General features: G+C 41.6%; 2 protein-coding genes across 11 annotated transcripts; both read left to right on the forward strand.

Annotated features, from left to right (window-relative positions):
* Positions 1 to 2005: 2005 nt before the first annotated feature.
* Positions 2006 to 82881, forward strand: vta1 (vesicle (multivesicular body) trafficking 1). 2 transcript variants are annotated; one of them, XM_060914233.1, is made up of 8 exons: positions 2006 to 2173; positions 26051 to 26145; positions 36618 to 36745; positions 49529 to 49604; positions 57233 to 57344; positions 76959 to 77153; positions 77782 to 77859; positions 81988 to 82881. In XM_060914233.1, exons 1-8 carry the CDS (start codon positions 2083 to 2085, stop codon positions 82131 to 82133), a joined length of 921 nt encoding a protein of 306 aa, XP_060770216.1. In that variant the 5' UTR covers positions 2006 to 2082; the 3' UTR covers positions 82134 to 82881. The 2 variants fall into 2 exon arrangements, with proteins under 2 accessions (XP_060770216.1, XP_060770217.1); XM_060914234.1 differs by having other exon boundaries at positions 77785 to 77859.
* Positions 82882 to 100346: 17465 nt separating this feature from the next.
* adgrg6 (adhesion G protein-coupled receptor G6) lies at positions 100347 to 193510 on the forward strand. Of its 9 annotated transcripts, XM_060914242.1 has the most exons (28): positions 100347 to 100654; positions 105747 to 105835; positions 124161 to 124508; positions 130376 to 130975; positions 134373 to 134438; positions 139491 to 139550; positions 142518 to 142556; positions 152904 to 152977; positions 154456 to 154508; positions 154614 to 154655; positions 154734 to 154867; positions 155683 to 155797; positions 155936 to 156024; positions 156136 to 156337; positions 164344 to 164509; positions 166149 to 166289; positions 166459 to 166476; positions 169668 to 169787; positions 170091 to 170136; positions 170242 to 170348; positions 170639 to 170766; positions 171125 to 171393; positions 177953 to 178055; positions 178175 to 178458; positions 178707 to 178808; positions 186003 to 186158; positions 186912 to 186930; positions 192667 to 192736. In XM_060914242.1, coding segments are annotated over exons 1-28 (3576 nt in total). In that variant the 5' UTR covers positions 100347 to 100652; the 3' UTR covers positions 192671 to 192736. The 9 variants fall into 9 exon arrangements, with proteins under 9 accessions (XP_060770225.1, XP_060770218.1, XP_060770219.1 ...); XM_060914235.1 differs by lacking the exon at positions 186912 to 186930 and having other exon boundaries at positions 192667 to 193510; XM_060914236.1 differs by lacking the exon at positions 186912 to 186930 and having other exon boundaries at positions 124164 to 124508; positions 192667 to 193510.
* The last annotated feature ends 21756 nt before the right edge of the window (positions 193511 to 215266 follow it).

Genomic DNA, 215266 nt, shown 5'->3' on the forward strand with positions numbered 1-215266 from the left:
ACTTCCTGTCTGACAGAAAGCAGCATGTGAAGCTGGGGAAACATGTCTCTGACTCCCAAACCATCAGCACTGGATCCCCCCAAGGCTGCATCCTTTCTCCTCTAATCTTCTCTCAACAGCTGCACCTCCAGTCATCAGTCTATCAAACTCCTAAAGTTTGCAGATGACACCACCCTTATTGGACTCATCTCTGATGAGGATGAGTCTGCCTACAGGTGGGAGACTGACCATCTGGTATCCTGGTGCAGGCAGACCAACTAAGAGCTTAATGCTCTAAAGACAGTGAAGATGATTGTAGACTTCAGGCAGAGCTCTGTCACACCCTCCCCCATCACCCTGTTTGACTCCCCAGTAACCTCTGTGGAGTATTTCCGCTTCCTGGGCCCTATAATCACTCAGGACCTTAAGTGGGAGATGAGTACCTGCTCTCTCCAAGAAAGCACAGCAGAGGATGTACTTCCTGCGGCAGTTAAAGAAGTTTGATCTGCCAAGGGCAATGATGGTGCACTTTTACACCACCATCACGGAGTCCATCCTCACCTCCTCCATCACCGTCTGGTACGCTGTCGCCACCGCCAGGGACAAGGGCATACTGCAGTGCATCATTCGCTCTGCTGAGAGGACTATTGGCTGAAACCTTCCATCTCTTCAAGACCTGCATGAGTCCAGGAGTCTGAGGAGAACAGAAAGGATTGTGGCTGACCCCTCTCACCCCGGACACAAACTTTTTGAATCACTCCCCTCTGGTAGGAGGTTGTGGTCCATTAGAACCAAAAACTTACGCCATAAGGCCAGCTTTTTCCTCACTGCAGCTGGCCACATCTATAAGTTCAGAGACCCCCACTGACTCTAACCTCACATTTTCAATCTGTGACATTAATGCACTTCATCTCTGAACTGTGATTTTGCACATTTCAAGGTCATGTCATACAGCTTCATTCTGGGCTATTTATATAACCAATTGCACATATTCTCTTCTTCTCTTCTTACAGCTTGGACTTCAAAACAGCTCATGCACATACCCCTTAAATATGTCCACTTTTCAAATGTGTATATTTTAGATTCTTCTTATTTTTCATACTATGTATGTAACTACTTTTGTCTTTGCTAAATTCCATCCATCATCATCTCTAGCCGCTTATCCTATTCTACAGGGTCGCAGGCAAGCTGGAGCCTATCCCAGCTGGCTATGGGCGAAAGGTGGGGTACACCCTGGACAAGTCGCCAGGTCATCACAGGGCTGACACACAGAGACAAACAACCATTCACACTCACATTCACACCTACGGTCAATTTAGAGTCACCAGTTAACCTAACCTGCATGTCTTTGGACTGTGGGGGAAACCGGAGCACCCGGAGGAAACCCACGCGGACACGGGGAGAACATGCAAACTCCGCACAGAAAGGCCCTCGCCGGCCGCTGGGCTCGAACCTGGACCTTCTTGCTGTGAGGCGACAATACAAACCACTACGCCACCTTTGCTTAGCCCCTTTGCTAAATTCTTCTATCTTAATTGTTCAAGCACCAATCACCAAAGCAAATTCCTTGTATGTGAGAACATATTTGGCAATAAACTTGATTCTGATTCTGAAGGTAGGCTATGCTTTAAATGGAATGTCCCTTTTAAAAAGGGTCAGTACTCAGTAGTTTTCTAGAACAGTATGAGATTTGATACACAGCACTCATTTGTTTAGTGGACTTAATAGACGGACAAAGAATTTTTATCCATTTTTTTGTGCAGTGTGTCAAAGATAAATTAGCACATTTTTAATGTAACTTGTCTGAAAGAGACTCCTGGTAAAATAAAAAAAAACAAAACCATAGCATTAGAACACAAAATTTCTGCTATTAACTTGTAAAATAAAAGAAGGAAACAATAGACAGTACAGCCAGTTTGGAAAGCTCTATGCTAATGCTAGTCAGATGATTCGGTACTGTGGCTCCTCCTCCGCACCTACAGAGGGCGCTGACGTGTGACTCAACACAGCACACTTCCTGAATCAGCAAACCCGGAAGCGACTCCTTCTCCTGTTTGTTTTTGTCTGTTTCTGTTCGCGCCTTACTGGACGTTTTGTAGTATTATGGCTGTCCCACCGCAACTAAAAGCCATTCAGCATCATTATAAGACAGCGCTGGAACATGATAAGAGAGACCCGGTGGTAGCATATTACTGTAAGTGCCATGTTTATTCTTTATTCTCTCAAACAGAGCCGGAGTGTGAAGCGGGGAATCACTCTCGGACTCGGTTCACTACCCGATTCTCTTCTTGGCTTCTTTTGTTACTGGATACAAACAGCGAGTTCGATGTTACAGGAGATGATCTGTAGTTAGAGTTATACCTAATTTATACAAGCTATTATTATTATTATGTAACATTTATGTAGTGAAGTATTTCATGTAAGGTATTCCCAGTTAGTTTTAATCAACATTTGCAGTTTACTGTTTACAAGATTGTGAAAGAATGTTGTTGGCTAAATTTAGCAACATTCTGATGAACAGAACCACCCGGTTTTCCCAGCAGGGTGTGTGTTAGCGCTGTCTGCGCCTGGGCAGTAGTGTGTCTCACATAACACAAACAGGCCGGAGTTTCCCAAAGCACTGGCGTCTGCGCATGCCCTGTCTGCGCCTGGACAATAGTATGTCTTGCATGATTCAGACAGGTCTAAGTTTCCCAAAGCACTGGCGTCTGCTCACTGGCGTCTGCGTATGCCCTGTCTGCGCCTGGGCAATAGTGTGTCTTGCATGATTCAAACAGGTCTGAGTTTCCCAAAGCACTGGCGTCTGCGTATGCCCCGTCTGCGCCTGGGTAATAGTGTGTCTTGCATGATTCAAACAGGTCTGAGTTTCCCAAAGCACTGGCGTCTGCTCACTGGCGTCTGCTCACTGGCGTCTGCTCACTGGCGTCTGCTCACTGGCATCTGCTCACTGGCGTCTGCGCATGCCCTGTCTGCACCTGGGCAATAGTGTGTCTTGCATGATTCAAACAGGTCTGAGTTTCCCAAAGCACTGGCGTCTGCACACGCCCTGTCTGCGCCTGGGCAATAGTGTGTCTCGCATGACTCAAACAGGTCTGAGTTTCCCAAAGCACTGGCGTCTGCTCACTGGCGTCTGCACACGCCCTGTCTGCGCCTGGGCAATAGTGTGTCTCGCATGATTCAAACAGGTCTGAGTTTCCCAAAGCACTGGCGTCTGCACATGCCCTGTCTGCGCCTGGGCAATAGTGTGTCTTGCATGATTCAAACAGGTCTGAGTTTCCCAAAGCACTGGCGTCTGCTCACTGGCGTCTGCGCCTGGGCAATAGTGTGTCTTGCATGATTCAAACAGGTCTGAGTTTCCCAAAGCACTGGCGTCTGCGTATGCCCCGTCTGCGCCTGGGCAATAGTGTGTCTTGCATGATTCAAACAGGTCTGAGTTTCCCAAAGCACTGGCGTCTGCTCACTGGCGTCTGCTCACTGGCGTCTGCTCACTGGCGTCTGCTCACTGGCGTCTGCTCACTGGCGTCTGCTCACTGGCGTCTGCGCATGCCCTGTCTGCACCTGGGCAATAGTGTGTCTTGCATGATTCAAACAGGTCTGAGTTTCCCAAAGCACTGGCGTCTGCACACGCCCTGTCTGCGCCTGGGCAATAGTGTGTCTCGCATGACTCAAACAGGTCTGAGTTTCCCAAAGCACTGGCGTCTGCTCACTGGCGTCTGCACACGCCCTGTCTGCGCCTGGGCAATAGTGTGTCTCGCATGATTCAAACAGGTCTGAGTTTCCCAAAGCACTGGCGTCTGCACATGCCCTGTCTGCGCCTGGGCAATAGTGTGTCTTGCATGATTCAAACAGGTCTGAGTTTCCCAAAGCACTGGCGTCTGCTCACTGGCGTCTGCTCACTGGCGTCTGCGCCTGGGCAATAGTGTGTCTTGCATGATTCAAACAGGTCTGAGTTTCCCAAAGCACTGGCGTCTGCGTATGCCCCGTCTGCGCCTGGGCAATAGTGTGTCTTGCATGATTCAAACAGGTCTGAGTTTCCCAAAGCACTGGCGTCTGCTCACTGGCGTCTGCTCACTGGCGTCTGCTCACTGGCGTCTGCTCACTGGCGTCTGCGCATGCCCTGTCTGCGCATGCCCTGTCTGCGCCTGGGCAATAGTGTGTCTTGCATGATTCAAACAGGTCTGAGTTTCCCAAAGCACTGGTGTCTGCACATGCCCTGTCTGCGCCTGGGCAATAGTGTGTCTTGCATGATTCAAACAGGTCTGAGTTTCCCAAAGCACTGGCGTCTGCTCACTGGCGTCTGCGTATGCCCCGTCTGCGCCTGGGCAATAGTGTGTCTTGCATGATTCAAACAGGTCTGAGTTTCCCAAAGCACTGGCGTCTGCTCACTGGCGTCTGCTCACTGGCGTCTGCTCACTGGCGTCTGCTCACTGGCGTCTGCTCACTGGCGTCTGCTCACTGGCGTCTGCGCATGCCCTGTCTGCGCCTGGGCAATAGTGTGTGTCTTGCATGATTCAAACAGGTCTGAGTTTCCCAAAGCACTGGCGTCTGCACACGCCCTGTCTGCGCCTGGGCAATAGTGTGTCTCGCATGACTCAAACAGGTCTGAGTTTCCCAAAGCACTGGCGTCTGCACATGCCCTGTCTGCGCCTGGGCAATAGTGTGTCTTGCATGATTCAAACAGGTCTGAGTTTCCCAAAGCACTGGCGTCTGCTCACTGGCGTCTGCACATGCCCTGTCTGCGCCTGGGCAATAGTGTGTCTTGCATGATTCAAACAGGTCTGAGTTTCCCAAAGCACTGGCGTCTGCTCACTGGCGTCTGCGTATGCCCCATCTGCGCCTGGGCAATAGTGTGTCTTGCATGATTCAAACAGGTCTGAGTTTCCCAAAGCACTGGCGTCTGCACATGCCCTGTCTGCGCCTGGGCAATAGTGTGTCTTGCATGATTCAAACAGGTCTGAGTTTCCCAAAGCACTGGCGTCTGCTCACTGGCGTCTGCTCACTGGCGTCTGCTCACTGGCGTCTGCTCACTGGCGTCTGCTCACTGGCGTCTGCTCACTGGCGTCTGCGCATGCCCTGTGTGCACCTGGGCAATAGTGTGTCTCGTATGACTCAAACAGGTCTGACTTTCCCAAAGCACTGGCGTCTGCGTCTGGGCAATTGTGTGTCTTGCATGACTCCAACAGGCCTGAGTTTCCCAAAGCACTGGCGTCTGTGCACATCCTGTCTGCGCCTGGGCTAATGGTGTATCTCGCATGACTCAAACAGGCCTGAGTTTCCCAAAAGCATCGTAGCACAAAGATCATTGTTAAAGGGGAATTGAAGTCACTTTTAAACTTGCTTTATTTCTTAACGTGTTATTCAATTATGTTTGCAGTATTAGTAATCTTATATTGTGACCCATATTGGCATTTAATTGCAATTAAATATTATACTTATCGGCCTGTTCGTTTTTTTACCCGTGCTGAATTTAGTTTGTTTGGTCCACTGCAGGCGTCGCTTATCTGCGTGATAAAAGTTACTGCCTACTTTTTTCAAACTTTCCTGATTGCTATCAAAACAAACAAAACTTCTGGCTCGATTACGTCAGCATTCGAAAGAGGGCACGCGTCTTTTGACAACATTGGCAGATGTTTGTCACTTTGATTTCCGCTGTACGTTTTACTTCCGTCCTACGATGTCTCGCACAGGTCTCAACGAATCTCGTTTACGGCCATCGCTTTGGCATACAGACTGATATATTACAGAGCGTATTTCAAATACTCATAACTTGCTGTAGCAGCGACAAAATAGCGATCAAAAATGCATTCCGATATTTAATAAAATGAGAAATAGAATTTTGATGATAAAAATTTGCCTTCAGTTCTCCTTTTAAATGGTAGAGCAAGCAGCACAGTGAATGCTCTCTCTCTTAGTTAAGCTGTTCTTAGCGTTAAGAGGCTTTTGGGAAACCCACCCCAGATTTGTTTATTTTTTGTTACTATGAGGGCATCAATCATTCCTCCTGTAAACTGCAGACGCTTCACTGGATTCCTGTCAACACTATCAGGGCTTCAGAGGAGTTTTCTCCTGCACTCTGCTGTCTGCTAAAAATAGTCTGAGTTTAAGGAACAAACAGAGCAATATTGCAGTGAGCGAGCTGATCATTTCATTCACTCAAATTTTAAATTGCACCAACATTAATGAATCGTACAGTCCAGGGCTTTTCAAAGTGTGGGAGAGTCAGCCCCCCCTCAGAGAGCAAATAAACAACAGCGCCCCCCCCCTTACAATTTTTGCTGTTGCTGTACTTTATGCTCCATTCGTATTTAAAAAAAAAAATGGTTGTTGTACACATTTTTATTTTTTTCTTTTACACATTTTAAACATCTGTGCTTTTTTAAAAGGTCTTTTTTTACACATTTAAAACATATGCGCTTTATTAAAAGATTTTTTACACATTTAAAACGTGCTTTTTTAAAACATCATTTTTTACACATTTTAAACATCTGTGCTTTTTTTAAAACGTCTTTTTTTACACATTTAAAACATTTTTTACACATTTAAAACATCTGTGCTTTTTTAAAACAATTTTTTACACATTTTAAGCATCTGTGCTTTTTTTAAAACGTCTTTTTTTTACACATTTAAAACATTTTTTACACATTTAAAACATCTGTGCTTTTTTTAAATCGTCTTTTTTTACACATTTAAAACATGTGCTTTTTTAAAACCAATTTTTACACATTTAAAACATCTGTGCTTTTTAAAACATCTTTTTTTACACATTTAAAACATCTGTGCTTTTTTAAAACGTCTTTTTTTACACATTTAAAACATGAGCTTTATTAAAACATCATTTTTTACACATTTAAAACATCTGTGCTTTTTTAAAACATCTTTTTTCTACACATTTTAAACATCTGTGCTTTTTGAAAACGTATTTTTTTACACATTTAAAACATCATTTTTTTAACACTTTAAACATCTGTGCTTTTTGAAAACATCTTTTTTTTACACATTTTAAACATCTGTGCTTTTTTAAAACATTTTTTTACACATTTTAAGCATCTGTGCTTTTTTTTAAAACGTCTTTTTTTTACACATTTAAAACATTTTTTACACATTTAAAACATCTGTGCTTTTTTTAAAACGTCTTTTTTTTACACATTTAAAACATCTGTGCTTTTTTAAAACATCAATTTTTACACATTTTAAACATCTGCTTTTTAAAACATCTTTTTTTTACACATTTAAAACATCTGTGCTTTTTGAAAACGTCTTTTTTTTACACATTTAAAACATCATTTTTTACACTTTAAACATCTGTGCTTTTTAAAACATCTTTTTTTTTTTACACATTTTAAACATTTGTGCTTTTTGAAAACATCTTTTTTTACACATTTTAAACATCTGTGCTTTTTTAAAATGTCTTTTTACACATTTAAAACATCTTTTTTTTTTTACACATTTTAAACATCTGTGCTTTTTTGAAAACTTTTTTTACACATTTTAAATATCTGTGCTTTTTTTTTAAACATCTTGTTTTACACATTTTAAACATCTCATAGCATCGTTAGCTAGCACCTCTTGGCAGACAACACACTGTGGCAGTGGAGCATCTTCAGACCCAGTCCATGAAAATCCAAACTTTAAATAATCGTGGTCATACTTCCTTCTTTTTTTGCTTGGCCCAGACTCTGTCTCCTCACTCACTGTAGCTTTAGGTACTAAAAATCGATCCATTTTGTCTCTGGTAAAGGCTAGCTGAAGTTCGCTAAATGTCCGCAATAGTAACTTATTCTGGTTTATTTTTCCTCACTTTGCGCCCCCCCCCGAAGAACTCTGGCGCCCCCTAGGGGAGGTGCGCCCCACACTTTGAAAAGTCCTGATATAGTCACTTTGGTGAACATTTCATTGCTGCATTTTAATGAGGTTTTTGGCTTCATGTATAGTCTTAAAGCAGTCGCTGGTGACCGACAGAGTGATTTACAGACTACAAACCTTTGGAATCAGAATGAACTAATTGGGATTGGAGAAAACCCTGTCACTGGATTTTCACTTCCTGTCACGCTGGTCTGTGAGGAACGAGTGCATCACCTTTTGCAATGTTTTGGGAATAAATCCTAAACTGTGATGCTGAACAGTTGCTGGAAACCACAGTGGTTATGATCCGAGTGATTTCTTTCACCTAAACCTAAACAAAACGACGTGAAAGTGTGTACAGTGTTGAGGCAATACTTCAAACTAGCTTAAAAAAAAAATCTGATCAGTGAAACCTGGTATTGATATGGCTCTGAGTTGGTGTTGGAGCTCAGGGAAAAAAAAACAAGTCAGTCATACGGTTCAGGAGCATCTGGTCTTCACCGCTCAAGCACTTGAAATGAGTTTCTTATTAAAAAAGATGGCTAATGCTGTATTGCCACACGAGGTCAGTATTGACGAGTCTGTAACGTCCTGATAAAATATAGTGGTCCTTTTGTCTTTCGAACCGTCTGTGCTCTGAAGGACTTTTAATAAATTGTTTCCTGCTCCAGAAGAGCGCTCGTCAAGTTTTAGATCTGAAGCTGCATCTTGGTGCTCAGTGAAATATCAGCTCAAATGGTGATGTTAGGCACGAATATAATACACACATCATCTGAGCCACACCAACAACGTCCTGATCTTTTCCACAGTTTACTGCGCGCACGGCGCGTTTGACTTTTTTTTACGTCAATCCAGCATCCCTTTCATCGTCTCGACAAATCCTGTGAAGTTTCTGGAACGTTAGAGAAATTGTAAATCTTCTCAAGACCATCCTGTCCCAGATGTAATAGACTTATTCTAAAGCAATAGCTCACATTGTTTGTTTCCCTCCTGCTCCTCTGGACTCGGTCCAACTTTCGAGCCGAGCTGGAGCAACATAATGAGTTCCTTGTAGTAGGAAGAGCGGCGAGTAGGCTGGCATTCCTCGCTGCAGATGTCAGTGAAAACACTTACACTTGTCTTGACAATACAGCTATCGCACGTCAACCTTACGCTGGAGTACGACCAAAATATCATATCAAAACATTTCACATTACAAAAGGTATTTCCTGGTTTTCTGCTCAGGTGTGCCTTTTAAAACCGTTCTTTGTATTCGTTCACATGCTTGGTTCTTACACACACAGTACTTTTTAACTGGTGTTTTTCAGTAACACATCATTTGCAAAGCGGGCATATTCTATTCTTCTACACAATGCTGCCGTGCAAAGGCAAACTGCACTATGTGCAGAATCGCTGAACTGAGAGAAATGGCGGTTTGCCTTGGTTTGACACAGAAATTTGCAGTAACTGCAGATTTGCCAACACTCGTAACTCAAAGCTGGAGCAAGGTACAGCCACAGAACTTTCACACAGAACAGAACAGATACGGCACCTCAACTTTACACACGAAAATCAATTTCACAAAATATGCCGATACTGCAGAACGTGTGTTTTAAGCAAAGAAAATTCACACTTTAAAGCGGTACTGCTCACTTAAATGTGTTGTCCAAGCGGTGAAGTAAATGATTTATGACTGGGCTGTGATGAAACACATCAATGCTGGTGTTAATAGTGACAATTACCCTTTTTTTTTTTTTAAAGAAATAAAAACTAGAAATGTGTTCAGGGAACACAAGGCCCCCCGACAGCATTTTTGTAGGCGGTCATGCAGCCGTCATGAATGGCCAGTTACCTAGATTTTTCTATAATCATTTTTTTTTTTCTGGAAATTTAATTCATTTTCACCGTGGAAAGAATGGAAGCAACAGAGGAGGCCAATCTATACCGTCGATTTATTGGACAGCATATGCCGTTAACCTTCAAATTACACACAGCGTCAGTGAGATCCAGAGCGTTGCATTACGATGCAGCGCATGCACAATGTAAGAAGAGTATCAAGTGTTTCATACAACCCTGATTCCAAAAAAGTTGGGAATGCAACGATGTGGAAGTTTCAAAATTCCATATTTTATTCAGAATAGAACATAGATGACATATCAGATGTTTAAACTGAGAAAATGCATCATTTAAAGAGAAAAATTAGGTGATTTTAAATTTCATGACAACAACACATCTCAAAGTTGGGACAAGGCCATGTTTACCACTGTGAGACATCCCCTTTTCTCTTTACAACAGTCTGTAAACGTCTGGGGACTGAGGAGACAAGTTGCTCAAGTTTAGGGATAGGAATGTTAACCCATTCTTGTCTAATGTAGGATTCTAGTTGCTCAACTGTCTTAGGTCTTTTTTGTCGTATCTTCCGTTTTATGATGCGCCAAATGTTTTCTATGGGTGAAAGATCTGGACTGCAGGCTGGTCAGTTCAGTACCCGGACCCTTCTTCTACACAGCCATGATGCTGTAATTGATGCAGTATGTGGTTTGGCATTGTCATGTTGGAAAATGCAAGGTCTTCCCTGAAAGAGACGTCGTCTGGATGGGAGCATATGTTGCTCTAGAACCTGGATATACCTTTCAGCATTGATGGTGTCTTTCCAGATGTGTAAGCTGCCCATGCCACACGCACTAATGCAACCCCATACCATCAGAGATGCAGGCTTCTGAACTGAGCGCTGATAACAACTTGGGTCATCCTTCTCCTCTTTAGTCCGAATGACACGGCGTCCCTGATTTCCATAAAGAACTTCAAATTTTGATTCGTCTGACCACAGAACAGTTTTCCACTTTGCCACAGTCCATTTTAAATGAGCCTTGGCCCAGAGAAGACGTCTGCGCTTCTGGATCGTGTTTAGATACGGCTTCTTCTTTGAACTATAGAGTTTTAGCTGGCAACGGCGGATGGCACGGTGAATTGTGTTCACAGATAATGTTCTCTGGAAATATTCCTGAGCCCATTTTGTGATTTCCAATACAGAAGCATGCCTGTATGTGATGCAGTGCCGTCTAAGGGCCCGAAGATCACGGGCACCCAGTATGGTTTTCCGGCCTTGACCCTTACGCACAGAGATTCTTTTGATGATATTATGCACTGTAGATGATGATGTGTTCAAACTCTTTGCAATTTTACACTGTCGAACTCCTTTCTGATATTGCTCCACTATTTGTCGGTGCAGAATTAGGGGGATTGGTGATCCTCTTCCCATCTTTACTTGTGAGAGCCGCTGCCACTCCAAGATGCTCTTTTTATACCCAGTCATGTTAATGACCTATTGCCAATTGACCTAATGAGTTGCAATTTGGTCCTCCAGCTGTTCCTTTTTTGTACCTTTAACTTTTCCAGCCTCTTATTGCCCCGTCCCAACTTTTTTGAGATGTGTTGCTGTCATGAAATTTCAAATGAGCCAATATTTTGCATGAAATTTCAAAATGTCTCACTTTCGACATTTGATATGTTGTCTATGTTCTATTGTGAATACAATATCAGTTTTTGAGATTTGTAAATTATTGCATTCCGTTTTTATTTACAATTTGTACTTTGTCCCAACTTTTTTGGAATCGGGGTTGTATTTCAAGTTTTTTTTTTTTAAGACTTGTTTGGCATTTCATCAGAAATAATCTCAAACACGAATGGAATCCGTTCTCAGAGAAATCCAGCCCGTTCGGTCACTGCCATGGTGGTTGGACAGATGCCCAGTTCATTAAATAAAAGCCATTTTTCTCATGTGAGATGTTGACAGATTGTATCCAAACTGTTGCCAGGTTGAGAAAAGGGCATCCCCAATATATTTCCGCCCATTAATGCTCGCCTCACGCCTTAGTATTTCCTGGAGTTTGGTGACAAGAATGGTCACGAATCCGCCCAATGAATCTCTATATAAGTGTGTGGTGATGAAGACCGGTTGACGGAATAAAACTCAGTTTTCTGATATTAGATGTTGACGGTTTGTCGCCAAACTGTTGCCAGGTTGAGGAAAGGGTGTTCCGAATATATCTGAATCCATTAATGTGCAAGCCTTAGTATTTCCTGGAGTAGGTTGGGAGTGCAGCGGTACAGTGGTGTAGTGGTTAGCGCTGTCGCCTCACAGCAAGAAGGTCCGGGTTCGAGCCCCGTGGCCGGCAAGGGCCTTTCTGTGTGGAGTTTGCATGTTCTCCCCGTGTCCGCGTGGGTTTCCTCCGGGTGCTCCGGTTTCCCCCACAGTCCAAAGACATGCAGGTTAGGTTAACTGGTGACTCTAAATTGAGCGTAGGTGTGAATGTGAGTGTGAATGGTTGTCTGTGTCTATGTGTCAGCCCTGTGATGACCTGGCGACTTGTCCAGGGTGTACCCCGCCTTTCGCCCGTAGTCAGCTGGGATAGGCTCCAGCTTGCCCGCGACCCTGTAGAACAGGATAAAGCGGCTACAGATAATGAGATGAGAATGAGCGGTTGGGAGTGTTTTTCTGAAAACAGGGCGTGTTACTTGGTCTTTTTTTTAATATATATATATAATAATATTTTTTTATATGTAAAATAGTGTGTATGTGTGTGTGTGTGTGTGTATATATATATATATATATATATATAAAAAATATTATTTTATATAAAAGTTTAAATGTAGTTTATCCATTAACCAGAACTTTACAAATCACTGTAATTATCAATAAAATCTTCTCCAAATTCCTGCAATAAAAGCAGAAAGCTTAAATTATAATTTCTAGTGCACTTAAGGCAAAAAACAAAATACAAATTGCTGCAATCGAGTCTTATTACACAGAATACATCTTTGCTAAATACAACACCGATAACAAACGAGATTCAGCAGACTCTGAAGATTAATGTTATGAGAGAGATCATTCTCATCTCATTATCTGTAGCCGCTTTATCCTGTTCTACAGGGTCGCAGGCAAGCTGGAGCCTATCCCAGCTGACTACAGGCGAAAGGCGGGGTACACCCTGGACAAGTCGCCAGGTCATCACAGGGCTGACACATAGACACAGACAACCATTCACACTCACATTCACACCTACGCTCAATTTAGAGTCACCAGTTAACCTAACCTGCATGTCTTTGGATTGTGGGGGAAACCGGCGGACACGGGGAGAACATGCAAACTCCGCACAGAAAGGCCCTCACCGGCCGCTGGGCTCAAACCCGGACATTCTTGCTGTGAGGCGACAGCGCTAACCACTACACCACCGTGCCACCATGCTAGGATCCTCATCTCATCTCATCTTGATTCTGTTAAAGCACAATAAACAGGAGTTAAAAATAAGTGAAATTTAGTTACAAGCGAAAGGAAATTTTCCTGTAGTTACTTGAAATGTAAATTAGAGGTCTGCGCGGGTTGGATTTTTCAGTCCCGCTCCCGCCCGCGCCCACAAAAAATTTATGATTTTCAGTTCCGCTCCCGCCCGCGCCTGCCATATTTTGTCCCGCTCCCGCCCGCAAATCCCGCATGATGCAGACATTCGTGTTATTTCTCAGGAAAGTTCTTGTCTTGACACAGCGTGATGGTGCCCCGCCCCCTACTTTGAGTGGATTTGAGCATAAATATCTACAGCTCACGTGCACGTTTGTTATTATTTACCTTGTTTCTGAATTCAGCATGTAGTGTCTCTAATAATAATAATAATAATTAGTGCTGTCAAGCGATTAAAATATTTAATCGCGAATCGCACATTTTTATCACATGAGAAACCATTGTAATTCTCTGATCAGCATAAAGTGAAATGGGCTTGCTTTGTACCAATGGTGTGTGGCTTTTTTATTTATTTATTTTTTTTATTGCAAAACAGAGCTAGTAAGAGAAGTGAATTGATTTACTGCTTGAGTTAGTCTACAACTCTAATCAGAGAGACAGGTTACACAGTGACGGTAGGCTTGACTCAATGCTATCCCAGAAATCCTTCCTGTAATATGCAAATGTGGCCGCCTCTGATTGGACAGCCAAATTTGCATATTAAAGGAAGGATTTCTGGGATAGCATTGAGTCAAGCCTACAGTCACTGTGTAACCTGTCTCTCTGATTAGAGTTGTAGACTAACGCAAGCAGTAAATCACTTCACTCATGGTTCTCTTGCTAGCTGGGTGTGAACTGCGAGTCATTAGAGTGATCAAAGGATTTCCCGTTAGGGTGATCAATGGCAAATTTAAGATGCCATTCCTCACTCAATCTGGCAATCTGACTCTCTCTGCAAATTTAGGCATCTTAAAATGTTTTTATTAATGCCAAATAAAATATCCAGCACAAATTATATATGATAGACATAAATTAATAATTTATAAATTTTATTTCAAACACGTTTTTAGTTAGCGGGACTGCAGCTTATCACCGCTCCCGCCCGCGCCGCATATGTGCACTCCCGCTCCCGCCCGCGCGCGCATATGTGCACTTCCGGTCCCGCCCGCGCTCGCAATGAGCTTTCAAAATTTGTCCTGCGCCGCACTGCTTTGCGGCGGGTCCCGCGGTAGTGCAGGGCTCTAATGTAAATACAGTAAACAATAAAAAAAAATTCAATAATGGTATTTTATGAAAGTACTACTTAAGGTAATGTAAATCTCGGCGAAAGAGAAACCAGTCGAAACCGAAAGAGTGAAAGTGATCATCATGGTGTTACCATGGGAACAGTCTTTTAACGAACACGGAAGTGGGCTCTGAGCGCCGAGTCCGGTGTGGCTGAGGAAGGGGACAAGTTTTATGTTTCATCTAAATTAGGCCATTTAAAAACTATAATATTATTTGGCAGTGGGCACAGAGGGAAGTGTAAAGTTTCGGTCAGTTTGTTTATCCGGCTTGTATGATGATAAACTCGTGAAGATCTCATCTCATCTCATTATCTCTAGCCGCTTTATCCTTCTACAGGGTCGCAGGCAAGCTGGAGCCTATCCCAGCTGACTACGGGCGAAAGGCGGGGTACACCCTGGACAAGTCGCCAGGTCATCACAGGGCTGACACATAGACACAGACAACCATTCACACCTACGGTCAATTTAGAGTCACCAGTTAACCTAACCTGCATGTCTTTGGACTGTGGGGGAAACCGGAGCACCCGGAGGAAACCCACGTGGACACAGGGAGAACATGCAAACTCCACACAGAAAGGCCCTCGCCGGCCCCGGGGCTCGAACCCAGGATCTTCTTGTTGTGAGGCAACAGCGCTAACCACTACACCACCGTGCCGCCCCACTCGTGAAGATATTTATCTAAATAAATGACCTACTCATTCTAAACCTGCCGAGCTTCGCCGGCAGAGCTCTCAAAACTCGTAGTATTTTGCTTCCATTCAAGCCTCGTTTCAAAATCTGATCAATAAGAACGCTACGTTTTTGGCGGTAAATTTGATTTTTCTCGATTTAACTTCCATATATGGAAAGCACGTGGCCTGGGCACGCCCCGGGAAACCGCTGACTGTCGACAAAAATGCACAAAATTACTTTACAAAACAACAAAATGTCTCAATTTTGATTAGCACAGGTTAGAATAAAATTTATAGGCCATGTTTGGTGATTTATGGCCGTGTTTTTTGAGACTTGGCCGTGTAAAACACGGCTGTACGGCTCGCTCACTAAACTTAATAAATATTTTATATATATACAGTGGTGCTTGAAAGTTTGTGAACCCTTTAGAATTTTCTATATTTCTGCATAAATATGACCTAAAACATCATCAGATTTTCACACAAGTCCTAAAAGTAGATAAAGAGAACCCAGTTTAACAAATGAGACAAAAATATTATATTTGCTCATTTATTTATTGAGGAAAATGATACAATATTACACATCTGTGAGTGGCAAAAGTATGTGAACCTTTGCTTTCAGTATCTGGTGTGACCCCCTTGTGCAGCAATAACTGCAACTAAACGTTTGCGGTAACTGTTGATCAGTCCTGTAGACTGGCTTGGAGGAATTTTAGCCCATTCCTCCGTACAGAACAGCTTCAACTCTGGGATGTTGGTGGGTTTCCTCACATGAACTGCTCGCTTCAGGTCCTTCCACAACATTTCCATTGGATTAAGGTCAGGACTTTGACTTGGCCATTCCAAAACATTAACTTTATTCTTCTTTAACCATTCTTTGGTAGAACGACTTGTGTGCTTAGGGTCATTGTCTTGCTGCATGACCCACCTTCTCTTGAGATTCAGTTCATGGACAGATGTCCTGACATTTTCCTTTAGAATTCACTGGTATAATTCAGAATTCATTGTTCCATCAATGATGGCAAGCCGTCCTGGCCCAGATGCAGCAAAACAGGCCCAAACCATGATACTACCACCACCATGTTTCACAGATGGGATAAGGTTCTTATGCTGGAATACAGTGTTGTCCTTTCTCCAAACATAACCCTTCTCATTTAAACCAAAAAGTTCTATTTTGGTCTCATCCATCCACAAAACATTTTTCCAATAGCCTTCTGACTTGTCCACATGATCTTTAGCAAACTGCAGATGAGCAGCAATGTTCTTTTTGGAGAGCAGTGGCTTTCTCTTTGCAACCCTGCCATGCACACCATTGTTGCTCAGTGTTCTCCTGATGGTGGACTCATGAACATTAACATTAGCCAATGTGAGAGAGGCCTTCAGTTGCTTAGAAGTTACCCTGGGGTCCTTTGTGACCTCGCCAACTATTCCACGCCTTGCTCTTGGAGTGATCTTTGTTGGCCGACTGCTCCTGGGGAGGGTAACAATGGTCTTGAATTTCCTCCATTTGTACACAATCTGTCTGACTGTGGATTGGTGGAGTCCAAACTCTTTAGAGATGGTTTTGTAACCTTTTCCAGCCTGATGAGCATCAACAACGCTTTTTCTGAGGTCCTCAGAAATCTCCTTTGTTTGTGCCATGATACACTTCCACAAACGTGTGTTGTGAAGATCAGACTTTGATAGATCCCTGTTCTTTAAATAAAACAGGGTGCCCACTCACACCTGATTGTCATCCCATTGATTGAAAATACCTGACTCTAATTTCACCTTCAAATTAACTGCTAATCCTAGAGGTTCACATACTTTTGCCACTCACATATATGTAATATTGGATCATTTTCCTCAATAAATAAATGACCAAGTATAATATTTTTGTCTCATTTGTTTAACTGGGTTCTCTTTATCTACTTTTATGACTTGTTTGAAAATCTGATGATGTTTTAGGTCATATTTATGCAGAAATATAGAAAATTCTCAAGGGTTCACAAACTTTCAAGCACCACTGTATATGGCTCAAAATGCCATCTGTCTATTGTTCAACATCATCCTGAACCTTGCAAGGCCAATGCTGACATAAAGTCAACCGTTTGGTACTTCTCTACCTCATGAAATTTTTAATTAAAAAAAAGTGAATACTCTCTAATCACAGATGCCCTGCCTCCGGCCTTACCCTTGAGTAGGAGTTGAGGAAAGTAAAGAAAATAAAGGTACTTCAAGGAAGGAACATTTTATTTACATTTTTTTTTGTACTTCTCAAATCGTAGTCACGCTTCAGGCAACCAAACTTCAACTTTTCGTGTCCCTGGTCGGTTTTTAATCACCACTGGCGACCGTGCGACTGCCAAGTTTCAACCCTGTAACGGCGTGCCCCCCGTGCGGTTTCTTACATTTTGAACATGCAGTGGTAACGGTTGGACCGCTAAGGGCCTCTGCATGCTCTTGCGACAAGGCTTTCGCAGATAGCTTTTCGCAGACAGTTGTAATTTATCGTTGAGCGGGGAGTAATAGGCGTGCGCGATGTTATTCACCGCCATAACGCAAGGGGGCGTGAAGTCGCGAAATCGCTAGGAGTAGTTGGTGGGTGTGGTTAGTGGAGTGTTTATCCTCCGGTTACTTATAATGACTAGAACTGGAGTCGTATAGATGTCCGTACTTCCTCACTTCCTCGATCAACCGCTCTTCGTGCTGCTCCATCTTCGCTCGTGTTTTTAAAAATGGCGGTCGTGAAAACAAACCAAACCGGGAAAGTAGGGAAGCGGAAGTGCGTGTACAGCAGATGTAGAGTGGACCAATCAGAGCCCTCTTGTCTGCGATGCTGTCTGCGAGGCTTCTGCGGTGGTCACAATTTTTGGGAGGTGCGCGCAGAGCGTCTGCGAAGGTGGGGGGGCTACGCAGACGCTGTCTGCGACACCATCTGCGAGGACTGGGTTGTCAGCATAAATTGGCCTTAATGGTTGAGCAGTTAGTGCAACACTACTGAAATGAAGAATTTTCTTTCCTCTGTGAACCTGCCTCCCATTCCTGCCCATGCACGTAAAAGCAAACAGTCTGTGGTGTCCAGTGGAAGTGAATTAGCCGAGTGGTGGTGTTCGTGTTTTGGCCACTCATCCATTCAGCTGCTCAATACTTTAAGGGTCGTTGGGGCGCAGACATGTAGTCTGACCCAGAGCCTCAGTTCTCCTGAATAGGGTCACACATTACACCTGCTCCAGCAGTTCTTATTTTTAAAGGGGAACTGAACTCATTTTAAACTTGCTTTATTTCTGAATTAACGTGTTATTCAGTTACGTTTTCGGTTTTAGTAACCTTATATTGTGACTTGTATTGGCAACTAATTGCAATTAAATGTTATACTAATCGGCCTATTTTGGTTTTTAGCCGTGCTGAATTTAGTTCATTTGGTCCACGGCAGGCGTCGCTTATCCACGCGATCTTCACGAGACTTGTGCGAGACTTCGAAACATGAAGTGTCAGCCAGCTGTCAGTGCCGCCATTTTGAGAACTGTTTTCCAAACAAAATATTGCGCAAAAACGAGTTTAAATGACGATTACTGCCTACTTTCTTCAGGCTTTCCTGATTGCTATCAAAACAAACACAACTTCCGGCTTGATTACATCAGCATTCGAAAGAGGGCGCGCGCGTCTCTTGACAACGTTGGCAGACGTCGGTCACTTTGATTTCCGCTGTAAGTTTTACTTCCGTCCTACGATGTCTTGCACAGGTCTCAACGAATCGCGTTTACGGCCATCGCTTTGACATACGGACTGATATTACAGAGCGTATTTCAAACACTCATAACTTGCTATAGCAGCGACAAAAATAGCGATCGAAAATGCATTCCGATATTTAATAAAATGAGAGAGAGAATTTTGATGATAAATTTGCCTTCAGTTCTCCTTTGTCATATTCTACATATTTTCCAGGTTATTTGAAAATAAATGGATTTAATATTTATTTCCCAGAATACCCAGTAACCCCTAAAGGCTGGGAAATGAAATTTATACAAGATTCAAACATACGTCGAGCAGGAAATTAATGCATCTGTTAAAACGGCAAGCATATTCATGGCTTGTTCAGAACATGATGTGGGATATAAGTACACTGGTTTGAATTTTGATAAATTTTCATCTCATCTCATTATCTCTAGCCGCTTTATCCTGTTCTACAGGGTCGCAGGCAAGCTGGAGCCTATCCCAGCTGACTACGGGCGAAAGGCGGGGTACACCCTGGACAAGTCGCCAGGTCATCACAGGGCTGACACATAGACACAGACAACCATTCACACTCACATTCACACCTACGGTCAATTTAGAGTCACCAGTTAACCTAACCTGCATGTCTTTGGACTGTGGGGGAAACCGGAGCACCCGGAGGAAACCCACGCGGACACGGGGAGAACATGCAAACTCCGCACAGAAAGGCCCTCGCCGGCCACGGGGCTCAAACCTTCTTGCTGTGAGGAGACAGCGCTAACCACTACACCACCGTGCTGCCCTAAATTATTATTATTTTTTTTAACTTGGTGCATAGAAATAGTCTGTTGTGTGGCACACCCTTCACTCTTGACACTCGTGACTAGTACAGAGAGTTTACCTTAAGGCCACGCGAGCCACGGGAAAGCTACAACTTTTTAATTTCCTTTGGGATCATTTCATTCCGGTGTGTGTTTAATTGACGAGTGTGTGGGAGGTAAACGGCTTTGTCTTCATTAGCGGATGATGTCCCTGAGGAACTGGAACAGACGCTCGTTTAAATATTCCCAGCGGTGGCTGAACGGCTTTTACCCAGCGAGCTGTTGAATTCATTTTTTTTCATTTATATTGGCTTGTTTTTAGTCTTTTTAGTCAATAAGTTTTATATAATAATTTTAATAAATAAATATTAGTCTACACTGGTATATTAAACAAAGGTCTGACCGTGTCAGATTTGCTTCATACTTCCAAAGATTAAGGTCATTAGTCGCAGTAAAGAGCATGCAAAATTTGAGCCTTACATCTTTGTTAGTTTTTTGGATATGGGGGCGTGGCTTGAATTTTACTGTCAAGACTAGCGCTGGATAAAAATAACTGAATTTCCATAAGCCATAACTTTTGAAATATTTAAGCGAGATGCATGAAATTTTCAGGAATGGTTCTTGGGTACAAGATATCTTTTAAATACTGTAACTGAAGAATCCTGTGTGTGTGTGTGTGTGTGTGTGTGTGTGTGTGTGTGTACTTACATATACACACAGTACTGTACAAAAGTCTTTGGCACATGTAAAGAAATGCTGTAGACCAAAAATGGCTTAAAAATAATGACGTGAAATGTTTGTGTTTTAAAAAAAAAATCCTATAAACAGTAATCAGTAAGCCACGATGAATGAAGCAAAGTCAGTATTTGGTGTAATGACGCTTTGCATTAAAAAAGTAGTAGTCTCAGGTACAGTGAGTGCAGTTTTATAAGGAACTGAGCTGTAGGTTTTACTGAGCATCTTCCAGAACCGGCCACAGTTTCATGGTTTTCCCCAAAGCGTTTTAGCGTATCGGGCCTGATACGCTCGCTCTGCCTGCCGATACGCTTAAGGCCAATTTATGCTGACAACGCAGTCCTCGCAGATGGTGTCGCAGATGGTGTCTGCGTAGCCCCCCCACCTTCGCAGACGCTCTGCGCGCACCTCCCAAAAATTGTGACCACCGCAGAAGCCTTGCAGACAAGAGGGCTCTGATTGGTCCACTCTACATCCGCTGTACACGCACTTCCGCTTCCCTACTTTCCCGGTTTGTTTTGTTTTCACGACCGCCATTTTTAAAAACACGAGCGAAGATGGAGCAGCACGAAGAGCGGCTGATTGAGGAAGTACGTACATCTATACGACTCCAGTTCTAATCATTATAAGTAACCGGAGGATAAACACTCCACTAACCACACCCACCAACTACTCCTAGCGATTTTGCGACTTCGCGCCCCCTTGCGTTGTGGCGGTGAATAACATCGCGCTCGCCTATTACTCCCCGCTCAATGATAAATTACAACTGTCTGCGAAAAGCTGTCTGCGAAAGCCTTGTCGCAAGAGCATGCAGAGGCCCTTAGTCGCTTTAGTTAAAATCCGATAGGCTTAGATTTATACCGATACGTTAAATTTCCTACCCACAAGTAACTAGATACATAGGCGAGCAAATAACAGATCCAATTACAGACTGATTGATATTTGTGTTAAACAAGCGCTCTTTTTTTCCAATGTTTGTGTTGATTCTGTCAAAGTAATATGTCCGCATGGTGTGATGCAAACAAACTGTAATCTGTTGGCTACGTCAAGATCACATGTTCAAACCGTCCAATAAAAATATCGAAAGAAAACGTCAGACATCCCGGAAGTTTCCGATTCATTATAAGCGATCTCATTGGCTGCCGATGTCGTCCCGCACCAGACGGACAAAGCCGACTGATTTTAATAAGCTAGGAGACTCGCTGGACAATTCGATCCACATCAGCATGGATGACAGCGAGATGGACTATGAGAGGGTCGGCCAACATCGGGCCGAGCAAAAGCCGAGGAGAATTAATCTGCTTTAAAGGAGGAGAAAACTTAATTCATTAGTTTGGGTTTGCAGAAAGATTATGTACTTATAAACACTCTCACGAAGTGAAGTTGTCCAAATGTGTCAAATACAGCATCATTTCAAATAATCATCATAAGCATTTTTGGCAGCGTGATGTCACTGGGATTCATTTAACAAAAGAAGGCTCCGGATTATTCTTTCGTTAAAGGCTCACAGTGACATCACGCTGGCAAATACGCTTATCATTATTATTCAAAATTATGCTACATTTGACACCTTATTAACAAATTCTCTTCATGAACGTGTTTATAAATACATAATCTTTCTGCAAACCTAAAATGTATGAATTGCGTTTTCTTTTCCTTTAAATATGTTTTAATCTTAATCTAGTCCATTTAATAAAGCGCCAAAATTTAGACTTTATAATATGCAGTTGCCTTCCTTTTCTTTTCAGCGTATCTTAGTTCTACATATATTACGGTAATTGCATCAGAAACATTCTAAATCATTACAGTTACAGTAATACAGCAACTTATTTTAAGGTGGCAGGTCTTAGGTTCAGATCCCTTTGTGATCAACAGGAGGTCATGATGATCGATTCTCTTCACTGGGTTACATAAGATGGAGCAAACCACTGTTCATATTTTCATGCACATTTTTGTTACAACATGACTTGATCATAGATAATTACACTACCGTTCAAAAGTTTGGGGTCACCCAGACAATTTTGTGTTTTCCATGAAAAGTCACACTTTTATTTCCCACCATAAGTTGTAAAATGAATAGAAAATATAGTCAAGACATTTTTCTGGCCATTTTGAGCATTTAATCGACCCCACAAATGTGATGCTCCAGAAACTCAATCTGCTCAAAGGAAGGTCAGTTTTATAGCTTCTCTAAAGAGCTCAACTGTTTTCAGCTGTGCTAACATGATTGTACAAGGGTTTTCTAATCATCCATTAGCCTTCTGAGGCAATGAGCAAACACACTGTACCATTAGAACACTGGAGTGAGAGTTGCTGGAAATGGGCCTCTATACACCTATGGAGATATTGCACCAAAAACCACACATTTGCAGCTAGAATAGTCATTTACCACATTAGCAATGTATAGAGTGGATTTCTGATTAGTTTAAAGTGATCTTCATTGAAAAGAACAGTGCTTTTCTTTCAAAAATAAGGACATTTCAAAGTGACCCCAAACTTTTCAACGGTAGTGTAAGTGCAAGGGATCCCCGTAGATTTTCAATCTATCGTATACCTCAGGAATCTATAACAGAACAGTTTAACTTGCATGTTGAACTTTAATGTGAAATTTCAAATGTGTGTACATTAATACTGTTTAGGTCAGAAATCATTGAAATGCTGGTAAAATCAATCCTATAATCATGGATCTAAAACCTCTGAGACTCTGAAAATGCACCTGAGAGCATCTGTTTTCCAAAAATTTTCCGGGGGGTCATGCCGCCGCACCCCCCCTAGTTTCACTTTGTGCCTTTGGTGCTCAATTGTCTGTTTTTTATCATGCCAGAATTTAGGGCTTTAATTTTTTTCTGGGGAAAACACTGAGTTCTCCTGGACATTTTGAATGTCACGTTCGCTTCTTAATTTTGCACCAAAACCCCAGTAGCCTTCATTGTTTTCTTTTTTAATCTGAAAAGTCGGCTCTTATGCAATATGCTGCTCAGATACAAACTTTTTTTTTTTTTTTCCTGTAACATTTAATTTTGTACTGGAAAACGAACGTTTGGACTCTAAAATGTTTTTTGTACCGACTTGATAATGTACTGCGTACTTTGTACTGTACGGTATGTACGTCCAAGGGTTTCATTAAGAAATTAAGTAGGTGGTGGAAAGAAGGAAGTACGGCGCAACAAAGCACGTTTGATACCCTCCTGCTGGGGGGTCCTGCCCTCGAAAATTTTCAATTTTTAGACGCTTTCTGGTGCATTCCAGGCCCAACTTTCACTGCTTGCTATTTTATAGGTGTTTATTATCAGTGTGTGCATAAAACTGAGTGTATGGCCTAATATATATATATATATATATATATATATATATATATATATATATATATATATATAATCCAAAATAATAACATGCTAGCACAATTAATAGCTTACACATGCAGTTGGAATGTCGGCCAATAAAACATGAATTATTAACTAAACCTGTGTAATTGAAATTTATTCATATTAAACTAACCTGCCGAGAGAAAAAGGCTTAATTATTTATATTTATTAATAATAAATAAAACTAGAAGTAGCTTAATTAAAGCAGGGAAGGCTGTTCACAGGGGGCGAGCTCTGTTCAGAGAACAGAATACATAGCAGCTACTATTCACCATGACTACTGACTAGTGGGGGGGGGAAAAACACTTAAAGCTACCGTAGACTGACTTCAGATTTTTCAAGTGTAGGTCATAAAAAGAATTTTCCCCGACACCCAATTATTTTTGTTTAGTGGCCCAAAAGCTACTGAATTCGAATCACTGACTTCTGGTTTTAATTTATTATTATTATTATTATTATTATTATTATTATTATTATTATTATTTTAAATAGAGCAATTAATGAATTTTGCACCATGTGACCCTAAATTCTCCACCATTTTTTTTTTTCTTGCTTCACCATGACGCAATACAAGATACTACATGCATCACGTGGTGGGCTTTCCCTGTTTGCGCAAGGCATTGTGGGATACAAATTTGAAACAGGAGAGGAAAGTGGAGGGCACGAATGAAGCATTGAAAGACCGACTACAGTAACGGAAAGCGAGAAGAAAAGACGTTATGTTGCGAAGGAAAGGAAACGCAGGACCAAACTAATAAATATCGGCGCTCAGCGAGCACCTCGGTGTGATCAGCTGTTCGTTTAGCGACAGAATGATGGAACTGTCAGTGCACGCTCAAAGGTAAACCTGTAGATGGCAGTAATGCAACACTGTGGATGCCAGCTGCTGTAAAACCCAAAAGAAGAAGAAGGTGGTTAAACTTGCGCATCTTACTTGTGGAATCCTAGGTCACACAGGGCCACGCCCCAGGAAATGGCCCAACAGACTGATGTTACAACTTAACATTTTATTTTTTTTTTAAGCTAAAGTCTTCTTAATTTTTTTTCATCTATAACATCTTGTATTGATGTATAATGACATTTCGTAACCATGCGTGCATGCTCCTCATCAGCAAAACTCCATTTTGAACTGTAGCGAATCAGAAGCAAGCTTTCTGGCACCCGGACGTTGCAACGACGAGCAGCCAGTCAGCGTCAAGCTTGCATACAGTGTAGCTGATGTGATTGAAGGTCAAAGCCATAAAGCGGCCGCGAGTACACAAACAGTAAAAAGTGTAAAAGAATGTGAAAATAACCATATTTTTAATAACCAATATTTATTTCCTAGAATACCCAGTAACCCCTAAAGGCTGGGAAATGAAATTTATACAAGATTCAAACATACGTCGAGCAGGAAATTAATGCATCTGTTAAAACGGCAAGCATATTCATGGCTTGTTCAGAACATGATGTGAGATACAAGTACACTGGTTTGAATTTTGATAAATTTTCATCTCATCTCATCTGTAGCCGCTTTATCCTGTTCTACAGGGTCGCGGGCAAGCTGGAGCCTATCCCAGCTGACTACGGGCGAAAGGCGGGGTACACCCTGGACAAGTCGCCAGGTCATCACAGGGCTGACACATAGACACAGACAACCATTCACACTCACATTCACACCTACGGTCAATTTAGAGTCACCAGTTAACCTAACCTGCATGTCTTTGGACTGTGGGGGAAACCGGAGCACCCGGAGGAAACCCACGCGGACACGGGGAGAACATGCAAACTCCACACAGAAAGGCCCTCGCCGGCCACGGGGCTCGAACCCAGACCTTCTTGCTGTGAGGTGACCGCGCTAACCACTACACCAACGTGCCGCCCTGGAATAAACGTATTTGATAAATAAAAAAGAGAAGTTTTTACTTTCAAGAACTATTATAGCGTTTTTCGCAAATTACTCCCGTCATTTCGCCGGTTTGTTTACATTCTAAGCGGAAATGATTTTGTCAGACGTTTTCTATCAAGTTTCCAGTGAATGTGGATCGAATAAAAGAGTTATTCCACTCACTCAATCTCCTCGTACATGGCTTATAGCTCACTCGGCGCTACGCACCTCATTGGCTGGCAGCTCATTTTCATGGAATAACTGTTATACACAGTGTGTGTCGAATTTAAAAAAAAAAAAAGACACACACTGTGTATAACAGTTATTCCACGAAATTGAGTCAGATATGAGCTGCCAGCCAATGAGGTGCGTAGCGCCGAGTGAGCTATAAGCCATGTACGAGGAGATTGAGTGAGTGGAATAACTCTTTTATTTGATCCACATTCACTGGATTTTGAGAAACAGAGCATTTTTTAAAAAATTAATCTTGTTCTAACGTCCTGTTTGTCACGTGTGTTTCATGTGTTCCAGGTCGTCTTTATGCCATGCAGACAGGCATGAAACTGGACAGTAAAACCCCAGAATGCCGCAAGTTCCTCGTGAAGCTCATGGATCAGCTGGAGATGGTAAGATTCGCCTGTGTGGATGTGGAGTATGTGCTAAATACTTGTGCGCTGCTTCAGAACATTACTGTAGTTAAACATAGAAGTATTAAAGTAACTGGTGTTTAAGAGTCAGGACAGTAAAGTACAACGGTAACGAGAAGGCAAACGTGTTGCGTGTCTGAGAGAGTAAAGCCTTCCATCTCACTAGAACCACACTTGTACCCTGTCCACACTAGGGATTTTGTACCGATACGAAACTACTTGCGTACCGCAACACCTGTCCACACTAGCAACTATACCGGTACTGTAGCGGTATAGAGATCTTGCATGTGACGTCACAGCCGATCCAGATTGTGACAGACGCCATCTTGTCGGTCAAACGCCATATTTCTGCCTTCTACTTCTGCTTCTACTTCTACCTTTTCTTCTGGAAAACCCTACTATATACAATTCTACTACAACGGCTGCGGCTACAAGCTCTCCCTACCTGTGCACGTTTTTTATGGTTTTTGTGTGTATTTTTGCGTGGTGTTCGTCTGTACCGGACTTCAATATCCACTACAACCGTATGGACTTACTGGACATTGGTTTCCAGCAGAAAATGATGGTTTGTAGCGATTTCCATCACATGCACAACATTCCGGACGAGATAGCGAGACCAGCGGGGTCTCCGTGGATTGTTATCGGGTCTGGCAGGCGAAGGAGGCAGCGCCGGGAGAGGAAGCAAAAGCGAGGCTGCAGAGCCGGCCTGTTGACTAAGCTCAGAAAACAGCCACTCAAACCTCCACTGCCAAGCCTCTACCTCTCCAACGCCACATCCATGTAAACAAGACGGACGATTTGGAATTACAGCTAGAATTACCTTATTCTATTCTATAATCGGCTGGTCAGTGCTTTACTAGATACTACTGATATCAGTACTAGTAATACTTAAGTGACTTACCCGTCCAATGAGGATTGTTATTTTCTTGTTTACAAGATGCCACATCTGAGTCGCTGACAAATCCTGAATTTCTGTAAAGAAAACTGTCCAGAGATTTATAAGCACGCAGTGCTTCACCACTGAACAGCGAGGGAAAGTTAATGAGGTAATTATACACGTCTGGGTATTCCACCTCTGGCAGTTCAACATCCACTGACACGGTCGTGAAAACTCCGTCCGGTAATCGATAAGGGTCACTAATCTGTAGATCCTTTATTTTAGACACATATCTAGTTATCTGTTCATTAGAAAAATGAGCCGTGTAGTCCGTCGGTTGAAATTGATCCATTTTGTACACGAGTGCAGCAGTATTCAGCGGTGTTTTTTACCGACAAGATGGTGGCTGTGTACTTTCCGGTCACGTGACTGCAAGATCTCTATAACTGTATCGGTACGAAACCCACACATGTATGGGTTTTGTATCGGTACTGTAGCGCTTCGCTGTAGTGTGGACAGATGAAGTGGTTCTGTATCGATACAAATATAATGCGAAAACGAAACGACTGTGGAGCTACATGGAGCAAAGAAAGGGGGAAGAAAGGGGGAGGGGGAAAGAGGGAGGAAGAAAGGAGGAAGAGAAGGGAAGAGGGAGAAAGTGAGGGGGGAGAAAGGGAGATTTGTTTTCTTTGTTTCTTTCTCAACTGCCTCGCGTGTTTTATATGATTCGACTGAATAAATGACCACCAGAAATACAGACTGTACATTGACAACAAAAAGCACACACACGTTGTTTCATCCGCCATATTCTCGGAAGGAAGTTACTCGGTAACCACGGAAACATTTCGCGCACACGCATTTCAACTACCGTGAAAGAAAACCGCAAACATTTCTCGCTAGTGTGGACAGATGCACTAAACTGTACCGGGATACTTTGTATCGATACAGTTGTACCACTTTCGTACCGGTATAAGTGTGAACACAGCGTTAGACGATAAAGGCATGTGTGAAGTAAATCAGTGTTCCATCAACATGAGGCATCTGAGAGTGAACTCGCCCTCAGTAAATACCCCCGGGAATTAATACACTTAATAAAGAGGTTTCAAGACTTTAATATTTCGAGTCGCAACATCATGATGTTCGAGGGTTGATGAATCTGAACATCAGACAAAACAATCGGACGAGTCAGTGAAATATGATTCATGATTCATTAGTTTGTGTGTGTGTTTTGTATTTGGTTTATTTTGGCGTTCCTCGTCATTACAGGCTAAATCTCCCGTTTCCACTTGAGAGTACGCTGTGTATATTTTGGCTGGAGCTTTTTATTTTTCCTCCTTGTGGGGTGTGTGCGGGTTTTTTTTTTTTTTAAAATGACTGTAGGATTTGATGTTTGTTCTTGGTTTGAATGTTCTTTGTTTGAATGTTTTGTCCACCAGTTGTGGTGTAGCTCCAACCCAGTTTTGGGCCTTGGTCCATTATGTGATGATGCCTGTGCTCCTCACTGTGAGTGAACTTGTTGCTGTTTTTGGCATCGGGGTTGTCCGGTGTTCCGGGTGGTGTTGCCTGGTGGCGTCGCGGTGGCTGTGCGGGCAGTTTGGGACGTGCCAGCGCTCTGTGTGGCGACGCTTCTGTGCTCGCTTTGTGGTTTCATGGTGCGGTGTTGCCCAGTGGTGTCGTGGAGGCGGTGTGAGACATACTTTTGTGTGCCTTTGGTGGGACTGTGGGCAGCTACGCCACTGGAATTACATCCTGACCCTCTTTTCGTGGACTTATTTATCCATCCATCCATCCATCCATCCATCCATCCCCCAAATTGTAAAGCGACCTTGGGTGTGAGAAAGGCACTATATAAATTGAACTTATTAACCCTTTGATGCAAAACATGGGTCAAAAGTGACCTGGCTGAGTTTTTATCTTCTATATCTTTGCAATAAATTAATTCCGTCATTCAGTATTCAAGGTATTCCTCAATTAACTTGTTTTTGATCATCATGCATCCTTATTTTATTTTTTCCTTTCTTACTTTTTGAATAAAACCCCTTTTTGTATCACTACCCTTCTAATGCACAACATGGGTCAAAAACGACCTGCATTCATTTTCCAGGTTATTTCATGTATGGCTGAGTGTTTCTATGATCTACTTTTGAAATAAATTCATTTTGTCATTTACTTTTCCAAATATGCAGTAAATATCTTGTTTTTGTTTAGCACAAATCATTTTTATTTTTCCTTTCTTAAAGGAACAGTCCACCGTACTTCCATAATGAAATATGCTCTTATCTGAATTGAGACGAGCTGCTCCGTACCTCTCCGAGCTTTGCGCGACCTCCCAGTCAGTCAGACGCAGTCAGACGCGCTGTCACTCCTGTTAGCAATGTAGCTAGGCTCAGCATGGCCAACGGTATTTTTTGGGGCTGTAGTTAGATGCGACCAAACTCTTCCACGTTTTTCCTGTTTACATAGGTTTATATGACCAGTGATATGAAACAAGTTCAGTTACACAAATTGAAACGTGGCGATTTTCTATGCTATGGAAAGTCCGCACTATAATGACAGGCGTACTAACACCTTCTGCGCGCTTCGACAGCGCGTTGATACGGAGCTCAGATATCAATGCGCTGTCGAATCCGCTCAAATTAAATAACTTCCCAGCCACAGAATGGCCTGATATTTTTTATTTATTTTGAGATATTACAAAAATAAACATATATCACAATGACCAAATTTCAGAGAGAACTAAATTTCACCGATTTTATGAAACCGAAAGGCCGTCTAGCTTTGAATGATGTGTTTGCCCTGATGAAGTTTGAACATGGCTGTTGTAGAGTTACAGGTGCTGTGTTTCTGTTGACCTGCTTAATGTGCAATTTGAAACTGCACTAAAAAGCAAGTCATGGAAACAACACTGGGGAACAATTTTAAAAAAAAATTCTGTTGAGTTAGATTCTTATGCTGATTAAAACTAAAATTGGCATGCTGATTCCAAAATTGCAGTCAGGTTTGTTTTTTGTTTTTTTTTTCCTAGCACGTCAAGTTTTTTTCTCCACAGCTTACCCTCCAGATAAGCAAAATTCCACTGATGAGCTGTAGTAAGACTATTTGAAGGTTATGGAAGAACGTTATCAGGGTAGATGGGATGTACATATGATGGCTGACTATTGTTGGAGCATCAAACGCGATAGTCCTCAAGTTGAACGCTCCAGAAAGAGCTATAAACATAAATTTTTACCTTAACTACTTGCACAGGCTACTGTAATGGCTACTGTAATTATAATTGTGTGCAAGAAGAAGAAACCTTTATTCGTCACATGCACACTTCAAGCACAGTGAAATTCATCCTCTGCATTTAACCCATCTGAAACAGTGAACACTGCTTGGTGAAATGGGTGGTGTAGTGGTTAGCACAGTCGCCTCACAGCAAGATGGTCCCAGGTTCGAACCCAGCGGCCGGCGAGGGCCTTTCTGTGTGGAGTTTGCATGTTCTCCCCGTGTCCGCGTGGGTTTCCTCCGGGTGCTCCGGTTTCCCCCACAGTCCAAAGACATGCAGGTTAGGTTAACGTGGGGCGGCCTTAGGCTGAGGTGCCCTTGAGCAAGGTACCGAACCCCTGACTGCTCCCCGGGCGCTCTGGTGTGGCTGCCCACTGCTCTGTGTGTGTGTGTGTGTGTGTTCACTGCTTCAGATGGGTTAAATGCAGAGGATGAATTTCACTGTGCTTGAAGTGTGCATGTGACGAATAAAGGTTTCTTCTTCTTGCACACAATTATAATTACAGTAGCCATATCCTTTGTAAAAACATAAGTGTTAAATAAACATTGCAGTCATGTCTGTTTCTTTCATATTTCATTGTATGTCAATATTTGTAAATTTTTATAAAACAAGCACATATCTGTTAAGTACAGTATTTTTCATATTTTTTAAGAAAACGGGGATCCTATAGTTCAAAAACTTGACGTGATAGAGAAAAACTGAGATCAGTTTTGGATTCCGCACCCAAAAATAGCTGTCGGACCTAACTCAACAAAAATTGTGTTCCCCAGTGTAACACCAATTCACATCCTTTAATGGAAACACCGAGCATTCGCAGTTGTCTTTTGTTGAATTTTATTTATTTTTATTTTTTACAATATCACTTCTATTGTGCGCAAGACTGCCGTGGAAACCTGGCTTGTGCGAACCGACCTCTTACCCAGGAGTTCAAATCCTCGCTCGTTTACTCTGTCAGAACATCTCTGTACGCTGAAAACACAGAGTACGGTATGTGTGAGTTGGGATTGTTTACTTGGAGAGGTTGGATCTTTGTAGAATCTGTAACAGTGTTATCAAATGTGGAGGCATCTAGACATTTTTACAGTTTCACAGCTGGTACAGTGGTGCTTGAAAGTTTGTGAACCCTTTAGAATTTTCTATATTTTTGCTTAAATATGATCTAAAACATCATCAGATTTTCACAGAAGTCCAAGAAGTAGATAATTATAATTATAATATTTTAATTGGTCATTTATTTATTGAGGAAAATGATCCATTATTCCATATCTGTGAGTGGCAAAAGGATGTGAACCTTTGCTTTCAGAATCTGGTGTGACCCCCTTGTGCAGCAATAACTGCAACTAAACGTTTGCGGTAACTGTTGATCAGTCCTGCACACCGGCTTGGGGGAATTTTAGCCCGTTCCTCCATACAGAACAGCTTCAACTCTGGGATGTTGGTGGGTTTCCTCACATAAACTGCTCGCTTCAGGCCCTTCCACAACATTTCGATTGGATTAAGGTCAGGACTTTGACTTGGCCATTCCAAAACATTAACTTTATTCTTCTTTAACCATTCTTTGGTAGAACGACTTGTGTGCTTAGGGTCGTTGTCTTGCTGCATGACCCACCTTCTCTTGAGATTCAGTTCATGGACAGATGTCCTGACATTTTCCTTTAGAATTCGCTGGTATAATTCAGAATTCATTGTTCCATCAATGATGGCAAGCCGTCCTGGCCCAGATGCAGCAAAACAGGCCCAAACCATGATACTACCACCACCATGTTTCACAGATGGGATAAGGTTCTTATGCTGGAATGCAGTGTTTTCTTTTCTCCAAACATAACGCTTCTCATTTAAACCAAAAAGTTCTATTTTGGTCTCAGCCGTCCACAAAACATTTTTCCAACAGCCTTCTGACTTGTCCACGTGATCTTTAGCAAACTGCAGACGAGCAGCAATGTTCTTTTTGGAGAGCAGTGGCTTTCTCCTTGCAACCCTGCCATGCACACCATTGTTCAGTGTTCTCCTGATGGTGGACTCATGAACATTAACATTAGCCAATGTGAGAGAGGCCTTCAGTTGCTTAGAAGTTACCCTGGGGTCCTTTGTGACCTCGCCGACTCTTACACGCCTTGCTCTTGGAGTGATCTTTGTTGGTCAATGGTCTTGAATTTCCTCCATTTGTACACAATCTGTCTGACTGTGGATTGGTGGAGTCCAAACTCTATAGAGATGGTTTTGTAACCTTTTCCAGCCTGATGAGCATCAACAATGCATTTTTCTGAGGTTCTCAGAAATCTCCTTTGTTCGTGCCATGATACACTTCCACAAACATGTGTTGTGAAGATCAGACTTTGATAGATCCCTGTTCTTTAAATAAAACAGGGTGCCCGCTCACACCTGATTGTCGTCCCATTGATTGAAAACACCGGACTCTAATTTCACCTTCAAATTAACTGCTAATCCTAGAGGTTCACATACTTTTGCCACTCACAGATATGCACGGCTCGAAATTTGCGGTGGTCCGGTCACCCGAGGCGACTTAATTTGTCATTTGGCGGGTAATTCCTGTCACTAGGCAGCCCGGCTGGCTAGTTGAAAATAAAAAAATATATATGAAGCGAAGATTCAGACACACCGTCAACTAAAGCCGCCACATATTAAGCGCGTGCCGTGTCTGTGTTAACCGATGTGTTTATCGGCAGGACGGAAACTACCGAAGAATTCCGAATCACATCGTGTACGAGTCAGGCTGTCGGTTTTTTCACTACTGCGCATGCATATAACGCATCTCGTTGAATACTGCGGTAATCTCGTAATCAAATTCAATAGATGTGGCCACATTATCGCCCATTTAAACACGTGTTTGTTTTTTTTTTTTACATCTGCCAAAGCTACGTTGCAATGTGGAATTTTCTGAAAGGTGTACAGAAACCGCCAGAGACGGGGACAAAGCGACCTCGGTCCGAAGAGGAGAAAAAGGCTGCCGATAAAGCGTACGAGAAGGAGGAACGACAAAGGACTTATAAGCAAATGTGGGAGCAGGGTAGGCCTTGGCTGCGATACGATTTTTATGGAATAATTCATTTTTTTCAAGTTGATTCCTAGTCAATATGAAGCTCCGAATGCTTTCTCTCTCATAAATGGTTAAATACAGAAAGCATGTTGGACATATTCTGGGTGCTATAGTCATGATAGTAAGTATATTTGTTTTCAATACTCATACGCCAAGTTGCCAAGTTTTCCAATATATTATTATTTGTTGATATTATATTATGGTGCTCTGTGTTGCTCTCATTTATGTATTTAACAGTATCAAAATACTCGGGTCTTGAAATAAATGCACATTAGTCATGAACAATGGTAACGACTCTCTTTTGTGCTATTTTTGACAGAAGTAAAATTCATACATGAACAAATTTTGGCGAGTTGATTTTCTGTTTGGCGAGTTACTTTGGAAGGGAACTAGTCCGGCTGGCTGGTGAGAAAATATATGAATTTCTAGGCCTGATATGTAATATTGGATCATTTTCTTCAATAAATAAATGACCAAGTATAATAAGGGTTGTTTTACAATCAGGGTACGCAAGCTAAAAATCACATTTAACACTTACTATCTTCAATATCAAAAGGCTTGACTAAATAAACTTGGTTGTTTATTGTAGCCCTGTGATAGCTCTATAGACCCCTTCGCATGTTTGTGATCTAACAAGTGGACATCGCCTACCGGATCCGTATTTAATTAAAGAGTGGACGGACGATGTTAGTAAGTTCCCTGGTATACAATGGCCAGATATATACTCGTACCTTATTGACAAGACTTCAGTGTACACCCACGAAAAACTTCATGCCTACAAGTCTTTAGACGCATTTGATTGTTATGTGTGGGCATGTACAACTTGATTAACAATGGGACATTCATATTCATTTTGTTTTAATCACATTATGCCAGTGATGTGATGGCAATGTGGCTTTAGCTACAACAGCAAATACCAACACTAAACAGCAATTTGCAGGAGGTAATGGCATGAAAGGAATGATAGTGTAAAGAGTGCAGCTAAGAGAAATCAGAGCTGCGTAAAAAGCGAGAGGCAGAGAGCAGAAATGAAACTGAACGGGGCGGGAGCTAGGTTAGAGCAGTCAACGTAAGTTGGCATTTAGAGTGAGGGCACACAATTTTACCTTTCCATCCTTGCTTTAAAATTGTGATTTTCGGCATACGCAAATAATGATGGCACAAAATCTGGACTGCTTGAGTCAAGCGAGACCTCTCCTACAAACAAAACTGCATGCAAAGCTAAGTTAACATGCTAACAATATTCATTACATTGTGTAACTATGACCAGCTAATCAGACAAACGTTACCAAAGTATTTTGCTACATCAATAAACGAAGACTAGAAAGAATAAAAAAGAAAGATTTAATAAATAGCCTGATCTTACCTGTGATGAGGTGGGCGCTGCAAACCCGCGCATTTTTGATGGTGCTTTCATCCCAGTCTACACGTTTGATGGCTTGTAGTCATAGACGTCGGCGATTTTTTTGGAATGGGTGAGATCCTGCTGGAATTCTGAACATTTTAACCCCATCACTGCTACGATTCTGACACCCGACAACACAACAACTAGGCATTTCTGAGTCTTTTTTGGGTCCAGGCTGCGCGCGCAATTTCCGCTTTCGTATGAATGACGTTTACTGCGAAGGGGTCTATTTACCATGCAAAAAAAAAATTTGGTGATAACGTTATTTTTGGTGAATGTCTGGCAGTATATGTCATATTTAGCAAAATTACTCGTGTCATTTAGAAAAAGTGCTTTTTTGACCACAGGTAGCTCCAAAAGGGATGCACTTAAATCATTCTTTATACCATAAAACAAATATTTGGTTCCATATCATTGGAAACATAGTTAAGTTTTAATGTTGAATGCCAGTAAGTTTTCAGACTATTTTGATCAAATTAGTATGGAATTGTGTCAAAAAAAAATGTCCTCTCCGAGACAGCTAATTTTTCAATATAAAATACCATATCTAAAATGATTATTTTCATCCTAAAATGTGGTCAAGATATTGGGACATAAATATTAGAGACAACTAACACAAAGCTTACAGACTTATATTTAAAAGCACTATGGAAGTAGTGGATTCCGAATTGTCCAAAAAAAAAAAAAAGTCCTCTCCGAGAATCACTTCATTTGTTTCCCCCAGCCCTGCTTAAAGCTACACTTAATCTTGTTATAATACAAACTATTATACATGCCTATCTGTTCTTTAACTTGTCCTTCACTTAAAAACTGGTACAAGAACCAGTTTGAATCAATTTGAATTTTGGACCCCTGTGACACAAACTTTGTACCCTGATTGTAAAACAACCCTTATTTTTGTCTCATTTGTTTAACTGTGTTCTCTTTATCTACTTTTAGGACTTGTGTGAAAATCTGATGATGTTTTCGGTCATATTTATGCAGAAAAATATAGACAATTCTAAAGGGTTCACAAACTTTCAAGCACCACTGTAGATCCAATAAAAATGGTTTCCGATTCTCTCCGTCACTCAGTATGGGCAAAAGCTTCTGAGACGAAATGTCCACATGCTTCATTCATGTTTTCGTGAAACTAGCCTGTTCTGATCCCGTTGTCCTTAAAAATACAGGCCGCCTTTAGTAGCACTGGCCAGCCAATTAAAAACGGCTCCAGTGTTCGTGTGTACTTGAGGGACTTGTAGTAAGCCCCAGGGAGAGTTTCTGCATAGCGACAGGATCCGGCCTGGGAACTTTTCCTTTGGACCCAGCCACTGAGGACATGCATTCACCCTGTTCAACAACTGATCTACTGTGCTCCGCTAGACACTTTTTTTTTAATGGGATAGATTTAAAAAAAAAAACACAGCAATGTATATTGTGGAGAAGTGTGTATTAGGTTGGACAAGTTAGCTCTAATGATGACTGTAACAAAAGATGACTTTTACACACACAATGTGATGGCTGGGAGAACTTTCCTCCGAGTGGTCAGGCTAACAAACCGCTCCTCAGCACACCAGCCCTAATCATGTGTGGGCAGGTCTCCAGAAAAAGTTTAATTACGTTGAGATTCTGCAGAGGACTAAGCTCAGAGTCGGTGATGCATCCCAGGAATCGATGCGTCACAGAAAGCCCAGGCTGTTCCGAGTGTCCCGCGCCAGGGATCAACATTCCACTCCGTCTTTATTGCCTTGACACATTCCTAAAGCCGAGTATTTGAGAAATGCTCCGTTCCTTCCTTGCCTTGTAATCTGATGGCGCGCTTTGCCAAATAGTTCAACCAATTGTTTTGTGCTGTTTGTTCCAGATGAAGAAAGAGCTCAGCACCAATGAATCCATCTCCCAGGAGATTGTGGGCAACGCCCATATCGAGAACTACGCCTTAAAAATGTTCCTGTATGCCGACAACGAAGACCGATCAGGCCGCTTCCACAAGTAAGCCCTGCTGGCTCTGGCTGAGCTGTTTACATCAGAAATATTTTGGGGGTTTTTTGGTCAAGCCTTAAAGCTCCCAGAGATCCAGCTTGAGTTTTTTTTTCCCTCTTTTCTTTGCTGTCTTCTTGCTCTGTAGGTGTGTACTTCTGTTTACATGCGACTATATCAGCGCTTGAAAGTTAAGAGGCCATTGTCTAGCTGACACACTTGTTGGTCATGATTCAGTGACTCATTGTGTACACAATACTCAAACTCTACCCTACACGAAGAAATAAGGCCATTATTAAAAAATGTTCTGTTTCCGGTCCACCGGCCGGGTGAGTGCCGTTTGTGCGGTTGAAATTTTTTTTTTTAACGCCGGTTTTTCGACATTTTTTTCGGGTTCGTAAATCTAAAATCGAACTTGACATTTCCGCATTCCCAGGGCTTTCCACTAAGGCTCATACTAGCCAACCGTGACAAATAAGTAGCCAGCCGGGGGGAGTAAACACAAAATAAACTCCTGTGCACGCAGTTCCCAGGATTAGATGCATTTTCCACAGACCATTTATTTATTCACTTTACTCAAATACAAAGTAAAATGGCAGTAAATCTTCTTTCTTTTCTTGCGTATTGCATCATGAGGCGTTCCTGGTTTGTAAATCTCTTATTTTCGGTGCATGACACATTCACGCAGCTGAGCATGCTATGAATTAACAACGACAACGGTCTGCAGTGGGGCGACACAATCACACACTCAGCCAACATTTCTCCATTTGTGTATGAAAATACACTCCAACCACTCAGTTTGGCTTCATTTACAACCAACGGTGTCTTTTGATGCCAGCACGTAATTGAACGAGAGAAGACTGGTTTACTGGAGACAAAATAAGCGTCATCTCTGCTTCTGTTCCCTCCGACACACTACTGCCTCCGCCGAGTGTGCGCGCGCACACACCGCATGTCGGGGCCGCGGATGAGTTACTCTCCCTTGATCAACAAAGTCGGCGGGGAATTTGTGGTTATTATCGGTACAAACAGCGCGAATCACAACTTAAATGAGTGCGGTTCAGTTTGACATTATTGTCAGTCCGTTAGATAAACATTTAATTTTATTAAAATCGAAAATTAATATTTAGAGCCTGTGGGCTACAAAAATAAGTCATTAAAGTAGCCGGCTGGACTTAATTGTGTAGTCGGCTGTATGGCCGGCAGCCGGCGCTTGTGGAAAGCCCTGTCGAATCAGCTCTGCGCATGCGCCGTGCGGCACAAAAAAACGGCAGCCACCATGAAGGAAGGAGATCCGGAGTTTTCAAACATTTGCTTAAGTATGAAATCGCAAAATGGTATTCTAGCGAACAACAAAATAGTAAAGATTCAGAAAAACAAATCATTCAGTGATCATTTTAATCGTGTAATTTCATCCGAACTCGGCCTAACGCTCGATTTAGAAATACAAAAAGTCCGCGTGTCGGGCATTTTAAGTACCTTTGTGAAAGTTTTGCAAATGTTGCAGTCAGCATTTAAAATGCTAACTTAAAGTTTTTGTACGAGTTTCAGTTGATTAAACCGTCATATTTTATTAAATGTGTCTGCTTTTGTAATAAAGTACTGAAAGAAAAAGCAAACACAGCATTGCGATTTCTTATCCATCCATATTAAAAAAAAATCCCTCCCTCCCGACTGAATTTTTTTGCTCACCCAGTGGACAGGAAACGGATTTTTTTTAAGGATGGCCTAACATCTACAGGGATGACTTGCAAAGAACCATTTTTTTTTTTTTTTTTTTTAATTCAAGGAAACTAGACAACACTTAATATTTAGACGCAGGAATGGATAATCATGTCGTTAGCTTGCTGCATGCCTCATATTTTGACTGCGTGAGGGATCGTGGAATCGAGGCGAGAGCTTCGGAACAGATTCATCCGCTTTCAGCTTTGATGCAAATTACAGGCAGCAGCCGCGTCACGCCGAACAATCAGATAAAGGTCAAGTTTGCGTTGTCTGTAGGGGAGCGCAGGGAGATTTGGGACAAGTTTTCATCTTTTGCGTAAATTCTTTGCAGATAGCGTCAAATTCATATCACACGAGAGAGGATTTACTAGAGATGACTTGCAACCACATGATCAAAGCGTGCTACGTCATGAGCGTCCACCGTGATGGCGGATATACAAAGCAACTAGGACGGCAGCCGCTGAAAGCGTGTCCGCAAACCATGCTGAATTTTCTCAGGATTACCACGATTTCAATGCTCGAGCGAAGATAGACGTGTGGTTTTGACCCATTTTATTTAAACAAGTCGGATTTTTCTGCGCATAAGACGCTTCTACCAAACATCAAGTACCCAAGTATCATGTTCTGTCTGGTTTGGTAGACTTTGTGGGTCGACAAATCTCAAATGAAGGCTTGCGTTCATGGAAGCCTATAGCTACTTTGTCTCTGGATGGGTAAATTTACTATTATTAATAATAATTAAGCCAGTCAACGATGACAAAGCAGTTGTACTTGCAAGGGTAAGTTAGGGCTTCTTTTGCATTTAGTTTTAAACAACAGACGAAGTGTGAAATTTTGACAAGTCTCTAGCTTTATGGCTCACAAATCACATTTCAGTTTATTTCAGGTACAATTTTGCTGGCGCTCCTAGAAGCGAAACGGTAACACACGTGTTAAAATTATCCCAACGACTGAGTGAACCACGACAAGAGAGTGCTCATTTTATAGCAAAATTCCAGCAAGACGGAATAAAATTTTTCCTCTGTTATCGAGAAAGCTTTTGAATCTCACCCGAGATAAAATGATTACCACAAACACGAGCCGTTTTGGTTTTAGCCTCTGTTAGAGCAGCCCTGCCGACGTTGTTCAGCCATGCTCGTCTCCGCTCCGTACTAAGCCTCAGAGTTTCCTCACCCTCTTTCCGAATCACGGACGGAATTTTAAAATATCGGAACGTGCCACGGTCACGGGTACTGTAGTTACCACAAGCATATACAGCACAAAGATATGACATGGCTAAAAGAACGCTTAAAGCAGTGGAAAAACAAAGAGAGTCATGCACGCGTGACTGTTCCTGATTCCAAAAATGTTGGGACAAAGTACAAATTGTAAATAAAAACGGAATGCAATAAAAACTGATATTGTATTCACAATAGAACACAGACAACATCTCAAATGTCGAAAGTGAGACATTTTGAAATTTCATGCCAAATATTGGCTCATTTGAAATTTCATGACAGCAACACATCTCAAAAAAGTTGGGACGGGGCAATAAGAGGCTGGAAAAGTTAAAGGTACAAAAAAGGAACAGCTGGAGGACCAAATTGCAACTCATTAGGTCAGTTGGCAATAGGTCATTAACATGACTGGGTATAAAAAGAGCATCTTGGAGTGGCAGCGGCTCTCAGAAGTAAAGATGGGAAGAGGATCACCAATCCCCCTAATTCTGCGCCGACAAATAGTGGAGCAATATCAGAAAGGAGTTCGACAGTGTAAAATTGCAAAGAGTTTGAACATATCATCATCTACAGTGCATAATATCAAAAGATTCAGAGAATCTGGAAGAATCTCTGTGCGTAAGGGTCAAGGCCGGAAAACCATACTGGGTGCCCGTGATCTTCGGGCCCTTAGACGCCACTGCATCACATACAGGCATGCTTCTGTATTGGAAATCACAAAATGGGCTCAGGAATATTTCCAGAGAACATTATCTGTGAACACAATTCACCGTGCCATCCGCCGTTGCCAGCTAAAACTCTATAGTTCAAAGAAGAAGCCGTATCTAAACATGATCCAGAAGCGCAGACGTCTTCTCTGGGCCAAGGCTCATTTAATCCTTTAATTAACTCAATCATTTAATTAACTATTGTTGTTCTTAAGTTTTATTTTTATTCTTCCGTTTCACCCGTTTTTTGAATCCACTACTGCTCCTAGGGGTTTTTGAGATAGAGACACTGTTCCAATGCTGAAACGTAGGGCCCGATCTGGAATGGCGTGCTTGTTAAAATGGTTGCACTACCCCATGTCGTTCGTTCGGTATTCCCGTTTTTCGGCAAAATTCCGTGCCATTGAAATGAATGGGTAGAACTTGGGTGTGATGTCATAAGGAGCTCCTCCACTCTAGTATGCTAGCTGTTAGCATAGAAATGGGAATTTTATAAAACACTAGATTTTCTAATTATTCATAACTTTTTTAAAGACACATTTACAAAATTAAACAAGTTTTCAATTCAGATCTTCACACACTTTAATTTGATACACAACACAATGACGACTACTTTAAAAATGTCCTGTCATTGTTCGCTTAATCCTCGTACAGGTACATTCCCACATTTTTATACTGGTTATATTGTTTGTTTGAGTGTTTAGTCTATGTCTAGTTCTTATCTAGAGTGTTTATACTGTTTACACTACCGTTCAAAAGTTTGGGGTCACCCAGACAATTTTGTGTTTTCCATGAAAAGTCACACTTTTATTTACTACCATAAGTTGTAAAATGGGGGCAGCACGGTGGTGTAGTGGTTAGCGCTGTCGCCTCACAGCAAGAAGGTCCGGGTTCGAGCCCCGTGGCCGGCGAGGGCCTTTCTGTGTGGAGTTTGCATGTTCTCCCTGTGTCCGCGTGGGTTTCCTCCGGGTGCTCCGGTTTCCCCCACAGTCCAAAGACATGCAGGTTAGGTTAACTGGTGACTCTAAATTGACCGTAGGTGTGAATGTGAGTGTGAATGGTTGTCTGTGTCTATGTGTCAGCCCTGTGATGACCTGGCGACTTGTCCAGGGTGTACCCCGCCTTTCACCCGTAGTCAGCTGGGATAGGCTCCAGCTTGCCTGCGACCCTGTAGAACAGGATAAAGCGGCTACAGATAATGAGATGAGATGTTGTAAAATGAATAGAAAATATAGTCAAGACATTTTTCTGGCCATTTTGAGCATTTAATCGACCCCACAAATGTGATGCTCCAGAAACTCAATCTGCTCAAAGGAAGGTCAGTTTTATAGCTTCTCTAAAGAGCTCAACTGTTTTCAGCTGTGCTAACATGATTGTACAAGGGTTTTCTAATCATCCATTAGCCTTCTGAGGCAATGAGCAAACACATTGTACCATTAGAACACTGGAGTGAGAGTTGCTGGAAATGGGCCTCTATACACCTATGGAGATATTGCACCAAAAACCACACATTTGCAGCTAGAATAGTCATTTACCACATTAGCAATGTATAGAGTGGATTTCTGATTAGTTTAAAGTGATCTTCATTGAAAAGAACAGTGCTTTTCTTTCAAAAATAAGGACATTTCAAAGTGACCCCAAACTTTTGAACGGTAGTGTATATTGTTTGTTCAATTATTCTATTTTTTATTTATTGCATTGCCTGTTTGCACCGTGGGTCAGAGAGGACTGAAATTTCATCTGTGCTGTATGTCGAGCATGTATAGACCCCTTTCACATGACGTCACCGCGCCGCAAGATTTTGTTAGGCACCATATTGAAAGACCAAGTACATGCACTCACAATATAAAACAAAGTACGAGCGAGAGTAAAGTGACACGATGGCTGATAATTCTGGTTATGTGAGTACATTACCAGCTGCAGAAAGGGCACGGTATGTGGAGAAACTGGCTGTGATTGATGGGTTTGACCCATATGATAAGACTCGGGGCAAGGGAGAATGGAAACATAAGGAGGACCGGACACCAATTCTGCCATCTGTTTGCTACCCAGACATTGTAAACTATTTGCTGTTTACACCCAGTGCCTACACTCAGTGTTCGAACTATGCCGATATTTTCGGGGGGCCCCTTTTTTTCCCTTGGGGGTGTGTGTGCTTGCACTTGTCTCGGAGTGCGGATCTCCAAACACATGAGAAGCCTATCTTACGCACATATCACGCGGACTCCACACCTCCACACACGCATCGCGTCTGAAGTCATAACTCATCAGGGGAAATCGTGTCCACATTGGCATGTTCAAAAAACAACCTCGCGTCAACAATGATACCACACACAAGAAAAAAAACAACAAAAACAGTCAGGCTACTCAACAACCAACCTGGCAGCAGCGAGCAAGCCCCAAACCATCCTAAATTATTATTATTATTAAATTGTAGAAGTCTGGGAGGCTTGCTCCTCATACAGTTATCAACTCGGGGCCACTTTAGCATGTTTTAAATCTGAATTTCTTGCGTTTGCTCACCTCAAAGTGTCCGCAGATCATGCACAGACTTATCCATTATATCCACAGTTTTTTGCCAAGTCTCACACAGGTTTCTTTCAAGTCTACTGTTGGGCCAATAAATCATAAATAAAACAGCTCAGATTTGTTTGTTTAAGTCGTTTGCCACTCCACTTTATTCTCGTGGGTTCACATACCGCTGCCATTATTATCCCCTTATCACGAGTTTGTTGGTCTTCCAAAATGGCGCAGGGTCTGTTTACTTCCGGTTTCGGGTGACGTCAGTGAAAGGGGTCTATAGCAAATTTGACAATAAAGTTGACTTGACTTAGGCCAAGTTTACATTAGACCGTATCTGTCTCGTTTTCTTCGCGGATGCACTGTCTGTTTACATTAAAACGCCTGGAAACGCCGGGAAATGGGAATCCGCCAGGGTCCACGTATTCAATCCAGATCGTGTCAGCTCCAGTGCTGTGTAAACATTGAGAATATGCGGATACGCTGTGCTGAGCTCTAGCTGGCGTCGTCATTGTACAACGTCACTGTGACAGCCACCTTCCTGATTCGCTGGCGTTGGTCATGTGACGCGACTGCTGAAAAACGGCGCGGACTTCCGCCTTGTATCACCTTTCATTAAAGAGTATAAAAGTATGAAAATACTGCAAATACTGATGCAAATACTGCCCATTGTGTAGTTATGATTGTCTTTAGGCTTGCCATCCTTCCACTTGCAAGTGGTAAGTGACGCGCATGCCCGACATGCACTGAGATCACACACACAGCGGCTCAGTCCCGAATCACTGCTCGTGCGCTTCACTCGCGTGCTCTGTGAGCTGCGCGGGGCCGGAGTGCGCACCCTCCAGAGGGCACTCGCTGTTCAGGGCGGAGTGATTTGGAGCGCAGGATGCCTGCGGAGCCGAGCGTATCCGTGTATTGGCGTTGCTGTGTGCACGCTAATCGTTTTAAAAACGTTAATCTGATGATCCGCTGATACGGTCTAATGTAAACCCCACCTTAGCATGTTAGTATGCTAACTGTTCTGCTATAGCTCAGCAAGCACACTTTGCATTTTCTTTGCGGAAATGCAGTCTAGTTTCTGATTTGAGGGTTTTTTCTCATGAATGGAACATTAAACCAATAGGAAGTGATTGCTGGTTTGTGACCAGACAGAAATGGGGAATTTTATAAAACACTAGATTTTCTAATTATTCATAACTTTTTTTTTTTTTAAGACACATATTTACAAAATTAAACAAGTTTTCAATTCAGATCTTCACACACTTTAATTTGATACACAACACAATGACGACTACTTTTTAAAAATGTCCTGCCATTGTTCGCTTAATCCTCGTACAGGTACATTCCCACATTTTTAAATACAATTTTAAAACAATTTTTTATGTTTGTGAACCACAAGAAAGAAAAAAAACCCTGTAAAACGAACTGTCCCAACTCTCCCCACCTGGCCATTTTGGAAAAAAAAATCCTTAATCCCCCCCGGGAAGTTTACATTTCATAAATAATTTAATAAATACTTTAATTCCTAACTAATCCCAAATTCACCAGCGTACATTACACCATAGAGCGGAGGCGAAAATACACGTTTTCGGTTGACAAAAATATTGAACTGCACAAACCTTACTGCAGTGTCCAGCTCTAAAGGAAGTAGGCTACTCTAAGGGGCAGCATTAAACTTCTGACGTTGTCTCAATCCTGATTAGTTGAAACTAATTTATGGGAATCCCTGCTCTCCCCCACACATTCGCACTGCACTTCTACATAGAGTTTCAACATGGAGGAGAAATTAATAACTGCCACACCGCTCTTCTCTGATGAATGGTTTCATTTTAATAGCATTTGAGCAGGAATGTATGTTGCTGTAACTGGACAAAAAATAAGGAATGCTTTAATTTCACAACTCTGAATCCCTTTTTCAACAAGTTTACGAGAGTAGCCTGCTTGAATAAGATTTAATTAAAATCCACGATTTTAGGGTTGATGGATTGACACAGACGCCCCTCAAACGGTTTGCTCTGCATGCCGCGGGTATTCGGCTGGGCTTCATCAGCAATGTTACAGAAATCAAATGATTAATAAATAAGTATATATTTTTTTCTCTTCGTATTTGCTTGAACACTGCAGAGGCGCTTACACGAGAGGTTAAAGGCCATAAGCAAGGGTCGGAGGTGAAACGTAGAATACCAACTTTATTGTCTAGAAGAATGACCCAAAAAGCGAATTCAATCCTCCTGGTGTCTAATTTGCTCCCTAAAATTGAATAAAACGGTTAAAATATACTGTTTTGTCCAATTTCCGAAGGTTTGTTTACATCTGACTTATGCGCGCTTTCACCGCCAGGGGGCCGTCGTCGTGACATCATTCAAACCAAACAGACCGGGAGCAGCTCTGTGTTTACCTGCGAACCGAGCACACGTGTACGCACTTTGGTCGTGAGAGGTTGTGTAAAATGTCTGAAAGCGATAGTGATTTTGAAGCAGGAACTTTCCAAATTGAATATCGAGAGGTGAAACCATATATGTCTGAACCTATGGCCGTTGTGAAGCAATCGGTGAATGTGGCTCACTGGTTTGACCGTGCGGCCTCGGAATCGGACGGCGACTCGGCCGACTCTGATCGCGGTGACCCCGGACCTCAACAAGACTCGCGCCCCAACAATTTATCCTGGTAGTTATGATAAATTCCTACTTTCGTCGTAATACTAAATAAGAGCCCTTTTGAAGAATAATTAAACCGCCTCCCTAGTGGATATAGGGAACGATTACTGGACAGTGCGCCGGTAGGCCACATTAGCCTGCCATCCGCGGCATTATACTATTTCTAGCCGACTCTAAGCCAGGAAATATCCCTTTGTCTCATTTCCACAATGACTGTACAGGATCCCTCAGGACTCTTGACTCGTCAATTGCAAGCAAAAGTAAAAATGTTTACCTCCAATCTTCTCCTTTTTGCTTGAGCGTTGCTGCTCCATTTCTTCTTTGACTGCTTGATTTTGTTTAACGCGCACAATCCACTCTCTCCGCCTCGTCTCCTCTTCCGGAAAAAGCCAATCCACTCTCTCTGCCTCGTCTCCTCTTCCAGAAAAAGCCAACCCTCTGACTTCACACGCACAATCCACTCTCCGCCTCTTCTCTTTTTTTGGAAAAAGCCAACCCGCTCGCTCCGCCTCTTCTCCTGTCTCGGAAAAAGGCAAAAACTTCTTCCTGAACCGCTCCCGTTGTTACAGTTCACTGCACAACAATAAGGCATGTTTTTTTTTTTTTTTCCTTTGGAAATTCCCGAACGCACGTCTGCACTCAAGCCGAACGGCAATGCAAGTAAACGGAAGTGGACTCAACTCAAGCGGTTTATTTGTCTTGAATGACGTCACGTGCCGAGTGGTCACGAAAATCGCCGAGCAGAAATTCGCCGCAATCCGCGCTAACTTATTTTAATTATTACTTATTAACAATCCTTCTTGGGACCAGAAGAAAATTACAGAGGGTTTTTTAACATATTAAGTTTCAAATGTGCAGAAATTGAAAACCGTTGCCTATGAGCTTTAAAGGTAGACTGACTTCAGATTTTTCAAGTGTAGGTCATAAAAAGAATTTTCCCCGGACACCCAGTTATTTTTGTTTAGTGGACTGAAAGCTACTGAATTCGAATCGCAGACTTCCAATTTTATTAGTTTTTTTTTTTTTTTAAATAGAAGAATTAATGAATTTCGGGCCAAATTCTCTGCTATTTTTTTTTCCTGCTTCACCATGATGCAATTGAAGATACTACGTCATGCATCACATGGTGGGCTTTCCCCGTTCGCGCAAGGCATTGTGGGATACAAATTTGAAACAGGAGAGGAAAATGGAGGACGCGAATGAAACATGAAAGACCGACTACAGTAACGGAAAGCGAGAAAAAAAGGTGTTATGTTGCGAAGGAAAGGAAACGCAGGACCAAACTAATAAATATCGGCGGTCAGCGAGCACCTCGGTGTGATCAGCTGTTCGTTTAGCGACAGAATGATGGAACTGTCAGTGCACGGTCAAAGGTAAACCTGTAGATGGCAGTAATGCAATGCTGCGGATGCCGAAAGGTGCGCATGCGCACACGGACTTCCTCTGTCTGCTTGACTGTGCGAAGTGAGCGATTTCATGCACATTATTTGCTTGGGAATCCCCTCAAATTAAATAACTTCCCAGCCACAGAACGGCCTGATATTTTGTCAGATGTTACAGAAATAAACATATCACAATGATCAAATTTCAGAGGGAACTAAATTTCACCGATTTTATGAAATCGAAAGGCCGTCCAGCTTTAAACGAATGAGTGCCTTGTGCTATAGGTTTGGGGACACGTTATATAAAGTCGTAATAATTCTAATACACTTGTAATGAGTGATCATTTTTTTACATCACCTCTGTTCCAGAATGACACAACCACCTTGCTCGTGTCAAGCGAGGAAGAGGTGTGCTCATTTTGAATGACGAGGTGATTACACCATCACAGGGTGGAACATCACCTCCCTGAAGAATACGTCATGGTTGTCAGCCAGCGAGCGTTGGCGTATTGGAGTAAGGCGTGTCTGGGGTGTATCCTGTAGTCCGATACTTCATTCATGCTGTTTTGAGAACAGGGGTTAGGTTTGTTACCTAAAGTTATTTCTGGGGATGCAGAGGTGACAGGTTAGTGATGTTAACCCTGAAGAAAACACTTCCTTACACTTTCGAGTTCCAGGAAGCTCTCCTTCACATGCTGTTTCCCTCAGTGCTCCGTTTACTTGTGTTTGGTTTCAATGCTCGGTTTCTTTTACTCCTACTTTTCAGCAATATAAAATCAAAAATAAAATGAAGTGAAAGGATTTTTCAGTGTTTCAGGTTTGGTCTTCAGATGTCACTGTACTCACAGTCCGAATGGAATTGTAATGTTTAGTTTGTGCCACATCAGAAATGTTCAGCGTGTATTTGCTGCCTCTTAAAAAAAAAAAAAAAAAAGAAAAAGTACAGTGTCTTGCAAAAGTATTCATCCCCCTTGGTGTTTGTCCTGTTTTGTCACATTCCAAGCTGGAATTAAAATGGATTTTTCAAGGGTTAGCACAATTTGATTTACGCAACATGCCTACCACTTTAAAGGTGCACTTTTTTTTATATATATTGTGACACAAACAATAATTAAGATGAAAAAACAGAAATCTGGAGTGTGCATAAGTATTCACCCCCTTTCGTATGAAACCCCTAAATAAGAGCTGCTCCAACCAATTCACTTCATAACTCACATAATTAGTTGATTAAGATCCACCTGTGTGCAATCAAAGTGTCACATGATGTCTGAATAAATCAACCTGTTCTGGAAGGACCCTGACTCTGCAACACTACTAAGCAAGCAACATGAAAACCAAGGAGCCTCCAAACAGGTCAGAGACAAAGTTGTGGAGAAGTATAGATCAGGGTTGGGTTATAAAAAAATATCCCAAACTTTGAATATCCCAGGGAGCGCCATTAAATCCATTATAGCAAAATGGAAAGAATATGGCACCAATACAAACCTGACAAGAGAAGGCCACCCACCAAAACTCATAGACCGGGCAAGGAGGGCATTAATCAGAGATGCAACAAAGACACCAAAGATAACACTGAAGGAGCTGCAAAGATCCACAGCAGAGATGGGAGTATCTGTCCATAGGACCACTGTAAGCCGTACACTCCACAGAGCGGGGCTTTATGGAAGAGTGGCCAGAAAAAAAGCCATTGCTTAAAGAAAACGCGTTTGGAGTTTGCCCAACAGCATGCGGCAGACTCCGCAAACACATGGAAGAAGATTCTCTGGTCAAATGAGAATAAAATTGAACTTTTTGGCCATCATGGGAAATGCCATGTGTGGCGCAAACCCAACACCCTGAGAACACCATTCCTACAGTGAAGCCTGGCGGTGGCAGCATCATGCTGTGGGGATGTTTTTCCTCTGCAGGGACAGGAAAGCTGGTCAGGATTGAAGGAAAGACGGATGGCACTAAATACAGGGCAGTTCTGGAGGAAAACCTGTTGAGTCAGCCAGAGGTTTGAGACTGGGATGAAGGTTCATGTTCCAGCAGGACAATGACCCTAAACATACTGCTAAAGCTACACTGGAATGGTTTAAAGGGAAACATTTAAATGTCTTGGAATGGCCTAGTCAAAACCCAGACCTCAATCCAATTGAGAATCTGTGGCATAACTTGAAGATTGCTGTACACCAACACAACTCCTCTAACTTGAAGGAGTTGGAGCAGTTTTCCCTTGAGGAATGAGCAAAAATCCCAGTGGCTAGATGTGCTAAGCTAATAGAGACATACCCCAAGAGATTTGCAGCTGTAATTGCAGCAAAAGGTGGCTCTACAAAGTATTGACTTGGGGTGATGAATACCTATGCACACTCAATTTCTGGTTTCTTTTATTTTTCCCATCTTAATTATTGTTTGTGTCACAATAAAACAGCAATTTGCACCTTTAAAGTGGTCGGCATGTTGTGTAAATCAAATGGTGCTAACCCTGCAAAAATCCATTTTAATTCCAGCTTGTAATGCGACAAAACAGGACAAACACCAAGGGGGATGAATACTTTTGCAATGCACTGTAGAGCTACACACAGATCTTCCTCTTTCTTCCCAGGAATATGATCAAGTCTTTCTACACCTCAAGCCTCCTGTTCGACGTGCTGTCCGTGTTTGGCGAGTTGTCAGAGGAGGTAAGAAACTAAAATAGTTTTCTCTGAAATCAGCAGTACCATTTGCCAAACCTGTGTTTCTCAAAAGCAGTACCTGAAACTGTGCCTCAGCACTCCAGATTTACACAACAGTCTTCCCTTCTTTGAATTTTGGGAATCTTTTCTGAACTTGGCTTCTGATACTTTTTCCCACATCCATAATAGTCCTTTGTGTTTTGGACTTCGTGGCTGCTGATGTGATGTGTATATATATATTTTTTTAATAATTTTTTTTCCTCCCCCCCAAGAAGTGGCCTGCATTTAAGAATGGAGTGTGTTTCTCTGAGTGTTGTTTGCGCCAACCCCCCCCCCCCCCCCCATTTTCTTACTGTTGCATTCTGATTGGCTGCACTGTTTAAATAGTACGCCTTGTCTGAGTAACGTTAACGTGGACAGTGGACCCTCAGAATAAGTCCTCCATTATAGGCTATTCTCTGAGCAGGTCACAGAGTTGTACCTTATTGAATTACTTGGAGAAGGGAAGCATTTTTATAACGCGCTCCCTTCCAATGTATGTCTAAGCAGGTCCTGAGGAGTGCAGAAAGACTCTTTAGTGAGTGTTTGGTGGATTTAGTACTGAATTTCTGACATTAGAACACAATTCATGTGTCACATGTTCAATCCATATTCAGTGGTGCTTGAAAGTTTGTGAACCCTTTAGAATTTTCTATATTTCTGCATAAATATGACCTAAAACATCATCAGATTTTCACACAAGTCCTAAAAGTAGATAAAGAGAACCCAGTTAAACAAATATGACAAAAATATTATACTTGGTCATTTATTTATTGAGGAAAATGATCCAATATTACATATCTGTGAGTGGCAAAAGTATGTGAACCTTTGCTTTCAGTATCTGGTGTGACCCCCTTGTGCAGCAATAACTGCAACTAAACGTTTGCGGTAACTGTTGATCAGTCCTGCACACCGGCTTGGAGGAATTTTAGCCCGTTCCTCCGTACAGAACAGCTTCAACTCTGGGATGTTGGTGGGTTTCCTCACATGAACTGCTCACTTCAGGTCCTTCCACAACATTTCAGTCAGGACTTTGACTTGGCCATTCCAAAACATTAACTTTATTCTTTAACCGTTCTTTGGTAGAACGATTTGTGTGCTTAGGGTCGTTGTCTTGCTGCATGACCCACCTTCTCTTGAGATTCAGTTCATGGACAGATGTCCTGACATTTTCCTTTAGAATTCGCTGGTATCATTCAGAATTCATTGTTCCGTCAGTGATGGCAAGCCGTCCTGGCCCAGATGCAGAAAAACAGGCCCAAACCATGATACTACCACCACCATGTTTCACAGATGGGATAAGGTTCTTATGCTGGAATGCAGTGTTTTCCTTTCTCCAAACATAAAGCTTCTCATTTAAAGCAAAAAGTTCTATTTTGGTCTCATCCGTCCACAAAACATTTTTTCCAATAGCCTTCTGACTTGTCCACGTGATCTTTAGCAAACTGCAGACGAGCAGCAATGTTCTTTTTGGAGAGCAGTGGCTTTCTCCTTGCAACCCTGCCATGCACACCATTGTTGTTCAGTGTTCTTCTGATGGTGGACTCATGAACATTAAGGTTAGCCAATGTGAGAGAGGCCTTCAGTTGCTTAGAAGTTACCCTGGGGTCCTTTGTGACCTCGCTGACTATTACACGCCTTGCTCTTGGAGTGATCTTTGTTGGTCGACCACTCCTGGGGAGGGTAACAATGGTCTTGAATTTCCTCCATTTGTACACAATCTGTCTGACTGTGGATTGGTGGAGTCCAAACTCTGTAGAGATGGTTTTGTAACCTTTTTCAGCCTGATGAGCATCAACAACGCTTTTTCTGAGGTCCTCAGAAATCTCCTTTGTTCGTGCCATGATACACTTCCACAAACATGTGTTGTGAAGATCAGACTTTGATAGATCCCTGTTCTTTAAATAAAACAGGGTGCCCACTCACACCTGATTGTCATCCCACTGATTGAAAACACCTGACTCTAATTTCACCTTCAAATTACCTGCTAATCCTAGATGTTCACATACTTTTGCCACTCACAGGCATGTAATATTGGATCATTTTCCTCAATAAATAAATGACCAAGTATAATATTTTTGTCTCGTTTGTTTAACTGGGTTCTCTTTATCTACTTTTAGGACTTGTGTGAAAATCTGATGATGTTTTCGGTTATATTTATGCAGAAATATAGAAAATGCTAAAGGGTTCACAAACTTTAAAGCACCACTGTTTGTTTCGAAATTAAAATTGAAAAAGGGGAAAAAAAAGACTTGTTTTTTAAACTTATTGCCTTGGATTTCTTCTGGTTTTAGTTGACAATCTGGACTCCTCTTTAACTCAATTCATATCTTAAAGTAATGATGGACTATCAGTTCGCTTTACTCAGTTAAAGCTAGACGGCCTTTTGATTTCATAAAATCGGTGAAATTTAGTTCCCTCTGAAATTTGGTCATTGTGATGTGTTTATTTCTGTAATAGAGCGGCACTTAGAATTATCGACGCCTTAACGATCTTTTGGCCATTGCACAAGTATAAAAGTGTTCTTTAGTAAACTGTAGTCAGGCAGCAATGTTCTTTTTGGAGAGCAGTGGCTTTCTCCTCGCATCCCTGCCATGCACACCATTGTTGTTCAGTGTTCTCCTGATGGTGCACTCATGAAGCCAATATGAGAGGCCTTGAGGTGCTTAGAAAATACCCTTGGTTCCATTGCGACCTCGTGGACTATTGCGTACCTTGTTCTCGAAGTGATCTTTGTTTCTCATCCACTCCTCAGGAGGGTTACAGTGATCTTGAATTTCCTCCATCTGTGTAACTGTAACTTGATGGAGTCCAAACTCTTTCGAGATGGTTTTATTACCTTTTCCATCCTCCTGAGCACCAACAGTTCTTTTTTCTGAGGTCCTCAGGAATCTCCTTGGTCCGTGCTTCCAAAATACGCTTTCAAAACATGTGTTGTGAAGATCAGACTTTGTTAGATCCCTGTTCTTTTAAATAAAACATGGCACTCACTCCCACCTGATCGTCATCCCACCTGACTCTTTCACCTTCACATTAACTGCTAATCCTAGAGGTTCACATACTTTTGCCACTCTCAGATATGTAGTATTGGAAAAAAATTTTCCTAATAAATAAATGACCAAGTATAATATTTTTGTCTCGTTTGTTTAACTGGGTTCTCTTTGTCTACCTTTAGGACTTGTGTGAAAATCTGATGATGATTTTGGCCATATTTATGCAGAAATACCGTATAGAAAATTCTAAAGGGTTCACAAACTTTCAGGCACCACTGTATACGCATAACTATTCATCTGGAAGTGTGCACGTTTGTTAGTTATGTTTTTTTGTTTATTTGTTTTTTTTCAAGGTATAACCAACTTAAATAGGGGAAAAAAGTTTTAATCCATCTTCACTCAGGTTAGGCATATATGCAGTGTTAATATATTAAATACTTTAGGATATGTTATTTATTTATATAGAAACTGCAAAAAAAAAAACTAAAAAGATTATACACACATTGTCATCCGTACATCCAACACTGACTTTTAATAAATAGATGCATGTCTTCCTCTGATACACCGCCACTAATCTGCGCAACTCTGCTTGGGTCAGCTGATTGTTGTGATTTCAAAAACGTGTTGTCCTGGACAAACTGCACAACAACACTTTTATTCAATGGTTATAGTATCCATCTTCTGTCTTTCAGTTTTGTTTTTAATTCTCATTTATTGGCCGTTATAAACAGCGATACAGATTTATCAGCCAGTAGTATCAGCACACCCTTCTATCAGTGGGGTCCTTGCCTATAGAGGTTTTCGACCCACGTGACCATTGCCATGTCGACAAGTAGATGGTGCCATTTTGGTGGTCACAACAATGGCGACTCCCGCTAGATCTGTATACCTGTATATCACATGATCTGTATACCTATGTCGTTAAAAACCCAACGCCATACACAGGTATTGATCTGAAAGCGTATAAGAGTTTGGATGCCTACAAATATTTTGTGTCAGGCTGGGTAACATGCCTACATCAGCGGGTCGTCCCTGGAGCCGGTGGTCGCCATCTTATTACAGCTAAGGTTTGTTCACATTTTCATTTACTTTCGGTCCTCAGGATAAACAAAATGTTATTAAATGTCATTGAAATAACTTCTTAGTCTGTTGAGACATGGCCCGTTATAAATTTGCTGTTACCAGGCAATGACCAAGAACTGTATTATTAGGGTCGGTGTCTGTGTTGTAGCAGTGCACTAGCAGCTAGCTGTTAGCACTAGGTAATGTCAACAACATAGCTAGTATGTTACTGTAGCAATGTTTACGTTCAGTCATTTGGATGACTGTTAAAACCTTTCAGTCTCAAGTTTTTCCTTTACTGGATTTACTAGTTTACTGAGCTAGCGCACTCGGGCAGGCTGGGAGCTAGCGCGCTCGTTCCCAGCTTGCCCGAGCGCGCTAGCTCCTGGCTTGCCCGAGTGCGCTAGCTCAGTAAACTAGTAAATCCAGTAAAGGAAAAACTTGAGACTGAAAGGTTTTAACAGTCATCCAAATGACTGAACGTAAACATTGCTACAGTAACATACTAGCTATGTTGTTGACATTAGCTAGCTTGACCTTCAAAATGGCAGACACCGGGGCATCACGTGACCCTGTGACGTCAGGTGAAAAACCTCTATATACTGAATTTTAGCTGTATATATTTACAGTTCATGTGTTTTGACCTGGAAGTCATGACCGTCTTCTTAGAAATGGCAGTGTCCAAGCTGAGATATGAAGTCAATTTCACAATTGCACAATATCATGTTGAACAGATGTCTGAAGAGCTCAACTTGAAAATAAATACATAACATTACCAGATTAAACAATGAATTTTGGGCTCAACAAATCGATCTCCTTTATCGATCAGCCTGCTGCTGTTTCTGCGAGTTTGTCATCCACGTCTGCTGTTCTTCTCAAGTTGTGGTCCTACAAATGTCCTGCCCGAGCACTTCTCTGCACAATTTCATGAACACATCGGTGTATGTCATCATCGACTATGACCTCTGTATATGGCTCCAGCGGTTTTTCTCCACGTCTTCCCAGTTTTCAGATTCCCTCACCCATCTTCCATTGCTGGTATCATTTGCGTGTGTTATTGAAACAAGCTTTAAAAAGGTGGCGCTTTTTTCCATGAAAGGTAGACTGCCGCTCAGATTTTTCATGTTTAGGTCATAAGAATTTTCTCTGAAACCCAAAATTTTATTTATTTATTTTTTTGCTTAGTGGACCGAAAGCTACTGAATTCGAATCACAGACTTGTAATTTTATTACTTTTTTTTACATAAATGAATGAATTTCGAGCCACGTGGCCCTAAATTCTCCACTATTTTTTTTCTTGCTTCACCATGACCACATTCAAGATACTACGTCATGCATCACATAGTGGGCTTTCCCTGTTCGCGCAAGGCATTGTGGGATGCAAATTTGAAACAGGAGAGAATAGCGGATGTGAGTGTGCGAATGAAACGTGAAAGACTGACTACAGTAACGGAAAGTGAGAAGAAAAGACGTTATGTTGCGAAGGAAAGGAAACGTAGGGCCAAACTAATAAATATCGGCGGTCAGCGAGCACCTCGGTGTGATCAGCTGTTCGTTTAGCGACAGAATGATGGGATTGTCAGTCAGTGCACGGTCAAAGGTAAACCTGTAGATGGCAGTAATGCAACACTGTGGATGCCAGCTGCTGTAAAACCCAAAAGAAGAAGGAAAAGAAGCAGGTAAACCTGCGCATGCGCACATGGACTTCCTCTGTCTGCTTGACTGCACGAAGCGAGCGATTTCATGTACATTATTTGCTCGGGAATCCACTCAAATTAAATAACTTCCCAGCCACAGGATGTCCTGTTTTTATTTATTTATTTATTTATTTATTTTAAAAAAAAGATATTACAAAAATAAACCTATATCACAATGACCAAACTTCAGAGGGAACTAAATTTCACTGTTTTTTTTAATCGAAAGGCCATCTGCTTTTTAAGAGTGTGAAATGAATTTTTTGTGCCAGAGGTGTAAAAAGAAGACACTCCCCAAATGGATATGCATTGAACGGATGATGCATGGAATTGTCTCTCAGGTTTTGCACAGCCACTATTAGTGTTTTTTGTTTTGTTTTTTTTAAATTGTTAGTATAGGTAATCGTATGGGGCCGAGTAAAATTAAGGATTAATTTCACGAGTGATTTCGATGCTTTGAAAATTGCTCAAGTCGCGATGCGACGAGGGCAATTTCGAAACTTCGAAATCACTCGTGAAATTGATCCTTAATTTTACGAGGACCCATACGATTGCTTGTTTATAATATATAGGGCCAAATTCATACTTCGGAAGCCATTAAAGTTCACAACATGTGTCATTCATGTTTTCTGAACCAATCAGGGCGCAAGACTATCTTGCACGTTTGAATCAGTTTCTAAAGCGTCTTTTGGTATTTTCATTTTCGCTTGCAGCTTTCAATTGGTTTATCATCTCATCTCATTATCTGTAGCCGCTTTATCCTGTTCTACAGGGTCGCAGGCAAGCTGGAGCCTATCCCAGCTGACTACGGGCGAAAGGCGGGGTACACCCTGGACAAGTCGCCAGGTCATCACAGGGCTGACACATAGACACAGACAACCATTCACACTCACATTCACACCTACGGTCAATTTAGAGTCACCAGTTAACCTAACCTGCATGTCTTTGGACTGTGGGGGAAACCGGAGCACCCGGAGGAAACCCACGCGGACACGGGGAGAACATGCAAACTCCGCACAGAAAGGCCCTCGCCGGCCACGGGGCTCGAACCTTCTTGCTGTGAGGCGACAGCGCTAACCACTACACCACCGTGCCGCCTTTGGTTTATCATTTCTTCATCAAATGTAGAGAAGCGAGGCATTGCTGAGTCAGCCATTTTGTTGACGAAATTTGCTCATTTTTGTAACCGTAACCAAGCAACGAACTGGCCAATAGCATTTCAGAAATACGGCCCCATGTTAAGGAAAAAAAAGCCCTCCTTGATTGACCAGTCAGAATTGAGTAATTTGGCCCTCTGTATTATAATTATTTAAATTGGTTTACAAGCCTTGTTGTTTAAAACAGCTCCTCATGAACCTCTCAATATGTGGGTTCTATCTGCTCAGAGTGAAGTGATGGAACCCACCTAGAATATTTGTTTTCTTTTTTTTTTTTAAAGATATTTTTTTGGGCTTTTTTCACCTTTATTGGATAGGACAGTGTAGAGACAGGAAATGAGCGGGAGAGAGAGATGGGGAGGGATCGGGAAATGACCTCGGGCCGGAATCGAACCCGGGTCCCCGGATTTATGGTATGGCGCCTTATCCACCTGAGCCACGACGCCCCTGAATATTTGTTGTCTTAAAAAATAATGAATCATAAAGGGTTCTTAAATGACTAATGCGTGCGCGCGCGCACACCTCTTCACTTTTTATCATGCTGTAAAAATGTAATGTAGATCTCCCCATCAGCCCAAAGCCCAGACACCCTTGGTTTTATCTCCTCCTGTTATGGTGCCACGACATTTGTTTATCTTAATCACTTATCACTATTGACCCATTCTCTCTGTCTCTCACCACCTATCCAGAACATTCAGCACAGGAAGTACGCTAGATGGAAGGCGACCTACATTCACAACTGCCTAAAGAGCGGCGAGACTCCTCAGGCAGGGCCCATTGGCATGGAAGAGGAAGCGTATGGTAAGTTCTGATATAAAATCAGCAATTCCTTCCACAAACAACCAGAACTATAACTCCTATTAAAAAATACACACAGGCCTTTTCTTCATGATTAAAGCATGAAGGCAGGAAAGGTTGGCTCATTGTACACGTTATCAGTTTGCGAGAAGCCCACAGGCGAGCACTTCCCAACTCCCGGTCCAGCAGCAAAACCCTGCCAGCTTGGTTCTTTCTCTAAGTGTGCAGAAATGATCTGATGAATGGGTGAAGGTTAAGTTGGTCCTACATCAAGTCCTTAATGTAGTTTAACTTGAAGCTGATGAGAGTAAAAGAAAACAAGATCAACTGTGAGCTGCTGCTCACTTGCATATCCCCGCGCTCTCGCTTATATCAGAATGCAAGCGATCGAAGGAATAGGACACTTATTATGAATGGTGACTTCAACAAATAATGGTTGTTTTACAATCAGGGTACAAAGTTTGTGTCACAGGGGTCCAAAATTCAAATTGATTCAAACTGGTTCTTGTACCAGTTTTTAAGTGAAGGACAAGTTAAAGAACAGATTTCAGGTCATTTTTTGACGTGTGTGTATGGTAGTTTTGTGTAATTTGCTATAAGATAAAGAAGATTAAGTGTAGCTTTAAGCAGGGCTGGGAGAAACAAATGAAGTGATTCTCGGAGAGGACTTTTTTTTTTTTTTTGACAATTCAGAATTCACTACAGGGTGGCACGGTGGTGTAGTGGTTAGCACTGTCGCCTCACAGCAAGAAGGTCCGGGTTCGAGCCCCATGGCCGGCGAGGGCCTTTCTGTGTGGAGTTTGCATGTTCTCCCCGTGTCCGCGTGGGTTTCCTCCGGGTGCTCCGGTTTCCCCCACAGTCCAAAGACATGCAGGTTAGGTTAACTGGTGACTCTAAATTGAGCGTAGGTGTGAATGTGAGTGTGAATGGTTGTCTGTGTCTATGTGTCAGCCCTGTGATGACCTGGCGACTTGTCCAGGGTGTACCCCGCCTTTCGCCCGTAGTCAGCTGGGATAGGCTCCAGCTTGCCTGCGACCCTGTAGAAGGATAAAGCGGCTAGAGATGATGAGATGAGATGAGAATCCACTACTTCCATAGTGCTTTTAAATATAAGGCTGTAAGCTTTGCGTTAGTTGTCTCTAATATTTATGTCCCAATATCTTGACCACATTTTAGGATGAAAATAATAATTTTAGATATGGTATTTTATATTGAAAAATTAGCTGTCTCGGAGAGGACTTTTTTTTTTTTTTTTTTTTGACACAATTCCATACTAATTTGATCAAAATAGTCTGAAAACTTACTGGCATCCAACATTAAAACTTAACTATGTTTCCAATGATATGGAACCAAATATTTGTTTTATGGTATAAAGAATAATGTAAGTACATCCCTTTTGGAGCTACTTGTGGTCAAAAAAGCACTTTTTCTAAATGACACGAGTAATTTTGCTAAATATGACATATATTGCCATACATTCACCAAAAATAACGCTATCACCAAATTTTTTTTGCATGGTAAATAGAGCTATCACAGGGCTACAATAAACAACCAAGTTTATTTAGTCAAGCCTTTTGATATTGAAGATAAGTGTTAAATGTGATTTTTAGCTTGCGTACCCTGATTGTAAAACAACCCGTAATTAACCCTGAAACAAGTGAGTAAAGAGCAGCGTCTCTCCCCAGGGATTTCACATAGCATCCTGCTACACTGTCATTTTGAAATAGCATTTTGCTTCTTGAAATCGCGTCAAATTCACTGTATAATCGATTTATAAAATTAACCCAGATCGCATCATATTTATACCATGATGCTATAGACCCCTTTCACAGACGTCACCCGAAACCGGAAGTAAACAGACCCTGCGCCATTTTGGAAGACCAACAAACTCGTGATTAGGGGGAAATAACGGCAGCGGTATGTGAAGCCACGAGAATAAAGTGGAGTGGCAAACGACTTAAACAAAAAAATCTGAGCTGTTTTATTTATGATTTATTGGCCCAACAGTAGACTTGAAAGAAACCTGTGTGAGACTTGGCAAAAAACTGTGGATATAATGGATAAGTCTGTGCATGATCTGCGGACACTTTGAGGTAAGCAAACGCAAGAAATTCAGATTTAAAACATGCTAAATTGACCCCAAGTTGATAACTGTATGAGGAGCAAGCCTCCCAGACTTCTACAATTTAATAATAATAATAATTTAGGATGGTTTGGGGCTTGCTCGCTGCTGCCAGGTTGGTTGTTGAGTAGCCTGACTGTTTTTGTTGTTTTTTTTCTTGCGTGTGGTATCATTGTTGACGCGAGGTTGTTTTTTGAACATGCCAATGTGGACACGATTTCCCCTGATGAGTTATGACTTCAGACGCGATGCGTGTGTGGAGGTGTGGAGTCCGCGTGATATGTGCGTAAGATAGGCTTCTCATGTGTTTGGAGATCCGCGCTCCGAGACCAGCGCAACCACACACACCCCCAAGGGAAAAAAAGGGGCCCCCCGAAAATATCGGCATAGTTCGAACACTGAGTGTAGGCACTGGGTGTAAACAACAAATAGTTTACAATGTCTGGGTAGCAAACAGATGGCAGAATTGGTGTCCGGTCCTCCTTATGTTTCCATTCTCCCTTGCCCCGAGTCTTATCATATGGGTCAAACCCATCAATCACAGCGAGTTTCTCCACATACCGTGCCCTTTCTGCAGCTGGTAATGTACTCACATAACCAGAATTATCAGCCATCGTGTCACTTTACTCTCGCTCGTACTTTGTTTTATATTGTGAGTGCATGTACTTGGTCTTCCAATATGGCGCCTAACAAAATCTTGCGGCTCGGTGACGTCATGTGAAAGGGGTCAATAAGGCCCTGGGGAGAACATTTGTTGTGTCTCATTGTCTGAATACTTACATATGAGTACAAACCATTCACAAATCTTTTTTTTTTTTTTTTTAAATCTTTTCAACCATTTGTTGATTAACATGTCATTTAGATGGAAAGACAGGGGAATACAGGGTTCATCTGAATCCACTGGTTCCAATGACAGAAATAGTCATTTACACAATTAAACACCATCAGATTCAAGAGAAAAAGTTGTCCATATTAATCTGCTAGTCCAAAAAAAAGAAAACTGTTACAGAACTGTTGTAAATACACGCTAAATGTTTTTCGTAAATGCATTCAGTCGGTAAACAGGAAGTCTATGTGTGACAGACCTGAAAATGGTCTACACCAGCGTTTCTCAGCCTTTTTTCAGTCACGGCACCCTTCAGAAGTATGCAAATTCTCAAGGCACCCCCATATAAAATATACGCAGTCACGCTGACCATACTCTGACCCCGGCAGTGACGTTGTGACGTGGGAAAGGGGGCCGTGAGACAAATTTTGATGATGCATGAGGCGGCGATGATCTGTATTAGTGTAACTATCGTTTTTTGGAATTTTAATTCATTTTATTTATTTCAATGTTGGAATATATAATTTTTGACCGCACCCCTAACGAAGCCAGATGGCACCCCGGGGTGCCACGGCACTCTGGTTGAGAAAGGCTGGTCTACACGGTATAGAACCCCAAGCTGAAGCTCGGTACCAAATATCAAGCAGTTGTGATGTGTAGTTGCTGAGAAAAGTGTTTCGAAACTTTTGTAAATCCACGCTATGCGTTTCCTAAATGCATTCAGTCGGTAAACAGGAAGTCGATGTGCGACAGACCTGAAAACGGTCTACACGGTATAGAACCCCAAGCTGAAGTTTGGTACCAAGTAGCTATGAATTGCAGTTGCTGAGAAAAAGGGTGTTTCGGATGGACAAAGGTAAACCAGTATACCCCACCTCCTTTGGAGCAGGGGAATAATAATAATAAATAATAATAATTAAAGGGGGGGCGGCACGGTGGTGTAGTGGTTAGCGCTGTCGCCTCACAGCAAGAAGGTCCGGGTTCGAGCCCCGTGGCCGGCGAGGGCCTTTCTGTGCGGAGTTTGCATGTTCTCCCCGTGTCCGCGTGGGTTTCCTCCGGGTGCTCCGGTTTCCCCCACAGTCCAAAGACATGCAGGTTAGGTTAACTGGTGACTCTAAATTGACCGTAGGTGTGAATGTGAATGGTTGTCTGTGTCTATGTGTCAGCCCTGTGATGACCTGGCGACTTGTCCAGGGTGTACCCCGCCTTTCGCCCGTAGTCAGCTGGGATAGGCTCCAGCTTGCCTGCGACCCTGTAGAACAGGATAAAGCGGCTAGAGATAATGAGATGAGATGAATAATTAAAGGAGGTGATGTAGAAGGTGAGCTGATTTTTATTTTTTTTTTTCTTTCCACTTGGTAAACATTTTTCCATGTGAAGATAGATAGGAAATAAATTAGTGCTGTCAAGCGATTAAAATATTTAATCGTGATTAATGTCGCGACCGTCATAGTTAACTCGCGATTAATCGCAATTTAATCGCACATTTTTGTCACATGAAAAACCATTGTAATTCTCATCAGCATAAAGTGAACGGGCTTGCTTTGTACCAATGTTTTTTTTTTTTTTTTTTTTTTATTGCAGAGCATAACACGTCTTGTCACAGCCACTGACATCCATAACTTCCATATTAGATGAGAAAACCAAGGGATGAAAAGTAAAGTGCATATCACTGTGAAAATAAAAAAATGTTTTATTTTACTCTTCATTAGTTTCTTTTGAAGAGAAGTATTTGCCATAAAAGAAGAAAAAAAACATAACAAAAATAAAAAAATATGTAGGCACAAAAGCAGCCCCTTAAAAAGGCTGATACAAAATGAAAAGTGTCCTTTGAGTGGAGCAGTACGCGATAGATAGCTCAGGTAAGCTAATCAGTCAGCATACCGTAGCAAGCTACCGTACCAAAACCTGAGGCCAAAATAACCAACCTCCAAGACTGAATATGATAAATGGTGGAAATAGTGGAAAAACTGTAAATAGTGAATGAAAATAAAAATGTACTGTTGTATTTATTGAGTCACCACACAGACCTACTCTCGCTGAATGACCGCCAAACTGAGTTCGGCCAGGTTCTAACGTCATACCAAAACAAAATACATCACTGATTCCTTCACAGTCAGAAAGGTTAAAAACATTCAGCATAGTGTGGCACTGTATTCTCTAATTCTCACTGCTTATAACTCTACACCTACCCGGTGGAGATGAGCTGGGAAACTGAAGACTGAAGGAACAGTATTGAAAAGTATTTTTCCAGTCTCATCTGTGAAAGGTAATCCCATGTGATCTCGTTTGGACGGTAAACCTGTTGGTACAGTTAAACGCAGCACATGAATGAGGCATCTTTATTCTCGGCTACTGTCTAGACGCTATACCAGAGACGGTTGAAGAATCTCCACTTTGCCCCATCCAATATGGCGGCGAGGATGGCGTATGATTCTACGCAGAAGGCGGCGTCTATGTTTATATGTCTATGCCTTTCTCCATCACTCACACTTACTCTTATTGAAGCAGCGCGCGACAAGCCTCAACAGGAACTACGGGTGACTCGCAGGGCCAAATTAGAATTTGCGTTAACGGCACTATTTTTTTTTAATCGCGATAAATTGAGATCGCGTTAACGCGTTATTATCGCGTTAACTTTGACAGCCCTAAAATAAATATAATGTGATTCAAAACAAGAAATGTAATTTATATAGTGCCCTTCACCAACCCAAGGACGCTTTACAGCGCTGTTGGGTGCGGAGGGGCGATGGCACTACCACAGAAAAACAAAACAACCACAACCAAATGAAGTCATTACAGATGAGAGACACCGAAAAGGAATACAATAAAATCACAACATGGTCATAAAGACAGCAGGCTATCTCAAAGCATGGAAAAAGAAAGGACATTTAGAGAGAAAAGAGACAACACGAAAGGGGAGTTTTGAATTTGGGGTGAGATGTATTGTTATGAAGGCTCTCGGGGAGATATTTCCAGTTTAAATTTAGGGACCGACAACAGACCAGAAGATGAAGATCTAAGACTGTGAAAGTAGGGAGAGTAGGGTTGAAGTAGGTCCATAAGATCCTGAGGAGCATAGCCATGGAGTGCTTTAACCTCCTAGGGCCTAGCGGTCACATACGTGGACAGCACTTTTTAGAAATTCAGAACAAGAATCCACATATGTGGACATACTTTTTCTCAAAAAGTACATCTTATCAATGATGCTTAGTTTTTATTCTAATCAGGTTCTAATAAGCCCAAATAGCAAAAAGAAATAAAAAATGCATGTAAAAAACAGCTTGGGTCTTAGGAGGTTAAATGGAAGCAGAAGAATTTGATATTGAATGAGTTGTAGACCCCTGAGTGTTGAATATACTGAAGCTGAGCAATGGATTTGGCTTGGAGACCAATGAACAAAGCTTTACAATAATCTAGTCACGATGGAATAAAAGCAGGAATGAGCATATCCGCATCCTTGGTGCCAAGCGCAGGACGGAGACGTGCAATGTTACGGAGGTGAGAAAAGGCGGCCTTAGACAGGCAGTTTGTGATTTTCAAAACTGAGGGCAGAATCTAAGAGCACCGAGCTTACGAACAGCGGATGCAGGTTTAACGGCAGTGCCATCAGTGACCAGATTAAAATTACTAATGGAGGAGTTTATCGATTTGGAACCAATAAGTAAAAGATCCCTTTTATCAATATTAAGCTTTAAAAAGTTAGCATTCATCTACAGCTTTAGGTCTTGGATGCATTTAGAGAGAGGGAGGGTGGGGCAGATGTAGAAGGCCTGCAGCTGATGTAAATCTGTGTGTCATCTGCATAGCAATGAAAATTCAAACCATGATGGTGGATAATTTGGCCTAGGGGTTGCGTGTAGATCATGAACAGGCGACGTCCTAAGACCGAACCCTGTGGGACGCCACAACTGACGGATGCTCTGGAAGACTTGTACTTGGCGACAGAAATAAACCGCTGTCGATCAGCAAGACACGATTTTAACCAGGAAAAGGCAGAACCAGTAATACAGATGGCAAAGAGACTGGAGAGAAGCAGTTTATGACCAACAGTGTCAAAAGCAGAGCTCGGGTCCAGAAGAAGGAGCTTAAGAGCTCCAGCACGAACAGGGGAGATACAATATAAAACTATAACCAGTCAAGTTTGTACACCCCTACTCATTCATAGAGTTTTCTATATTTTGACTATTTTCTACATTGTAGAACAACACTGAAAACATCAGAACTATGAAATAACACATGGGACATTATATGGAGTTATATGCTAAACAAAAAGCGTTAAACAAAAATGTTACACATTTTAGATTTTTCACTGTAGCCATCATTTACCTTGATGACTCTTTGTACACTATTGGCATGATCTTAACCAGCTTCATGAGGTAGTCGCCTGGAATGCTTTTCAGTTAACGGGTGTGCCTCGTCAAAAGTTAATTCGCGGGATTTGTTGCCTTCGTAATGCGTTTGAGGTCATCAGAGTAAATAATACAGTAAACAGCCCTATTCCACAACTGTAGTAATTCATATTATGTCAAGAACCGCTCAACTAAGTAAAGAGAAACGACAGCCATCATTGCTTTAAGACATGAAGTGTCCTTTTAATTCATAAAAAAATAAAGAAAATCCATTGAATGAGGAGGTGCGTCCAAACTTTTGACTCCTATTTGCAGCTCGGGAATATTATACCTTTTGCAGACCAGCCAGTCTGTCCCATATAGCTCCGTGTGTTTTTAATATGAACACGGTTCCTTCAGAAGGAGGAGATGAATGAAGACGTTCAAATGCAGGATTAAAGTGACTTTGGAGTACAGTACTTGTACAACAAAAGACTTTCATGGTGCCATCGGTGTTCTAGGCTGTTACCTAAGAATTGGATGAATGGATGTAGGTTTTAGTGCTGAGGTCCAGAAGGTGTTTGTTTTGTGTTTACGGCTAGATGAGATGAAGCCGAGCCAGCAGGTTGGCTCGCTTCCCCCCCCCTCGCAACATCTGTTGGGCGGACCTTCTTTAAACTGAATTCTGCAGGTCAGAGTGAAGTCATCTTCTGATGGGTCCTCAGGGGGACACACGTGCAGAGGCCCAGAGTGATAGTTTCATGCATGGCTCACACCCTTAGTGTTTATTATTGATTCTAACATGGCTCCATACCATTCCTGTTTACGCCTAATTGGCAGATGGGTGTGGTTCATGCTTGTATAACTCTTTCTTTCTGTAGAAGCATTCTTTCTAATCGAGCCTTTCAGTAAGCAGCTGGACCTTCACACTCAATCACTGACCTCATGCTAGATTAGTGGAAACCACGTGTAGCCTTCCCAGCAGAAAGTGATGTCATAAATGCGGCATATTATGAGCCTCTGCATCTTACTACAGAAAGACTGTGTGCCTTAGGCCTTGTGTAATGCCTCATTCCTTAGCTCAGCTCGACACTAATGAGGTCCTGTCACACTGACTGACTCCTGAGCATACATAAGCTTACTTAGGTGGTGTTTACATTAGACCGTATCAGCGGCTCATCAGATTAACGTTTTTAAAACGATTCGCGTGCACACAGCAACGCCAATACACGGATACGCTAATCACATGACTAATTAGACGGCACGTAAGTTGAAGTGTGTCAGTGCGGCTCAGCGCTTCCTCCTCAGCGGCTGTGCTTCAAATCACTCCGCCCTGAACAGCGAGTGCCCTCTGGAGGGTGCGCACTCCGGCCCTGCGCAGATCACAGAGCGCGCGAGTGAAGCACACGAGCAGTGATTCGGGACTGAGCTGCTGTGTGTGAGATCCCAGTGCATATCGGGCATGCGCAAGTCACTCACCACTTGCAAGTGGAAGGATGGCAAGCCTAAAGACAATCATAACTACACAATGGGCAGTATTTGCATCTTACCATGAACAACATTAAGAATGACAAGGCAAAGCATTATATTCATACTTTTATACTCTTTAATGAAAAACAAAAAGGTGATACAAGGCGGAAACAATAGCAGGAAGTGAAGTCCGCGCCGTTTTTCAGCAGTCGCGTCACATGACCAACGTGGCATGAACAACGCCAGCGAATCAGGAAGGTGGATGTCACAGTGACGTTGTCCAATGACGACGTCAGCTAGAGCTCAGCACTGCGTTTCCTCGTATCTCAATGTTTACACAGCACCGGATCAGATACGAACTGGGTTGAATACGTGGGCCCTGGCGGATTCAAGTTGTTCCGCCTGTGGAGTCGTTTCCCGGCGTTTTAATGTGAACGGACAGTGCATCCGCGACGAAAACGAGACGGATACGGTCTAATGTAAACACCACCTTACATTTCCTCTGGTCCATCTTCATTCATTATAGCCATTGTGTTCTATATCGTGTCTCAGTTAAATAAGCATTCCCTTTAATATCTGGTATTTGTGATGCCGTTGATTTTATATCACAGCGCTAATGATGAGTTCCCTCTTCTGATTTGTTGTAATTAAGTGCAGGCTTTTTGTTTGTATGTATGTATGCATGTATGCATGCCTCCCTCCCTCCCTCGCTGGCCGAAAGGCCTGAAGAGGGATTATGTTGTGGTGATTTCCGTCCGTCCCGGGAAGGGCGCTCACCTTCTGAAATCAACTCCTCTCTCAATTTTTGGAGGAATTTCACGAAACTTGGCCGGATTCTTTGTTATATGTCGGTAATACGCATATTGTAATATCATTAAATTGGGTCACGTTTTATCAGAGTTACAGCCCTTGATTAACAAAATGATACTTTGACAATTTCATGAGTGCATTTTCCTTCTGAAATCAACTCCTCTCACAATTTCTGGAGGAATTTCACCAAACTTGGTAAAAGGCATCGTTATGTCGGTAATACACAAACTGTAATTTCGTTAAATTCGGTCTCATTTTGCCAGAGTCGTGGCCCTTGATTAACAACCTTGTACTTTCACAATTTCATGAAGGTGCGCTCGCCTTCTGAAATCAACTCCTCTCATAATTTTTTGGACGAATTTGTCGAAGCTTGACAAAAGGCCTTGTTGTATGACGGTAATACGCAGATCGCGATTTAATTTTGTTTGTGAAAATTTTCCCAGAGTTTTGACCCTTGATCAAACAACTTGTACTTTGACAATTTCGTGAGGGTGGACATTCTTCTGAAATCAACTCCTCTCACAATTTGTGGAGGAATTTCACCAAACTCGGCAAAAGGCTTTGTTATATTACAGTTATACACGGATTGAAATTTCGTTTAATTTGGGCAAATTTTTTACCAGAGTTATGCCCTTGATTATTAACAAACTTGTACTTTTGGCAGTTTCATCAAGGTGTGCTTGCTAATCATGAAAGTGTTCCGGATTTTTAGATTTTCCTCCGGATTTTTTCCGCTAATGACCCGGAAATCCGGATATTTGACAAACCTCTTGAAAATCTGCGGTTTTCTGAATGGAGAAATTTATTTTTCGGATTTTTCGCGTTCCTAGATGCGGCGTAATACTTCGCATCATCCTTGCATGGGCGCAGTCCTTAAATAGCCCAAACATAGTTCATTGATTAAAGACAGGTGTTCTTTGTTAACGGCGCGTGTGCCGGAGCTCGTTAGGCGCGCGCGCCTTCAGGTGCACGTGCTAAGGCGCGCAGGACTGACACCGTTCTGCACAATCGCACTAGAAAGCATGTTCAAGCTGCCAGTGTAGCTGCAGTCTTTTTAGTTGCGAATTACAAGTATTTCCTCGTGTTAATAATTCACCATGTCAAAACAAGCGAAACTTTCCTCCTTCTTTTGACGTGAAGAGAGGTAAGAAATTTATTATATATATATTTTTTTTTCCCATCAAAGTTGCATTTTGTGGCTTCGAAGCTAAGTTTTAGTGCCGTTTCTAGAATACATCGTCAAGAAAACGTGGAAGAAACAGCAATAATGGAAGAGCCGGTTTCTAAGCTGCCTAAAACTAGCAATGGTAATTATTTTTTGTTACATAATGCACTCAGGCTGCCAGTCAGTGTGTGACACATATACACACACACACACCCTGAAAAATCCTAGCTACGCCCCTGATTTACATGAGAAATTTGGTATTCATTGGTGTGTTTAAATTTACAGACAATACGAACTAATGTAAACAATTGGCTTCAACTCGCATAAATATGAATTGGAAATGTTTAGTTCACTTTAGCTTCTGCAAACGCACAACTCTACTAAAAGATTGATAAACGAGGCTCATTGTCCCCAACATTGAAACCTGAAAGCTTTAGAAACTGTAACAAGCCTTTACTTTTTAACAGGACTGTTTTGGGATTTTGCTGAGTTTACCTTCAACTGTCTGATTTTTTTCAGAGTAATGAACTGTGTAGCAGGAAAATCGCCGCGTTTTCTAAATGCACTCCTGAAAATTACTCATTAACTAGGGGAATTAAATTTGATATTTTTGACATGTTAATCATTAATGTACATGAAAGAAAAAGGCTTAAAAGTTATAACTTGTTTTAGTGAAAATAAGTACTAAAATGCATTAGAATGCAGGGTTTTGCGTGTTATGTTATTAAAAATTTTTTCGGGGGACGTAATGCAGCAGTCAGTCGTCCTGATGGATATCTGGTATTTTCATCAGGCCATAAAACTAATGCTGTGTTCACACTTGTACCGGTACGAAAGTGGTATAACTGTATCGATACAAAGTATACCGGTACAGTGTAGTGCATCTGTCCACACTAGCGAGAAATGTTTGCGGTTTTCTTTCACGGTAGTTGAAATGCGCGTGCGCGAAATGTTTCTGTGGTTACCGAGTAACTTCCTTCCGAGAATATATGGCATCCGTTATTTCGAGATCTTGAGAAAACAAAATAATTATTTCATGATCTCAGCTGGATCACTGCATCTCCGTCGGTAGAGATGAAGCCGGGCCAGTCTTCTGCGGAGGTGCCGCGGACTAATTTTGAAATGATCCCTTATTAAAAGACTTGCAATCTCTCCCTGTGTCAACCCCTGATCAAAATATTGCCTTATTAGGTGATCGATTATTCCAGGCATTCTAATGACCAAAGTTGCGTCTATACAGAATGAGAAATAGCCCCAAAGTCAGCATATCACAAGTCTCTCGGCGCACCTGAATGAACCATTTCTCAGCTGTTTACTCGAGATCATGAAATAATTGTTTTGTTTTCTCGAGATCTCGAATTAGTTGTGGTGTTTTCTCGAGATCCTGAATTAATTATGTCGTTATCTCGGGATAACAAGATGAATAAAAAAAAGGATTATATGAAGGGCCTCTCTCGACTTCCGTACGGATGAAACAATGTGTGTGTGCTTTTTGTTGTCAGTGTACAGTCTGTATTTCTGGTGGTCATTTATTCAGTCGAATCGTATAAAACGCGCGAGGCAGCTGAGAAAGAAACAAACGAATCTCCGTTCTTCACTATTTTATTCAGCAAAGACATCGATTGAGGTGTGTGACTTTGCGCATTATATTTGTATCGATACAGAACCGCTTCATCTGTCCACACTACAGCGAAGCGCTACAGGACCGATACTGTACCGGTACGAAACCCATACATTTGTGGGTTTCGTACTGATGCAGTTATACCGCTACAGTACCGGTATAGTTGCTAGTGTGGACTGAATTTTCTCAGTATTACCACGATTTGAACGCTGAAGCGAAGATTCGATACAAAGAGAAGATAGATATGTGTGGTTTTGACCCATGTTAATTAAAAAAGTCAGACTTTTCTGAAGATAAGACGCTTCTACCGACCATCGAGTACCCAGATATCGCGTTCTATCTGGTTTGGCTGATGAAGAATCAAGTCCGACCTTGGACGAAACGTAGCCCATTTTCTGAGTGGGCGCCCAGTCTGGATTGTTTCTATCGTATAATTTTGCCGGCGCTCCTAGAAGCAAAATGGTAATACACGTGTTAAAATTATACCAACGACCAAGTGAACCCCGACAAGAGAACGCTCATTTTATAGCAAAATTCTAGCAACACGAAATAAAATTCTTCCACGATATTATCGAGAAAGCTTTTGAATCTCACCTCAAAGAAAATGATTACTGCTGTTTTGGTTTTAGCTTCTGTTAGATCAGCTGTGCTCATCTCCTCTCCGTACGAAGCCTCAGTTTCCTCGCCGTCTTTCCGAATCACGGACACACTTCTAAAAAATCGGAACGTGCCACGGTCACAAGTAGTGTTGTGACCACAACCATATACAGCGCTAAAAGCAATGGGAAAACAAAGAGAGTTGCGCACACGTGTTTTTGTATGGAATGTCACTCGACCCCGCATTTGTATGTCCACCGACATGGCCTACATCCAGGTTTCTATTTTGCTTTGACGTCACTTGCAAGTCAAGGATAAGGAGAGCGGAAAATAATTACTACAGTGGATGTGCATTTGACTAATCAAGTAATTTGGAAACATCCACAAATCACAGTGCAACCCACAAAAAGCCGAGTGAGGTAAAATTTTAATTTTTGGAGAAGTTTGCAGTATTGTTAGCTAAACACAAACAATATTACTAAACTCCTTTCCTTCGGGCAAATATACTAACATGATGTATCATGGTATGACAATAAACAGTGATGCAATGTGAGTTCAGAATGTTTCGTTGCCATAATTCAGTTGTTTGATTTGCTCAATGCTGCAGGTTCCCAGAAACTTCTCACTCTTCTGTCTCACCCCATTTGTAATATCCATCTGTTTGCAATTTTTCTTACTGTTATTTTTCTGAATTTGGCAGGCGAAGCAATGTGGGTCAGAAATGCTTGGGCCAGCACACCCAAGCTCGGAGGAATTCTCCCCGTCAGTCAACACTGGGCCTGTGATGCTTTTAAAACAACTTGTGATGAATAATGGACCTTTAATAGAGAGGTGCTCTGGTGTTCCAAGCAGGATGTAATTTGGCATCCAGCTGGCATTAAAATTAAAGAAAGCAAACAGAAATTTGTTTCTTGCTCAACTGATGAGTTTCTCATAGCTGCTCTATTATTTTATTATTAACTCCTCTGTGTCCTACATATTCATCTGTGGCACATTAAGACTGACTGACTGACTGGCACCATCCTTCATACCAGGATTCAGTCCATCCATTCATCTAAACAACTTTTGAAACGTGTATGGGAATAACAGAAGAGGTCTTACAGTTTATTGCCATTTGTTGCGTTTTTGTGGTGTCGAATGATGACGTTTGCAGTCGATCTCAAATATAGTGATAATACTGCAACTTGTAATTCCTGACCTCCAACCAGAACAAGCCAAAGAAAAGCCCCCTCATCAACTCGGGATACAAATTCCTTCCCCATTGGAGTTACGTCATATCAACATGGTCGCTCACAGCATCGACAGTAAACACAGCAGCACATCTTATCTTTACACGAGTTGTACTGTATATACTCAAGTATTAGTGCGACACACTAATACTTATATATAACACTGACTCTGAGAAATATACACATCATGCAAGCTGGCTGGGCGGCACGGTGGTGTAGTGGTTAGCGCTGTCGCCTCACAGCAAGAAGGTCCGGGTTCGAGCCCCGTGTCCGGCGAGGGCCTTTCTGTGTGGAGTTTGCATGTTCTCCCCGTGTCCGCGTGGGTTTCCTCCGGGTGCTCCGGTTTCCCCCACAGTCCAAAGACATGCAGGTTAGGTTAACTGGTGACTCTAAATTGACCGTAGGTGTGAATGTGAGTGTGAATGGTTGTCTGTGTCTATGTGTCGGCCCTGTGATGACCTGGCGACTTGTCCAGGGTGTACCCCGCCTTTCACCCGTAGTCAGCTGGGATAGGCTCCAGCTTGCCTGCGACCCTGTAGAACAGGATAAAGTGGCTAGAGATAATGAGATGAGATGCAAGCTGGCTAGCTTGTTGCTAACAAAAGACAAACATGGAGGTGTCGTGTGTCTCTCCCCCCCCCCCCCCATTTATATGTCGAATACACTGAGATAAAAACAATTCTGAAGTGCGACTAAGCACTTAAGCCAGCATCTCACTGAGCTGTGACAGCTTGTGACAAATTGCGAACGTCATTCGCAAAAGTGTTTCAAAAGTGTCTTGAAACATTCGTGGGGCTTCTCAATTTCCTCGCATGAGTCGCAAAGTGTCACTCCTTCGTCGCTGAAATTTTGAACAAGTTCAAAAAATTTGTGCGACAGAATTTCTCTCAAAATAGCCGCAAATGCATCACTGGTGTCGCAAAGCCATCACAAACCCTTCTCAAGTCAGTTTCCGTGAGACTGGAAGTGCGAATGTATCTCACTGGGCTGCGACAGCCTGCAACTAGTTGGAGACGCAACAATTGCGATAAAATATGCGAATATCAATTCAGTGTGATTCCAAGTGAAAATTGTCGCCAATTCGCATATTTTAGCGCAATTGTGTCTACAACTAGTTGCAGGCTGTCGCAGCCCAGTGAGATACTACCCTTACAAGGCAAGTGAATATAGCATTAGATTTCATAATATGTAATGAGGTTTTAGGTGGCACGGTGGTGTAGTGTTTAGCACTGTCGCTTTCACAGCAAGAAGGTTCTGGGTTCGAGCCCAGTGGCCAACAGGGGCCTTTGTGTGTGGAGTTTGCATGTTCTCCCCGTGTCTGTGTGGGTTTCCTCCGGGTGCCCCAGTCCCCCCGTGTCATCCCCCCCCCCCCCAGTCCAAACACATGCAGGTTAGGCTAATTGGTGGCTCGAAATTGACTGTGTGTGTGAATGGTTGTCTCTATGTATCAGCCCTGTGATGACCTGGTGACTTGCCCAGGGTGTACCCCGCCTCTCACCCATAGTCAGCTGGGATGGGCTCCAGCTTGCCCGCGACCCTGCACAGGATAAGTGGTTACAGAGAATGGATGGATGGAATGGAATGGTGTTTTATCATCTACTAGTGGTCAGCATGGTCGAGCTTCATGAACATTGATATGTTTCGGATCTTCACCCATTATCATGAACATATCATCTCTCTCTCTGGTGCTCTGCCAGTGGAAGGTCCCGTCCCTTATAATATCCTTTCAAAGGCTTACCTCTTAACTTGCGCATAAGTGCATGCATCCTTTATTTTGTCTAACGTTCTGACTCCTCTTCTTCCAGGGAGTCTCTTACCCTCTATTCTTCCTTCAGTCACTTCAACCAATAAATGCCTGTGCCGTAACATGTGACCTATCCAGGCTTTCTGTCTCCAACTGATGGTATTTATAATGGAGCGGTCTTCCCCGATGCAGCACAGCACCTCTTCATTGTGGACCTTATCTGTCCAGGAGATGTTCGTCATTCGTCTCCATAGCCATGTTCCGCAGCTCTCCAGTCTCTGCACATCCTCCTTGCACATCGACTATGATTCTGCCCAATACAGTAGTGTGCTCCAGATCACCGTTTTGATGGTTTGTTTCTTCAAACTAAGGCTGAAGGTCTTGGACATCAACTCTCTCCTTTTAGAAAAGGCATCCTTTGCATGTGCTATCCTTGATCTGATGGCTCTCTCACAGTATCCACCTTGCATTAAAATTCTGTTAAAAGGATCTCAAACTGTTCACTAGGCCTCTTACTAATCTTCATGACCTTCATTTTCTTTTGGTTTATCCTAATGCCATACCGCTCGGCAGCCTCGTTCATTTTGTTCATCATGCACTGTAGCCCCTCAGCCGTACTTGCTATTGTCGCCTGGTCATCTGCATACCTTACTGTCTTGAGCCAGCCACCTACGCAAATGATTTCACTGACTTCCGATAATGCCTCTGTCAGCATGACTTTTGCATAGGTGTTAAACAGAAGTGGTGACAGAGAGCGTCCTTGCCTTGTTCTACGTCCAATTACGTCTGACTCGGGAACACCACCCTTCATCGTCACGGTAGCGCTTTGCCCCATATATAAAGCTACAATCAACCTTCGATCATGCCAGTCCACACAAGTGTTCAACACATCCGCGAGTTTTATCCACTCCACCCTGTCGAAGGTTTTCTCGTAGTCCACAAAGCACACGTAAACGTCCTGATCGTGGTCAATGGACCATTCACTGAGTAGTCTCATGACCGCTCTGGCCTCCCTTGTACCAACCCCTTTCTGGAATCCAAATTGGTCCTTTCCGAGATGTACTCTGGCCTTGGGTTCTATCCTGTTGGTCAAGACACGAAACATCACCTTCGAGGCATGCACAAGAAGACATATATATTGTTCTGTGTTCCTTGCATCATGTGGTTATGAGGTCTTCGCTCTATCTATATAGGCACTGACTTCATTCAGTCTTCTTGCTAAATTCCAGTTCTATATATAGTACTGCAAAGTTCCACAAATGCATTTACTCCCTCTGGACCCATGCTTTCAGCCTTTCTGCTGGTATACCTTCTGACTTCCCATCACTTAGCTGTTGTAATTCATTGACAGTTTAGGACATCAGGACCAAGGTCATCTGTCTCGAGTTCCTCCTCCCTCTCTAACGGAATGCTGTCTGGCTTCTCATCCTTTGCATACAGCTCCTCTGTGTACTTTTTTCCATCTACTATAGATATCACATGGGTCTGTCGACAGAACCCCATCGTTGCTGAGCGCACACTACTGTTTCTTAACCTCCTCGTGCTCATCCTTGCAGAGCTCCTTGACTTTTGCATATATTAAGTCTGATTTTCCCACTCTTTCCAGGACTTCCAGTTCACTACACTGACTCTTCAACCAACTAGCATGGTGCTGCATTGGTTTCTCTACGAAGCTCGTTATTCAACTTCCTGTACATTCTTCTACCATACTCTGTTCCAACATTCTTCCATTTCTGCTTCTCCTCCATCTTATCCAACATCTGTTCGGTCACCCAAGGCTTCTTGGCCTTTCTCCTTGCGTCGTAACCAATGTTATCCATACTGCTCTTTAAAACCACATTTTTAAGGCGATTCCAGTTATTCTCTACAGCATTATTACTCATGGATTCGAGTTCATCCCCAACATGTACATCCACGTCTTCTGCAAATTTGATTTGAGATTCACTTTTCAGCTTTTCCCTCTTCCATTTCTGGATCTTCTTTGTCCCAACAATTTTCTTTCGTCTTAACTTTGCCTTCATAACAACCAGGTTATGATCCGAGTCTCAATCAGCTCCTGGATATGCTGCAGTATTCTTCATACTATTACGATACCCCTCTCTATGATGTAATCAATCTGTATGCACCTGATATCACTCGGAAACTTCCACGTATACCTCCTTCTCAAATTATGCTCGAAACAAGTATTTGCGATTAGCTATATTTTTGCGTTTACAGAACTCTTAACATTTTGCCCCCTTTCATTTCTTTCACCAAGACCAAAATGACCTATAGCCGAGCTGTCACTCCCTTCTCCAGCCACTGCATTTCAATCACCTAAGAGCACCAAATAGTCATTGCCCTTTCCAAGATTCATAGTGACTTTGGTTTTATCATACATTTCCTCTGTTTCCTCATCGGGATAGTCAGTAGTTGGCATGTACACCACTATCACCATAATATCCACTGGCTCTCCTCTTCACTGGGACATCATAAGTTGATCGCTGATAGCCTCAACTCTGACAACACACTGTGCTGCCAGGTGACCTAGGAGAAGTGTAACACCTCTCTCTCCCTCCCTCCCTCTCCAATTCCCCGGAATAGATAACCCGCACATCGTCACTAATAAAATCTTCCTTATCCTTCTATTGCACTTCAGTCAGCCTGAGGATTTGTATCTCAAGTCTACTCCTTTCCTTCTTCACATTCTCTAATTTTTCCTGTCTTGTCATTGTTCTAATGTTCCATGTACCAATTCTCAACAGCGTAGCAAAGGGATTTCGTATGTTGACGACCAGAGTAGCCCCCCTCCTTCTCCTGCCAGACGCGGCACCTTGCCTAGCAAAAGTCCCGTCTACGTCATTACTTCTCAAATCATTCATACTATCAGTGTTCTAGGGAAAGGTTACAGAGGCAGTTTCCTGTCGTCTTCCTCAGTCGCAGTGGTCATATTACTGGACCTGGAGACCCGAGCCATATTTAACTGACTAGCATCATGCTGCATCACTGTTGGTCAAGTTTGACTCATCCACCGACACAACTGCCCATCACGTTGCTGCCTGTGACTTCACTGTATCCCTGGCTCAGGAGGTGAAGGGAGTACTAACGCTTGCCCAAGGCGAGCGTCCAGACTAGCGGAGGGAAGGAGTTGCCCTCCTTCTCTGTTGTAGGCTGCCCTGAAGGGGTGCTCAGCTGCTGCCCAAAACATCATCTCTATCAAGTTATAATTCACGTGATAGTTTTCCATAGGCAGAGTTTGGCACTTAAAACGGGCTTCTGTTTCAGTCTCGAATCATGACCATGTTCATGATCTCATGCTTTTGAGCTATTGGGGTGCCTTTATCTGATTCACATGAGTTTGTCATGAACCAGATAAGTCTTATACTTGCATGCTCTTTATTTATGTAATTACACCATGATTGTTTCATAGCTCATTATTATTATGGCATTATACATGCACAGACTCTTTTATACAAGCATTTATCTCTTAAATACAGTATAATACAAACATTCAGAGCGATTGGAATGATTTCATCTTGAAAGCCTTCTTCATTCGAACTCAGTTGAGTGCAAGAATGTCTTCAAGCCCAGTATTCTTGTGATTTCACCTGGGTCACTGAAAACTTTCTTAGACTTGCCAACCCAACTGGCTTTTAATAGTTTTTAGGTGAGAAGTTCTGTTGTACAAGCCAGTGTTAATGTGTGTACGTGCTCTCCACATAGATGATGAGTTTGGTGCTGCAGCTGATGGTCCATCCTATGCTGCTCTTGGTCCAGCTCAGCCGCAATCCTCCTCCAGTATGGATATGACGAACCAAGAACCAACATCTATCCCTCCACCCAACTATAACACCATCCAGGTTCCTCCTGGCTCTCACGCTCCAGCCAACACACCTGCAGATCTTCCCCATCCAGCAGGTAAAGCCTGAACTTCAGTTTGACACACTTCCTCTCTCTAAACTCTTATTGGTTCTTTGGATGATCTGTAGATTTAGCTTGCTAAAATGGTTCTACGAACAAACTCATGGAGTTGTCACAGTGTTTGGTTCTTTTAGCAGATCTCTGTGCTTCCTAATCAGCTTATTAGTAATGATAATGATTACCATGGCTGAGGTGATGGTGTCTGTTTCATCACAGTATGTTCAATGCAACAGCAAAATAATGCGAAAGCAGATTTATGAAGTGTCTCATTCATTAATTCTTATGTGTTTGTGAGCTCCATGCTCCGATGGTTGTCATTCGTCCTGCCTCAGACTTCTTTCAAAAAGTATTCGAGCTGGTCTCTGCCCATTGTCTGCTCTGCCTTTGGGTGAAATGGCTAAAACTTGCAGTCTCATTTCCCAGGCATTGTGGTACTTGGCATCCTGTTTTGGCTGTTGAACTCGGAATAAACCATGTTTCAGATATTTGAGATATAATGATTGTGTTTTGAAATTATTGTATATCTGTGTGTTGTAACCCATATATATATTCTCATACAATGCTAAATGTGTCTAAGCCTTTTGTGCAGTGCTATATGTGATTATTAACAGTTGTTTCTGTTCAGCAGAGCCTGTGAAACCAGTTCCTGTTCCCCGGAACATGCCAGTGGGTGACCCCTTACCCCTCAATGTTAACCAACAAGGTATAATACAATACAGAGCAGTGACTCATGAACATTTTTGATTTATTCTCAGGAAAAACTCAAATCCTCAGCCTCACATAGTTACAGATTATAGACCTTTCTGTGCAGGTGTCTAAAAGAGGCACCTACTGGCACTGCTCGGGTGTGCTTCAAACACAGCCCTGGTTTCAGGGTGTTTGGTAGGAACAGAGATCTTGACTAGAGATGAAACCATTTGATTAATAAAATAATGACTACCCTACTGGCTGAGAGCATCACAGCACTTTTTAAAGCTAGATGACGTTCTTAGGCCCTATGGCCTAAGGTTAAAAAACGAATGAGGGCGTTATTCCATAAGATTGAGTCATACCTGAGCTGATAGCCGATGAGGTGTGTCGCACCGATGAGATTGCGTCGCTATGTACGACGAGATTGAGTGGAATAACTTGTATTCTATCCACGTTCACTGGACTTTGAGAAGCGGAGCATTTTTATTTTTAGCAAATTCGATAAATGAAAGTTTTATACAAAACATCCGACAAAATCATTTCTGCTTCGAATGTAAACAAACCGGCGAAATGACAGTAGCAGTTTGTGAAAAATGCTATAATAATAATTGTAGTAAAATTAAAAAAAAAAGTTCTTACCATCCAAATAGTTTTATTCCATATTTTGTTGCCTTTTTTTTTTTGGTAATTTTTGGGGTTTTGTTTTCGAGTAGAGGTTTTTATTTCGTCCTCAGTTGGTTCAGAAAAACGCTCTGCCATTTTGTTTTTCTCTACTCACGGTATATCAGCTGATATCCTCATAGTAGAGTAGCCAATCACAAAGCAGACAGCTTCACTTCGCATGGTTGGATCGTCACACCACACATGCCACAGCTGAGCCGAGAGTTATGCTATCTTTCCTCTATGATTGCACAGTATAAAAGAATAAAGCACGAAGAGATTTTCAACTGCATTTCTCAGAATGAACTACAGCTATGTTGCTTGTGGTCGTTGTCTGAGAGTTGTTTTTTTTTTTTTCTCGCAAGTTTACTACAACCCCGATTCCAAAAGAGTTGGGACAAAGTACAAATTGTAAAGAAAAACGGAATGCAATGATGTGGAAGTTTCAAAATTCCATATTTTATTCAGAATAGAACATAGATGATGTGTCAAATGTTTAAACTGAGAAAATGTATCATTTAAAGAGAAAAATTAGGTGATTTTTAAATTTCATGACAACACATCTCAAAGTTGGGACAAGGCCATGTTTACCACTGTGAGACATCCCCTTTTCTCTTTACAACAGTCTGTAAACGTCTGGGGACTGAGGAGACAAGTTGCTCAAGTTTAGGGATAGGAATGTTAACCCATTCTTGTCTAATGTAGGATTCTAGTTGCTCAACTGTCTTAGGTCTTTTTTGTCGTATGTTCCGTTTTATGATGCGCCAAATGTTTTCTATGGGTGAAAGATCTGGACTGCAGGCTGGCCAGTTCAGTACCCGGACCCTTCTTCTACGCAGCCATGATGCTGTAATTGATGCAGTATGTGGTTTGGCATTGTCATGTTGGAAAATGCAAGGTCTTCCCTGAAAGAGACGTCGTCTGGATGGGAGCATATGTTGCTCTAGAACCTGGATATACCTTTCAGCATTGATGGTGTCTTTCCAGATGTGTAAGCTGCCCATGCCACACGCACTAATGCAACCCCATACCATCAGAGATGCAGGCTTCTGAACTGAGCGCTGATAACAACTCGGGCCGTCCTTCTCCTCTTTAGTCCGAATGACACGGCGTCCCTGATTTCCATAAAGAACTTCAAATTTTGATTCGTCTGACCACAGAACAGTTTTCCACTTTGCCACAGTCCATTTTAAATGAGCCTTGGCCCAGAGAAGACGTCTGCGCTTCTGGATCGTGTTTAGATACGGCTTCTTCTTTGAACTATCGAGTTTTAGCTGGCAACGGCGGATGGCACGGTGAATTGTGTTCACAGATGATGTTCTCTGGAAATATTCCTGAGCCCATTTTGTGATTTCCAATACAGAAGCATGCCTGTATGTGATGCAGTGCCGTCTAAGGGCCCGAAGATCACGGGCACCCAGTATGGTTTTCCGGCCTTGACCCTTACGCACGGAGATTCTTCCAGAATCTCTGAATCTTTTGATGATATTATGCACTGTAGATGATATGTTCAAACTCTTTGCAATTTTACACTGTCGAACTCCTTTCTGATATTGCTCCACTATTTGTCGGCGCAGAATTAGGGGGATTGGTGATCCTCTTCCCATCTTTACTTCTGAGAGCCGCTGCCACTCCAAGATGCTCTTTTTATACCCAGTCATGTTAATGACCTATTGCCAATTGACCTAATGAGTTGCAGTTTGGTCCTCCAGCTGTTCCTTTTTTGTACCTTTAACTTTTCCAGCCTCTTATTGCCCCGTCCCAACTTTTTTGAGATGTGTTGCTGTCATGAAATTTCAAATGAGCCAATATTTGGCATGAAATTTCAAAATGTCTCACTTTCGACATTTGATATGTTGTCTATGTTCTATTGTGAATACAATATCAGTTTTTGAGATTTGTAAATTATTGCATTCCGTTTTTATTTTCAATTTGTACTTTGTCCCAACTTTTTTGGAATCGGGGTTGTACTTTAGGGTGTTTTCACACTTGGTCCCTTTCAGCCATCTAACCGAACTCAGATCGATGACTCAGCATTTTTTGCGCATATGTGAACACTCCAACCGTACCCAGACCCCTTTAAAGCGAACCGAACTGAGACCACCTCAGGAGGTGGGCTCAGTACGGTTCGCTAAAAATCAACGGTACGGTTCGCCTAATCTGCGCATTGTGAATAAAAAGCGCACCAGGTTCACTTCGCCTTTTTCACTGTAGTTTAACCTTCTTCGTTTGCCGTAGTTGGTCACGTGACTGTAGCAGGGAAACTCAACTTCCTTTTGGAACTTACCACAGCTGCTTTACAGTTCTCTGAACTTACTGACTGATGAGTCGGCCACAATAATATAATTATATATATATATATATATATATATATATATATATATATATATATAAATAAAATAAATTTATTTTCCTCAATCCGCACTATTTTGATCAAAGAATACAGCAGGGCAAGCATGGCAGCAGACATTTTGATTCAAGAGAAAATTACCCAGAATTCTGTGCACTGGGGGTCTGAGGGCTCTAGAGGACCTGGTGTGAACAGAAAGAGGACTGAGGCCCCATCAAAGCTTAACTGGACCAGAAAGAGAACCCAGTCCTCTTTGTAATAAATTCACAGTGTGAACACAAAAAGAACTGAGTTCTTTTTCTGTTGGTCCACTTTTTGGTCCACTTAAAGAGTACTGAGTCTGGTTCCTTTAAAGGGGACCAGGTGTGAAAACACCCTTAATGTCAAATTCTGAGGGGTTTTTTCTCAGAATATTACCCCCTCCTTCAGCTCTGTATTTTTATTTTAACCTACGTTAGCCCTAATGTGTTGTCGTAAGTCCCGAACTAACAATATTCCTAGGATGTTTTTTTTTTTTTTTTAATTCTATAAAGCACAATTATTTTATTTATTTATTTTTTTGGGTCTAGGTAGGTGGATTTTCAGGTATAATAAATTGGGTATTCTGATCATCTTCAACTTGCTGGACTATATTATTAACTGTATCCTGTGGAAAGCTTATGAACAGGTTTATATAATAACAGAATCGAATAAGTGAGAGCCGACATATTTCTTGTACTGCTCAAAATTACTGCCGGGAGAGGTGACTAAATCTTGAAATCCCCAAAAATGATGCACTGCATTTATGATTAGTCTCATTAGTCAGAGAGAGAGATGTCAGTCCAAAACTTCCAGTAAGTTCACCAAGAGTTTGGTTCCCATTGTCACACACTAAAAACAGCCCACTCACTATGAACTCGAAAATTTAAGTGTCCTCCCTTTTTCAAAACTTTCAAACCTTCCCACCTGAGTGTGCCTTTCAGATACATCATCAGCGCTCAAAGACAAATCTGCTTGTTTGAAAGTTTGGGTAAAAACTCTACCAGTTGCAGACAGTTCTGTGTTTAGTGATACTTGGAATTCTTTTTGAATGTCACTCTCCCTTTTATATCTTATTTATTGCTCTCGTTTGCGACTTGAACTTCCTCGTAGGTGATGTGCATCTCACACCCGAGGACTTCACCCAGGCTCAGAAGTACTGCAAGTATGCGGGCAGTGCACTACAATACGAAGACGTTGGCACTGCTGTACAGAATCTACAGAAAGCCCTCAAGCTTCTAACCACAGGCAAAGAATGAGAGCTTTGTGTGCTTACTTTATCAGTGATCTGGCCCATATGAACTGTTCAGCTCTATTTGAGCTCACTCAATAAAACATCTGTTTCACATCTATGCTCCCACTGGCTGATCGTTAAAAAAAAAAAAAAGTTAGAAATTCGGATTGTAATCTAGCAGGTGCATTTGGATTTGCCCTTTTAATGAAATGCTATATTTAGTGAATGGAATGTGATTATTAATGACACCTGGATTTAAATAACTAGGGCAATTCCAGATCTTTCTCTTTTCTTTTGAATAGTTTAATACACTACTCTGTCTCTCTTCTGGTGAATCTTTTTGATCTGTTTACCTTTGAATGGCAGGTCTGTGTGTTGATAATTGTCCTCATGAGAAATTAAATTAATGCGAGTGCACTTACTGGAACACCGGATTGAGTGAGTGTTTATTAACGTTTCTTGGAAAGCTGATACCAAAAAATGCAGTCATACAGAAAGCAAGTAACTGTAATGATTTGAAGAATGTTTTGAAGAAGTACAGTATATCAAGTTATGTTCCCCTCTCATGCTCTTCTGTGTAGCTAAAGCTTTGCAGCAAGACAGTGAGGCTAGGTGAACTGTTTACTATAAATTGCTGTGTGCATGCATGTACATTATGCCTTGTGGTAGACTGGCCTCATTCACATCCAGGGCTCTGGATCCACTACAACTTTGACCAGGATGACGCGCATACTGAAGATGAATGAAAAATAAATGACATCTTATTCAATTCATCCCTATTCTACTGTCTTTGATACTTAACTTATGCCAGGTTACAATAGTCATACACATTGTCTCGTTATAGTGGAGGACAAGTTCACCCTCCTTTTAATTCTGTGTTTTATAACTATTGTCTTGTATTCACCATTTTCTATTAAAAAAACAGATAACCTTAGGACAGTGGTGCTCGAAAGTTTGTGAACCCTTTAGAAATTTCTGCATAAATATGACCTAAAACATCAGATTTTCACACAAGTCCTAAAAGTAGATAAAGAGAACCCAGTTAAACAAATGAGACAAAAATATTATACTTGGTCATTTATTTATTGAGGAAAATGATCCAATATTACATATCTGTGAGTGGCAAAAGTATGTGAACCTTTGCTTTCAGTATCTGGTGTGACCCCCTTATGCAGCAATAACTGCAACTACACGTTTGGGGTAACTGTTGATCAGTCCTGCACACCGGCTTGGAGGAATTTTAGCCCGTTCCTCCGTACAGAACAGCTTCAACTCTGGGATGTTGGTGGGTTTCCTCACATGAACTGCTCGCTTCAGGTCCTTCCACAACATTTCGATTGGATGAAGGTCAGGACTTTGACTTGGCCATTCCAAAACATTAACTTTTATTCTTCTTTAACCATTCTTTGGTAGAACGACTTGTGTGCTTAGGGTCGTTGTCTTGCTGCATGACCCACCTTCTATTAAGATTCAGTTCATGGACAGATGTCCTGACATTTTCCTTTAGAATTTACTCATTCGTCCACAAAACATTTTTCCAATAGCCTTCTGGCTTGCCCACGTGATCTTTAGCAAACTGCAAACGAGCAGCAATGTTCTTTTTGGAGAGCAGTGGCTTTCTCCTTGCAACCCTGCCATGCACACCATTGTTGTTCAGTGTTCTCCTGATGGTGGACTCATGAACATTAGTCACTGTGAGAGAGGCCTTCAGTTGCTTAGAAGTTACTCTGGGGTCCTTTGTGACCTCACTGACTACACACCTTGCTGTTGGAGTGATCTTTGTTGGTCAACCACTCCTGGGGAGGGTAACAATGGTCTTGAATTTCCTCCATTTGTACACAATCTGTCTGACTGTGGATTGGTGGAGTCCAAACTCTTTAGAGATGGTTTTGTAACCTTTTCCAGCCTGATGAGCATCAACAACACTTTTTCTGAGGTCCTCAGAAATCTCCTTTGTGCCATGATACACTTCCACAAACATGTGTTGTGAAGACCAGACTTTGATAGATCCCTGTTCTTTAAATAAAACAGGGTGCCCAATCACACCTGATTGTCATCCCATTGATTGAAAACACCTGACTCTAATTTCACCTTCAAATTAATTGCCAATCCTAGAGGTTCACATACTTTTGCCACTCACGGATATTAGATATTTTTCTTACTTTTCCTCAATAAATAAATGACCAAGTATTATTATTTTGTCTCCATTTGTTTTACTGGGTTCTCTTTATCTACTTTTAGGACTTGTGTGAAAATCTAATGTTTTAGGGAATATTTTTGCAGAAATATAGAAAATTCTAAAGGGTTCACAAACTTTCAAGCACCACTGTATGTCATTTCACATGCATATACCGATGGGGTCCAAAAGTCTGAGATCACTCCGGAAGTCAGGGATTCCCACCCATTTAAAATTGGAAATAAACAGGCTTTAAAATTTTTAAATATTTAAATCAAAGAAAGTAAAGGTCGAACGCAGTGTTTCCAGATCCATTTTTAAATGGAAGCAAATGTGTGCTCTTGATCATGTTAACTGCTTTGTACAAAAGGTCATGCTCTCATGACCATTTGCATCAAATCCATCAGTGTTGTCTGAGCATGTGCTCAGACAACGCTGATGGATTTGATCGAAAATGGATTATGAGGTTTTGTGGAGTCCATACAGCTTGAGTGAGCCCTGTAATTAAAGCCAAAAAAAAGGGGGAGGGGGGGCAAAGCATTACTAAGAAACTCTGAAGTTCATGTAAATATTTTCAAAGATTCTGGTTTTCAGTCAATTTGTTGTTAATAATAAAATATGTAATGAAAATTGTTGTATTGAATGAGAAATGTCCAAAAGTTTGTGGATACAGTGCCCTCCATGATTATTGTTCTCACCCCCACACACACCCAAAAAAGTGAAAAAGGGTTCGGAAAAAATTCACCTTTTGGTGAAGTTGCTTCATCTCTCACTGAAAAAAAAAATTATTCAGAGAAAAACAAATCCCTCATCAAGAAATAATTATTTTCAACAAAAACACGTGCTGCTATTATTGACATGCCTGCATTTAATACTTTGTACAGCCTCCCTTTGCTAGTAAAACAGCATTGAGTGTTCTAGAACATTTTATAAGGTTGGCGATACAGAGCAGGGCATCTGAGATCATTCCTCTTTTACACAATCTCTCCAGATCATCCAGGGTCCTCTGCCCTCTCTTGTGCTCTCTTCTCTTCAGCTCAGCCCACAGGTTTTCAACAGGGTTCAGGTCAGGGCACTGAGACAGCCAGGGCAGAAGCTTGATACTCTGGTCAGTTCACCATTTTTTGTTGTTGATTTTGGACATATGCTTCAGATCATTGTCCTGCTGGAAGATCCAGTAATGACCCAGTTTTAGTTTCCTGGCAGAGGAGCCAGATTCTGATTTAAAATGTCTGGGTATTTCATGGAGTCCATGATGCCATGTACCCTAATGAGGTTTCCAGGGCCTTTGGAGGAAAAACAGCCCCAAAACATCACAGAACTTCCACCATGTTTTACAGTTGGGATCGGGTTCTTTTCATTACAGCCATCCTGCTTTTTACACCAAACCCACCTTGAGTGTTTATTGCCAAAAAGCTCCATTTTTGTTTCATCCGACCATAGAACACAGTTCCAAAGTTGTAGTATCGTTTCAGAAACTTCAGGTGCTTATATTTGTGGTTAACTGACAAAAAATATTTTTTTCCGGCAAAACCTTCCAAATCATCTGCTGGTATGGACGTGGTGTCTGATGGTGATTTTGGAGACTTGGTAACACCAAGATTTTACATTTTCTTGTAATTCACCAATGGTGATCCTTTGCGGGGTTTTTTTTTTGCCTCTCTGACCCTCCTCCTCACTGTACATGCGACAAAATAAACTTGGGTCCTCTGCCAGGCAAGTCTGTTGCAGGTCCATTTGGTGTCCACTTTTTTTTATTATTGCCCTAACAGTAGAAATGGACATTTTCAGGTGAGTATCTATTTTTAATAACCATTCCCTGACTTATGAAGATCAACACACTTCTCCCTCATTTGGTTTGTGTTCTCTTATCTTTCCCATGTTGATGAAGGATTAAAGGGAATTTTGCCTCAGTGTCACCTCATATTTGTTACCCCAGTTAATCAGGAAGTCATGGATTATAGCTTGAAAGTTCCTACACCCACCAATCAACTCAAACATGTACAATTTAAATGGGAAACAATTAAGAATAATTATTTCTTGATGATGGATTTATTTCAACTAAAGGTTGGATTTTTTTTTCTTCTTCAGTGCGAGATGAAGCTACTCCAACAAAACTTCACCCAACCCTTTTTGCTAGTCTTTACAAGGGGTGTCAATAATTGGGAAGGTGTGTGTATAAAAGTAAAAATATATATCATATCATGTGTGTGTGTGTGTGTATGTATGTATGTGTATATATATATATATATATATATATATATATATATATATATATATGATCTGAGGAGATGAAACACTAATGACTTATTATTGTGACATGATTATGAGTGCTCCAGTGCATGTGCACTCTTTCTCTTGCAATAGGTTTGGGAATTCATTGGTCTCTCTGGAATTAAATTGGCCTGTTTAGTTGAGTTTAGTACACGCCACCAGGAAGTCATCATTAACTGTATAGTTTCACTTGTAGCGCTGTCGTCTCACAGCAAGAAGGTCCGGGTTCGAGCCCCGTGGCCGGCGAGGGCCTTTCTGTGCGGAGTTTGCATGTTCTCCCCGTGTCCGCGTGGGTTTCCTCCGGGTGCTCCGGTTTCCCCCACAGTCCAAAGACATGCAGGTTGGGTTAACTGGTGACTAAATTGACCGTAGGTGTGAATGGTTGTCTGTGTCTATGTGTCAGCCCTGTGATGACCTGGCGACTTGTCCAGGGTGTACCCCGCCTTTCGCCCATAGTCAGCTGGGATAGGCTCCAGCTTGCCTGCGACCCTGTAGAACAGGATAAAGCGGCTAGAGATGATATGAGTTTCACTTGTTTTCTACTATGGCTTTGTAACACTGACTTTATAATGCCATTGTGTTTTCTCACTTGTCCTGTTTTGTAGTCTGCAGTGAGACAGAAAAGGGCACTGGGCTTATCTGGGAGTCATGAGTCCCACCTCTTTGAGCATTGACATTTGCCTGTATTCTTTCCTTCCTCATTATTGATAGTGGCAGAAAGGAAAGCAAATAAATCACTGGGTTTTGCATGTATCCCAGCATGCAGTTCGGTCAGGCAACTCCCTGAGGTGATCTTATTAATGTGCACCTCTTCACTAAAGGAACATGTGGTCACTGCATCCTCATAGGGGTGTGCTGGATTTTATAGCCTTAACACTTTAACATCAGACTCTGTTTTTTAATGCAAGAAAAAATATTTAACACATTTTCCTGTCTCTTTCCAGGAAAATGTTTTCATGCAATATATTTTATTATACATACAGGATACTTTTTCCATGGAATAAAAGCATGTATTCTTTTCCCTTCTTGTGGATTTCATTCATTTGGTTCTATAGCATGCAATATTATCATATCGCTTATCCTCCATGTATTACACCACTCTACCCAATGGAGAATGAGCGTGCAATATTATGACATTGCACATTGTCAAGACAACACGACGTCACACGTCGAAGCTGATGCGAATATCCAATGAGAAACTTTTCTGCTGTGCATACGCACAATCATTTCTGTGTTCAGCGGGAAGGACAAAAACGCGCTGAACACCTGATTATTCTTCACGCATATTCTTCACTATCAGGTGCTAAACACCTGATTATTCTTCACACAACAGACATTGAAAAACTGGAAAAGAGACACATTGGAGATGTAAAACTTCTGTGCTCGTGAGCGATGATGACAATTTGTAAACAAACATGGGCACCAGGTTTGCTTTGTTAAATACAGAAGATTTTGAGAGAATTTTGGCTTCCAGGTCGCTCCATTGTGTGTACAGTGGTGGTTGAAAGTTTGTGAACCCTTTAGAATTTTCTATATTTCTGCATAAATATGACTGAAAACAACATCAGATTTCCACACAATTCCTAAAAGTAGATAAAGAGAACCCAGTTAAACAAATGAGACAAAAAAATATCATACTTGGTCATTTATTTGAGGAAAATGATCCAGTATTCCATATCTGAGAGTGGCAAAAGTATGTGAACCTTTGCTTTCAGTATCTGGTGGGACCCCCTTGTGCAGCAATAACTGCAACTAAATGTTTCCGGTAACTGTTGATCAGTCCTGCACACCGGCTTGGAGGAATTTTAGCCCATTCCTCTGTACAGAACAGCTTCAACTCTGGGACGTTGGTGGGTTTCCTCACATGAACTGCTCGCTTCAGGTCCTTCCACAACATTTCGGTCAGGACTTTGACTTGGTCATTCCAAAACATTAACTTTATTCTTCTTTAACCATTCTTTGGTAGAATGACTTGTGTGCTTAGGGTCGTTGTCTTGTTGCATGACCCACCTTCTCTTGAGATTCAGTTCATGGACAGATGTCCTGACATATTTTCCTTTAGAATTTGCTGGTATAATTCAGAATTCATTGTTCCATCAATGATGGCAAGCCGTCAGGCCCAGATGCAGCAAAACGGGCCCAAACCATGATACTACCACCACCATGTTTCACAGATGGGATAAGGTTCTTATGCTGGAATGCAGTGTTTTCCTTTCTCCAAACATAACGCTTCTCATTTAAACCAAAAAGTTCTATTTTGGTCTCATTCGTCCACAAAACATTTTTCCAATAGCCTACTGGCTTGTCCACGTGATCTTTAGCAAACTGCAGATGAGCAGCAGTGTTCTTTTTGGAAAGCAGTGGCTTTCTCCCTGCAATCCTGCCATGCACAACATTGTTGTTCAATGTTCTCCTGATGGTGGACTCATGAACATTAGCCACTGTGAGAGAGGCCTTCAGTTGCTTAGAAGTTACTCTGGGGTCCTTTGTGACCTCGCCAACTATTACACGCCTTGCTGTTGGAGTGATCTTTGTTGTTTTTTTGTGTTCTTCCGTCTTTTTTCCCCTGCATATTTTGCATAAGGGGCGGCACGGTGGTGTAGTGGTTAGCACTGTTGCCTCACAGCAAGAAGGTTCTGGGTTCGAGCCCAGTGGCCAATGGAGGCCTTTCTGTCTGGAGTTTGTATGTTGTCTCCATGTCTGCATGGGTTTCCTCCGGATACTCTGGTTTCCCCCACAGTCCAAAGACATGCAGGTTGGGTTAACTGGTGGCTCTAAATTGACCGTAGGTGTGAGTGTGAATGGTTGTTTGTCTCTGTGTGTCAGCCCTGCGACGATCTGGTGACTTGTCCAGGGTGTACCCCGCCTCTCGCCCATCGTCAGCTGGGATAGGCTCCTGCTTGCCCACAACCCTGCGCAGAATAAGTGGTTATGGATGGATGGATATTTTACATGTTATCTACGTAAAAGTACCAACTGAAAGCTATAGGCTAAGATTCTATAAATAAACATTTAAATAATTCTGTGTGAGTCAAAAATCCTTCAATCGATTCACTATTTGACCATGACAGCTGTGTAAAACATTTACTGTAAAGCTTTGTGGCATGGAGTTGCCAGTAAAGTGCTTTAAATGTACTCATTTGGCTGATACTTTAAAAAAAAAAAAAAGCTTAAGATTGTTGATGCAAGATACAGTTAAGCTGCACGTTAAGGGTCATGCTCGGGGGCGTCGTGGCTCAGGTGGTTAAGGCGCCATACCATGAATGCGGGCGACCCGGGTTCGATTCCGGCCCGAGGTCATTTCCCGATCCCTTCCCGTCTCTCTCTCTCCCGCTCATTTCCTGTCTCTGCACTGTCCTATCCAATAAAGGTGCAAAAAGCCCAAAAAAATATCTTTAAAAAAAAAAAAAAAAGGGTCATGCTCAAGAACCCAACCATGGCAGATTTGAACAAGCAACCTTCTGATCTGTAACGCAGAGCTTCAGCGGAACTGTTCTGATTCGACCACTTTTACCACTGAATTAGTACATGACAAAAGTTATTTTTATTTTTCAGGGTAGAGGAAATTCTCTCTCATACTCTTTCACACTTTCTCTCTCTCTCACTCACTCACTCACTCACTCACTCACTCACTATCCTACTCTGTCTCTCTCACTCATGCAATGTCTCAATCGCCTTCTCACTCAGCCATTCATTCTCACTGAGTCTCTCACACTCACTCACTCATTCTCAATCAGTCTCTCTTACTAATTCACTCACTCTCACTCACTAACACACTATTTGTCTCACACTCTTACTCTCTCGGTCTCACTCACTCATCTTCTCAATCACTCTTTTGCTAACTCACCCTCATTGACTGTCACGCAGACTCTCAATCACTCACAGTTTTACTCTCACTCACACAATCTCTAACTCACTCTCTTAGACTCAATCACTTACACACTGTCACTCACTCACACTCTCTTGCTAACTCACTCATTCTTTCACGCTCACTCACTCTGTCGACTCTTGCTGTCAGGCATTGATGATGGCTTTCCAAAAACGTCTGCCCTGCATGCTGGTTTCAGTCTCCTGGATCTCATAGGTGGTGTCATCCTGTAGAAGGTCAATGTTGATCTGCATGGGACGCCCTTGAGTTCTTCTCCCTTGTGTAAGCGGTCATGTAACCAATTTTGACACAACACTCCCTTCTGCCCTTTTACAGGGTCTTGAAAAAGTATTCATCCCCCTTGGTGTTTGTCCTGTTTTGTCGCATTACAAGCTGGAATTAAAATGGATTTTTGGAGTGTTGGCACTATTTGATTTACATAACATGGCTATCACTTTCAAGTTGCACATTTTTTTTTTAATTTGACACAAACGATAATTAAGATGAAAAAAACAGAAATCTGGAGTGTGCATAAGTATTCACCCCCTTTCATATGAAACCCCTAAATAAAAGCTGGTCCAACCAATTCACTTCATAAGTCCCATAATTAGTTGATTAAGATCCACCTGTGTGCAATCAGTGTCACATGATGCTTGTATAAATCAACCTGTTCTGGAAGGACCCTGACTCTGCAACACTACTAAGCAAGCAACATGAAAACCAAGGAGCACTCCAAACAGATCACGGACAAAGTTGTGGAGAAGTATAGGTCATAAAGAATATCCCAGGGAGCACCATTAAATCCATTATAGCAAAATGGAAAGAATATGGCACCACTACAAACCTGACAAGAGAAGGCCACCCACCAAAACTCACAGACTGGGCAAGGAGGGCATTAATCAGAGATGCAGCAAAGACACCAACGATAATACTGAGGGAGCTGCAAAGATCCACAGTGGAGATGGGAGTATCTGTCCATAGGAGCGCTTTAAGCCACACACTCCACAGAGTGGGGCTTTATGAAAGAGTGGACAGAAAAAAAGTCATTGCTTAAAAACAAAAAACACGTTTGGAGTTTGCCCAACAGCGTATGGCAGACTCCCCAAACACATGGAAGAAGATTCTCTGGTCAAATGAGACTAAAATTTATATTTTTGGCCATCATGGGAAATGCCATGTGTGGCGCAAACCCAACACCCAGAGAACACCATTCCTACAGTGAAGCATGGTGGTGGCAGCATCATGCTGTGGGGATATTTTTCATCTGCAGGGACAGGAAAGCTGGTCAGGACTGAAGGAAAAATGGATGGTACTAAATACAGGGCAGTTCTGGAGGAAAACCTATTTGAGTCAGCCAGAAGTTTGAGACTGGGACAAAGACTCATGGTCTAGCAGGACAATGACCCTAAACCTACACTGGAGTGGTTTAAAGGGAAACATTTAAATTTCTTGGAATGGCCTAATCAAAGCCCAGACCTCAATCCAATTGAGAATCTGTGGCATAACTTGAAGATTGCTGTACGCCAACACAACTCATCTAACTTGAAGGAGTTGAAGCAGTTTTGCCTTGAGGAACGGGCAAAAATCCTAGTGGCTAGATGTGCTAAGCTAATAGAGACATACCCCAAGAGACTTGCAGCTGTAATTGCAGCAAAGCGTGGCTCTACAAAGTATTAACTTTGGGGGGGTGAATACCTATGCACACTCCAGAGTTCTTTTTTTAATCATAATTATTGTTTGTGTCACAATCAAACAACAATTTGTACTTTTAAAGTGGTCGGCATGTTGTGTAAATCAAATGGTGCTAACCCCTCCAAAAAATCCATTTTAATTCCAGCTTGTAATGCAACAAAACAGGACAAACACCAAGGGCGATGAATACTTTTGCAAGACACTGTAATTGCACACAGGTAAAATACACAATATAGTCAAAAGTATGTGCAACCCTGACCATCACACCCATATGTGCTTCTTCCCCAAACTGTTATAACTTTATAATGTTTTAATTTAATAATGCAAAACTTCAGGACATGTTGTTACAGGAAAATAATCTAAACTTTTGCCCTGCCTGGCCACATCACATCACCCTATTGCTCATTTTCCTATAACAGCACACCCCAAGTGACACTTTCCTTATATACCATACAGCGTAATTATTAATAATTGGTCATAGAGCTTAAGAATGAGAAATCATGTTGAATCAGACAGACGTATCCTGTTGACTCTTACTAAGACATTTAAATCCAAAAACTGGATCTCCCCAAGACTGACTGGAAGAGCAAGTCAAGTTAGTTTATTTGCATTTCCCTTTTAACAACAGATATTATCACAAAGCAGCTTTACAGAAAATTAAAGACTTTAAACATATGAACTAATTTTATCCTGAATGAATTTATTTATCCTGTGGTGATGGTGGCAAAGGAAAACTCCGTCTGATGACATGAGGAGAAAACCTTGAGAGAAACCAGACTCAAAAGGGAACCCATCCTCATCTAGGTGATAAAATAGTGTGATTATAAATAACCCGCTTCTATAAATGTGCCCTATATAGTCATAAAGTACAACTGTGTAACCAGGAAATTTATTATAGTTTTAACATGAAGTCTATTTTGTTGAAATTATCAACTGTTGTTTAATGAAGACTTGAATGCAAGATTGTTCATGACAACTTCAGTCTGAAACCTATCATGGCAATTGTGGAACTCAGCCATCATAGCAAACCTGTAAGTGTCCAGAGCCGTCTTCCAATGCGTTTTTTGACTGTCCATACAGGGCTGTCCTCCACAGGAGTGATGTGATGAGACTCCAGCCAGACGTAGGGCATCAGGATGGATCAGGCAGGTCCGAAGAGCATCATGGGTGTCTCAGGATCGACATATAACTTGACAGAGACAGACAGACAGAGGGAGAGAAAACAGTTTGTTAGGTATGCCTGGTGTCATCTAATGGTTAAGAACAGTATACGTTTTGCACCAAGTACAGTGGTGCTTGAAAGTTTGTGAACCCTTTAGCATTTTCTATATTTCTGCATAAGTATGACCGAAAACAACAACAGATTTTCACACAAGTCCTAAAAGTAGATAAAGAGAACCCAGTTAAACAAATGAGAAAAAAATTTTACTTGGTAATTTATTTATTGAGGAAAATGACCCAATATTACATATCTGTGAGTGGTAAAAGTATGTGAACCTCTAGGATTAGCAGTTAATTTGAAGGTGAAATTAGAGTCAGTTGTTTTCAATCAATGGGATGACAGTCAGGTGTGAGTGGGCACCCTGTTTAATTTAAAGAACAGGGATCTATCAAAGTCTGATCTTCACAACACATGTTTGTGGAAGTGTATCATGGCACGAACAAAGGAGATTTCTGAGGACCTCAGAAAAAGCGTTGTTGATGCTCATCAGGCTGGAAAAGGTTACAAAACCATCTCTAAAGAGTTTGGACTCCACCAGTCCACAGTCAGACAGATTGTGTACAAACGGAGGAAATTCAAGACCATTGCTACCCTCCCCAGGAGTGGTCGACCAACAAAGATTACTCCAAGAGCAAAGCGTGAAATAGTCGGCGAGGTCACAAAGGACCCCAGAGTAACTTCTAAGCAACTGAAGGCCTCTCTCACATTGGCTAATGTTAATGTTCATGAGTCCACCCTCAGGAGAACACTGAACAACAATGGTGTGCATGGCAGGGTTGCAAGGAGAAAGCCACTGCTCTCCAAAAATAATATTGCTACTCATCTGCAGTTTGCTAAAGATCATGTGGACAAGCCAGAAGGCTATTGGAAAAATGTTTTGTGGACGGATGAGACCAAAATAGAACTTTTTGCTTTAAATGAGAAGCGTTATGTTTGGAGAAAGGAAAACACTGCATTCCCACTTAAGAACCTTATCCCATCTGTGAAACATGGTGGTGGTGGTAGTATCATGGTTTGGGCCTGTTTTGCTGCATCTGGGCCAGGACGGTTTGCCATCATTGATGGAACAATGAATTCTGAATTATACCAGCAAATTCTAAAGGAAAATGTCAAGACATCTGTCCATGAACTGAATCTCAAGAGAAGGTGGGTCATGCAGCAAGACAACGACCCTAAGCACAAGTCGTTCTACCAAAGAATGGTTAAAGAAGAATAAAGTTAATGTTTTGGAATGGCCAAGTCAAAGTCCTGACCTTAATCCAATGGAAATGTTGTGGAAGGACCTGAAGTGAGCAGTTCATGTGAGGAAACCCACCAACATCCCAGAGTTGAAGCTGTTCTGTACGGAGGAATGGGCTAAAATTCCTCCAAGCTGGTGTGCAGGACTGATCAACAGTTACCGCAAACGTTTAGTTGCAGTTATTGCTGCACAAGGGGGTCACACCAGATTCTGAAAGCAAAGGTTCACATACTTTTGCCACTCACAGATATGTAATATTGGATCATTTTCCTCGATAAATAAATGACCAAGTATAATATTTTTGTCTCATTTGTTTAACTGGGTTCTCTTTATCTACTTTTAGGACTTGTGTGCAAATCTGATGATGTTTTAGGTCATATTTATGCAGAAATAGAGAAAATTCTAAAGGGTTCACAAACTTTCAAGCACCACTGTAAAAGCAGTGACTCTGGCAAGACTCTGACAGCATAACTAAAAGGGAGAGCCAGAAGGTAGCACAGACATGAGGGAGCCCTGGGTTATAAAGCAGCCAGCCACTTCACTGTCAACAAACCTGAGCAAACCGGGGGGGGGGACAGCATCCATACATCCTTGTTTACCAAAACACTGACCCCAGAGCAGTGGGTGAAGTCACAATGAAGGCTCTGAAGTTCATGTTCCAACCACATGTCCACTCACTGTTGAACAACCTGCAGAACATAAAGGCGCTACTGACCCCAAAGCACCATCGCAGTCTTGCAGCACGTAAAGGCGCTGCTGACCCCAAAGCACCATCGCAGTCCTGCAGCACATAAAGGCGCTGCTGACCCCAAAGCACCATCGCAGTCCTGCAGCACATAAAGGCGCTGCTGACCCCAAAGCACCACCGCAGTCCTGCAGCACGTAATGACTCTGCTGACCCCAGAGCACCATTGCAATCTTGAAGCACATAAAGACACTGCTGACCTCAGAGCACCTTTGCAGTCCTACAGAACAGATGGGGGGTTGGATACTTATGCACACTCCAGATTTCTGTTTTTTCATCTTAATTATTGTTTGTGTCACAATAAAAAAACAATGTGCACCTTTAAAGTGGTAGGCATGTTGTGTAAATCAAATGGTGCTAACAGCCCAAAAATCCATTTTAATTCCAGCTTGTAATGCAACAAAACAGGACAAACACCAAGGGGGATGAATACTTTTGCAATGCACTGTATAATGTCCTGCAAAAGCCAGTATCCTGGTAGTGATTTTAGTTGTGAGATGAGGTACGTCACCATATAATTCTTTGTTGGTCATATGTGATTTCCAGCTCACATTCAAAACAGCTCTCAAAATTCTGGTGTAACACCCATCCAAGGCTTTCCTGATTTTCTTTGTAATGCTCCAGGTCTCACAACCATATAGCAGCACGCTTTCAACTGTGGCTTGGAATAGCTTTATTTTCAGGGGCCTTGGGAGGTTAGACTTCCATATTTTATTTAGTTTGTTGCATGCCTTCCACGCCAACGCTTTTCTAACCTTGATATCTTGCTCAGTACTCTGAACCCCGACCCCAAATATTTGAAGTCATTTGCTTCCTCTAAAAAACCCTGCCATCTACTGTTTGGATTTTGACACAACTTAATTGGTTGTATGCCATAAACTTTTCTTGGCATTTATGTATAGACCAACACATGGTGTAGTATTTTCAACCTTTCTGAGCAGTTCTTGTGCTTGCGCAGCAATGTCTGACAAAGTGCAATATCAAGGTCTGTTATGTTCAAGGGACCAACTCTGTGGCTTTTTCTAGGTATGATTGTGAATCCCAATCTCTCCTCTTCACCACTGATTGCAGACCTGAGGCAATAGTCAAGTACAATGATGAACAGATATGAATAGAATAGAATGCCTTTACTGTCACTGCACAAATGTACAACAAAATTTACTTCACCGTAGGAGAGCAAAGCCGCTGCATACGTGCACGCCACTGCTCTTGGGCAATTCAACCCAAGGCCATCCCATGTTAACTTAAGTGCATGTCTTTGGACAGTGGGGGAAACCGGAGCACCCAGAGGACGCCCATGCAGACACAGGGAGACCATGCAAACCCCACACAGAAAGGCCCCCGTCGGCCACTGGGCTCAAACCTAGAACCTTCTTGCTGTGAGGCGACAGTGCTAACCCCTACACCACCGTGCCGCCTTGAAGCACTCCAGCAAGGATGTCAAATTTTTCTGTCACCATCTGAAGTTATGACCTTAGGCTTGGCACCCTGGTATGTGTCCTCAATTGCATGGGCTATGGTGCCCAGGATGCCATAAGCTTTAAGAATTTTTATCATTTTGCCCTGATGGATAGTATCAAAGGCTTTCTTCAAGTCTATGAAGGTTATTACTGCTGAAAGGTTTGTGTCATTATACCTTCAATTCTCCTTAATTCTCCTTAAAGCCAGGATTTGCTCTGTGGTGGATCGCTTTTCTCTAAAGTCGCATTGATTTGGTACTAAGTTTATCATCAAGGGGTGGTCTGATTCAATTAAGGAACATCCTGATGTATGTTTTAGCCGCAATTGAGCTCAGGCTAATTCCTCTGTAATTTGCTGTCAGTCTGAGGTCTACAGTCTTTGGTACAGGGATCAAATTCAAGACGGACCATTGTTTAGGTTTCTGTTGGTTCAGTAGAGGTTTATTGCAAAAATCAAGAACTATGTTATCAGTAGAGCATCTCTTTAGGACTTCAGGTGGTATCCCGTCTTCACCGTAGCTTTTGCCCTCCTTAATAGCGTTCTTTGCTTTCAGATATTCATCCATATCAGATGCATCTGTTCTTATTGGCAGTTCATCAAAAATGACTGGGATGACCTCATTCTCATTTGTAACTTCTGGAGGGTTTCCGAGTTGCTTTTGGAAGTAATCATGCCAGTTGCTTTATCTCTCTTCTTTCATACTTCCTTTCAGTCTACTACTCCTTGACACTTTTCTGCTGCTAACATCATTAATAATGCTCAGGCTAGATGGTCTGTGATTGAGGTTTGCCTCCTCATATTCCTTTAGTTTCTTTTCAATATATTCAGAATTTGCCATTTCATATGCTCTGTCTAGCTTTGCTTTACTTTCTTTAAATTCTGCATGAGTGTCCTTGGTGTTTTCATGGACATGTCTCTTATACACTTCTGTCAGGTGCTGCCTTGCTTCTTCAACCTTTGAATCACAGCGGAGAGCTTTCCTCTGTTTCTTGGATAGCTTTGGCATCACTTTTTCTGCAGCTTCCTTATTTGCCTGGATCAAACACTCATACCTCTCTGACTGATCGTCACACTTTTAGTCAGATAGTAAAGCATATCTGTTCTTTATCTCCAATGCATACCTATCCTGAAGTTCAGGGTCTGTTGCTTACTTGGACCAGTCATATTTGACTTTCTTTTGTGGTGATTTGTTATCATCATCATCCCCTGCCACAAAGTGCACAGGGGGATATAGGAATGGAGTCCGTCCGTCCGTTTCAATCTGGACAAGTTTTCTCAGAAACTACGTAAGCTACATCAATGAAACTTTGTGTGCTCATACTACTGAAAAAAGCTGGGTAGCACTTATGACATCATAAGTCAACATTAAAGCAATGGGCTTATTAGGGTGTAAGTGTTAAGAGGTCTTCATAAAATGCTCGTGGTGGGGGATAGTGATGACCATGTCTTCTTGTTGGCTCTTAGACTGAATCTTACATTTGCTTTTACTATCCTGTGGTCAGATCCAGTGGCGTGCAAGGGACATTTTGGGGGCAAGTGCTCTGGGGGGAAAAAAGGGCACTTTTTTGCGCATGTGGAACACCTTATTATAAAAGTCTGAGATTTAACCCTCCTCTTGTGTTCGGGTCGCCACTGACCCGTTTTAGTTTTTAAAGGTGTAAAACAACCACTTAAGGTTAATTTATTACATCAAGGCTTTTTGACTTTGCCAGGAATCTCTAGTTGAACAGAATAGAAAAAGAAATTTTTGTTTTCCTAAATCTGAAAATGGTCTAGCAAAAAATATAATACTTATGTGCAGTTGTTTCTGTATGCGACGGGCTACTTCACGACAAAATAATTACAGCTTGGGCTTAGAGGGCAAACAATACATTTTCACTCGATTCATGTGTTACCTGGCTGGTGGGGCAGGGGAAGAGCTGACTGACTGCCCGATGTGTTGTCTACGCTACGACAAGGCCGTGGCTTCCAGGACGCTATGCTGCTGCAACCTCACATTGAATGCACTGCACGCTTGTTCACGTGACAGAGCAAGAGAGACAGAGGTCCGGTGTGTGTGCGGAGGGGGAACACATTGGGACATTATTTTCACACACGCTTTTAATGCCGCGGCTTTTCTAAAAGATCATGTCGACATTGGCCTCAGTAAACTGTAAAAAAAAAAAAATTCAAAAGGGCACTTTTTTGGACAGAGGGCAGAGGGGCAGGTGCTTGAGCACCACCTCGTGTCTATCTGTGCACGCCACTGGTCAGATCCAATGCTTGCAAATGAATTATAGGCTTCAGCGTTTGTTACACTGTTCTTTCATTTCCTCCTAATCGGCACATAGTCTAGCTGGGTCCTGAATATACTTGAATGGTCCACATGTCCACAGTTTGGATGTCTTATTTTGAAAAGTAGTATTGGTGATGATAAGGTCATTTTCCTGTATATATTCAAGTAGAAGGTCACCATTTCTATTTGTAGTCTCATGATAAGCAAATTTTGCATTATCAAGTCCTATTCTGGCATTGAAATCTCCGGTTACAATTAATATGTTGTGAGCAGGAACAGATTTTGTTGCCACAGTCAGATGATGATAAAACTCTTTGACTTCTTCCTCATCTGAGACATTGCTTGGTGCGTAAATAACAAGTACGGTTGTTTTGGGGTTTCCACCGAATGTAGGTTGCAGTATTCTTGACGTGATGTACCTGATGGACAACATGGCCTTCTTGGCTGATAGACTGAGTAATATTCCTGCTCCACCTACTGCAGCTCCCACTTTGTTTGTGGAGACAGATGCTGTTACAAGCTGGTAACTTTCAGGTAGGTTCTCATACTGGAGTTGACTCTTGTCGGTGTGTACTATCTTGTGCTCCTGAATGCCATTTACCAGCTTGCCAAACTCTCAATTACTCTCTCTCACTCACATAATCTGCACTAGTGCACACTCACTCTCCCAAACTCACTCACTCACTCACTCACTCACTCACTCACTCACTCACTCACTTTGTTTCACTCACTCACTCACTCACTCACTCACTCACTCACTCACTCACTCACTTTGTTTAACTCACTCAATCACTCACTTTGCTTCACTCACTCACTCACTCACTCACTCACTCACTCACTCACTCACTCACTTTGTTTCACTCACTCACTCACTCACTCACTCACTCACTCACTCACTCACTCACTCACTCACTTTGTTTCACTCACTCACTCACTTTGTTTCACTCACTCACTCACTCACTCACTTTGTTTCACTCACTCACTCACTCACTCACTCACTCACTCACTCACTCACTCACTCACTTTGTTTAACTCACTCAATCACTCACTTTGTTTCACTCACTCACTCACTCACTCACTCACTCACTCACTCTGTTTCACTCTCTCACTCAAACTCTCACTCACTTGGTCTCTCTCTCTCTCTCTCACTTACACACACACACACACACACACACACACAGAGAGAGAGAGAGAGAGAGAGAGAGAGAGAGAGATCTGGTTTGTAATTGTTTTAGTGAAATCTCCCCGTGCTGTGGGTGTGAGTGAACAATGAGCAGTGGAGGAGTGAAGGGCGGAGCTGTGTTCAGACAGCCCTTAGTCCAGTGGATCACTAACTCTGTCCTGTGTAAACTTGCATCTCCATGATCATTCTCTACTTCTTTTTCTACTGCTCCAATAGCAATGTGATTTAAAAAAAATAGTCTCTAGTAGTGTCTTTTTTTTTTCCCTCTGTGATTATTTGGCTGTGGCGTGGAGGGAAAAACACAGCAGCTGGAACAGAGCTCTGTGAAGTGTTCAAGTGGAAACTGCAATGTGCCTGGAAGAGTCACAGGGAGAATGAGACTCCGAAGAGACGAGCTTCAATGAGATAATGTGAGTCCACATCACACTGCTGTGTTCATCACTCACCAGAAGATTTTCCCTGATGGTCTAGTTTGTGTTCACATTGATAATAAATACACAGTAGATTCGGTGTTCCACTGAAAAGTATCTCTATATAACACACTGAGCTGCTCAGCCTCCATGTACATGTGGCGTTTATTATTAATTATTTTTCCGAGTTGGAGAGAAAGTTAGGAAAGTTTTTTTTTTTCTCCAAATATGACATTATAAAAAAATGAAAAAGTTTGTCAATAGGCTACGTTTTAAACAAATTATACAGAGTGAGTAAGTGGTCAGAATGTGTCTTTAAGTGGCATTTTTAAAGAAATAAACTGTAGGAAACTGCAATAATAAGTGGTATAAATGCTGGTGCAGTGATTGTTTAATCATTTTAATCCCAATATTATAATCCAATAAAGTGATTAGCTCTCTGTATATCAATGCATATATCATGAGAAAGTTGGCATTGTTGTGAGGTGTGGTCAGACAGAACAGATCCATCAGACATGATCATGATTTGTTTGTTTATTTATTATTGGTTTTTTTTGGTGATCTTTGCCAAACTGTATACTTACAGATGAGAGGATATTAAAAATGTCACATCCTGTAGATCATTCATCATAAGACAAATTTACTGCACAGACCCAGAAATCACAGCCAGGCACCAGGATGCTTGTTTTTGATTATAAACCTTGATGGTATTATCATTTAGCACAACTATTAACTACGCACTAAATCCTGAAGGTCAGAAGAACCTGACAGTGTTTTTTATGACTATAAAGAGGCTGTAAGACATCCAGCATCAGAAGAGATAACGAACATGTATTTGCATGTATCACGTCATTCAGAGATGAAAGGTACTGGCATTTGGTTTCAGATAAGGGGATGAAAAAACAGCTAAGATATGATAAAAAAAACCCAAATATGCGAAACATTCATAGATTCTTGTCGCTTTCTCACAGGCTTCATGAAACTCACAGCATGTTTTAAAGTGTGTGTACTTGGAAATCTCTGCTGGGTTTTAGGCCATATTTTCCGACATTTTAGATGTGTGAATGTCAGGGCTCACGCTTTCCAAGTCACTCTTACCAGCTGATGAATCAAGTTCTTTATTCACTTTGGAGTGAGCCTTGAGCGCTCACCCCATTCATGTACATTTGCATCTAATAAGAGGGTTACTTGAAACAATGTTCATGTTTTGTATGGGCTGTATAATGTCACAAATCGCATGAATCTTTAAAATCCATTGAATATGAAAGACTGCATTCTAACTGCACCCCAGCTTTAATATATTCGGTACTTTTTTAGAGATACAAGTTAGGTGGTGAGATCTGATCAGAGTTAGCATTTTTTTTTTTTTTTGACGAAAAAAGTTAATTGGTCATCTAATATGAACTTGTATATATGTATGTGTTATGCATTTTATCATCACCTCTGCACATGGCGTTGTGCAATCGTAATATGCAGCTCTTTACAATTTATCCTGACAGTCTTGTGATTTCTCTTCTGGCTTCACTTGAAAGACTTTCAGACCGAAGTGCAGTTTCCCATCTTGCTGCATTCCGTCTTGCTATAGACACATTTTCATGATGTCAGCTCCCCGATGAAAACGTTTTTTCCACTTGTTTAGTATGAACACATGAGTTGTGCAGAGCAGGCGCCAGTGGATTGGGGCCCACTAAAAGTGCATACGCTAATGACTGTGGCGTAATCTGAGCTCTGTGGGGGTAGTTTTCTCCCTAAGGAGCATTTTTATTTTTTATTACTATTTTTAAAATGCTAGTTCTGGAAACAGACTGCTCAAGGGTCCTCAAACTGGTTATTGGTGTGGTTTAATTTTTTGTACGAACTGCTGATCTCACTCACATGTACAAAAACGAGCACAGATGATGAGTGCGTGTTATTAGATTAAACAAGTCCGAGTTGTGTACTGGGGTGGAATGGTAAACATTCACGGTGTAGGATTACAGCTACAACTCATTATAATGAATAGTTTTTGTAAACCACACTCATTTTATACACATTGATTTATAGGTTTCTGATCCTGTACATGTTACTATTAGAGGTTTTTATTCTGTAAATCATTCTGGATAAAGTGGAAGGATGGTTTAGAATGATGTAAGGAGGCTGCTTCGGCATGGCTGCGGTCACAGTTTCTTGTGAAGAAAGAAAAAAGTTTCCATGCCACAAAAATACGTAATTCAAAACACATATTATGGACAGGTAGAATGAATGAAGGTATTGTACTGCTTTGAGTAGCTGTGTGTGTGTGAGAGAGACAGGGGAGCGGGGGGGTTGGTTTCTTGAATGGCTTTGGCCAACATTCTCCGCTGTCAGGCCACAGCTCGGAAAGCTGCAGGGCCATGTAAGAAGGGTCTCTGAAAGCTGGATGGACTCTTCTAATCATTTTCTTTTAATTTGTTTAAATCCAGCGAAAGTGTTATGATTATTTTTTATTTCTTTCCACAACCCAAGCATAAAGGGGAAGTCTGCAGTCAAATGTCACTGAAATTTTGCATCCACCTAGTCCTGAGTTATACCCCTAGTAACAAATGCCCTTAGCAACCAAGACACAAATCTTCAGCAAGTTCCGGTCATCTTCGGTAATGAAGTCACATCGAGAATAACAATATCTGCGTCAGAGAACACTGGTGAAATCCAGTTGGAGGATGATTGGGGAAAGTAATTTTTCCATCTGAAGTAGACCGAGTGATTGAGAAGTTAGAGGGGAATGAAGAAATTGAGTAGGTGCTTTATGTTGGTCCTTATATGTATGAGCCAGATGCAACCAATGCTGAAAATGTTTTCATTTTCAAACTCAATCACCCTGTCTGGATCCATTGTTAAGCCATATTTCAGTAAAAAAAATGGTGATACTGCAGTCTTTAAAGGGGAACTGAAGGCAAATTGTTTACTATCAGCATTCTATTTATCTCATTTTATTAAATATCGGAATGCATTTTCGATCGCTATTTTGTCGCTGCTATAGCAAGTTATGAGTGTTTGAAATACGCTCTGTAATATATCAGTCCATATGTCAAAGCAATGGCCGTAAACGAGATTCGTTGAGACCTGTGCGAGACATCATAGGACGAAAGTAAAACGTACAGTGGAAATCAAAGTGACCAACATCTGCCAACGTTGTCAAAAGACGCGCGCGCCCTCCTTCGAATGCTGACGTAATCGAGCCGAAAGTTTTGTTTGTTTTGATAGCAATCAGGAAAGTTTGAAAAAAGTGGCAGTAATTGTCATTTAAACTCATTTTTGTGCAATATTTTGTTTGGAAAACAGTTTTCAAAATGGCGCCGCTGACACCTGGCTGACACGTCACGTTTTGAAGTCTCGCACAAGTCTCATGAAGATCGCACAGATAAGTGACACCTGCCGTGGACCAAACGAACTAAATTCAACATGGCTAAAAGCCGAATAGGCCGATAAGTATAATATCTAATTGCAATTAGTTGCCAATACAAGTCATGATATAAGGTTACTAAAACCGAAAACGTAATTGAATAACACGTTAATTAAGAAATAAAGCAAGTTTAAAAATGACTTCAGTTCTCCTTTAATCCATGGGGAATTGATCTGAAGTCGGATCTCATCCATTTTGTTTGTGGGACCAAACGTTAGCCAGGAAGGGTTATATAGGGGTTAGCCCTTAACCTATCTCACAGCCCTCTCCCGCTGGTGTTTACATTCTTTCTGTCAGTGTGGCACATGTCTGTTCAGTCACGCTGAAAATTCCCTGCGGGGTATTCTGGATATTGCCGCTGGAAATTCATGATAGTTGAACAAAACACCTTTTGAACAGTGAATCCAGGAAGATCCAAAGTTCAACAGGTCTTGTTAGCTGTACCAAGAATTCTCATGGGTGAGCCAGTAAAAAGCACTGAAACTATCACCCTTTCTCGATGTGTTATGTGGCCATTCCAGCTGTTCAGAAACCACATTTTCGGCATCGGTTGCATCTGACTCATATGTATAAACTCACACATAAAGCACCTCCTCAATCTCTTCCTCCCCCTCGAACCCCTCAATCGCTTATGCCATCTCAGATACAACCAGACGCACAGCTTGTGAACAGGCAAGGCAGGCAACTGCTTGGGGCCCCCTGGCCCAGGGGCCCCCTGAGAGTCAGGGCCTGAGGGCTTATTTATTTTGTTTTTTATTGTTTTTATTGTTCTTTACCATTGTATTTTCACATTTGGAATTTAAAAACTTTGGTTTCATACATTTTTCGTTGGTGTCAGATTATTTATAACATATTGGTGATGAACACTGGTCAGAAGGGCCCCCTGGAAATTTTTGCTTGGGGCCACAACAGACTCTAGAATCGCCTCTGGATACAACAGAAGAAGAACTTTCCCAATCATCCTCCGTCTGGCTTTCAAAGGTGTTCTTTATCACAGCAACCCGTGTTATTCTTCAAATCACATCACACTTCCAGGTTCACAGATTTTATCAGGAAACTTCAGAAAATAATACTATTTCCCCTTCAAAAATATATTGAAGAATTTTTTTCACATGGTTTTCTTTGTTATATTATTGTTAAATTGATCATTTATGACTTGAAAATGCATTTTATAGAAATTCAATGTCCTACTTCACACTACGACCGCGAGTTGGCCTAGTGGTTAGTGTGTCCGCCTCTCGACTGGGAGATCGTGAGTTCCCCTCGTGGTTGGCTCATACTAAAGACCATCATAAACATGGTACCTACTACCCTCTGGCGAGGCACGCTGCAAAACAGATGCGAGTGGGGAAGTCAAACTCTTGTGGTTACCAGAGGACTAGCCCCTAGCTGTGTAGGCGAGAGGCCAAGGGCTATCGAAATGGAGATCAGCACCGCACCCATACGCCTTAAAGAGCTGGTTAGTACTGGGACAGGAGACTGGGAAGACCAGATTCTGGTGTAAGAAGGACTTTGACTTTTTGACTTCACACTACCCCTTCAATAGAACCAACAGTCTCTGTATTGGAATTATGGTGCGGTAGATGAACAGTAATGCCCTGTTTACATGAGGCTTATGCTGAAATGTGCCTGTATAATAATCATTTTCTTTTTTTTTGTTATATATGACAGGTTTTCATACATTAGTGGACGATGGAGGAGATGGAAGTTCTGGAATGTTCTCCAAGTCACGCTGTTTCTGTTATACATTGCGAGAACAGGTAAAGGAACGCTGTAGCTGTTGAATCACTTTAGAAGGCGATGGATATGTTTCTAAACTTTATAAATGTGTTATGAATGCTTATAATTATGATTAAATTTTCATTTCTGGTGTTATTGTGCCCATTTTATTAACTCAACTTTCTGCTTCATTTCATCAACTCCATTCACTTCTCTTTCATGCTTCCATGTTTCTTTGCTTTAACACTGGTGTGTGTGTGAGAGAGAGAGAGAGAGAGAGAGAGAGAGAGAGAGAAAGAAAGAGAGAGAGAGAATATACAGTGCATATGTATACATGTTTTTCTCATCTGTTTTGTTGATTTGGGACAGTGCATTTCAACATTTTCTTCATTCATATTTTGTAGATTCTGTGTGTGTGTGTGTGTGTGTGTGTGTGTGTGTGTGTATGTATAAAATTCTTATAGTCAAGAACCTGCTCATAAACTGTTACATCCCTTGAAATATGGATCTGAACTCAAAGGTTCCTGCTAAGTTCCTTTTTCAGTTTCTAAATTCTTAATGATATTAGTCAGGAGTTTTTCACAGTCCTGTTTAATTAGGAAACATACTGCTGATTGCACAGATGAACTTTATTTAAATGATTTAAACATGAAAACTAAATACCCCCATAAGAATATAGGGTGATAGAATAGAATAGGTGATATTAGACTTTCTAGTTTCTACATGTCATGCTAAACACTTTGTCCATCCTTGGCCCCAAAGAATTAAGCTTAAAATATTATTTAAATATTTAACAATTATTCACCAAAGGTGAAGTGAATATCGGTGAATTGTTTTACTATAAATTCACAGGTGATTATTTTAAAAAACTAAGAAAAAAAAAGTATTTAAAAAAGTCATTTATTTAAAACTTCGAAAGCTGCATGCAAACGTAATAACAGCGCATGCAGACGTGTCACTTATCTATGGCAAGTACTTTGTTTTGAAATAGATAAAATAAACCGCAATTCCACCTTACCTTTGAATAGTTTTAGACCAAATTTCATAGCATCTTTAGTGCTTTTAGGAACAGCATTTTATTTCATAATATTTGTAATTCTTCCTCACTTATGGTGACGAAGCGATTGGCTGCCATTTTGCGAGTCGCTTGAGGTGATTATCGAGAAATAGTCCAAATTTCTCGACCAATCAGTGCGCACGATTTCCTATAATCATCTGTGTATTTATAATAAAAATATATAATAATATGCTAAAAAAGGTCGGTGTCCAGTTGCTCAAAACATGGATATCTTTTAACCAATGGTTAAATCACTATTTAACATTATTAAATATAACCTACCATTAAACTGTTGTTTAAAACTCTGTTAAAGTTAACCAAGTGGTTAAAGTTAACACACCTCCCAGCCTCCGTTATCTTTTAACCAAGTGGTTATACGCAAACATCAAAATGGTGTTCGTCTTACAGGCGAACGCTGCTGGCCTGTTTCCGATTGTTAATGCACGCCGTCCAAAACAATTCAGACGAGGACCAAACTTCGATACAATGACACAGAACTTCAACATTGGTACCGATTTGGTAGAGAATCTCTCCGTTATGTATTTGATTTGTTGCAAGAAGATTTGGGATGCCCAATGCGAAGAAACCATGCATTGTCCATTGAGGAGCAGGTGCTCGTTGCCCTTCGATTTTATGCCAGCAGTAGTTTTTTCCAAGTCATCGGTGATACAATGGGCATCGACAATGGTGAGTGTGGCATTGTAGGATTTATTTTGACATGGTGTGATGTCGTAACCAATTGGTTAGGGCTAAACCAATTGGTTTGCTAACGGTATGGTTAAATAGCTTCAAGAAACGAATTTTAACGGCAGGTTAAAATTTTAACGGATGGTTACAGGTTAACCTGCTGTTAAAATAACCATGTTTTGAACAACCGGACCCTGATGGTTAACCAACTGTCTGGTTTCTTCTGCCCAAAACAGTCCTGCGATAACAGTTAATGTATCACATCATTCAATACAAGTTTCTTAATTTAATGCGACAGCATATCAAACAATACACTCAGCAAACTGCATAATATAGTCATCATAAAATACAGCCTATGTCACATGATGTGCAGTAATCATTTCAAATCAATCACGCCAAAACTTCTGGTCTTCATCTCAAGTCAAATAATACTACAGGGTTTTAAAACAAAACATGATTCTCTTAAGCTGTTTTTCACAAGCCAATATGCGAGCATACTAGAAAAAACAGCACGAAATAGGCACTGAACAATTCCTCCAAAACATTAAGGTCTGGTGCTTGGGATCAGCTTGGCTTCCTGGTGAGTTATAGCACTGAAGGTGGAGCAAAATTTTATGGTGAGAAAAATCTGTTAAGTATGTGTACAACACATATTTGGTGGTGCTAATACCACCAACACATCCAAAAAAATAAATAAAGGAAGAATCTTGCATGCACGCACGCACATACTTCAAGAACACATTGAGGACTCCAGAGAATGGAATAACTCTGACAACACAGCTAGCTCACAGCACAATAATGCTGCAATCCATTATTCCTGATTTTCCAAAGTTCCAACCTGAAAGCATTCCAGTGCTTAATCTGGGAAAAACTCGGATGCCCAGAGCAAGCTGATATTTGTATGCCTAGTCTCTGAATTTGATAAACATATGAATGAAATCTACATTAATTATTTCTGTGTGATTAGCAAAGAATAATGACATATAATGCAAATTAAAGCAGTCTTGTTCATCTCTGCTGATAAAAAACAATCTGTCACAGAGGTGTTGGTGGTCTAATTTGGGCTGAAATCACCAGAATTTCATTACAAATCTAAACTAACCCCGCTGTTAAACATGTTTTCACAACACAAAAGCTACGTACAGTGGGGAAAATAGCTATTCAACATGTCAACTATTTCTCTATTAAGCCTCATGGTATGGGGCTGTTTCTCTTCTCATGGTACCAGCAGAATCCAGATTCTCAAAGGAAAAATGAATGGAGTCATGTACTGGAAAATTCTTGAGGAGAACATGTTGCCATCCACTAGCATGATGAGGATGAGACGTGGGTGGACTTTCCAGCAGGGCAGCAATCCCAAACACACTGCAAAGCAGACTCTTAATTGGTTCCATAGGAAGAAAATAAAAGTGTTGGAACGACCCAGTCAATCAGCACTCATAAAACCCAACAGAACATTTGTTGAATGAACTGAAGATCATGATTCACTTCATGTAAAGATTGTTTGTGTAGAAGAATGAGCCAAAATCACACCTGGACACTGTGGGAGATTAGTTTCTTCATACAGGAAGCATCTTGAAGTTGTCGTTGCAAACAAACACTTCTTCGCCAAGTATTAAATACAGTTCAGTTAACATTTTCAATACTTTTTCCTTTGTCATTCCACTTTACAGCACAGATCTTTTTTATAGACTGGAATATTACAATTTCTTTTTCTATTTAAATTTTTTTTTTTGCACTAATACCAGTGTCTGCTGAACATTTCACATCAATAGTGGCACTGGAAATATGTTTAATAGAAAAATAGTTGATGTTTTGAATATTTATCCCCCCCAGGTGATGACTCCAGCTTTAATTGTTGAGAAATAAGCTATTAAAGTGTATTTAAAAGCATAATATAATGTCTTTTTATGGCATGACAATTAATATATAATTTGTTTAAGTATACTTCAGTATGGCGGCACAGTGGTGTAGTGGTTAGCGCTGTCGCCTCACAGCAAGAAGGTCTGGGTTCGAGCCCCGGGGCCGGTGAGGGCCTTTCTGTGCGGAGTTTGCATGTTCTCCCCGTGTCTGCGTGGGTTTCCTCCGGGTGCTCCGGTTTCCCCCACAGTCCAAAGACATGCAGGTTAGGTTAACTGGTGACTCTAAATTGACCATAGGTGTGAATGTGAGTGTGAATGGTTGTCTGTGTCTATGTGTCAGCCCTGTGATGACCTGGCGACTTGTCCAGGGTGTACCCCGCCTTTCGCCCGTAGTCAGCTGGGATAGGCTCCAGCTTGCCTGCGACCCTGTAGAACAGGATAAAGCGGCTAGAGATAATGAGATGAAATGAGATACTTCAGTATTTGAAAAAAAAATCAAGTGTACATCCTTCTAGCATACTGAAGGGTAATTTAAAGTGATACCTTTTAAATTACCCTTCAGTATGCTATTAGGGATTTAAACTTGATTTTTAACACTTGATTTTGAAATATTAAAAAACATTCCTTATTCCAACATTAAAAGAAGAAGAAGAAGACTTTATTTGTCACATGTACACTCAAGTAGAGATTTAAGCACACAGTGAAATGTCTCCTCTGCATTTAACCCATCTGAAGCAGTGAACACACACATGCGCACACACATACCCAGAGCAGTGGGTGGCTATGCTACAGCACCTGGGGAGCAGTTGTGGGTTAGGTGCCCTCCTCAAAGGCACTCCAGCCCAACCTCAGGCCATGGCTGCCCCGTGTTAACTTAACCTGCATGTCTTTGAACTGTGGCAGAAACCGGAGCACCTGGAGGAAACCCACACAGACACGGGGAGAACATGCAAACTCCACACAGAAAGGCCCCCATTGGCCGCTGGGCTTGAGCCCAGAACCTTCTTGCTGTGAGGAGACAGTGCTAACCACTACACCACTGTGCCACCCAAATCTTATTTCCATCCATCCATCCATCCATTATCTATAGCCACTTTTCCTGTGCAGGGTCGCAGGCAAGCTGGAGCCTATCCCAGCTGACTATGGGTGAAAGGCGGGGTACACCCTGGATAAGTCACCAGATAATCGCAGGGCTGACACATAGGCTACGTTTACATTAGACCGTATCTGTCTCGTTTTCTTCGCGGATGCACTGTCCGTTTACATTAAACCGCCTGGAAACGCCGGGAAACGGGAATCCGCCAGGGTCCACGTATTCAATCCAGATCGTGTCAGCTCCGGTGCTGTGTAAACATTCAGAATACGCGGATACGCTGTGCTGAGCTCTAGCTGGCGTCTCATTGGACAACGTCATTGTGACATCCACCTTCCTGATTCGCTGGCGTTGGTCATGTGACGCGACTGCTGAAAAACGGCGCGGACTTCCGCCTTGTATCACCTTTCATTAAAGAGTATAAAAGTATGAAAATACTACAAATACTGATGCAAATACTGCCCATTGTGTAGTTATGATTGTCTTTAGGCTTGCCATCCTTCCACTTGCAAGTGGTAAGTGATATGCGCTGGGATCACACACACAGCGGCTCAGTCCCGAATCACTGCTTGTTCACTTCACTCGCGTGCTGTGTGAGCTGCGCAAGGCCAGAGTGCGCATCCTCCAGAGGGCACTCGCTGTTCAGGGCGGAGTGATTTGGAGCGCAGGATGCCTGCGGAGCCGAGCGTATCCGTGTATTGGTATTGCTGTGTGCACGCGAATCGTGTATTGGCGTTGCTGTGTGCACACTAATCGTTTTAAAAACGTTAATCTGATGATCCGCTGATACGGTCTAATGTAAACATGGGCATAGAGACAAACAACCACTCACATCTACGGTCAATAGAGCCACCAATTAACCTAACCTGCATGTCTTTGGATTGTGGGGGGAAACTGGAGCACCCCAAGGAAACCCACATAGACATGGGGAGAACATGCAAAGTCCACACAGAAAGGCCATCGTCGGCCACTGGGCTTGAACTCGGGACCTTCTTGTTGTGAGGCGACAGCGCTAACCACTACACCACCGTGCCGCCCCTATATATATATATATATATATATATAAAGCACTAAGCCATAATAAATGAAACAAAGTCAAGATTTGGTGTGAGACAATTCTTTGCTTTAAAAAATAGTAGTCTTAAGTATAGTGAGTGCAGTTTTATAAGGAAATGAGCTGTAGGTTTTACTGAGCATCTTGCAGAACCAGCCACAGTTCTACTGGACACTTTTGACTGTCACATTTGCTTCTTAATTTTGCAGCAAAACCCAGTAGCCTTCATTATATTTTCTTTTTTAATCTGAAAAGTGGGCTCGTATAGAATATGTTGCTCAGATCAAAACATTTTTTTCTGTAATATTTAATTTTGTGCTGGAAAACGAACCTTTGGACTCTAAAATGTTTTTGTACTGACTCGATAATGTAGAAGTCATAAAATAGAAATCTATAACAAAGTTTGTATGAAAAAATAGGGTGCCTAAGACTTTTGCACAGTAGTGTGTGTGTGTATACACGCACATATATATGCACACACACACACACACACACTGTGTTTGAGTGTGTTCCTGGAGACAAAATCTGTCAGGGCTTTTATATTAATTATTTGGCATCAATTCCACAACAAAGGGGACCTGTGTGTGCGTGGTTATGTCCTGTAGTGTACATTGATTAAGAATGGCCAGGTGCTTCCTGAACACATGCTCTGAGAAGAGTATACACACTTTTTGAATGACATGGAATTAAATGGTTATGAAAAATAAATGAAGTGCTGTGGACAGGAGATGATGAGATGCACGTAGGTGATATGTGAAGAGAGAGAGAATAAAGGGAAGAGGGTTGCTGAGAGGTGTCTATGATTAACACATTCTCTTATATGATGTTGCTGAAAGAGTGCTATTTTTATCCCTGGACATTGGGGCATTTTAGAAAAAGTACTTGGGTCCATTCCAGTGTGTTCTGGTTCTGAAAGGACCTTTTCTGATCTGTCTACTCTGCTGTAATCAGACATTCTCTTGCTGACCTTCATCCAGTGCCATGCCATGACTACCTCCCTCTTCACATTCCTGCTGTACCACAAGCTGCCCTGCAATGCGCAGCAGAATTATAGCTACAGATTATCACAGATAATAACACCTCCAACATAGATATTAGTCCCTCACATCTAGTCCATTGCTTTATTTCGCAAATTATGAATTATAGAGTAATTACGGTACAAAAAAATTCGGATGACAAATTTACCACAGTAACACGTCAACACAAATACAGTAACATATCAACATTACATCGATATGGAAGGGGGCGGGACTTATCGAACTTCTTATGTACACTGCTGATTGGCTACATTGTGCATCAGTCTGAGAAAGATGGCAGAAAACAGAAAGCTGGAAGATGTTTTCAGTAAGAGGAAACATGTATTAGTCATGTGCCATGTCCAATCAGCAACAAGCATAATGACTATTGAAATAGGAACTAGCCTTTCCTTTGTGAGTCAGTGCTGCCGTGTTTGTGAATTTACTGCTCTGCTATGAGTTTTGTTGCTGCTGTTTCTGATTTCGGTGTGTTATCCTGTTTTGGAATAGTATAAATTCAGTATAAATCCTCCGGTGTACTCAGTGTTGTATGTATGGAGACATCATGTGCACAAGGAACAAGACACAACAGCAGTGGACTGAATTAAAATCTTTGCAGATGTCTATCAAAATAACAAGGCTGTCTCAGTAATACCTCCTCACGCAGTACATAACATTAATCAAGGACCTGGACCACCCACTTTGTTTTTCTTTCTTTCTTTCTGTCAGAGAGTCCAGTTATGTGTAAAACAAACAATAGCAGCAAACTCTCTGGAATTGGACTTAATATTGATTTAAAATCTCTTAAAGCTCTTCAAGGCATGCTGTTATAGGAAAATAATCAGCAACAGGGTGAACTGATGTTTCTTGGTGCAAAGTGCAGTTACTGTCCCCACTACAGAATTTGATTATTTTCCAAAACAAGTGTGGACCAAAATGCTTGATTCTTCTTAAATAAAAAGTGATTCACCAATTAATTCATTAGTAGTTAATTAAAGAACTAATCACAATGTTGTCAGTTTATTTATTATCAGTTTAAAGTTACATGTAATGTTGTTGAGACATGTTCATTATCACATCATTTATAGTAGTGCTAAACAGTCGTTTTCTCACCAGCTGCATTTTTCTTTCTCTTGAAGTTAATAAGACAAAAAAAAAAACAGTTTCAGCCATGGTGAAAAACTGTTACAAAGCACCTGGCACCAGAGACTCATTTACAGTGGTGCTTGAAAGTTTGTGAACCCTTTAGAATTTTCTATATTTCTGCATAAATATGACCGAAAACATCATCAGATTTTCACACAAGTCCTAAAAGTAGATAAAGAGAACCCAGTTAAACAAATGAGACAAAAAAAATTATACTTGGTCATTTATTTATTGAGGAAAATGATCCAATATTACATATTTGTGAGTGGCAGAAGTATGTGAACCTCTAGGATTAGCAGTTAATTTGAAGGTGAAATTAGAGTCAGGTGTTTTCAATCAATGGGATGACAATCAGGTGTGAGTGGGCACCCTGTTTTATTTAAAGAACAGGGATCTATCAAAGTCTGAGCTTCACAACACATGTTTGTGGAAGTGTATCATGGCACGCACAAAGGAGATTTCTGAGGACCTCAGAAAAAGCGTTGTTGATGCTCATCAGGCTGGAAAAGGTTACAAAACCATCTCTAAAGAGTTTGGACTCCACCAATCCACAGTCAGACAGATTGTGTACATCTCATCTCATTATCTGTAGCCGCTTTATCCTGTTCTACAGGGTCGCAGGCAAGCTGGAGCCTATCCCAGCTGACTATGGGCGAAAGGCGGGGTACACCCTGGACAAGTCGCCAGGTCATCACAGGGCTGACACATAGACACAGACAACCATTCACATTCACACCTATGGTCAATTTAGAGTCACCAGTTAACCTAACCTGCATGTCTTTGGACTGTGGGGGAAACCGGAGCACCCAGAGGAAACCCACGCGGACACGGGGAGAACATGCAAACTCCGCACAGAAAGGCCCTCGCCGGCCACGGGGCTCGAACCCAGGACCTTCTTGCTGTGAGGCGACAGCACTAACCACTACACCACCGTGCTGCCCTAGATTGTGTACAAATGGAGGAAATTCAAAACCATTGTTCCCCTCCCCAGGAGTGGTCGACCAACAAAGATCACTCCAAGAGCAAGGCGTGTAATAGTCAGCGAGGTCACAAAGGACCCCAGGGTAACTTCTAAGCAACTGAAGGCCTCTCTCACATTGGCTAATGTTAATGTTCATGAGTCCACCATCAGGAGAACACTAAACAACAGTGGTGTGCATGGCAGGGTTGCAAGGAGAAAGCCACTGCTCTCCAAAAAGAATATTGCTGCTCATTTGCAGTTTGCTAAAGATCACGTGGACAAGCCAGAAGGCTATTGGAAAAATGTTTTGTGGACAGATGAGATCAAAATAGAACTTTTTGGTTTAAATGAGAAGCGTTATGTTTGGAGAAAGGAAAACACTGCATTCCAGCACAAGAACCATCATCCATCTGTGAAACATGGTGGTGGTAGTATCATGGTTTGGGCCTGTTTTGCTGCATCTGGGCCAGGACGGCTTGCCATCATTGATGGAACAATGAATTCTGAATTATACTAGCAAATTCTAAAGGAAAATGTCAGGACATCTGTCCATGAACTGAAACTTAAGAGAAGGTGGGTCATGCAGCAAGACAACGACCCTAAGCACACAAGTTGTTCTACCAAAGAATGGTTAAAGAAGAATAAAGTTAATGTTTTGGAATGGCCAAATCAAAGTCCTGACCTTCATCAATCGAAATGTTGTGGAAGGACCTGAAGCGAGCAGTTCATGTGAGGAAACCCACCAACATCCCAGAGTTGAAGCTGTTCTGTACGGAGGAATGGGCTAAAATTCCCCCAAGCCAGTGTGCAGGACTGATCAACAGTTACCGGAAACATTTAGTTGCAGTTATTGCTGCACAAGGGGGTCACACCAGATACTGAAAGCAAAGGTTCACATACTTTTGCCACTCACAGATGTGCAATATTGGATCATTTTCTTCAATAAATAAATGACCAAGTATAATATTTTTTGTCTCATTTGTTTAACTGGGTTCTCTTTATCTACTTTTAGGACTTGTATGAAAATCTGATGTTGTTTTAGGTCATATTTATGCAGAAATATAGAAAATTCTAAAGGGTTCACAAACTTTTGAGCACCACTGTATTCATCTTCAGTAACTGCTTCCTTATGGTCAGGGTCATAGCAGATCCAAGATGGAAGCAGGATGGGAACACACACTGGACGGGATGCCAGTCACACATTCATTCACATGTAGGGGCAATTTAGCGTAGCCAGTCCATTTATTGAACTGTTTTTTGACAGTGAGAAGAAACCCAGAGGAAATCCTCATGAAGACGGGGAGAACATACATGGAAACACCACACAGGCAGTAACCTGAGCTCAGGATTGATCAGTGGTCCCTGGAGCTGAGACATGGCTACCTGCTGCACCACTGTCATGCCCAGAGCTTGTGTTTTTTGCATGACCTACTGATAAATGCATTACGTGCTTTGGCAGCTTGAGACAAGCACTACATTGGGTTGCCTAGACTAGCAGACAAGCACACACTGCTCATGTTAAATCATAAATCATTTCCTCCTTACAAAAAGCTGCACTGTATAAACAATTAGATCTTTTTCTTACTGCCTCATAGAGGTGCTAGCCACTATGTCATCGTGCTGTAAGAGTATAACAATCGCACACTGCGCATGCGCATACACGTGTTCTGATTAAAATGGCCAGTGAGTGTATGCAATTCGGTTCACCATTTGAAATAAATGGACGAGACTAAAGAAATCGCTTTCAGACATGTTTATGCTTATTACAGAGGGAAAGTGCGTTCCACTGAGCTCTAGCGCCGGGCCTTTTCCGGGAAATAAGAGTTTCGGTCATGGTGACAGTGTGTGTATGTCAGCCTCGGTTCGGAGGTTTCAGTTTCAAAAACTGTAAGAGGTATATAAAGTACAGACACTTGGTATATTTTACTTCTGTGATTTTTTAAATTGTTCATTTCTGGATTACGCTTCATTTTTGTCGCTACTGCCTCATAGAGTAAATACATATGCTATATTTACTGTATGGACATGGTGTCAGAAAACAATTTTATTTATAAGCAGTAGCCACATGTACCCATAGGGTACCTATTTTTTTCGCCATATCTTCCTTCATCGTAAACGCTACCGGGCGAGGTTTGTTTTGCCCGGCAACACTTGTTAGTGTTTGACTCTGTGAAGTGTTCCACTGTTACTACAAAAAAAATAATGAAAAAATGTAAAAAGTCACTCTAATTAGTTTGGAAATCTATTTTCATTTTTCTACTAACACCCTAATACAGTCGGAATAAAATAAATGCAATTTATTTTAAAATGTGAATGTCAATATACAATATATGTGCGCTTAAAGCAAACAGTGGGATGTACCCTGAGATTAAGCTGGACCTTTATCACTAGAGGATTTGCATTAGGCACTTCCTGGCCTAGTGCAAATGAAATGTTTTAGTTCAGGATGTCCACTTGTACTTAAATCTGACCTTAAAGTGGGTCGTTACATTGACTTTTTTTGAAAATCAGCTGTCATTTATCATGAGCATAATGAGTAGAATGATATTAGTTTCTAAAGCCCCATCCAAACATATATGGATAGCTTTGAAAACACAAGTTTTACTCCTTCATTAAAAAAATAATAATGTAAAGTATCTGTGTCCAAATAAAAATGCAAAAATCTTTTCAAAATGCTTTCATCCATTATTTGTAACCGCTTATCCTGTGCAGGGTCACGGGCAAGCTGGAGCCTATCTCAGCTGACCATGGGCGAAAGGCGGGGTACACCCTGGACAAGTCGCCAGGTCATTGCAGGGCTGACACATAGAGACAAACAACCATTCACACTCACATTCACACCTACGGTCAATTTAGAGCCACCAATTAGCCTAACCTGCATGCCTTTGTACTCTGGGGGAAACTGGAGCACCCGGAGGAAACCCACGCAGACACGGGGAGAACATACAAACTCCACACAGAAAGGCCCCCGTCGGTCACTGGGCTCAAATCCAGAACCTTCTTGCTGTGAGGCGACAGTGCTAACCACTACACCACTGTGCCGCCTCAAACATAACTTATTTAATTGAATCCAAATGTCAATAACTCAAAAACAAGTATGATTATAAATAATATCAGTAATAATGAGAGCCATAGTTCCCAGACAGATGCATCTCACAAGATTCATAACATGCTCTTGGACTAATGATAATGAAGTTAAGAGAGAATGCAGCAGTCAGTCAAAAATAGTTGTAGGATGACTTGAAAGCAGCAGGAAAAACAGTTACATAGAGGACTAACTAACTAACTAAACCACAATCATCTCCGTTCCTAAACCTCATGCTAAACTTCTCTGCTAAAAAAGAAGTACAGACATGCACATTTAGACAAATCAGAACTCTTCTGGAACAATATGCGCTGATCAGATTAAAATGAAATGAAACTCTTTGGCAATAATTGAGCTCAATAATTGAGCTCATCATGTTTGGAGAAAGAAGGTTTGTGCTTATGACCCCAAGAACACCAAGAACATCATACCCACAGTGAAGCATGGTGGTGGGAGCATCATGATATGATGGCTGCTTCTCGGCAAACGGAACTTGGGCATTACACATTATTGAAGGAATCATGAATGGAGAAATGTAGCAGGGACACATTTAATTTAAGTTAATCTCATTCGCCAAAAATTGAAACTGTAGAGAACATGGAGGTTTCAACATGACAGTGACCCCAAACACAGCCAAAATCACTCAATAAGGCCTTGTATGTCCGAGCCAATCTCCTGATGTGAATCGTAGCGAAAATTTACAGAGGATGTCTCATAAACTTTCCGAATTGAAAATGATTTTCTAAGAGGACTGGGGCAAAACTGAATCACATTTCTGCAAACAGCTAATTACATCTTACCGTAGACGCGTCAGAGCTGAAACTGCAAACAGTGGCTTTGCAGCAAAGTACTAATATTGGGAACTGGTGTCTGATTATTTTTTTCCCCCGTCAATATTTCTAAACATATCTTATGCATTGACTATGTTTATAAATACTAACCCCATTTCCAGAAAAGTTGGGATATTTTCCAAAATGCAATAAAAACTAAAATATGTGATTTGTTTTTTCATGTGAACCTTTATTTAACTGACAAAAGTTCAAAGAAAAGAGTTTCAATCATTTTACTGACCAACTTAATTGAATTTTGTAAATATAAACAAAGTATTTGATGTCTGCAACACACTCAAAAAAATGTTGGGACAGAGGCAAAATAAGACTAAAAAGTTTATAGGATATTCATCTAACACCATTTTGGGAGATTCCACAATAAGCAGGTTAATTGGTAACAGGTAAGGGTATCATGATTGGGTATAAAAGGAGCAGCACCAAAGGCTCAGGCTTTGCAAGCAAGGATGGGTCGTGGCTCACTCCTTTGTGCCAAAATGTGTGAGAGAATTGTGAGTCAATTCAAAAAGAAAATTTCTCAATGCAAGATTTTAGGTCTTTCAAAATCTACACTACATCATATTGTGAAAGGATTCAGGGAATTTGGAGACATCTTGGTGCATAAAGGGTAAGGCCGGAAACCACTGTTGAATGTGCATGACCTTCGAGCTGTCAGGTGGCGCTGTCTGAGAAACCATCATGCTTATGTGACAAATATAACCACATGGGCGCGGGAGTACTACGGGAACACGTTGTCACTTAAACAGAGTCTGCCACTACATCCAGAAATGCAACCTGAAACTGAATTACACAAGGAGGAAGCCATTCATCAATTCTATGCAGAAACACCACTGATTTCTCTGGGCCAAACTCATCTCGGATGAATTGAAAGGCAGTGGAAATGTGTACTGTGGTCAGATGAGTCCACGTTTCAGCTTGTTTTTGGGAAAACTGGATGTTGAGTCCTCAGGACCAAAAGTGAACATGACCATCCAGTTTGTTATCCAAGAAAGTTGCAAAAGCCAATATCAGTGATGGTATGGGGGTGCATCTGTGCCCACGGCATGGATAAGTTGCATGTGTGTGAAGGTACCATTGATATATTGGGGCATAGATTTGGATTTTAGAAAGAGATATTCATCAAGGCAACGTCTCATCCTGGGAACTCCATGTTTATTTCAGCAGGACAATGCCAGGCCTCATTCTGCAAGGCTACAACAGTGTGGCTTAGTAAACACAGAGTGTGTGTGCTTGACTGGCCTGCTACCAGTCCAGCTCTGTCTCCTTTTGAGAATCAGGGTTCTAACTAGACCAAAATATCAGCGTAGTGGCACCAGTCATAATGGCCAGGGGTTCAGGGGCTGCCTTAGGCCCCTGAAAGCTCACAGGTTCTACATGCTCGGAGATGCATTCTGGTGCATTTCCTGGGACTTGCAGGCCTCCCTGAAAGTCACTCTTTTTTGGTATTATTCATGAGATTTTTTTTTGCCAAAAGTTGCTGTGATTGTTTTTGTTTGAAGACTTATTATAATTAATATTCAACTATATTAGTGACATGTTTATGGAATAAGAATAAGAATGGAATAAGAATAAAACAACTAGTTGATGTTCACCAAGTGTCATCTTTATTTTCAGCTTCAACCATTCAATTACGATACTTGACTATCCAGATCTAACTCACATCATACCTTCCCTTACTGACCATTATTCTGATGGTTTCAATGCACTGTGTTGCGTCAAAAAAAATTGCCAGGGACCAGCACGTATTATGTGCATGGCGCATAAACGCCTCTTAACACAGATGACACTTTACCATGAACACAGCACAAGGAAGGAGGTAAATTGGACTAGAATGATCAGTGACAATCTCCACATGGAACTACTCGGGCAGCTATGCACTGGGCGCTACCATGGACGGGGAGTGGAGTATGTCCGAATGTAGAACATTCACATGGTGGCGTGCCATCACCACTGCGTGGGAATAACACGAAAATTAAACAGAAGAAGAAGCCTTTATTTGTCACATGCACACTCAAGCACAGTGAAAGTTGTCCTCTGCATTTAACCCATCTGAAGCAGTGAACACATGCACGTACATACACGGAGCAGTGGGCAGCCATGTTACAGCACCCAGGGAGCAGTTGGGGGTTAGGTGCCTTGCTCAAGGGCACTTCAGTCCAAGGCCACCCCATTTTAACCTAAATGCATATCTTTGGACTGTGGGGGAAACCAGAGTACCCGGAGGAAACCCACACAGACACAGTGAGAACATGCAAACTCTATACAGAAAGGCCCCCGTTGGCTGCTGGGCTCGAACCCAGAACCTTCTTGCTGTGAGGTGACAGTGCTAACCACTACACCACCGTGCTGCCCTTGAGACCACATTTTCAAGATTGACAAGCGGTAACTTTTACAGGTGTGTCAGCAATATTGTGGCTGTAGCGGTAAGAAAACACTGCATATTGGCCCAATACGTGGGGAGCTCCAGGCTGCTGCATCCATGCGCGCCACCATCTTGTCTGAAAAAGGCCTAGGTAGAACCCTGAGAATGTATGGCGCATCATAAAAAGGAGACTCAGACAACAGTGACCACGGACTGTTGAACAGCTGAAGTCTTGTATCAAGCAAGAATGGACAAAAACTCCAATTTCAAAACTGCAACAATTAGTATCCTCAGTTCTCATATGATTTAAAAGTGTTATTAAAAGGAAAGCTGATGCAACACAATGGTAATAATGCCTCTGTCCCAACTTTTTTTTGAGTGTGTTGCAGGCATCAAATTCTAACTTAGTTTATATTTTAAAAATACAATTGAATCTTTTCTTTGTACTTTTGTCAGCTAAATAAAGGTTCATGTGACTTAACAAATCACATATTTTTGTTTTTATTGCATTTTGGAAAATATCCCAACTTTTCTGGAAATGGGGTTAGTACATACCAAAGTGAAAATACATTGTGTGTACATTTATAGTGGATATACAACCCTGATTCCAAAAAAGTTGGGACAAAGTACAAACTGTAAATAAAAATGGAATGCAATGATGTGGAAGTTTCAAAATTCCATATTTTATTCAGAATAGAACATAGATGACATATCAAATGTTTAAACTGAGAAAATGTATCATTTAAAGAGAAAAATTAGGTGATTTTAAATTTCATGACAACAACACATCTCAAAAAAGTTAGGACAAGGCCATGTTTACCACCGTGAGACATCCCCTTTTCTCTTTACAACAGTCTGTAAACGTCTGGGGACTGAGGAGACAAGTTGCTCAAGTTTAGGGATAGGAATGTTAACCCATTCTTGTCTAATGTAGGATTCTAGTTGCTCAACTGTCTTAGGTCTTTTTTGTCGTATCTTCCGTTTTATGATGCACCAAATGTTTTCTATGGGTGAAAGATCTGGACTGCAGGCTGGCCAGTTCAGTACCCGGACCCTTCTTCTACCCAGCCATGATGCTGTAGTTGATGCAGTATGTGGTTTGGCATTGTCATGTTGGAAAATGCAAGGTCTTCCCTGAAAGAGACGTCGTCTGGATGGGAGCATATGTTTCTCTAGAACCTGGATATACCTTTCAGCATTGATGGTGTCTTTCCAGATGTGTAAGCTGCCCATGCCACACGCACTAATGCAACCCCATACCATCAGAGATGCAGGCTTCTGAACTGAGCACTGATAACAACTTGGGCCGTCCTTCTCCTCTTTAGTCCGAATGACACGGCGTCCCTGATTTCCATAAAGAACTTCAAATTTTGATTCGTCTGACCACAGAACAGTTTTCCACTTTGCCACAGTCCATTTTAAATGAGCCTTGGCCCAGAAAAGTCGTCTGCGCTTCTGGATCATGTTTCGATACGGCTTCTTCTTTGAACTATAGAGTTTTAGCTGGCAACGGCAGATGGCACGGTGAATTGTGTTCACAGATAATGTTCTCTGGAAATATTCCTGAGCCCATTTTGTGATTTCCAATACAGAAGCATGCCTGTATGTGATGCAGTGCCGTCTAAGGGCCCGAAGATCACGGGCACTCAGTATGGTTTTCCGGCCTTGACCCTTATGCACAGAGATTCTTCCAGATTCTCTGAATCTTTTGATGATATTATGCACTGTAGATGATGATATGTTCAAACTCTTTGCAATTTTACACTGTCAAACTCCTTTCTGATATTGCTCCACTATTTGTCGGCGCAGAATTAGGGGGATTGGTGATCCTCTTCCCATCTTTACTTCTGAGAGCCGCTGCCACTCCAAGATGCTCTTTTTATACCCAGTCATGTTAATGACCTATTGCCAATTGACCTAATGAGTTGCAATTTGGTCCTCCAGCTGTTCCTTTTTTGTACCTTTAACTTTTCCAGCCTCTTATTGCCCCTGTCCCAACTTTTTTGAGATATGTTGCTGTCATGAAATTTCAAATGAGCCAATATTTGGCATGAAATTTCAAAATGTCTCACTTTCGACATTTGATATGTTGTCTATGTTCTATTGTGAATACAATATCAGTTTTTGAGATTTGTAAATTATTGCATTCTGTTTTTATTTACAATTTGTACTTTGCCCCAACTTTTTTGGAATCGGGGTTGTACACACAGGAAGTATATTAAACAACAAAAATGTCTGAATACTTATTTCCCTCATTCATGCAATTATATTTTGTTGATTACTAAAAAATATGGATATGCCATTAACCATAAACACCACATTTGTAAAAAAAAAAATAATAATAATAATTAATTTTCTAACCAATATTTAGCAAAGGCGGCACGGTGGTGTAGTGGTTAGCGCTGTCGCCTCACAGCAAGAAGGTCCTGGGTTCGAACCCCGGGTCCGGCGAGGGCCTTTCTGTGTGGAGTTTGCATGTTCTCCCCGTGTCCGCGTGGGTTTCCTCCGGGTGCTCCGGTTTCCCCCACAGTCCAAAGACATGCAGGTTAGGTTAACTGGTGACTCTAAATTGACCGTAGGTGTGAATGTGAGTGTGAATGGTTGTCTGTGTCTATGTGTCAGCCCTGTGATGACCTGGCGACTTGTCCAGGGTGTACCCCGCCTTTCGCCCGTAGTCAGCTGGGATAGGCTCCAGCTTGCCTGCGACCCTGTAGAAGGATAAAGCGGCTAGAGATAATGTGATGTGTGTGTGATATTTAGCAAAATGGTGTTTGAGACGCTTCTGCACAGGTTTGAGATCAGAGTGCAGATAAGAGAAGGGAAGACAGAGATGAGCATCACATGGTTTAGTAATGCCATTTCTTCAACACTTGAATTTCATTCAAAAGGATTTTGTTTCATTTAAAGAACTGAGCAAAGCGCAAACATCATCATGTAGGAACTCATTCATATATAAACCGTTAAAATGAGTAAAAATAATACAAATAATAAAATCCTTCTGTCCATTAAATGATCAGCTGTCCCTCCTGTCTGCTCTCTACTGGTCTCTTTTTAACAGCTCGTCTCTCAGTTCTGTCCAAGACCACTGCTTGTTCCTCCCTCTGTCAGCCTGTATTCATCTTCGTCTCTCCGCTCTTTGTCCCTCGTCTCCTATTAACTGAGTCTGAATTATATTCGTCCATTATTTTGGTCCAGCAGTGCTGAGCTGCCAGGGTGAGTGTGATGAAATGCTCATGGGATCCAGTGGGGTCTTTACGTCGCCATGCTACCCAAACGACTACCCAGCTAGCCAGATTTGTACATGGACACTGCAGGCTCCGGCCGGCTTTGTCCTGCAGCTCACTTTCCTTGACTTCGAGCTCGAGGAGGCACAAGGCTGCATCTATGACAGCGTCGTTGTCAACACTGGTGCGAGCAGCGTTAAGTTTTGTGGCCTGACGGCCAATGGACTCACACTCAACTCCAGCACCAATGTCATGGTGGTGTCCTTTCATTCTGATTTTAGTGTCCAGAAGAAAGGCTTCAGTATCAGTTACAGGCAAGGTATGCTTTAAGCGTCTTGTTTTTACTTTATTTTATTTTTTGTATTTTTTAAATTAATTTATTTATTTTATATTTAGAGCTGATTTGCACTAGAGCTGCAGCATGATTATTTTTATAATTAAATAATAATATTTATAATTAATTGATTGATTGGCCAGGATCATGGACTAATTTTTCTCTGTTTTAATTACAATAACTCATTTAAATAAAAATTAAGCAATGACAAAATATCCAAGTATTTCAAGTTACTACAAGCAGTAAAATTAGGCTTCAGTCTAGTTACCTGAACTATACTAAATTGCTCACACATACGGTATCCAGTTATTTAGCACAAAAGTCTTTTTACACAAGTTCTAAAGTCTTTTAGCACAACTCTATGTTCTTTAGCACAACTCTGGATTATGGTCACAATAATCGAAAAAAAATGCTCATCTTGATATAGGAAGGGGTTTATTATGATTGCTTAGGGACTGGAAGCCGAAATTTCTGGAAGCTGTAGCTAGTTTACGGGGAAATTCACTTTATTGCAGCATGTTTATGTTTGATTTCAATATTTCTTTTTTTGTTCAATGCTATCAACCACTAAAAAACCTTATTTAACACTAAATTATCAAATCAATAAACCTCAAACACTCATTTGTAGATTGTGCAAAAAAACCTCACAGTGTATAGATTACAGACAATTTGCACAAGTCGATCAGATCAAGAACAGCTTGCACTTTATTTGAATAATAATAAAGTCTATTGTGTTTTTGCATCGTTCTTTAAACATGTTGTTGAAATAACAATGGGATAGATGGCAAAAATTTTCACTTCTCTAATCCTATTGTTTTCTTTTAATTGAGCACTCGGTGAACAGAAATGGCTGTTTATACTATGATATCCACCATAGTGTGGAAATGCATCTATAGCCATGGTCAACGCATGTACAAGAAACATGTTGCTGTGACGTCAAAACATCAGTTTCACATGCCAAAGTTAACAGTTTTTGGCCCTGTCCACACGGCAACGGATTCAGGTGAATCTGATAAAATTGTTTATCGTTTCGGCCTGGCGTCCACACGGCACCGCTGTTTTGGGTGCCCCAAAACGAAATCTTTTGAGAACGGGTTCCAGAGTGAAAAAATCTGGCAACGGCGCCGTTGCGAAGTCGTCTGGATGAGTAGAACGGATTTGTTTATGATGACATCACAACCACATGACTGTCAGTGCTTCACGCCGGGTAGAAGTGTAATGAACTCGATGCGAGTTGTCAACAAATCCTATAACTTGGTTCATGAAACGCGCTTACAAAATATTTTCACTGTGAATATTTATTGTGTAATGGTGCAAAGTGAGAGAGAGAGAGAGAGAGAGAGAATAGCCCTTAGGGCAGAGTCTTTAGTCCAAACACTGCGGACGCAGTACCAAACCGCGCACCGCCCGTGTGCTTTCCAAAAACAAAAACAATCCCGCCAGCAAAAATAGGAAAAAAAGGAGCGATCTCACCTCTTCAGATGTTGGTTTAAGTCCGACAATACATTCCTCAAAAAGGGCGTAGAAGAACAAAGTAATCCATCAACGTGTAGCATTCAATTTATTCCGGACCATTAAAGAATTCTGGAGGATCTCAGAATGTTGGCGTACTGGCTTCCATCTACCCCCGTTCATTCCTCTCTCTCTCCATCTACCCCCGTTCATTCCTCTTTCCGTGTCTCCATTCAAAAAACGAGTACGTGATTTAAAGGGACTATAGCCATAGGACAGGGAGTGAGAAGGTGTGCGCGTGTGACAGTGACAGGGAAGAACCTAGGCTCATGCTCGCCCTGAATTTCTCTTAAAGTGAAGGCAGAAGAACGTTCAGCGCTTGGCCAGGCTTTCTATGTTTTAATTTACATAGACATTTTAATATGAAATATAAATAAGTGTCTTAGACAATAGATACTATTTTACGCTACTGACTAATAATCAAAACTTTATGTGGCTAATGCTACAGAAGAAGGGGTTTATGCGCATGCGTCTACTTCTTCTATTGTTCTGGTGTCTCCGATGGGACCGTCTTACAGCGCACGTAGTCGTGTGGCATGTGTATTGCATCGTTTTCAGCAAGCGTTGCGTTGCCATATGAACCTGATATTTTACTGATCTGTTGCCCATGTGGACGCGATATTTAAAAAAAAAAATCTCGTTGCCGTTGTCGTGTGGATGTAGCCTTAATTACCTGTTGCGTCTATTACTTGTAATGCAACTTTTTTCTCATGATAAATTTCACCTTTGCAAGCAAAATCATTTATTGGCATGTACATGCAAATCTTGGAAAAGTTCATTTCCTTTTCTCTATCAGTGTTCTCTTTTTATCTTCATTATTTTCTTTCTTCCTGCTATTACCTATTTTTACACAATTTTCAGGACATTTACCGACATTTTCAGAAACTGGTTTTTAGTGGCGTCTCCAAGCCGAGCGATCTAAAACTGTTGTTGTAATAACAATGGGTTAGATGGTGAAAAAGGACTTAGAGTTGTGCTAAGAGACTTTAGAACTTGTGCTAAAAGACTTGTGCAAACAGACTTTTGTGCTAAATAACTGTAAACCACACATCACTTCATTAAACTATTAACCTCCAGTACCAGTCAAAAGTTTGTACACCCCTACTCATTCAAAGGTTATATTGTAGAACAATACTGAAGACATCAAAACTATAAAATAACATATTGAACATTTATAGAATTGTGTGGCAAACAAAAAAGTGTATAAAAAAACTAAATATGTTTCATATTTTAGATTCTTCAAAGTCGCCACCGTCTACCTTGATGACACTTTGCACACTACTGGCATTATCTTAACCAGCTTCATGAGGTAGTCACTTGGAATGCTTTTCAATTAAGAGTTGTGCTTTGACAAAAGTTAATTAGTGGAATTTCTTGCCTTCTTAATGCATTTGAGATCAAACAGCAAATAGTAAATAATAAAAATACAGTAAATAGACCTATTCCACAACTGTAGTAATCCATATTATATCAATAAGCTCTCAGCTAAGTAAAAAGAAACAACATCTATCATTTCTTTAAGACATGAAGTGACTTTTGGTTAATAAAAATAAAGAAAAAAACATTGAATTAGAAGGTGTGTCCAAACTTTTGACTGGTACTCTATGTATGTACCTTTATGTTGAAAATGAAATCACTCGCTTCGTTTCTTAAGTTTATTGAAAAAGAGTATCAAAACTACTTTGCCGGTATTCAAATGACATGATTCTCTATAGTTGTGCACCAATGGAAAACCAGTCCTATGTACAGCGTTAAAGAATATAACACATTATATCTGGTTTTTAAAATAAATAATGAATTATCATAAAGATCATTGATTATATTTAGTAATTGTTGCAGCCCTATTATTATTATTATTATTATTATTATTATGCTTTTATGATTGATTATTATTATTCATTTTAATCATAATACTTGCTATTTTTTTTCACTTACAATGCTCTTATTCGCATAGCTACATTTCTAAAACGACTTTCCTCTCACTTCTGCAGCCAGTAACATTTAGACATTTTGTTTTGATTCACCTTATCAGCACATCCTGAGCACATCACAAATACAGTATCATGAAACACCACTGGTATCCTTCTTCTCATTAAAGCTTACCCCAGCCCATCACCTTGCTTTTCATGCAAAGCTTATTTTGTTTTTGTTTATTTACATAAACATCTAAATGTTTGCATCATTAAAGCTCAGTGTTTCTGCCATGTTTATTCATGTTCATATTCTGTAATATATTCTAAGTCAAAGTAATTATCGTTAGACCCTTGGCCTGTGTCTGGTATAAAATAACTGAGCTGAACTACAGTATGAAATGTCTGTCATCCAGGACATACAGTGGATATAAAAAGTGTACACGCCCCGTTAAAATTATAGGATTTTCTGATGTAAAAAAACTGAGACCACGATAAATTATTTCAAAACTTTTCCCACCTTTAATGTGATCTATAACCTGTACAATTCAGTTGAAAAACAAACAAATCTGTTAAGGGGAAAAACATAAAAAAAAAATGTACAGTAAGCTGGTTGCATAAGTGTGCACACCCTTAAACTAATACTGTGTTGAAGCACCTTTTGATTTAATTACAGCATTCAGTCTTTTTGGGTTCACACCCGCCACCAATTAAAATGACTCTGATTAACCCCAAATAAAGTTCAGACATTTACTCAGTTGCATCCTCCAGCAAAAGCCAGGGTTCACAGAGAGCTTACAAAGCATCGAAGGGATCTCATTGTTGAAATGTATCAGTCAAGAGAAGGGGACAAAAACATTTCCACGGCATTAGATATACCATGGAAATGTTTTTGTCCCCTTCTCTTGACTGATACATTTCAACAATGAGATCCCTTCGATGCTTTGTAAGCTCTCTGTGAACCCTGGCTTTTGCTGGAGGATGCAACTGAGTAAATCATCAAGAAGTGGAGAAAATATGAGACAGCAGTGACATCACCGAGAACTGGACGTCCCTCCAAAATTGATGAAAAGACAAGACGAAAACTGGTCAGGGAGGCTGCCGAGAGGCCGACAGCAACACTGAAGGAGCTGCAGGGATTTCTGGCAAGTACTGGTTGTGTACTACATGTGACAACAATCTCACATATTCTCCATATGTCTGGACTATGAGGTAGGGTCAAAGAAAAACATCCATCCAGGCCTGGCTAAATTTTGCACAAAAAAAAACAACAACATCAACTCTCCCAAAAGCGTGTGGGAAAATGTATTATGGTCTGATGAAACCAAGGTTGAACTTTTTGGCCACAATTCCAAAAGGTATGTTTGGTGCAAAAACAACACTGCACATCACCAAAAGAACCCCATCCCCACGGTGAAGCACGGTGGTGGCAGCATCATGTTTTGGGGTTGGTTTTCTTCAGCTGGAACAGGGGCTTTAGTCAAGGTGGAAGGAATTATGAAGAGTTCGAAATACCAGTCAATTTTGGTCCAAAACCTTCAGGTGTCTGCTAGAAAGCTGAAGATGAAGAGGAATTTCATCTTTCAGCATGACAATGACCCCCAAAAATGTTTTGGAACGGCCCAGCCAGAGCCCAGACCTAAATCCAATTAAAAATCTGTGGGGTGACCTGAAGAGGGCTGTGCACAAGACATGCTCTCGCAATCTGGCAGATTTGGAACGCTTTTGCAAGGAAGAGTGGGCAAATATTGCCAAGCCTAGATGTGGCAGGCTGATAGACTCCGACCCAAAAAGACCGAATGCTGTAATTAAATCAAAAGCTGCTTCAACAAAGTATTAGTTTAAGAGTGTGCACACTTACGCAACCAGCTTATTGTACGTTTTTATTTTTTATGTTTTTTCTCTAGCAGATTTGTTTGTTTTTCAATTGAATTGTACAGGTTATAGGTCACTTTAAAGGTGGGAAAAGTTTTGAAATTTTTTATAGCGGTCTCATTTTATTTTACATCAGAAAAACCTATCATTTTAACGGGGTATATATCCACTGTACATCCACACCAAGCATTTAATCATCACATTGACGCATGGATTTCAACACAATTTTGCATTCTTTAGTTATTAAAATAGCATTTAAATTTTGAAAGCATAAGACAGAAGAGATAAACGACTAGTCCATGTTGCATGCTGTATTAATAGTCCTTTTCTCACTACATTTAGAACAGATTTTGAAAAGAGATAAAAGTGTACATAAACATCTAAATATTTACAGTCAAATAATATTGAGCTAATGTTGAGCTAAAAACCTGTTTTCTGAGTTCATTAAAAGACAGTGTTTTACAGATGGTGTTTTTGAGGCATTATAATATTAACTTTCAAGAAAAAATAAAGAGCTGGATTATTGTTTAATTTAACTCTCTACCGCTTCTTCAGTTGCAGTGGCTCTGAGAAACCAGAAGGTGACGGTGCCTCAGAAGTTCAGTGACGTGGTGCGAGTGTCAAGCTCAGTGTCCATCCCGACTCTGAGTCAGTTCACAGTATGCTTTGAGATTGCCGGTCAGTCACAGACAGGATCAGTGTTCATCTTCTCTTATTCAGATACAAACCCTCACTTGAGCTTCGGCAAGAGTGGGAACAGCATGGAACTGAACATAGGGACGGTCAAGTGTCCAGTCGGCAATTTGGTCACATTAGCTGACTTTATTTCAAGCATGCAGCAGTTCTGCATCACATGGTCCAATACGAATGGTGCCGTGGCTGTGTACTTCAAAGGCACCTACCAAGTGGCCCTCTGTCCTGACTCTATTCACATGACAATAGACGCTGGAGGTTCCTTTGAGCTTGGCAGAGGGAAAGAGAATGGCCAAAACTTCAATGGTCTCATCTACAACTTCCGTCTGTGGAGTTCAGCCATGACCTTCTCTGAGCTTTCTGCACTTACCTGCGATGCTGTAGGAAATGTGGTGGACTGGGACAACAGCTTCTGGGACATCCCAGCCTCGTATGCTCAAACAGACTCCAGTCTCAGCTGCAGTGAGTAAATCTCTATGTTTATGCGCAACTAGATCTCACATTGTTTGTTGTTTACTATAGACACCTAGTTTTATTGGTCTGTCTGTCTGTATGCTCGATGTTAGCACTAACATTTCTTTATGTTCTTTTGATATAAGTCATAGCTTAACTGCCACTCACTGGGGCAGATAGGGCTGCCCCACCCACCTGAACATTTGCTCTTTGTTAGCATCAGATGTGCCGCAGGCTGGGGAAGCTTTAACATTAATCCTCAACAGTTAATCTGATAACGTTGATGGATTTCAGCACCTCACCTCCAAGGTCAGAGTTTGGAACACGGGTCCATGTGTCATATTTGTCAACATGAGGAAAGAAAAACAGAATGATCTGATGCCTTACTGACATTTCATTTGATACCATGATGCATGCAAGTCAGCAATATCATCATCATCATCAGCAGCAGCAGCAATAACAACATTTTTAAAGTTATATTTCATTACTCGCCCTTGCTCTGTACTGTACAGCACTGTGAACGTGTGAAGTAACACTACTAACCTGTAATCTTCTTTTTACAGTCTGTTACCCACAGTGTGTACATTTAACAACAACGCTTTCATCCAGTGGTGAGTGTGCTACTAACTCGCTGTGCACTTTGTCAAATTGCTTTCCTGCCATGGCACAAGAGTTTATCCAACATTTATCATCATCATAACAATAAAATCCAACATCTCAATGCTAGGTAAACGTAATGTTCTGTGTACAGTATGTGTGTGTGTGCACGCTTAAGGACATGTCAATCAACATGGAAGACAAGTTTTCTCCTATCAATATTTATCCTCACAAAGCCAGCATCATTTTTTTTCATCACCAAAAGAAAATATCTTCAGTTAGTCCTGAGCAGTGGGCATGCTTCGTTCTCTGTTTTTGTTTTAGGTTTTTCAATAAGCTTTCCATGCTACAAGTATTTTATGACATTTTTCCTCATACTGACCAAAAACCAACAAAAGCTTAACTGGCTGCATTCCTCTCCTGTAGCAGCTTCTGTTCATTATATATATATATATATATGGGCGGCACGGTGGTGTAGTGGTTAGCGCTGTCGCCTCACAGCAAGAAGGTCCGGGTTTGAGCCCCGGGGCTGGCGAGGGCCTTTCTGTGTGGAGTTTGCATGTTCTCCCCGTGTCCGCGTGGGTTTCCTCCGGGTGCTCCAGTTTCCTCCACAGTCCAAAGACATGCAGGTTAGGTTAACTGGTGACTCTAAATTGACCGTAGGTGTGAATGGTTGTCTGTGTCTATGTGTCAGCCCTGTGATGACCTGGCGACTTGTCCAGGGTGTACCCCGCCTTTCGCCTGTAGTCAGCTGGGATAGGCTCCAGCTTGCCTGCAACCCTGTAGAAGGATAAAGCGGCTAGAGATAATGAGATGAGATATATATATATATATATATATATATATATAGTCAACCTTCTGTATCCTTTAAAGAAAGTAAAAGACCTGCACTATTGGATAGCTGTCTCAGTGGGTGACTTTTATTCACCCATTTAGACGTCTTTCTTTCTTTCTTTCTTTCTTTCTTTCTTTCTTTCTTTCTTTCTTTCTTTCTTTCTTTCTTTCTTTCTTTCTTTCTTTTTTTTAATACAAGATGTGTGCCTTGCTACTTTACTTTTATGACACAGCATGGAGTTTAGTTATAGAGCTGTAGAGGAGTTTCCAGTGATTCTTTTTAAAAGCCTTTCTCGGTGCAATGACACACTCCCAAAACTATGTGGTTGTTGAAACTGCTTAAAGCTAGACAGCTTTTCAATTTCATAAAATCGGTGAAATTTAGTTCCCTCTGAAATTTGGTCGTTGTGATATATGTTTATTTCTGCAATATCTCAAAAAAAAAAACCAAAACAAACCAAGGCCATTCTGTGGCTGGGAAGTTGTTTAATGTGAGTGGATTCCCGAGCAAATAATGTGCATGAAATCGCTTGCTTCATGCAGTCAAGCAGACAGAGGAAGTCCGTGTGCGCATGCACAGGTTTACCTTCTTCTTTTGGGTTTTACGGCAGCTGGCATCCACAGTGTTGCATTACTGCCATCTACGTGTTTACCTTGACCGTGCACTGACAGTTACATCATTCTGTCACTAAACGAACAGCTGATCACACCGAGGTGCTTGCTGACCGCCGATATTTATTAGTTTGGTCCTGCGTTTCCTTTCCTTCGGATATAACATAACGTCTTTTCTTCTCACTTTCCGTTACTGTAGTCGGTCTTTCACATTTCATTCACGTCTTCCATTTTTCTCTCCTGTTTCAAATTTGTATCCCACAATGCCTTGCGCGAACAGGGAAAGCCTACCACATGATGCATGATGTAGTATCTTGTATTGGGTCATGGTGAAGCAGGAAAAAATAATGGAGAATTTAGGACCACATGGCCCGAAATTCATTAATTGTTCTATTAGAAAAAAAAAACTAATAAAATTGGAAGTCTGTGATTCAAATTCAGTAACTTTCAGTTCATTAAACAAAAATAATTGGGTGTCAGGGAAAATTCTTTTTATGACCTAAACTTGAAAAATCTGAAAGGCAGTCTACCTTTAAAACATTAGAAGTAGAAAAAAAAACAAAACCCCGGACTCACGAGATGTGGGAGAATCCATGCATGTGCAGGAGGTTTATCAGCTCTAATACACAAATCACACAAACATCAAAACCAGACCTAAGAATCATATAGCCTGCTCAGAACTTACACAGGAGGAGATATCAGTAAGGTTTCACACTGACTATTCTATTGAGCTTTATGTAATCACTAAACATGTCATGTCCTAGAATTAAGAGGTGTGATGATAAAGCCGACTTTTTGCACTGTATAAATAGCATCAGTGTTCTATATTCCTCCCAGCTTTAAGAAACTATATCCAAAAGTTTTATGTTGGTAGGTTTGATGATGAAGTTAGTGGAAAATGAAGCCGTACTGAGTGTTGAATAATACACAGTTGTGTTGTTGAGAGAAGGAAGTATTCCTGAGTATGACTTTACAGTGAGTCAGTGGCATGAGTGATTATATTGCACACTGACAACAGACGACAATTACGCTTTCTCCTTCTGTGTGTGTGTGTGTGTGTGTGTGTGTGTGTGTGTGTGTGTGTGTGTGTGTGTGTGTGTGAGGTTGTAGTTATAGATAGATAGATAGATAGATAGATAGATAGATAGATAGATAGATAGATAGATAGATAGATAGATAGATAGATTCAGTATATGATGACAAATTTCAAATAATCATCGTTACAACAGCAACATTTCTCAAAGTATATGTTTCTCATAACATTCCCAATGTAACAGTCTTTCATAAAGCAGTCTTTCATTACTTTAACTGTTTATTTTGTGAAAAAACTTTGAACAATTTACTGTTTTCATTCTATCCCCAGGTACCGCCATGCCAGCTACCACTTCCCAAACCACCAGCTGTGCGTCTCCAGGCGTGGGCTGCCCAGGTAAAGGAAAACCTGCAATTTTTTCTTAAAAGAAAAAAAACCCAACAAACATTGTTTTGCAGCCAGAGACTTAGGTTTAAATGTACTTTTGGATAATCAGTATAATATCAGTTGCACACATCTTTTTGATGATATTGGAGTTATTTATTCATGAGTGCCTGATGCTAATTTGCAAATATGCTTTTTTCTTTGTCTATTACTGATCCTTATTTTTTTCAAGTTAAAGTACACGATGATTATTAAATCTCAGCATTCCTCCCACAGAAGTTTCCATTTTAATCTAAGCCAGTAAACTATCCTCGTTAAACAGGCTGTCAAAAGTGAGCTGGTCTCCTGTTCCCAGCACAGGTCATAAAACTGGTTGAGTTTTAAAGTGTTTTTGGCTGTCACTCCTTCATCTGGTTCTCGCTGTGTTGTGTTTTAGCGCATTAATTTCCATACTTGAGTGTCTCTTACAGTACATTTCTCCCAATTGCTCCCAGTTTGCTTGTGAATGTTGACTGGATGTTTTGTAGTCTTTCAGGCCAGTGTTATTTGTTTTGTCACTTGATAGCTCATTTACACAGACTTAACAGAAAGAAGAACAGTTTTTCCCATTGCTCTCCACTAGACATGTTCAGTGTTGGTGAAAACCTCAAAATTATTGTTAATTCTCTGGTTCACTTATCATCATTTTAAAGCTGACATTCTGTCATATTTTTGCTGTGCCTTTGAGACTGTTTAGTTGCTCAGTTCCTCCGGCGATTGCATTTCCAGTGCCACCTTTTTTTTAACCTCCTGTTTAAGTGTAACCTTTCTCCGTTCCTGCCACCAGCATCTCTAACTACTACCACCTCATCCACTGTCAACACTAACGCGATTCCTACTAAAGCAACAACCAACGGTTAGCAATTATCTGTGCCTCACTTCATCAAATTTGCTTTTTAACTGAAAAAGAGGATATCCATGTGCAAGGACGTGGGAAGTGAGGGTGCTGAGTGTGTTGCTGCAACTGCTAAAATAATAATAATATATATATATATATATATATATATATATATATATATATATATATATATATATATATATATATATCACGTCACATGTATGCTGTTTAAGACAGCAGTACCCCCAGTGTGAAACACATTCCTGTGTGTGTGCATAATTTTACCACCTGATGTAGAAGCTTCACTCAATACAAGAATTATACATTAATTTTGACATTGACCCAGTCACATTTTCATTATTATATACATTTAGCTTTCACATTCATGTCAGTGTTTTAGTGTCTTCAAGGTGGAAATAACCAGCTTCTTGACAGAACAGGTGTGTTTTCTGTGTTTTTTTTTTCATGGGTAGTTTTATGATGGGGTTAAATTGAGAGTAGTATTCGACTTTTTATAAACATTGTATTGATTCTATTCATCCTATGATGTTCCGTGTCTATTGAATTGTATGAATTATGATATGAGAAAGTGTTGCTCAGTGTTTTCATGCTGCTCTACCTGATGGAGATGTACGTTCTTGTTCTTTGGGTGTGTCCTGAACACCTGTGTGAAATGTGATTTGTTGGATGGTACATGTCTGTTTGTGTGTGCAATTCTTCTCTACTTATTTACAGGCTCTCCTCAGGATTACTGATCACTGGTCATTTTTTTTTGTTTTGTGCAATCTCCATTCTCTCTAAACTCTTGAAATGGGTGGATGTGCAAAAACCTAAGACAACTTTTATTTGGGAGAAGCTAATCTTGGCACACTAGCACAAACTTTAATGCTATTAAAAGTCTATCACTTGTCCATTACAATGCTCAGTTTTATGCCAACAGATGCTAGAACAATAGGCTGTCTGATTAATACAATACATAATGTATGACTTGTTGGAATGTAGGCTACAATGGGCACCTTTCATCAAATTGATCAAAAATGAATATAGGAATAACAAATATGAGGAAAGAAAGACAGCCATTGTTGTCACACACACACACACACACACACACACACACACACACACACACACACACATATATATATATATATGAGTGATTCCACGCTTATGGGTACTGAAATGGGGACATGAACTTATTCACCTAAAACCATTTCTTTTTTTACCATCAGGTCACAAAACATGTAATCTTTAATGAATGATATATTAAAAGATAACTTTAATTTTCTGAGATGTAATAAAAACATATTTATATGCCAAAGTCAAGCCTATGAGTTCCAAAATGATGTCTGTTACATTACTTCTGTTACGATTGTCCATCTCGCGTCTGTTACAAATTAATTACAATCGAGCTATATACCATGTTAATCTTATTGAAAGAATGTGTATGTTTATTCTACTACACATGTTTATTAATTATATTTGCTAAAACATCACCTTCCTATGTTTCAAAAAGTAATTCTACATTGTTAAAATTGAGAATATATATGTCCACAACACTTCTGTTACGTTCTGACTTTGGCATATAAATATGTTTTTATTACATCTCAGAAAATTAAAGTTATCTTTTAACATATCATTCATTAAAGATTACATGTTTTGTGACCTGATGGTAAAAAAAAGAAATGGTTTTAGGTGAATTTTTAAAAATAAGTTCATGTCCCCATTTCAGTACCCATAAGCGTGGAATCACTCATATATATATATATATATATATATATATATATATATATATATATATATATATATATATATACACACACAGTGGTGCTTGAAAGTTTGTTAACCGTTTAGAATTTTCTGTATTTCTGCATAAATATGACCTAAAACATCATCAGATTTTCACACAAGTCCTAAAAGTAGATAAAGAGAACCCAATTAAACAAATGAGACAAAAATATTATACTTGGCCATTTATTTATTGAGGAAAATGATCCAATATTACATATCTGTGAGTGGCAAAAGTATGTGAACCTTTGCTTTCAGTATCTGGTGTGACCCCCTTGTGCAGTAATAACTGCAACTAAATGTTTCTGGTAACTGTTGATCAGTCCTGCACACCGGCTTGGAGGAAGTTTAGCCCATTCCTCCGTACAGAACAGCTTCAACTCTGGGATGTTGGTGGGTTTCCTTACATGAACTGCTCGCTTCAGGTCCTTCCACAACATTTCAATTGGATTAAGGTCAGGACTTTGACTTGGCCATTCCAAAACATTAACTTTATTCTTCTTTAACCATTCTTTGGTAGAACGACTTGTGTGCTTAGGGTCGTTGTCTTGCTGCATGACCCACCTTCTCTTAAGATTCAGTTCATGGACAGATGTCCTGATATTTTCCTTTAGAATTTGCTGGTATAATTCAGAATTCATTGTTCCATGACTGCTGGAATGCAGTGTTTTCCTTTCTCCAAACATAACACTTCTCATTTCAACCAAAAAGTTCTATTTTGGTCTCGTCTGTCCACAAAACATTTTTCCAATAGCCTTCTGGCTTGTCCACGTGATCTTTAGCAAACTGCAGACGAGCAGCAATGTTCTTTTTGGAGAGCAGTGGCTTTCTCCCTGCAACGCTGCCATGCACACCATTGTTGTTCAGTGTTCTCCTGATGGTGGACTCATGAACATTAACATTAGCCAATATGAGAGAGGCCTTCAGTTGCTTAGAAGTTACCCTGGGGTTTTTTGTGACCTCACCGACTATTACACACCTTGCTCTTGGAGTGAACTTTGTTGGTCAACCCCTCCTGGGGAGGGTAACAATGGTCTTGAATTTCCTCCATTTGTACACAATCTGTCTGACTGTGGATTGGTGGAGTCTAAACTCTTTAGAGATGGTTTTGTAACCTTTTCCAGCCTGATGAGCATCAACAACGGTTTTTCTGAGGTCCTCAGAAATCTCCTTTGTTCATGCCATGATACACTTCCACAAACATGTGTTATGAAGACCAAACTTTGATAGATCCCTGTTCTTTAAATCAAACAGGGTGCCCACTCACACCTGATTGTCATCCCATTGATTAAAAACACCTGACTCTAATTTCACCTTCAAATTAACTGCTAATCCTAGAGGTTCACATACTTTTGCCACTCACATATATGTAATCTCATCTCATCTCGTTATCTCTAGCCGCTTTATCCTGTTCTACAGGGTCGCAGGCAAGCTGGAGCCTATCCCAGCTGACTACGGGCGAAAGGCGGGGTACACCCTGGACAAGTCGCCAGGTCATCACAGGGCTGACACATAGACACAGACAACCATTCACACTCACATTCACACCTACGGTCAATTTAGAGTCACCAGTTAACCTAACCTGCATGTCTTTGGACTGTGGGGGAAACCGGAGCACCTGGAGGAAACCCACGCGGACACGGGGAGAACATGCAAACTCTGCACAGAAAGGCCCACGCCGGCCACGGGGCTGGACCCCGGACCTTCTTGCTGTGAGGCGACAGCACTAACCACTACACCACTGTGCCGCCCCCAGATATGTAATATTGGATCATTTTCCTCAATAAATAAATGACCAAGTATAATATTTTTGTCTCATTTGTTTAACTGGGTTCTCTTTATCTACTTTTAGGACTTATGTGAAAATCTGCTGTTTTTGGTCATATTTATGCAGAAATATAAAAAATTCTAAAGGGTTCACAAACTTTCAAGCACCACTGTATAAAAGTATTAGTGCAGTGTGGTGAGTTTCTTTTATTCTTATGTCCTAGCTTTTTAGGTAACACAGTATGGTTTTATTTAAGTAATTTTTTTCAGAAGTAAATAGATGAGTAACACATTTACAGAACTCTGGTTTAAAAATTATTGGCACTACAATAACTAACACTGACTGACTTGGTGTGTCCCCACACTACCACTGTTTAAATGTCTAGATAGCTAACATAGGTCAAAATAATGAAACGCTCTTCTGCACTAAAGTGTTAATCTCAAAGTTAAAGCTTTTATAATGTATCTTGTCACATTATTAAGTGGTAATGTCAAAAATAATTTCCAGTCATTGTGGTACCTATATGTTTCATTAAAGATACTTTAAGTATGTCACAAACTCTGATATGGATGCATGTGCATGATTGTTCTGGTGTGAATGCATGGCCTCATTAATTTTCCATTCTCTTTATCAGATCTTTCGATAACCATTTCATACACGACCACTCCTATCATTTCTTTAACTGCAACCACTGGTAAGCAGGAGTATTTTCACATTACTGTATGTTTTCTTCTTATAATTACTTCAGTTAGCATGTGTATTCTACCCACTTTCATGCTATTGTGCCATTACTAGTTTGAATTACTTCATCAGCTACAACTTGTAGTTGTATCACCAACATACCCACTAGTAAGGGTCAGTACTGTCAGATTTACTTCTGTCAGTAGCTGAAGATATATTATACATTTGTTCGTAAAATATATTAAACAGAGCCTCCTTCTGTGAACTGAAAACCCCCCAAAACATCTGAATACTACCACTACCATGCTGCCCATGCTGCCATTAACTGTTGAACAGCTAAATGTACACAGTGACATATATTTAAAAAAGTGTTTTTTGTTGTTTTTAGAACTTCAGCCACTTCAGTTTAAAGGAACTATATAGCCAGAACATAGCTGGAAGAAAAGTGCTATTTGGCAAGTCATTATAATAAGAACAAATATATAGTGCAGATCTAAAAAGTTTGGACACCCCTGTTCAAATTGCAGGTGTTTGTGATGAAACCAAGATAAACCATCTCATCTCATTATCTCTAGCCACTTTATCCTGTTCTACAGGGTCGCAGGCAAGCTGGAGCCTATCCCAGCTGACTACAGGCGAAAGGCGGGGTACACCCTGGACAAGATGCCAGGTCATCACAGGGCTGACACATAGACACAGACAACCATTCACACTCACATTCACACCTATGGTCAATTTAGAGTCACCAGTTAACCTAACCTGCATGTCTTTGGACTGTGGGGGAAACCGTAGGACCCGGAAGAAACCCACACGGACACGGGGAGAACATGCAAACTCCACACAGAAAGGCCCTCGCCGGCCACGGGGCTCGAACCCAGACCTTCTTGCTGTGAGGCGACAGCACTAACCACTACACCACCGTGCCGCCCTTAAGATAAACCATGTCAGATCTTTTTCCACCTTTAATGTGAAATAGCAACCAACAACATTCCTCCTTCCCTCCCTCCCTCCCTCCCTCACTCAGACGCCTGTAGGCCAATTGGCCTGTCAGTTGCCAGCCTTTTACGAGGCTGTCTGCATCTATCTTGAGCACGCTTCATCCACTGCCAGCTTGCGAGGCCTGTTGCGGCTTCACCAGACAAACAACCATTCACACACACATTCACACCTATGGGCAATTTAGAGCAGCCAGTTAACCTAATCCACATGTCTTTGGACTGTTGGAAACCTCCTGGTGGCACCCGGAGGAAACCCACAGACATGGGGAAAACATGCAAACTCCACATAGAAACACCCTTGTTGGTCCGCTTTAACTTGTATTTAAAAAAAAAATCACTTTTCCCTTTGCAATACAGTGCTCAGTGTTTTTGGATTAGATCTGGACTCTGACTGGACCATTCCAAAATGTCGATATTCTTCTTCTGAAGCCATTCCTTTATTGGCTTGGATTTGTGCTTTGGGTCTGTATCATGCTGAAAGGTGAAATTTTTCTTCATCTTCAGCTGTGTAACAGAGGCCTGCAGGTTTTGTACTTAAATAGATTGGTATTTCTAGCATAATTCCCTCTATCTTGACTGGAGCCCCAGGCCCAGCTGAAGAGAAGCATAACTCTAGTATGATGCTGCCACCACCATGCTTCACCAGGGGTATGGTGATCTTTGGGTGAGAAGCTGTCTTGTTTTTGTGGCAAACATATCTTTTAGAATTATGCTCAAACAGTTCTACCTTGGGGGCGGCACGGTGGTGTAGTGGTTAGCACTGTCGCCTCACAGCAAGAAGGTCCTGGGTTCGAGCCCAGTGGCTGACGAGGGCCTTCCTGTATGGAGTTTGCATGTTCTTCCCATGTCTGCATGGGTTTCCCCCAGGTGCTCCGGTTAGGCTAATTGGTGGCTCTAAATTGACCGTGAGTGTGAATGGTTGTTTGTCTGGATGTGTTAGCCCTGCGATGACCTGGCGACTTGTCCAGGGTGTACCCTGCCTCTCGCCCATAGTCAGCTGAGATAGGCTCCAGCTTGCCTGCAACCCTGTACAGGATAAGTGGCTACAGATAATGGATGGATGGACAGTTCTACCTTGGCCTCATCAGACCATAACCACATTTTGTCACATGGGAACCAAGAAGACAGATAACAAAAGATGACACTTTTAACAGCAGTGTGAAAACTTTTTTTTAATATGCACTCTGTATGACACCTCTATAGATATCAGTCAATATGTTGCAATACTTTTCACCTCTGTGTTGCCTTAATAGTATATATGTCAATTCGCCCTTAGCTTTTTTTTTTTAAAAAGATGGGGTTTTTTTGGGGGGGGGGGGGGGGGGCTTTTTTCACCTTTATTGGATAGGACAGTGTAGAGACAGGAAATGAGTGGGAGAGAGGGAGGGATCGGGAAATGACCTCGGGTCGGAATCGAACCCAGGTCCCCGGATTTATGGTATGGCGCCTTATCCATCTGAGCCACGACACCCCCGCCCTTAGCTTTTTTGTTAACCTGTACTGTACTGTCCTTGTCAGTGTCAGAAAAGGCAGCCAACTTATGGATGCAATTGTGGAGAAGCATTCATTGCAAACTGGCAAACAAATCCAAACTGTAATCCAAAAAAAATGTGGTCAGGTGAAGCAAAGGTTGAGTGAGGCACAGTCAGAGTGTCAGAGGAGAAACAGGAATCAAAGTCAGGAAAGGCGGAAACTAAGTCATAAACTGAGAGTCATACTAAAGTAAGTCAAGGCTTTGTATAGTCAGGTATGGGAACACTGAGCGATAATTCGCAGAGAGTGTGCGGAAAGAGAGTGCTTATACATGTTTGGGGAAATGTGATTCGGGTGTGAAACTGATTAGAATTCGGGTGAGGGAGGGCAGTGTAGAGCTTGCTGGGAGTTGTGGTCCATGGTGGCCATGTTTGGAGGCTGCTGTGAATTCGGAGCCTCCGCATTATTCGTGACAGTCAGCAATTACTCATAACATCCTTTATCCGCAGCTGCTGCTACTAACCCACTACCCAACCATGCACAGAATGGTAAGCCAAATCTGTCTTTCTCATGGAAGTCTTGATATGTGCTTATCTTCACAGCAAAAGCTACACATATGATGCTGACGTGCCAAGCTTGACTAATTAATTAGGTGTTTTCTTTTTCCTCCCCAAATGTTGTTCTTATATATACAGTATATATATATATATATATATATATATATATATATATATATATATATATATATATGGTCAGAAGTTTGCATACAGTGACATGAATGTCATCAAAAACACTAGAATTGGGTGCACAAGTTTTAATTTTCTTTGGATTTTCTGAAATCAACACCGGGTCAAAATTATACATACAGGGTCAAACATTTACATACGCTCACTTAGATTATTAATTCAGAGGTGCTGAAACTTCCAAAATGTCTCTTATCTTGCCAAGGCCGAGGTCTCTTAACTTCCTGTTAGTGATCATGATTGACTACAGCTGGTAGCTTCTCTTTGCCTTCATTAAAAGGGTTTATTTACAGCACTCATTGGATTGACTAACACACAGTAAAATGGGAAAGTCCAAGGAGCTCAGTGCAGATCTGAGAAGGAGGATCGCAGATAGGCACAACTCCAGAATGTCTTTTGGAGCCATTTCTAAACAACTGCAAATTCCAAGATCAGTTCAAACAATTGTATCCAAGTTATTGTGAGGTGTAGTCACTTTGCCAAGCCACTTTGCTTCAAGAAAACCCAAACTGTCACCCTCAGCTGAAAGGAAATTGGTTTGGATGGTCAGGAACAACCTGGGAACCACCATGGCACAGCCCTGCCATGAACTGGAAGCTGATGGATCACTGTCTACAGTTCAGGTCACCATGGACTAAGAGGCTGCTATCCAAGAAATACCCCCCTGCTCCAAAATTGACACCTTCAAGCTTAAATAAAGTTTGAAGCTGACCACATGGACAAAGAAAAAGCCTTCTGGAGGATAGCTGTATGGTCAGATGAAACAAAGATTGAATTGTTTGGCCACACTGATCACCATGTGCAGAGGAACACTATACCAGCTGGTGGTGGTTGGATCATCATGCTCTGGGGCTGTTTTGCTGCCAGTGGAACTGGTTCATTGCACAAAGTGGATGGCATAATGAAGAAGGAGGACTACCTCAGAATTCTTCAGCATAAACATCAGAAACTTGAACATGACTTGGGACTTGGGAGTTACAACAGGACAGTGAACCCAAACACACATCAGAGCTGGTTGTGGAGGATAAAGCAGGCTAATATTAAGTTTAAAACAAGTACTGACTTCAACCCTATTGAAAATATATGGACCATGCTTATAAGTCGAGTCCATGCCAAGAAAAAAAGACAAATTTAATTGAACTCTACCAATTCCACCATGAAGAGTCATGAAATATCCAACCAGAATTCTGCCAGAAGCTTGCTCATGGTAAAGAAAAATGTGTGGTCAAGGTAAATCTTGCAAAGAGACATTTTACCCAAATATTAGGTGTGCTGTATGTATAATTTTGTCTGTGTGATGATTTCAGAAAACCCAAAGAAAATTAAAACTTGTGCACCAAATTCTAGTGTTTTTTTTTCAATAAAGGATGTATGCTGTACATTCTGCCACAGAAAAAGAACAGTTCAAATAAATTACTGAAAGCCCAAATATTGCCATGACATTCATATCCAAGATGACATTCATGTCACTGTATGTAAACTTCTGACCACACACACACACACATATATATATATATATATATATATATATATATATATATATATATATATATATATATATATATATATACACACACACACACACACACTCTGATGTACCATAATTTTAAGTATTAGTTGTTGTGTATTGTACATCCTTTACTCTTAGAACCTGTTAAGTACTATAAAAAGTTATGGTCCCTGCAATTAATATCCATACACTGATAGCACAGAGCTAACTATTAATTATTCATCATTAATTTAGACTGTTTTTCTTCAACCACTATCACCCAGTATCAATGACGGAACTCTTACACATCAGTGACAGTCCCTTTCTTTCTTTTGGATACTTCTTTTGAAAATAACCTCGGTTACAGGGTGTTCTACAATTCACAGGCTTCCTTCAGACTTTCTTTCTTTTTATCTAACTTTTTTGGACAGTGACACTTTTTGATTAAGGTTAAGTTACCTGAACCTACAGTATCTCCATCCTGGTTATAGTTGCACCTACTTAATACACTCTCCAAAAATAAAGTATATTACTGTACCTTTAGGGGTACAATGGCTTGTCAACTGGACAGGACCTTCTAAGGTACCCTTTATATACTGTCTGGGAATATATGTAACTTTTTGGCCCTAGAAAGGTACACATAGTTACCTTGAGGTCCAATAATGAGCCCTAGGGGGTACATTAGTGTAGACTGTACCTTGGGGGACAGAAATGGACTCCTACTGTACCCCTATTTCTGACAGTGTACGATGAATGAATAATATTAGCAAATGCTTTCTTTAGTGGTTACACACATCAGGGAAGTTAAATAATTTCTTACTAATAAGCAGACATAAGCCCAACTGAAGGTTTTGCCTGAAGCCTTGCATGGGTGTCTAACATCTGTATTGTAATATATTTATGGCAATACAGATAAACCCCTGTAAGACCCCTTCTAGCAAAATGTTTCTGGATGCTAGACCATTCTCAGGTGGGGTTTACATTAGACCGTATCAGCGGATCATCAGATTAACGTTTTTAAAACGATTAGCGTGCACACAGCAACACCAATACACGATTCGCGTGCACACAGCAACGCCAATACACGGATACGCTCGGCTCCGCAGGCATCCTGCGCTCCAAATCACTCCGCCCTGAACAGCGAGTGCCCTCTGGAGGGTGCGCACTCCGGCCCTGCGCAGCTCACAGAGCGCGCGAGTATAGCGCACGAGCAGTGATTCGGGACTGAGCTGCTGTGTGTGTGATCTCAGTGCATATCACTTACCACTTGCAAGTGGAAGGATGGCAAGCCTAAAGACAATCATAACTACACAATGGGCAGTATTTGCATCAGTATTTGCAGTATTTTCATACTTTTATACTCTTTAATGAAAGGTGATACAAGGCGGAAGTCCGCGCCGTTTTTCAGCAGTCGCGTCACATGACCAACGCCAGCGAATCAGGAAGGTGGATGTCACAGTGACGTTGTCCAATGACGACGCCAGCTAGAGCTCAGCACAGCGTATCCGCGTATTCTCAATGTTTACACAGCACTGGACCAGACACGATCTGGATTGAATACGTGGACCCTGGCGGATTCCCGTTTCCCGGCGTTTCCAGGTGTTTTAATGTAAACGGACAGTGCATCCGCGAAGAAAACGAGACAGATACGGTCTAATGTAAACTTGGCCTCAGAATAGCAGTGGCATTTACATCATAATGGCGGTTACTGGCTATTGCTCTGCATTTTTAAACATTAATTATAATAAATAATAATGCCTAGTCATATTAAGAGTGTCACTAATATTCTTTAATGTAATCTTTATATTAAAGAACATGAACTGTGAGGCAAGTTTTCTTCTGCAAGACCTCAAGCAGCCTACCAAAAGCTTTCATGTCACTAATCTCAGGAGTGTACCATGGAGAGAAACAAGAGGCTGGAAAAGGTGTATTTATCTGAGGAGTAAATGTATCAAGAGTGACAGAAATATGAGTGTTAAAGTTAAGAAATAAGTCAGTAGAAAGTAGAAAAAGAAGTCAAATCAAAGGCATTTCAGAATATGGAGGTGCTAGTAGATCTAATTTTTATGATATGCTGGCTGGGCAGCACAGTGGTGTAGTGGTTAGCACTGTCACCTCACAGCAAGAAGGTCCTGGGTTCGAGCCCAGCGGCCGACGAGGGCCTTTCTGTGTGGAGTTTGCATGTTCTCCCTGTGTCTGTGTGGGTTTCCTCTGGGTGCTCCAGTTTCCCCCACAGTCCAAAGACATGCAGGTTAGGCTAATTGGTAGCTCTAAATTGATCATTGGTGTGAATGTGAGTGTGAATGGCTGTTTGTCTCTATGTGTCAGCCCTGCGATGACCTGGCGACTTGTCCAGGGTGTACCCCGCCTCTCGCCCATAGTCAGCTGGGATCGGCTCCAGCTTGCCTGCAACCCTACACAGGATAAGTGGCTACAGATAATGGATGGAAGGATATGTTAGCTTTCATAAAGTTGGCTTTCATTCAGTGAATTTGTGATCAGAGATACTGGTCAGGACAGAACCAGACAGATGAGTGATGTCTAAGCCACTAATACAGACAATATCAAATGTGAGTACCCGTGTGTATGAGTAGAAGAAGAAGAAGAATATACTCAAGCACAGACTTAAGCACACAGTAAAATTTGTCCTCTGCATTTAACCCATCTGAAGCAGTGAACGAACACACAAGTGAACAATGAGCACACACGTACCCAGTGGGCAGCTATGATACAGCACCCAGGGAGCAGTTGGGGGTTAGATGCCTTGCTCAAGTGCACTTCAGCCTCAGGACAACGTCTGTAACAAAGTTGTGTAATTTCTAGATAATCAGTTCTTTAGAGTGTTGAAAACATGTTGAAAACATTTTGAAGCCTGCTCTTCATCTGAGCCATTTTGTGTACTCCTGACTTGATGTATGAGCCCTTTTATTGGGCAAAATGAATTTGGGCCCTATTTTTATAGTGTCTTTTGTTGCATGATACACCCACATTTAATTTTTAACTTCATATAATTCTATTTTTGTAGATACACAAGGGATGCAGATATATACCCGCAACTAAATTGTATGTGTTATTTAATCAGTATTATTAAGTGTCAAGCATCATATGACCTATAGTTAGTAAAATACTTATTCAAAGTATTCAAGGTTGATGTGCAGGAGGGATTTACAGTATGTCCAGTGCATATGAAAGTTAAAGCAATTTACAATAATGAAATTTCCAAAAACATACCGCAAAACTGTATTTTATATAATTTTGTTTATTCTATAGAGATACCACAAACAAATGGTATTGTTTTGCCACCATTTCAGTCCAACCTGAGGCTGGTGCTGAGACAAAATGAGCCATTCTGTTTGAGAGGAACTCCAAAAGTCAGCTCTGTTGGCTAGCTATCTATGAATAACAGAGTCAGCCAGTTACAACTGTGGCACTCAACTTAGAATGATATTCAGAAAACCAGGATATTTGCCTGTATGGTTATCATAAAGATACCTGTAACAACTTCATAAATCCCAGGCTTATCATGAACATGCATGCCCTTAATTTAACTCATAATAAGTGCTTTATTTCAAATTCAGTGTGCTAAAGTACAGAGCTACAAAAAAATTACAAAAATTGTCACTGTCTTTATACTTATTAATTTTTTAAATTAATTTCAGTAAGTGCTATTTTTGTTTCATATATTATTATTTTCATTGATTCATTTAATAAAACATGTTATTTAATTTTTTATCAATTAATTTTAGTTGGTCATTTGTTAAAGTACTTATTGATACTAGATTCAGTGTGAACTCTAGGTTCATTATATTAATTACCTTCTTATTAATAATACGTTAAAGCAATATTCCTTCAGACTATTATCTTTTACTTATTCCTGTACTTCATTCATTTCTTTGTCACAAGTGTCATTAGTTCTTACGAACTGTTCCACATTCTCCCCATTACCCTTCTATCAGTAACACTGACATGTTTGATATGTCATTGATTTGCTGAAACCTGCTCAATTCATCTAGCACTAATAGTTCCAGATTCCTACTTTCATACATAACTTCTTCAAGAACCTAAGGATCCTGACACCCTTACATAAGATACATTTACAGTATGTATGGATGTCTCTACAGATCTCACTAGAAGTCATAAAAATCACAAACTGTTTCATGTTTACAGTGTTATATATGGTCATAATAACATTTGTCAGAAAGATCAATAACAACCTGCTTTCTCCATTTCCAATGACCTGTCCATTGGCTGGCACAGAGAAAGGGACAGCTGTGTTTTTTTGGTCATTGCTGTGGCTACCTCCACGCTCAGCAGCCGTATCCTCTGCTCCGCCTCCTTCTCAGCCTCCGGTTGTTCCTGCTGGTCGGAGTTCCAAAACCTCTCTTGGCTTTATCTCCACCCCTCTCATTTGGCCTGTAAGAAAGAAACCGGAGACCGCAGTAACACAGGCCCCTAAATACCCTGCTGTACAAGTGACTAAAGCACCTCCCTTACCGACAAAAAGTATGACAAACATGTCCCCTGAGCCGAGAATTCCCAGAGCACTAACCAATGCCAAGAAAACAAACTTTACAACTAGAAGGCCAGCCTATTCCCACGTATTGTGGCCACATAACCAGACTGAAAAAGTTGAGTCCTTCCAGGTGGTCTCAGTCAGTAATCGTAAGAATAAGCCTTTGACTCCACAGTGGGACCTGAGTGAGAGCAACGAGAACAGCTCTGAAGAAATTGATTTTCCATCAGGATTTGACTCAGAGTCATTTCTGTATGACATTGATTTAGATGAGAATATTTTCAGTTTATTTGAATTCGATGCTACCTACTCTCTAGATGAAAGCCTGGCCACTACCACCCCTAACGTATCGCTGTTAGAAATGGCAAGTGTTCCTACTACCACAGACAATGCCCCCTTTGAGCAAGTTGAAACACAGAACAGCATGATGCTTATCAAAGCTCCAGGAGGGTCAGATGTGCAAATGAACCAATCTGGACTGAGCAGACTAACTGGACAAACAACAGAGCCTCCCTCACTCTCAAGGCCAGCAATATCCCCAACCTACCCCGGTTTAATTAGCACTGTGCACTGGGATCGCCCAGAGGTTACAGGTACTCAGTGCATCTTTACAGATGTTAAGAGGCATCAACAAGGGTGTACCAAGGTGTCTCCTCTGCTACAACCTGCAATCAGTGCACATGGGCAGACTGGAACTTTAGAGGAACCTTATGGCAGGGCAGTAATGTCAGAAACCACTCCAAGCATAGCTGCCTCCCTGAAGTATTCCTCTGATTATATCCCTTATCAAACAGGATTGTTCACAGAACCTTTGAGAGCAAGTCACTATCCTTCCCAAAGTAGCTATCCCCTCAGAGCAGAGGCACATCCTACTTTATATATCAGCCCAATGCCTGCCATGACGGTTCAACATGACTATGCCATCAGGCCCAGTCCATTGTCATTTGCCACTATTTCCTCGGCTCCAATATTTGCCACTGCTGAAAGCTTCCTTGCCCCTGGTGCAAAAGACAGTGATGACCTGGCCCTGCCCAGAACCCAAAACCCACACAATAACAACTTTAACTCTTTGAGTACCCCTAACCTTGTTGCTTCCTACCTGGTCACTGAGGGTACACTTGCTGCATCATTGGTGCCCAGCCAGTCTAAATTAGACTCATTCCAGGAGCTGGAGCCATCACATGTAAACAGACCGCTAGAGCCTCTATACAGGAGCTTAAACAGACAAAAAGACAATAATCCTTCAATGGCTGATCAGTGGGGTCTGTCATATGCCTTTCATATTTCTGTCAGTGGCAGTTCTGAGTTACTACATGCTGCAACCCCTACCATGACAGACAAATGGGGCAGTATTCCTTCCTCACTCCTTAATTCAAGCTTTGAAATGAAAACACTGAGGGACGATGGACTGCCCTTGTTCAGCTCAACCTCTGACAATAATTTTGACTCTGGTTTCATGTCATCCCCTGATTCACTTGGTGCCTTGAAGGCCACAGAAGTGGACAGTGCCACTGAGATGGGAAGCTATGCAGGAGATGAGGAAGCCCTATCTGACTTCAGGAATCAGTATTATTCAGTGATGATGCAGAGTTCAAACATACTTGGAGATGAATCTGAATTCCCTTTTCCATCTCAGGATTTTGATGAATCCACCATATCAGCCCACAGCTACATGTATACAAGAACCCACAGTGACAGTTACATTAGCAGCCCATGGATACAGATTTATAAAACCACAAGTACTGCTGTCATTAATCCAACAAGCACTTACTGTCACAACAGAACAGTTCAACTCCTTAGTTCTTATAGCAGTACTGCCATTACAGAGCACACTCAACCCAATACACTTACTATCTCACAATCTAAGCTGCTGAGCAAAGACAGCTCACTGATCTCCAGCTCAATCTCCCCAATGATGTCAATCTTGACTGTGGATTTACCACATTTGCCAAACACAGAACATGATCATGTATCAGGTTTTTCTCAAGTAACTAGTAAATTTCATCACACTTCCACCTTTCCCAGCAGACAATCATGGCCGTCAACATTAGAAGCAAGTGTACATAGCCTTGGTCTAGACATTCATCCAGTGGATACAAGCATTGAAAGAAGCCACACTGAGGACCTTCAGGATACTAAACATGCTCAATTCTCAACAACAGAGCAGCTTTTTTGGTCTGTGAATGAATCAGCAAAGCCCTCCAGCAACAGCAACAATGTCCTCATTGTTCAACCCATCACCACAGATAGAGAAATGCATCCATCTCCCCCGTCTGCTTACGACCAGTCCTTTGTCTCCACAAATGGCACGTTTCCTCTGGCCTCCCCTCCTAAGGGAGTCATTGCAGATTTGCACTCTGTGCCCACTGATGCCACCCATGGAACCACTACAGACTCCTCTGAATTTATCCCATGCCCATGTAAAACAGTTTTTTACAGTTCTTGTCATTGTGGACTTTCAACTGGGAACAGTATGTTTTCCAATAACAACATAGTCCTTAGAAAGAGATATAGCTTCTTCCTAATCATATCTTTGCTGCTGATCACAGAATGATGATTTAAAGGGAAGGAATAATCAGCTTTTTAAAATTTGCAGATTTTAGGAGGCTCTTGATTGTGTTTTAGTGGGGGTAGAAGGATATTAACAATAGTTTTCACAAACAATAAATTATTTCTGTGTGGTATTCATGCTGCAGTAGCTTCTCCTTGTGATTTTGTTGGGTGGTTTTTTTTTTTTTTTTACATTATTCAACTTTCATAGGAGACCACTATACCAAATATTTCTAGATTTGAAAATTGCTTTAATTTTTTTTTAATTATTGCTTGGGCAAAATATATTGATAAATATATTGCTTTGTGATGAAGGGATTTTTCTTTCTGTAGTCTCCTAAGAAGGTTTTGGCATGTAGTAGAGATGCATTGAGCGCTAATCCTACACTAACAATATAAAACATGACCGCCATCTTGTGATGGCTGTGGGGCATAGCAGTAGGTTGCTTACATTAGAGCACTTTCTGATGTGTATAAAAGCATTTGGTTGTCTAAAATGCTTGTGATTCTTTTGAATTTTAAAGGGCCCATATTGCAAACTTTTTCCTCCTGTCTCTTTATAAGGTTTGCATGGTTTTATGTACCAAAAAAAAACCCTATTTGACATAACCATTTCCCAACCTCGTTTTTCATCCTTTGGAAAAACACATCCTGTTTTTACTGTACATTTGGAATTGATTGGTTAACCTTTTCATGAGTGTAATTACACCATGCTTGTGGCCTAGGGTGCACAAGTGTATGGAAAAAATGAGGAGATAAATAAAGACATCTGCAAAACAAATACACCATTATATGGTTGAATAAACAAGCAAGCTGTAATGGTACACCAACAAAACTCACAGATCTCACTTAAATGTACTGTTGAATGTCAGCAACCCCAAAACTAGGCTTATATTACAAAAATTGGATGTCTTTTCATTTCCGCCATTAGTTACAGTCCAAATTTAGGAAAATGCAGTTGCTACCCTGACTGACGTGAATCAGTGTTCAGCCACAGGACCTGGATGAAACTATTTAATGTTCACTGTTCACACTGAGTAGTCACTAACTAAATCTAGACTCAACAATAATGAATTAGACTATTTACAAATTTGCTGTTAGGTCTAATTTGGGTGGCAATGTCTAAAATACATTTTTAAAAATTATTTAGATTTAAATTCTAAATGTGATTTAGAATCACTTCAGCATGATTGGGTGGATCGCACCTACAGAACAGGATGTCATATGTACATGTTCTTTAACTGTTGCAGTGATATCACAACTGTGCAGAATTTAAAATTTGCTGGTCAGTTTAGTTTGAAAATATATAATGTATGGATTAAGGAAAACAGTTTTTGATGATATGGGCCCTTTAAATGATTGAGTATGCAATACTCCTGGACAAAAGGATTATGCAATAAAACAAAAATGATAAGTAAATAGAATTATATTAAAACAAATACTGTATCTAACAATGTGCATTTTATTCAGAGTTGTCTCTTTATTTCCCTACTGCTGTGCTACACAGACTACCACACTACTAAAAGATTTTGTCACTACTAACTAATGTCATCTTTATTCTATTAAACAAATTGATCTTTATTCCTATTTTAATTTTCAGAGTTTACCTACTACAGGATTTCTTTAATTGTCTCAGATGACCAACACATCACAGATGAATCCATAGCACAATGGGTATGACGGAATATGGCTGTATATCTAATGTACATCTGTATTGTGATTAGTCAACATATTTGGATTTAGATTCCAAACTGATGATGATTAAACTACATAATATATTGTGGTGTTAATGGATTTTTACTTGTATTTTTCACTATTATTACACGGTGGTGCAAAGATATTAAGTTTATCTTTGAGTGGTTAAGATATTTCATGACTAAGCATAGCAAACAAGTGAAATATTTTTCAAGTTGAGAAGATAAACTTCATATCTTCACACCACCATGTAATATCTCATCTCATCTCATTATCTGTAGCCGCTTTATCCTGTTCTACAGGGTCGCAGGCAAGCTGGAGCCTATCCCAGCTGACTACAGGCGAAAGGCGGGGTACACCCTGGACAAGTCACCAGGTCATCACAGGGCTGACACATAGACACAGACAACCATTCACACTCACATTCACACCTACGGTCAATTTAGAGTCACCAGTTAACCTAACCTGCATGTCTTTGGACTGTGGGGGAAACCGGAGCACCCGGAGGAAACCCACGCGGACACGGGGAGAACATGCAAACTCCACACAGAAAGGCCCTCGCCGGCCATGGGGCTCGAACCCGGACCTTCTTGCTGTGAGGCGACAGCGCTAACCACTACACCACTGTGCCACCCCACCATGTAATATTGTTTCATTATATAGACACAGCCACACAAAAAAAGGCACAAGTTAATTAAAAGAATTTTAATTATGAACCAGTTCGCCATTTTGACAACAAACATCTAGTCAGCAGGAAAACACTGGGGCTGATGTCATCAGAGTGAAGATATCGGAAAATATGTCACTCAAATCCATGATGTATTTTGAATGAAAAATGTGAGTTTTTCAACACGATAAACATAAACTTCATATCTTCAAGCCAGTGTGTGATATTCTTTTTATTATATAGACACATTCACAAACAAAAAGTACCCAAATTTGGAAAATATCTTATTCAATGTCCCGGATATAGTTTGTATGAAAAATACAAGTGATGTATTTCCCAGTAAAACGCTCATGTCTTTATATATATATATATATATATATATATATATATATATGGGGTGCAGGTTCGAGCCCCATGGCCGGCGAGGGCCTTCTGTGCGGAGTTTGCATGTTCTCCCCGTGTCCGCGTGGGTTTCCTCCGGGTGCTCCGGTTTCCCGCACAGTCCAAAGACATGCAGGTTAGGTTAACTGGTGACTCTAAATTGACCGTAGGTGGGAATGTGAGTGTGAATGGTTGTCTGTGTCTATGTGTCAGCCCTGTGATGACCTGGCGACTTGTCCAGGGTGTACCCCGCCTTTCATCCGTAGTCAGCTGGGATAGGCTCCAGCTTGCCTGTGACCCTGTAGAACAGGATAAAGCGGCTAGAGATAATGAGATGAATGATATATATACACACACACATTTTTATTTATTTATTTATTTATTTATTTATTTTTGTACCTTCCTACAGTTGAACCAAACATTCCAGGACTGGAACCACACTATTTATGTAACTAATATAAGGTGAGAAAGATTCACTGACTTTCTGATGTCACTGGATATCAGCAGATATTCACATTGTTGTTATTGTTATCAATGTTCTTAGACAAGTTTCTCTTTTTCCCCCAGCACTCTACCTAGCACTGACTCCTCTAGTACTACAAGCAATAGGTAATGCATTATACCTTTACTTATACTTATATATACACTATACCCTACTTATGCAGTATAGTGTTGTTGTTTTTCTAGATACACTTGTAAGGCCCTGCTGGTGTACAGAAATACAACAGGCAAACTTCTGACAGATGCTGACATCCAGAACAGGCTCAAGAACGTTCCTGCAACCAGATTTACTCTAGATAATATAGCTGTAAATGCAATTGGTATGAACCTTAATCAACTTCCAATCATATTTACATCTCTTTTGAGTCTCCTAAAACATATTTTTAAAGCTCAAAGGGGGTGGCTCACCCCTCCCAGAATGTTTTGAAAGCACGTGAATGCTACCTGCTAGCCTTCTGTCCAGCAAAACTTCTGCAAATTCACTGTTAGTGATCCCGTCGAAACCCCATCTCAAACTTTTTCCTCATCTCTGTCTCACATGTGGAAGCTTTGAACAAAATATGCCTTATCTTTTCTTGCCTTTGTGGCTTCTTATGGGACAGCCGAGGCTAGTTCAGGTTAATTACAAATTACAGAAAACAGAATGGATTGGTCAGAAAAATTAAGATATAGATACTTTGAGAAAATATCTTCAAGTTCATGTTACAATTTAAACTGTATTGCCTAGGATGTCACAGCATTGTTGTGGATTGCTTTTGGAATATTGCTACATTCAAAAATGATAACTCACTACTTGATGCAGAGAATTCTGGGAAGGGTGAACCTGCCCCTTTAAGATGATATTTTGAGCTTCAGCTAAAACACACAATTAATTGTTTATTTCCAGCAATCATTTTTTTGTATAATTTATTAATGTGTTAAATGATCTATACCCTATACCCTAGATTTGAATTCAAATTAATAGTTAAATATGAAACTATCAGCCTTGAACTGAATTTAAATACAACTATCATACATAAAATGAAGCTTGAGTAATCTTACTAATTAAATATTTGGAACTTTACTCATTAAATATTTGGAATCCTCTAGTAATCTTGTGCAGCCATATAATCATTGTGTCTGATTGCTTCTCCAGAAAATTGTCAGGTGGAAGAGACTCCACTGCATTATAAATGGCCAGAGAGCAGACCATCAGTCACACATTACATTCCCTGCTTCCCTTACAAAGAAGAGAATGCATCTAGGACATGGTGTGTAGATAATGGACTTTACAGTATAATTGAACAGTACTGCACTAATTATGGATGTCAGGGATTGCAAAGCAAACAATCTTCTTGATCCTCTTTTTTGCCCTGAACATGTGTGTGAACATTTTTTCTCCCTCTCAGCATGATCAGCCCAGAAAATTATTCATCATTTTGGGATCAGCCAGACCTCGTGAACTGCAAAGATATAGAAGACATTGAAGTTTCACAAGGTGACATTTCTTTAACTCTTGAAATTAATAATTTGTTGTTTGTTGATTACTGATAAATGAAAGTTTAAGATTAATGAATTAAGTCACATACTGTGCATTTATTTGAAATAGAAAATGCTGCAGAGATAGCTGTTCAACTTGCTGACATCACAAACAATGAGCTTTCCACTGTGGAGCTGTCAAAGGTTGTTACTGTCGTGACGAAGCTGGTGAATGTGGCCCGAATTAATGTCACCTTGGCTTCTACTGTGATCAACATCATTTCCAACGTGATGATCAGCTCAGAGTCCGTGCAGCTGGCTGCCTCAGATATGTAGGTTATTTTCTGGCTATTAAAGAATGACAGTAGCAACTGTTCAGCGTGGATTTAACAATGCTATGAAACCTAATTCAATCACCTGTGTCAGACACTGGGGTTTTCACTATCATCTAGACCACTTCCTCTGAACACAAGCACTTACTGTTAACCATGAAAAACATGGTTAGAACATGGGGATAGAACATGCAGACTGAAAACTCAATTTTTTTTTCTTTGCTGCAGCTTAAAAAGAAATAAAGTTACTGATGCTGCTGATATACCATTATGATTGAGAAGATGGCAAGATTTGAAAAAAAAAATCCAATAAGGGTTTAGAGTAGGCAAGAATTGTCCTAGTTTTAATTATGACATTAATCACTGCATATTTGGGTTAATTTTACACTGTGTGCACAATTATTAGGCAAGTTGTATTCCTGATGATTAATTTTATCGTTGAACAAATACAGTGCTCTCAGTCAATCCAAATTGTTAATAAACCTAAAACCAGAATGATTAACAAAGGAAAGGGGAGTTTAGGCCTTCTCAGGGGAATATATAAGTGTGCAGAATTATTAGGCAACATTTAGTGTGCAGAATTATTATGCAACTAAATGAAAAGCTTAAAGTTTCCCATCTCACTTGTTTATTTTAATTTTCAGTGTAACAAATAAACAACTCAGAATTAACAAATAAACACTTCTAGCATTTCAAAAATATTCAGTGACCAATATAGCCACCCTTCTTTTCAATAACTGCCATGAGCCTTCCATCCAGTCTGTTAGTTTTTTGATTTGTTGACAATCAACTTTTTGTGCAGGAGCAACCATGGCCTCCCAAATGCTATTCAGAGTGGTGTATTGTCTTCCCTCGCTGTAAATCTCATGCTTAAGAAGGGGCCACAAGTACTCAATAGGGTTTAAGTCAGGTGAGGAAGGGGGCCATGTCATTACTTTGTCATCTTTAAGGCCTTTGTGGGCTCGCCAAGCAGTGGAGTACTTGGGTGCATGTGATGGTGCATTGTTCTGCATAACAATCATGGCCTTCTTGAATGATGCAGACTTCTTCCCATACCACTGCTTGAAGAATGTATCTTTTAGAAACTGGCAGTAGGTTTGGAAGTTGATGTTAAGTCCATCTTCAACCTGAAATGGTCAAACTAGCTCATCCTTAATAATAACAGCCCATGCCATTACCCCTCCACCACCTTGCTGGTGTCTGAGTCAAATGGCCCTTTTCCACTACCCTTTTTCAGCTCACTTCAGCTCGCTTCAGCTCACTTCAGCCCGACACGGCTCGCGTTTCGACTACTTCAGAACAGCACGACTCAGCTCGCTTCAGCCCTGCTTAGCCCCTAAAACTCGCACCGTTTTGGAGTGGGGCTGAAGCGAGCCAAACCGTGCCGAGTGAGGCTGGGGGCGTGAGCAGACACTCCCCTGTGCACTGATTGGTGAGGAGGAGTGTCCTCACATGCCCACACACGCCCCGCGAGCACGCTGGGATCTGTAAACACCGTAAACCCGGAAGAAGAAGAATTACGAATTATGAGAATTTCTGAAGCCTTATGCGCCTCGCCTCATCTATACGCTCTTGCCAGTATCTGTTGGCGTTGTCGGTGACAACAAGCCACAGCACCAAGACCAGCAACACTAACGACTCCATGTCCTCCATGTTTATTGTTTACTATCCGGGTCGTGAGACTACCGCTTAAAACAGGGGTGTCAAACCTGATCCATAAAGGGCCGTGTGGCTGCAGGTTTTCATTCCAGCCATGCAGCAGCACCCTGATTTGGCTTATTCAATCAACTGACACACCCACCCTTTAATCAAGGGTGGGTGTGGCTGCAAGTATTTGACTGTGTGAAGACAGTTCAGTTGATTGAATGAGCCAAGTCAGGTGTGCTGCTGCATGGCTGGAATGAAAACTTGCAGCCACAAGGCCCTTTATGGATCAGGTTTGACACCCCTGGCTTAAAAGCTCACTGATGTCACTGTTTGCGCCGCTTAACGACATCACGTGACGTCCACCCACTTTCGCTAACTCCACCCAATGTGTCCACCCACTTCCAGCCAGCACGGTTCAGCGCGGTTGTAGTCGAAATGCAACTCCAACAGCCCCGCTCAGCTCGACTCAGTACGGCATGGCTCAGCCCGACTCAGCCGCGTTTGTAGTGGAAAAGCGGCAAAAGTGCCCTGTGTCCATTAGTTATCCAGCTATGGGCCCATCCATCTGGTCTATCCAGAGTCACTGTCATTTCATCCGTCCATAAAACCTTTGGAAAATCTGTCTTCAGATATTTCTTGGCCCAATCTTGACATTTCAACTTGTGAGTCTTGTTTAGTGGTGGTCGTGTTTCAGCCTTCCTTACCTTGGCCATGTCTCTGAGCACCGAACACCTTGTCCTTCTGGACACTCCAGGCCGGTTGCAGTTCTAGAATATTGTGGCACTGGAGGATAATGGGTTCCTGGTAGCTTCATGTTTAATCCTTCTCAAGTCTTTTGTGGTTAATTTGTGTCTTTTCTTCTCCACACATTTTTTGCGACCCTGTTGACTATTTGCAACAAAACGTTTGATTGTTCTGTGCTCACATTTCTATAGCTTAGCTATTTCAAGAGTGCTGCATCCCTCTGATAGGCATTTTACAATTTTTGTCTTTTCAGTGTCTGTTAAATCTCTTTTTTGGCCCATTTTGCCTGAGATAAAGAAGCTGCCTAATAATTATGCACACCTTAATATAGGGTATTAATGACTTTAGGTCACACCCTCCCTCATTACACAAATAAATACAACCTGAGAATGCTTAAATCCAATTAGCATTTAAGTGTATCTAGCTTGCGGTTGGAAAACATGCATAGAAATAATGGTAGGGTCAGAGTACTCACTTGCCTAATAATTGTGCACACAGTGTACAATATGGCTTCCACACTCATTAGTTGGTACCTTTGGTATAAGATAGCATTTGATTCAGCACATGCAGCGTTTTTTGTGTAAAGATCTCTTACTATGGTTTGAAGCATAAGCTCATGCTCAACTTAATCCATAAAAACATCGGTCCTCTCGTCTCATATTAAGATGTTATTGTAGTAAGACCCTGATGTGGGTGGAATACTGAAGCGTGGCAGGCGTGAAATGAGGTTAAGCACCAACTTTATTCTGCGTTTCTCACTTTCGCTTTTCAGCTTTTGCATTCACACACACACACACACACACACACACACACACACACACACACACACACACACACACACACAGGCATGTGCTCTGGTCAAGAGAAAGCCTCTCTCTTTGCTCTCTCCCTCCTTTTCTACCCTCTGTTGTCACTGCAAAACACACAGAAACAATGTTAATTGACAACAGGTGTACTGACTTTGCCACTCACCTTCCCTGGCACCGCCCTCATTTCACAAACTGACGCTCAGCCACAACCCCGCTGCCACATACCCCCACTGCCTGACTCAGGCCGGGGAGCTGTCTGGCCTGCAGCGGACTCTCCCCCCCCGATGGAACAGGAAGTCTGCCACCACTATCTGGCCCCGGCCTGTGGACCACCTTGAATTTAAATGGCTGGAGGGCAAGATAACAATGGGTGATCCGCACATTGGCATCCTTCATGCAGTGGAGCCACTGGAGGGGTGTGTGGTCCGAACAGAGGGTGAAAGGGCATCCTGACAGGTAGTATCGGAGGGTGAGGACTGCCCACTTGATGGCCAGGCACTTCTTCTCAATGGTGCTGTACTTACTTTCATGCATTGAGAGCCTATGACTGATGTACAGTACTGGACGTTCCTCACCTTCTGGGACAGAATGGCCCCCAGCCCTCTGTCCAATGCGTCTGTCTATAAAATCAAAGGGAGAGAGAAGTCAGGGGAGTGTAGAAGTGGCCCTCCACACAGTGCAGCTTTTACCTTGGTGACGGTCTGTTGGCACTGGTCCATCCACTGGACTGGATCTGGTGCCCCCTTTTTAGTGAGATCAGTCAGCGGGCTGGTGACGTTTGAATAATTAGGTATGAACCTGCGATAATTGCTAGCCAGCCCCAGGAACTGTCTCACCCCTTTTTTGGTCTTGGATCTCGGGCAGGCCGCAATCGCTGCAGTCTTGTCAATTTGGGGGTGCAACTGCCCATGACCCAAGTGGAAACCCAGATACCATACTTCCACTCACCCAACAGCACACTTTTTTGGGTTAGTTGTGAGACACACATGCCTCAGCAACTCTAGGTGTTCTAAGGTGTTCTAGATGACCCACCATACCCCTAAGGTTTTCTAGGTGCCGCAGCCAATCATTGCTATATATAATTGTCATCGAGGTAGGCTGCTGCATAGACAGTGTGGGGGTGGAGGATCTTGTCCATGAGCCGCTGGAACATGATGGGAGCCCCAAATAACCCAAAAGGAAGTGTGACAAATTGGTGTAATCCGAATGGTGTGGAAAAGGCCGTTTTCTCTCGGGATAGAGGAGTCAAGGGGATCTGCCAATATCCCTTTGTCAAATCCAGTGTCGAATAAAAGTGAGCAGCACCTAATCGGTTGAGCAACTCATCAATGTGAGGTATTGGGTATGTGCCAAATTTAGACACTGTTGATTTTTCTGTAGTTCACACAGAACCAGACCGACCTGTCAATCTTGGGAACCAGGACCACCGGGCTGCTCCAGTCGCTGTGGGACTCCTTGATTATGCCCCTTTCAAGCATGGCCTTGAGTTTGTCATGAACCACCTTTTTCTTGTGTTTGGGTCAACAGTATGGGTGGCTACGCACCACCACCCCGGGGGCATTTCAATGTGGTGGGCATGGCTGAGAAGGGGCGAGAACACATTGGAAAATTCCTTTTGCAACTTGGCAACCTCTGTGAGTTGGGCGGATGAAAGGTGGTCTCCACAGGGCACCGGAGTGGTTTGAGTAGTTACTTTTGTTTTTACCTCCGGTCCCAGCTCCGCCTTCTCTGGAACTACTGATGCCAATGCCACAAGGACCCCCTTGTTCCAATGTTTTAGCAGGTTGAGGTGGTATATTTGTAGTTCCCCTCCCCTATCCATGTGCCTCACCTCATAGTCGACATCCCCGATTTGCTATGTGACCTTGAAGGGCCCTTGTCACTTGGCAACTAATTTAGAGCTCGAAGTGGGCAGTAACATGAGTACTTTGTCTCCTGGGGCGAACTCTCTAAGGCACATGCCCCTGTTGTACCACCGGGCATAACGTTCTTGTGCCTTCTGTAAATTCTCCTGGGTTAAGTGTGTGAGGGTGTGGAGCTTCACACGCAGATCAAGAATGTACTGAATTTTGTTTTAACTTGGTGAAGGTCCCTCCTCCCAATTTTCCCACAGCATGTCCAAAATGTTGCGAGGCTTATGCCTGTATGACAATTCGAACAGAGAAAATCCCATGGAGACTTGTGGGACCTCTCGTACTGCAAATAACAGGGGCTCAATCCATTTGTCCCAATTACGTGCATCTTCACTTACAAATTTCCAAATTAGATTTTTAAGTATTTGATTGAATTGTTCCACTAAGCTTAAGTTTGTGGGTGATAAACACTGGTGTGGATGGATTTAATTCCTAATGACCCATACAGCTCGCGAAGTGTTTGTGACATAAACGTAGTCCCTTGGTCAGTTAGGATTTCTTTGGGAATCCCGACTTGGGAGATAATGTGGAATGGTGCCTCCACTATACTGTGTGCTGAAATATTGCGGAGAGGCACAGCTTCCAGAAATCACGTTGCATAGTCCACCAGGATTAAAATAAAGTGATATCCCCGTGCTGACTGATCTAATGGCCCGACAAGATCCATGCCAATTTTCTCAAAGGGGGTCTTGATTAGGGGGAGAGGTCACAAAGGCACTTTTGGAGTGGCCGCTGGATTTACTAGTTGGCATTCGTGGCACGCCACACACCACCGACGGACATCCCTGCAAATCCCTGGGCAATAGAATCGAGCCATTATTCGGGCAAGTGTTTTATCCTGACTTAGATGTCCAGCCATCAGATTAAAGTGAGCCACATGGAATACGAGTTCCCTATGACTCTTTGGGATTAACAACTGGGTTATCTGTTCGTTGGTTTGAGTGTCCTACGTCACTCAGAACAGCCTATCTTTAATAATTGCAAAGTACAGGAAGGAGGGTGTCGCATTTGGCTGGAGGGGTTGACCATCAATTATTCTCACTTGGTCAAATGCATGACGCAGCGTCTCATCTCATGTCTGCTCTAATGGGAAATCCTTGAGGGAACCCCTGAGAGAGGGAGGGGGAGGCCTGTTCCCCACTCCTCATATCGCCCTGATGTAGTGCTGACATAGACGATGCAGTGACAGCTTCTCCAGTCAATGCCACACCAGGATCCCCCATGACATGTTGCTGCAGAACCCGCCCACTACTACGTGCTCCATTAAAACCTCTAAATCCCAGCCAATCAGTTCCCAGAATCAGTGGGTGGGTGAGACGCAGGTTAACTGCCGCCTTTACGCTATGCTTTTCACCCCAAAATAGAATGTGGATGTACACTAGTGGATATTCGTGAACATCCCCGTGCACACACAAAACCTTCACCACTTGGAATCCACCAATGCGTGATACGTATCCCCTTGAACACTCACCAGTGTACAATACGCTCCGGCCTGATCAAGGGCAGTCTCTGGTGCATCGAGGATCTGGACCACAGCTCCTACCTCTATCGCGGAGCACTGACCCTGGAGATGCCTGGGCTCTCTGCAGCGCCAGCATGCTGGCCCAGGCTTCACCTCTGCATCAGTGTTATGGGAGTCACTCACCTGGGGGGGAGAAGACACAGACACAGAAGGGGAAGATGGGAGGACACCATGGGTGTGGCAGACTGACTGGGGGGAGCCGGCCCCTGCCTCCGCAGTAGGGGAATGGGGCAGGGACAGGAAGAGGAGAAAGAGGAGGAAGGAGGAGGAGAGAGAAAAAGAGAGAAAGTGGCAGGTCTGCCTGCTGCCGGAACCTCTGCCAAATGGTCCTCTGCCAACTCGATGGCTTGATCCAGTGACACTGGACCCACTTCGCTGTTCCTTCTGGAAGTCGTGCAATGAACTGCTCCATTGTCACCAGGTCGATGATCCTGTTGGCGTCACAGTCGTCTGCTTTCAGCCAATGCCAGCAGGTGTCCCAGAGCTGTTGGCCGAATGCAAACGGCCAGCTGACATCCTCCAATGTCAGCGTCTGGAAGTGCTGGAATGGTTGTTCTGGGCCGACATGCTGCAGGATGGCTTGCTTCAGGTCTGCGTAGATGAACCAACTGTTGATGGGGAGCTGCTGCACGGTGAGCTGTGCCTCTCTAGACAGTAGCGGTAATAGGCTCGCCATGCACTGCTTGACCGGCCACCCCCATACTTCGGCCACTTGCTCAAAGAGCACTATGAAGTCTTCCAGATCGTCGTGCAACCCCATCTTGGTGAGGGTGACATGGGGAGGGTCTGCTTCAGTGGTGGTCGAGGACCCCACCGATGTAAGCAGGTGCCGGAAGGCCTGGCGATCTTCCTGCTGGACCAGCAGCAAGCCTTCAAAGCATTGTTCCTGTTCCTTTCGGAGGGCAATCAGTGCTTAGTGCTGGCTCTGTTGGGTAGCAGTGAGGGCCTGGATCAAGTCCTTAAGTGGGGAGGACCGCATGTGTGGTCCGCTTCAGTGTCCCGGGTTTCGGCACCACTGTAGTAAGACCCTGATGTGGGTGGAATACTGAAGCACAGCAGGTGTGAAATGAGGTTAAGTGCTGACTTTATTTTTGCATTTCTCACTTTCGCTTTTCAGCTTTTGCTTTGACATACACACACATAACACACAGGCATGTGCTCTGGTCAGGAGAGATCCACTCTCTTTGCTCTCTCCCTCCTTTTCTATCCTCTGCTGTCACTGCAAAACAATCAGACATAACATTAATTGACAACAGGTGTACTGACTTTGCCACTCACCTTCCCTGGCCCCGCCCTCCATTCACAAACCAATGCTCGGCCATGCCCCCGCTGCCACAGTTATTTCCTCTGTTCTTTCTTTCTTTAATTCAGGGCACTGAAAACCATGGACAAGCTTGTGCAGAAGATTGAGTTTGATGGTCCTTCCCTGACCATCACATCCAAGAACCTGGTAGTGGGAATCTCTGCTGTCAACACTAGCAGTTTTAGTGGAGCCAATTTCAGTGTCTTTATGGCTCTGAATTCCTCAGACCCTCAGGTACACTTGTCTGTCTATTTTCTTTTTAGCCATAACTGCTTGCTACATACTATACTACATGTGTACACATAACATCAGAGAAAGTTGGGCCGGTATGTCAAAATTAAAACTGAAAACAATGATTTGAAAATAATCTTTGACTTGTATTGCACTCAAAACAATACAACACATTTATTTGAGGTTTTGCCTCATGAATTTGTTTGTTTATTTATTTATTTATTTTTCAAAATAAACACGTTTCAAATTTGATGAAATTAAACAAATGAAATTAAGTTGACCAGACAAAGTTGTCCATGTTTCTCCATGCTTTGTGCATATGGGCTTGAACATGAATTACTCATACACTATACTGCTACTTTGAATGCACTTTATTTCTACCAATTTATCCATGGTGAAGAGATTTAGCATATTGTGCTTTGTTAAAAGACCAGAGTTAAAGACGGTGATTAAAAAGCCTCCTTATAATGTCACTTGGCAGGTTAACTCATTATTGTGGAACTTACAGATAACAGAGAACTCTCTCTCGCTCTCACACACGCACACAGATCAAATACACTATGTGCCCAAAAGCATGTGAAACCTTGACCATCACACCATTGTGTCTCTTCCCCACAGTTACCACAAACTGTTACTGCAAAGTACACAATTTTATAGAACGTCTTTAAATGTTGTAAAATGACAATTTCCCCTCCCTGGAACTAAGAGGCCCAAACCTGTTCCAGCATGACAATGCCCCTGTACACAAAGCGAGCTCCATGAAGACAAGGTGTGTTAAGGTTGGTGTGGAAGAACTTGAGTGTCCTACACAGAGCCCTGACCTCAACTCCACCAAACACCTTTGGGATGAACTGGAACAGTGACTGCACCCCGGGTGTCTTCAACCAACATCAGTGTCTGACCTCACTAATGTTCTGAATGAACACAACTCCCCACAGCCACACCCCAAAATCTAGTAGAAAGCCTTCCCATAAGAGTGGAGCTTATTATAACAGGAAAGGGAGAATAAATTTGGGATGTTCAATAAGCACATATGGGTGTGATGGTCAGGGTATACATTCTTTTGACCATATAGTGTAGCTTTTATTGTTTTCTTTTTATTTAATGATATTTATTCCATGACTCTTTGCATTTAAGAACTTTCTCTATTTAAAAGTAATTTCTTCTATAAACATCATAGCTAACTGGGGACACCAGCAAACTGCTTGGGTACGTCATGATAGTGTAAAATGTGGAAATACATTTAATTCATGATTGTCCCAAAATCTCCCTTTTACAACCTTGTGCCCTGAATCAATTCGCTACATCTCGCTGGTGTCACCAAAGTGTGGGGAGGCCTTCAGGTATTAGGGCACCATTTAGGCAGAGGACATGGACCTATTTATCACTGAAACTAAGTCTAAGTGGTTCTTCTCTGACCTGTAACTAATTCTAATCATAAGAGCACTTTAGCATAATTCTTATGAGAAATTCTGAAAGATTTGATGAATGCAGGTTCTGAGTAACTTCAAGCAGGAATATTTTCTGGTGACCTCTTGCTCCAGTTATATAACTAATGATTTTCTGGAGATTAGTTAACATGTAGGCCAGAATTTCTGAAGAAGGTAACATACTTCTTTGCAATCCCACTCTCTCTTTTCAGATTGATTTTGAATCAGAGATCCATAATTCCTTAGCTAGTGTCTCACTACCTGCCACTTTGCTTCGTAACCTGAGTGAGGCTGACATTGAGATCATCTCCAGAATTAACTTCATGTTCTTCAGCAAAACAGGGCTGTTCCAGGTGAGTGCTAACCCAAATAGTTTTACAGTCTGTTCATTTGTATTGTAAATTGGATTATCCTGTTTTGCTAGCATGTAACATTTAAATTATTCTGCACAATATTGAATACAAATGGTTACTCATAAGGAGTCTAATTTCCTCAAATTCTGATGGGTATTTGTATCTACAGCATTTTGGATCATTAATGGTAAGGTAATAGATTCCTGGTGATTGTGTGTACTAACATAACATATAACATGCATTTAAGTAGAATTTTAGATGTAAAGTACCAGTCAAAAGTTTGGGCACACCAACTCATTCATAGGTTTTTCTGCATTGTGACTTTTTCTACATTTGTAGAACAATATTGAAGACATCAAAACTATTAAATAACATATGGAACACATATAGAATTTTGTGGTAAACAAAAAAGTGTTTTAAAAAACATGTTTCATATTTTCGATTCTTCAAAGTAGCCACCGTTTACCTTGATGATGCTTTGCACACTATTGGCATTATCTTAACCAGCTTCATGAGGTAGTCACCTGGAATGATTTTCAATTAACAGTTGTGCTTTGACAAAAGTTAATTAGTACAATTTCTTGCCTTCTTAATGTGTTTGAGATCAAACAGTAAATAGTAAATAATAAAAACACAGTAAACAGCCCTATTCAACAACTGTAGTAATCCATATTATGTCAAGAACCACTCAGCTAAGTAAAGAGGAACAACATCCATCATTACTTTAAGATATGAAGTCTTTTAATTAATTTAAAAAATAAAGAAAACCCATTGAATTAAAGGATATATCCAAACTTTTATCTGGTACTGTAATTTACACACACTCATCATTGACATAAATGTCATGGCAATATTGGGCTTTCAGTGATTTCTTTGAACTGTTCTTTTTCTGTGTCAGAATGATTGTATAACATACATCTTTAATAGAAGAATTTGGTGGACCAGGTTTAATTTATTTTGGGTTTTCTGAAATCAACACAGGGTCAAAAGTTTACATATGCACTCTTGGACTATTAATTCAGTGGTGCTGAAAGTTCCAAAATGTATTTTAACTTGCCAAGGCCTCTTAACTTCCTGTTAGTGACGATGATTGACTACAGCTGGTAGCTTCTCTGTGCCAATATAAAAAGGGGTTGTTTGACAAGTGCAAGTTATTGGAAGGTGTAGCCACTTTGCCAAGGTCTGGAAGAAGACCAAGGCTGTTACCCTCAACTGAGAGGACATTGGTTTGGATGGACAGAACAACCCAGGAACCACCAAGGCACAGACCTGCCATGAACTGGATTCTGCTGGAACACTGTCTAGTCATGCAAATTTTACATCACAATGGATTGAGGCTGCTGTCCAAGAAAAAAGCCCCTGCTCCAAAATCAGCACCTTCAAGCTCAACTAAAGTTTGCAAATGTCCACATGGACAAAGAAAAAGCCTTCTGGAAAAAGGTTTTATGGTCAGATGGGATGAATATTGAGTTGTTTGGCCATAATGAGCAGAGGTACAGAGCAACACTGTACCACCTGTTAAGCATGGTGGTGGTAGCATCATGTTCTGGGGCTGTTTTCCTGCTAGTGGAATTGGTGCATTGCACAAAGTGGATGGAATAATGAAGAAGGAGGACTACCTCAGATTCTTCAGCATAACCTCAAACCACCAGCATCAGCTCAAAGCTGGTTGTGGAATGGATAAAACAGAGTAATATTAAGCTTGAAACAAGTCCTGACCTTAACCCTATCAAAATATGTGGACTGTGATTAAAAGTCAGGTCTTTGCCAGGAAAAACACGAATTGAATTGAACTCTACCAATTCTGCCAAGAAGAGTGGACAAATATTCAACTAGAATTCTGCCAGAAGTTTGTTGATGGCTACCAAAAACATCTGATCAAGGGGAAACTTGTTAAGGGACATTTAATCATATATTAGGTCTGCTGTATGTATAATTTTTTTTACCCTGGGTTGATTTCAGAAAACCCAAACTGAATTAAAACTTGTCCACCAAATTCTTCTAGTGTATGTATTTAGATACTGCCTAAAAATGGAACTCTTGAGTGTATGAGCAAAATATTTGCAAGGGCACAAAATCAACCTGAATAGAATAATAGAAGTATGCAACCACAGACTGCAACGTGTGTGCAGTGCCATTAGGACTGATTACCTTGCACCTGTTCTTGATTAGTGTGCAGTCACAGCACATTCATATAAGGACTCTCAGTAACACAAAGACTTGACAAAGTATATGCTCTGTACTCTATGTCTGCCTTTACGAAGGCTTTTATTTTGTATTGCTTTTCTGGTTTTGATCCTGTTTATGTTTTTGAACATTGAGTATTGTATTACCTATGATATCCTGTCTGTTCCTCTCTTGACCACTGTTTGCTAGCGTACTTTCAATAAAACTCTTCCTGCACTTACATCTGTCTACCACCCTTACATGACCGAAACTGTCAATTGTCTAACAAGCTAATGGACTAAGAAAACTGTTTTAACTACTTTTATATGAAACTGTCATGAATATCTTCCATAAAATGTTAGTAAATAATCCCATATTATTTTTTAAAAAGTAAATTAAAAATAAGCACTGGACAAAACCCATCTATCTTGTGTAAATAAAGATACAAATTTCATTGTCTAGTGGTCAAGTGTTTATGAGATACATTGCCTTACACTTAAGATCTAGTTCCCTGTGGTGGTACATGGCACGCACAGACGGATGTCGTACAGTCAAGCCATCAAAAGTCAGGTCGATACATTCTCTTAAGTATGGGGCTCCACCATTAAAGATATATGTTGTACAATCATTCTACCACAGAAAAGAACAGTTCAAAGAAATCACTGAAAGCCCAATATTTCCATGACATTCATGTCCATGATGAGTGGATGGAAACTTCTAACTGCAACTGTATATATAAATCTAATATTCTATTTGTATTTTGTAATATGTAACAAAAGTGCGCTTCCTACAGTCCTTGGAAAATATTACTGATATAAAAGCACTGCTTTGCTAAATGTGACCTTAAAATCATAATCAGGGATCTCTGACTTTTTTATAACACTGAAGAGTGAGAATGATACCAACTGAAAATCCATAGACATGTAATTCAGTTTAATTTTATATGTATAGAACTTTTAACAATGGACATTGTTACAAAGCAGCTTTACAGAAATATATAAATGATGACCATCTCTGATCTGTCTGCCGACATGAAAAAAAGTTTTAAATGCTGCTAGCAAACATTATGATGCGAATAAAACAGCTTTTACAAATCCCTGATTGTAGCTATTATGTCTTGATTTGTAACTAATCTAATGTCTGGCTGTAATGAAGTCATGAGCATACAGTATGTGAACATTGCAGTATGTATTATTTAATTGCCTCCTGTAGGATCAGCAGAATAACGGCCTGTCCTTGAACAGTTATGTGGTGGCCAGCAGTGTGGGAAACTTGTCCATCAGTGAGCTTGAAGACCCTATCCGAATAGAGATCGCCCATCTGCAGCCTCAGGTATTATGACCACAGCTCCATCAATCCTACTACATCTGGAGTAGACTCGTGAGACAGGATGATGCATTTTCCTTTATGCCGAATGAATTACATTACAAAAACTTGGCAGATACTGCTGTCCTTCTGTTCAATCACTCTTATTCTCACTATTTATCTGAAGAATGATGAGTTATGTGATCCTGTTCAAGTGAATAATCACTAAATAAATGTAATTCTACCTTTCTACTGAATTTAATTTACTCAACTAACTGCACTGAAACAGTTAGTAATGAACCTGAACCCTTCTGCTTTTTTTTTTTTTAGCGGAATCAAAACCGATCGTGTGTGTTTTGGGATTTCAGCATGAAAAGTAAGTTTGCTATATTTGTTTTTGATTTCAAATATGTAATTTCTGTTCTCTTTGAGTGGCAGAGCACATGCATTACTAATCAGGGGATGTATTATTCTTGTGTAGATGGCACTGGAGGCTGGAACAGTGAGGGATGTCAGGTCAGCCCTGAGTCCAGCAGCAACAAAACAGTCTGCCTGTGTAACCACTTAACACATTTTGGTGTTCTGATGGTGAGATATTTCTCTTCTTATTCTGAATTTCAATCAATAGTTATAATAATGATGATAATACAGACAGACAGAGAGACAAACAGGTTCAAAAGCATTTCACAGTTTGGGTATCTGATAAAAATCTATAGCTGGAAAACAGTAAAATGTGGCAGTACCTTGTCAGGCTAATCACAAACAAGTTTTTAAAATTCGCTATTAAAAAATTCCTCCAAAATTCTATGAATTGAGATTGGGAACCTTTGGCATTAGAGAACTCAGTTTTGGTTTTGGTCTTCTGTTTGCTTGTGTAGGACCTGAGTGGAGCTGCACTATATATCAATGAGGGGAACACCAAGATTCTGACATTTATCACGTACATTGGCTGTGGCATTTCAGCGATCTTTTCAGCTGTAACAATCTTAACTTATGTTGCCTTTGAGTGAGTTACTTTTTCAGAAATCTGAACTTTTTAAACTTGTACTTATGTGCATAATTTAACCTTGTGCTGTTGTTATTGTCTGTCTTTTGCTCACATCCAAAGCTAGGAAAGACTCAGCATGGCTTGGAAGCTCTAAATATGTAATCACAAATTGTCTTTGGCATTAAAAAAAAAAAATTCAATTTGGTTTGCCAATACTTTGATGGACAGCCGAGATTTTCTATTCTCGTATTCTATTCTACTTCTTTAGATCACAAACCATGCCATTTTAAGGCATTTTAAATGAGGTCACACTTGTAGTTCTCTTTATGATTAGGTTATGTATAAGAACGTTATTATACTGATGCTCAAATTGTAGGAAATTGCGGCGAGATTACCCATCCAAGATCTTGATGAACCTGAGCACTTCGCTATTGTTCCTCAACATGACATTCCTCCTGGATGGATGGCTGGCTTCCTATGATAAGCAGGGTCTGTGCATGGCTGTGGCTGCCTTCCTGCACTTCTTCCTGCTTACCTCATTCACCTGGATGGGCCTCGAGTCCATCCATATGTATATTGCCCTAGTCAAGGTCTTCAACACCTACATCCGGAGGTATATCCTCAAGTTCTGCATTGTTGGATGGGGTAAGTCACAGTGATGTTTTAGTGCTGGAGTCAGTAATGGTTTTGGCCCAGTGCATTCCAGTACTGAGTTTAATTGTTGAGTTTTAAAATGATGATAAAATAATTTTTTGCTCAATGTGTAGCAGCCTGGGAAAATTCTTCTGCCTGGGAAAGCCCTTGACATTTTCTGTTATTTCTGGAAACTACAAGACTTTGTGTGTTTGTGTGTGTATACAGTGCCCTCCACGATTATTGTCACCCCTTGTAAAGATTAGTAAATAGGTGTCAGAAAGCAGGCAGGGGTTGGTTGATCGGCAAACAGAATAGTAGAGAGCAGACTAAAGAGTCAAACGGGTAAACGTAGCAAAGGATCAGGAAAAGGAGGGCGGGCCGCGATATGACTGGGTAAACACAGAACGATACTTCGCACAGAAGGTGTGTGAGGGAGAGGCTTAAGTAGCACTGCTGATTAACAATTAACGACAGTCAGCTGAACTGGGCGCTGTGAACTTTGGCCGTTGTAGTCTTGGGAAGCTGTGTTTGTAGTTCGGTTAGAGTTTCGACTCACAACGCCATTACTGACAATAGGGTTAGAAAAAATTCCACCTTTTGGTGAAATAGCTTCATCTCACATTGAAAAAAATGAGAAAAATCCAACCTTTAATGGAAATAAATGTATTCAGAAAAAAGTCCCTCATATAATCAAGGAATTATTTTCTTCAACAAAAACACATGTGCCACTATTATTGACACCCCTGGAAACTACTGTGAACACAATGTAACTGAAGTGTGTTTCCCGTTTAAATTGTACATGCTTGAGTTGATTGGCGTGTGTAGGAACATTCAAGCTGTAAGCCATGACTTCCTGATTAACTGGAACACAAATATGAGGTGACACAGAGGTAAAATTCCTTTAGTCATCTATCAGCATGGGAAAGATAAGAGAACACACAAACCAAATGAGGGAGAAGTGTGTTGACCTTCATAAGTCAGGGAATGGTTATTAAAAAATAGATACTCACTTGAAAATGTCCATTTCTACTGTTAGGGCAATAATAAAAACGTAGACACCAACTGGATCTGTTACAGACTTGCCTGGAAGAGGACCCAAGTTTATCTTGCCCCCATGTACAGTGAGGAGGAGGGTAAGAAAGGTGCAAAAAAAATTAAAATCCCCAAGGATCACTGTTGGTGAATTACAAGAAAAAGTAAAATCTTGGGGTTTCCAAGTCTCTAAAATCACCATCAGACTCCACCTCCATGTTAACAGATTATTTGGAAGGTTTTGCCAGAAAAAAAGCCTTTTCTGTCAGTTAACCATAAATGTAAACACCTGAAGTTTGTGAAACGCTACTACAACTTTGACTGGAACTGTGTTCTATGGTCTAATGTAACAAAAATGGAGCTTTTTGGCAATAAACACTCAAGGTGGATTTGGTGTAAAAAGAAAGATGGTTATAATGAAAAGAACCCGATCCCAACTGTAAAATATGGTGGCAGTTCTGTGGTGTTTTGGGGCTGTTTTTCCTCCAAAGACCCTGGAAGCCTTGTTAGAGTACATGGCATCATGGACTCCATGAAATACCCAGACATTTTAAATCAGAATCTGGCTCCTCTGCCAGGAAACTAAAACGGGGTCATCATTAGATCTTCCAGCAAGACAATGATCTGAAGCATATATCCAAAATCAACAAAAAATGGTGAACTGACCAGAGAATCAAACTTCTGCCCTGGCCATCTCAGTGCCCTGACCTGAACCCCATTGAAAACCTATGGGGTGAGCTGAAGAGGAGAGAGCACAAGAGAGGGCCAAGGACCCTGGATGATCTGGAGAAATTCTAATAAAAAATGTTATTAGATTTTGATTAGATAGATTAGATTCAACTTTATTGTCATTGTGCAGAGTATAGATACAAAGTTAATGAAATGCAATTAGCATCTAACCAGAAGTGTAAAATATGCTCTTATTTACAGGTAAGTGCTGCAGCATAATGTTGCTATATGTTACAGTATATACAGTGATGGACAGTGGAGAGTTACATTATACACATATTTGTAAATATTTGAATGCATATTTACAGAGGGAAAGTGGACAGGATGAAAGAGTATGTATGTACAGTTAGCAGCAGATGTGGACAAAGTACCCAACTTCATTACTTAAGTCAAAGTACAGATCCCACTGGTCAAATGCTACTCTGATGCAAGCGAAAGTTGTACAGTCAAATTTTTATTTAAGTTAAAGTACTGAAGTACTTGCTTTTAAAAATATTTAAGTATTAAAAGTATATTTTCTGTCAACGCACTGTTGTATTATTGCCACTACGCTTATAATACTTCATGCCTCTGAAGCAACCGACTGGATCATTTTGTAAATTCTCAAAATGAATGTATGCTGTGCCATCATGGTGGTTTAACGTTAAGCTAGCTAGTCAGTGAAGCTCCACCTGACATGCTAGCAAACTTTTCAAACTCAAAATCATATTGGATGTCTAACGTTACTAGAAAAGAAAGATTTCTACATTGTTTATTTGGCAAGATTATGCTAAAACATATTTCTGAAAGGATTTCAGATAAGTTAACATTATTCATATTAGCGTAAATCCGTTTTTACATGCTAACTGTGTCCAAGTTAACTAGCTATGTGTTAATGTTAGCCATGGACAAGGCTATGGCAACTTGGCGTAAAAATCCATAGAAAATCATTTGACTAACCAGACTGCATAGCTATTGCAATGTTACTACTCTAAAAGCATAGACAACTTTATAATAAACTTTCTCTTGGAATAAAACGTTTACATGCCTCAATATGCTCCGCAGGTTGGATGGTGAGTTTTTGTAGGCTGTGATGTGGTTTGTTTTAGGTAAAGAAAGCAAACATTTAAAACTAAATGAATGCAGAAAACTAAAACAATGGTTCTAGGTATGGCCATTAGTGCGTGCATTCCCCAGAAGAACCACCTCCTTCCATTCTGCCATCAACTGATCGTGTTAAATAATCTCATCTCATCTCATTTCATTATCTCTAGCCGCTTTATCCTGTTCTACCGGGTCGCAGGCAATGCTACTGAGAAATCACTGAACTTGATTTTATCCAGTCTGTGGACATGACGTGACCCTAGTGATTACTGATAGGCTGTCTCAGCATCACCTGCAAAAAAAACAATCACGTTTTAGAAAAGAAAAGTAAAAACATCCACTTTCAAATCTACTTCATAGTAACGAGGACCTTGATAGAAATGTAGTGGAGTAAAAAGTATGATATTTGTCTTTCAAATATAGTGCAGTTAAAGTCATAAGTTTCCAAAAAAAATACTCAAGTACAGATACTCAGTGTACTTAAGTACAGTACTCAAGTAAATGTACTTCGTTACTGTCCACCTCTGGTTAGCAGTATTGAACACATGTACAGTTGTTTGTATGTATAGTTTAAATGTACAATAAAGTAGCAGTCTGTGCAGCAGCAGTATGAACATATATGTACAGTTGTTTATATGTACAGTAATACTATTGGATAAAATGGCACAGTCTGTGCAACAATTTAAGTGGTCCATTTCATACAAGAAATTAATAGTGCAAACGGCATGTTAAAGCACTGAACAGTGCAGGATGAGTGCAGTGATGCTAGCAGAATGGTGGTGTGGAATTTAGCATGGTCACCGCTTCAGGAAAGAAACTGCTCCTGAGCCTGCTGGTGTGGGAACGGAGGTTCCCGTAATGTCTGCCAGATGCCAGGAGGGAGAAAAGTGCATGGCTAGGGTGGGTGGCATCCTTGATGCTGTTACTTGCCCTGCCAAAATATTGCTTGTGATAAATGTTCTCAATGGAGGGTAACTGAATGCCGGTAATCTGATGGGCAGTCTTCACCGCCTGCTGGAGTGCTTTACAGTCTAATACAAAGCAGTTGCCATACCATACTGAGATGCAGTTTGCGAGTATACTCTCAATGGTACAATGTTAGAAGTCCATCAGTATCCAGTAGAAGACTCAATGCTGTTTTTCTGGCAAAGGGAGTTTGTACAAAGTATTAAATGCAGGGATGCCAGTAATGGTGCAACATGTGTTTTTGTTGAAAATATATTTTTTTTAATGAGGGATTTTGTTTTTCTCTTAATAAATTGATTTCAATTAAAGGTTGGATTTTTCTCATTTTTTTCAGTAACTGACGAAGCTACATCACCAAAAGGTGGATTTTTTTTCTAACCCTTTTTTCCTAAACTTTACAAGGGGTGACAATAATTGTGGAGGGCACTGCATATTATTCAATTGAAATATGTTTTCCTTGTGTTTCTCATGTTCTGTACCTCAACCAGAAATTAAGTTAGAACCATTTAAAATTTGGTTCCCTCAAATTGAAAATTGCATTTGCAATCCAGTCTAATTTCACTAAACAAAGCATGAGCCTGGGGCGGCACAGTGGTGTAGTGGTTAGCGTTGTCTCCTCACAGTAAGAAGGTCCGGGTTCGAGCCCCGTGGCCAGTGAGGGCCTTTCTGTACGGAGTTTGCATGTTCTCCCCGTGTCCGTGTGGGTTTCCTCCGGGTGCTCCGGTTTCCCCCACAGTCTAAAGACATGCAGGTTAGGTTAACTGGTGACTCTAAATTGACTGTAGGTGTGAATGTGAGTGTGAATGGTTGTCTGTGTCTGTGTGTCAGCCCTGTGATGACCTGGCGACTTGTCCGGGGTGTACCCCGCCTTTCGCCCGTAGTCAGCTGGGATAGGCTCCAGCTTGCCTGCGACCCTGTAGAACAGGATAAAGTGGCTAGAGATAATGAGATGAGATGAAAGCATGAGCCTCACTTCCGTCCCTTCACTCGACTGATCGTTGTTCGCGCTGTTATTAGATGAAATGTTTATTGAAATGAAATGTTGATGTGATGGAATAGATGAATAGCAGACATTTGGACAATTTCACTATCTGGTCACAAACTAAATTGATTATGAATCTGTCAGCTCTGCTGTGTAACTGTACAAAACTTGCTTAAATCATTGCAAAAGCTCACACTTGGCTAGCAAGATTTTTGACATCTTTAGGCAGACTGACTGTTTTTACTGCTGTGATGCTTTACCCAACATTGTTTGCAGCCAATGCAAGCTTAGAAAATAACCTCATTGGTCACTTTGTCTTCCTAAAATATATTTAAGTATATAATAGGCAGAAAAACTCAGTTTGATTCAAAACCAGATTGTTCATTTTTGGCTGGTTTTTTTAGAATTCATCTGTAGCAACAATGTGATGGGTTTTTGCTTTTTAAAATATACTTTACTGAAAATACAGTACTTCAAACATATTACAAATGTCGAGACTACAGGCTTCATCAAAAGAAACAAGTGTCATCAATACAATCATCAGTATTGCACAAAACTGGTAATGCTTTGCCATTAGGCAAGTAACATTTCGCTCACTTTACAGTTCAATTTGATTCACAGTAGTAGGTCCATTATTTGATTTTCCCATGACATTTTTAAAAAAATATTAAATGAAGAAAATTTTATTCCCTAAGAGTGCAACATGTATTTTCCTATTCTTTGTCAACTTAAATATTCTTTTGGTGAAATTAAATTAAATTGTTTCATTTCCTTAACAACCAACAATAATTATTCACCCACATTTGTAAAGATTGGAAATAAAATATTGTAGACTAGTAACTAAAATATTCCTTTTATTAAAAATGAAAAAGTTCATAACATATCTCTCTCTCATTATCTCTAGCCGCTTTATCCTTCTACAGGGTCGCAGGCAAGCTGGAGCCTATCCCAGCTGACTACGGGCGAAAGGCGGGGTACACCCTGGACAAGTCGCCAGGTCATCACAGGGCTGACACATAGACACAGACAACCATTCACACTCACATTCACACCTACGGTCAATTTAGAGTCACCAGTTAACCTAACCTGCATGTCTTTGGACTGTGGGGGAAACCGGAGCACCCGGAGGAAACCCACGCGGACACGGGGAGAACATGCAAACTCCGCACAGAAAGGCCCTCGCCGACCCCGGGGCTCGAACCCAGGACCTTCTTGCTGTGAGGCGACAGCGCTAACCACTACACCACCGTGCCGCCCCTTCATAACATATGCCTTTTCTTAATATACTTTTATGAACATTTGTACTACCTGCATTTTCTTCTCTTTAGCTTTCATCAGTCTGTAAAAAGAGAGCTCCAATTTCTTGTTAAATCTGTTTGTACAGTCAATTGCACAACAGCTCTTTCCCATTTTAGATCTATTTTGTGTTTTTGCAGGATTAGAGCTGTGTTACTTCTGCCTATGGTGAAGTCACGTGCATTCCCACTGTTGTCTCTGCTGTATAAACAATGCAATTACAGCTAGAAAAAACTAAGATTATACACCGTGACAATAATCGTGATTTATTATTTTATTTCATAAATTTGTATCGGGATTTATCATCGTGCAATATATCATTACACACACACACACACACAAAGTGTAAAACTCATGAACAAATCAACCAGAAGCTACCCAACTGCAATATTTACTACTGTGCAATTAATAAAAAGGTAGATGGTATAATATACTTCCATTTTTTTATGCGTTATCCATCATATTTGCTGGCTTTTGCAGGCCTTCCAGCTGTAATTGTAGCCCTTGTGGTGGCTGCAGACAAAAATTCCTATGGAAAGGAGTTTTATGGCAAAGGAGTAAATGGCCAAGGATTGTCAGAATTGTAAGTTTGACCCAGAAATGTACACACTTCCTCACTATACACTTTATCCACCATTAAAGGTGGTTAAATCACTTAAAATGGCAACAGTGAAATGAGACTCATCTCCCATGTTTCATTAGCTGCTGGATTCGGAACAAGGTTGTGTTCTACGTGACATGCGTGGCCTACTTTTGCATCATCTTCCTCTTGAACGTCGCCATGTTTATTGTGGTGATGATGCAGATCTGTGGTCGGAACGGAAAGCGCAACAACCGCACACTTCAGGAGGAGGTGCTACGTAACCTGCGCAGCGTAATCAGCCTCACCTTCCTCCTGGGCATGACATGGGGCTTTGCCTTCTTCGCTTGGGGCCCTGTCAATCTGGTGTTTATGTACCTCTTCTCCATTTTCAACTCCCTGCAAGGTGGGTCAAATAATGATAATAATGGTAGAATAATAAACCGACGCTTTAATATGCAATATTCACCCTGTGTTGTGCAGGTTTTTAATTAATGGTGAAAGAAAATGCTTTAAATCCATCATTCTTGATGCATCTAGATATGATTTAAACACATTGATTCTACTGACTTTTTGTGAATGCATGAGTTTAGATGTTTACCAGCCTACCCATAAATAAATAAACACATTTGTTAAATCTTATGTATCCAACAGGGTTATTCATCTTTGTATTCCATTGTGCTCTGAAAGAAAATGTGCAGAAACAATGGAGGAGATATTTATGTTGTGGAAAGTTACGCTTGGCAGACAATTCAGGTACACAATTTTTTTTTTTTTAAATTTGCAGTGACAAAAAAAACCCCACAGTGCTGCTTTTTCTGTAGATAGCACACATGTGCACACACCTCTAGGCAAATTATCTCTCACCATAGTCTCACACAGCTTATTTGATAATTGGAAAAATGTCAGAACAGCATCATTTTAGAGCACTGATAATGGATTTTCTATGATGGCGTATTAGGGCCATTGTAGGTTAAATAAATAATTGCACAGCTGGAAAAGTGGATAATATTCTGAGAACCTCAATTTCTGAGACTAGAATCGTAAATTAAAGTCGGATAGTCTCTGAGATTAAAGTCGTACGTTTATGAGAAAAATAACTTGGAAAAACAGTGTTTAAAATTTTTGGAGCTGGGGGGGGGCATATTCCAAGAAAAGTTATGTAAAAATTTGAGAAAACCTTCAAGATGATAAAGTCCAAAATTTGAAATATTTATTATAAAGGCCCCCAAAAATAGGTGATGTCAATTAATCATGGAAAGAAATGCTGCATGAAGGGAACTGAATCTGATTCTCACACTGGCCGTGGAAACACTGATTGGTTTACAGTTGCAACTAATGACACATTTCTCAAAATTAAATTCAGTGCTCTCAAAACAATTAACACAGCCATCAGAACACCCCAGCGTTGTATTCCACTGCAAAATGAATGACTGTCTTCTCAGATCTCATTTTTAAAAAAACAAAAATGGTGATCTTAAAAACCCATTATCATTGTGTTTGATAATTCACCTGTAATCACACAGGTACATAGCACATTAAGTGTATAATTCAACTTATAATGCATAAACAAATGCAATAAAGTTTTTTTTTTTCCCCACTTGCCACAAGTCTTTGCAGTAGGTGGGCATGAATCCTACAGGAACAAAAATGAGCGCAGTTTTTACTTTACTACTGAGCTTTAAAGGGTAGCTTCTTAAATCTTATGGTGAAGGTCCCCAGGTTTAATCAACATTCCCATCACTGCTCCAACTCAAACACTACCACAAAAAGACTCGAGACTAGATCAGAATGTTTGGGCATAGGAAACGGTAATGGCCATTTTCCATCATTATTAAAAGAAAATCTCAAAGTCATATGCTTATTCATTATAATGAAATGTTGCTTAAAGGACCCCATTTTGACTCACAAATACTGAGTCCAGATTCTCATAACGTGTCCAGCAAACTGTTCTGTTCTTTCTGGAATGTGTAGTAAAAAACAAAAAACTGAAGGAAATCTGATTAAATACTATTACACATCTATTGATGTCTAGTGTAAATAAGTTTGTTGACTTGGGTAAGACAGCACTTCTTTGAAACATAACTTTGCTCAGCCACATTAGTTAAAAAATAGAAAGGTTTCCAGAAAGTTCCACAGGGCATCTGGTTCAGGAAATGAATGAAGTTACGTTCTACTCATTGTTATTTGCTAAATTATAATTTGTCCATTAGAAATGACTTTTTTCAGAATGCAGGCACTTACGGATGTATGTGCAGAGGAGAGTGGGGTGCAGACTGTAAATGAAGCCAACACAAGAGCCAGGAAGTGAGGCCAGGAAACTAGCAAGGGCGATTGGCAAACAGCATAGTATAGGCGAGACAAAGAGCAAAAACGAAATAGGGCAAGCAAAGGTCAGAAAATCTAAAGGCAGATAGAAAGTACAAGGCTTGATATGAACTGGGTGGAACAGAACAATACTTTGCACTGGGGTTGCGTGAGAGAGTGGCTTAAGAAGGAAGAGAGGTAATTGGGGATGAGTGGCAGCTGTTATCAATAGTCTGGTGACAGAGGGTGTTGTGGTTCTTGGGGATAGTAGTTCAGAGTGTCCATGTTTGTAGTTTGGACGTTCTCAGAAGGTTTACTGAGAACACCCCCCGAGGAGTTCCCTCTGGGAGCTACATTCTTTCGAGAACACCCCTTACCTCTAGCTGCTGGTTTGTCCAGGTGTCGAGCATGGAATTCTTGCTTGAGGAGCAGGTCTAAAACATCCTTGGTGGAAACCCAGCCTTGTTCTTCAGGTCCATAATCCTCCCAATCTACCAGGTATTCGACTTGCCCTCTTCTACGTCTAGAGTTGAGAATCTTATTTACCTGGTAAATGGGTTCACCCTCTAAGTAGTGTTCTGGGTGTTCCTGAGCCGGTGCATTTTCGGCAAGAGGGCCCGGGATGGCCGGTTTCAAATTGGAGACATGGAACGTGGGAGATAACCTACTGTGGGGGGGGGGGGAATTCTAAGCAGTGAGAGACTTCATTAATGCGACGCAGTACCTTGAATGGCCCAATGTAACGTGGCTGAAGTTTTCTGCAGGTGTTGGGCTCTCTGAGATTTCTTGTGGCCACCCATACTCTGTCGCCCGGGGAAAAGTTTGGATTCTCTCCTCTGTGTTTGTCCGCATATTCTTTATACTTGGCTCCAGACGTTGGTGCACCTCCTCCCCTACTGTCTGATCGCATGTGAACCAGTCCTCCACAGCCTGTACTTGGCTTGGCATATCGTCCCAGGGGAACAAGGGTGGTTGATAGCCGAGTATGCACTGAAATGGTGTTAATTGTGTTGCAGAATGTCTGAGGGAGTTTTGTGCATAGTTGGCCTATGAGAGAAAACATGCCCAGTCCCCCTGGTTATGCATGCAGAAGATCCTCAGGAAGCAGCTGATTTCCTGGTTGGCTCTCTCAACCTGGCCATTTGATTGAGGATGATAGCCAGATATAAGGCTCACTGATACCCCTAACCTTTCCATGAAGCAGGTCCAGAAACATGAAATGAACTGAGGGCCCCAGTCACTGAATATATCCTTGGGATACCATAGTATCGAAATACTTGCTGGAAGAGTAGTTCTGCTGTTTGGGAAGCTGTTGGGATGCCAGGTAAGGGGATGAGCTTAAGAGCTTTAGAGAAGCAGTCAATAGTTACCATAATAGTAGTGTTACCTTCTGAGGGAGGGAGGTCAGTGATGAAGTCAATGGCTATATGCGACTAGGGTCTGAGGAATAGGGAGGGGGCACAGTTTGCCGGTGGGAGGGGTTCTAGGAACCTTTGCTTGGGCACAAATAGAACATAATGCGATGAACTGGTTGATCTCAGTGAGCATGTTCTCCCACCAATACTTATTCTGCAGCATTTGATGAGTACATTGACTGCCAGGATGTCCCATGGCGGGAGACGTGGGAGCCCATATGATGAGTCAGCCAAGTGGGAGGTTAGTGGGGAGAGTTTGCAGTTGAGAACTTCTTATCTCTCTGTCTAGCTCCCAGATGATGGACTGTACAAAACATTGGGATGGGAGAATGGGGTGGGTGACAATTTGTGAGAAGGACCAAAGGTTTGAGATAGGGCATCTGCCTTGGTATTCTTGGAACCAGGGCAAAATGTAATTGTGAAATTGAATCTCGTAAAATAGAACATCCACCTGGCCTGGCGAGGATTTAGCCTCTTGGCTTTCTTGAGATAGTCAAGGTTCGTGTGGTCAGTGAGGATTATGAATGGGTGAGTGGCTCCATCTAACCAGTGTCGCCACTCTTCGAGGGCTAGTTTAATGGCGAGCAGTTCTCTGTTGCCAACATCGTAGCTCCTTTCTACAGAAGAGAGGGTTTTTTTTTTTCAAAAAGAAGGCTACTGGATGAAGTTTCTGTTTCTTCCCAAAATGTTGAGACAGAATCACCCCTACTCCAGTGTCAGATGCATCCACCTCTAAGGTGAAAGGTTTGGTTGGATCAGGATGCTGGAGGACTGGAGCTGAGATGAAGGCTTGCTTGAGATGCTGGAATGCTTCTCCGGCCATGGGGTTCTACTGGAGGCACTTGGGTCCCTTTTTAAGCAGAGCTGTTAAGGGGGCAGCTATCATACTGAAACCCCTAATGAACCGATGATAGAAGTTCGCGAAACCCAAGAAACATTGAAGATCCCTTATGGATGTGGGTGTGGGCCAGGACATAACCACAGAGACCTTGGACGAGTCCATGCCAACTCCATCTGTGCTAATGTATCCTAAGTAGGTGATACGAACTTGATAACTCATTTCTCTGCTTTGACAGAGGTAATTCTCTAGCAGGTGTTTGAGGACAGCTCTGACGTGCTCCCGGTGACTTCCTTTGTCTGGGGAGTAAATCAGGATGTCATCTATGCACACAATGGCATATCTACCTAGCACGTCCCATAGTATGTCGTTAATTAGACATTGGAACATGCTAGGTGCCGAAGGCCATACGGCATTACCTGGTACTCAAAATGGTCGGCGGTAGTGCTAAAAGCGGTCTTCCATTCATCGCCTTTTTTGATCCTGATTAGGTTATATGCACTGCGTAAATCTAGTCTTTGCTGATCTGAGTTGTTCTAAGGTAGCAGGAACAAGAGGAAGGGGATAAGGATAGTTGACAGATACCTGGTTCAAACCTCTTGTCAATACATGGTCGAAGTCCACCACCTTGTTTCTCCACAAAGAAGAAGCCCGCAGAAGCTGGAGATTTAGAAGGATGGATGTTAAGGGCCTCTTGAATGTACTCCTCCATGGCAGCATGTTCCTTCTTGGACAGGGGATATATACATGCCCGTGGTGGTGACATGCCTGGCAGTAGGTCAATAGCAAAGTCATAGGGCCGGTGTGGTGGTAGCCTGCAAGCCTTTCCCTTGCTAAAGACCTCCTGCAGGTCCATGTAACATTCATCTCATCTCATCATCTCTAGCCGCTTTATCCTTCTACAGGGTTGCAGGCAAGCTGGAGCCTATCCCAGCTGACTACGGGCGAAAGGCGGGGTACACCCTGGACAAGTCACCAGGTCATCACAGGGCTGACACATAGACACACAACCATTCACACATTCACACCTACAGTCAATTTAGAGTCACCAGTTAACCTAACCTGCATGTCTTTGGACTGTGGGGGAAACCGGAGCACCCAGAGGAAACCCACGCGGACACGGGGAGAACATGCAAACTCCACACAGAAAGGCCCTCGCCGGCCCCGGGGCTCGAACCCAGGACCTTCTTGCTGTGAGGCGACAGTGCTAACCACTACACCACCGTGCCGCCCCCATGTAACATTCAGGAACCTTATCCAAGGAGTCTGGTTGAGGACTGTCCACAGAGGTGGACAAAAGATTGACTTGAGGATGAGAAATACAATTCTGAAAGCAAGTAGACAAACATTGGAGAATTTCCTTGCTCTGCCATGATATCAAGGGGTCGTGAAGCTGAAGCCAAAGGTTACCAAGGAGGAGATCGTGACTTACAGTGGTGGTGATATAAAGGGAGATGTGCTCTGCATGTAGGACTCTCACTTGTATATGAATCGGTGTGGTATGCGTGGTAACGAAACCATGTCCTATGGGTCCTCCGTCCATGGTCCTAATGCTGAATGCACTTTGCAGAGGGGTTGTGGGCAGGTTGAACTTCTGTACGATAGTGCGGCTGATCAAGTTCCCTTCTGCCCCTGAATCAATAAAAGCAGAAAGGACGTGTGTGGAGTATGTCAATTTTAATAGCACTAGAACTTTAAGTTATTTGGAATTGAACTCTCACCAAACTCACAGTGCATGTTGGACCTTCTGCTGGAGCTGCACAAGACAGACAGATGGAACAGTGGTTGAGCTGATGCTCGGAGCTCCTGCAGTAGAAGCACAAACCCTCCCTTTTCCTCCTTTCATGCTCTGAGCGTGTTAACCAGGTGCATGATACTTCCATGGGTGACCTGTTCTCAGAAGTTGTAACTGGCTTAGTGCTTTCCTGAATGGAGGGTCAGTGTGCTAACCGATGATCAAGATGAATGGCTAAGTCGATGAGGGAGTCCAGCGTGAGTTGTTCATCTCTGCAGGCTAGTTCGCTAAGAATCTCGGGGTGCAGACTTTGGCAGAAAACAGCTTTCGGGGGGGGGTTTGTTCCATCCACTGGCTGATGCTAATGTTCTGAAGTTGAGGGCATACTAAGCCATGCTTCGGGAACCTTGTGAAATGGTGAGCAAACTTTCACCTACTTCAATCCCTTCAGGTTCATGGTCGAACACTCTTAGAGAGAGGAACTGCTCATAAGTTGTCATCTGCTCACCATCCTTGTTCCACGCGGCACTTGCCCAGCAGAGCGCTTTACCCGTGAGAAAGGAAAATAATTTAGAAATCTTGTGTTTATCAGAAAGGTTTGGCATGATAGCGAAATACATGGAGCACTGAAGTAAAAAACCTTTACAGTTGAGAGCATCTCCTGTGAATTTCTCCATTGTAGGGAGCTGTAGCACGGGGATAGGAATGGACTCAGGGCGTGGTAGGAGGGCCTGCGACATCACGGTTGCTAGTTGCATTATTTGGGCATTGAGGTCTGCTAGCATTTGTTGATGTTCTCCTAGTAAGTGTCCCTGAGTGTTCAGAGCAGTCTGCTTCACCTCTTCCGCTACATCCATGGTGGCGAAGTATCTTGTCAGAATGCAGGCACTTATGGATGTATGTGTAGAGGAAAGCAGGGTGCAGACTGTAGATGAAGCCAAGACAAGAGACAGGAAGCGAGGTCAGGAAACTAGCAAGGGTTGGGTGATCAGCAAACAACATAGTATAGGCGAGACAAAGAGTGAAAACAAAACAGGACAAGCAAAGGTCAGAAACCCAAAAAGCAGCCAGTGAGTACAAGGCTTGATAATGAACTGGGTGGAACAGAATGATACTTCACACTGGAGTTGTGTGAGAGAGTGGCTTAAGTAGGGACAGAGGTAATTAGGAGGATGAGTGGCAGCTGTTATCAATAGTCTGGTGACAGAGGGCGCTGTGGTTCTTGGGGATTGTAGTTCAGAGTGTCCATGTTTGTAGTTTGGACGTTCTCAGCAGGTTTACTGACAAGTAGCCTTGTTTCTTTAGTGTTTTCTAAACTTTATGCTTTGGAGAAATAATGTGTATTTAATTTTAAATGTGTGTTATTTAGTTTGAAACCTCTGAAAATGTGCAGTGTATTTAGCAAAATTATTAGCAGCTCAGGTGCTTGTGTTAATGGTTTTGAGAGGAGGAAATCACACATTATACAGCAGAATAGCTGAGAGTAGCTGTCATGCCACTGTTTGTGCACTTTAGCCTAATATACTAAAAATCTAAAACAGCTTGAAGGCATTTGGTTCATGTCAGTCATATATATTAATAAACCATAGCCTGCTGTTACAAGGTGGAATGAGTACATTAACCCTTACTTGCTAATGTTTGGCTAATTGTTGCAGACTGGAGCAAGACTGCCACAAACAACACCAAGAAGGTGAGCTCCGATAACATAGGGAAGTCACTGTCCTCCAGCTCGTTTGGATCCACCACAGTCAACTGGACATCCAAGGCTAGGGTCACACTCAACCCTTTTGTAAAGCGACACAGCAGTTCAGGTGAGTTTCGGTATAGTTGTGTATAAAAATCACTCAATCAATGATCATTTTCTGGATTGTGTTGTATTTCTTCACTAATTTGGTGTTAGCAGTTCTGAGCTAGAGCTACTGTATATGCCACAGCTAATGTTACTTGTAATTTTACACTTCATTTCATTGCACAGTTGTTTAATGTTACGTTGGTAAAAGAACCCTGGGGATTAAAAATGTTGTTTGTTCATTGTGCTTTATGGGAATATACTACAAAAACTACACCATTCACTGTAAACAATTAACTGTAGATTTGACAGTACTAAACTGGTAACCCTGCTGTTAGTATATTGCTGTAAAATGTAGTCAATGGTTTGTTTGGTTTTTTTACAGTGTGTGAAAACTCAAAGTAGGCATGATTTCTAGTACTTGCAACACAGACTATCTTATACTTTTTTTTTTTTGCTATTTGCTGTGTTCTTGCACACCAAGAATTACTGTGTTGTCTTTTTATTATTTAAGTTATGTTATTAATTATATTATTAATTAATTTATGTTTTTAGTGTAAGTAATATCCACAACTTGTGGAGCTGAGCATCTCCACTAAGGAAAAACAACAAAAGATAATCCAAGTCCATGCTTTGTATGATTTGTAGCGCCTACCTGCTGAATTAAGTCTACAGTCTGAATAACCGGCTCTCCTTCTGACATGACTATTAAATAGCAAACTGCTGAGAATTAGCCGATGTGTTTCCTAATGCCACAGTTGTTTGTTGGTTCTAGCCTACGGCGTGAGATTCAGGTGTGTAAAGCTGTTCACGTAAGAGATACATTCTTCAGTAACAATTAACATGAAGGTTCCTTTAACTCCTTTAGCATTCACATGAACAAACCATGTAACATGAACAACACCCCATAAGTAACATTAACAGAGTAACTTGCACTTGTATTAACTGATGTAAAAAAATCCATACATATCAAATAATACCAACATAAACAGTTGTTTATCCCATCAGTGAGTAAAATTAAGCCCATAATGTGACCAACCTCTTAATGAACATGTTTGATTGAGGACAAAATTCAGAACTGAGGCTGAACAGAAAGTTCTAACAATTTGCAATGAATTCAAATTATCAACACTTAGTGAGATACTGCCATTAAATTTCTGGTCATTGATGTGGGCTTATTTTTAGTCAATATGGATGTAGTTTGTTCACATTTAAACAAAGATATAATAATAATAATAATAATAATCTCATCTCATCTCATTATCTCCTTCCGCTTTATCCTTCTACAGGGTCGCAGGCAAGCTGGAGCCTATCCCAGCTGACTACGGGCGAAAGGCGGGGTACACCCTGGACAAGTCGCCAGATCATCACAGGGCTGACACATAGACACAGACAACCATTCACACTCACATTCACACCTACGGTCAATTTAGAGTCACCAGTTAACCTAACCTGCATGTCTTTGGACTGTGGGGGAAACCGGAGCACCCGGAGGAAACCCACACGGACACGGGGAGAACATGCAAACTCCGCACAGAAAGGCCCTCGCCGGCCCCGGGGCTCGAACCCAGGACCTTCTTGCTGTGAGGCGACAGCGCTAACCACTACACCACCGTGCCGCCCATAATAATAATAATAATAATAATAATAATAATAAACATTAATAAAAATAAAAACATTAAGAAACATGCAAATTACAAATGACAGATTACATTCAAATAAAAGGAAAAGATAAAAACCATTAAGATATAAAACTAAGATGTAAAAACTGTAAGAGAGTAAATAAATATGGTTGTGAAAGCATAAAGAAACCAATTATGGACATCTACAAATGCTGAAGATAAAAATGTGTTTTTAAATCAGACATAAAAATGGCTACAGAGTCAGCTGACCTGATGCTTCCAAAGTCTAGGAGCCAGCATAGAGAAAGCTTTATCACCTTTGATCTTTAGTCTGGACTTTGGAACAGCTAGTCAGCCTTGGTCAGGTGATTGTAGGGGTCTAAGCTGTTTGATAGGGTACTAATAATTCAGCCAGACACTCTGGAGCCAAACCTGGTAAAGCTTTAAAAGTCTCATCTCATCTCATTATCTCTAGCCGCTTTATCCTTCTACAGGGTCGCAGGGAAGCTGGAGCCTATCCCAGCTGACTACGGGCGAAAGGCGGGGTACACCCTGGACAAGTCGCCCGGTCATCACAGGGCTGACACATAGGCACAGACAACCATTCACACTAACATTCACACCTACGGTCAATTTAGAGTCACCAGTTAACCTAACCTGCATGTCTTTGGACTGTGGGGGAAACCGGAGCATCCGGAGGAAACCCACGCGGACACGGGGAGAACATGCAAACTCCACACAGAAAGGCCCTCGCCGGCCCCGGGGCTCGAACCCGGACCTTCTTGCTGTGAGGCGACAGAGCTAACCACTACACCACCGTGCCGCCCCAGCTTTAAAAGTAATCAATAAAATTTTAAAGATAAATTCTGAATTTAACATGTAGCCAGTGAAGTGAAGCCAAAATTGGAGTAATATGCTCATGCACCCTTGATCATTTAAGTAGTCTGCCTGCAATATTTTATACCAACTGGAGATGAGCAATGGTAGAGCTGTTCAGTGTAGCAAATAAAGCATTGCAATAGTCCAGGCAAGAAGTAATAAAATCATGTATGACTTCTTCTGTATCTTAAAAGGATAAAGATGCTCTAACCTTTGCAATATTTCTCAATTGATAAAAGCTGGCGGCACGGTGGTGTAGTGGTTAGCGCTGTCGCCTCACAGCAAGAAGGTCCTGGGTTCAAGCCCTGGGGCTGGCGAGGGCCTTTCTGTGTGGAGTTTGCATGTTCTCCCCGTGTCCGCGTGGGTTTCCTCCGGGTGCTCCGGTTTCCCCCACAGTCCAAAGACATGCAGGTTAGGTTAACTGGTGACTCTAAATTGACCGTAGGTGTGAATGTGAGTGTGAATGGTTGTCTGTGTCTATGTGTCAGCCCTGTGATGACCTGGCGACTTGTCCAGGGTGTACCCCGCCTTTCGCCCGTAGTCAGCTGGGATAGGCTCCAGCTTGCCTGCGACCCTGTAGAAGGATAAAGCGGCTAGAGATAATGAGATGAGATAAGATGATAAAAGCCAGATTGTAACATAAGGTTCAAAGTTTAACCTGGAGTCAAAAAGCACCCCTACATTTCTAGATACTGATTTAATATGTGCCAATGAACCCAAGACCTGCTTCACATGACCTGTGTTCTGCTGTGGGCCAATTACTAGTTTTGTTAGCTTTACGCTAGAGAAAGTTATAGAACATCCTAGGGACAGGTAGAACTGTAACTCATCAGCAGAACAGTGGAAGTTAATGTCATCACCAAATGACATGTCTGAAGACATGTCTAAGAGGGAGTATATATAGAGAAAATAAAATCTGACCTAAAATTGAGCCTTGAGGTACCCCACATGTAAGCACAGTGGAGGAGGAAACCTCCTTAGCAACAGAAGTTCTGTCATATAAATATGAAGAAAACCAGGTCAGTGCTGTTTCTGATATTGTTTTAATATTCTGATTATGATGGCATAATCAGGCGGCACAGTGGTGCAGTAGTTAGCATTGTCACCTCACAGAAGAAGGTTCTGAGTTCGAACCGCACGTGAACCTCACAGACTTTCTGTATGGAGTTTGCATGTTCTCCCCATGTCTACACGAGTTTCCTCCAGTGCTCTGATTTCCTCTTACAGTTCAAAGACATACAGATTAGGTAAAAATACCCAGCCACTGGGGTTGCACAAGCCAGTGCATTCTTAGCACCAGTCCCAAGCCCGGATAGATTGGGGAGGGTTGCATCAGGAAGGGCATCCAGTGTTTAAAAAAAAAACCTAAGCCAAATCAGATATGCAGATCATGATGATCCACTGTGGTGAACCCTAATGGGAGCAGCCAAAAGAAGATGATGATCATGATGTCATGATTGATAGTATTAAACACAGCAATTAAATCAAGGAAAATTAGCACAGATATATTCCTAGCATGTTCATTCATTCAAAATATCATTTGTAACCCAGAGGAATGCTGTTTCTAAACTGTGCTTATTTCTGAAATCAGATTGAAATTTCTCAAAAATATTATTGTATTCAACTACCTTCAGCACCTGCATTGCTATGACTTTATTTAACACTTTAGATAGAAATGGGAATTTGGTGACGGACCAAGGTTTCTTGAGCAAAGGCTCTACTACAGCAGTTTTAAAATAGTCAGAAACCACACCAGTGGCCAAGTAACAATTTAGAATAGATAAAAGAATTAGAGATACGACATCACTAACTTCTTTGAGCAGTATAGTGGGTATGACATCTACAGAACTAGATGTTAGTTTAAGCAGATGCAATAATTCAATGAGCTCAAGCTCAGAAATAACCCAATAAGACCCTTTCTACACATTGTACCTCATTGTAAGAGTGAGGACACATAATAGAACTCTTCATTTTGTAAACTTTACCGTTAAAAAAAGTTAAGAAATCTTCACACGTAATGGTGCTAGAAGCTGCTGTTTGTCAAGCAGGATTAACAAGGTCATTAATATTTTGAAACAAATACCTAGGCTTGTGCCGATCGTCATTAATAAACTGTGAGATATACGCTTCCCTGGCAGTCTTAACTGTAAGAAAGTAAAAGATCCTTTAAGTGTTCAAGATGCACGGTCAGTTTGGTAGCTTTGAAGCTCTTTTAGCCCTCCTACGTTTTCTCCTTAGCAGACAGAGCTCTTCATTAATCTAAAGGGAGCTCATATGTTCTGTCCCTGACTTAGTTCACAAAGGGGCAACAGCATCTAAAATTAAAATGCATAACTTATTGAATTCATCTATCAGCTGTGGAGTGTCTGATGAAGCCACAACCATTAGGCTAGAGTAAGAGGCATAAAAACACATACGCATATAAACACACACACTGATAACTGATCAGAACATTAAAACCACTGGTAGTTTAAGTCAATAACATTGTCTCATTACAGTGGCACTTGTCAAGGAGTGGGATATATTAGGTAGCAGGTGAACATTCAGTTCTCAAAATTGGGCAATTGTAAGGATCTGAATGACTTTGACAACGGCCAAATTGTGATGGCCAGATGACTGGGTCAGTGCAGCTCCAAGGAGCCAGGTCTTGTGGGGTGTTACCAGTATACAGTGGTTTGTACCTATAAATAGTGGTCCAAGGAAGGACAGCTGGTGAACTGGTGACAAGGTCATGGGCGCCCAAGCATCATTGTTGTGTGTGGAGAGCGAAGGCTAACCCATCTGTTACAATCGCATAGAATAGCTTTTGTAGCACAAATTGTTGAAAATGTTAATGCTGGCCATGATGGAAAAGTATCAGAACACACAGTGCATCATACAGTGCATCCTCTTTCAGCAAGATAATGCACCCTGCCCCACTCCAATTATTGTTCAGGAATTATTTGAAGAACATGAAAAAGAGTTCAGAGTGTTGACTTGGCCCCCAAATTCCCAAGATCTCAATCTGACCGAACGTTTGTGGGATGTACTGGACAAACAAATCTGATCCATGGAGGTCCCACCTCGCAACTTATAGGTCTTAAAGGATCTGCTGCCAACATGTTGGTGCCACATACCACAGCATACCTTCAGAGGTCTTGTGGAGTCCATACCTCGACGGGTCAGAGCTGTTTTGGTTGCACAAGGGATCCTACACAATATTAGGCATGTGGTTTTAATGTTATGGCTGATCGGTGTGTGTGTGTGTGTGTGTGTTAAGATGTGACTTGTTTAATATCTTAGTGTTGCAAGATATAGAGAATATATTGGATATGGTTTTCCATTTGATTGTATGTTGTAAGTTGAGATCAGAAATCCATTTGTTGATGAAGATATTTTGCTTGCATGGGTTTCCTCTGGTTTTCCCCACAGTCCAAAGACATGCAGATTAGGTTAATTGGTGACTCTCTAAATTGACCGTAGGTGTGAATGGTTGTTTGTCTCGATGTGTCAGCCCTGTGATGATTTGGCAACTTGTCCAGGATGTACCCCGCCTCTCGCCCATAGTCACCTGGGATAGGCTCCAGCTTGCCCGCAACCCTGCACAGGATAAGCGGTTACGGATAATGGATGGATGGATAGATTGATAGGATATTTGTATTCCTAGATATTTCTCAATATTCCTAAATATAACAGATGATATAACAGATCTAGGTGGTCTGAAGGGTAGGTACCCAGCCCTAGGAACCCAGTGAAGTGCAGACAATAGTAGAATTTTCAGAGTGACTCTACCGGTATGTAGGCCTGGGAGAGAACATGCAACTTTGTACATTCAGTAACCCAATGTATAGGATCAAACTGGGGATACTTGAGCTGTGAGGCAGCAATGCTACCTTCTGTAAGACCCATACAAATTATATTAGATTGAAAAAATAATACTTAGCACTTGGTGCCATTTGTCAATGTTGTTGTAAACTTATTCTATCTTTTTTGCAAATTCTTATGATTCACAGTTTTAAGCCCAAACACTGCTTTTGTCTTGGCTTTCAGGTAAACCTTATTCAAACCAGGCTGGCCAGAAGTGCAGCACTTCTGATTCAGATGCCTCCACCTCCTCCATTCTACCTGTTCACCAAGTTCTGGACAAGGTGAAAGGCTACTGTTCTGTGCGCTCTGACAACTTTTACAAAAATATAATTCTGTCCGACAGCTTTAGCCACAGCACTAAATTTTAGATGGAGAGAGAAAGGACACTGGGTAATGACTTATGTCAGATCAGCAGGATGCTTAGCACATCATATGTATACTGTATCATATTGAGCTAACCAACCAGAAATGTCATAGAGAATTACATAATCCTTTAAATAGGAAAAGGTAAAGGAGTGTAGTTTACATACTGTGATGTTCAAACTGACTTTTTGTGTTCTGTAAATATCCATGGTATATTTAACTGTATGTTGTTTTTTTTTTCTAATTGTCATTTGTTATGCGGTGGTTTTTGGGGTTTTTTTGTTTTGTTTTTTTTTGAACATGATTTTGAGTCCACTTTTTGTATATACATAGCAATGTTCTTTTATTTATAATACTGCTTCATGGGAAATAAAAATGTGTGACGATTTTGCCTCCAAAGACTTGTAACATGAGGGATGCATAGTTACTGATTTGTTTGTACCTGAAAGGAACAAGTTGAATCCAAACATATTCTATAATTGTTCTATTTGTTTTCTTTCATTAACAAAAGAAGCCAAGTAAACTTTCCCACTCTTTTACTACCACCTAAATATTGTATATTTTGCCACCGTTTGTAAATGTTTAAGGTTTTTGTATCTTTATTTATACTTCTGCTTCATTGTAAATAAAAATGCAGGACGATCTTGTCCCCAAAGATTTATAATGTGAGGGATGCATAGTTATTGATTCGCTTGTGTCTGAAAAGTTCTGTTGTATCTGAAAGTTGTCTTTCATGAGCAAATGAAGCCAAGTAAACTTTCCACTTACTTTCCACAAGTTGTGCTTGAAAATCTGTCAACCCTTTTGAATTTTCTATAGTTCTGCATAAATATAACCTAAAACATCATCAGATTTTGACAGAAGTCCTTAAATAATAAGTAAACAAATGAGACAAAATTGCCATACTTGGTCATTTATTTATTGAGGAAAATGATCCAACATTATATATCTGAGTGGCAAAAGTATGTGAATCTTTGATTTCCGTATTTCATGTGACTCCTGTGTGCAGCAGTAACAGCAACTAAATGTTTAAGGTAACTGTTAATCAGTTCTATGCATAGGCTGGGAGGAATTTAGCCCATTTCTCTATACATAAGAGCTTCAACTCTGGGATGTTAGTGGGTTTCCTCACATGAACTGCTCACACAACACTTCTATAGGATTAAGGTCAGGACTTTGAATGATCCTCAGTGCAATTTACTGAAGTTTAAGTCTCATAGTACCAGATAAACTTTTCTGTGTAAAGGTAAACTGCACTCAGACGAGGCATAAGAGACAGTCCCTTAAAGAGTTACGCTAGAACAGGAAAGGTGTTCTTACCTTAGGGAAGAGCTTCTTTGAAGAGATGTCCATGGGGTCTTTTTATTCAGTGAAGTCTTCAGACCAATTAATAAACTCAATGCTAAGCTTTGTCTTTTAACGAATCACCCTTAAAGGGTTTTGGTTTATTAAAAGTATATAAAGCAATTAGTATAACCTTTGAGTACAAAATTAATCTGAAACAATAGTAAAAAATGTAATTAAAAAACAGCTACAATGAGCAATGCTATCAACAGTAAACCTGTGATAAACTAAGCATTATATCTGAGAGCAAATAAATGATTGACAGATAAACTGTCAGCAGAAAGGCTTCTATATAATACCTTTAAAAATGTGGATTATAAGAACCTGAGTTCTAAGCATCCTAACCCTGTAGGCAACCCAGAAACTACTGGGGTTTACTGTGTGTCTTTTACAGTTAATAAGCCAAGCCAAAATTAAATCATAAACTACCGTACATCCTGATGACATCAGCAAGTGTCTATAACAAGGAATGGAAGCATTCTTATTTTATCTTTAAAATCTTTTGCAAGACAGACTAAATATATTTCTTCTTGTGCAAGGCTGTCTAAATATATTTCTTTACCCATAATCCCTCAGTTTGTTTACACATGAGAGAGACACTCTGTTCTCTAATTAGTAGAACACACTCCATTCTCGTCAGCTGAAGGTGCAGGTGCAGGGGGATTTCCCCACAACATACAAGTTTCAGTACAAGACAGAAGTTCACAGAATGCAGTCGAGCAGACAAAGCTTCAGTTTCCTTTTTGTAACATTTGTAACAGCACCTGAGGAGTCACTGGTGGTATGGAGCTCTTTGCTGTCCATCCCTGATCTCCATAAGTTTCTGCTGGTTGTCTCCCCAAAGTCTCTGAAGAGCCCTTCTTCTTCTGTTTCTGCAACACTTCTCAGCTTTTCCTTTCTCCTGCCTTTCTTCCTGCTTTGGGATCTAAATGCACAAATCCTATTACAACTTTGACTTGGCCATTCCAAAACATTAACTTTATTCTTCTTTAACCATTCTTTAGTACAACACCTTGTATGCTTAGGGTTGTTGTCTTGCTGCATGACCCACTTCTTCTTGAGATACAGTTCACTGGCAGATGTCCTGACATTTTCCTTTAGAATTCACTGGAATAATTCAGAATTCATTGTTCCATCAATGACGGCAAGCCTCCTGGCCCAGATGCAGCAAAACAGGCTCAAACCATGATATTACTATCATCATGTTTTACAGATGAGATAAGGTTCTTTACGCTGGAATACAGTGTTTTCCTTTCTCCAAACATAATGCTTCTCATTTAAAACAAAAAGTTATTTTTTGGTCTCATCCATCCACAATATTCTTCCAATACCCTTCTGGCTTGTCCACGTGATCTTTAGCAAACTGTAGTCGGACAACAATGTTGTTTTTGGAGAGCAGTAGCTTCTACCTTGCAACCCTGCCATGCACATCACTGGTAGTTGACTACCAGGACAGAGTGGTTTTGAGGCAAGAAGGTCTGGCAGTCCATGTGACTGTGGTTGAGGATGGCTACATGGGGCTTTTTGTGATGATGATGATTATTATTATTATTATTACAACCAAGCTATAAACTGTGCATACTCAAGGACTGTGAGTGTCACCCAGGCAAGCCAAAGCCAGACTGTTATTAGTAAATTCTAAATTAGTAAATTCAACATGTGTGATTTCCAGAACCTTGACATATACAAGCTCCTCAAAGCAGACAATTAAAAAGTGTTATTAAAAGGAAAGGTGATGTAATACAATGGTAATAATGCCTCTGTTCCACCTTTATTGAGTGTGTTTCAGGCATCAATTTCTAACTCTGTTGTGCTTTAATCTGGGGCAGGTGCTTGTCGTTAAACTATGGTCACACTATAGCTCACGATGCTTTGCGATGGGTTAGTGATGAAAATGAGGCGTTTTGGTGACGATGCATGGCGATATACAGGTGAGCTAAAAGTTGTGTTAACACAGCAGGCGAACACTTGACTGTCATGTATTCGCACACTTAAGCCTGGTGCAGCTTGAGCAGCTGCATTCACTCACATGTGCACGTTCTTGGGACCCAGTCGTTATGGGAAACATCTGATGCTGATTTGAGCGCAATCAGCACACACATATAAGGGCACTGTTTTCACAGATGCTTTGCGAACTATTATCATTATCATGGTCATGTTTGTTTTTAGCCATGTTTATGACTCTGGTTAAATACTCTGCTTTATGATTCTGCTTTCAGTTTCATTTGTGTTTTGTTACCCTGACCTTGCCTCACATTTTGTTAACATCATGCCTGCTAATAAACACTCTTCCTGCACTTACATCCATCTACCACTGCATACCTGACAAAATATTTCACAAAGGCCCTGTGAAAACTGTGTCCTTATATGCACGGGCTGATTGCGTTCAACTCAACATCAGTTATTTCTCATAACGACTGGGTCCCAAGCGCGCGCACAATGCGCTCTGAAGGGTCTCCGAATGTAAATGTTTGTAATGTAATGTAATGTTTGTAATGTAATGCAACATTTCAAGTCTCGGTGAAGGTTAGGCTATGCTGAGCCACTGTGTTGATGAGGCTCCCGCAAGCATCAGGGAAATGGATTCATGACAAATACATTTCAAGAGGCTCAGTGAAGGTTCCCCAAGCTTTGGGAAGTATTCCCAAACCCATCTGCAAGTATTCGCTACTCAGTTTGCCGACAAAAACATCACCACCAAATTTCAATGTGTGCATTGAAATTTTTTGCGATGTTTTTGGCCACTCATGAGGTGCAGACACAGCAAAAAACAACTTGCAAATCTCAGAGATCATTCACTGTACATACTGTAACACGATGATCCCAATTTTTCATCGCCAAGTATTTGCAAGCCCATCGCGAGCTGTAGTATGACCAGGGCCTTAGTCTTAGAGGCATGCACTGCTCAGAGCACATGCGAATTGAAGTTTGGTGTACCTGTGAATGCGCGTGAATGTGACACTGGACAAATCTTCAAGGGCACTCTGAAAACAGACGTCCGACAACAAAGGTACTTCTCATGTTGGGAGAAAGAAAAGGCCAAACAGAAGTGTTTTGCATGGAGCAGTTATGGTAATTCAATTAATTTCATTTAATTTCATACTTTATTTAGCCTTTTTCAGTATTCTTTCTTTTCTTATTTCAATGAAGTTAATCCTATGTAATGACACTTTATGTAGCCTCTGGTTGTAGAAAAGCTTATTATGACTTTGTAGTGTCTCTTATCTTCAGTGGGTGGCAGCTTTGTGAAGGGCATTTTATTTCTAGGGACCATAACTAAGTCTGTCAAGATTCGAAGGTACTAAAGGAAGGAGAGATGTCATGTAGTTTGGATTTATAGTGATGTTTTCACCTCTAGTGGGACTGAAAGAAAATGTGTGACTACATTTCTGTGTTAAGACGGCATCATTTTGTAACCAATTATGGGTTGTTTCCTGCTTCCAATATAATAATTCAATATAATTTTATGGAAATTCATGTAAATTTAATGTTCATTTTATCCATGGGCATGAGGTTCTTTGTCTCTTTGTAACCAGTCACCTGAACCTTATTGTACTTTATATCCTATATAAAAACTTAGGCTGGTTGGAGATTGCTCCTCAGCTGTTATTGGAAATAAATGTATTGCATGTTGGACTCAAATTGTGTGGATGCAATTTAGTCTGATTGTTTACAGAAGGCATTTTTCTCATTGAAGTCTCATCTCATCTCATTACCTCTAGCCGCTTTATCCTTCTACAGGGTCGCAGGCAAGCTGGAGCCTATCCCAGCTGACTACGGGCGAAAGGCGGGGTACACCCTGGACAAGTCGCCAGGTCATCACAGGGCTGACACATAGACACAGACAACCATTCACACTCACATTCACACCTACGGTCAATTTAGAGTCACCAGTTAACCTAACCTGCATGTCTTTGGGGGAAACCGGAGCACCCGGAGGAAACCCACGCGGACACGGGGAGAACATGCAAACTCCACACAGAAAGGCCCTCGCCGGCCCCAGGGCTCGAACCCAGGACCTTCTTGCTGTGAGGCGACAGCGCTAACCACTACACCACCGTGCCGCCCCTTATTAAAGTCATTAAAGTCAAACAAAATCCAAAAACAAATGCTGTTCGCTGATCATGGCAAGTGCCCTGATGCACATGCCACACGTTTAAATTAAATCTCATCTCATCTCATTATCTCTAGCCGCTTTATCCTTCTACAGGGTCGCAGGCAAGCTGGAGCCTATCCCAGCTGACTACGGGCGAAAGGCGGGGTACACCCTGGACAAGTCGCCAGGTCATCACAGGGCTGACACATAGACACAGACAACCATTCACACTCACATTCACACCTACGGTCAATTTAGAGTCACCAGTTAACCTTACCTGCATGTCTTTGGACTGTGGGGGAAACTGGAGCACCCAGAGGAAACCCACGCGGACACGGGGAGAACATGCAAACTCCGCACAGAAAGGCCCTCGCCGGCCCTGGGGCTCGAACCCAGGACCTTCTTGCTGTGAGGCGACAGCGCTAACCACTACACCACCGTGCCACCCCGTTTAAATTAAATGTAAAGCTTTATAACAACAATTTATCCATTTTAAAAGTTATTATAGTGCTAAAAATAGTGCTAAAATAGGTTTACCTGTATGCAACCATTTGCACTGAAACCGGATAGCCGCCTGTGACATTACTGGCACACTAGTACGCACCTTTGTTACACAGAGCCATCAAATACAGGCTTCTAATTCTAAAAAATCACTGGGCATTTTCAGTGCTTCAAATGAGTTTAAAACAGAAAGAATTTCACTGTGCTGTAATGTATATGTGACAAAGGCTTCTCATTCTAAAAATCTAATCAGAAATTTTCTGTAAGCATGTGATTTTTACTGGCATCAAAATGTGTAAATCAACAGAACCTCACTCAGCTAGGTAATGCATATGCAGTACTGACACAGATACTAGTAAACAATCCTGTTGCCATAGCAACATGATTCTTGCTGTCTAAAAAGATCACTTTTCTGAGTGAATAAAAACAAACAAACAAATAAAGGAGAGTGGCCGGCGATGGCATTTACAGGCAGCAAAATGCTCCCCACACTGTAAAATATAATAAGTTGACTTTACTTAAAAAAAATATGCAAAGTCGTTGCCTCAAAAAAAGTCATTTATGTTGATTTAGATAAATTAGATTGGGTTAACTTATTTTTTGTGAGTTTGCAGTACTCAAATTAACTTAGATTAGTTTGATTACATTAACTTATTTATTTTGAGTTTGCAGTACTCACATAAACTTATATTAATTTGATTACATTAACTTATTTATTGTGAGTTTGCAGTACTCATCTTATATAATTTTGATTACATTAACTTATTTATTTTAAGTTTACAGTACAAGTTAATGTAATCAAAATTATATAAGATGAGTACTGCAAACTCACAATAAATAAGTTAATGTAATCAAATTAATATAAGTTTATGTGAGTACTGCAAACTCAAAATAAATAAGTTAATGTAATCAAACTAATCTAAGTTAATTTGAGTACTGCAAACTCACAAAAAATAAGTTAACCCAATCTAATTTATCTAAATCAACATAAATGACTTTTTTTGAGGCAACGACTTTGCATATTTTTTTTAAGTAAAGTCAACTTATTATATTTTACAGTGCAAGGCTGGGTGTATGCTCACTGTTTACTTGTGTGTGTGTGTGTGTGTGTGTGTGTGTGTTCAATGCTTCAGTGATCGGGCTTATAGTTACACCCAAACGCTTGACACTCAGGCATCTTTAGGGTTGTTTACAACAATTTAGACGTGATGTCACCACGAGATCCACTAGCCTCAGTAAGTCATGTAGTGTATAAGTGATGTCACAATCTCAGATTCTCTCGTGTAATTTGTACTCAGAGCGCCATATTTGAACCTCAGAGAGAGTAAGATGTCAGCACCCAGAGACAGGATATTGTTTTTCTTTTAAATTAACTCTGTATACAGGTACAAATATGAACAAATGAACACTCAAATATGCTTTGTATGGATATTATCTGTCAGTATGAAGGAGTTTATTTTGGAGTTTTGTTAATCTTTAAATCAGAAAAGATATATTGCTACATGACCATTACCAGTAACACCATGCTGGCTATTTCCCTCAGTGACAGTCGACTACTATGTTCTATGACATCAGTGGGCCAGTGGCCCTAGTCCACAACTTCACAAGCACTCCTCACCACCCTGCCGCAGTGGTGCTGAAAGGACAGCGCCGCTATCTTCACTCAGTGGCGGTTCTGAAAAGACAGCTCCGCTCCAACACCACTATTAACAAACATAGCACACATGGCAAAGGAGTGGCAAAAATTAATCCAGTGTGGCTGGAGCACACTGACCAGCGCTCCCACTCACCTTCCACAAGACATGCAGAAAAAGGACGCCGTTCTGTCAAACGGGGGGTAGGAGGATGGTGAGAAGTAACAAATCTATGCTGTGCTCGCTGTCTGCCAACAGATTTCAGCTCTAACAACACACACCAGCACACTGACAGAAGTGGCTCCCCTTCAAGGTCCCTTCATTGAGTGGAAGCCTCTCGCTGGTCTCCAATGGACACTCCTCCACTTGTGCATAAAGACCCCACACCTTGCCACATTTGCAAATAAAAGAGTACCCTGTTCTTGCACCCAATTCCAATCTCCTGCATCTGTGTCTGTATCTGAACACTCAAAGGCATCACACTGGTGGAGAATGTGGGTGCCCTATGGGACTCATCACATGCCTGGCCCCTCTGCTCACCAAGGAGGCAGAGCGGGCCTACTACACACTCTCTAATGAAAAGGCTGATGACTATGCCAGCCTCAATACATACTCATACATCTGGTAATAGCACCTAACCTCAAAGAGCTGCTGAATGAGTTCTGCCAAGAGTGGCTAATAGTAAACCCCCGCAAATGCCACCTGGGACTCAGAGAGGCACAGACCCAGCTACCACATCAGTTGGGGTCTCGTGAAGCCCCAAGAGAAGATGATTGAGGCCGTCAGAGACTATCCCCAACCCACAACAAAGAACCAAGTATGTGCATTCTGGGGTTTGGCAGGATACTACAGGAGATATGTGCCTAACTTTTCATCTATATCCTTCCCTCTCAGATTTAATGAGGAAAGGAGAGCCTGACAAAGTCTGATGGACTGCAGAAGCTGAACAAGCATTTAAATCACTGAAGACAGCCCTCACCAGCTCACCAGTGCTCAGAAACCCAGATTTCTCCCAACATTTCCTGGTACACACTGACACCTCTGAGACCAGTCTGGTGTAGTCCTCTCCCAAGAGTTTGACAGGGAAGAGTATCCAATCATCTACATGAGTAGAAAACTGACCCCCACTGAGTGGCGGAATACTGGAAAAAAATGCAACTATATAAGGATTTTGTAAACATTGCAGACCTGGTGGAAAATAGGTCACAAATATCATCAGACATTTGTCTTGTTATATACTGATGGAGCCAAGGATCCTATACAAGGAGCACAGGTTTTGTTTTGAAGATACCAGCCTTAAAAGTTTCTGTGAAAAGAACACCACCAGATCATTTGTCTGTATACACTGTGGAGACAACGGCAATTGCAACAGCATTACAGAGCGTAGGAGAACTTAAAAAAAAACAACCTTATTCTTTATACAGACTCATGTTCTGTTTTAATGTCATTAGTCATTTACATTAGACATTTACATGTACATGTGCATCAATGAGAATGGGGATGAGAGTGTAGTGAAGATGCAAGGAGTAGACATAAAGAAAGTTGGTGAATTCAAGTAAAGTGGTGCTTGAAAGTTTGTGAACCCTTTAGAATTTTCTATATTTCTGCATAAATATGACCTAAAACATCATCAGATTTTCACACAAGTCCTAAAAGTAGATAAAGAGAACCCAGTTAAACAAATGAGACAAAAATATTATACTTGGTCATTTATTTATTGAGGAAAATAATCCAATATTACATATTTGGGAGTGGCAAAAGTATGTGAACCTCTAGGATTAGCAGTTAAAATTAGAAGGTGAAATGAGAGTCAGGTGTTGTCAATCACTGGGATGACAATCAGGTGTGAGTGGGCACCGTGTTTTATTTAAAGAACAGGGATCTATCAAAGTCTGATCTTCACAACACATGTTTGTGGAAGTGCATCATGGCACAAACAAAGGAGATTTCTGAGGACCTCAGAAAAAGCGTTGTTGAAGCTCATCAGGCTGGAAAAGGTTACAAAACCATCTCTAAAGAGTTTGGACTCTACCAATCCACAGTCAGACAGATTGTGTACAAATGGAGGAACTTCAAGACCATTGTTACCCTCCCCAGGAGTGGTCGACCAACAAAGATCACTCCAAGAGCAAGGTGTGTAATAGTCGGCAAGGTCATAAAGGACCCCAGGGTAACTTCTAAGCAACTGAAGGCCTCTCTCATATTGGCTAGTGTTAATGTTCATGAGTCCACCATCAGGAGAACACTGAACAACAATGGTGTGCATGGCAGGGTTGCAAGGAGAAAGTCACTGCTCTCCAAAACGAACATTGCTGCTCATCTGCAGTTTGCTAAAGATCACGTGGACAAGCCAGAAGGCTATCAGAAAAATATTTTGTGGATGGATGAGACCAAATTAGAACTTTTTGGTTTAAATAAGAAGCGTTATGTTTGGAGAAAGGAAAACACTGCATTCCAGCATAAGAACTTTATCCCATCTGTGAAACATGGTGGTGGTAGTATCATGGTTTGGGCCTGTTTTGCTGCATCTGGGCCAGGACGGCTTGCCATCATTGATGGAACCATGAATTCTGAATTATACCAGCAAATTCTAAATGAAAATGTCAGGACATCTGTCCATGAACTGAATCTCAAGAGAAGGTGGGTCATGTAGCAAGATAATGAACCTAAGCACACAAGTTGTTCTACCAAAGAATGGTTAAAGAAGAATAAAGTTAATGTTTTGGAATGGCCAAGTCAAAGTCCTGACCTTAATCCAATCGAAATGTTGTGGAAGGACCTGAAGTGAGCAGTTCATGTGAGGAAACCCGCCAACATCCCAGAGTTGAAGCTGTTCTGTACGGAGGAATGGGCTAAAATTCCTCCAAGCCGGTGTGCAGGACTGATCAACAGTTACCGGAAACATTTAGTTGCAGTTATTGCTGCACAAGGGGGTCACATCAGATACTGAAAGCAAAGGTTCACATACTTTTGCCACTCACAGATATGTAATATTGGATCATTTCCCTCAATAAATAAATGACCAAGTATAATATTTTTGTCTCATTTGTTTAACTGGGTTCTCTTTATCTACTTTTAGGACTTGTGTGAAAATCTGATGATGTTTTAGGTCATATTTATGCAGAAATATAGAAAATTCTAAAGGGTTCACAAACTTTCAAGCACCACTGTACCTGGGGTCAACTGTGCAGGAAAATGGGGGCTGTGAAAGTGAGGTGAGAAAGAGAGTGCAGGCAGGGTGGAGCTGTTGGAGAAGGATTTCGGGAGTCATTTGTGATAGGAAAGTCCCAGCAAAAGTGAAAGGTAAGATGTATAAGACAGTAGTGAGACCAGCTGTGATGTATGGATTGGAGACCGTACCCTTAAGGAAGAGACAGGAGGCAAAGTTGGAGGTGGCAGAGTTGAGGATGTTAAGGTATGCGATGAGAGTGACAAGATTGGACAGAATAAAGAATGAACACATCAGAGGGACAGCACATGTGGAGAGCTTGGGAATTAAGCTAAGAGAGATGAGACTGAGATGGTATGGGCACATCCTGAGAAGAGATGCAGAGCATGTTGGAAAGAGAATGTTGAGGATGGAGCTGCCAGGCAAACGAAAACGAGGAAGGCCAAAGAGGAGATACATGGATGTGGTGAGAGAGGACATGAAAGTGGGAGGTGTGGTAGAGAAGGATGTGGAAGACAGGGAGCAATGGAGACGAAAGATCCGCTGTGGCAACCCCTAATCGGGAGCAGCCAAAAGAAGAAGAAGAAGTCATTTACATTAGACAGTAGGCATGATATAGTAAATGAGATGTATGAGAATCTTGACAGACTTAAAAATAGGAATACGGTGGTGCTTGAAAGTTTGTGAACTGTTTAGAATTTTTTATGTTTCTGCATAAATATGACCTAAAACATCATCAGATTTTCACACAAGTCCTAAAAGTAGATAAAGAGAACCCAGTTAAACAAATGAGACAAAAATACTATGATTGGTCATTTATTTATTGAGGAAAATGATCCAATATTACATATCTGTGAGTGGCAAAAATATGCGAACCTCTAGGATTAGCAGTTAAATTGAAGGTGAAATTAGAGTCAGGTGTTTTCAATCAATGGGATGACAATCAGGTGTGAGTGGGCACCCTGTTTTATTTAAAGAACAGGGATCTATCAAAGTCTAATCTTCACAACACATGTTTGTGGAAGTGTATCATGGCATGAACAAAGGAGATTTCTGAAGACCTCAGAAAAAGCGTTGTTGATGCTCATCAGGCTGGAAAAGGTTATAAAACCATCTCTAAAGAGTTTGGACTCCACCAATCCACAGTCAGACAGATTGTGTACAAATAGAGTAAATTCAAGACCATTGTTACCCTCCCCAGGAGGGGTTGACCAACAAAGTTCACTCCAAGAGCAAGGCGTGTAATAGTCGGCGAGGTCACAAAGGATCCCAGGGTAACTTCTAAGCAAATGAAGGCCTCTGTCACATTGGCTAATATTAATGTTCATGAGTCCACCATCAGGAGAACACTGAACAACAATGGTGTGCATGGCAGGGTTGCAAGGAGAAAGCCGCTGCTCTCCAAAAAACCCCATTGCTGCTCGTCTGCAGTTTGCTAAAGATCACGTGGACAAGCCAGAAGGCTATTGGAAAAATGTTTTGAGGATGGATGAGACCAAAATAGAACTTTTTGGTTTAAATGAGAAGCGTTATGTTTGGAGAAAGGAAAACACTGCATTCCAGCATAAGAACCATCATCCATCTGTGAAACATGGTGGTGGTAGTATGATGGTTTGGGCTTGTTTTGCTGCATCTAGGCCAAGACAGCTTGCCATCATTGATGGAACAATGAATTCTGAATTATACCAGCAAATTCTAAAGGAAAATGTCGGGACAGCTGTCCACGAACTGAATCTTAAGAGAAAGTGGGTCATGCAGCAAGACAACGACCCTAAGCACACAAGTTGTTCTACCAGAGAATGGTTAAAGAAGAATAAAGTTAATGTTTTGGAATGGCCAAGTCAAAGTCCTGACCCTAATCCAATCGAAATGTTGTGGAAGGACCTGAAGCGAGCAGTTCATGTGAGGAAACTCACCAACATCCCAGAGTTGAAGCTGTTCTGTATGGAGGAATGGGCTAAAATTCCTCCAAGCCAGTGTGCAGGACTGATCAACAGTTACTGGAAATGTTTAGTTGCAGTTATTGCTGCACAAGGGGGTCACACCAGATACTGAAAGCAAAGGTTCACATACCTTTGCCACTCACAGATATCTAATATTGGATCATTTTCCTCAATAAATAAATGACCACGTCATTTTATTTTTGTCTCATTTGTTTAACTGGGTTCTCTTTATCTACTTTTAGGACTTGTGTGAAAATTTGATGTTGTTTTAGGTCATATTTATGCAGAAATATAGAAAATTCTAAAGGGTTCACAAACTTTCAAGCACCACTGTAAATAGATAATGTTCATGTTGATACCAGTTCAGAGGGATAAAGGGGAATAAAATTGTGGATGCATTAGCAAAACAGAAACATGAAGAGATCAGGAATAATCTAAAGCAAATGTAACCATAACCCTACTTAATAAAAATTTAACTAAATAAATAATAAATAAGTAAATAAATTAGCATGTAAATGGGGTCTAGTGTTTAAAAGGCTGAAACTGGGGTGACAGCATCCATACATTCCAGTTTACCAAAACACTCTATGCCTGTGGACGCTCCAGATCTACTCCTTTATCTAATAAAAAGCTATTAACAAAAGGCTTGACTAAAAAGATATGTTTTCAGCCTAGACTTAAACACTGAGACTGTGTCTGAGTCCTGAACCTGAATAGTCTCTACTTGGAAGGCTGTTCCATAACTTTGGGGCTTTGTAAGAAGAGGCTCTGCCCCCTTCACTATTGCCCCTTTTCCACCAAATCAGTTCTAGGGCTGGTTCGGGGCCAGTGCTTAGTTTGGAACCGGGTTTTCTGTTTCCACTGACAAAGAACTGGCTCTGGGGCCAGAAAAAACGGTTCCAGGCTAGCACCAGCTCTTTGCTGGGCCAGAGGAAAGAACTGCTTACGTAAGCGGGGGGGCAGAATTGACCAACAACAGACCAGACCAACAACAATAGCAAGACCGCCAAAGCCGACATAACACTGGCTAACGTTAACTCATAACAAAGGCTAACATAACCATCTCACATTCAGTGTAAGTAAGAGTCAAAACATTATTAGGTTATTACCTGTCTCCTAGAACGTAATCGCCGTCCACTCAAAACCTGTCGATCAACACAAACATATTGGATCTGCCATTTTCTGATCCCAATGAAGCACCATAAAGCCAGAAGCAGCAGCTGTACAAATGCGAAGTCATCCATTATTGCTGTTGTTGCTGCTTCTTCTTCTCCGTGTTGTTGTTGCTTCGATGTTCGCACCAAGGTTTATGCAAACGCAGCAAAGTAACTGATGTATACAGTGACGTAATGGGGTGTAGGGGGCTCTGAGTAGAGGGGTAGTCACTTGGTTGATGTCTGCTGCGCCCGAACCGACCAATCAGTAGGGTGAACATGCACCTCAGCCCTCACTCATCCCCTAAACTCTCACGTGCTGGCTCCAAGCGCCACACCTCGGTACACCACTTCAGCAGGCGGGCTAAACCACGTGAGGGAACAGGGACAAGGACAGTCCATAAAACCTACAGCTCTGTGGTCGCCACAGCTGTCTTAGTCTGCTGAGCCACTGTGGAAGGATACTGAGCCTAAGGAGTGAAGTTGGTTCCAACAGAAGTTGGTTGCGCAAACCAACCGTCACTATAAACCTACCGAGCGCAGGTGGGAAGGAAAGAAAGGAAAGTCCTGCAGCGATGGAGAAGAGGCGAAACGACAGGTGTTAGATGGCACTGGGAGTCGCAGTCTCAACTCCGCATGTAGGCGGCTCAGACATGATGGTCGTCTGTCTGCTGACCTGAGACAACAGCAACACTCGGCAGCATCCTGAGTGACCAAGCAGACCTTTTTTGGGACAGTGCTGCTTGTTCTGAATAGAGAAGGACCTAGAAAAGGTGGTCTAAAAATCACTTGTCTCACTATAGCTGGGTTGGCTCGCCGCGACCAACAGGCATCTCTCTACAGCGGTAAAACAAACAAAAGAATGAAGAGTAGTACTATGCTTAAAGTGGCCTGCTGGAATGTTCACACAATGCAGGACTCAAATGACAGCAACCATCCACAGAGATGCACAGCTCTTGTCGTCAGAGAACTAGCCAGACTGGACATTGACATTGCAGCAGTTAGTGAAGTTCGCTTTGCAGAACAGGGCTGTCTGACAGAACATGGTGCAGGGTACATGCTCTATTGGTCTGGGAAAGGGAAAGTTGAAAGACGGCTATCTGGTGTGGCCTTCATGGTAAAGACTTCCATTGCCAACAAGCTTCAAAATCTTCCATTCGGACATTCTGATCGTCATATGTCCCTCCGTCTACCACTATGTGAAGACAAGTTTGTCACCCTGATCAGTGCCTATGCTCCTACACTCCAAGCAGATCCTCTCACAAAAGAAGTGTTCTACTCAGAGCTGAGGAACCTCCTCAGCAAAATCAACGTAGCAGATAAGGTTGTAATCATGGGAGACTTCAACGCCAGAGTGGGTAGAGACTCAGATGTATGGCCAGGTGTACTTGGATGACACGGGGTGGGCAACTGTAACGATAATGGACGACTGCTTCTTGAGCTGTGTGGAGAACATGGTCTAAGCATCACCAACACCCTCTTTCAGCAGAAAGCACGGTTCAAGACAACATGGCGACATCCGCGCTCCAAACATTGGCACCTCCTGGATTACATACTGGTGCACCAGAAGGATGTCCAGGATGTACTACACACCCGAGTCATGCCCAGTGCAGACTGCTACACAGACCACCGGTTGGTCAGAGCTAAACTCAGGCTATTTATCAAACCCCCAGTAAAGAGGAGAGGCCTACAAGTAAAGAAGCTACACATTGACAGGCTTTCAGAACACAAGGTGGAATTTCAAGCCAAACTGGAAGAGCGTCTGAATACCATCAAAGGTAACACAAGTGAGGAGAACCCAGACCCAGAAACCCAGTGGCAGAGGTTGAAAACAATCCTTCAGGACACAATGGCAGAGGTAGCAGGCTATGAATCCAGGAAGCATAGAGACTGGTTTGATGAGAACGATACTGAGATTCAAAACCTACTGCAAAGGAAATGCTCCTGTTATGAGAGAGTCCTTGCAAGGCCAGACAACCAGTCAGCTAAAACAGCTTACAGGAATTCATGCCACACTGCATGTAGAAAGCTGAGGGAATTGCGAAACAAGTGGTGGATAGCATTAGCAGTAGAAACCCAGAGTTATGCTGACTCAGGAAACACCCGTGCTTTCTATGAAGCACTACGAACAGTATATGGCCCAACTCTCCAGTTACAAGACCCCTTACAGTACGCTCATCAGATGGTAGAAGGCTTCTCACTGACAAGGAGTCCATACTACATCGTTGAGCAGAGCAATATGGAAGTCTGTTTGGAGACAAACAACAAATGCAGGAGGAGGCAATCAGGAGGATACCACAGCAAGCAATAAAGACAGAGCTTGACATCCCCCCTTCCCTAGAGGAAGTGAAAGCAGCAGTTGCCAAGTTGAAGTGCCACAAGGCTCCCGGAGTTGACAGCGTACCAGCTGAAGTGTATAAGCTGGGGGGCGACACCCTGCTCACAGTGCTTACTGACCTGTTTAGGGATTGCTGGGAGAGAGGAGTTGTACCGCAAGATCTTCGTGACGCTGTTATTGTAATCCCTCTACAAAAACAAAGGGGAGAAGTCTGACTGCTCAAACTACAGGGGTGTGACACTACTGGCTATCGCTGGGAAGATCCTAGCAAGGGTTATCCTGGACCAGCTTATCCCAACAGTTGCTGAGGAGAACCTTCCAGAAAGTCAGTGTGGATTTAGGGCAAACAGGAGCACAACAGACATGACTTTTGTTCTCAGGCAGATTCAGGAAAAGTGTAGAGAACAAAATGTAGGACTGTATGCTGCCTTCATAGATTTTACAAAGGCCTTCGATACCGTTAGCCGTGATGGGGTCTGGAGGATTCTAGTAAGATTGGGCTGCCCACCAAAACTTCTTCAAATCCTGCAACAGCTACATAAAGGCCAAATGGGACAAGTTAAGCACAAAGGTAAGCTATCAGACCCAGTCCCCATTGAAAATGGGATTAAGCAAGGATGTGTTTTGGCACCCACACTATTTGCCATATACTTCAGCATGATGATTAGGGAAGCCAAGGAGGACCTCACAGACGGAATTTACATACGATTCCGAATGGATGGGAGTGTTTTTAACCTGCGAAGACTCCTGGCTCGCACCAAAACCCTTGAAGCACTGATACTAGAGCTCCTGTTCGCAGATGACTGTGCCCTTCTTGCTCATACAGAAGAAGCCCTTCAGAGAGCTGTTAACCATTTTGCTGATGCAGCAAAGGCCTTTGGCCTCACCATAGGCCTCAAGAAAACAGAAGTGCTGCACCAGAAGTCACCTCATGGGAGCTACCAGTCACCCCACATAAGTATTGACGGTACACAGCTCAACACAGTAGAGCACTTCACATACCTTGGGAGTGTTATTTCCAACAATGCTTCAGTTGACAAAGAAGTGGACAACAGACTCTCCAAAGCCAGCATTGCCTTCGGTCGACTACGGAAACGTGTCTGGAAGAACCACAACCTGCGGCTGGCTACCAAAATCCTGGTCTACAAAGCAGTTGTTGTTACCACCCTTCTCTATGGATCTGAGGCCTGGGTTCTGTACCGGAGACAAGTAAAGCTCCTGGAACGATTCCATCAGCGAAGCCTTCGCTTCATCATGGACATCAAATGGCAGGACTTTACAACGAACAACGAGGTCCTGAAGCGAGCTGACATCTGCAGCATTGAGGCCATGCTCCTGTCCAGACAACTACGCTGGGCAGGCCACCTGGCACGGATGGAAGACACCAGAATGCCAAAGGCCGTTTTCTATGGTGAACTCTGCCAAGGTAAACGTGCCAGAGGTGCACCAAGAAAGCGCTACAAAGACCAGTTAAAACAACAGCTCAGAGTGGCTGGCATCCCTGAAGCTGATTAGGAAAACAGTGCTGCTAACAGAGCAAACTGGAGAACTTTGACAAGGCAAGGCGCTGAGGCCCTTGAGAAAATCCGACATGATCATGCTGAAGATAGAAGAAGAAGGAGAAAGGAGGCAGCTGACCAGAACGTGTCTCCAACCCAGTTTACCTGTCAGCAGTGCAACAGAGTATGCAGGTCAAAGATAGGCCTATTCAGCCACCTGAGAGCCTGCAGGACTACCAGTACTTCCCAGAGATCCTCAACGCCGGGGAAAGAGCCATGAATGATGTGGCTCCCCTTAGCACCCCGAGCTATGGAAAAGCAAACTGGTTCTCAGCTGGCTTGCAAGTTGAACGAGTTGTGAACCAGCACCAGCACTGGCCCCAAACCAGCCCTGGAACTGATTTGGTGGAAAAGAGGTATAAAAGAGGTACCAACAGATAGCCTGCACCTTTTGATCTAAGTAGGCGTGGTGGGTCATAAAGGACCAGAAGTTCGCTCAGGTACTGTGTTGCGAGACCATTCAGTGCTTTATAGGTCAATAGCAGTATTTTATAATTAATGCGAAATTTGATTGGGAGCCAATGCAATGTGGATAAGATGGGGTGATGTGGTCATATCTTCTAATTCTAGTAACAACTCTTGCTGCTGCATTTTGAACTAACTAGAGCTTGTTTATGCACTTATTGGAACATCCAGACAGTACTGCATTACAATAATCCAACCTAGAGGTAACAAAATCATGAACTAGATTTTCTGTCACATTACATTTCTTACCTTAGCAATATTTCTGAGATGAAAGAAAGCTATCATTGTAATGTTATTGATATGAGTTTCAAATGAAAGACTGGCATCAATGATCACCCTGAGGTCTTTTACTGCTGCACATGAAGAAACAGAAAGGCCATCCAGAGTTACTATGTAATCAGAAAACTTACTTCTAGCTGCATGTGGTCCGAGTACAAGTACTTCTGTCTTGTCAGAGTTAAGTAGAAGGAAGTTAATAAGCACCCAGTGTCTAATGTCCTTTACACATTCCTCAGTTTTATTAAGCTGGTGTCTCTCATCTGGCTTTGCAGAAACATACAACTGTGTGTCATCAGCATAACAGTGGAAGCTATTACCCTGCTTCTGAATAATATTACCCAGAGATAACATATATAGAGAAAAAAGCAGTGGGCCTAAGACAGAACCAGAAAAGAACAGCTACCCCTTAGATAAACACCAAGGACAAATACTGTATGTACATAAAATTAAAAACAACTGACACCCTAAAAACACTCAATAATTAAAAAAAAACTTAGGCATTAGAAGTAACAATACTTCTAGCCCCTTATGGGGGATCATTGGGAGGATGGTAATATAATCATGGGGGGTTGACCTGCTCAATCCATTGGCTCACCTTTGCTCTGCTTTCTTTGTATACCATCCTGAACTCATTAATCAATGAAGGGTAACATCCAAAAACAAATTAACACCGATAGGGATTCATGCCTGCTCTTCCAGTGGCTGAATGATAGTAAGGGAGGATGGTAATGTAACCATAGGGGGGGTTGACCTCCTTGGTCCAGTGGCTCTTCTTTGCTCTGCTTTCCTTTGCATACCACCCTGAACTCCTTAAGCAACAAAGCCATCAAAATGCTACGTTACCCTCCAAACAAAAGCCAGAAAGCAGGAAATGCTGAAACAAAGTAACTCTAAAAGCTGTAGCAGTGCTTAACAGATGCCAGCACATGCACTTCCCTTGGATCCCTAGTTTGTTCTGTGATGAGAAGGAGGGTCATTGTAAGTTCAAAAACCTAAGCCTAACATGGCAATTGTAGTCCTAAGCCGTCATAGCAAAACTGTTTGTATTAATTGTCCAAAGCCATCTTATAAGTGTATCTTTAGGCTGTTCATATGAGGCCATCCTCCACAGGAGCGAAACAAGGCATCAAGATGGATCAGGCTGGTATTTCATGTCATGTGTAACTCAACACACACACACACACATGTGCTCTAGTCGGGAGAGATCCTCTTTCTTCGCTGCCACCCTCCTTTTCTATCCTCCATCATCACTGCAAAACAGACACACACAACATTAAGCGACAACAGGTATACTGACTTTAACATTCACCTTCCCTGGCCCCACCCCCCATTCACAAACTGGTGCTTGGCCATGCCCCCACTGCCACATACCCCCACTGCTGGGGAGCCATCTGGCCTGCAGTGGACTCCTCCCCCCCAACAGGACAGAAAGTCCGCCACCACCATCTGCAACCCTGGCCTGTGGACCACCTCAAATTTAAACGGCTGGAGGGCGGGCTACCAATAGATGATTGTGACAGTGGGGGTCGTGGCCAAGTGTCAGTTTGCGAATGGAGGATGGGGCTGGGGAAGGGGAGTGGCTAAGTCATTACACCTGGTGTCAATTAATGTGTGTGTGTGTTTGTTGCAGGGATGGTGAAGCATAAAAGGAGGGGGAGAGCAGAGAAGAGGTCTCTCCCAACCAGAACACGTGTGTGTTTGAGCAGCGAGTGATGAAAACTGAAAAGTAAAGAAAAATCACTAAAATAAAGAGTGTGTGGGAAGTCAACTCTTGCCTGCTGTGCTTCTGTGCTCCACCCACATCAGGGAACTGTTACAGTGATCCACTCATTGGCGTCCTTCATGCAGTGGAGCCACTCAATGGGTGCATGGTCCGAACAGAGGGTGAAATGGCGCCCTAGCTGGTAGTACCAGATAGTGAAGACTGCCCACTTGATGGCCAGGCACTCCTTCTCGATGGTGCTGTACTTACTTTCATGCATCAAGAGCTTGCGACTGATTTACAGCACTGGATGTTCCTCGCCCTCAACCTTCTGGGACAGAATGGCCCCCAGCCTTCTGTCTGATGCATCCATCTGTAAAAGACAAGGGAGAGAGAAGTCAGGGGAGTGTAAAAGTGGCCCCCCACACAGTGCAGCTTTTACCTTGGTGAAGGCCTGTTGGCACTGCTCCATCCACTGGACTGGATCTGGTGCTTCCTTGTTAGTGAGATCAGTCAGCGAGCTGGTGGCATCCAAATAATTAGGTATGAACCTACGATAGTAGCCAGCCAGCCCCAGGAACTGTCTCACCCCCATTTTGGTCTTGGGCCTCAGGCAGGCCACAATTGCTGCATTCTTGTCAATTTGGGGACACACCTGCCCATGACCCAAGTGGAAACCCAGATACCGTACTTCCACCCGCCCAATCGCACACTTTTTCAGGTTAGCCATGAGACCCGCATGCTTCAGCAACTCCAGGATGGCCCTAAGGTGTTCTAGGTGCCGCGGCCAATCCTTGCTATATATAATAATGTCGTTTAGGTAGGCTGCAGAATAGGCAGCATGGGGGCAGAGGACCTTGTCAATGAGCTGCTGGAACATAAGCGGGAGCCCCAAATAACACAAAAGGAAGCGTGATGAATTGATGTAATCTGAATGAATTGGTGTAATCTGAATGGTGTGGAAAAGGCCATTTTCTCTCGGGGTAGAAGAGTCAAGGGGATCTGCCAATATTCCTTTCTCAAATTCAGTGTTGAATAAAAGCGAGCAGCACCTAATCAATCAAGCAACTCATAAATGCAATGCAATGGAGGGGTTGACCATCAATTACTCTCACTTGGTCAAACGCATGATGCAGAGTTTCATCTTGCATCTATTCTAATGGGAAATCCTTGAGGGAATCCCTGAGAGAGGGAGGAGGGGCGGGCTGCTCCCCACTCCTCATATCGCCCTGATGTGGTGCTGATGTAGACGGCTCTGAGACAGTTTCCGCAGTCAATTCCACACCGGGATCCCCCTGTGACATGTTACTGCAGGACCCGCCCACTAAAACATGCTACATTAAACCTTTATACCCCAGCCAATCTGTCCCCAGAATCAGTGGGTAGGTGAGACATGGGTTAACCGCCACCTTTACACTATGCTTTTCTCCTGGAAACAGAATGTGGACAAACACTAGTGGATATTCATGAACATCTCCATGCACACACAAAACCTTCACCACTTGTGCTCTTCCCAATGCCTCACCTTACACCAGGCTTTGGTGGATTGAGGTCTGATTACAGCCAGAATCCACCAACGCGTGATACGTATCCCCTTGAATACTCTCCAGTATAAGATATGCTCTGGCCCAATTGAGGCGGTCTCTGGTGCATCGGGGATCTGGACCACAGCACCCACCTCCATTGCAAAGCATTGCCCCTGGAGATGCCTGGGTTCCCTGCACTGCCAGCATACTGGCCCAGGCTTCACCTCTGCACCAGTAATATGGGAGTCACTCACCTGGGGAGAGAAGACACAGACACAGAAGGGGAAAAAGGAAGGGGGACACCATGGGTGCAGTGAGTCGGCTGGGGGGCAGCCCCCACCTCTGTGGTGGAGGAACAGGGTGGGGACAAGGAGAGGTGAGAGAGGAGGAAGGAGAAGGAGAGATTAAAGAGTAGAGGCAGAATGTCCGGCTGCCGCTGGAACCGCTGCCAAATGGTCCTCTGCCAACTCAATGGCTTGATCCAGCAATGCTGGGCCACTGTTCCTTTTGGAAGGCATGCGACAAACTGCTTTAGTGTCACCATGTTGATGATCCCCTCGGCATCACAGTCGTCTGCCCATCCCGGAGCTGTTGGCCGAATGCAAACTCATGTTTGCTGACTTCCTCCAATATCAACATGCAGAAGTGCTGGCAGTGTTGTTCTGGGGAGTGGCTGACATGCTGCAGGATGGCTCACTTCAAGTCAGTGT

This window comes from Neoarius graeffei, chromosome 2, assembly GCF_027579695.1.
Source record: "Neoarius graeffei isolate fNeoGra1 chromosome 2, fNeoGra1.pri, whole genome shotgun sequence".
Lineage (NCBI taxonomy): Eukaryota > Metazoa > Chordata > Actinopteri > Siluriformes > Ariidae > Neoarius > Neoarius graeffei.

What these genes read in the sequence shown, in the direction of transcription:
- adgrg6 (XM_060914235.1), top strand. An exon ending in AGACTCCAGTCTCAGCTGCA is followed by an intron (nt 130,976 to 134,372) that starts GTGAGTAAATCT and finishes TTCTATCCCCAG; the next exon opens with GTACCGCCATGCCAGCTACC. An exon ending in TTCTTTAACTGCAACCACTG is followed by an intron (nt 139,551 to 142,517) that starts GTAAGCAGGAGT and finishes CTTTATCCGCAG; the next exon opens with CTGCTGCTACTAACCCACTA.
- vta1 (XM_060914233.1), top strand. Translation starts at nt 2,083, where the DNA reads ATGGCTGTCCCACCGCAACTAAAAGCCATTCAGCATCATTATAAGACA. An exon ending in CGATCAGGCCGCTTCCACAA is followed by an intron (nt 36,746 to 49,528) that starts GTAAGCCCTGCT and finishes CTTTCTTCCCAG; the next exon opens with GAATATGATCAAGTCTTTCT. An exon ending in CATGGAAGAGGAAGCGTATG is followed by an intron (nt 57,345 to 76,958) that starts GTAAGTTCTGAT and finishes CTCTCCACATAG; the next exon opens with ATGATGAGTTTGGTGCTGCA.